This window comes from Lycorma delicatula, chromosome 2 (assembly GCF_047948215.1).
Source record: "Lycorma delicatula isolate Av1 chromosome 2, ASM4794821v1, whole genome shotgun sequence".
Lineage (NCBI taxonomy): Eukaryota > Metazoa > Arthropoda > Insecta > Hemiptera > Fulgoridae > Lycorma > Lycorma delicatula.
Window position 1 is genome coordinate 119,169,212 of NC_134456.1, and position 239,126 is coordinate 119,408,337.

General features: G+C 27.3%; 2 protein-coding genes across 2 annotated transcripts; one reads left to right on the forward strand and one right to left on the reverse strand.

The window, feature by feature from the left end:
• The first annotated feature begins 8,253 nt into the window (after window positions 1–8,253).
• LOC142319938 (uncharacterized) lies at window positions 8,254–8,658 on the forward strand. The gene has a single exon (XM_075357614.1). It carries the CDS (start codon window positions 8,254–8,256, stop codon window positions 8,656–8,658), a length of 405 nt encoding a protein of 134 aa, XP_075213729.1.
• A 52,489-nt stretch (window positions 8,659–61,147) lies between these two features.
• On the reverse strand, window positions 61,148–212,800 carry LOC142320242 (paired box protein Pax-4-like). The gene is made up of 7 exons (XM_075357940.1): window positions 212,675–212,800; window positions 144,348–144,554; window positions 100,730–100,891; window positions 75,224–75,364; window positions 66,745–66,975; window positions 63,290–63,477; window positions 61,148–61,743 (listed from the first exon to the last, which is right to left on the reverse strand). Exons 2-7 carry the CDS (start codon window positions 144,535–144,537, stop codon window positions 61,366–61,368), a joined length of 1,290 nt encoding a protein of 429 aa, XP_075214055.1. The 5' UTR covers window positions 144,538–144,554; window positions 212,675–212,800; the 3' UTR covers window positions 61,148–61,365.
• Between the last annotated feature and the right edge of the window lie 26,326 nt (window positions 212,801–239,126).

Consider the following 239,126-nt stretch of genomic DNA (forward strand, 5'->3'; position numbering starts at 1 on the left):
ATTGTGTAATTGATAAGCATTTTATAAAATTAGAAGGTTATAAAATTAAATATTGTTAAACATAACCATTTTAAAAATGTAAATTGACATTCTTTCATTTAGGTTTTTTAAAGGTTTTCTCAATCTAAAAATATCGTCTTGTTTTAAAAATTAACTATTTCCAATTTCGAGATTTTTTGTAATGTTACAAACTCGTTAAAAAATCTGGGAATAAATTATTCTTCCTAAAATGTAAAATTATATTTTATCTTTAACCTCAATGTTTATTCTAGAGATTACAAAAGTCAAATATTAAACATAACTATTTCAAGAAAAATTTATTTTAGATAAATTTACCAATTAATGTATTGTGTTTATTTATATTAATTTAACAAATTTCTTACAAAAAAAAGCATGAAAACTATTTTTGGAATGTTTTTTTTTTCTTTTAAATTGTTTTAGTATTTAGAAATAAATAAAAAAATCTTTTCCTTAAGATATAATAAATTCTGAAACTATAAATTCTAGAAGATTTTGAGGCAGTTGTATTGCCTGATTTTGGCATAAATCCCTTTTATTCACCAATTCAATGATAACAATCTATAAATACATAATAAAGCCTACTTGATCTTTCAGCGTCCAGTTTTGAGAAATACATAGTGATTGTAACATTAAAATTCTTGAAAATTTCTGGACTAAGATCATTAGATAAAATTTTAAAATCCATTCATTTACATAAAATTTTCATTTGCTAAAGAACCTTTTCTTTACATGGAACTAGCAGTTAATGATGTTAAAGAACAATTTAGATTCGGAGTAACAGTACAAGGTGAAAAGATAAAGATGCTACAATCTGCTGATGATGTAGTAATTCTAGCCGAGAGTAAAAAGGATTTAGAAGAAACAATGAACGGCGTAGATGAAGTCCTACGCAAGAACTATCGTATGAAAATAAACAAGAACAAAACAAAAGTAATGAAATGTAGTAGAAATAATAAAGATGGACCACTGAATGTGAAAATAGGAGGACAAAAGATTATGGAGGTAGAAGAATTTTGTTATTTGGGAAGTAGAATTACTAAAGATGGACGAAGCATGAGCGATATAAAATGCCGAATAGCACAAGCTAAACGAGCCTTCAGTAAGAAATATAATTTGTTTGCATCAAAAATTAATTTAAATGTCAGGAAAAGATTTTTGAAAGTGTATGTTTGGAGTGTCGCTTTATATGGAAGTGAAACTTGGACAATCGGAGTATCTGAGAAGAAATGATTAGAAGCTTTTGAAATTTGATGCTATAGGAGAATGCTAAAAATCAGATGGGTGGATAGAGTGACAAATGAAGAGGTATTGCGGCAAATAGATGAAGAAAGAAGCATTTGGAAAAATATAGTTAAAAGAAGAGACAGACTTATAGGCCACATACTAATGCATCCTGGAATAGTCGCTTTAATATTGGAAGGACAGGTAGAAGGGAAAAATTGTGTAGGCAGGTCACGTTTGGAATATGTAAAACAAATTGTTAGGGATGTAGGATGTAGAGGGTATACTGAAATGAAACGACTAGCACTAGATAGGGAATCTTGGAGAGCTGCATCAAACCAGTCAAATGACTGAAGACAAAAAAAAAGAACCTTTTATCAGATACGTTTAGTAAGTCTCAATATTTCGAGAATAAAACAAGTAGTATCTAAATCTAGAGAATTCACTTACCAAAGGAGACTCGATCACTAATTAATTTATTTGAAATAGAATCTTTTTAGGTAGTAAAAGCTAGTTTTAATACACTAAAAAGTTATAAAATATTAATTTAATGTTCAAGTCTCCTCATTTTAAGCTAGTTTTTTTTTAATTTTCCCGCTAGCACGAGCGTCCATAGAACCATAGTTTTAACTTTAAGAAATAATCTTAAGGTAGTTGAATTATAATGTTATTTTTCTATTTTGAGTTATGGAAACTAGTTTTCCCCTAATTGTAAGTTAATAGCCACATTTAACTTTTCATTTAATATAAAACTGAGCACCAGTATTAGAGTAGCGTGTTTTAATTTTACATTACCCTCTACTTATTCTAGATTTTACTCATTTAAGCTAACCTATCATGGACAGTTAGTACAATATTAGCTCAAAACTAATATTAATATTACATTAAATATATAAATAATTTAAACTATTTGAAAAAAAAAAATTATATATGTTAATGAAGTATATCTAAAATTATACCAATAATTTAGATAATTAATTAATTCAGCCTAGTTTGTCGTTTACCCTCCACCAAAAAAAAAAAATAATATATATATATATATATATATACGTATTTAAGAAGTAGTAATAAAATGTCTTTGATTAATATGCCCTTCTAATGTAATTCCTTCTTCTGAAATCAGAAAAATATAGCAATTTGTTTGGTTCAGACTGTTTAACCACCTTATATAAATGTCAAATGCGATACAATTTTTTTCTAGTTGAAACTTTTAAAAATCAGTAATTTATAATTCAATTTGCATTCATCAGAGTAATTACTAAGGAATAATAACTATTATTTTTAATGTAACATTCTCTGAAAATCTACAACCGATTTGTAATCCCGTTAAAAGAAAGCAATAGAACTGAATCAGACAATTGTACCAAAACGTTTATATTTTAAATGTTATTGTGAAAGGCAGTTACCGTGTTAATTATTAGTAGAAAGCCTATATTCTTTTCTGATTTCTATGACGTGATAATAATATTTAATCGGTTAAAGCCTATGTTTTTTACTCTAGTTAGACCTACATAAACAGTAGAGTGTGCTAATCCGTAAATAATAAATATAAAATCTTTTATACTAAAATAAAATTAGAACTTTTAAATTCAACCAAATAACCAGTTTATAAAAGTGTTATTATGTATGTATATATTTTTTTAAATCATTTTATATTAACAAATTTTTAATCGTAAATTAATTATCTTACCGTTAAAATTCTTTTCCATGATTTAATTATTGTGCAATGTAGAAGAACTTTAATGTCAACTAAAATAATTAGAATAAATTAAAGGATTTCGAAAAAACAATTAAGTAAGGATATAAACTGTTCCGAATTAATACTATATACGAAATGAATTTTGTTTAACAGCAAATGAAAAAGTTGTTCGAATGATAGGTTAAATTAATATTACTACTTTGTAAATTATTTTTCATGTAAATCTATTAAATATTTTTTTCGTTATGTAATTACGTAATTTGTATTATTATTATTTCCTAAAGTATGAAGAGAGTTTGCTTTAAATAAAACAGTAAAATGTATTCTTTGAAAGCATTAAAGAATGAAAAACCGTTTGAGAACCCTATGTTTTCAGTAAGGACAGTAAATAGAGAACTATTAAGTCGACACCTTTTTCTTGAGAAGCCAAGCAGGATAATTGATCTGAGCCGGACTAAATTGGAGATAATGTTTGTGGGATTTATGTTGAGTTTATTTGTTCAAAACATTACGATGTGTTAATTCACTAAACAACTTGATAGACCCGCTGGAATTCAGTCCTCTATGTCGTTTTGAATACACTGTCCTTTTCTGAAAGCTTCTCTCTAATGGGCGTAAAAAAAGTAAATAAAAAAACACTTTTATTAACACACTATACTAGATTAAGGCAAACTGCGAAGTGTGTTCCTTGTTAGCGCGCGTGTTCTATCTTTTAACTTCATTAAAACCTGTTCGATTTACAATAGGTCATAATTCATTCAAAATTGTTAAATTAGAGACTCGAATAAAAAGTAGTTTCAGATAAATATACCGATGCTTATAATTCGATTTTTATTAATGGGTATCATTAAATAATAAATATTCTACTTAAACCAACGTAATAATTTTCATTTTATAATTATTACTATAGCTAAATAAAATCTTTTCAAACCACTTAAATTTAAAATTATAGATGTCAGTTTTTTATACATAAAATTTATGTTATATTTTATCTTTAGAATACTTTTAAAAACTCTTCCGTTTATATTTTTCTAAAAGGATTTTAAATATACCGAAAAGTGCTTTAAAAAATTACTACTTATAGTTTCTGACATTTATATTTATCAAATTCAAGACGCTGTCCTGTATCTATAACCTTGAATGATTGACAATTGCTGTAAGACGGGTGTATCAATATTATACTGGGTTTACTCATTAATCACTTAGCATTCTACATATATCACCTTGAGTAAATTATTCTACTGAGATGAATGTTTTGTGTCGTCTACCTTTAAACTTTGATAAACTAAACTTCCAGTGATATCTAAGTTCTGTGTCACAACAGTTAAAGAATGTAAATAAAAACCAACCTTCAATCTAACAGCATAATACGTGAAATATGTAGTGATACATTTTAAAAAATCATTCTAAACAAATGTTTTATTTAGACCATCAATGAGGAGGATGCCATAAAAATTTCATTCAGATATTAAATGAATAAATAAATAAATATATGAATATTTTATTCACTAATATAATTATACATAATAGAAATCATGACAATAGTAGGTGTGATATTTTTCGAATAACGAAAAATAATTGCACTAATATTTACCTGGAAAAAACAAAACAACAGTAGGAAAATTTGATCGATATAGCATCAAACGATATAAAATTAATAAATAAGAAATAACAGTATTCATACTGTTAAAATAATAATTATATGAAATAACACTGAAGCAGTTAGTTGTGATTAATAGATAAATAAATAAAATTGGTGTAGGGTAAAACAATAATTTTGACGGTGTTAATTGTAAACAAATATTTGAATATATATTTATGTTCATGTTTAACGAGGAATCAGATGATTCAAATTTATATTAGTATTATTTAAAAAATTACTTAAAGAGTAATATTTTTGTAAAAGAAAATCTTTTGGATCATTAGGTTGAGGTATTAAAAACCGCAACGGAAAGGTAAGGAGGGCCATTCAAGTAGGCCGCAATGAAATTTTGCGCAAGATATAAATGTTTGGTTAGATTAATTTTGTTGTTTATAAATATTCTAAATGTCGTTAAATGTGATTCATATTTATTTATTTGTGTCTTAGATTTAATATCCAAAGAATTTCTTTTATCTTGAAAATTCTTTATGACTTTGTAATCTAGTCCCAAGATATAATATTATGTTTTAGCCGGGAGTACATGTAGGCGTAGTAAATATTTAATTATTATTACAAAACAAAGTAGTTTATTAAAATATTTCATTGAAAATTAAACCTAAGAGTTGGAAATGAAATCAATTTATTTTTCCCCATGAAAAAACCCCAATTACTTTACAGTTTAGGCAACAATGATTGTTCTATTATCATTTCTGTAAATACTCATTGCCCGTTGATTAAAAATAGTACATTAATATGAAAATTTTGAGAGTGGAAGAAGTGTTAGGAGAAGACCAATTTGGTTTCAGGAAAATTATAGGGACAAGGGAAGCAATTTTAGGCCTCAGATTAATAGTAGAAGGAAGATTAAAGAAAAACAAACCAACATACTTGGCGTTTATAGACCTAGAAAAGGCTTTCGATAACGTAGACTGGAATAAAATGTTCAGCATTTTTACAAAATTAGGGTTCAAATACAGAGATAGAAGAACAATTGCTAACATGTACAGGAACCAAACAGCAACAGTAATAATTGAATAACATAAGAAAGAAGCCGTAATAAGAAAGGGAGTCCGACAAGGATTTTTCCTATCCCCGTTACTTTTTAATCTTTACATGGAACTAGCAGTTAATGATATTAAAGAACAATTTAGATTCGGAGTAACAGTACAAGGTGAAAAGATAAAGATGCTACGATTTGCTGATGATATAGTAATTCTAGCCGACAGTAAAAAGAATTTAGAAGAAACAATGAATGGCATAGATGAAGTCCTACGCAAGAACTATCGCATGAAAATAAACAAGTACAAAACAAAAGTAATGAAATGTATTAGAAATAACATAGATGGACCAATGAATGTGAAAATAGGAGGAGAAAAGATTATGGAGGTAGAAGAATTTTGTTATTTGGGAAGTAGAATTACTAAAGATGGACGAAGCAGGAGCGATATTAAATGCCGAATAGCACAAGCTAAACGAGCCTTCAGTAAGAAATATAATTTGTTTACATCAAAAATTAATTTAAATGTCAGGAAAAGATTTTTGAAAGTGTATGTTTGGAGTGTCGCTTTATATGGAAGTGAAACTTGGACGATCGGAGTATCTGAGAAGAAAAGATTAGAAGCTTTTGAAATGTGGTGCTATAGGAGAATGTTAAAAATCAGATGGGTGGATAGAGTGACAAATGAAGAGGTATTGCGGCAAATAGATGAAGAAAGAAGCATTTGGAAAAATATAGTTAAAAGAAGAGACAGACTTATAGGCCACATACTAAGGCATCCTGGAATAGTCGCTTTAATATTGGAAGGACAGGTAGAAGGAAAACATTGTGTAGGCAGGCCACGTTTGGAATATGTAAAACAAATTGTTAGGGATGTAGGATGTAGGGGTATACTGAAATGAAACGACTAGCACTAGATAGGGAATCTTGGAGAGCTGCATCAAACCAGTCAAATGACTGAAGACAAAAAAAAAATGAAAATTTCATTACAAAGATTTCAGCTATTCTTATGGTTACGAAACTACTCGCTTAAAGATTTTTTTTTTATTAATACAAATTCTTCTAATGTTAATAAGTTTGTTTTCTGAATGCAAACACTTTTGTAAACACCACAGTCACAATGGAAACACTTTTTAACCGTTATGTGGTAAGAATATTTTTATTCTTAAAATTATTTATTAAGCATTTTTATTTTTTATTTTTGAAGTAGTAATTTTTTTATAAACCTCTTAATATATCATAATATAAACAAGGATCATAATATTTAATAAAGTCTATTTCACTGTGAAACTTACCCTTTTTCTACGTAATTTATGTAGTAATTGCAATTTTAGTCATTTTCTATATAATCGTATTGAAATAATCTCTATCTGAGTGGTCGTCAGAAACTGATTTGGGTAAAAGAAATGACGTCACCGAGTATCATTGTCTCGGTTGGAAATTTATATTCGTTTTAGGTTTAATTTCTGCTATGTGTCTACTAAGTAGGCAGAGTAAAGTTTATAAGATTATAAAACATCTCAATACAGATGTACGTGATTCGGCAGGAATTCACTCTGTTGCAGTTGAGAAATGGTTGGAATATTATCAGCAATACTGGTCAACAGACATAGAAGCATCAAATTGATGAACCGTGAGTGGACATACCTGACATAGACAATATAGACCTTAAGGAATTACAAACGTCTCTTACTTGTAATCATAATAAGAAAGTGCTAGGGACGGACAACTTGAACATGGAATTATTTAAATATGTACAATCGAAATTATTCGTCCGGTAAGGCAAGTTTCTTTGACTTTTGCTGGAAGCAGAGGAGAATACTAGGGGAATGGAGGAACGCATTGGTGGTATCTACTTTTAAAAGACATAATATAGAAGTCTTAGTAATTATACAGGAATAAGTTTGTTAAATTCTGATTATAATTTATTTTCCCGGATTTTGATTAATCTAATTAGACCCACTGTAGAGACTGTGCTGCTGGAAGAATAAACTGGTTTCCGGACGGAACGTTCGTGCACGGATATTATCTTTGTGTTAAAACAAATTATAGAGAAGAGAAGAGAATTTAATTGCAGTACTTATGTAGTGTTTATTGATTATGAAATGGCCTTCGATAGAGTATTGAGAGGTAAATTATAGAATATAATGACGGAAAGAGGAATTCCTTTAAAAATTATTTAGATGTTGAAAACGTTATATTGGGACACAAGAGTAGCGGTTACATTATGAAATGAAAAGGCTGAATAAAGGAACGTGTACATGGGCGTAAGACAAGGATGTGAAATTTCACCTATGTTTTTTGATATTTATTTAGATGACGCCATTAAAGATTGGAAAAATAGGTTAAGAATTTTAAAAATTGACGATGATATTTATCAGAATAAGTTTGTAATGACGCTTTTGCTTGCCGATGATCAAGTTATTATATCCTACAGAGAAGATTATCTACCGCGTTCTTTATTTAAATTGAATAATGTAGTCAAAGAAAATAATTTTATTATCTCGCCGGGTAAAACGGTTTCAATGGCTTTTTCTGGATTAAATCCGCTGCGATATAAATTGGTAATGGAGGATAAAATCATTGAACAAGTGAATGAATTTAAATTTTTGAGTTGCAGTATACCACCTTTTGTGGAACGATGTAAAAAATAAGATGGAAAGGTTTAATAAAATGTGTGGCACTATTAGGAGTACATTACATGGCAGGGTGAGGAGTGATAAAATGATGAAACTTTATAAAAGCATAGCTGTTCCGGTTGGTCTGTATGGTAGTGAAACATGTTTGACATCAAGCCGATTACAGGCTGCTGAAATGCGTTTTCTTAGAGCTATTATAAGAATTACCCGAAAGGATAAAGTACGAAATGACGAAGTGCGACAACAGCTGAATATTTTCAACTTGAACGGCAAGATTATTGAAAATAGAAATAATTGGAAACAACATGTGGATCAAATGGATAATTGTCGTTTTCCTAAGAAGATAATGCAGTACAGACCAGTGGAATACAGGAATATTGGAAAAGATTGGAAGAAAATTTACTTTAAGTTCTCAACAGGTCAAAGGTCTAAGGCTTGAAGTAGATGAAGATGATAACAATAAAAGTATCCAGTATGAGATGTTAAGGCTTAAACAAAAGCATCTCCATAACCTTCATAAATAATATATTGAATTAAACATTTACATTTTAAAAAATAGGAATTTAATTTACTATGATTATTTCACTACTTAAAAGTGTTAATGACTAAATTTAATTGGTAAATTGAGTAAGCTTATGGTAAATATTATGACAAAATAATAGAGCATTCCTTTGTAGATAGAAATAGTTGTAAGTAAAGAAATACTCTATACCATGAAAAAGTCTTAAATATATGAGATACACATTATGAAGTTTAAAATATTCTTATTTATGTGTATCAACATTTAACTTCATGAAGAAATTTGGTCAATAATTATCTATAGAAGAATTAAAGGAATGAAAGATTCTGTACCGAATTCTTTCTGAAATAGTAACTAGTCATGACTGTTGTTCTTTCCGCTGGTTGGTGGATTCGCTTGTTAGATTTAGTGAACATAAAAAATAACAATTCCTGGAGCATATTTTTATTTATATCAGACTTGTAAATTATATATCTAGTAATTTTAAGCGTATGTTGAACTCTATAAATATCTTTGAAATGTTGATCCTTTTTCAAATCTTTAATTTTTAAGATATTACCTGCGGGTGACTATTTTCAGTTAAAAATTTTGGTTCTCAGGAAGAATTACTACCTGTTACAGACAATTGTAGCGTAATCATAGATGAAATTACATAAATTATGTTTCAATTTGATTTTCTTTTTATCAGAGTTTGCCCTCTGTTCTTATATTTAACAGAAACGAATGTTCATTATAATTTCATGTATTCATTTGTAAAAAATTATCTTTTAAAGTATAAAACCAATTGTAAAAAACTCCGAAAATAAAAATAAGTGATAATTTTTCAGTTATTGTTTAAATGTCGATTTTTCTAACTCAGCACTAAATAAAAATAATTACCAACTTTCGACACTAACTTCAAAAATTAAAAATTTACAAAAAAAATTGTGAAAGTAGTTTATTATATTAAAATGTTTGTACGGAGGTTTTATTTATAAAAAATGATAAAAAAATTAATTTTATATTTTATAAAATTAAAAAAAAACAAATTTTATATCTTTTAGTTTCATTTTTGTTTTAAAAATTAATAGGCTAATAAAACCACACTGATAAAAAGCCGATTTACAAGAAACGAAATTGGAAATTTGACAAAAAATAAGAAAAGAAGTGAAGAGAAATGATGTACAGTTTTACTAAGTGTTTTATTTTCTATAAAACAAAAAAATATTTATTACTTTTATTAAAAATGTTCAACTAACTATTTTAAAATTTAGCTAGAAATACTTTTAATTATTATTATATCAGCGCAACTTTTACGTTAGACAGACCAGTACTTTCAAAGATGACAAAATAAATTAAAACTATCTTCAAATTGTTTTTAAATCCAACATAATTTTTTCCCCATTTGAATGGTATGGAAAAACTTGAAAAGGAACTAGTGGAATTTTCTCTACAAAATTACACATCTACAAAATCGTTCGATTGGTAAAAGGTAAGGATTAAATTCACATAAAATAAAACATAGATAGTATTCGAACTGAAATCCTACTCTTTTGTTGAAATTGACAAATACAAAAACTATTTTGATTATACCTAACAAGTTATGAATAAATTTTAATAAAAATAAAATCTTTTTAAAGTTACATAACCAAGAAAGCTCTCCAACAATTACTTATTTTTACTTCTTGCGTAAGAACAAATAACCTTGATTTATTATTCAAAGTGTGGCTCTGTTGTTCACATCACTAATTACACTTTTTCTTATGTGGCATTACATCCTCTCTAATTTAAGCAAACTTTCGAAACGGCATGATATCACAAGTAGGTTCAATTTCATTGCCTAAAATCGGTTTAGTGTTCTTAACATAGAAAACATTGTAAAATCCCAAACAACTAGAAAGATCAATTTTATCCTTCATTAAATATTACATTTTAACTTTTGAAGTCACTTGTAAATTAAAAAACCCTATTGTAATCATTTAATAGTTTGATTTTTGTTCAAATTTTTGCTAAACTCTTCTACAGTACCAAAAAAAACGATTAATAAAAAATATCTATACTTACAAGTCTATTATCGGTTTTCTCATGATTTTTCACATCCAAAAGCTAAGTCACTAATTCGTTAACAGTTTTATTCGTAGCATAAATGATATCATTACTGTGGTGTGTCTTTAATGAATCAAATTAGAGTTTATTAAACTTCCAAAGTTAATCAGAATCATAAAAAAATATAATCTAGACACTGCAGTGAATCAAATATTTAATTAAAATACTAATTTCTTTTGGATCAGTAGCTTAATAATTTCAATTAAATTTAATTAAAAGTCTAATAGCTAATGGTCTAATATCTAAACAATTACCAACAGCTACAAAGTTCATTCTTAAAACGTTTTTATAAAATTAATTTTAAAAAACTATGTTGTTTGAGATTTTATTAAAGACTAATATTTCATAAATATGAATTTATTACATCTAATGGTATCTAATAAAATCTGACATTAATTCAAAGGTATTTTTGTATACGGGTGGTTCAGAAGTGTAGGTCTTTATATGCATAAGTGTTTATTGATGTATTTTATATAATTATGTTAATTTACATTATTATGATCACACATTTTATCAATTATAGAAAATTATACGTATAGTAAATAGAATTATTCGTAAACCAGTTTTATATATACACTCATATCTCAGGAGAGAAGAAGTTAATTTTTTAATTTTCATTTAATAATTATCATGAAATATTTTTAGGTGCGTACGGATATATTAACATGAACATGAATATTTTAATGTTCTACATAATGTTTAGACATCCTGTTCTATATATATATATATCAGTAAAAATGGGTAGGGAACATAAGCACAAAAATTGATAATAAATGGATCAAACGCTAATGATCAAAAATAATGTAGGACAAATACACAAATCAGAATTATAGGTCAAAAGCATAAATTAAACTTTAATTATCCATCACTTTCTCTGAGAGTAATAACGTTTATTATTCAGCATCTGCTGTTAACAGATTGAAGCTGTATTGCTGGTAGTGAGCTTACAATAATCTATTTCTCGATGGGCTTTCTTTCTAATGGGCAAACAATCAATTTAGCTCACTGAGGAAGATGACAAGAAATTATTTCACTTTCTTTGGTAAGTCTGGCATGGGATTCCGGTTATTCTTGAAGATAGATGTGTCCCAAGTGACTGGTATCTCGTATCAAGTTGTATACAACATTTTTACCTTTTTAAAATATATCAATTTATATTAATTATAGCCCATTACGATATGATAATTGTTGTTGATTTGTAATTCTTATATTCACGTCATCTTCGTTACTTTTTAATCTTTACATGGAACTAGCAGTTAATGGTGTTAAAGAACAATTTAGATTCGGAGTAACAGTACAAGGTAAAAAGATAAAGATGCTACGATTTGCTGATGATATAGTAATTCTAGCCGACAGTAAAAAGAATTTAGAAGAAACAATGAATGGCATAGATGAAGTCCTACGCAAGAACTATGGCATGAAAATAAACAAGAACAAAACAAAAGTAATGAAATGTAGTAGAAATAACAAAGATGGACCAATGAATGTGAAAATAGGAGGACAAAAGATTATGGAGGTAGAAGAATTTTGTTATTTGGGAAGTAGAATTACTAAAGATGGACGAAGCAGGAGCGATATAAAATGCCGAATAGCACAAGCTAAACGAGCCTTCAGTAAGAAATATAATTTGTTTACATCAAAAATTAATTTAAATGTCAGGAAAAGATTTTTGAAAGTGTATGTTTGGAGTGTCGCTTTATATGGAAGTGAAACGTTGACGATCGGAGTATCTGAGAAGAAAAGATTAGAAGCTTTTGAAATGTGGTGCTATAGGAGAATGTTAAAAATCAGATGGGTGGATAAAGTGACAAATGAAGAGGTATTGCGGCAAATAGATGGAGAAAGTAGCATTTGGAAAAATATAGTTAAAAGAAGAGACAGACTTATAGGCCACATACTAAGGCATCCTGGAATAGTCGCTTTAATATTGGAAGGACAGGTAGAAGGGAAACATTGTGTAGGCAGGTCACGTTTGGAATATGTAAAACAAATTTTTAGGGATGTAGGATGTAGAGGGAAACTGAAATGAAACGACTAGCACTAGATAGGGGATCTTGGAGAGCTGCATCAAACCAGTCAAATGAATGAACACAAAAAAAAAAATATTCACGGGCAGATTCAATTTCGATTTTTATTGTTGAGTCTTAGACTACAAATTAATTTTGGGTTTTTCCACTTGGCTTAACAAAATTTATTAATTTTTACTATAACTAAAGATGCTAGTTTTTCTAAACTGCTGGTAAATTAGATTAAAATCATTAGGCAACTAATTCTATATTAATATAATTGTGAGACAAGATTATTTTTAATTATAAATGGATTTAATTAATTTATCCGTTCTTAATTCAATCTAATTAATAGTCTACCGAGATAAATTTTAGGAATAAAGGTTGAATTTTTTGGTTGGACAAGGTCAGGCTGAACAGAATAATCTAACCGGTCGCCTATCGAAGAGCAATAAAAGAGGTACATTTCAATCTGTCCCCAGAAAGCGCAGACACCATCATTATGTACTAATGGTTGGACTGTGCTCAGAGCAAGTCTTGCTGTCCCCTCCAAATTCTAAACACGTCCACGGCCGCAGATAACACATTTCCGCATTTAACATCGACTCTGTTCACTGCTGCTTAACAAATGCATGATTCTCTTTCTCACCTTCTTATTATGGTCTTCTCTTTCCTTCTAACATTTTCCAATAAATCTTTTTTCGTTTTTTGTTGTTGTCAATTTTCAATCTTATCGTTTTAACTGTTAAATAAGTGAAAAAATTGTGAAGAAATTAGTAAATATTTCCATACTTGTGTGTATAAAAAGATTTAAACCAGATTTATCAAATAATTAACACTAAAAGTACAAGGGTGTTACACAGAAATTCTCTCATTAATTATAAAAAAGTATTTTATTTAGAATAGCCAACAACTTTTCATCCAATTATTAGAATAATAGTAGTAATACGAACAAAATTAATAGATATCGAAATTTAATTTTTTATGTATATTTTTTCCCCTCTAGATTAAAGACTATTACAATAATTAACACTATTTTTAATTGTTTCATTTTTTTTTACCACTAAATACTTGTTTTATGGTAGTAGCTCTCCCTAATGGTCAATCCGTAGCGTCTTCTTGGAATTAAGAATACTAATTAACAGATTCTGTATAAGAAATATATTGTGACCTGTGTGAGTACATTTTATGTAGATGTCTTTACTACTAGAATATTTCCTCAATTTGGTCATTAAGAGAATTTATAATGAAAAGTAGCAGAGGAATATAGATTAATACTTTGCAATGTTTTATTGCTTCTAACATATTTCATACTATTAAAATGAAAGTACCATTTAAAATCTTTATACGTAGGGAATAGAGTTTAAGTGTGGCTAATTCGATACTGCATGGCTGGGAAATATAGTGGGTTTTCTTTGTTAATTCGTGACGAAAGTAAAATATTTTCTCAAAAAAAAGTCCGGTAGAAATAACTTTCCTCAAGACGGGAAATTTTATTTAATATGTTTAAATTGGACCTCAAGTTTGAAAACATATACTGGCTAATAGAACATAGATCTCGGCTTTCAGTAGAAAATAAATTATCGATTTATAAATCCATTTTGAAGCCTATTTGGACTTACGGGCTTGAATTGTGGAGTACAGCAAGCAACTACAATATTGATATACTTGAATGCTACCAGACTTAAACACTGCGAAAAATGCTAAACATACTGTGGTACATAAGCAATGACTTGACATATAATGATTTTAAATTGCAAAGCGTTAGACAGGAAATCTCTCTGGCCAGCCTACGATATCAAAATCGTTTATATCGGCACCCAAATTATATGGCAGTCAATTTATTGGACAACACAGTCAGTGATTTTTCAAGATTGCTGAGAAACAATATTTTTGGTTTGATTTATCTTTTCCACTAGGTGACTTTATAGTCCGGCCTTGCGATGTGCTCTTTTATTTCATTTTTTTTATATCGTTATTATTATGTCACGAACCATTGGGTGTGTGGCTACTTAATGTTGGTCCAAATAGATTTTATTTCCTTAGTGTTCAATTCTCTTACTGAACAGATTGTAAAGTTGCTATGACGTTACAATAAAAAAAATAAAATCTGTAAATGTTGTGTTCTAATACATTAGGTACTAGATGGAATATATTTGGTTTCCATAATACAAAGAAATTGTGGTTGGCGATGTAAAATTTTAACCCAAATTAGGTTTTACGTTGTAAGCAAAAGTTTTGGACAAATTATTTCGTTCGAGTTAACAAATAGGATTTAAAAATTTACGATAAAATTACGTTTCTGCGAATTTTTTACAAAATTGTGTAAAAATATATATAAATTATCATCATCCATCACGAAATACGACAACAGAACTATTATTCTAAATATCCCTTCCGCGATCCTACTTCTTCCCTTCCGGTTTATAATGTCATTACAGATTAGAAAACGTCAACATTTAATTAAGGTAATTTATTTACCTCTCTCATTAAAGTTAAATCACCTCATTTAAAAGAACCATATTTACTTCTACATAACCTCTTAATCATAGAATAGATCACTCCTCGTATAATTATTTTTTCACCATTCTCAAAAATCTTTCATCAGGAAATTTATTAGGGATTATTTTTGTAAATCTTCAAAACTGTTTTTTCGTTTGTATATGTCAATAAAAAATTTTTCTATAATTGTGTAAGTTGATAATGAGTACTTTATTGTCTTTGCTTTTTAAGAAAAGTGACCGATTCGTTAAATCGGTCACTTTTATACAACAAATAACATCGATTATTAGTGTTTGACTTCTCATTGGTTAGGAAAGGTCTATAATTATGAAATACATGGGGAAAGCAAAAAATAAGTAATTAATTATGAAACGAGTGAATAAAGAAATCATCTGATATTAGATGATTCGCCAGGTAACGATGACATGAACACAGTGCTTTTAATAATTTGAAAATATATTTTTAAAGGATATTAAGAATATATTTATTCATTGTCAGTAGTAGAAGTGAAACATAGAGTTTCTATATGAGTAAGATCCCTTACTCATATAAAGTTGGTATTAAAAGTTCAAAATTGTAGGACGAAAGATATACAAATAACCAATAATTATATATTATTTTCAAAAAAATTACGCTACTTTCATAGATGAGTAATAAAATAACTAAACTACTCTCTATAACGGTAAATTATTTTCTAAATCAATGTATTTCGGTGCGCGTTTTTGACTTTTCGATTAGTTATTGAACTACAGAAGTAATATTATTTGTATCAGTAAATATTAGTAATACATTAAATAAGTATACAAAAAAATTATGAAAATAATGTTGAATAAATCTGTGAATATCGCTCAGAAAATTAGTCTTTAAATCACTACAGAATTTTTTTTTTGTAAATGGAGATAGAAAGAATTAAAAAGTAGAAGTTACGGTAATAATTAACACATAATATATACCGGGAACATTTGCTTGAAATCTCGAATAATATTTTTTTTAAAAACTATTTTTATATAGTTTTGAATTCAATTTATTACATCAATTTTTATGAACATTTCTTAAAAACAAACTCGTAGTCCGTTAAAAGCTGTATATGATTCAAAGAAAAGAAGAGAGAGTATAAGTACTGTAAATAATAATTAGTAATGTCTACTATTTGTCTGACCGTTTTAAAAATCGAAGATTGATAATTAATTAACTGATCAAATCCAATTTCAGAATTTAGATATGCATTTTTTTTAATCAGTTATAATTTAAAATTAATAGTATTTCTGGAGTTTTTAAATGACTGCAAGAAATTATTTTTTAAATAAAAATTGTAGTTTTATACTTTGTTTTAAAATATATATTAATAAAAAACTCTTAAATAATTGTTTAATCTTAATTTATTAAACTACACTTTATATTCAGCTGTTTGAGGCCAAACATCATGGTCATAATACAATCAAATGAATACTATAATTTCGTTGTTTGTTCAAAAAATTACTGTCTTTTTTTTTTTTTTTGACATCTTTCAAGGATTTTTGTATGTAAAGTAATGTCATTTTATTTAACATTATTTAATTTTATCCAGTGATAAAATAAAAATTCTTAAAAGTTTTGAATAATTCTTTCTATATCGAATTCAATATCGGTAATTGGTTTAAATCGTTCTTATAAATTTACGATATACTAATACGAAATCTGGAAAAAAATTTGTAAATTGTATATTTATTATAGAATATTCCTATTTATAATTCGTGCGTGGATTTAGAATTTGCTTTTACATATATCTTACATTATTTAAATTTTTATTAGCTATTTAAGAATTTTTAAATTGTAAATACCTTAAATGGGTAGAACATAAAGGTGTTTTAGATTAACCTCCTTTACTGTAGAATTTATTTTTTACATTTACAAATGCTATTCGGTATACATAAAATCAACATTACGCCCACTTGTGAACTTAAACATAGCCTATCAAATCTTGTAGATATCTTTATTAAAAACCAATAAATTCTTTTTGAATAATGTTATGTATTTTGAGAAGCCATTCATTTCTGATAAATTTTCAGTTCTTTTAAGCAAATATTTATACATTTATAAACATGTATACACTTGCTTAAAAATAATATACAACTTTTTTTGCTCTCTTTCACAAACAAGTCAATTTTTTTTTAACTTGTACACAGTAGAAAATTGATTACCTGTCAATCGTTGTATACAGCAAAACTGAATTGTAATAGTTCAAAACGTTTATGTATAGAGATATATTATGCCTGTGCTAAGTATTTTATGTTTTTGATTGTGCTAAAGCAGTTTATCGAGGCACCATATAATACACGCACAATTTTTATTACGTTTTACAGCAAAATTTAAAATATGTTATAGTTATATATTTAAAGTATACGTTATAGAATATTGATTATAGAACGATTCTCCTTTATCAATTGTTGAATAGTAATAAACTAAGAATCATTGGCCTTATCTAGTTATTCCGTTAAAAAGTAATAGAATTATTCACAGGATAAGAACAATAATTATGAGTACTGAACGTTTGATAACCTCTTCTAAAACATAATATTTTAATTATTGTGTTTACAAATATATTTGTAAAAACAATAATTGCAAAGTAGGATAAGACAAACTAAAGAGTATCCGATAAGCCCCGCCCTATAGGCAAAATGACAGTATTTGTTCCGTGTTCTCCATAGAATTTCAAAAAGGTCTGTAGGCGGAATTTCAGGTTGTTTAACATCCTGCAGCCATAATAATTGCTTATGGTATGGCATTCTTCCTCAATCCTGTTGCGTAGGTTGGTCACATCTCGAATCTTTACACAATACGCCTGTGACTTCAGATATCCCCAGAATGAAAGTCCATTGGATTCAAATCTGGCGACCTTGAAGCCTATTCGACAGGCAACAGACTACCATCCAATGTTCAGGCAAGGATGAAACCTTGCCTGAACAGCACTCGGATAGGGCAATTCCATGCAAGATGAGCTGGGGCTCATCTTGCGTGGAATTTTCAGGACGCTCTTCACTGATATCGAATGAGAGCATCAATAAATCTCTAAGCATTTGCAGGTTCTTTTTGCCTTCCCAAATTTCCTCCAAAAAAGAACGAACCAGTGAAAATATTATTCCAGATGGCCCACACACACACTACACAATTATACCATTAGACCCGTATTGTATGGAGGGATTGTCCCAATAGGTGTTCTCCTGTGAACAGTAGCACAAATATTGTCTTTTGACTTTACCTTTTTACATAATATAGAGGATATGAAATCTACATTCTCCGCATTACAGTCAAAAATTCACCCACACATTTCTTTCTTACGATCAGGATCATCATCCGATAACTGCTACAGGAATTGGAGCTTGAATGAGTGAAATATTTCCTTTTCCTTTCTCAGGATATTGTGGATAGTGGATCGAGGAACGTTAAGTTCCAGGCCGGTTCACCGGATTGACGTGTTTGGATTGCCTTTATTTACTTTGGCAATCACAGCTTGTTACACTGGGTCACCAGTCTGTCACATTCCCGTTCGGGGAAAATCGGTAATATTACCCTCGTTAAGTATAAACTTGTCAAGTAATTTTCCTACGGTGCTGTAGATATAATTTGACCACAAAACTGTACGGCCATAAAACAGGATGATTTCCATCGTTCCTCATGTGGCACCATCATTAAATGTAATCAGACAAAACAAAGCAAAATATTAGAATTTCGCCTCTTTTCTGAGTCCGCCGAGTCTTTCGCTGAGTGAGTCTCTTCTGGCACGCCGTACAATAAAGACCGAAACTCATGATAAAGACGATAAAGATAAATTTAAAAGATCATGTAATTAGTTGTGGCTCACCATTCCATAGAAACTGGTCGCAAAATTATTTTATTTGAAACGATTGTATTAAAAATGTATCTACTATACAAGAACTGGATAGTTGGGAATTTATTTTGTCAGTAGGAAAGCGGAAACTTCATTATTGATTTAGAGGACCAATATCCAAAAAATTGTTTGAATTTTAAATTCGTTAAAACCTTTTTGTGAAGGTTTTCAATCATAAGAACGATCAAATATCATCCCCTTCCTTAAAATTTTATTCTTGGTGTTCTTGGGCAAAGACATTTCTTTGTTTTTTTTTTGTTTTCCGTACGAGAAGGAAAAAGTCTGCCAGTCGCCGCCAGGCCCGCTCTGACGGCAAGTGCGAGGCTCTCACCCTTTAAAAAACTTCTCCTCCTGTCACGCAGGGTACAGACCTAATCCACATGATATGTACACAGTCCCTGCGCAATCACCCAGACGCTCTTGTCACCGAATCAGAATAGCCAGAACGACGTCCCCAAGGGATCATCGGCGAACGTTGACTCCGAGGAGCCTCTGCCACCCACCCCCCTAAGAAAGGGCTGCCCATAGCCGTCTGGCATCGGTCTCTCCGCCTCAGGTCAATTGCAGTCTTCCACTCTTGGTTTAAGGATTACCTTGTCTTTATCTTTCTTAGATAAGTTTTGTATTTCCAACTTATAAAAGAGGCGTGCACTAACTTGCAGCAGATTTTTATAAGTTGCAGTCTGAATTGAGATTAAAATTTTTTTAATTAAATTTATAATTTCTGTAGGAATTACCAAGAATATATATTTTCTTGTTCTTTTTTCTAAATACCTGTCAAAAGTGTTTTTTTAAAGAACTATTTATTTATTCATCAATATAATATATTTTATTACTTCATTGTTTTTAATCTTCATATACCTTTTTTTCCATATGTATAATTTTTCGATAATGACTACTGATGAGGAATTTTTAACAATTGAAATAACCATGTTGGTATATATATATATATAGATATATGTATATATTTTATTCATAGCGTAATCATATTTTGGCATCTTGTTATAGCACAGTTCTTTTTTTCTATTCCTTACACTACAAAAATTCTGAATTTTTATGACAATTCACTTTCTTAAAAATGTTTTTAAATTTTTTTATTTTAAATATCAATAATTATAACTGTTATTGAGCAAAAAAAAAAAAATTAAAAGATAAACATACAGTTTATATACTTGAAATCGATGAAAAAAATGAGTTAAATTTTTTTAGTACGGATACTTGTATGATTTTCTTTCCCTTTCCAAAATAGGTTTCCATTTCTGTAACATAAAAAATATTCCTGTTAAGTTTAATTTAAATCTATCAAGCCAAACAAACGTTATTATTAGATGCATACTTTCACACGAAGAAATGCTATCTGCCAAAATAAGCAGTAATTGTCAAAAATATTTTTTTGATAATTTAGCAAATAAATATAAATATTTGAATCCTGTATTTTTATTATATCTGTTTCCTGTATCAAATGAGGCCGCCTTACTGACAAATTTTTTTTTGACTAGTCAAAATGAAAATAATTAAAAAAGGTATGCGATGATTTAGATCTTATCTGAAACATGGTAACCCTGATTCCCTTATAGCCTCGTTTAACCCCAGAAAATAACACGGTATGTAGAAAGAAAAATTTGTTATTATATCAATTTTAAAAGGATTTATAGACTGCATTATTTTATAAAAATTATTGGAAACGTTATTACAAGTGCTTTAAATCAAACTGTCGATTATTCAAACTTTCAGATAGTTAAAAATCAACAGATTAGCTTATTCCGGAATAGATTGCAAGGATACATTTAGTAAAATTAAATGTAATAAGTGTATATTATTAATTTATCGATAAATATAGTACTTGTTTCTTTCTAGCGTACATAAGTATAGTTACAAACAAAACTTTTGTAGCCCACACCGTTTACAAACATGCATATCCAAGCAAATAACAAATCTCGTAATAGCTTTACAATGATTATTAGCCTATTATTATTGATATTATATGTCTGATAATTTTTAATTACATTATGAATAATTCATGAAGTTTAATCATATAATAATTAATTATTCTCGTCATTCATAGAGATAACATAAGTATTGTATTGACAAGAATGATATTAACAAACACAATAGTAAATTTCATAATTACAACTATTATTATTATTATTATTATAAATGTCATTTTAAATAACACTTTTGATATTGTTTTATAAATGTATGTTGTACCGGTATAAACTAATTAAAATCAAATTTAAAATTTAAAAATAAAATAATAATAATCGACAAAATGATAAATAAGAGAGAAACTTTTGCAAGTACTATCAATTTTCTCTCGGAAAAAAGGAACCCTTAAGATAGGAAAAATTTAGATCTTTATTACAATTTTAACAAGTTCAATTTTTTTAGTTATTTTGTAGTCACCTTAAAATATATTGACCTAAACCAAAATGTTGTTTCATTTTTTCCAGTAATATTTTAACGTGAATATTAAATTTAATCGTTACTCATTACCAGTAGTAACACGTTGATTCTCTTTGCAAAAGGGATTGGGTGCATATTGATCATCATTACTCTCAGAGTAATCAACTCTCACTCCTTCTGGTTGCATCTCGATAGTTTACATAACATCTACAACAAAGTCTAGAAAAGATATCGTTAAGTAGTAAATTATGTACTCTTTTCCGTAGGGGAAAATATTGTCGCGTGTTCGCGGTTCGATGAAGATATTGAGAAACAATCAAACGTAAAGATTTCTTACAAATAAAATTTATTACCCTAAAGACATATAAACAAAATAAATAATAATAATAACTATGATAACACATTTATATAACACACAAAACAGTAAAATAAAAAGGAGAAAACTTGTTTAATGACAGGTAAATTATACAAACCAGAATATAATCCAATTTACTAAAAACGTTAAAATGACCGCTAGAACCTGATATTGTATTAACAATAAAATAATGGTAGAAAAGTCAAAAAGTTAATACAATTCAATTTCTGCAAATATTACTATTTTTGCTTTTCACAATATTACTACTCAGTGCTTTATGAGTGAGTGAATAGAATACAATCACTTTCACTACCTTTTACAAATAACTCACTGAGTAACTTCCTGCATTCATCCACTACCCACGTTGGAATACTCGTGACGAATTTTCACTCGTTGTTACCATACCCTTCCTGATATTGCCATCACTGAAACCATGTCGAACTCGGGCTTGTGAAACTAGTCGGTTATCGCTTGTTATCACGACTTTGCCGAACACGGCCTCTCAAAACTACTGACACCCTAATACTCTCCGCTGGTCCCTGGCAGTATTTATATCCCCTGGCCTGTAGAATCAGTACCCGCTTCATCCCTTTAATTGTTGAAGCGTAATAATTTTAGTCGTCCGCGCCGTTAACGCCGTTTATATAAATGGCGTTAACGGCGCCGTTGTTGTAACCGTTAAGGTTATAGAAACGCGCCGTTTCTATAAATTCTTATTCCGGTCTGGTAATACTTCTTAAGAGCTTTTGGAGGTGCTATTGTTTATATTACAAAGAACAGATTATTAAACGGATCTGGTAGCTTGAGAAATGAATGCCTTTATTTTTCTTTCTGGATTCTTCTTTTCCTTATTATTTTCTCCTTCTTTCTTCTTAATTGGAAGAAATCCGTTTCCTTTTTGTATATAAACGAAATATTTACAGGATTATTTTTCCCATGTTTGTCAGTGTCACTTTAAATTAACTTTTTTTTTCATATTTCCAGTTGTGACTTGTAATATGTAATATTATCTCATTTATAATATACCTAGCTTTTTTAAAAATGTTTTTTTAAGATAAAAAATAAGTTTTTATTTCAAATATATTGTTACCACTATTTTATTTGAATGAATTATAAGGGTTCACTCCGCCCGAAAAGCACATCAGTAATCAGATTTATTCAGCAGCCACTTTACAGAAAATAGAATCTATTTAACTAGATATAAATTATTTATATAATAGTTTTCACTTACCAACAATCTTTAATAGTATTGTTCGAGCGCTTTCGGATTATTAATCCATCCTCAGGAACAATGACGTGAAGGACAACGTTAACTTTATTTTACATTTTGACGATCAATTGTTATACTTATATTTTTATAAAATTAAATGTAGTATAATTAATGATATGTGAAGTAAATAATTATAACGCATAAAACAACATTGTTCCTGAGAATGGATTAATAATCCGAAACCGCTCGAGCATTACTATTATAGATTGTTGGTAAGTGAAAACTATTATATAAATAATTTTTATGTTAATTCCAACGGACCATGTTTAATAAAATTAATTCAATTAGATATCTATACAAAAATTAACATTTCATAAAGAAACTAATTTTTAATTCTTTAAACAACTAAAATTGGAGGGTCCGAATATTTTTTTCATTCTTCCCCTCCATTGTAATATATCATTAGATATTCAGGGTATAAGAAAAAGATAATCATACCAAGGAAAATCTTTCGATAAAAATTTATTTAAAAAATCAGATGGAATAAGAACAGTGAAAAAAGGATTCATTCCCATGTATGTGATCAAGTGAAGTATCAATGTGAATCAAAACTCTTAATGCTCAATCTAATAATTTTTTTCATCACATTTATTATTTTTTACACTGGATTTTATTTTTTTAAATCCCGGATTACGTGTGGTTAGAATATGATTCCAACTGGATTTAGTTGAATAACACTTAGTAACTGCCTCTTCTTATTCACTTATGATTTAAATTTCTTATTTTATTTTATTCATTCAGCGATTTTTACAACCACATATTAAATTCGTAATTTCGTTAATATTTCTATTTTATGCCATATTTTATTGTTTTATTTTTAATAAAGTTAGAAATTCTTACGTAGTATTTATTTTCTATTGTCTTTATTCGTATCATTTTATTCAAAATCAAATTCTCTAAAAGTTTTGTTTAAAACGTTTACGTGTTTATTACCCATATAGCAAAGTTATTTTACGTCAAACATAGAATAGTGTGTCTTTTATCACAGATTTTTCAAAAACTACCAAAAGAAAAAAAAACAATTCTGAAGCCTATTTTTCTCAACCAGAAAGTGCATCCTTTAATTTGAGTTATAGTCTGGCTTAATTTTACCGAAGGCGTAGAAATCAGGTCGAAATCTTTCTCCAGCTGATACTCGCTACTGATGCTTTCTGAACCATGTTTGTATGGACGTTTTTCTTTATTTTCACCAGTAGAATAATATTCAGTAATTATCTCTATCTTGTCTTTTGGTACTTGAATTTTTGTTACTTTTTAATTTTTCTAGTCTTATAATCTTTGCTAAGTTATTCTATCAAATTTAACATTCGTATTTTCTTATAATCATCTTTTCTTAGAAATATCACATTCTAATATTAATTTTATTCCACGTTCTGTCACTCTGTCTTTTTGTACTTCCTTATTTCACGTATTTTGTATCCTCACTTAATATCAATGCATTAAAAACAAATCGGATAAAAATGATTGTCTTTAGTTAAAAATATTTTTACATACTTGTTAGCAAATTTAACTAAGTTTAATTATTTCTATCTACGACAAGTTTTACCTGCGACAAGTGTTTGCCTTCATTCTATTTCAAACCATTTTTTTTTTCATTTTTTATAGTTATTTCCATTTATATTTATTGTTTTACAATAATTACTGATGTATTTTCATCATTTCCATTTTACATTCCTTTCTTACAGTGTTTTTTTTTTTTTTTTTAATATAATATTCGTTATTTCTATATTCAGGAATGAAATGACGTGTGATTTTTTTGTACTGACAGTTTACAAAAATAATATTGGTATGTTATTTTTTAATGTTTTTGTTAATCTAAATTTTTTTTCTTTATAAATTGATGTAAGATAAAGAGTAACAGAACATTGAACTTATAATGGAATTGTAAGTATAAGATAATAAAGAAGAAATATAGCTGTTTGTATGAGAATGTTTGATTTTAACAAAATTTACGTTAACACAAAACAAAATAACACAAACATTAATTGAGCTGCTTAACCATTAAGGCTGCAGTAGTAGCTTTATTATTGTTATTATTATTATTATTATTATTAGTAACGTGCTAAACAACTGAAAAGAAACATAGAATCCATTAGAGGACAACCACTTACACAGGGAGTCGACAAACCGCAAATCACTAACACATATCTTGAAAAAAAAGGAATTAAAGCAACATTTACTTTTTTATCTGTAGTAGCCATTACTATATACATAATGCGTTATCAATTCTGCACGCAACTATAACTGTGTTAGATATTTTAATAAAATACAAACAGAACAAACAAACAATGAAGTAACAGTTTTATACAGGCATGATCATTTAAGTTGTTAACCGGGTCTATTATTTTATATTTATAGTTATAATGATTATTATCAATTTAAATCACACAAATCACAAAGCTACTCAGTTAGTATTCTTTAGCTTTAACTTTGTCAGTATTAACTGCAAAACGAAGCCTCTTGAAAAGCTTTCTAAATAACATACAATTAATTAATTTTCTCATTTAACTCCTCTTGCGCTCGATTTCCAGCACGGTTGTAGCATTGTTTTTATTAAAAACAGGATATTTATCTGTCTAGGATGAAGAGACAAATTAAGCAGTAAAATCATTGTATATTTGACTTTCAGGATATTTGGACTACTTTAACAAAAAGTATATGTATTTATAAATAAATCTCGCAAAGGTCGAACAGTTCTGTGATTGATGTGAATCATCAAAAGGAGAAGAATGTATTGATTCAAAATTACCGTCGCATTAAGTAACAATACAGAAAGGCATACCGAAAAAACGAGTAGAACACATTATTCCGCGACTGGGCTACAATAATATCAGTTTGAGGTGGGTGCCAAACAAACTCACAGAAAAAAAACAAATAATAAAGAAATGAATATTGTGAACAGCTTCTGAAACGTTATCGTGACAAGGAAGACGACTTCCTTTACAATATTGTGACGAGAGACAAATAAACTTGAGTGCGTCATTACAACCCAGAAGGAAAAATAGGAGATCATGAAATATCGGCACCACGGTTAGCCACAATCAAAAAGATTTCAAAACACAACCGTCTAAAAATATTCTCTTAACAGAGATCTGGAATTCCAATTACGTGATAATGACTACGTAGAACCCTGGTATACTGTAAATTCAGTCCAATACATGGTGACTTTTAAACAATTCAGGAGACATGTGTGTCGTGTTTAATAATCCACGGAGTCGATAATTCTGTTAAACAATAATTCCCTACCACACACTTGGCGTGCAACCACCTAGACGCTCTTCTAAAGTTGAAATTTGAACCTCATCCTCACCTTCTATAATCACCAATTCGGTTTCACTTCTTTCCGAAATTAAAGAGGAATATTAAGAGTATTTATTTCACCACGGATTATGAATTGATGGACTAAGTGATGTAGGTCAATGAAAAATTGTCAGCATTCTTCGTTGAAAAAAATGAGAAAACTGGTTCACCATTGGGAAAAATGTATAGCATTAAATGTGACTTTGTGGGAAAAAAAATGTAAGGTTTTGTTGAAAATAAAATTTACTTTTTATCATATTTGTTTCATTTGGCCATCTCTCTTTGCTTGAGAGTTATGTTCCACTGTGCATTATATTTCAGCCACCCCTCGCGTGCGCGCGTGTGCGCACGTGTGTGTGTGTATTTTAATGTCTATATAAATAAAAGTTTATATTAGAAAGTTTCATTAAAAAGTTCATATTTACTCAATACAATGCGCGACATACAAAAAAAGAAACATTTAATTTCATTAATTTAATGGAATTAAAACAAAATATTCTTTCAGTTAAATGTCTCTTACTAATGAAGAATGCCTTCTTCATTCTTGTACAAGAACACAAAATTAAACAATCTGTTTTATAATATTAAAACAAATACAAAACGAAATAAATACAAACTTCGTTTGTATTTAGTAAAAACTTTAACATCTAAATTGCATAAAGAGAGTATTATATTAAAATAGGTGAAATTACTTTTCATTACATAAAACCATAATTAAATTCTCATAAATAGTTTATAGAAATTTTACTTAAATTTTAAAGCCAGTTGAACATTTCAATTGTTAAATAATCATCATCAATGGATAGTAAGGAAATACTATAAAAAAATAATTAACTAAATTATAATAAAAAAATAAACAATAATTACGAAACAATATAAATCCAGTATTTCTAACAATCTTTTAGGAATAAGAATAAAGAATTCATACGATTGTTGTTTTAGGTAATTCAAATCAAAAGCGTGAAAGCAAGTTAAATACATCAAAACTAATGAAACCATAAACTCAAATTGCACAAATTGACCTAATGCAGGCAAATTTTTTACAAAAAAATAAATATTAATAAATGAAATAGAGTAATAATTAAAAAAGTTTTCATATCCGATCTAGTAGATGTAAAATAAAATAATATGTTTATGTTTTTAAGTTTTTTAGAAAGATGATTAAAAAAATTATTTTTTTATAAAATCGCATTTTAATGAAATTATACTAGACACAAATTAATTTAACTTTTATATAGAGCCTATAAGAAATAGAGATTAACCCTCTTTTTTTTACTGTACTTAGACTACAGCTCAAGTGATGAAGTACCTACGAGTAATATTCTTTTGAAAGTTACTTTACCGTCCACACTTCCTAAAATATTTTTAAGATATTCAAAAAAAATTTATTCCCATAGTAATAATAGTAGGTTTAACTTACTGTATACACTTTCTCTTTTAGTTTGGGAAAACAAAGTTAATTGGATTTTTTAGTTTTCAAATTACAAACCTGACTTAATTAACAAAAAATTACTTGCAAAATGCTCATTATCAGAAAAACCTTGTCCAAAAATCGTTCAGTTTGAGCCAGGGCTTGAAAAAAGGAGTAATATGCAATTCTTTTAGAATTTTTATTTGAGGAGTTACAAAGGAGTTTTTCGTGTTTTCATTACCTTTTTTCTGGATGGTCGAGTTTTAACAAAGAAATAAAATTAGATATGACAGCAGAAAGTCAATAAATCAATCAAGAAATAAAATCAGTGAGATCATTCTTGAATTTTTACGCTACAAACCTACCGGTAACGAAATAACGCAGCTACTAACTAAGAAATAATGGAGGAGCAAGGGTTATGACCTTAATAAGGTCATAACCGATCGTGTAATAAGTAGGCATCTATCTACGATTAACTAACTATTGACATTATCTTTATTCTATAGATAATTTCCTTTATAAGTATTATTTTTCAGATTACTTCTTTTGTATAACTTATTCCATCAATTACAGAAAAATTTGATGTAACCTACTGGAATATATATTTTTTTCCTTTTTATAAGCTATTACCATGAATATTTTTTTCTTATTTCTATTTATAATTTTTTATTCAATAAATCAAATTTTATAAAAATTAGCTGAGTAATCTGATCAAATTACATAATAGAATCTTAAATACTACTATTTGTAAAATAAAAAATTTTTTAATTCTATCAACTTACGTTAATTAAATTTCACTATTTAAAAAAAATAATAAGAGACGTTAAAGTTCAAAAACTAACTAAATTCCAATAAATGAATGAAAAAGATCTTTATTATTTGTTAGCATATGTTATAAAAAAAGGAACATTAATGATTTTTAGCAGTGATCAAAGAATGTAATAATAAATTGTTTCGTGAAAAAAGTTCAAAAGATCTAAAAAACACTTTTTTCATTTTTCGTTCAGTAGTAATTTACAACTTTAATGATTCTGTCAAATTATCTAACTAAATCGTAAAAATATTTTTATTTATTTAAATTCTTTTATAATTATTCTATCGTATGAGTGGATGTTTATTAAAGATATTTTCTTTAAATTAGAGGATGAATTAAATTCACTTTTATTTTTAATATTTTTATTATATCCTATCCAAGGATTTTAAAGCTACGAATAACTTATACAACGCAATAATTATTTTATTCTATAATTAAATAAAATAATTAATATCTATTCAATAATGTTAATAAATTTATAACAATAATTAATTTAAAATAAAAATTTATTGAAAAGGAATATAATTTAAAGTAATTAATAAAAAAAAATTAGTTTTGATTTTCTTTTTTAATACTTTTTTTATTATACGGTTATATTATAGTTATATATTTAAGAGATAAGAAACAATAAGATTATATTGAATTAAAATTAAATATGAATGTGAATTAAATGGAGAGAGTACGGGATGGAATCATAGGGTTTAAGGATCCAATGATAAGACACGTGTTAAGATAATTGCTGGCTCCTTGGTCAAAGGAACCGACACCTCCTAATAGTTAATAGCTTTTATATTATTAAATGATTATTCTACCTTCTCAACCGGCGTATCTTCCTTCTTTGACTACCAAGATACCTAACATCCTCTTCAGTTAAGTAACTTCTTCTTTAATATAAATTCATTGAGCGTTTTTAATTTGTATAAAGCCAAATGTTATTCTGTTTTGTTTTTTTTTATTATTATTTCTTCTTTTGCACTAATTTATACTTAATTGTAAGAGCCAAAAATATTATTCATACATTTTAATTATTTGTGCTCGTATGTAAGTGTGTTTTACTTGGGCTGTATTATAAGCAAGCAAACGTGTTTGTATGCTGTGAATCCAATTAGGTTGATACGGGTTTAGGTCACCCATTAGTAACTCATTTCCATCTTTAAAAGACCTTCGATCAGTAAAAAAAAATAAAAACAAAATGATATACAAAGAAATTTATTTATAAATAATGTTCCTACATTATTTATAAATAAATGTCTTACTATCTAACTACTATTGACGACTGCGACTGTTTTATTTGATTCTGTCATATATATATATATCAGCTGATTTTCTAAGTCGATTGTTCTGAGATTTAAGTCCTTGTAAAAGATTTTATATGGATTTGAATGCTAGACTAAAAACGTGAATACCAGTGTTCTTTGTTGGTTAGGTTTCAATTAATCACACATCTCAGGAGTGATCGACCTGAGTCTGTTCCAGACTACATGTTTACCGGTACATTTACACTTACACTGCAGCTGTTAAGCCTGGCATGCCGGTAGTGGTAATTGCATTTGCCTAACCGATACAGAGACCCGAGATGGAATACTGGTTGGAAGAAATATATATAGTTTAAAAATATAAATATGGACCAAAGTTTTATCATCTCAAAACCTGGAAAACACTAAACAGCTTAAGAGAAAAATCTCCGTTAGTAAGTAAACTTATTTTATAAAAATAGTTGTAACCATGAGTTTATTTCCTAAGCAAAAATTATCGGTCAGTGATATAAAAAATAGGTAATGCTGATTATTTACTAATTAAAAGAAATAATTTTTTTTTAACAATAAGAATAAACATTTGAAATTGCAATGCAATATTTAAACCTAATATTCTTTATGGTATGGACATATTTTAGTAGTTTAGAAAAGAAATATTAAAAATACAAAGGTTTCTCAGAAAAAATACATAATAGCATTCTGGTCGTAAAAAAGTTGAAAATACATTTATAGACTGTAGAAGAAGAAAATTAAGATCTCTTGAACATATAATGGGAATGAATAAATGAATCTATATTGAACAAATAAACACTTGATAGAATTTGAAAATACGAAAAACCATCAAGGTTACATCAAAAAGGGAAAACTGAAATGTAAAAATTCTATCTAATTCAGGAAAGTTTCTAAAAGAGATATGATTCTTAAAAGTTCTTGTACAATTTCAACGTACTTGTGGCACGGAAAAGGCCCAGATGTAGAAGATGAATTGAAGAAGGTAAACAGAAGATAAATTTCCAACTGTTTAAATCAGGACTGATGAAGAAATTTAAGAAGAAGAAAAAGAAGACTAAAAAATTATATTTGCGAGAAATTTTAATGTCACAGAAAATATGTTGTAATGAAACCTCCTTAGAAAAAAACCAAAATATAATAAATTTATCTTTAAATATCGAATTATAACTTTTCGCTAAATTTAAAATAAAATTATCAGAATTAACTAACCCTTAATTATACTTTGAATTCAAAAAGTTTAACTTAAAGTATAATTGAAAAACTTTTATATTTAGTACTTGCAGACCCGGCAATGCTTCGCTATTGCTAGATTTGAGTATATATATTACCTGAGTATATATTTGAGTATATTATATTGAGTATAGATTAGACGAACACAATTAAAAGTTTGATAAAACATTAAAAAACTGAAAATTACAGAACTTTACAAAATTTAACCTTTCCCGTTTTTCCTTTTAACTTTTTTCTCTCGCATAAATCGGTCCAGTTTTTTTTTAGTCTCCAGCAGACACACATACAAACATTGTCTTTTATATATATATATATATTTAGAAGAAGAAAGTATGTGTGTATATTTGTTAGTTTGTTTCGTAAATATCTTAAACCCTAGCGCCATCAAGCGGGTCCATTTTTTTGTAGAGTTATTTCTTTTCACGTAACTAATATATATTTTTAATATGAGTCAAATCGGACAATAAATACAATTTTTCGAACTATTTCGACCCCAGCGCCCCCTAGAGGTTCAAACTATTTCAGAAACCTTCCCTGGCATGCGTCCAACCATTCCCCAAAGTTTCATCGCTATCGGATGAACGGTTTAGGAAGGCATAAGAGACATACAGACAGACAAACATTCATTTTTATATTTATAGATTTAATGCATATATTTTAAATAATCTTTTTTAAATTTATTTTAAATTAATTTTTATTTATTTAAAATTTGTATTATTATACAAGAATCATCCAAGTGATAAAAAAAGCCTGTAACAGTAAAAAAAGTAGAGAAATATTCGTTTTTATAAAAATAATAGAAGGAATACAGAGAAAAAAATTACAGGAGACAATTACCAACCGTGATTTAAGATTCTCTGAATTGCGGGAATATTTTTTATTTTTTTTACTGTGTTTTGTATTTAAATAAAAGCGAATGCATATAAGCGATCTAGTTAATTTGCTAATTAGCGTGATCTAAAGCTTTCAAGAATGCGGGAATGTGTATAACTTTTTTTTTACATAACATTTTCATCTAACTTTCTTGAACTCTGGAGTAAACATACTTTCATTATCATAAAAGTTAATTTAAAATCGATATTATTATGTTATAATAAGCCAATATTAAACATTTATATCAAAAAGATGAAAAATATTTTTAAATAATCTATAAACAAACTTACTTTTTGCTTTAAATTCTTTAAAACATTATAACGGGTTTATCAGAAGAAAGTCTCTTGCAAAATACATAAAATATATTTATATACATATAAATATGTACTGGTTTGTAATCTTTTTGGAATCTCAATGGGTATTTCCTTTTTAATGTGAATTTATATGATTATTTACTTAGGTTCGAACAACAAAAATGTAAATGATTGTAAATAAAAATTTGAAACAAATGATATATATCTTTGAAATCGATCCATTTGATGAACATGAAGGCTTGAACACGATAAAGAATAAAAATAAAACATAAATATATATAAATCGAATAAAAAACTTCTCGTTTATTGAGATCTTAAAAATAAAACTAATTTTATATCCAGTAGATAATGTTTCATCAAAACAAACATTAAGAAATGAAATAAATAAAAAAAAACCATAATCTCGATTTATTTAGATGTAAATAATTTTGCGATCAATAAAACACAATTTTTGGTGCAAATTAATTTATACACTTATTCCTCTTGGATTCCTAAAAAAACAGGGCTAACGTCTTCGTATAATTTTTTGTGATGAACTTGTCGAAGTTAAACCAAAACCATATAACTACTTCTAACATTTTTTTTTAGAAATCAGATACTTCAATCGTTGGTAAAGAACGTTCGAGGAGAAAAGCAGACGGATTGACGGATCATGAAACAGATAAATAATCTCTCTAATTTAAGCCAATACTGCTCGTTAGAAGTTGTATCAATGGCCTCCATAGCAGTGTTGTAAAGAAAGTGTTGAAGAAAGCACCTTCTTATAACGAAACATGATTTTATTGGATTGCGAAAATAGAATATTGTATTTAATAATCTAGTGTGTAAACGTCTTTCTCTCTTTGAACTCCAGAGTAGCTGTTCTCATTTTCCTCGAAATAAACGTTAATCAAATGACGGTCAGTAAATATGTTTTTCCAAGCTAAAAAGAGAAAACGTTTAAGATAATTTTTGTCACTTAATCATCAGGAGGATATGAGGTAAAACTTTCTTAAACATTTGTTTTAAAACACACGGTAAATTTCGTAACAAGTTTTTTTTTGATTGCATAATAGTTATATAATATATAAGAAAAGTACATGATAGACGAAATAAATAAAAAAAATGAACTGAAATAAATTTTATATTAAGTACTTTACCTTATATAAATGAAGGTCGGTCTATTGAGGCATCACTTCAGAAGCCTTATTATTTTTTTTTTTAAATCCGTTGTTTTTGTAATACAAAAATTACCTTATACACCTAACATTTTTTTCCGTAGTGACCAGATTGTTGGGGTTGCCGTTTTCTTAAATGGATATCATTTTTGATAGAAGTAGTAAATAACTTAATTTTTTTTTGTTTTGTACTTTTGGGCTTACAGATTTTTTCGACTTCGGCCGTTATTTGTTGTGGAAGATTTTTTATAACATTGTTTTAAATTAATTTTTTTCTGTATATTTTTTATTATTATAACATAAGTTATATTTTTTTATATTCTCCCAGTATGATCAATTCCAATTTTTTTTTTTTTAATGAATATTGAATTTTTTTTACAAGACCAAATAAACTTGTAAGTTTCACTGGAACTGATTTCGTCGGAATGACGCAAAGGAATAGCGGTAGCCTCCCGTGAGAGAGTTTAATAATTCGAGACGTGGCTAAATGAATTGTATTTTAAATTCATTGGCTTCTTGATGCTGTCCCCGAACAACATTCTCTTTTCAGGTTCTGATTAACAACACATCCTTGCCTAGCGATGTATGTATCAAACAGATGCACTCTCTGATTTCAGCGTTATTTTAGTTTCTTTTCTTGGTTAATTTGTATTTCTTATTTTTTGTCTTCCCATTATTTTCTTCCTCTGTCATTTATATATGCTTTTTTCCTTTACCGTTTTTATGTTGGGAAAAATTGATTGATGTCTTTTACGGTATAAAGAACTCCAATTTAAAATGGTGAATGATTAACTTAAAAGTATCTCCTCATCTTATATTGCTTTGTATTTTAATATCAACATTTTATCAATAATCATTCAGATTTTTAAGAAATATACTTCCAATACATTTTTCAAAATTTTATTTAGCCTACAACACACTTAATTTGGCAGGCTATTTACATCATATCCCGATTCAGATAAATAATACGTGAATGAACGACTAATATATTGGGACCCCTTGAGTGTTGAATATTCTTGAATATAAAGGTAATATTTATTTCAATGGTGAAGGTAAGTGATAATTTGATTATGAAAGACAGTATCTACAACTAATTAATAACTGAAACTTTCCCTTCCTTTTTGGTAAGTTTTTATCCATCCTCACATAAGGAAATGAATCAAAATCCTCTCTATAAAAATGACCTAAACCAAATTATATAAACATAACATTACCTAAACATGTGTGTGTGTGTGTGTGTGTGTGTGTGTGTGTGTGTGTGTGTGTTATGTGTATATACATATATATAAGCCAGTCAGGGCTCGCTTCTCTCGCCCTTCCCGTCAAACCAGTAGGCTCTGCCCCCTGTGTTCGTTAAATTCATGTTTGTGAGAATAATAATAACAAATAAAAATTAAAGCTGTTGAATTTTTTTTTAATATCGGTGAAATGCAATTTCTTTAGAGCAACAGTTTGATCAGTACAGAACCCAAAGCCTTTGTTATTTGAAGAACACAAGTTTCAAAATAGTCAGCTTCCATCTTATAGATATAGTTTGATAGCTGGTTACCCGTCCTTTTTTGTTATTATTAAATTATTATTAGTATTTACTGTAAAAATTCTTTTACAATCAAAGAGGTTAATTATTAATAAATCAATATATTTATAATAAAAAAAAAAATTAAAAAAAAAGGAAATGAAGTCGGATTTGAACCGATGTGCCTTTCCCTAGTATGATTCAAATATTTCATTAATTAAAACTTTAGTTGGCTATTACTCTGGAACCAATGAAAATAAATACCAATTATGATATATCGTCGAAAATCTCTCAATGAGGACTTATTACTGCAGTTAAGAAAAAGTCTAAAATCCAAAGTTTTGGATTTTGTACTTTTTTGGACACTTTTGGTACAGTCGATTGCAGTCAAAAGGGGAGGTGTACAACTAGATATTACACAGTCCTAAATCCAAAATTTAAAACATTCTACGGCTAATTAGTTTTAAGTTATGCGAGATACATACGTACGTGCAGATGTCACGCCGAAACTAGTAAAAATGGATTCAGGGTTGGTTGGATATTTCCGTTGAAATCTGAAAACCGAAATTTTTGCGATCACAATATTTCCTTGTACGAAGTAAAGAAAGTATTGTGAAAAACAAGTTGACGTTTTCATTTGTTACCGAAAAATTAAAAAAATTACTGTTACCCCACTTAAATCTTTTAAACTCGGAATTTTCAAAAATCCTTTCTTAGGTGCACTTACTCCGTAAGTAGAACGTGTATACGAATCTTCTGTAGTATCTTCTATAGTTTTGCGGGCGTTGATTATGAGTCAGCCAGGACATCTTGTTTTATAGTTACAGGTATAAAATGTTCTCTCAATTGCTAAGTTTAACGGATATTCAGTATACAAAAACATAAAAAACATACTCAGTAGGATATAAGATAAGATAAGTAGGATAAGTAGGATATGAGATAATATAACTTTATTATTATAATTGATGTTCAGAAAAATAGTTTTGTTGATTCTGAAGGCAACCATAATTCGGTTGCATGTATTATCCTTGAAATACAGTCCCATACATCAAAAAATAATAAGCATCATCATAGATGTCAACTAAAACTTGTGACATCTGAAGTGAGTATGAAACCAAAGATATACCAAAGGCCGCATAACAGCCATTGTAATGTGAAACAATGCGCAACGGAAGAGGTAATCAGTAATACCTGCCAAGTCATGAAAATAGTAATTCCATTATTATGTTATTATTTGCTACTGTTCTTGTTTCTAAAATTTATTTTATAATCTAAGTTTCTTATTTCTATAACAACAACCTTAATCGTTATAAAATAAATGTTTGCGTATCGTTTAATTGCAAACGATTGGTGGTTTATATAAAATTACGAATAATTGCCAATTATTGTAGATATAAACATCAAATAAATAAATAAATAAATATTTTTATTTAAGAGTAACTTCCACATCTACAAAATGTATTCGTGATTAAGTAACTGTTTAGGTAATATTTTAATTAAAATAAACCAAAAAATCTTTTAATCAAACGAAAACCAATTTCGTCTTACCGATTGGTAAGACGAAATGTAAAAGTCTAAATCATTTCATTTATAAAACAATTCACTTTTTATTTACACGAAAATATTCTTCCAAAAGATATCTTTCAAAACTACTGTACAGTTCTTATATCAGTGATAAAGGACAAAACAAAACTAGTTTCGCCACGTACTATAAAAAATCTCATAATCATGCTAAGAAAAACGGATTAAAAACATCTGCATAATCAAAGATGAAAGGAAACCTAGGTTTATACGAATAAATGTCTATCGGTTTTAATTTGAAAGGTAATACTTTTTAATCATAAATGTGGTAATGGATCGTTAATTAGATAACTACGAAATAACAATAGTTATTAAATATTTAAAGTCCAAATTAAAACTAAGCTTAGATTTCAAAATAACTTGTCTTCATCAATTTAACTCTTTAATTACGTAATTAACTATGTACCATATTTAGTTATAAGAGCTATAAATGATAACGAAACCTCTAAACTCAAGTTTTTATATTAACTTCGACGCTACTGGTTGTGTGAGCTGAAAAGTTTGATGCAACGCAATATTAAATTCTAGTTTTAACTATAAACTAGTTTTTTCATAGTTATAAAGGATCTGTTGAGCTTTATTAATCAGTTTTTTCTTAATTGTCTTTTCTGAATTAAGTTATTTCTATAAATTGCAATAAATTTTCAAATAAAAAAATTCATTTAGAATTATGACAACGAATTTTTGCATTTAAGAAATACTGGAAATTAAATAAAATTATATTTTTAACGGATAGTTAATTTACTTTTTGTGATACCGTTGTTCATGTTTAGTTGTAAATATTTCACCTTACAATTTACAACTTCTAAAATGTAGATTTTATCAATTTTTAATTTTTATTTGTTAATATGAATTATATATGTGGCAAAGAGTGTTCCAAAATATTTTTTTATAAAAATAAAATTATTTTAGATTTATAATCTAAGAAGTTAAAGTCAAAATTTTTATTAAGGATGAATAATTCTGATACAGATTTATTACAAAATTTAATTAAGTTTACATACTTTCTTCATTTACACTTTATTTTCATATACTATCAAGTACAATTTTTTTTATTTATTTTTTATTATTTATTTTATTTTTATTTATTTTTATTTTTTTATTTATTTATTTATTTTTATTTTTTTATTTATTTATTTATTTTTATTTTTTTATTTTTTATTAAATACAAACTCGTATTTTTGTAAACGATAAGATGTATTAAATTATCTTAGACCAGGAAATTTCAGCTACTTTATTTTTCGTGATACTTTAATTAGATATATAACAGATCAAGGTATCTTCAACACTTTTCATCAAGTAGTTCTGAACACTTGATTACTATGTAGGTCAAATTATAAACCGATACTAAAAATTTTATTACTTTATATAAAGAGACACAAACCGATTTATTTTTAGAAGTGACATTCCATGAGGGAATAATAGTTAACTTAAAACTTGATTTGCGTGGTAATGTGTAGACTATTTGGGACATATACTCCCATGCCATCATTCAGTTGCTACATAAGTTTTTTTTATATTTCGTCCATTTTTATTCTTATGAAATTTACTCTGTCAATGTTACAATTTTTTATTATGATCGTGTATCATTTTATACTCTCACTCTCTCTCTCTCTCTCTCTCTCTCTCTCTCTCTCTCTCTCTCTCTCTTTAATGGTCATTCATTGAAGATATAATAAGTTAAATGTGATATGTATATATTAATTAAATGTAATTTCAGATTTTAAAATAAATTAAAACATTGTATATAAACAACTTATATTAATTTGTTTGGCCGATATTATTCCGTAGCACCCACACTGTGGTTAAAAACCTAACCTTGGTATTAAACTTTTAATGATCCTGAAAGACTATATAAATACGGAACATATAAAACGGCATACTTGCGTGTAATTCAACTTTGTTTTCTTTTAAATTTCTTAATGTTCTCAATAATTAACGTGCAAATGATACAAAGACAAACAATAAAAAAACTTAAGTGTCTATGACTGTGTCAATAGGCTTGTATTATTAAAGAAAAATTCACTTAATATATCACCAGATATTCTCTTTATTATTCGGTTGTTAGATTATAAATTCTTTTCTTCTGATTAGTTTTTTAAATGATAACTTACAGAAGTGAAACAGTTTTATCGATTTAACAATTATTGCTGTTAATATTATAAAAATTGGTGTATTTCTTAATTCTTAATAGTTAAGAAGCAAACGATTTTCATAAATATGAATTCTGTTGTCACGCAATCCATTTTAGTATCAAATTAATCCTAATAAATTTATATAGAGATTTTTTTACCCACGACGGAATGGAGACGGTATATGCGATTGGGGTAAAAGGTTGTATGTGAGTGTCTGTGTGTGTGTATGTATATATGTCTGTTACCATTTTCCTCAAAAACTACTGGGCCGATTTCGATGCGGTTTTTTGCATTACATAGGTATCACCTCATTGCATTATTTAAGTATCACCTCAGAGCAGGTTCTTTGATTAGTTTTACAGATATAAGCCGCCAGGGGCGCTGTAGAAACCCACCGGATTCGTCTAGTGGTGAACTCGTCATCGCATATCAGCTGATTTCAAAGTCGAGAGTTCTAAGATTCAAATCCTAGTTAAGGCAGTTACTTTTATACGGATTTGAATACTAGGTCATGGATAACGGTGTTCTTTGGTGGTTGGGTTTCAATTAAACACACATCTCTGGAATGGTCGACCTAAGACAGTACAAGACTATACATCATTCATACATATCATCCTCATTCATCCTCTGAAGTAATACCTTACGGGGTTCCGGAGGCTAAACAGAAAAAAAGAAAGAAGGAAGTTGCAGTAAATATTTTTTCTTGACAACAGCTACATGGGTTTTTTAAATTTATAATTTTATCACTAATTTTTGTTAGCAGTAAACTATAATTAATTTTCTTTGCATTAAAGTGCAATTATTATTAATTAATATCCATTAATAAAATCTTATTTTCATAAATAAAATTATTTGAAATTACATTAATTTTAAAAAAAATGTTGGTTTTTTTTTAATTTTGACGTCAATATTTATAATTTAGGATTATATATAAACTAATTACGGAGAAATCCTATTTCATAAATTATACAAATATATATTCTTTTTAACAAAAAATAACTCTATACACAAAGAAACCGAAAAATCCGTATAAAAGTAAAGGCAACTAATTACTTTAATAAGGATTTGAATACTAGATCATGGATACTGGTGTTCTTTGGTGGTTGGGTATCAATTAACCACACGTCTCAGGAGTGGTCGACTTGTGACTGTACATGACTGCACTTCATTTACATTCATACGTATCCTCATTCATCCTCTGAAGTAATATCTTACGGTGGTTCCAGAGATTAAACAGAAAAAGAAAAAAGTCTACATTAAAAATTACTGTGCATATATATCGCAAATCAAATAATAAATATATCTTAAAATAACAAAAATGTGTTTTAATTTTTGATTTTTACAATCTCAGAATTGCAGTTTATAACTTTAATTTATAAGCTAGAATTAGTAGGAAATTTTTATTCCTTTTTTTTTTTTTGACTGTAGAACAAAAATTTACAATCGGTTTCTCCTGACGAAACCGTAAGTAAATAATTAGTTAACTTATTATTTACTTATAATACGAAAATAATAATTTATTTATTATTATTTACTTATTTCCTACGAAATAAAGAAGAATGAATAAAGATATTGTATATTCAAGAGAGAAGGTCGGAGAAGGATGTAGAAGGTCGGAGAATTTTAGAAGATTTTTTTTATCAATCGATTAAAGGACACAAGCCATAAGAATCATTATGAGGATAATACCGTATTATACATGTATAATACGGTATCCTTAGCGCGAGTGGTAGCGCCTCGGCCTTTTATCCGGAAGTCCCGGGTTCGAATCCCGGTCAGGCATGACATTTTCACACACGCTACAAATCTGTCATCTCATCCACTGAAGCAATACCTAACGGTGGATCCGGAGGTTAAAAAAAAAGTATTGTACAACAAAAAAATGACTAGAACAAAAATTATTTTATTCTTATTTTGTTAAAATAAATGGAGAATTATGTTAAAATCTTAGGTTATTTAACAAAAATGAATTAAAATTTTTAAATCGGCTTGTGTATTTAATATTACACATAATTAGTGATTTTAATTACAAAATTTTATTTTGTTCTATACATTACCTCCCTAGTAGGAAGTAGATTCTTATTTCTTTTTTTTTAAACTTCCAGGACTACCGTTATAAATTGCTTCAGAGGATGATGAGATGAATTGACAATTTTATAGCGTGTGAAAACCGGGATTCAAACCCGGAATCTACGAATGAGAGGCCAAGACGCTACAAGTCGCATCACAGAAGCCGGGTATGAATTTATTTAAAATCAATATAATTACTTTAAATCTATGTTTTATATTTTACCAACATTATTTTTTAACATATTTTCTCTACCGTATTAAACTTAATAATAACAGTTTTTCCTTATGCTCACTGTCATATTTTACAGGTGTAGTTTTAAATTTTTTTAACATTTCTGAATTATTACTCGTTAAAAGATTTTATATGTAATATGTAATTTTATTTTGATGAGTGTTTTTTTTTTTTTTGTTGAAATATTCGTTCTAACAAGATAAGCTCAGTTACAATAGTATTATAGTTCATTTTGAACGAATTAATTTAGTAATAATCGTACGTGGGTGGTATAACATCATGCTTAAAAGAATAAGAGGTATGGAGTTGGATTGTAATAAATGTTCGGTCGTGAAGTTGAAAGATTTTTGTGTCGAGGTTAGCTGCCGATCCTGTAGCATTGCTGATGCCTAAGCACGGTGGCAGCCAATTTAAACAGTCATAAATATTATAAGACAGCAGGCATTATTAATATCTGCCGAGAACAAACAGAAACGCATCTCTCCGTCTATTATTCTTAATCCTTAATGGCTCCATTTGAACTGCAACCACTACCTGCATATTAAACACTACCACCTTCGTCGAAATATTGTGAGTCGACTTGTGAACTCGCTACTATCCTTTAGCCTACCATGTAGCATACTACATACTAGTTTCTAGCTTATGGTCTTAGTGTAAAGCTTATTAACAAATTATTATTTTTATATTTTTTTTTTATTTATTTTTTTTTTTAAATCGGTCTCAAAAGGATTGCGACCATAAGTGAAATTGTATGGCTACGGTAACGAGTCAAGAGAAAATTCAAAGATAGTCCACCTCAAATACAATATTAATAATCATCTCTCGCTCATGATACAAACGAAGCAATAACAGAAACAAACATAAAAAATACCTATTAATAAAGTCAGATAAATAATAAAGCCACAAAGCATTAAAGGCATTCAAGTAAAGTCACAGATATTAAAGTCATAAAGACAGATAAAAATAGTGTGGATTTTAAAAGCTTAAATTGTATTTAACATAATAACCACTGTATAATCACGGGTCACCCACTATAATGATCATCCATGCACTCAAATATCAGCGAGGTCTTCTCAATCGTTTTACTTCCTCAGCTTTGCCAAGTAAATTCAACACCAGATGAATCGCATGCTTGACCAACTTTAATATACTCCCTATTGGCTCTCCGTATTGCCTCACGAACACATGGCACCCCATGATATCCGTGCACTCCATCGTTTCATGCAAAGCATAGGACCGCTGATACCGTCCTGAGAACATTGTTTCGAAACCGTTGCATGATTTCAACCTTATTATTGAAGTAGTCCCCATGCTTGTGCACTACATTTCTATACTGTCTTCAGGAAAATCTTATACAGCAAAATTTATTTGTCAACAACAAATGAGACCGTCTACCAAGGAGCCAGTACACTCGTGTAAGTTTAGCCTCTTCTCTCAGTTTCAGTTTTCTCCTCTACTCTCTGACATGATCCTTCCAGATCAATCAAGGATCTATACATAATGCTAGGTATTGTACCGTGTCCGCGTCGGGAAAGACACTATTGTTCACTTGAACTGGAGAACTCATGGTAAATCTCAGGTGACTCGATTTTTTTTTCTTATTTTAACCGTACCTCCAGGAACCGGACCATCAATTAAACATTAAAACGGTTCCGGGAGGTGCCTTTGCCTCTAGTCACCAGATGAGAGAAACGCCATGACCGGCTATGCCGTTCCCGGCCTCCATCATCCAGCAACCGGGACTCGTTCCTTTGTGCTTCGCCTCTAACGGGGACACTCCGAAGAGGCAGCTCCACCTAGACTCAGTCTTTTAGTTCAGGGGCTCGAGAGTCCCCGCACTTCATCACCACCAGTGATTCGATTTGGCAGGATTGACTTTCACCCTCCATCTACGCAGTCATTCGTTGATAGGTTGAATGCAGCTTGCAGTTTGCCCGAAGCAAGATCTGGATCACCATCTACCGCCATTGTTGTGACGTCTGTGAAGGGCGCAACTGTGACACCTTCTGTGCTGGGAAGGTCTGCAGTGTATGTGAAATATACAATCGGACCTATAACAGAACCCTGTGTGACTTTTATTATGTTTTTTTTTTTAACAACCAAATAAATAGACATAATTCAGTATTTAATTTTACGTATTTTCAATTTTACATTTTTTTACTCGTCAACATTCCAATCCATTTTATAAAATCATTATTAACTATTAACAGATTACCACTTAAAATTTCTATCACTTCGTCTTTTTCTTTTACGTTTTTTTTTTAGATTTTCTTTGCATCTGTATTAAATATACTTTTTCTTTTATCTGTTTTTTTTTTAATGCCACGACAAACGGTTGTAGACATTTTGACATTAGGCGTATGCATTCCATACCAGATGCACTAGAAATAGTGAGTGTATATTTCATAACCCGAAAAGATTAATTTTGCAAATAAGTATGTAAACCAATTGAATTGCAAACTCTACAAATGACACATTCATTCAGGAACTGGTTGTAAAGTACACTCAATTACTCGACTAGAAAGCAAATATGACGAGTATCTCTTGTATCTGACGTGCTTTATATACTTTACAGCCGTAACAAAGACCCAGATACACAGTGTAAACTAGAAAATGTATGTCTTTTGTTTTGTAAAGCAATGCGTTTACATTACATCTGTTTAGTAAAAAGATCATCCCTTTAGGGTTTGAGGGTATAGAAAATTTATTCAAAAATATTTTTTAATCGTAAATTTCCTTTATAAATCGTATCTAGTTGTTGCAAAATAATCCTTAGAATAAAATGTGATTTAGATGAATACGTAACGATTAATCTCTTCAAACAACATCTAAATTAATACTTTCTACAAAATTTCGCTTAAAACTGAAATTACGTAGAGATTATAGTAGATTAATAAATCAGCGCCAGGTTATAACAAAAAAATAATTTAATGTGAATTGTAGAAAAGAATGCCACTTGCAATATTTTGTGCGAATACTCCATACAGAATAATTTAGTATTATATATTTTTTATGATAGACCATCCATCCTACTGAATTTAAGCCATTTGAGGTAACATCTGTTAGTAATAGTGCAACTTCGATTTACTAGTAAAATATTCTGATAAATTTGAAAGCAATATTACATATATTAGTAAAATATTCTTCTGTTTTTAGATCCATTTTCTCCATGTTTTTTTTTGGGTCTGTTTACAATTTTTGATTTTGAAATTACTTCGAAGTTTAATTCGTAAACTCCGACACGATCATTTTAACTTAACTGCTGATTCTATCGTAATAATGTCTTTGTAATAAAACAAAAACCGAATTAACTATTAAGATGTATAATTTTTTTAACTTGTTTTTAAGAAAAACAAAATTACATATCTTCTTGAATATTAATAATTTGTTGAAAAAAGCAATCCCCTTTCACTTCAAATTGAAATTATGCACTAATATGGGATATACATTTACTTAAATGGAAATCGCTTAAGTAAAATAGCCACGTTACAACATAAATCTTATATATATATATATATATATATATATATATATATATATATATATATATATACATATATAATGAATGTTTGTTTGTCCCGTATGCGTTCCAATACATCTTATTGCAATGAAACTTTGGCGAGTTGTGCACACGCCCGTGAAGGTTTCTGAATTAATTTGGACCCACTAGGTGGCGCTGAGGTTGAGATGTTTAGAAAAATTGTATTTGTGGACCGATTTGGCTCATATTCAGAATTTATATTAGTTACGTAATGTTATATTAGTTACCGCTAGGTGGCGCCAGTGTCGAGATATTTACAAAACAAACAAAGAAATATACAAAAGAATTTCTTCTTCTATATATATATATATATATATAAAAGGCAATATTCGTATGTGTCCGCTATAGACTAAAAAGCTATTGGACCGATTTACGCGCGGTTAAAAGGGGAAAAGTGGAGAAGGAAATAGAGAAAAGGGAAAAAGAGATAAAGTGAAGGTTAAATTTTGTGAAATTCCGTAATGTTAATTTTTAAATGTTTTATTAAACTTTCAATTGTGTTCAATTAATCTATATATGTATATATAATTAAATCTAGCAATAGCGAAGTATTGCCGGGTCTGCTAGTAATGAATAAAAAAAAATATATCTAAAATGTGAAAAAAATTATCATTTGCAATTTTTTGGCAAGTCCCTATTTAGAACACATTAGTACTCTACATTTACTTTTATGCGCGTTAGCTTACTTATTTACTTTGCATAATTTCAGTTTTCATTGTAGTACATCTAAAATGACTCACGTTTTTCACAAAATCTTTCTAAAAAATTAATAATTTTCTTTAAAAAATAGATTTACGTGTAAGAAGGAAATACACTCTTGACGAAGGACAAACGTTTCTTATTTGATATACAAATATATGTAAATCATATAGTTTTTTATATACATTAAATAAATTTGGTACTGATTCAAAGTTTATTAAAAATACTTTTAAAAAGGTACATACAATTTTATTTGTGAATTTATTTAAAATACAATGCATCTAAATTAATATATCAAGTGAATGAGCCTCGATTAGGTAAATTTTGAGAACCAACGACAGAAGCAAATTTTCACTTAATTCCTCCAACCTGCATAAATAATTTACATTTGATTAAGGACATTATCAATTTTTTTTAAATGTTTGCTAGTTGAGAATGGATATTTTTTCATATGTAGCAAAATAAGTGGTTTGGTAAAGTTAACTTAAACGTATACGTTTACGTATTAATATGACTAATTTTTAAACTTCGAAAACCTCAAAAAAGTAATTTTTCCTGCAAAATGTTTTTCCAAATTAAAATTTTCACAGAAAATTGACAGTCATCATTTTCGAGCAGAATATCACCCAGCTAAACTAGAAAACAAAGTCAATTTGTGTATAGGAAATCAAGTTTTGTATTTCAAACATGGATGAGGAAATTATACGGTTGCAGGGAAAGAGTGGACGAAACATGCACATACGCTCGCCCCTGAGTGTGCGGGTAAGTGTCTTTTTCTGCAGGCAGCAAACGCACACACTTTTTCTGCCAGTCTCATTTCCCTCCCTATTCTATGTACTATCATTACACCCCTCAATCATACTCCAACAGGCAATCAAGGACGAGAAAAATGAACTACTGAGCATCAACTAACAACGCTATGCTAACAATTTTATTTTTTTTAACCTCCGGGACCACCGTTAGGTATTACTTCAGCGGATGAGATGAATAAAATTTATTTTAGCATGTGAAAATGCCATGCCTGCCCGGGATTCAAACCCGGGACCTCCGGATGAAAGGTCGAGGAGCTACCACTCGCGCCACGGAGGCCGGCGCTTTCTAAATTTAAACATATTGTACCTAACTATCGAGTTCAATGTTCATTTTCATGTTGGATTCACCCGAATGGAAAAGTTATCCATTTTATTCACCCAACAGAATCCAATCTAGTTATAGTTCTACAGTGAACTAAATTAAAATATAAAATTGTAATAATAATTAACGATAGTTTCAAAATTAGCGTATATTATACATAATAACTGATTTTTATTTTTTTTCATTTTTTTAACTATTAGGGTAAACAGTTATATCTTATGAAGATTTGATTGTAGAGACACTTACAAATTACATGACTCCAGAGTCATATACTTACGATAACAGTCGTATTATTATGTAAATTTCAATACTATCATGGATTGTTTTTTTTTTTTTTTTTTTTTTTTTTTTTTTTTTTTTTTTTTTTTTTTAATTTCGCCTTATGATTAAAAGTACTCGGATTTGTCCGTATAGCCGACCACCCGATTCACTGATTTGTAAACCGTGGGAGAATATATTAATTTTTTTCTTTTTTGTAATAGATTTAGCTTTATAGAAACGAACAATGGTTGTAGAGAAGCATAATAAATAAAAGGGAAGGCAACATGTAACCGCAATTTATATAGAAAGATATTAAATCAGATTTCTTATAATAATAAAAGAAGAAGAATAAAGTGAATGTTCTTCTTCTTAACTTTGTTAAAAAAAATTAATAGCAGCAAAAAATAATTACAAAATTATGTCTACACTTTTATAAATATTATTTATCCCAGGCCAGGATATTATCGTAGAGTATTTAAATAGACGTTACGTTAGTTTAAATCACACCTTCTCGCTCCATCTATCTGACTTGTCTTGACATGTGAGATTGGTCAACATTTATATATAATATAAGAAACAGAAACGAGTAGCAGCCGTCCTTGTGATTAGAGTATACACGTCGTATAGTATACACCCGAGTACATAAGGTAAGACTAGCAGCCGTTTTACGTAATAAATATTATTAAACATAATTACATGGTTATAAGCCAACTTGCCCTTTGATCAAAACAGTTCCCCTCTCTTCATCGCGGCTCCCTAGTCTCTTTATTTACCCATCCACAACGAACCAACGGTCTAAGAATCAAACTGTCTTTACGACCTTGAATACACATATACACACTTATACTCTTTTCCTAACCCGAGTAAAATTGAATGAAAACAGAGCGAATTAACTTAACAAAATTAACTTATTCGCGTAATACATTTAATATCAGTAAACTTGAATATTATACTGTACCTGAATTCACATACGGTAGTAAGAATATTGTCTCAACTTCTTGCTGAAAAAGGCTTCAATGTAAGTTTGGTAATTTTTCTATTAAGCCCTGTATAAAATCTTGGCTTCATCAAAGGTATATATAATAGCATATTTAGGTTTTTTTTTATAAAACGGTAGTTCTTTCCTTATTCAAAAAAAAACTTTATTTTAATTAATAAGTTCTACTTTGCTAAACTTATATATCTTTTTCATAAAATATATATAAGTTACTACTTATATATATATACTTACTTTTGTTTAAAAATTACTTTACTTTTTGTTTAAAAAGTAATCGTTGCTCGACCAGGATCTTTGTTATGAAAAATGTTAACCAATATTATTAATTCATGTATGTTTAGGTAGAGGAAAGGTTAAACGGTCACCTTTACGTAAGGAAGGTCAACAGATTGAAAAAGTTTAACGTACGAGTTAGATTTTAACGCTATCTCTTCTATAGTTAATCTTTTAGGGCTGTAATTATCAACATATTCTATAATGGAGAACCTAGAATATAACACAACTACACACGCATTCACTTAAACGAACAACAGTTGTAGGTACCGTCGGATTACAAATAATAAATTAGCAAATGATATTCTGATAGTTTCAGGGTTATCATACTATTCTTACTGCATACATTATTATTAATTCTTCTTTATTATTATACAATAACCATTTTTGTTTTAAATAAACCTACAAATAAAATAAATTATTTTGTTTAAAAATATATCGGTTGAAAATTTTACTAGATTTTTCTATATTTCTTAGTAGTTGAAGTTTAGAAATGTGTGTTGTTTCATTATTAAATCTTCATTCAGTATTCAGCGATATAAAAGAAGTTTTAGAAATTCAAAAGAAAGAGAGGCAATTATTTATTTACCTTTAGATTTCTTTGGTATGATTTATTTTTTACAATTTGTGTTCTACATGTTTGTTTACAATAATTATTCGTTTGATTCTGTTTTCTAATTAACGAACCAATTAATGAACCACTTTCTGAATATTCGAGAAATGAGACAAAAATATCAGCAGTATTTTATATTACTAAATTATAATAATGCCAATATATATGAAAATACAAAGTCTAACCTTTAAAAACAATACTTATGATAACAATGTACATGGTTTTCAGTCACTCATACCTGATTTTTAAAAAAGACGAAAGTTATACTTTACTCCAAAATGAAATCTCAAAATACAGAAATTTGTTTCAAATTGTATAAAACATTTAGACTCTGATGTCTAAGGTACTGTCATCTTGTATATATTAAACCGTGAAATGATTACTGTTGTAGTGATCTGTGATTGAATTATAAACTAAATATTATTTTAATATTTATTTATGTATTGTTTTATTCACACAAAATGAAGATAAGGATTTGTCAATTCAGTTTCAATAGTTAAAAAAATATCAGGCCATTAGAAGTCGTTAAAAATCATTGAAAATTTCTATTAACTTAAAACCTTTTATGAATCTGATTTACTATTTGTTTGAAAAAAGCTAGTAAATAATAAAACTGATTTCATTTTTCTTTTGGTTTTTTTTTTTGTAAATAATTAAATGAATTATTAAAAAATTCATGAAAATAAAATAAAAAAATATAATTAAAAGTAGTTACATTATATTTCACTACTCTCAAAAAATAAATATTATTATTGAAGCAGAAGTTAGATTAGCCTAAAACCTATAAAACGGTTGCTTTTGTGCAGGGGAAAAACATTGAAACCCAACTTGGAATACGAAGTTAAGGGGTGACATTCTAATCTGCAACCTCTAAAGTAGGCTACTTGTATTACTGAAAAACCAACAGCAGTGTAGTTTTTGTATACTAGTCTAACAGTGATTACCGTACATATTTCTTGCAAAAACAAACTATCAAAAAATAATCGTTAAAAAGAGCTGATTTAACAATGCTAAATAAAATATTATTACTAATTTTAATAATTCGATTATATGACAAATATTTGTTTCCAGTATCATGTTTTTATCTACATTATTTTGATAAAAAATTGTTATCAATTTTTAACGGTGTCAATAGGTTGGTTTGCAGTTTTTCTCCTTTTTTATAAGTTTATCTCAATACTTGCAAATCCTCTTAAATGATTACTTTCTCATATTCTTTCCTTATAATTTTTACCTTTTCTCTACCCGCTTTATATGAATTATTTAAAGATAAGTAGCTTATTCATCAATCTTTTTCTTTTAAAAATATTATTTTTTTTTAATTTTCCACGAATTCATTTAAAACATTATTTCATACATAAGCGTAGAAATATTTAATATGTTTTTGCAATATATTAGAATAAAATGACGTTATCTTTTCTTGAAATAATTGTTTTTACATACCGTACATTATTTACCATTGTTGCTACACAAATATATATATATTTTATAACTTTTCATCGCTAAAGCTGCACTTCGGGTTATTCACTTGTATATTTACAGAAAAGTAAAAATTAATATAAATAATAGTAGTTCTAAAGATTAGGTACCAAAATTAGTACTAAAGATTTATGGTTATTCACGTAACAGTTGAAAACTGTATAGGCCATATAAGTTTTGTGTAATTGCTCGTAAATATATTTTACCAATAAAACCAGTTTTATATATATATATATATATATATATATATATATATATATGTGTGTATATAAATAAATATATACTTGTCTGTATACATTTACATACTCACACATACATATAAAAACGTATAAACATATAGAATATATAGTTTACTCTGAGTTGGCTCTAAGCTGTTTGGTTATCTAATGACCAGTTTTCTTGTTGAGTGCACTCAAGAGTTATTTATTGTCCATGCCTAATCCGTTTACACCTTTGAGTTGTGACTTCTTTATCAGTCGTCTAACAATCCGTTTGTACAACTATATAAAATTAAATACCCGTTCAGAATTTTACAATATAATTTTCATCTCTTATTGAAATTACTTAAATGTAATTTTTATATAATTAAAATAATTTAGAAAAACTATTTATTAGTAATTATTATTTTTTTAAATAATTAACGATAATAATATAAAATATATGTATATATATATAATAATGTTAACTTATAAAAAGAAGGCAATTTGTTGTTAAAATCATGCGGTAAAGAGAAAGTTATGTTGCATATCAATTAATATAATTATTTTTTTATTATAAATGTCATGTTTCGTGCGTGTTCTTTTAGGCTAAGATATGTAATATGCATATATTTACTGTATTACATGTCGATTTGACATATATAATTATTACAATAACCTTGCCCCTTTTTAATTCTAAAAATATGAATTAAAAATTTATTTTTACGTGATATAGAAATAAAAGAATTTAATATTAAAGTAAAAAAAATTTAGTTAAAATTCATTTAAAGTATATTTCCGGCGATCTCTATGGTTAAATACTTACCTAGTTGATCTAAAATTAAAAATACATTGGTTTGCGAGTATACGAGATTATTTTCTGATTTTCCTTATCTTCATTCTTGTTCGCATTTTTTCTTTTAAATATAATTTTTTTCTTCTTTCTATTATTTTGAAATTGTTTGATAACGAACTCATCTGACCACTAGTTCCAAAAAATTCTTATTCTTAGAATTAAAGCTTATACTTGGTCTCCAACATATGTACATATAAGTTTATATATGTTGTTTTAAGAGTTTACAAGACATAAACAAAATGCGATCTTATAAAAACAAATTATTTGTAACTATTTTTCTTCTAAAAAAGCTGAATCTTATTCGGTTTTCCCCATTTTTGTTTTTTTTATTATAAGTTGATTCCACTTATGTTACTTCATAAGTTCTTTCGTATGTTACTCAACACTGTAATACGATTTTTTTGTGTTTATTAAGAGATTAAAAAAAGATACGGTAACCGCTAAGTTCTATATTAGTAATTACTAAATAATATTTGAGACTTATTAAATAATAATAAATTTAATTATTATAATTTAAATTACAAAGCTGCATTTTATTACAAAGCTGTATTATTGAAATATTAACTACTATAATCGAAATTTGTAGATGATCAGGCAAAAAATGCATGTCTCTTCCAAAAATGGCACGGTCATCCTCATGGTAGCAAAACGTCTACGTCAGTGTTACTAGGGAAAGTGAGAAGTGAAATGATTTTCTGTCGCCTTCATTTTTAACCTGAGTGTACTCATCAGGCCATCTAAATTCGGTTGATATTCAACTTCTTTTTTTGTTCGTATTCAGCAAGGCGATTAAAAAATAGTTACCTCAAAATTAATTTATCAAATAAAAGAAAATTTTCTGAAATATTCGTAAGTCTTGGAAAATGAACTGGAAGTAGCTGTAAATAATGAATATAAAAAAGCAAAAAGATATGAATAATACATAAGTTATTGTCCTTGTCCATGAGTAAAAACAAATAAAAAGAACTGAAATAAAAAAAATCATAAATTAAACATTTAAATCTAATTCCACACAATAAATAGAAACATTTTGTGACATTAGAGTGCATACTGCTGCATATGTTTAATTTCTCATAATTAAAATGAATAACAAACAACGACGAAACACAAGTTCTTTATCACATTAAAATTGATTGAATTCAAATGATCCATTTTAACATATTAGATTTTATTAACATTCACTTACCAATTAAATAATAGATACCACAACATAAATACTGGTTTGCTTTTTGTTAAGTGATTTTTATTATTTAATTTCTAGGAGAAATGTAGTTTGAATTATTATTTGAGAAGTTAAGGAATGATCTCTTTTTCTCTCAGTTTTATAATCTATTAAATTTATCACACTCATTCACTCTTTTTTATGTAAAAAGGCCACTTAGGACCGTGCAAATATCACTTCTTTTCTCTTCTTCCACGCGTATCACATTTTTCGTTTTTGCTCATCTGTTCATTTTTCCTGTTTCTTTTTTTCTGTCACAGAACTTTTATATTGTAAATTATTCTTCGGAGGTTATATCTATCGCAACTGTCCTCTTCTTTCAAGCTTGTGCTTTCGAGGTCCTCTTCCATCTGTTTCAGGTAACTTCATTTGCTTTTCACATTCCACAACTTGTTAGATATTTGTTTATTTAATTTCTTTCTGTCCATCCTGATCATATGCGACAAGAAATTTAACCTTCTTTTCCTTATAACTGGTTCTAAGTTTTCTTGATTTTGATAGATCTCCTTGTTAGATTTCAATCTGTATTTTTCCTTTGTTACCTTTGGATTATGGATTTTCTTTAGTATGTTTCTTTCGATTTTAAGCAAATTTCGACGCTATTTAGGTGTAATGTTTCAGTGCGATATAAGATTAGTGATCATATTGCTGTTATATAATGTCTTAATTTCCGATCTTGAAAGATTCTTCTTGTTGTAGATGCCTTTGATAAGAAATCTAAGCTTCTTCATTTATTTACTATTTTAACAAACTACCTGAGTATTACTTTAAATCAGTTTAATAATTAGCTATTGAGTAGTTCTAAATATTTAACAACAGATTCAAGCTTTTAAATATATGGAAAGGAAGCTAGATAGAAAAAAGAACAATTGTAAAACATAAAACCTCTCAATGGGTCTAAAATCGTTGTTTAAATCATTATTTTAACCCAAATAAATTTGTGTCTTTTGAAAAAAAAACTTATATATCAATAAGTTACGTAATTTTTATGATATAATTAACTCAGGTTCTTAAAAATAGATTGCAGTATTTCAAAAATTTTAATTTAAAAATATGTTTAGTAAAATTCTACTACCTTAAAATACGTATTATCATAAAAATATTTTTTTCCCTATGAGGATCGGTCCGAATTTTAAAACGGAAGTGGAGACAACATTGAATCTGAATTTATAAACTAAACGCAACATATAATAGTTCCAGCAAGCATAATTTTGTTTTCATTGGTTTAGTGTATACATAGTTCTTAAAACGCTAAACAGTTATATTAATGGATAGATAATTCAAACAAAATTTCAGGTTATGAAATGACAGTAGATAATTTATTCCAATTTGTAATCATAACCCAAACGTTCTGATAGAAAATTATTCTGTTTTTAACACTATTAATAATTCAGGGTTACCTTGATAGACAAGTTTTATTTAGTTTCATGTTATACATTTCCTGGTTTTTTCTGTTCGTAAAGTTAGTTAGCCTGATTTTAACTCAGCCTGTTATTAACTTAAATAACAATGTTATTTCGGTTACCTTGATTACTGTATGTTTACATTGTTTCCCCTTTTTACACTGATTTTTATTTCTTTACGTAGTAATTACAACTAACCCAGTCACCAACAATAATTTATGACTAGGAAATATTAACTTATCCAATTTTATAATTATTTTTATGACTTTTGATCGTAACATTTACGCAAAATATTCTTACTCGTATATTCATGAATTTATTTAATCGAAAATTTAACTTTACCTTTGTTTATGTGCGATTATCAAATTATTTTTATAGACCTACGTGGTAAATTAAAGAAACACTTTATTCCAGTAAATTACGCTGGATGTTACCTATATTTTATATAAAATTAACCCATTTCAGATTAACTTAATTAAAGTTGAATTAAATGAATAAATAATTAATTCTTAAAATAAAACTAATTTACAAAGCACTTAAATGGATAAAATTCATAATTATTACTAAATACACTTACCTGTTTAATGAAGGTATCTGAAAAAAAATGATGGAAAGATTGAGATAATTATAATGCATTAAATTCATTAAAAAAATTGTTTCAGTGTTAGATTAGTGTATCTTCTTCGATAATATAAATTAGTGGTTAATTTCTTATGGAAAATTTGGTATTTTTACCGAAAACGTTTAAGAAAAGTTTAAAAAAAGTCGTTTAAATGAATCATTTTGCTTTTATTTATTTTATTGTAGTTACTGCAGACTAATTCATTATAATATAGTTATATTATTATTATAGTTACTGTAATTCATTATAATTGGTCAATAATGAAAGATGAGTTTTATAATGTATGGGAAATGATCAAGCCTGACATGGAAGCGAACCTTCACTGTTCTTTGTTCCTTTATATTTTGCAGTTACATTTTTGTAGGGAAATATTTTCTACATTCGTCTTTTTAATTTGCTTATATTACAAATTCTACTCTAATCTATTCTAATGTTTTTTTCATCTAAACTTTCTTCCTACAAAAAATTAAATAACCCTTCTATTCCTTTATATAATAAATGACAAATTAGTTTAATTTAGTAAGATTTTATCTGTTACATTTTTAGGCCGGTCGATTCTTTTCGTTTTGAAAATCATATATCCATAAAAATTTAATATTGTTTTATGTAAGCCCACATTTAAATTAAATGTAGGGTTATATAAAAAATATTTGGGGTATTCTGTAACTTTCTGATATTTTTATAGTCTATTTTAAAGCCTATAGTCTAAGAATGTTTAAAAAATCTTTCTATATTTCAAACCTAATTCAGTTTCCTTTATTCATGAATAAGTTCTTTTGTTAAGTAAAATTTTTTTAAATTTTTTTATATTCATATATTATTTTTATTTTAAACAACTATTCAAATCAATGACTTCCAGATCGATGATATTATGAAATAATTATAGGGTAAGACTGCAGTTCCACAAGTGGGACCATCACTTTCCCTAGTTGTTGGCTTCGTATAGAAATAAAGGAATGGATAAAGAACAAATAAAAATCTAAAAAAAAAAAACAAATTGGAAATAACATTTATCAAAAAATATGGTAAATTTTGGAAAATAAAATAAAAGTATAAAGAAAATTAAAATAGACCAACATACATAATACATCACTTTTATTAGCTATTTAATGATTTATTTTAAAAATATATTTATATATAAGGAAAAGTAAAAAAAATAATAAAATTCTTAGAGATATTTTGTTTTATTTGTAATATATACAATATTTCGGTGCATAGTAATAAAGACACGCCATAAAATATATAATATTTACAAAGTAATGAACGCTCTCCAATAAAATAAATAACCATTTTATAATCTATATTCAGTATACAATTTACAAGAATAATTACAAATAAAAATTAATTTTACATTGAAATGCTCTTGTCATAAATTATTATAATTTATTTTTGAGACGTATATCCAAAACTTTTCTTCTGCTTTATTATTAGAATAATTTATTTACGTAAAATAAAAAATTAATATACAATATTTGTACTTCTACATCAAACATTTTTATCTTGAAATATGATCTAACAATTATTGAGGATATAATTATATAATATCTATAATATTAAAATATTAATTATATATATACCTACTGGATTATTTTATTTCATATATAATTTTTTTTTTTAATATAGAAATAAAATTATTCTTTTCAAATTCAGAAATTTACATATTTTATTATAAATAAAAAAAGGTGTGTGCGTTTGAATCTAATCATATTTATTGATTTTGTGATAATACCGCCTTAGAACAGGTTGAAGCCCAATTACCATTTAGCAGTTGATCTTTTTTCAATCTTAAGGTCGATTATTAATGGCAAACTTCCTTATTATTAACTGAACCTCAACTACCAAACAACACTGACAGCAATAAGAAGGAAATTAAGTCCCATTTAAAAGTCTACAATTTTAATTTGATTTTGTTCTGATAATCCTTTCAGAATTTATCTAATCGAAGAAAATATAAACCGCTTATTCAACCCATTGGATAATTAAAAAAAAAATACATTTACGTAAATTAATGTATATATTACCCTATGTTTCAATCTTAAAAATAAAACGTAATTACCTTCGCGTATTAAAATATTTTTGGAAGTATAAAATGATTTCAATAGTATAGTAATCATTAATACAAAATGCAGCTTTTATTTGTAATAAACGGATTAATTGGAATGATACTCAGAAAAAATCAAAGTATTAACTACAGCTTTGTTGATTTGGAGTTCATAGGCCAGTACTTCCATTGTTCGTTTAAATCAGTGGGCCACTAGACCAAGATGTACTGTTGATTAGACTAGCAACAGAATTATGATCAGGAGATAGTATAAAAGGGCCTTTAATATTGATATATACAACATGCTACATTTAAATATGAAACTCGATCGCCGGGTCTCGAGATGTTTAACCACCTCATGGAGATATACGAGTATGTGATAATTTTTTGCCCAGTTACCATACATTTCTAATTATATGTTAATTCTTAAATTATTATTTAATAACTGAATGGGAAATATAAACTCAATTCAAAACATTATGTATTTCATAAATATTAATAGATTTTAATGTCCGTAAACTATCATTTAAAAATATAATAAAAATGTTGACAAAATAGTATATATTTTTACAAATACACACACCCTTAAGCACAGATTTTTTTAATAGTTTTTCATCTTGCTTTCTGTTTTAGTAAAAAAGTTCATCTATCTTTAAATATTTAAGTACTGCAATAAAATATTATTAAGTAATTACTGAAACATATTTTTATGTCAGCAGCAGACATTTTTCAATTTTACTTTAAATTGTTTGTAACAACAAAAAATAGAACAGATATTTACTGTAATCTCCAGCATTAGAACAAATAAAAAAACCATATAAAATTTTTAATTTTAATTATTAGGAATAACAAAAATTAATAATTAAATACAATCATAATCAATAAATACGCGTAATGATAGACTTATGAATAATAGGCTAATAATTTAAAAAGTTTTGATGTTTTTTAATTATCACAAGTTTTGTTTAAAAACATTCTACATACCATTATATTATTCAATATTAAATTTTGTTTTTATAAAATTTTAACGTACAGATATATGTTTATCAATAATTTTTTTTCACTTACATTAGTTAGGAAAGAAAAAATAATTTATAAATTTTTTCCTATGTTTAAAAAGAAATAAATTTTCTAGTGCTGTACGTAAAACAAATTAAATAATTTTACTTAGTTAAATATCTTTTATAATTTAAATACATTTGAAATATTTTTAGCTGAGAGCAATGAACATGATTTTAAAGTAAAAATAGGATAATAGTTTTTGATTTTTTCTTGCAGAAAAGTTCTTTAAGAATTTATTATACAACTATTTTTAATATTCTTTTTAGCTTAGATTTCTAAAAAAAAAACGATTATACAAAATAATGAAAAAAATTAGAAATTTATATATTATAAATTAAATAAATAATATTACATTATTTTTATTTCACTATTCATTTGCATACTTATCATTAATTAAAATTACTATACTAAATTTTTTTCATAAATAAATCCTAAAATTCTAACCTTTATTAACAAAGTGTTTTAAATAGATTTTTAAAAATGTTTATTGATTATCACTTAGTTAAAAAAAAAACATGAAGCGGTTTTTACACCTGCCCCTTTAGAAATTATTATCTTGCTTAGAGAAGTAAGGTCAACCCACTTCTATAGTATTTATATTTGTTTTTTCCCTGAACAACTCTATTACTTGTTAAAACTGATTGATACTAATCTAAATTTAAATGACTTGATTTTTACTGCTGAGTTTATTTTATAAACATTCTTTGATTTTTAATCTAGTCCCTTATTTACGTGATTGAAATCTAAATTTTATACCGTAGTCTATTCGTTGAAGTTAAAAATGCTATCTGTTGTTAAGTATTTCATTCATTAAACAGAAAAAAAAAATATATACTCACACCTTTTTTTTATTATACTTTTATCTTTTAACAACTTTAAATAAAAAAAATAGTTTACCTGTAATGATAAATTGATACATATATCATTAAAATTATTATAAAATAAACAATTTACGAAAATATCTTTTTTATTAATATTATTGCAGTAGTACGTAAAAGGTTTATAAATATAAAACAAACTGCGTTTATTTATTTTTCAGAATAAAATGAATAATAAAATAAAATACGCCAATAATCTGTTGTATTCATTATTAAAGTGATTTCATAGTTCAAAGTTCAAATTGATTCTAATTAACTAACGTTAATAAGTCTTAAAGTAACGTAATAACGTTATAAGCCTTAAAGTAATGCCAACTCGTTATGCAAAGATAAATAAAAATTATCTAGTAATAGCACCTGAATAATTAATTACAAACTAGTTTAAGCCAACAATACTCAACCTTTTTTTTTCAATTATATATCCCTTGGCAAAGGAAATTTCTTTAATAAATTTAACTCATCCAGTTAGTTGGATTTTTGTTGTAAAATTAATTATTATTTTTAACTGAAATTAACGGTGTAAGAAAAAAATATGAGAACAAACGATCTATATTCATTATTACATTTAACAATAAAAAAGACATTATTTATTTTGGTGGTAATTATAAAACTCCGATATATTCATCAAATAAATTCACTTTAAAAATAAATAAATACAAATATAAATAAATTAAGAATTAATATAATCCACCTTAGCACGTTCATATGTTCTCTAGATCTTTGGGCTTACTTGGAAGCCATCATCAGGAGTTAAAATTAATGCATTAATTTACCTAAATGAATGCATTATTAAACTTTCATTAAAATGAAAGTTTAAAAAATCATAGCTAAAACTTAGAAACAGTCATGACTGTCCGGTCCTAATAGTATACTAAACTAACTTACTAGTATACTTGTTAAATTCGAGCGGCAATTTAATAAAACGAATGAAACTTTATATATTTTGCATGTACCCCAGGCTGAAAACCATTGGTTTAGACTAAATTCATTACAAATATTTAATTCTTATATTTAATTTTATTTCTGTATAAATTAGCATATTAGTTACATTTTATTTCTCAGTATTATAAATGCTTACTTTACAAAAAAATATAAAAATTACAACATGCAATCGTAAATGGAAAGAACATTCGCTAAATATGGAGGTATTTCGAAGCTTCCTTCATTTTCGGTAATTTTCCTTATATGAAATTATTAATAATAATCTTTTGTGATAACAACGTAGAAAAGCAAGGAAACCTACCATGAGTTCTTGCCTGTGTGTTCAACATCATTTTGATGATACTGATATTTCTCAATATTTCACTGTATAAAGGTAGATTGATATTCCCTGAGCAAATAATTATCTGGATATATGTTGTTGCATAGCAGGTCAGAAATCTTTTTTTACAGACTCTTTAAGAATTTCTGTGTTATTCATTAACTATATCGGAAATACTGAATAAAATTTCAGACTTCTATATAATCTATAACAACTATACATCCATATTCTTTCCGTTTAAAATAAATTAACACACAACTCGGTTTGAATTTAAATTAAAAATTATACGTAACAAATAATATTGTATATTATTCAATGAATTTAATATTCTACAGGTTCAATTGAAATAGATATTTGTGGCGCGAGATATGAGGTATAAATAATTTGTTAATTCAATCTGAGAATTTCCTGATATTCAAATGTTCTACATATTAGTATAAACAACTAAATTTCACAGGTAATAAATTTTGGGTAATCAAAATTACACAAACTTTAATAATTTATTAAATCACTCGTTTGCATCAATTTTGTGTGTAATATTACATACAATTTTTAATTGGATTTTAAAATAACTCCAAAAATAATTTAAGTCTGATTTATATTATTGTTGAATGTTTGTTTTTTATTTCATTAAATATAAAGTATATATATTCGTTTTTTGTATATTTTGGAAGAGTTTAGGCTTATTAAATTAATTTAAATATAAACATTGATATTAATCATACTTATTATCTCTTCCACTATTTAATAAATCTAAATAAATTTACAAAATATGAATTTTTAATTAGATGATTATTTCAAAGAAATTAAATTTTTATTACATATTATACGTACGTAATGACTAATTCGTTCTTTTTAAACAAGTAAACAAAATAAAAATTTTCACATTCAAAAAAATAATAAAATTATAATTGACTTGTTCCTAGTTATATAAAAATTTGTATCATTTTACTAGAAAAATAATTTTTATTAAGTCAGACATTTATAATACTATACAATTTTTTAGTCGTTTATAAGATTATTTCTGTATACTTATAATAATTGCTTACTCAACCAAAATATTTTAACTGAAATTGCTAATTTGTAACAAATTGATTATCTAGATATATGAGTATTGTCACTTACAAACTTAATATTTTTAAATAAATATGATTTTTATAAAAAGAACAATTTTTCCTTAATAATTCTCGTCCGTCATTGAAATATTTTACGAGTTTATTATTTTAGAGATAGTAAATTTTATTTATTTTTTTTTTTATGAGATGTGACCACTGAATCTGGAATAGATTTAAATGTACTCGTATTCTTGAGAAGTAAATTAGACAGCAGTTCATTTTTTTAATGAACAAAATGTTAGTTTATCAATTATGTTTGTATATTTTATCTTTTTTTAATTAAATATTTAATTTAAAAATTTTGACGTGCAATAAACTCCTCTTCAGGGAATTATCTAATTATAAACTAAGAATTACGCGATGGAATATTGCATTTGTCCGGTATTTAAAAAATTATCGTATGATAATTCAGTCTCATTGTTGAAAATAAAATTTGAATGGACTAGTTCATCCAAAACCAGTGGCCATCATATTAAAATAATAAAATAAGCACTTGACACAAAGTTTATGTATATTAAATAATAAATACACAGTATCTTAATTGTTCAATATGCGTTATTTTCGACGAATATCTCGTGTTAGTCACAATCTGTCGGGGTCATATTTGGTTAATTGTAGAGGTTGTTGTGTAAGCGCGAGCGTTGTAGCCGGAGGCCACGAATGTCCAGGATTGGCTTTAAAACAAGAGTTAGAATCTTCGTCTTCTGTCGTCACATTAATTTCTTCCGATGTATCCGATGAGGCGTACGCTGAAGCAGAACGTTCTTCACAACCAGAATTCGCCAGAGATTTAAACGCGCTATGTTCTCCTCCCCATCTCGTTCCTCCTGTTTCCTGATTGGTCAGAACATTGGCCCCTCCACTAGTTCCGCTGGCCCCTCCACCTTGTCCCCGCCTCGATTTTAGAAGATTCATCCGCTGGTGTCGTCTCCATTTGGCCCGTCTGTTAGAAAACCACACCTGACAGGCGTCAAAGACTGTGTCAAAATTTGCTTTTAAAAACAAAAAATAATTGTTTTATTTATTGCGCCTAAAAGACTGGAGTCGATTTATTAAATGTACCGTAAACATGATTCGGTGGTGCCGAAGTAAGAGCAATCTTGCATTACAAAAATACAACTAGCAAGAAATAAGTTTCCTATTCTATTAAAAGTGGTGACTTTAATGCTGTTGAATGAAGTTTTAAAATAATAAAATTTGACAGGTAAATTCATACCGTAGTATTCATGTGAAATTAAATTTGCAAAAAAACTACTCTCATCTAAGGATTCCAAAATAATTCTGTGATTGATAAAATTATAGAAAGTTTATGCAATGAATACCAAAATAAATTTTGATTAATTAGTTTTAATAACAGTCTAGTTATTTCAATATTTCATAGTCTTTTTAAAGAAAATATTCAATATTTAAAAATATTTTAATTGTAATTAGTCACGAATTTTCAAGTAATAGTTATTCAGTTGTTATTTAGAAGAATTAAAATAGAATTTATATTTAAATTAATGAATAACTTATTTACTTATAATGTTTTTAGTAATAAACAAAGTGTAATAAGTAGAAAAATTAAATATTAAAGTTACAACTCTTAGCTGCAACTGGAAAATATACATTTTTCAGTTTATTTTTGAATACGTTTAAACAGTTAAAAACTGTTGGCTTGTCCAAACTTCCAGTTACTTTTTACCTATTACTTTAAGACTCCAGTCTTTATAGTGCAAGATGACCTACTAATACTCAGATTTTCTTTATGAATGTCGTTTAATAATAATTAATACATCTAACGTTTCTGATATTCTTTAATATCTGTTAAAACAGTTGTATTTTAATTGTATCTAAATTTTAATGCATATAATATTGCATATTATAATTGCATGCATATTTTAATATGCATGCAATTTTTTGCATGACATATTTATTGTAATTAGTAACCCTAGTCTCTGAAAGACGTCATTAAGAATTTTTAAAATATATAAAATTTTGACAATCTATTAAAGATTACACTAGTGGCACATTCTGTCTCCTATTTACTAATAGCTTGAAAACAGCTTCAGACACTACAAATAAGTCTAAAGTTTTAAACAATTTGTAGATCTAAATTTCGACAAAATTGTGAAGCTAATTTGCAAAACAAAGAGACTTTAACGCTTGATAATTTGGGTTTGCAAGTTTTTGAGTTCTGCAAAGTTTTAGGAAAGATAAATTTGAAAGGGTTAAGATTATAACATAGATTAATTATAATTGATTCCTACTGGTGAAATCACTGTTAAAAACAGTATGCTATTTTATCATTAAAATGCATGCATTTGAAAATAAACTAATTTTCTGCATTTGTTTTCTTCAAAAGTATTTTTCTAAACAAAATAAATAGTAATCAGTAACTTTTCTTCACATAAGTACTCGTATGTCCTACCTATTTATTAAAAAATAGATTCTAATGTTGTGGCGTGGATACTTTATAAATAATAATTGTTTATAAATATTTAGGAGGATTATATATTAAACTGACCTGTACTCTAGCTTCTGAGAGACTAGTCTTAGCTGCAAGTCTCTCACGAGTAGCAACACAAGGATAATGACTCTTGTCAAACTCCTTTTCTAATTCATCCAGCTGATCTGGACTGAACGTAGTTCTATTTCTTCTAAATTTCGGTGTCTCACCCCCTTCACCACCGCTTTCATCTTCCTTAGAATCATCTAAAAAGAAAAGGAAAAACATATTTAATAAGGATATATATATAAACTAGATTCCCGTCTCGGCTTCGCTCGCGCTATATTGTTACTTGCGTTTCCCATCACGATCAGAAGATGTTTAGTCTACGGGGCTCTGTTCCCTGGACCACCATTATTCATTAAACTCATGCTTGTGAGAATAATAATGATAAAAAAAAATAAAGCCTGTTCAATTTATAAAATTATCAATGTATTCTAATTTCTTCAAAGTAACAGTTTGGATAGAAACATTATGCTTTGATTGGTTTTAGATTTCCCTTAGCGACTTTGCTCCCGAAATACATAATCAGAATTATAAACATAAATTGTCATCACAATGTTACCAAATCTCATAAAGATTGATTCAATAGCGGTAGAATAAAACGGTAAAACGCAATAATCAAATATTAAAATTCAGAAACCCGAAAATGGTTTTTAGATATTTATCCGAAATATATTTCCAATCCCAAATCAAGTTAATATTTCTTTAGTATAGTCGGAAATGGGTAAAATTTGCAACCATTCTTTGAAATCTGTTTACCTTTCTTCACCCCTTTCAAGATCGAATTTAAAAAATCTACAAATTGATTTTTAGATATTTACAAAAGATTAAACACAAACCTAAAATCAAATTGATATCTGCATTTTTTTACCGAGAAATTAAAAACAAAGAAAATTGTAAAATTTAATGTTTCTCATTTCAACCCTTTAAACTCGAGTTAACTTGTGTTAATCACACAAGTTATTCAAAATATAGAAAACTAGTGTTTACCATCGCGGCTTTGCCCGCAATATCAATACGGCCTTATCCTCAATATTTTTTTTTAATAGCAAACATATTTATTTATAAATAAAAATTATTTAGTCAAGAATAGTCTTTTTAGATTTTCGTTAAATCCCCGTTACGGCATTTAATGAAAATGCCCCGTTGAAATATTTTTTTTGTGATACTACATTGAATAAACTGCTACCTGAGTTACTGTAGGGCAAGCGACATAAAATTGTCTATGAGAGAAACTGCCCTCTCTTAGGTCAATGCCTGCCAACTTTTGTCCTTAAGACTTACTAATCGTTACTTTTACCATTCCGACGCGGCTTCTCCAGCGTTATATGATTACTTGCGTTTCCTGTCGCTCTCAGGGAATATTTAGTCGGTCATGACTCGCTACGTTCATCCTTCGCATCTTGCTAGAGGGCTTTGCCCTTTGGTCTTAATGATAAGTAAGAATTAAAGTGTTCAATTTATATTAAATATTTATTTATAATATTATTTATTTATAATATTTAATTATTTATTTAAAATATCAGTGTATTGTAATATCTTCAGAGCAACAGTTAGGTAGTACAGGACCCGAAATTTTGAGTAATCTAAAAAAATATTAGTTATAAAACTGGTTACTCGTACTTCGTACGGGTATTTTTTTCGATTCTTAGCATTACCCGACAAACACCATTAGGAGGTGACCGTACTTCATTTGTATTTTTTTTTTTTTTTTTTTTTTTTATTACTTCTAAAAATATTTTATTTTTTTTAGTCAAGTAACCCGAGGCAGGTGAAGCCAGTCGCGTCACAAATACAGTAACAGTCGCTGCGTTGGTTGAACCGCCGCGCTGTACACTGTCGCATCCCTTAAAAAATCAAAATTCAGAAAACCGAAAATGGCTTTTAGATGTATATCTGAAAATATTGCAAGCCCTAATCTAGCGAATATCTCGTTTAATATAGTCGGAAGTGGGGAAAATTTGCAATCATTATTCAAGTATTTTTACCTTTCTTCATCCATTGCAAGGTCGAATTTCGAAACATGTAGAAAATTATTTTTAAATGTTTACATACAAATTCCATAAATTAAAAATTCAGGTGGTATCATTACCTGTCAATTAAAAAAAATAGCCGGGTTTCAGAAAAAATTCAAAATCCATTTTAACCCTTTAAATTCGGAATTTCGAAACATCTAGAAACTGATTAGATATTCACATGAAAATTACGCTCACCAAAAGTTAATTCGAAATCTTCATTTGCTATCGAAGAATTATAAAAAAAAAAATAGGAAATTTTATTTTTACTCCATTTTAACCCTTTAAACTCGGAATTTAAAAAAGTCCTTTCTTAGTGCACTTACACCGTAAGAAGAATATATAAACAAATTTTCATCGATTTATCTTCAGTAGTTTTTGCTGGGCGTTGATGAATCTGTCCGTCAGAAAGAACAAGTTGCTTTATAGGTGCAGATAAATATGTGAAATCATATAATATACTGTCTTTAAATAAAAATTAAATCCGGTTTACCCAAAACGATTGTAGAGAAAGATAGGAAGATTAAATTAACCGAATTAAGACACTTCTTTAACTACACCATATTTATTTTTAAAGTTGGAAAACACAAAAATAATAAATAGTATTTTTTTTCTTTATTCCTACTCGTCTGTTTTACTCAGTAAAATAGAAGATAAGTAGGTTTGATACTGTAATCAAATTCTCGTAATAAGGGAGAAGCTGTTTGATGTGGGGTACTCATCCGTGGCGAATCTGTTACCTCAACGTCGATGATTGATGATGTCATGATGAAGTTACAAAAGAACAAGACCTATTACGAATAGCAGAAAATTATCCTTTTTTTCTTTTTAAATGAACGAATGAATCGTATAATAACCCGGGTTTCAATGAGATGTGTGATATAACTTTAGTTAACTAGAAACGTAGTAACAGTGCCTATTTCGTAAGTTAACAAGCCACGTAGGTTTGTTACACTCTTGGTTTGTCAAAACAAATTAATGTTTATTTAACACAACACGATGGCAAATGATAGCTTGGAGAAGATCTGATAGAGTTGAAATTAAATAGTTTTGACTAACCTGATTAAATAATTGGCCTACCTTCTTCAAAAAAGCAGGAAGGAGTCGAACCCGGTGTAAAAAACTAATAATTCTTACGCAATAATCACAAACTGGCTTAAATTGTTACATAAATCACGAAATGACTAAAAGTAATTGCATATGTAAATTTTTTTTATGTGACAAAGAAAAGGAAGACATAAATTAAATTTTATTATTAATTGAAAATTTTCTGGTAATTTATCAATATATCCTGACGTACATCTAAAACATACATGAAAAAACCAACACCTGTATTTTGTGGTTAAATAAACCTCTATTACTCCGTGTATATAAATTCAGTTTTATTACCTTCTATTTATTAATTTTGAAAGTAATTAAAAAAGTAACAAATTTAATTAAAAATCACTTACTCACCTATAAGCCGAGGCATAAGATCTCCAGGAGAACGTGGTGCCCGAACCTGTGGGCCGGAGGGATGAGCTTGCAAAGGCCACAAACCAGGTGCTGGCCATGGAAAAGATGCATAAGGATGCAAACCGTAACCAGCGGCTCTAGCAAACTCGGCTGCAGCTCGTTCAGCTGCTCTGTTCCTCAGAATCCTGTTTATACTGCTAACTGATGGCGCTGTACCGTTCGTGCATACACCTAAAAATTAATTTAAAAAAAAAATAAATTAAATAATTTATCATTCGTAAAAATTTTTTATAATTTAAATTTAATTAATGAAATATTATTATTATGAATTAAAAACTTGGCTGAATTGATGGTTTATTCCATAGTATTTATTTCAATTTTCACTGAATTTTTAAATCAGGACCTGAAAATTGAAAAAGAAAGAACGGAAAAGATATGAAGTCAGGTTAAGCGGCAAAAAACGCTGTTTTCATCTATCTGAGGCACGTTTATATTCTCAGAGTTCAGTAGCAATTATAAGGTTAATTTAAATGGAAAACTTTCAAGGTTATATAATAAAACTAAGAACGTGTTTTACATCAGCAGCAATAATATTACCCATACCTTCCGTAATACATTAATTCAGTTTGTGTAACTTGTGTTTTCAGAAGTACTAATATTATACCAATTAATTAACTCACGTGTTTTTCATATTATTACGCAAATAATAATGTATCGGTTATTACAGTACGTTCCCTACCACAGATTTTATCTCCATCCTAGTTGTGATATATATTTGCTGATGAATATTAAGTTCAACATTTCGTTTTATAGCAACGATAATAAAAATCGACGTTATCTTATTTCATTCCCCGATAACTTTCATTAATTTATGTAATTAAGCCAATTTCTTTTTAAAAAAAAAATGTCTACTAAGACGAAAAAAATAATTTTAAAAAAATCTTTTTTTTTATTACTTTTTTAACCTAACTTGACTTTACGGCTATGTCAAAAATATAAAAATATCTGTTTTTAACTGCCTTGGCTATTTTCTAATTTTTTTCTCGTTGTCCTGACCCGATTTGGGAATTTTTTTATTAACTTTTTCGATTTTTAATTATTTTACGTAATTTTGCGTTTGAAACGTAAAAAATGATGGTTGATTCCATGAAAAACTCTGATGTGAACATCACATGACTTCCTTGTACGCCTATTAAATTAAAATACACATTTAAAAAAAATGAAAAGTACATAAAATTTTATTTTATTAATAACTTCTGATATTTTTTCATATTTTTTTATTTATTATTATTTATTGTAAAACTTTTTACAATCAGGGTTTAATAATTATTAATAAATCAATATATATATATATATATATATATATATATATTTAAAAAAATGTTAAAAAAAAGGAGATGAAGTCGAATTCGAACCGATGTGCCTTCCCGTTATAAAATACAAATATTTCTTTAAATAAAATTTTATTTGGCTATAACTCTGGAACCAATGAAAATAAGTACCACTAATGATATATATTGTTGAAAAGCTCCCAATGAGAGCTTATTACTGCAGTTAAGAAATAGTCCAAAATTAATTTTTTTTTTTTAATTTTGGGCTTTTTTGGACACTTTTGGTCCAGCGATTGTAATCAAAAGGGGAGGTGCACAACTAGATGTTACAACAGTCGTAAATCCAAAATTTCAACAACATACAGCTAATCGTTTTCGAGATAGACGAGATACATACACACATATGTACATACAGACGTCACGCTAAAACTAGTCAAAATAAATTCAGGGATGGTCAAAATGGATATTTCTGTTGAAATCTGAAAACCGAAATTTTTCGCGATCTCAATACATCCTTTACTTAGTACAAGGAAATAAAAATTATATTTATAAAATCATATAAAAATATGATTATATATTCTGTACCCATCCGAAATATGTACAATAAAATACGATGTAGTTTTGTAAAACGTGTCATTAACTGAGGGTCTTACAAGCAACAATCCAAAATAACTGTTGCAAACATATGTTATAAGAGAGTTAAAGTACTTTCTCTTCTGCGCCGAAGAAAGGAATCTAGAAATTATTATAAAACATGTTTTTTTTTTAAATACCATTTCGTCTCCTTATTTAAATACCACTTCGACTTTTTAAAATCCTATTTCGTCTAAATATTTATAATAATGCAATAATAATTTTTAATTTCAATGTTTCTATTTATTAGAAACACGAATTGCTGATTTAATTTTAATAGATAATTATTAATTAAAATCGAACTACGTAAAATTTAATCAAAAGTACTTTTTTCCAGTTTTTTATCGGCAAATAAATCAGTGAAGTAACACATACTAACAGAAATGTGATTGCGGTATAAATTGAGATAGTTCTAAATTTTTTTGCCGTTATGATGAAGGCAGTTAATAAGCTTTAAACATATTTACAAAAGTACAACCCAATCTTTATAAATAGAGTTCTCAGCAAAAACTATGCAATAAAAAGCTTACGTAGGCCTATTGAATTATACTCTCAGGTGATAAAAATTGATTTTAATATTTCACAAGTCTTTGCCACTTTCAGAATTATTAATCTGATCAGTTAAGAGATGATTTAATACACTTTTTTATTAATTTCTACTCGGTGTTAATCTTTTCGTCTCTTCTACTTTTTATAGCTTCAATTAGTTCTTATATGAATTTGTGTTTCTTGTTAATGATTACATATGCATTCTTACAATTCACCACGAATTTATTTTTCCTCCTGTTAATCAAAAAAATATGCATTCTTACAATTCACCACGAATTTATTTTTCCTCCTGTTAATCAAAAAACCTCTTTATTTCAAACTTTATCAATCCATAAAAATTTTGACATTTATCTATAACATTTATAATTTAAAAATATCTATATTTATTTATAATATTTCAGCATCTTGTACCACTCTTTTTTCTGGTTTCCTATCATTTCTGGTGTATTGTTGTCATCAGTTTTCATAAAAATTGAAAAAAATTCAAAATTCAGAATCAATGTTATTATGTTTTCATATTTTTATCATCAAGAAATCCCTCCTTTGTTTTGCTAATATATTTTCGAGATCTTCAACCTTTTATTATTCTGCTGCAAAAACAGAAAAATCCTCGATTATTTTCGGTATTACATTTTTGTAACTTCTTATCTATTTTATCGTTATAATTAATTGATATTCTGACACGTTTCATAACCTTTCTTTGTTTTTATTGTCAAACTATATTTCTTTTCTGGATTATTTTTTAAGAGTCCACGAAAATTAGTAATATTTATATTTATTAATTATATGATTAACAGTATTTCCGGTTTAAATCAAAAGCTTGCCCTTATACTTGATAGCATTATTCTTTTTTTTAATCATTATTATTATTAATCTTTTCCTTTCTTCTATTGCTTCTTCTACCTACAAGTTGAAAGGCATCGGGATAGACTACATTCATATCTTATTCCTTTATGTACTGGAGAAAGTTGTGACACTCCTTTTTTAACCCTTTTCTAGATTACTATTCTCACCATATCTACTTGTTGACTTACATTATAAATGAATCGATGTAGATTATATTGAATATACAATTTATATATGGAATAATATTATATATTTAGGAAATGTTTATAAAATAACAAATACATATATTTATAGAACAGCCTGTTCCATAATTTAAATGAGTTATATAACAATAAGTATTTATCATCTGTAATAAAAACCTTGCAATTATTTTCCAGAAAAGTATAAAAGTAGGCTATCAGAATATTTAAAGATGTAATAAATCTTTACACTGTTGTAAGGTACTTCTTATTTCTTGTTAATAAATATTCTTAAAGTGTACTAAATAATTTAAGTAGTAAACTATACAGATACTTTCAGGTCAGCTTATACTGATATTAGCCGTGCGTAACAGAATAATATAAGTCATATATTAATCTGTGTTGATTATAATATAAAAATGTAAATAATAGTCTTAATTTTATTCAGAACATTGTTTATAATAATTATTTAATAAATAAATGCTATATGATTATTTAACAAAACTCAAAAAATAAAAAAAGTTAATAATAAAACTTTATTGTATATAAGAAAATATATTTTATTTTATAATAAAATAGTGTAATTAAAACAGAGTAGTATATTAAATATATTTTAATATATTTCAAAATAGAATATTTATTCAAATGTTGAGGGGTAAGTTTTATTCAAAAAAATCAACATTTAATTAAAAAATTAACTCGTTAACTTTTATCAATTTTTGTAAGTGATTTCATATAGGCTAAGTCTGTACCTCCTATATGTTTGTACGTAACGTAATATATATATGCACTTCTTATAGTCGTATTTTGGTTTGTGATCTATTTTCATATCTTTGTTGTCAATCTGCTTTTAGTCAGAATAAATTATTATCTTTGACGTAAAAATGTTATCAAGATAATAAGCATAAAAATAATTAAAATATTAGACTCACGTTAATTTCTATAAGTATCTAATTTACTAAGAATAATATATTTTTTGTAATATATTTATTACTTTCAGTTCTGTAATGGTGAATTAAACTTTTATTAAGGTTAACTTCAGTTACAGAGGTAGTCAATAGAAATGTCTCTATTCTTTTAAACTAAAGAAAATGATTTGAACAAAAAAATAATAATATCGAGGCTCTCCTGACTATACCACAGCATTCCATTAATATAACAAGTTGTAGGTGTCTAGACTGTACGTACAGGCGGTCAATTGAAGATTCCTTTTGTTCGATTTCAAGTAATCGATTTCATTTGAGCGCGTGACTCTCAAATTTGATACGCTCCCTGTCTGCTAGTTTTTCTCTTATTTTTAGAGGCGAAAAATGCTTTTCCACAAATAACAAAGGCGGTCATAACTCAGATGCATCACCGGAACTGTTGTTCTGTGTTTCCTAAATCTGAAATGTGAGCTGCGACCAGTCAAAGATGACTAAAGAGAAGCTGACCTTCTCATGGTTCTTAGAAATTCGATTCAATAAAAAGCCGATGTGAACAGGTTATTGATATATATATATATATATATATATATATATATATATATATAATATTTGTATTCTACTTAAATTTATATTAATTAATAATATGTTTATTTAAAAAAATAATAATAATTACATTAATAACGCATAATTTTTGTTATGAGCACTAAAAATTCTGAGGTAGCGTATTCAAACTGTTACTTTCTTCTGACTCGGTTATATAATGTATAATTTGTACTTAAAATGTTATTCTACACATTTCTTTCTTCAGTGTAACTCATTATGTAGGTGTGATTCTATTTTATTATTGTTTAGGTCGATAAAGTTTTTGGCTTTAATTTTAGCTAACATATGCCGTTAACATTATTTAAAATAATGTTAATAACAAAATATCTTGTATTTAAGTCGGAATTGCAATTACTATCCAGTTTTTCGGTAATGCATTTTATTATTTTCATCAGTTATTGGTACAAATTGCTAATCTTTACTAATCATTACACTCCTATTTAAATACTTTTACGAAAATTCTTAGATTTGTGGTGTAAAAACTTTTAACAATATAAAATTTTTCATAATTTTAATCACAAAGTAGTTACAATTTGCTTGTCAGTTTACATTTTATGTAATAATTTACATAGTTAGTACATTATTTAAAGATAAATATTTATAAAAACACCATATCTTTTAACGATTTATTCCAACAATCATGATTTTACATTTTACAGTCGTTAAAATCAAACTCGGTCTGTTGGTAGCATCGTTCATATGATCACCTTATAACCAATTGAATCGTCAGTGCAGCTAACAGCATAAAAACTACCAGGATAAAGGAATAAAAACATTACATTACGTTTAAACAACTACGAGAAGAGTTGTGCTGGCTAACTGTTATCTTGTATACCTGTTCGCACTCAAGAGACCATAAGGAGGTGTTAAGTCGCCAGATTTATTGGCTGGTATAGCTATTATCCGCCTAGTTGCAAGAACGAGGAGCCTTCGCAAAAAACAGATAGACCAGAGCTTGAAGTGTTGCTTTTTTCATCGCATTGTCTGGCTTTATAGAGCATAAATCTGCAGGACCTAGGAGTGCCGGTAGCACGAGAAATAAATTACCTCTGACAAGCAGATAAGCTCTGCAGAATCGCCATTCGACGGGAAATTCCTCAACAAAAATACAAACCTGCCGCTTACCCGGGCAATACTTTAATGAAAATTATAACAACACTGGTAATTAGTCAATTTGTCTGTATTTTTTTTTCTGTCTGGATTCACGCTAATGATCAAATTAATCGATGATATTATATGAAAATAAATAACAACGATTTTTAACGTTCATATCTTTTTACTGAGTAAATCGCATTAACAACTTTATTAATGAATTTTTATGTAATTTTATTTTTTATTTATTTTTTTTGTTGTAAACATTAATTTTTATTTATTCAATTTCGGTAGTGAAAAATATAACTTATTTAGTAAAGTTTACAATAACATTACTTTAATCCATGCAGATGATAATCATCTGTACATTATAGTCTTACACTATAATCTATAAAAAATTTTTTAATCTATAAAAAAATTATACTCTTCAGCATTATAAAAAAGTATTAGATATCTTGTAAATTTAAAATCGGTATTCTTAATATGAAATACATTCAAAAATTATGCTGAAATCTTCAACTTTATAGTAATAGTATATATTTTAAAACGTTACAAATAATTGTGTTTAAATCGGTACTAAATATTATGTAATTTTATAACTAAACTGTTAGTAAAATTTTTTTTTTTGAAATGGGCTACTAATCCACTTAAAAAAATTCCTGTTATTCAGTTTTAATTTTTATTAAAATATTTCAAAATTATAAATTATTAACTTTACCGTAGTTTTATTAAATTAATTATTTTATTTTTAAATTAGGAAGTATATTAACTAACTACTACTGAAAAAAAATCTAATTTTTTTTTCAAAAAAACATAATTTCTTTTCTTTTTTTAAAATATACTTTTAAAATATTTATTAAATTCATTTTGTAAAATTTTTGCAATCGATAAGGAATATGAAAAAAATATCTAACGTAAAATCATCAGTTTTAAAACATAAAAAATTTATATTTTTAAAGAGATATGAAACAGTTTAATGTAGCAGATTCTGATATATTTAATTAAAAAAATCAGTGTATGTATATTTTACATAAATAATTATATTTTTTATTACCATAAAACTGTTTTGTTTTTATTTAAACATTTTTGTACGTTTCCCATAAGACAGCGGTATTGTCTCTCTTGCTGATGACACGAAATTAAGCGGATCTGAGTGCATAATGTTTGCCGTGGCTTTCTTCGACTAGTTACCTAAACCCTTATTAAAAAATTCTATTCTATTCACGTTTTCAAATTAACTTGTACAGCTTATCTTTTCTTACATGAGAGCAGCACTCTTGTAGAAAATGTTTTCTGAACAACATAAAACGTTTTTATAAATCTGAGAAATCTTAGATAAAGTTGCCCACATTGTTTTAATAGTTATTTTAAAAGAAACATGTTAACGGATTCATATATTCTTGTTGTATTTAGAATTATACACTTCAACATATTAGTTATAAGTAACCAAAAGGTGTGATTAATATTTGTTGTTTCAAAATCTATTAGCTTAATTAAAATTAGTACCTTTTAATAATTCATTCTTTCTCTTTTCCTACCTGGCTGATGCTAGTACGACCCAATTTAAGTTTCATATCTTATCAAGTTATTAAAATATCGTAAAGTGGAATGGTAACCCTGGAGCCAAATGAGTTAATCAATCTTGTCTGTTAGAATAAAAATTAGAAAAAATAATAAGGGTTAAATCACTTACAAATATGTGTTCCAAATATTATTCGAAATATTATTAAACTTTTATTAAAATAAATTTAATCCGAATTTCGCATTCACTGAATGGTTTTTAATCGATATTTTCAATTTTTTAATAGGAGAATATGCATTTCTTTTCATTTAAAAATGTTATATATATTATTTATTTTTTTTTTTTTTATTATTTTATATAACTTTCATCGAAATTAAATTTCTCTTAGTTGATTCATACGGTAAAATTATAAATTAAATTTACCTAGTTATTTATTTTTTGTATTTTTTCCCTTCGGTTTATAGTAATGCAGCAGTAAGACTATTTTAAAAAATAGGAATATTTTTTGTCATCCAATACCCAAACGAATGCCTTAAAATTGTCAGTTGAACAAAATATTATAGTTTATTTTTTACTTCTACTTTCTATACTTATTTTCCCGTTTGTAAAATTACTTTATAAACACTTTTCTCTATTTAAATACTTACGAATATTTTTTATACTTAGATTTTTATATCTATCTGTGTATTCATATGAGTGTGTTATTGAATGAGAGAGTGTGTTAATTTTCACTACACGAATTTGTATTCGTTAAGTTAAAACCTATTAATTTTTTACTTACTTCTGTTATAATCTTACCTTCAGATATAAGTCTTTCTCGTATCTCCCATGCGAATATCGTTGGATTTTCTCTTTTGTACTGTTCTATTTTAGAGACGACTGCTGGTGTTGCAACTTTTGGTTTGCTACCTCCTATAAGCCCGGGTGGGCGTAAAGTACCTGAAAATAAATTTCAATGATATAAATAAAGCTTATTATTACTTGAGAATACAGTTTAAATTTCAAACATTAAGATAAAAATTATTTTTTAATATTCCGTTTAGACCAACATTCTCCCTAGCGGCCCAGTGCATATTTTCTTGTAAATAGTGACTCATACAAATATCTATGAACAATATTAGGTTAGATATCAGCTTCTTTTCAATAAAATACTTATTACCTTTCTCGTAGAGAGAACTTTTATGAAGGTTCTGTTGTAGTCTTCTGAAAAAAATAATCACGAAAAATTGTCGAATTTTTCAATTTTCTTAGCTATTTCTCCGTGAATAGAATTTGATATAAATTTTTTATTCGTACAGTAGGTTTCATTACCCGGTAATTTCACTTCCTGGTGGTAAAAAAATTTAGATGATCTGGTGATTTTTATAAATACGGTTTAGGTAATTTTGTAAATATATCAATAAATAATAAGTTCAAAACTTTAAATCGATTTATAGGTTTCATAAAAAAAAACATTTTATGAGTAAAACGAATTCTATTAATCTTTTTGTATACGAATCCACACAATTTTCTACAGTTTTACTCCTATTACTGCTATAAATAAAAACAACAAATTAGAACTGGGTGCATCTGAATAATTTAAGTAGGAACTTAAATTAAGGATATTGTGGTTGATAGAATAAAGAACAGGAAGTTATAATATTCTTATGAACTAGACAAGTTTAACAAAATATAATGGACTTTTTTAAGATGGCCGAATGAAATAATTGTACTGAAGAGGACATCCATTTAAATATGGAAGACGCATTAGAAGCCATATTAAAAAAAAAAAAAAAACAATATCAGTAGAAAAATAAAATTGCAGGTAGTTGTGGTTTAACTATTTTTTTATCATAATAACAAAGAAGGAAGGATAGGATTTATTAAATAACTATCTACGTGAAATTGAAAATGTTTCTAAATCCTACTAGCCTATTCGTAAATGATCATATTTGTTTTTTCTTTATTTTTAATTAAATGAACAAAAAAACATAAGTGAAATTTCTGGTATTTACTAAAAAAAAGAAAAAGTTAATTATGTGGAGTAACAATAACATAATTCAAATAAAAGATCATAATAGAAGTAAAGTTTCGTAATTAAAGAACACACTTGCTAATAACTACGTATCTTGTGTGTAAGGCAGATTATAGGAATGATTAAATCACTGAAAACCGATGTTTTTAAACTGTAGGATAATATTCCTATCCCCAGTATGAAAATTGGCCAAAATCTCACAGAAAATTTTCAAACCAGCTGAATTTTCATAAATTTCGCTAAAAAAAAAAAAAGTAACAAGATTTAATAATGAAGAAAGTAATAATTATAAAATTTTATTTCCCATTGGTACTTTTATAACTTAATATAATAACATTAAAAATCTGTTAGATAAAAGTTTGTTTTTTAGTCACATTATAGTATTGACCTAATTTCTTTTATAAGATTCTGAAAAAATACTTTTCCTTAACCCTTGAAACGTTTTTTGGTTTATTAAAAAAAAAAAATCCATTAGAAAAATTTTAAATTAAAACCTCTAATTTTCACTACTGATCACCTTATGATTTAGTAATACAGGAAATAACAGTGACTTTTTTAAAAATTAAATAATTTCACTACATTTGTATAAAATGTTAAATGGTGCTTTAATAACCATAATAATCTACAAATTTAATTAAATAAATTTTGTACCTTTTTTAAGTTTAAATATTTTAATGATTAACAAGAATTTAATGGGATAGGTAGAAATTTTCATTTTAAGATATTTCTTGTTGATACACAGTGCATTTATGATAAACCAAACACAATTTAAAAGAAAAAGATACAATAAAATTGATAATCTTCTCCTCTTTTAAATTCTATTTCTTTTATTTCTTCAAATTTTTAAGATGTTGTTTAGTAGTTACAATTAAATGAAAAAGTACTAATAAAAATCTAAACAAAAAACACAATTTTGTCGCAGTTTTTTGTAAACACACCATCGGAAATCTAGCAAAATTATTTTTTTTCCTTTGTTAATAATATAATGCTTCAACGTGCTTGTGAAATTCAACCAGTTTGGAATTTTGTGAGTTTAAAACCTTTTAGAGCTCTGCTACAAACCTATTCTTATTATTCGTGTTGATAACTTTTATTTGATTAATCCATCTTCAATTGTGGCTGATCGATAATCTTATTATAGTCGAAAATTTGCTGTAATAATAATAAAAATAATAAATAAAGTAAAATATATAATTTGTTAATTTTAACAAATAACAAACCTCAATTAAAGAATGATTCATGTTATGTATTTTATAATTTAAAATTATTTTTGGCTATTACAGTAAAATATTAATAATAAATTATGATTTAATTTTATTATTATTTTTTCTATTCGATATCATCTTTAAATTCTGTTCTTTTAATAATGAAATACGTAAAAAGACACTGCTATCCTGTCCGTTAACGAAAACCCTGGCATAGCCAGGGTTTTCGTTAGTGCACAAATGGCTCTAGATTGTGTGCGCGTGTGGCAGAAAAAGTGGAGAATTAAGGTTAATCAGGGTAAGTCGAGGCACGTCACATTTGCTATGCGGAAAGGTGACTGTCCCGGTGTGTACTTCGATGGTGTTTTGATCCCGCAAACAGAGACTGTGCGGTATCTGGGACTTCACCTGGATCGGCGTTTGACCTGAAAGTGTCACGTGAGGATGAAGAGGAAACGCAAGGTACAGGGAACTTTATTGGCTGCTACGGAGGAACTCAGGCACCGCGTTATCAAACAAAATCTTAATTTACAAAACTATCCTGAGCCTAATCTGGACGTACGGTGTGGAATTGTGGGGAACGGCTAGTAATAGTAATGTGGAAATTATACAACGATTTCAGAACAAAGTAGCGAGGGTAATTGCCGAAGCTCCCTGGTTAACGCGGAATCATGAGAATCATGATTATCTGGAGCTCCCATCGGTTCGTGAGATTCCACAACAGCGCAATATCAAATACGTGCAGAGGCTTGAAAATCATGTAAACCACTTTACAATTAATCTACTCGATAACAGCAGAGACGTCCGACGGTTGAAACGAACACATGTACCCGACTTAGGGTCTGCGTAACAGTTTGGTATCTAACACCGTCAAGTTTAGTGGTGTCGTATCTAATTTCTTGTTACTTCTCTTTCTTTTTTATTTGTTATTAATGTTTATTTTGTGGACTATATGGTGCTAAAATTATTGGTTTGTGATTTATAACTGAGCTTGAAATTTCATATTTGACTTTAAGTTTGCTTGCAACTATTTATTGTCTATTATTTATTTTGGGGGTTCCTTAAGGACCTTCTTATCACGTGCTTTTGTCAGGAAACTTACTTATGGCTCCGCAGGAGAGCAGATTGTAATTATAATTGTTATTGAGAAAAAAAAATTTATATTTCGCTTAAATAAATATAGTGATGGTTGTACAATTTTTTTGCTACTAGAACAAAAAATAGGTAGGTTGAATATTTAATATTTTGATTGAGAATTAATTTATTAGTATCGCTCTTTATGTATAAAGTATCTTTGAGAAATGGTTGCACTCGTTCAAATATTTTGGATGGTGCAGTCGTTCAAGACTTGGCTTGTTCTATAGTTGTCAAAGAGATTCATGACTCCTGGATTTCTGTAATTTTCGAGTTATTATGTGGTGGTTATTATTACCAAGGTGAATTTGTTATTATTCGTAGTATGTTTTATCGGATTTTCTACATTACTTCATTACTGCTGTGACTTGAGATGTACGCCAGGGTTGCAGTAATACGTCGAAACCTAAACGCACTTAAAGGTTGAAATTGTTCTTTACTCATTTGTTAGTCGACTGAATTTTTTTTTTTTGTTTTTAATAAAATAAAAATTGGAAGAATAAATATTAATAGTATATAAGTTATAAAATTTTGCTTCATGGATATTAAATTTACATAGTTATATTTTTACAATTTTTTGCGTAAAATAAGTTGTTTTTAATAAAATAAAATGAAATGAATTATTTTAGAAATTTAATCAGTAGCTCTTCGATACATAACTTGCTAATATTTAATTTACAGAAAATTGTGAATAAATAAGTTAATTGAAAAAAATCTGTCCTCAATTTCGCGACTTAGCAGAAGTAAAATGGCATTACTTATATAAGAGCAGCTACCAATAGGATTTTAACACCCTCTAGAACTTACCCCTTCCACCTACTCCTGTTCATGATTTAATGCAGTCGTCTACCTACTTGTTATGCTAAGTTAGTGAGTGTATTCTTATTATTAAATGCATAGCGTTAATACTATTCAAATATTTTGTCAGCTATGTTGTAACATGATACAGTCAATACTGTAGATAACAATTATCAATATATACATAGATATATATATATATACAAAGTTATCTTTCTTTCTTCGTAGTACTGTATTTGAAATGTTAATTGAAATGAAATAAAAAGTTTACCATATAGTAAAACGTAATTTCTTAAAAATGTTTGTATTCTTACAAAACAAATTCTTTAATACCAAAAGAAATTTATCTAAAATCAGTGTAATATACTGTTAAAGGTTCAAGATTAATTTTTAATCTAAGTTTTCAAATATTTTACTGTTTTTTTAAAAAGAAAACTTAATTTTATGAAATTATGTAAATAAAAATGGCATTGCTTGTATTTTTGTAATACTGTTAATCTTAACTTTAAATATTTAAATAATTTTTAACTGTAAATTAATTCTATGGAATTTTCACTATAAAATTTCAGTAATATTTTTTTTCAAAAAAAAAAATACTTCTGTTAGATTTATATTCTTATCTTTTGCCTGAATCTCATAGTTCCTCTTCTCTCACGATTTCTACGTCAAAGTTCTTATTTTTTATCCTCTCAGTAACGTAAAAAAACTTATGCCAGGAAGAGAAAAACAGGTATGAATATAATAAAAAAAGTACAGTAAAAAAAGCGAGAAATCCGATTTATTTTACAAATAGATACAAGATTCTTAAACACACGTTATATTTATTAATAACTAGTAATTCAGTTAAATTATATTTGACCTACAAAGGTGTGTTTAAGTTTTAAATACCTTAATTTACATGGGATTCATCAGGCCCTGAAAATTATTACTATGTCTTAACAATTAATAACCGATATTTTTCTATTATTTTATTTAACGCAGCATTTTTCCATCCGTAACGCTACGTAGTTTTGTGTGACTCGAAGCACACAATAATTAATATATCCTGAAATAAAGAAGATATATAATTAATTAATTAAAAATTGTCGGTGAGGGTTTCAATTAAAATAATAAAAAATTAGATAGGGGGATCTAGGAATATTAATTACAGTTTTTCCTGTATTATTACGACTTACGTAAAAAAAATATTGTCTTATAATAATAAATTGACAAATGAATGTGGATGAACTTTTGTTTATTTTAAATCTGTTTTTAAAAAGGTTTATACGTTATTTTTAACCGTATTAGCAGAGCTGTAGCCTATTCAAAAATGGAAACAAAAATAATTATTTTAAGATAAAGAAGTTCGTTTAAATAATGGAACAAATTATTAACATAATTTATTTTAATATTGCGATAAACAATTACTACAGACTTCGAAAGTCGGTATTACTTTCGATCGCATGGTGGGAGGGAGAAAAAATGAATTTTCTTTACGTTTTGAGTTATGAAGAGTATGAAAATACCATTCACTTGGGTTTCCAAGTGAATTTTATATTTATATAAATATATAGGCCTATACATAAACTTTTGCGGTTAGAAAATCTCCAAAACTACTGAATCTATTTCAGTCAAATTTAGATAATGGTATAAAAGTGTGTCTGAAGTTGTGCATGTGAAAATTCGATGAAGATTGATTGAGTCGTTCTTGAGATGCTCAATTTAAGTTCGATAACAAACAACATAACCTCTGCAGTGGTGTATTTTCCATAAGCGCTAATGCAATAGTGAGTGAGTTGAAACTAGATACGCGGGTGTTGGATCTACTTGTTAAACGTATTTAGTGCATTGTATTCTGAAAAACAGTACGTTTCTGACTGCGAAATAGTTAAGGCATCGGAAACAAAAATATCGGACTTCTTGCGCAGAACTGCGCAAGATAATTTAAAAAAAATTAAAACCAGTATTTTTTTATATTGTTTCAAAATCTAATGGTATTAGGGTTATTTTAGTTTTTCTAATCTAAAGTAGATTCTGTTTGTTGAATAATCAATAACAGAAATAAATACCTCTGAAAATTAAAATGCATAATACAATAAAATATAATTCATTTAAAAAATATTCTGATGGTTTAAATTAAAACAGTAGAATAATAGGCTTATTTGTTTCAAAATATATTCTCTGATTATTACACAATTGTAATTTTTAACATATATTTTATATGCAAAGTAAAGTATATAACCTGATGTTTATTTGGTTGTAAAAAAATCAAACTATTTGATTTTTTTTACTTTCCCGATGCTTGTAATATAACGCAAACCGAAGTTTTTTCTCTATGTAAAACAATCATCCTATGGTATTTTTTCATTTCTCGAAAAATTCTTTATTTTTCTGTAAGATACTTTTTTTAACTATTTAATAGAATTTTAGGCGTATGTAAGGGTAAGAAAAGTAAGGTAGGAATTCTTATTATAAAATTATAAAAGAAACTAATAACCCTCTAAATGTAGTTCAATACATTTTTTTTACCTGTTTAATGTTTTTACTAAGTGGATTAATACTTTTTTCTAAATGAATCGAAAATCATATCAACCCTTAGAAGTTTAGGATTTAATAAATTCCTATTCCTAGAAATTAGACTTCTAACGCTTACCAAAATAAAAGTTTCTTTTGTTAGATTTTTCATAATGTAAATTATTAGATTAAGAATAGTTTTAAAACTTTATCAAAGAGGTTTAATATTCTTTAAAGTAATATTTTACATAACGTTGTTCAAATATGGATTCAAAGTGTTTTAACTATAAATTTGAAAAACGAATCTTTGAATAGGACCAATTTTCTCATTGCAAATTACCCTATTTTATTATAACGTTAAAAATAACCCTTTATTCTTTTTAATTTGACTACTTTGTTTTACTAACTATTCTGGAAAGTTATCAAGAAGTGTAGATCAAACAAGGATTGCACCGCTACCACCTTATTTATTTTAGCTATTATAGCTGTATGCACTTACTGGAGATGAATGAAATTATATGTCAAAATATGCTATGCCATTTCCGGAGATTAAATCCAAGGTCAATTTAGAATTCTCTCTTTCCAACATTGCTTACCTTTTCATATTAACAATGTTATTTTATCTTGTTAGAAAAGATCTTCTTGTAACATTTCTGCACCTTTCTAAGGCAGAGAAAGTTCTTTGTTAAATCTTTTTTTTAACCTAAAATGTTTTTTTCACCGTGGGTAGAAAAGAAGATTGTATTCCTAGTACGTAGACGGAGAGATTATTATTTACTTAACATTTTAAACCTATAAATATAAAATAAAATATATTGATCGAAAACAGGCTTATACCTTAGGGTATATTATATAATTATTTTATTTAGTCAGCAGGATTTATGGCCAATAGAATGAAAAGAAATACTGTATTTATGAAGTACAGATTAAAATCATTTAAATAACTGAAAATTAGATAAATCAGAAGTAAATTACGGTTTTATTTGACCGAAAAATGAAAAACTAACCGGTTATTATAATTTAATAAATTGCGAATTTTATTTTGAGCTTCATTGCTAAAAATATTTTGACTGTTAGTTTAAGATCAAGAGTTTTCAAAAATTATTACATTTTCATTAGTAAATTTCAATTTTAATTTGTTCGCATTTAAAGGTTTTTTAATTAAAGGTGACCTTCTCTATAATTAATATTCTTCTATCTTTATTCCTAGCCTCCTAAAATGTGAAAAAATTTGTAAAACTTCTAATAATGTATATTACAAGTAAATAGACTTAAATTTACAATTTCTATTAAAACAGTTAACTTAGAAGTCGTGGGTCTTTATATAATGCATACTGTGAAAATTAGGATATTGTAAGGTCATAAATTAAATTTTTCAGTCAAAAGAAATAAATAGAGTCTAAGTTAAAAATATCAATGTTACTTATCTTCTCACAAATAAATAATATGGCGTTTAAAATTATTGCCAATCAACGAGTTGCACATATTTAAGTAACGCTAAAAAAAATTGCTTCGAGTTCATTTAAATCTAATGATTTTTAAATGAATTTGTACCTTCATTTTATTTTTGGTTGTTGGGCTAGGATAACGAACAGTAAGCTAAGGTAATGTATGTAAGGTAATGTATCTAAGGTAATGTATGTAATGTATGTAAGGTAATGTATTAATAGACAGTAATGTCGAGTATACATTAACTGTAATACTGTACTGTTTGTAGACAGTAATGTATTGGGAATGACCAATTGCCAAGCTCTATTGAGATTACAAAGTTATTTTTAACTTCTTTTTTTAGTATAATCTTGGAATAAATTAATAATTAGTGAGATTTATTTGGTTAATCTACCACTCTAATATTTCTTGTTTTTGTTTGATGACAGCTTTATAATACAGCATAATCTTTGTAAAATTAGAAGTCTGCTAATTCTAAACTAAAGAATTTTAATGTAATTTTATAGAAATTATTAAATTCTTTGTAAATAAAGCTTTAATTTCTTTTTTCGTAATTAATCATTTAAAAATAGAAGATAGTAAAAAAAAACTTCAGTTAGATCACAAATACTGTTCCTCTTTTTTTTTTACTGCGTCATATGCGTAGTTTTTCTGGACACTTTGCCTAATAAAACAAATAAGCCGTTTTTTTCGCAGGACTTAGCCGAAGTTTAAAACAAGACAAATTTCTTCGAGAATTTCGTTACAGTCCTACCTTACGTTAATACCTCAAGTGCATGTAAGAAAGACAGTGAGCCAGATAAACTAATAGATCATAGAAACAGACAAGCATACGTCCGTATATTAAGCTTATCGAAATTCATTTGAGGCTACACCAATAGCCTCCCACATTCCCGTCTCTATTGGCTAGTAAAGCTGTATTTCAACTAAATGTGGAAACAGGTTATTTTTTTTGACAATTTAACACGCATATACGTTTTTGGTAATGTAATTTCAATTACACTTATGGCGAATTGTGAAAAACAATAAGATTATGCATTCTAGTTTTCCATATAAAAAAACAAAACAAAAATTGTTTGAAACTCTTTAAATAGCATTATACTACAAATGCTTGTATTAAGAATCTCAAAAAATATTTCTTACAGATTTTTAATTGTTGAAATTTCAAATTGATTACAAATTGTGAAAACAATATTGTTTATAAATCACTATCACTAAAAAATAGAAAAAAAGGCGTTTAGGCGAAATTATCAAAATTATTATTAACTAATAAATCTGAAAATCATGTTTTCAGTAAAAAAGTTAAACATTAATTTAAGAATTAAAATTAAGGATAATTTTAAGAAAAAATTCAACAATTAGTAATTCTTTTAAGAAAATATTAGAAACTTTTCTGAGAATATTTTTCTGAGAAAACTTAGCAAACAAAACACGAATGTCTATTGTTTTGAACCAAAAAAATCTAAATACGTATATGTAGAAATATTTGTTTTAATAAAGTAGTTTGATAGATTAGGCTATCAAACTACTTTATTCAAGAATTTAAATGGCACCTCTTAAATCTGGATTTGTAGATAAATTTTTAAAATTTCAAATTATTGGTAAATTATAAGTTTAGATAGTATTTCGGCATTTATTAATTTTGCTCTTGTAATTACCTCATTCTACAGAAAATCCAGTCATTACAAATCATACGATTTTTATTTTATCTTTTTCATTTGCTAATCTTTTATTTACTGCTTCTATTGTAAAGATAATAGCAATAATATGTGATATCACATATCACATAGATAATATGTTACGTTAGTGTTTTACCCGTAGTATTGTGATATTTGTATATAAACTGCTGTAAACAGAACCTGAATCAAAAATTTATAAAATTTATCTAAGAGTTATGTCTAACGGACACACAGGCCTTTTTTTAAATATAACTAGGATTTTTATTATTATTAAGTAGTATTGACCATTGAAGTATTATCCGATAACCGCTAATAATATTCGTTATCTACCCAAATCGCAGCCAGTTTTTTAGGAGTTAAATTCGGTCATTTTTAGAAATTGGTTTATTATACGCACATTATGCTGTACATATTGATTTTTATTTTACATCCTCATAAATGATTTTCATAGTGCTACTGAGTCTTTCTAGGAATTGTGAAACTGTCAAGTTGAAAAGAAAGCAAAAAATTAGTATTTACTTGTATCAATATAATAATAAAATATAATTTTCCTACGATAAGGTTTTTTTAATCTTTATATCCTTTCTTTTTGAATATCAAAAATTATTTTTAATATTAATCTCATTTCAAATTCAGATTAAATATCTTATGTTTGCTTTTCACCTTGCAGTTTATAATTATTGGTTTATCAGATAGGTTTATTTACTTTTATTTTTGATTTTAGATTTAATTCTATTTGTTTAATATTTTCTATGTCGGATATAATCCAGAAATTAAACAAAATGAAAATAATTTTCAAGCGAACAAAATATTATAAATTGTATGTTATTTTTTATTTATTAACATTTTAATCCAGATTTTTAATTCATTTTAATGAAATACACTTTAATTATTTAAAATACGTACGTATATTATGTGCACATATCAGAATTATATAACACATTGTATCCCTTGTCATTTAATATGGCAAATATTTAAATTTCTTTCACTAAGCAAGATTTATTAAGAATACTATTCATACGTTTGGCGTGCATAATTTTTATATAATGTTATTTATCTTCTTGCATAAATTATTATTGTCGGTTTGTCAGCTGCTTTATCCAAGTTCATTTATTGGCCTTGCAAGACATTATTATACTGATAAAATTAGCATTTAATCGATGCAATATCGATTGCAAAAAGTCGATTGTACGATCCATGTTGAGCAATGCAATGATCGGCCACCCAGGAGCAGGTGGGACCAAGACTGTTTTTTTCAAAACAGAGTCGATATAGTGAAAAAAATAGATTTTTAAACGGTACTTTCCTGGCATTGTATCGGCCTTTTGTAGCAACCACAATGGGTGATTACATGCATATCCCTCTATAGATAATTGTTTGTTTGTACAGGCCCACCTGCCTCCATTATCTAAATATATCCGATATCGAAATATGTTGTAGTTACACTATGAGGTTTGCGTCATTTTTTTTCACACCGTGTGCTTTCTCCTGGGAAACTTCAGCCAATTGATTTCCTTTTGAATTCTTTCCGTAAATTAAAAACAACATCGCATTATAGTTATTGTATTTAGAAGCGTTTAACTAGTATTACTGTAATAATAATATTTCTATTGTTTGTTTATATTAATTCACACGTGTGCTTTAGTAATTGTATAGTAGTATTTATATGTACACGGAATTATAATTTATGATTACATTCTTAATCTTTTTATGATTTCCAAAACTTATTTATAGGTGTTGAAAGTTATGTAATCTGATTACCTCTGTGTTCTTTATTTTCCAGATTATTCCCCATTGTGTGATTGGATGTACGCGAGATTTTTTACAGAAGTTCTTTTATGTATTTGGTGCTTACTCTACCTGTAAGCGCCAAATACACATTTTTTTTATAGTTTTTTTTTTACAGTTAACAATACAATTTTCCGATGTTAAAACAATAAAATTATAACATTATACACTGTATTAATATATGTAAAGATATATGTATTAATATATATGTTCGTTAGCGACATCTCAAAATTAAATCCAGATTGTTCCAAAACATCGCCAAGAACCAAATAGGATCATAAGGTTAGAATTTTATGACATTAATTATATAATCATTAACGAACTTAAAGTCTTCGTCAATAATTGCTCAAGTACTATGTATTAATTACTAATTTACACTTATTTTAGCATTTACAGAATGTTAAAAGTAATTATTTATAGGTAATTAATATATAATGCAGGCTTATCTTTTGTTTATTTGTTTATAAATGTGATATTAGTGCCTGTAGGTAAAGTACTAACGCTAGGTTTTTACAGTTGGCCGATAAGAAATAGAGTCCCCAATCAGTCCATTCGCAACTCAGATACGAGTTATCAAACACCCACTGCCTCTACAGGTTTAGCAATCTTAGTACGTAGGACCTAGTATGGTTGGTCTAACTTTCGCTCACAAAAGCGTTAATGGGAAAAAACTATCCAAAGAAAATGAATGGCGGTGGATGGTGAAAAATTAAAATCTATTCATAAATCTAGGATGGGATAATTTAATACTGCCCCGTTTAGAAATTCTTCAGGAGTAACATTCTTATTTTTATTTATCAAATATGTTATAATTCATTAAATGAGACGGAAAAAGATCAAAAAAAAAGTTTAAGAAAGTTTAAATTTAACTATCGAAAAAATAAGAAATCGCTGGTACATTTCAGTAAAAGTTTTAAATATAAATCAAAGCAACGTTTTGCAGTTTTTAATAATTGTAAAAATTTTAACATTAATAATCATAGATCTTCTGGTTCACATTTTTGTTTTTAGCCTCAGAGGTGCTTAAATGTCGTGAAATCCAAAAAAGAGGGGAAGTAATATTTAGTGTATAGCGATTCTGATATACACTATATATGTTTGTGTGTTTTAGCATCTACTTAGGTCAGTAAATGGGAATTTTGGGACTAAAAGTTTTTCTTAAAAAAAATATATATATATATAAAAATCATCTTTATGATGATTTTTATATATGAGGCAAATATTGATGCAATTGATATGAAATCGCAATCTCAAATGACTGAAAAGATAAAGGATATCAGGGTTTATATAATATCCATCGGGTTGGTCTAGTGGTGAATTCGTCATTGCAAATCAGCTGATTTCGAAGTCGAGAGTTTTAAGGTTCAAATCCTAGTAAAGGCAGTTGCTTTTGTACGGATTTGAATACTAGATCATGGATACCGACGTTCTTTGGTGGTTAGGTTTCAATTAACCACATCGCAAGAATGTTCAACCTGAGACTATACAAGTCTACACTTCATTTAAATTCGTACATATCATCCTTTGAAGTAATATCTTAGAGTGGTCCCTGAGGCTAAACAAAAAAAAAAGAAAAGAAAATTGTTTATATATTAGCCAAAACTGGATTTGAAAGAAAAGTTTACGAATTTTACGAAAAAGATGAAGATTTTCATTTCATGTAAATTTTCAATTCCTCCAAATTTTATGTTTTTCTTTTAAACTTCATACACATTTGCTGAGAAAGTTGAACTATAACTTAAAAAAAAAAAAATTATTAATATTTTTGGGGAAAAAAAATTAATAAACCGCACGTCCTCGTTTGAATAACTTTTAGTTCGTTAATCGTGTTTTATAAAGCATACAAGTTGTACTACAATTTAATAAACAATTAACTGTAATAAAATTCAAACATGTTGCTACTTTTATGTAAAGAGGTATAATTATGTGTCAAATTCTTGCTATCAACATTACTCTAACCTAAAACAGAGTATTTAATTATTACTTAGCCGTACTGGAATTCTATGTTTTTATTTTTTGTTCTGAAAAACTTTTGCATGGATGAACAAATTTCTAGAAATTTATGCACAATTATTTTTAAAAAAACCGTAGAAGAAGATTTATTCCTGTATAAAATTAGTAAAGGATTTCCTATTTACAAGAAAATAGCGGATATTCGTGTTCAAAAATAAAAAGATGGTTCGTGTGTTGGAGATAACTTGTTTGTTTAAAAAATTAATTTCATTAGATATTAACATTTTTCCTGCATTCGTTCAGAATAAAGTATAAGTATTTGCGTCCAGCGTTCATATAGAGCTATAGTTCAGCGAAATCGTCATTTACTACCTGTTAGAATATTTTATATATTTTTTAATCGCTAAACTGTCCAAACCAAAGTTTTATAAATATTTAATTAGTAAAACATCATTGACGTATAATGTAGAGAAATATCTTATTTTTTCAATATGTCTAGATAAAGTAAAATCCTAATTGTTTGGTGACATTTACAATCGATATTTGAATTGTACTTCATTAATGCGTCTATAACCTTGATTTAAATGGTGTTATTTTGATTTAATTGAATTTATTTAAATTATATATGAAATATTAATTTCCACAGTTACTCTTTTTAAGATAATTTATTACATTACGAATAAAAATCTTGACTTAAGAAAAACGTATGAACTTGATGAAAAAAAGTACCGATAAATTTAACCAATTTAGAGATGCTTAAAATTTGTAGTGTTTTTTTTTAGATCATGTTTTCAGGAATAATAGTTATTCTTTAATTGTTCTTTTATTACTGTTCTTTTATTTTGAAATTTTTTTTTGGGAAAACTAATTCCTAAAAATATTTTTTTAAAGAATATGTTCCTACAAGTAAATTATAATGGAGACTTATAATTATAATAATTACATATATATAAAATTTAATTATGTAAGATAATAGGTTTATATATGTTAGTCATAATTATCCTCTTGAAGGTGGCAGAATATCCGAAAGTGCTTGAAGAAATCAAATTGGAATTTAGTAAGCTGTCTTAAAATCATATATAACAGTTATTAAACCAAACGGTGCCATGTTCGAAAAAACAATTTTAGAAAATTATCAACAATGAAAAATAGAAGGTAAATAAGATTGGTAAATAGTTAAATAACTGGAACTTGGTAAATTTACGTCTTAAAATTGGCATAATGTTACTAATAATCTTCAAATATCTCTAAAACTATTTAAATATTTTTTTAAGATCTAAGCTGCTAAAAACATACATTTTTTGTGTTAATAAATGTACTCAGGTAATCATATTTCTGAAATATATATATAAATTTTAAAACTATATTCTACTACATTTATTTACTTAAAAATAGTGTAAAATTGTATAAATGTTATGAAATTAAATATTAAAAGACACTTAAGATTTGAATTTTTTTCAGACTTAATTTATATTATTTTAAAATTGACTAAATACGGCCATCAGTAATATAGTTAAAAGACATATGTTGAGCGGGAATTGAAGTTTTCCTAATAGAAGACCTCGATATTTTTTTTCACTTTTATGTTGCATGATATCACGGCAACATCAGTCAACATAACATAGATAAACCGACAAAAAGAACATGTAAATGACAAGGAGACATCTGTCCATGATACATCATGCGTGACAAAAAAATATTCTAAAATTCCCACATAAAACTGATTGTGAATTGAATGCTTTGTATAATAATTTACCTGTTAGGTTTCATTTCTACTATCCTCTACCAACCCTTGGGCGAAAGCTATTTTTTTAAAGAATATTTTAATGAGTACGAGTGTAGTTTAAAGTAGATAAAAGTAAATCTTTCCTTATGTGAATCATCAAATTTTATTTCATATTATATTTTATTCACAATGCTATGTTATACACACGATTTCATTAAAATAATGGCACTAAACCATTTTACAACGCCAGATTTTTTAGCTGATAAGCCGTAATTATGCATCATTTTTTTTAGAAATTACTATAGTTAGTGCGTTGTAATCTTAATCACAAAAAATGATACTTTCCTGAAAACAGCAGTTCTAGACATTAGGACAAACATTTAAAAACATAGTTGGGAATCACACGATCCTAAAATGGTGATCTAAAAACAAGTTTAGATGCTTAATATAACGAAAGTCAGTTTGTGTGTGTGTTTTAATAAAATAGTTTTAGTATAACTTGACTTGTCTCAATATGAATTCCGTTCGAACTGTATTTATAAAATGTCTATTGAAAGTGTGAAGGTTTTTATTCCGGAACAGTGAAACCTATCTTTTTCGTCAGTTATATTATGAAAATTACCTGTAGATTTTAAATTTGTAATAAATAAATATTTAGTGTTCCACACAACAATAAACATACTCATAACAGAGTTAGCATGTATAAACCTATTTTGAGAAATTACAATTTAAAATGTAATTATATTTTTTAAAACTTATTTGAAAACAGTTTAAAAGTTTAAGTTTAAGAAAAAGGTTTAAATCAAATCTATCCCTCATTTATTGCTTTAACATTCTTTTAGATGGTTACATGTATTAAATATAGTATCTACAAAATAACAAAGTAGTAAAATTTTATCAGAATTATACGAACCGTTTTGATAAATAAATTTTGAAATTGTTAAAATGAAAAATAATATTAAAGAAACAAAACTTTGCTTGAGAAGTCTAATGTCTAATGTAAGAACTTCTGTTATAATTTTTAGTTAAGGGAATTTTTTAAAATTTTTAACTACTGTGGAAAAATTTCTTTCCAAAGATTTAGAAAAACAACTTTTTGTAAATAGACTTTTTCATTATTAATGAACAGCATTATATCTCGCAAAAGTAGTACATTGTTTAAGGTTATTAGTTAATAACACAAAATTCTCTACACAAAAATTCTCCAAATTTTATTTACTTTTTATTATTTGGAACCGTTTCCACAAATATTTTTGTTATACGAAATTGGAATGTTTTTCTCGGGAATTTTTCTACTTATTATTATTAATGAGATTTAAAAGATCTTTTTATCTCTAGTTTTCATTATTTTATATTTACTACATGTCGAAGTTTAATTTAAGATAAAGCATGAGATTAAGGATTTACAGTAAACCGATTTATAGCTTTAATATATAGTGAATCATAATTCTATTACTCTGACGTTTCGTTGACATATATCGTTAAGATACTTATAATGGCTCAACAGCACTGATCATCAACATAATTTTTATTCATTTTATAGCACAATTTTATCGTTTAAACTATAACTACAGGTAAATATTTTGTTTTAAATTTACTATTTGTTTAAAAATAAGATCTTAATTTAGCACAGTTTGTGCGTTAAAATCTGATAAATCTAATGACAAAAATTATTGTAATACTTAAAGCGCAATATTTATATTTAAAAAATATATAAATATTTATAAATAAAATATTATTGAGATATTTTTAGTATGCCTAGTATTATTTTTTTTTTTTATTAAAAACTTTAGTTTCGAAATAAAAATTTAAAAAAAATAAATATTACTCTAAAGCGGCGCAGTTATATAATGTTACGCGGAAATTCAGCCAGTTTCTCAGTTAAATATAAATTTAAATCCGATAAAAATAAATTTCGAAATAATTTTTGTTATTCAGTTGTATCATATTTGTTTCTTATATTTTTTATTCAAGGTGAACCTAATTACAATACCCTCAAAAAAATGCATTGGTATAAATATCAGAATTGATATAAAAAGCAAGGAAACTCATAACTAAATAACAGAAAACAATTTAAATTGTATCAAATGTATTTAGTATCTAATATCTTGAGTTGTATTTGTTTACAATTAATAGAGTTTCGATAGAGACCAAAATTCAAAGATTATAAGATGAGCTGAAAAAAATATATAAACTTGTTAATGACTCTTCCAAGAAAAATTATTTAGTTTATCGGTCATACATTAAAATATTAAGTGTATTATTATTATTATTATTACAAGAAAACTTTTAGGAGTTACAGTTTAATTAACAAATATGGAATGATTAAAGTTAACGAGTGTAATAAATACAAAGAGATTGAAAAAACGTAGAAAAAATGGATAAGAATTGTTCATCAAGACGCTCAAATGGCCGATATCAGAAACAAATTTAAACATTTTGTAAGAAAGAAACACATCAATATTTACATGAAGAAATGGCAAAACTAATTAAACTTCGTGAAATTAAAGCGAAATACGAGGTGAAAGGATCCTGGTAAGTAAAAAAGTACTGTTATTTGATAGTTATGATTAAATAAACACTAACTGAAAAGTAATTATTTCTTCGAGTCGTTCAGTCAATGCCACAATGATAATGGAATTCTAATAGGAGTTTAAAAGTTAAATTAATTAAGCTTTGAATTCACGGAACAAAAACCAATCAAACGTAAATAAATCGTGAGAATATTCGTATATGAATACATATGTGTTTGCATGTATACGGTAAACACAAAGAGAGAAGAAGTAAATAATACTATATACAGGTATGGACAACCGAAGTTTTAAATTTTAATTGTAAATTAAACTATTAAATATTACAAACACGTTTATCATTTAAATATATAGGATTTATCGCTCTAAACAAATATATAACCAGATATTTTTTGATAAAAATGACCCATTAATAAACAATGTAAATTTGACTTCATCATTTTATTTGATTTTCCAATTAGGAGAAAATTATAAATTTTTGTTCACAGTAAGTTTTGAAGAAGCAATATAATTTTTTTTTGTATAATTACGTAGAATAGGTTTGGTTTAATCTTCGCTTATATAATTTTGCAAAGAAATAATAGCCACCTAAATCTGAAAAACGATATTTGATTTGTATGTACGACTTATATTTCAAATAAGAAATCTTAAAATTTAGATTAGCAGTCCAAGGGGGATTTTTTTAATTGCCTAAAATACTAATAAGTAAATAGTAGATAGTTTTATTATTAATAATTCTATTAATTTGTTACTCGCTTATTCACTTAATCAAGTATTAAATCAACCTGCTCGTAAATCATTTTAAAGGATATAGAAATTGCTGTACTGATCCAATCTGAGTTATACCTCAAGCATTTATAAAAAGGAAGACTCATTTGACAAATTTTTCGTGTCTATTTTTTTTGTCAATTGTTAATCTTTCCAATGATAAATATTCAACTTGAACTTTTTTCAATTTTATCTTCATTTACAGCTCTTTGAACTCCTAATAAAGGTTTAATTTATTTGCCAGAAGGAAACATTTTTAATTAATTAATGCTGCTATTCTAAACGGAAAATACAATTTTATTTCTACATAAAAATATTTTTAGACAGGCCTGTTTTTGTTTTTAAAACCTGAAATCAAATTAAAATATTGTTGCGAAAATTCATATACGCTGTAAATAAAGGTTGAATCTGTATAATTTTTTTTTTATAAAAAGGTTGAACAGGTGAATTTTGTTGAAAATTAGCAATTGTTTTTCTTGTATTTTAAAACATAACTGTAATTTGTTTATCTATTTTATTACATTAATAAAGTTTGTATAAGCAAACATTTAATTAAAGATTTACAAAGTTTAATACAAAAAAAAACTATATGTACATAATATATATATATGTGTGTGTGTGTGTGTGTGTGTGCGCGCGTGATAACAAATTTAAATATTTAAAAGGATAATTATTTATAAATAGTTTTATCTTCCTGTATTTAGTCAATTAATTATTTTGAGTTAAAAAGCGAAAAATACATTTCAACGTTTTCTTAATGCAGTATTATATATTCAGTAGCGTGTAAGGTAGATTATTGAATACGTTACACCATAATTTGTCACTAACTTATGCAAAATGTCGATGACTGTAAGATTCAATTGGCTTTAAATTTTATTTATTTATTATATCTGCATAAGGTACAGGTTACGGTAAGAGTATGTCCTTACAATAAGTAAAATAAATGTGTGTATGTGTGTGCTTTCAAGAGAAAATTCATGTATTTAATTATTTTTAGAGTAAAATTTGTCGTTTTTTATTGGTTGAATTATTTTTACGAATTATAAATATGACATCGCCCGATAGCGGTAGTCCCTACTTTATGAATAAGTGACGAGTTGTTGATATAGTGGAGTTAGACAAAGACCTTATAATCCTTCTGTCTCTTTTCATCTCTCCATTTCCCTTCATTCACCATAATATGAACAGTAGACGCCATAGCGCAACTGTACAAGGGTCGCGTGAGGAACAAAAGACCTCCAATAGTAGTTACCCTATGTTTATAAATTGATTAGAACGTTCCTGCCCGAGTCGAGCTTTTCTCGTGGCCATCTTGGAAATTATCCCTTAAATTATTCACGACAAAATTGCCCTTCTCAAAAATGGCCGCCGAGTCACTAATAGTTCGTGTCCTGTCTCTGTCGGGCACGCAACACAACCTGTCAAATTGGGGTGGAAACTACCCTCCTCCGGCTGTTAAATTCTTTTATGTTACGGTTAATAAATCTTAATTTAATCTTACGGTTAATAAAGTATAAGTGTTTATAATTACATTGAAATTCAGTCTCTTCACCACCAGTTCTCTACACCAGTGAGTTCGGTTATTTTATTTTTTCTATAAGTACGAGTATAAGCGCAGATGAAAATAAATATACATACTCTGTTAAAAAGTATAAATTTAATGTAATTTCCAGGTATAAATTTAATGTTACGGAAGTATAATATACCAGTCATAATACTTGAAAAAATTACGCTTTGTACATTTCGTTTCATATGAATTTAATCGTGAACTTAATTCCCTTTTTCAAGAAAAAAAAAGGCCAATAGCTGATTTGTTTGACAAATAAATTTCTGTCTATTACACTCCTTCCCGTATAAGTACGAACACTACCATACGCTGTTTTTTCACAATAGATCGGAAATTATCTTTTGACCTGTATCATGAATCAGTTTCTTTCGTTTTTCTAGTCCAATAAACTGATACACGGTTACGTAAATGAGCAGAAAATGTATAAGTTTCCTTTTTAAAATATTTATATTTTACAAAGCTTTAAATTTTAAATGGTGAATATTTAATATTCAGGATTTATAATAATTATATTATTATTATTAATATTTATTATTTACTTACGTTATTTTTTTTTTTTTTTGTTTAACCTCCGGAATCACCATAAGATATTGCTTCAGAGGATGAGATGAATTATTTGTAGCGTGTGTGAAAATGCCATGCCAGACCGGGGTTTGAACCCGGGACCTCCGGATGAAAGGCCGAGACACTACCACTCGCACCACGGAGGTCTGATATGGTTTTATGTTACATGCCATAAATATAACGGTTTTCGGCAGGAGCCAACAGTTAATCTCAGAATTTAGGTAACCGTTTCCAGGAATAGCGAACTTTAAAAAATGGAATGAAATACCCGTCCTCATGGTCACTGAGTTAAATCTTATTATCGTACCAAGCCCTCTAAAATTCAAGTAAATTCTACTTTGTAAGCATTACCTTTGAATTCCTCATTACCCTGATTTGTATGATAAATATACATTATTACTATCAGAGAAAGCAATTATGATTCGGGCTACTTATACTTTAAAAGGTTTACGTCAGTGACACATTTAATAAAGAATGTGACAAATGGATTGTATGGATTGGACAGAGGATTGTAAGGTCTTTGTCTCGATAAGACGGTAAGTAACAAAACAAGTTATATCTCTTTCTGTCAGAAACCATCTTTTAAATTTTTTTCAGTTTTTTTTACATTACATTTTTTAGTGAAGTAAAGTTGTATAGTGATTGCTGTTTATAAAATAAAATAAGTAGACAGTTACATACATAATTCTATTGTTACTTTACTATAGGAAATATTCATATTTATTTAACTATGATTTTGATTCCTTATTACGTGAATTGCTAAAACAGATAATGTTACAAAGAATTACTACATAACAGCTTAAAATAGTTAAAATTAAATTGAAAATTTTATGGTCTTTTAAGTGTTTGTTAAAACTTGATTTTAAAATGTTAAGTGCTTCTAAACGTAATTAACGAAGAATATTTCTCAAAATTTTACAATAGCCATATTTTTTTTTAATTTTACAATAACCATATAAAGTGGTTAAGAAAATTATAGACATGCTATACTGAAAATGCAATAACGTTTTAATAAAATTATTAATATCGGAAAAAAATTGAAAAAATACGTTAATTTGAATTCTCTATAAATGTATGGTGTAATAAATTTTATAAAGTATTAAATTAAATGTCTGAAAATCATGTAATTTTATTTAATATTTCCTTTTATTTTATAGTAAGCATCACCGTAGTCTTTTTTTAACAGGCTAATCATCTGTAAATAAAGAAACTAAACTAATAGTTAGTTAAAACTGAAATAAAGAAGTCATGAATAAATATAAAACCTTGTAATGCTAAAATGAAGTTATAAACATTTTCTTTGTACTATATACTTTAAATTTATTGAAACATATTATAACTGTTCGGAATGCTTTTTTAGTATAAAGTGGTTTCAGCATCGAGCCGCAGGAATGTTTAACTAGGTAGTGTATTGTGTCTGTAGTAAGAAAGGGTCGGTAGTTTAGAAGAAGAGGGGACTGGGCAGTTAACCAGATAAGTATTATTCAGTGTTGCCAGCCTTAATGATAGTATAAGGTCAATAGGCGAAGTAAGCACTAGTGCTCGGTAAGACGGTAACCTACAATTTTCAACTACAATTACACAATTTTATGACTATGACAGTCCGTCATAAAAACCACTATGCTTCCAGTTTATGAGTGTAGTTATAACGCCCGGTACTGTAGTTATACTATAGCATTGTTCGCAATGATCAACACCGAAAGTAACGCCTCGGGACCATTTAGTGCAGTCGGTTTTCAAGTTGCCAGTTAAGCGAGTATAGGTGAGCTATATATGTAATAATTCTACTTCCATTAATTTACTATATTCGACGACTGCAGTCGTTACGCTACAACAACAACTTTAAAATAATCCTTCTTGGTAAAACCATTAACACTCCCATTTTAAACACCTGGATTTTTTAAAAGGTTATTTTATTTTCAACATATTTTTATTTAAAAAAGTAACAATAATAATATAAATAAATTTATAGATTTTTATCTAAAAAAATTACGTTAAATTATTTATGTTTGTTAAAAATAAAAGATAATAAATAATGCTTGTTAAGCAAGTTAAAAATTATTATTTAAACCTTGAAATTTCTCCAATTTCCGATGTTAAATAAATTAAAATATTGCTATTAGTTTGGTTTTTTCTAACAATTAATTTTGAATTCTGATAAAAATAAACAACAAATTTATTTCATAGATTTTTTCCTTGCCCTTTCACTTAACAACTTATTACTGCATTCTCTTTAATAGACAGATTCAATTTACAGATTTCTTGTAAAATTTAAAGTTCAGTTAATACTTCTTACCTCACACTTCATTAAGAATTACTGAGAGCTTGTCATAGGGACCACTGAGCCTGATAGGTAGATTTCATAAGAAATCTATCTATTGTTACGGGTACCATGATTCGACTTCCGGAAAATTTCGACATTTCTTCGCGTTTCACACCCACCAGACCCCAAAACCACCGTCAGTTTATAAGTTTATATATATATATATTTCACTTTCTTGTTGACACGATAACTACCGTAATTTTCCGCCAATAACTTTCAAATTGGTACATAAATTATAACGACCCAAAATCTCGGTCTAGTTTGTTAATGGGCAAAATCAAACCATGAGGATGGAAATGGGAGGGCTTTTTCGAAAAAAAAAACAAAATATCGCTATAACTTTCCTACTAAGTAAAATATTGAATTCGTTTAAAGTTCCTCCTACTATTCTTTGGATAGCGCCTACAACTTAAAAAAAAGTATTTTTTTAAATATTTCTTTCTCTATTATTTCCCAGACTTTCCTTTTAGGTTATAAATATGATGAACCTGTGGAATTTTTAGTTTTTTTAATTTTTTTGTGGATTAGTATAGATGACTGCCAGTAGATCACTCTCTTTTTTCCTAGTTGATGGGTTTTGGTAATTTATTCCTTAAAATTGGAAAAAAATGTCTAATTTTTTTCTGTTCATTAGCCTATTTCATTGGATCCATGAAGAAAATTTATTAAAGGAATGTATCTCAATCGGGTCAAAATGCTTCCCAAGAATCTGTGGAAAAAACTGCTTTTAATTTTTTCTTCAAAATTAAATTAAAATTCGTTATCACTATCAGTGGTTTAATTTAAAAAGAAATCTTCATATTTTATTTAATAATAAAGCCAGGAGATATATAATAAAATTTATATATTATATTAAACTTTACAAAATATCCATTTCTTGGTTAAAATGAAATTATCTTAGAATTTTTATATTCTTTTATTTAACTTGCTTTAGTTATAATCAAATCTTGCAACTGCTATATCTTTTGATCTATCGTATGAAAATCAATGATATTTGGCACACATATATAACTTCGATGACAATACAATGCTACGGTGTTATAATGTGGATATGACCCACCCCCCACCCGCCCACGGGCTACCCCTACGCTAAATTCATGCATATTGTTAAAATCTTTATTTTTCATCAACTATCGTATGAAAATCATTGAAATTTGATACACGTATGTAACATCGATGCGTAAAAATAAATATTTTTACTTTTTTTTTAGTCTTAATAAACAACAAAGCTTTTATTTAACTCGTTTATAAAAATAAAAATAAAAAATAAACTACATAAATATCTAATAAATAAAAAATAAATAAATGTAAGAATTATTAAAATTAAAAATTAAAAGTAATGAAAATATTTAGTTAAATAAAAGCGTAGCGCAGTTTCTATAACAAACTTTTCGAATAAGTATTTATAGACATTTGCTGTATTTAAAAATATATTTTTTGTTTAATGAGCTTGTTTAGTATATGTATATACTTTATTTATCTGTAATATAATAACTCAAGTTTTAATTCTTTGATGGTTCAAATTTGCTCCGAGATGACCTTTAAGGGTTAATAAGATTAAAAATAAAAATTAAATTTAGAAATCTTGCACAAAGTTATTACATTTTGACGGTAATTTGAAAAATTATTAATTATTATCATTATAATTGTAATCGTAATTATGAATTCATTAAATAAAAAATCATAATTAATTAAAATGAAACTTTTAGCGGAAAGAGTGCGTTCAATTTGACTTAGATTACAAGCAGAATTCGAAAATAAACTTCAACTATGTGAGAACACGTACAAAGAAAGCGAGTGGGTGCACTTTCCCAGATTGTTACTTGTAGCTAGTCAGTCTCAACTGGAGAGGTTTCAGCAGACCTTTCCGCCTCCTCGCGTCGTTATTTAAAATGAAAATGAAGATTAATTGTTATAAAAATAAATGTTGTGTTGTTTTAAATAAATTATAATAACTGCGCCACGCTTTTATTTAACTAAATATTTTCATTACTTTTAATTTTAAAATTTAATAATTATTACATTTATTTATTGGTTATTTATTAGATACTTATATAATTTAATTTTTACTTTTCAATGCATTTTTATATTTGTTAATATATTATATTTTTTTTTGTTAAATTTCCCAATTTGATTTAATTCTTATTTTTTACTTTTTAGAGGGTTTTTCTAATTTGTTAATTTGTTTCCTTTTTTATTAATGTTAATATTAATATTAGTTAAATAAAGGCTTTTTTAAAAAATAATTTTACATATGTAATCAAATATATGTTTTTTATTTTTTTTGTTTTTTGAATTTTTTTTAAACTTACCTAAAAGTTTTGTAACAGCTCCTTGTTGATGTGAAAGAAGATCAAAATGTCTAAATCTTGATAGCTCCAGTAATCTTTGTTGCTGTTGTGTAACTAGTGACGCCAGCGGCTGTTGACTAGCTGCCAGAGCGTACAATTCCCTCAGTGTAGACGGTGTTCTTTCTATAACAAAGAAGAATGAAAGATAATATAATACTGCAAAATATTTTATGTAAACGAAATATTAATTACAAAACATGCAATATAAATGTTATAACTAAATGAGTGATGGCTAAAAAATACAGGTAGATGAAAAACAATGTGAAAAAAATGATTATTTATCTAAAAATCAATTGAACAAGAAAATTAATAAAAAAACTAATAATCGAACAATTTACAAATGAAAAGCAAAAATTCATCTTTATAAACTGATGTTCGCTTAAATCTCTAGAAATATTAGTCTGATTCGAATAATTTATTTACCACTGTATTTTTTGGAACGTTGTTGAAAAGTTTTAGGCGTAAATTTATCTTGATAACGGCATAACTTTGTAAGCTTCTTGAGTTAATCGATAGCGTAAATCGAAAACGATGTGTTTTACAAAATGAAAAATAACGTTTGAAAAAGAATACATATATTAGAAATGACTGAACGGGTTACGTAACGTAAAAGAACAAAATAGAGTTCCCGTAGATGAATTTGAAAAACTTGTCTTAATCAAAGAATAATTTACAGTAGTCTACTAACAATAATTATGATCAAAAAAATGTTAGTTTGTTTATTCCTTAATTGTGAGATTGGAAAGGCAAATAATTTTTAAAATATACGGTGTTAATGAGTGAGGAGAAATAAAATTGATTTTATTCTGCTAACGAACGACCAATTTTAATATTTTATTTGACGACAAACTATGTAGTTTGTCTACAAGTATAACTTGTAGTTATATAATAAAATACATATAGAAAATGCTGTATAAGCTCGAACGTATTTGATTGGGATAAAATGTAAAATCGTGAATTCATAGACACGTATGAATTCATTGGCATATTTCTTAGCATAGATCTTTTTATTTCATTATTAAAAATAAAATATATTATTCAACGTGCGCTGTTTAATAGAAAAGTAAATTGATAGAAAATTATAAGCTATTTTTGTACGTGCAAATAAGCTTTTACTTTAATCTAAATGAATTACTAACTTGTTATCATTTAATAACGTCATACTATATTTTAAATTGGTTGAACAAATAACTACTTGATTCATTTAATTAGTTAAATAATGTTTAATTTCAGATACCTGAATTTTACACGATTAAAAAAACACAGATAATATTCGATCAGTAACACTGCTTGTGATTTAAAGGTAAATTGATATTCACAAATGACGGCCAGCTTACGACCTCAATTTATATAATGCATACCATTATGATCGTAATATTTGCTGCTGTTCAACATAATCTACCTGTATATTATTGCGTACGTGAATAACGGAGCGTCAAGTAAAGCAGCTATGCTGAATACTGAGGCTTCCACTGGTGATGCTGTTGCTACTGCTACATTAGGTTGTCTCCAATTTCCATAATAGGGCACCCCGTCGTGGTGAACAAAACCGTTTTTGTGTCTCGGGGGCCGTGGGACCACCGGAAGAACTGGCAATCAATTACTATCCGGAACAAATATGCTTGCTCCTTAGTCGAACTTGCACAGTGTTACAATACTAATTTAGATGGAACACGTTTTATAATAATCACGGGAAACAGTCTCTGATTCTTTGAATTCATTTTACATTTTACCGTCACTTTTTCAATTATAATTAAAATTTGTAAATCGACTTAACAATTACTACAGTTTCTAGCTAACTGAAATCTTAATTATATATAATTTTTATTATATGTACTTGTATTTAAGGTTATAGGAAGGAAAGTAGGTTTTTTAATATATATTTAGTGCAATTATCAAGCGATATACATGATTTAGAAATGAATTTAACAGACTATTTTAGTGTCGTATTATATGCATGACTTAAACATAAAATGTATGTGTAAACTCACTTCAGGTAAGGTAATAATTTTGTTGTCCTAAAACTAGCGAAAGAAAACATCAGAAGATCTTTAGTTATCTTAAATCAAATACTGAAAAAATAATTCTTTTATTGATAATTTTGTGATAGATTAAATCGCTAAACGTTCAGTAAAATAAAATTTTACATTTAAAATGAGCAAAAATAAGACGGCTCCTTTTAACTGATTGACGAATAGGGGTGTGGTTTGTCAATTAAAAAAAAAGAATAAAGATGTATCATAAAGGAGCTTCGTACAACATCTTTAACAATAAATATAAAATTTATTGGCAATATAGGAACGTAATAAATAAAAAATAAGAAAGTAGTCAAAATAAACTGTTATGTTACACAAAAAAATAATAAATTAATCGACAATTATATGCAATAATTATGTAACACAAAGAACACATTAAAATCTAAGATAAATAACAGAAAATTAAAATTTCTTTTTTTTCTTACTTTTTTTATTAAGTTGGTGAAATGTACTCCAACAAATCAACGAGACGTTCTAAAAAAATAAAATGCAGTAAAAAGTCCAACAAATCAGGGATTAGAATTTCATTTCATCTTCAAATGAATAAATCTTTCTTTACATTTAGCAAATAATTAAATCGAAAATTAAATTATAAATTTAATATAAATTAAGATTTGCAAAATTTAATAATTATTTTTACTCATCGTTTAGATAGCTTAAACACGCAGGTCTACCTGAGATGTCTGAGGTATTGATGGCACTGCTGTGTTCCGCGACAGGATATCGTAGGTAACAAGAAGCCAGACCCCGATCCAGTTATCATCCTCACTTTTATCATCAAATGATACTTCTAAACATAACAATTGTTAATTATATTATACTTATAGTTTTTTTTTTAAATTTAACTTTCTCATATAAGCCAATTTCAAAAACGTTGTAAATAAACAAAGTTAAATAGAGATTTAAAACTTTTAAGTTCGGGTATTAAACTAAACCAGAAAAAGACAGAATATGTAGACTAAAAAGTAGTGAGCCTTTTGCACACGACATAGCATTAGCTTCCCAAATCTCAGGAGTATATGAGTCGCAATGAGTTAGGCCGAACGTCGTGTCCCAGAAGGCAAAGGCCGCCAGGGCCTCTCTAAACCCAGTACTTAACCGTGCCAGCCCCTATCCACAGGCGACTAAATTACTCATAAATCTATACGTCCTACTAATCCTGGAATATGCTTACCCGGCATGTGGAGCTTTGTTGTGCTCCACATTCCATAAAAAAAGCACGTGACCGTCGAAAATGTAGCATTACGTACGATATTCGGAGCCCGTGGTTTGTTAGAAAGGCTACGCTTCACTACGATATGGGATTAAAAACCGTATTGGAGGTGGGTGTGGCGCAGACGCACGGGATGTTCGGGAGAGCGGCTGTGAACGAGCATCGCCATCTCAGAGACATCTGCCACGACGATCCTACGACACAGAGCGTACGAAAAATACCACACGGCGTGTTGGATAAACCACTGTGAAAAGCCGGGAAAAGTGGTCGAGTAATGATAAGCCAGGGCTGGGAGCCCCTATATCGTGTGATCTGTAAAGAGAACCACATGACAAACCTCGTCCCCTAAAAGGGCCGTTTTCATAAACGAATGCATTTTTTATCGTTAAACATCCCCGTCACTCGGCTGTTTTGGGAAGGGCAAAACTCGATCTGATATCCAACATTCGCCCAGACGAGGACCATTTAAAAGTAAGTACAAAAAAATTTGTTTATATATTTTTTTCCAGATACGTTGCGGTGAAAAATCACAATCGGGGCTTCGAGAATTAAAACGCCTTGTAAATTAAAGAGGAACTTCGAATCATGTTTGGGCTTGAAAAGGGCCATCATTAGTAAGTATCGATCCACCATCGCACCATCGCACCATAGCTCTGAAAATGAACACAAATAGTTGATATCAAACTATTACTGGTTTTGTTGCGTTTTATCGGAGCTGCGCGCGAGGATACAAAAATTTGTATCAAAAATTAATTTTTTTTTACGTCCGTCGTTGGAGTCCGACTTTGGGTGGAAGCTAAATCATTCATATGAAAACAATAAAACAACCCAGACCAAACCTTGACCCTGAATAGGGCCACTCTAAGGAAGTATCCTACCATTACATTATTAGGCTACGCACAATTATAGTATATCTTGGCATTGTCATCATATATGTGTTGTATACCACGAATACTACACGTATGAGGTGCCTCCCCACTAGATTAGGGAAATGTTCTTGTTTCCGATTTTGTCTGTTAGAGGTTTAACAGTTGGCGCAGGCAATTGACGCCGGCTGATAGGCCCAGCAGAAAAGCAATATGAAGGGCAGCCAGAATTAAGAAGAATTTGCCTAACTTTTCCTTACCAATTTACAATCCTTTCCTAACTTACAATTTTACTCCAGCCAGAACATGCGGCTCCCTCCGGAGAAGGAAGCGCATCGCTTCTTCCAAAAATTGGGGCCCCGGTAGGCGTATTCCTGTTAGCCTGAAAGGCGCTGGCACCGAAAGGACTTCAACGAACGGACTGAAGGAGAATTGCACCGGGAGTACGAGGTTCATATGCGCCTAGTCGCTCACGATAAGCCCCGTTAAATTCCGTCACATTAGTCTAGTGGATCGGAACGTAAAAACCAAATCCGTTCATAAATAAAACATGAAAATCTATAACCGCCAATAACTAAATAATGACCCGACCTATAAAAAAAAGACATAGCAGCAAGGTACGTTGTCCAGGTTCTGCGATTAGTAGAGAGACAATAATAAACTTCCGCTTCTCTTGCGTTCCATTTCGTTCTGAACGTCATTTGACAGCTGGCAATTGAAGCTAGTAGATGTGCAAAAGTGTTGGAATTCTTGTACTCAGACATAAGGCAGAGATGAATGAACTTTTCTCTAAATTGAGCTATATTTTACACTTTTACTTCCATAAAGGTGCAACTGCTGTGCAGGCCTGTGAATAAATTTTACTGTTTATGAACAAGATACGTTATCAAAAGCAACAGCCAAAAAAATAGTTCAGTGGCTTTCTTTCTGGAAATTTCAATTTCCAAATTGCTAGTCGCAGTGGACAAAAATTGAATGATATTCTGCAAAGATGGAGGAAAACCGGCAGGCAAACAGTAATGACATCGCCAATGAACTAAAAATCCATAACCAAAGAGTGTTAAACAATTTTGAGAAAGATGACTACAAAAAGAAGCTCGCCGTTTGGATGCCACATGATCTGACTCAGAAAAATTTACTTGATCGAACTTCTATCTGCGAATCTCTACTAAAACGTAACTAGATCGAGACATTTCTGAAGCGGTTGATGAAAATTTGGATAACCTACTACAACAATTTGCGAGAAAGATCGTGGTCGAAGCGAGGAGAACCTTCACAGTCTGTTGTAAAGCCCAGAAAGGTTTTGCTGTGCCTTTTTTGGGGATTGGAAGGGAATCCTGCATCACGAGCCGCTGCCACCAGGCAGAATGATAGACCTGTACTGTCGACAATAAGCGCGATTGCACCTAGCAACTCAAAAGAAAAGTTCTGAATTGGTAAAAAAAAAGAGTGTCGTATACCACGCTGACAACGCCAGACCGCATACATCTTTACGTCCCGTCAGAAATTGAGATGGACTTGACTGAGTTGGACTGACCCAACATGACTGGGACCTTTTAATGCATCCGTACCTGGTATCGTCAGACTATCATTTGTTTTGTTCTCTGCAGGGCTCCCTGATTAATGTTAACTTACCTGGAAATTTACAACATTAAAAATTTTGTCTTAATTTATAAATAATATAATCCTAACAAATTAATTTTAATTTATAAATAAAAACATCTAACAAACCTCGAAAAATTACTCAAGACTGAAAGAACCTTACTAAGGAAAAATTCATGGTCTAATGATAATCGAGGAAAGATACAGACTGAAATCTAATAAGAAGATCTATCAAAATCAAGGAATCCTAGAAACAGCGATAAGGAAAAGATGGTTAAATGTTTGGGGAGCATACAATCCGGATAGACATAAACAGATTAAATAAATAAATCTTTGACAAGCTATGATATATAAAAAACAAACAAATTGCCAAAAACAGATAGAAGAAAACATCCAAAGGACAGGCTTAAAAGAATAGGACTATTGGGATATAAATAAATTTCGAAGAATATTTTACAATATAAAATTTCTGTAACAGAAAAAGAACAGGAAAAAATTGATAGATGAGCAAAAACGAAGCTATGTCGAAATAATGAGAAACCATTGAAGAAGAAAAAATTAGCTAGAAAGAAGTGATATTTGTGAGGTCTAAGTTGTCCTTCGCACCCACCGGGTTGGTCTAGTGGTTAACGCGTCTTCCCAAATTAGCTGATTTGGAAGTCGAGAGTTACAGCGTTCAAGTCCTAGTAAAGCCAGTTATTTTTACATGGATTTGAATACTAGATCGTGGATACCGGTGTTCTTTGGTCGTTGGGTTTCAATTAACCACACATCTCAGGAATGGTCGAACTGAGAATGTACAAGACTACACTTCATTTACACTCATACATATGAAGTATTCATTTATACTCATACCATCCTCTGAAGAATTATCTGAACGGTAATTACCGGAGGCTTAACAGGAAAAAATAACAAAAAGTCATATATGAGAAACAAAGAAGACATATAACAAATTAACAAGTTACATATAAAAAACAAAGTGAAAACCACGAAACAAAATAAGTTAGTAAACCTTAAACGATTCATAATTCGTAAATAACGAAGCAAAATAATCCATATCAGTCAACTAAAATAATTCATAAATAGTATCAACAAAAATTTCAGCAAGAAAAGTATGATATTCAACGCACAAAAGCCTTTAGATCCAATATGCACGAGACGACTTCAGTCGTCTCCCCCTTCACTATTAAAAAGGTTAACAGCAGATGGCTTTTGTGGACGTTAAGCTTAAGTAATTTGAACTTAGCCGGTGAATTTCTTCACGAATAGATGGCATCTTTAGGTAATCGTGGATCACTTTGTTCTTCGCAGACCGCCTCCTATATGTTCCTCAGCACTTTGTTCTGGGACCTTTGGATGATGTCGATATTGCTATTGCTTGCCATAACCGAAACTTTATCCCAATACTGTTCGCCAATACTGACTTTAAAATACAACAAAAGTTTGTTATTTAACGACAATTCGGACCTTCTTCCTAGTAACCAGTTCAACCGCTTAAATACCGGAGGATAAACAGGAAAAAGAAAGTTGTCCTTCGCATAAGAAAAAGAAAAAATCTAATCCGATGCAAATCACCTATTAATTCCAATTGTTCTAGAATAAAGACAAAAACAAAGACAAATTAATTAAAGATGAAACGTCAATTATATTTTTAGGATACATGATACCATATTGTTATATATTATTGCGTAAATAAACAATAAAATATTGTATATTTCATTATAATAAAAATAATAGTATGTTATATGTACTGCAATATACTGTAAAGTTTTATTAGGCAGGGGTGTAATATAATGTTTTAGTGTAAGATATATTAAGGTAAAATTGTAATATTTTATAATTATAAAGTTTTAGTAAAATAATGTATAATATTGTAGTACAACATACTTTCGTGTAATTTTATAGTATAATTATATAATAAAATTGTTTTTTTAAGTAATCTTTTAATATTGTAATTGTTGTATTGCATTTAATTTTTTTTTTTTTTAATATGCTGAAGTCAAATCAAAGAAACAGAACGATTCGGATGTATCGATTATATTAAAAAAAATTAGTTAAAAAAAATGTCTCTATTGATCCCGTATTAATACGTTTATTTCTATAATATAGATGAAAGATATTGCAAACGAAAATATTAGACAATTGCATTAATTTAAAAACACTTGATTTGTTTGTAATCTTAAATTTGTACTGGATTATTATAGCGTAATGATATATGCCTGATATATTATATAATCATTTTCACGCACAATTTCTTTAAGATTAATCGGAAAATTTAATACAGAGAAAAATGCATTTCTCTACATTCAAGACAACCTCAGTTGACGCTTTATAAGTTAACAGTTATCGTTTCTCTGCGTCCTTTTTATTATTTTTTTTTTTTTATCAAGGTTTAGTTTCTATTGGGATTCATACAAATAGCTATTATTATAGGGATATCGATATTATTTTTTTCCATATTTTTTATATAGAAAAATTTAGTAAACAATATATATAAAAAAAAGTTAAATTTCGACTTTTTGAAATCGGCGTCAAAGTTTGATGAATAAATTGAATTTGAACATTTTTAATCCTTCTAAACGTTTATTTTATATAATTAGCAGTTGTAGGATACGTAATGAGTATTTCATAATAATATATTACCAGAACTATAATTTATAGTAAAAAATCTACATTACAAGGAAAATTTACCTACATATTTCTGTTGTATATATAGTAACAAATTAATAATTTATTATTTAGCTTTGTAATTATTATATATTTGACACTGAAAGTTCAGAGAACTACAAACTGAATTGAACTGTGTTACTTCTTTTTAGTAGTGTCTTCTTTTCAACCATTAGAGAGATTCAATGAAGTTGACCATTCCTTTCAGTTTTTTTTTTTCAATATTTAAATCTGAAAATAAATTTGATTTTAATATTACAACATTTATAAGAAATCGTCAAAAATTGAAACTATTATATAAGCTGATATAATTGTTGAAGTTATCTTTTAAATAGGTAGTCTAGAGTACGATTCTCGGAAAGGGTTTAGTATTTTTCCACTTATTACTTCATCTAGGTAATTTTTCCTTGAATAATGTAAAAAGTCTTCTTTCTTAATGTTAACTATAAAAAATTAAATATAGGTTATTAAGTTTAATAAATCTATATGAGAAAACTTCATCCAAATAAAAATAATAATTTTAATAATTTAATTTCATTCAGAAAATTTACTTATGCGATTTTTGTTACAAAAACTGATCTATATTCTATTGGTGATATCATTTTAAACTTAGGCAATATTGGTTGTGTGACTGATCAAAAGTAATGATTATAAAGTTGCCTTTTACTTCCATATGCAAACGTACAAACTTAATTAAATTTATTTTTGGCTGTAATTTGTTTTAAGAACATAAATTAGATTAAAATTAACATAATCCGAACGTCATAAAAGTAACCTTTACATAAGTGCTAAATTAACAGAGATAGCAAATATTGAGTGAATAAAATTTATTTTTAAGACATTTAAAAAAAATCTTTTTTAAAAGGAATATGTTATTAAAAAATATAATTTTTTTCAATACGATAAACTTTTCCAAATAAATGTATCATGAGTAGCTCTGCCTATTAATTGATAATTTCATTTTATTAATCTTCATGAAGCACGGTTTACTTTTATGCCGTTGAATATCGATAATATTAAATTTTTTATCTATTGTATGCGTTAGTATTATAAGCGTACAAAGTCATAGGCTATTGTGGCGAAATAGTTTTTGTTGTAGGCCGTACTACTATAAACTTAATTTTTTCTCTGTGTTCAGAAGATTAGATTACAACTGAGTTCAAGGAAAAAACGGTTTCTCTGCAGCCGTAACGAAAGGCTGCTTCGCAAGAGGAGCGTGTTCGCGAGGCTCCACAGCGGGATATACCACAGACACGGTCGAGAGAGCATCCAGAAATGCGGATATGTGGCCTACGGGGCAACCCAATCATCCACAACGCCACATTACTGGGAATTAGTGTAAAATAGCTGAGATTCACAATCGATATGAGTTATTTTCGATTAGTCTCGACACGTCTAGCTCTAATGATGAACCCTTTTGTCGTTGTCCATGTGAAATCTCTGTCGCCATTCGATTTGGTCTTTCTAAAGGGTGGGGGGCAAACTCCAGTATAATCTCTGTAACACATCATAACCTATCTGATCTTTATTAGTCCGGGCTTCTTCTTCCACCGCCACCTGAATATTCCGACTGACAGGCACCGTTCGATAGATAGATCGATAAATCACCGGTATGTGCTATCACTATGGAATTGCCATTCATCGCGACACGGTCTTTCTGACAGATGCTCGATTTCACATCGTTTCATTACCATCGATAATGCAGGTCAAAACCCACTTATAACTGCGCCAGTTACCAACAGCAATAAACTATCTTCTTATTTGGCATAACTAATGTAAATTGGATCTTCGTGAAAAAATACATCATCATTTCTTAAGATTAAGGCAATTTCTTCAATCTCACTCAGCTAATAAAGTACAATAAAATATTTATAGAAATCACTTCTAGGATTTCATATTTTAATATTGGTAATTTTATAGAAAAAAAACCTCTTAATTTTGTTTTTATTTCTACTCTTTCTTGTACATGGTTTTTGCGAAGGATAACTTTTTATTATAAATCTTTTTTTTTTTTCTAAAATCATAACAGTATACAAAACAAGCAACTTGTGGTATATTTATGACACAGATTACAAATAAAACACTTCATCACTTGAAGTAGATACGAGTTGCTTATTGTTTAACATAGTCTGATAAATAATAAGTTATGTTTTTGTTTCTTCATTTGCAGCCATTGCCCACTTTACTAGTCGCGGTATATTTTCCTTAAGTTTTTTAAGTAGTTTCTATCTCAACCAGAAATGATTCTTTTTAATTAAAAATTAAAAGTTGATAAGATTTTAAAAACATATTACAATCCATTAATAACACTGCTCACTTAACTGTAGTTATGGACATCTGTTTGTAAGGTAAAACTGTCAAATCATTTTTTTTTCTAGGAGAATTCAATAGCTCATAGTAACAAGAAATTTTTAAATGTATTTTTATCCACATATTTATTAATTCATCTCTAATGTTATAACAGTAGTTTTTCATCATTATACATTTTTTTGTTACACACAGAATTACTGAAAATCGACTGATAACTAAAAACGTGCTGTCGGAAAAAATTTCAAACTGCAAAAGGATTTTAAGAAAAGATTTTGTATTACAAAGTAGTAGGGTAAATTTTTAGAATGTTTTTGCGCATTTTTCATGGGCTTTAAGTACCAATCAGATTATAATAAAATAAAAAATATAAACAAATTTTCCGTGTTTTTTTTGTCGATAAAAATTCTAATAATAAAAATGAAATTTCATAGAATGACAGAAAAAATATTTTTTATTAAAACAAGACCTTTCTTAATATGTTTATTCTTATTATAAACGGAGTAATTAAACTTCAAACTCATCGAAAAAGATGTAGCAGTACTATTATAAATTGCTTTCAGTTTACTCTTCAAAATGTAAATATCGTTTTGAAAACTTTCATAATAAAGAAGCATCTGTATTTAAGAAATAATCCTTAGTTGTAAAATAGGTAATTATCATGTCTCCATTTGTTTAAATAAAGGAAAGTGAATAAATGATTACAACAGGAAGTAGAATGTCAGTCATCCATACAGAACTAGACTAAGGACGGTGGATATAAAACACTAATTTTTCCAATATATGGTTACTTACAAACCAACACACTCAACAAATAAGCTAGTTCATATGAAAAATTTAGAATAAAATGCAAATCATTTTTTTTTCAAGTCGGACTTTTCATAGTGATGTATTTTTTTTCTTTTTTATAAATGTGGGGATTTTTAACTTTCCAGTATTTTTGTTAAAAGTCCTGTCATTTTAAGTCCTGTTTAAAATTTAAAAGTATTTTCTTAAAAAATATATTTTATGGACTTTAATTTTTTTTAGTATTATTTTTAAGAACGTATCTGAAAGGTTACAGTGAATGAACCCAGTTTTCATATCTAAAAACTTATTTTTTATAAAACAGGCGGGTACCTCCTAAATATTTTAAGTTAAAATATAACTATTATAATTAATACAGCAAGTTTCAGTAAAGTCAGTCCTAATTTCCTGAATAATTCATGGAGAATGCATTAGATGCATGTATATATATATATATATATATTTATACCAAAATCGATATAAATTATTAATTTGCCTCACTTTGGTATGCAGCATTGACATGCAAATATATTATGTGTATGACGTATGAGAATGCTAATATGAATATATTTCATGCACTAAAATGGGATAAGATTTTTTGTTTTATATGAGAAGACTGCCAATGAAATATAAACTAAGAAACTTTAAAATTTGTTCATCGGAATACCGTAATATAAAAAGAAATTATTACAGTAAAATTTCACTGATAACCGATATTCGCTTCATTTCTTGGTATCTTACTGAATTTTTTTAGTTTTTATTGGTACGCAGTTACAAATTTTACCAAAATTTGATAATTACGTTGAATAAACGATTGTAGTCAATCATTACTCAAGATCACAAGATTATCTCAGTTAATCCTCTCTTTTTTTTTAAAAGTTACAAAGATACGAAAATAATTTTTTCCTACAAACTGAAAAATAATACGTTTAATAAATATTTTTCTATTATTTTAGGCTAGAATCGTCCCTTTCTAAAATAGACAGGTTGAAACGAAAAACCTGCCTAAAACAGACAGATTGAAACGTCTCCTTATGCCAGACTTGAAGGGCTACTGAATGGCAGTTTGATAAATGACAAGACTAGTGATATTAACTTGTTTATTTTACTTTACTTAATTCCTGTTTGCTTTATTTCTTTATTTTTATTTTTTTTTTAATATTTGATTTGACTATTTGTTTATTGTTTTTTTTATTTATTAATATTTTGTTTTTACGGACTATGAAGTGTTGGCAGAAATATTTTTTCTAATGAACTTTAAGATTACTGCTTAATGATAACTATTATTATGAATTACTTATTATAGGAGTTTTTCCTTAAGAACCCCTTAAGGAGCCGATTGTAAATATACTGGTTGAAGAATAAAAAAAATTTTAGGCTAGAATGAAATGACTCTTTCTTTGAGTAAGAAATTCATATACAACTCATATCTCTTCAACAGATTCCTTTTAAGTTCAGCTGTTAAAATTCTGTTCATATTTAACAATAATATTCTTAAATTTTTAATGAAATTTAATTCATATTTGACAATTTGTTTAATTAACTCAGGAAATATGATACTCCAGTTTAAATGGCTTGATTCAACTGTGGTCCTTTATTTAAGTAACAGCAGTGTGTGTGTATGTGTGTGTGTGTATATATATATATATATATATATATATATGAGCAGGATATTTGGTAAATATTGGAAGAATTATCTGTTAAACAATATTTTAATTTTTCACGATCTTATACCATACAGGATGTTAGTTAATAACACTAATTTATTAAACATTTGTGATTAACTGTGTGATTTAAACTTATGCATAAAAATAAATAAAATAAAAAAACTTCCTGCATAATTTAAATTAGTTGTTATTTGAAAGGAAGTTTTGAACTAGTTTTGCGTAACTGCGTTAGTCTACAATAATGACTATATAATTTTCTGTTTATATTACCACTTTCTGATTTTTTATTTCCAAAAATTATTAGATGAAACTCACATTGTTGATGAAAGATGAAGTATCATTCCACTAGCAGTGTCAGTATACGTAATAATTGTAACATAATAGTGAGTTGTAGTGTACTGCCTTTTATCCAGAAGGTTCTGGGGCCGGCCTCCGTGGAGCGAGTGGTAGCATCTCATTCTCTGAAGTAGTACCTAACGGTGGTCATGGAGGTTGAAAATAAAAATAAAAAATAAAAAAGAGGTCCTGAGCGAATTCTGATCTTTCTGGAAACTTTTCACACACTGCAAAACTCATCACATCTTTTTCTACAACTTTAATTGGGTTTAAGCCTTTATTTGTAACATTAATAAATTATTTATTTTAAGTAAATAATTTATCTATTTAAAATAAATAATTTATTTTCTCTCAAAAAAATGCTGCAAAGCAGGACAAAATTGCATTAACATTACAATTCTTACATTACATTACAGTTAGATTCTTTAAATATTTTCCTGTGAAATACCCAATTTTTTTATGTAATTTTTGATGAAGAGTAAAAAAAAAAATTTTTTCTGTAAAAATCTTTTAGTGATGAATTTAATTAAAAGGAAAAAGTTAAATTTTTTAAGTTCTTCAGGAGTTTTTCTTGAGTGAAAGACTAAATAGAAAATTTTCCATTATTTAGTTGATTTAATGTTTATTCTTAACCCTATTTTCAAATGAAAGTAAATCAATTTTTTATAATCCTGTTACTATTTTTTTTTTCTTATTAAAGTGTTTTCTTGCTTTATATGGCTTCGTATGCATTAAATAATTCAATAAATACAGTTAATCAATTATAGTTCTGATGATTCTGAAAACAAACACTTTGCGTTTTTCTATTTTTAGAGTAACTTAGTTTAGCTTTTTGTGCTTTTTCAACTATCCTTAATCGTATTAATACCATTCAGTATTCGATTCCAAGACCTTCTGGAAGAAAGGACTGGATGGAAGGTAAGCAAAACTATAACTCGCCATATCCTAAACAGCACTTCATTCTAAAATATATATATTTTTCTAAATACGAATACCTTTTTATAGTATTTAAATAGAAAAAATTAGCAGAATTTTTTATTTTGTCATTGGTAAAAATTCGGAAAACAATTTTAATACGTATTTTATACATTCTGATTTACTAAACTGAATTTAGCAGTCAACTCAGACCACAACTCAATATTATTCTATTAATCTGATTAATATAAATTTTTAAAGACTTTTAATTTGTTTACAAAACCCCTTCAGCTTTTAGTATAAAAAAACACAATTTTAAATTAAAGAGAGAAATATTTGTATAAAACAAAGAAGTGAAAAAAACAACTGACCTAATATTTCGTATTAAACTTTATACCTGAATGATATTAATATTAAAATGTACACTGGAGAAATAATTATAGATTTAATAATGTTATGTTAATAAGTTAAACCGCAATACAATTATTAAATGAGGATAATTAATTATTAAAACCAATTTTAAACTTTGTGTTTTAAAATATATTGCTAATAGCGTCATATTAGGTAAGCATAACCGATTATTTTAATTTACCGTAAATGGTATAAAGAAAAAGGAGCAAAAAAAAATATATTTATAATAAGAATATAGTCAGCCATTTTGTAATGTTACTGCCAAGTTCATCTCGTCGGTTCATGTCACCATGATGGCAAACAGGATTTAGACTGCAACATCCCTTTCTCTCCATTACTTTGCGATTTTGCGCAGGCCATGAATTCTGGGTACATGATGTTACCGAAAGAATATTATGTGGTTCACGAAGACCACCTCAAACTGTACATATTCTATACATCTAAAAAGAAAGCAAATTTAGGAAGTTTTGTTAACAATTTAAGATAGTAAAAAAACATAAATAAATGGCTACAAAAGTATAACATTTAGTATAAAAAAAAAAATAAAATAAATAAACAAAAAAACAGGATTCTTTTTTACTTTTTTTTTTTTTTTTTTTATGAAAGAGCGGTAACAAGTCATTATCCCGATGGAAATTGATAGCGTATGAAAAGATGCCATGCCTGACCGGGATTCGAACAGAATTTTAATATCTTAGGAAATGAAACTTTCCTGAATAAACTATGTTTTAGATTTTCTTATTTTAGGAAAGCATTTATATTAAGACTGTCTTAATTTTAAATGGAGAATGCTAATTTAATGATAAGATTTATGTATTGAATTCAAAAAATATCATTTTCTCAATTCGATAATGGAGGAAGATCACGTGATTAATTTTAAGTATTCATGATTTATTGAAAATAATATTGTAGTAATTTCTGTTATATTTTTCATAACATATTAATTAAATATTAGTTTTTTAATTAATTAATTTTGTAAATTAATTAATTAAAAATAAAATAAATCTGAAATATGAATTTACCCTTATAAAAATATTTTTTGCCTCTCTTAATGTAAATTTATTTTTTATTATATTTAAATTAATATTTATTTATTGATTTTCTTTATAATAGTTTTTTATTTTATTATTATTAAATATATTTATAATAAAACAAGATTTTATAAAATAGAATATTGTAAACAAACGTAAATGACAAACGTAAATTTTACAAACTTAAATGATAAACAGGGATATTTTAAAAAACGATTCCCGAACATTACTACGATTTAGATTTAAAAATTGAATTCGTTACTTCGATGACGTTAGCGAAAATAGACTCACAATTTAAATTTTAGTAAACAAATGCCAAAATGATATTAATTTTTTACTTTATAGAAAATATACATATTGAAATTTGGAATGAAGATATAAAATTAATGAATAAATAAAATTTGAACATTTTAACGGTTTGGAAAAATAATATATTTAATTTAAAATATTCAATACGTATTTAAATATATATTCAAATTGTGATAAGAAGAAAAATATTTTTTCACGTCCATCAGTTACTCTCGCACTCAACAGTTTCAGGGGAAGAATTCCTTACTCCAGCCTTTCGATTTCAGACTGTTTCGCTATCTCTTGGAACTCTAACTGTCTGTTCCGAGGATTCTCGGAAAGGAAATGCACCGCTGCGCCCTTCGCTTAAGATTGAATATTTACTGTCTGGAAGTCGCAAGCGGGATCTACATTGCCGAGCTGCTAGGGAGCAATTTAGCGAGATTGCTAAGAACTACAACGGTTACACACACATCTATTCAGACGGTTCTGGCTCAGCCGACTGGTATAAATGTTCAATAATACTATCAAATAAAGAGATAACATGGGGGTAGACCCCCAAGAGAACACATTTACCCCAAGAGAACACAGTTGGGGTACCACTCTGCCTTGAGAGTTATTGAGACCCGTAGTGATGATAATAACTGACTCTTGGTATGCACTTGTGAGCTTGAATTGTAGACTACCTGAACCCATTATTTAAATTATCTATGACATTCTCTCAAGAGTTAGCAAGAAAGTGATATTCGTATGGGTCCCGGGCCATTGCGGCATTCTCGAGACGAATGAGTTGATGAGGCTCCCAAGAGATAGGTAAAAAAATGGCATTTGATTACAATTAACGTGTGAAAGCACATTCACGAAGGCATTCCTTGTCAAACTACGTTCACAATGGAATAAACTCTGGCTGCTGAGTTCTCCCATGGACTTACATGGCATCCAGGAGAACGTATTTGAGAAACCTTTTAAGATCAAGAATCCTTTTGAGATCAAGTCATCCTAATGCGGCTGAGATTGGGCCATACGATGTAAAATGCTCCGTTAACCACTGACTGTTAGATTGTCCGATGTTCGGGATTATTCGTCGACAGTTAAACTTGGGTTCAGATGTAAAGGGTTTGTTCAACCTCATGAAATAAGACTGTTGCGGTCTCTCTGTATTAGTGAGATGATGAGCTCAATTTAGCGATTTTGCTTGTGTGATTTCTTACGGAGTACTGTGTGCTCGGTAAAAATAGTCTAATGGCTATGTTCCTGTTTTAATATTTGTTATCCAGTGTTTGGTGTTTATTGTCTAATTTTATATGAACACTTATATATTAGTTTAAGTTGTTAATGACTTTTATTTGATGCGAATATAAACAATAAAAAAAAACAAAACAATAATTTAGTTACTTGCCATAGATTGTAATAGCAGCAGAATATTTCATTTTATGTAAACTGCTGAGATGGTAAACCTCTATAATTTTAAATTTAATTTCACTTAGAACGTTCTAATGAAGCAGAAATTTTCGCAAAAAATTTAGAAGTAGAAATTTAAGTATTAAACTTAAAGAAAATACGAACTAGTAAGTGGATAAATAGTTTTATAGACAAATAAATATTCCTGAATTATTACAAAAGTCCATTTATTATTATTTTTATATTTACTTATTTAATTTCTTTTTTATACATTTTAATATTTTTAATATTTCATGTAATTTTTTTATCATTAAGGTTTTATTTAAATCGATACCAAATTTGCTTATAATTATGTCAGTTAAGATTACTGAAATATTCTTCATTGCTGTCATTCATTTGTTTATAAATCTTATTTCTAAGAGAAAAATACTTGTCCGAGTACTGTAGTTAAATACATAATTAAATTAATTTCTTTTGTATTGCAATCATTTTCATTTATTTGTTTAATGTTTTTTTTTTTTTTTCATTAAATTGTATTGTTTGTTTTATAAATGTACATTTTACAAAGGAATTTTTTAGATAAGAAACAAAATTAATTAATCTGATAATTTAAGTAAAAAATTTAATTCTTTACGTTAAAAGTGTCATTTATTTTAACTTTTCTTTTAATATTTTACACACAATTTGATTTTCCTTACTTTTTTAAATCCGCTTTTTCAAGCCTTTTTATTAACCATCCCACTTTACGATTTTTAAATAATTTTCGTAAGTCAAAGTGTATATATAAAATAGTTTGTACCGTTCGTCATAATGTGTTTCATCTATCATCGTATATGAAGTAGTACTTGTGTAATTGAGTATAATCAATTGATTTCTGTTTCAAGAAAATCGGTTCAATCATTCTGGAGTTATAAGGATACAAAGGAAAACACAATTGTACATACCAAACAAATATACCGTCTTTCAAAATATTTACTATAGGAGAAAGAAGGAAAATGTTATTTACCTTTCTTTTCCCATTCTGTGGTTATTTACGTCATGATGCCACAGAGAAGGTATCCTTTTGACATAATGAGATAAAAGTTAAAATAGTTAATTATAATTAATAGAAATAAATAATACTGTTCTAATAACTCCTTTTCTCACCTTTTTAACGGAAACACATTGTATTGTAAATCAGTAACTTAATTATTTAATAACTGAATAACAATTACATTAATAAATTGTTTATTATGTTACACACAATCGTCCTCAATTAAAGAATATCGTTCGTCTAGTATTTTTTGTTTTTTTTTTTCTTAGAAAGGATATGGCTTAGTATTATGTCTTTGTTGCACGGAACAAAGCTCCAGGGGGTGAAACCTTCCACAAATTCAAGTGAGCGGAGACTAGCAACTCGACACACTTAACGCTGAATTTAAGATCCACCCAAAGCAGTCAATGAATAATACCTTTACTCGCTAGTTTAACATTGGCCAAGTGTACTGAGCTGTGCATCTTTGCCTTCTCCCACTTTTTTTTTTACATTTCTCTTCCTCTTTCATTCTTTCTCTGTCTTTCTTTTCCCCCCTCCTACAATTGTGAAATTATGGAAATTATGTTGGTTCAAACACCCGTGACTGCAAGATACATCTAGCCAGCAGTTCACGCACTGTACAACACAAGCAGACAGACACACACGTTGATATCTGTCGTTCATACAAGTCACCGGCACTGGTTACCTGTACCCTTCTCGTATATCCATTTTTTTATCTGTTTCTCAATCATCCAATCTCAACTTTAGCCCGTTCTTACCTTCACAACAATGTATTAGAAATTAGATATTTTTATCTAAATAAATAATCTGTACACAGTGATATTATCAAGTAAGCGCGGATATCAGAACCATATTTTTTACATAACGATACAAGAATAACATTTTTAAAATAAAAAAAAAAATTATTATTTTGGTATCATAACTAATATTTCTGAACTAAAAATTCATAACCTCTCTTTACAGAAAATTCCTCTAAAAATATTTGTGAAAATACAAATAAGATTTAATAAGACTGGTTTTTGAAAATAAAATATTCATCATATAACACTTGGTTATAGCCATAGGCTGCTCTTTCTGTTAAAACTTTACTTATCTTTTAAGATAAAATAGTTATACGCTATCAGTATCACTTAAAATAAAAAAGAAAATGAGTTGGTAAAACTAAAAACAAGATCAGAAATTTTGTAATTCTATGTATTCATGTTTTAATTAAAAACGCTGCGTCATTTAATTTGTGTTATAAAAATTCGATAATTTTTTTTATAATTGTACATCTACTGATCTCTAGATGTGTTAAGTTAAAATATAAAATGGATAACATTTTTTAGTAATAAAATATATAGTAGCGTTTGTTACTTTGTTATTATTGTAACATATAGGAACTCGAATTACAAAATAGTGTTACAGGTTTCAACAAGTGTTGCCCACCAATTGCTGTCCTTTAAGCTTCAAGACTTTTCACTCTGAATCTCAAGACATTTTGAATGGTTTGCCAGCCAACGCCTAGCTGGAACGATTATTTCAAATGTGGCTTTACATTTCTAGAAACTAATTTTTTCTTAAATTGTGCAAATGTGTCTCACTGTTCAAGCACTCTAGGTAATTTAATTTTCGGTGATATTCGTAAAACCGTGTTCATTTTTTCTTTCTATTAGAACTTAATTAGAAATATATTTACGAGCAAATTATTTGTCATTTTACATTGAAAACTGTTACGAAATGTGATCAAAAAATACGGTGAATAATTTTTTATTAAAAAAAGTAATAAGGTTACATAGAATTCGATTTAATCTCCTTCAAAGTACTGTCCTTGGCGTCTTTCGGAAGGGCTTTCAGCTGCTCGGTCGTGGCCCTCTCAATGTCAGCAATGGTGTCAAAACGTTTTCCTTTAAACACAGTTTTAATTTTTGGGAAGAGCCAAAAGTCGCATGGTGCTAAATCCGGTGAGTATGGCGGATGTGGACAGACAGGAACACTTTTTTCGGCCAAAAACTTGCGAATGAGAAGCGAGTTGTGACACGGCGCGTTGTCGTGGTGAAGAAGGAAGCCATTGGTCCATTTTTCTGGTCGCTTTCTTCGTACATCGTTTCGCAAACGTTGCATTACACCCTTATAAAATTCAGAGTTTACAATTGTTCCCCTTGGAACGAACTCTGATCGCACTATGCCCTCACTATCGAAAAAAACAACGAGCATGACCTTGATGTTGGATTTTGACTGACGTGCATTTTTAGGGCGAGGAGATGAACTGGTTTTCCATTGGGAACTCTGCATTTTCGTCTCAGGGTCATAGTCATAGACCCAAATTTCATATCCAGTTACAATTTTGGCCATGAAGTCCGCATGAGAGTCTGCATGAAGACGACCCTTCAACTCCGTGCAAATTGACACACGATTTTCCTTCTGTTCATCACTCAAAAGTCTGGGAACAAATTTTGCACTCAATCGTCTCATTTGCAATTCATTAGTTAAAATGCTTTGGACGGATCCGTACGAGATGTTCCGATAGCTCTCGAGTAGTCATTCGCCTGTTTGAACGAACCATTTTTTCCACTTTTTGCACATTTTCAACTGTTTTTGAGGTTACTGGATGTCCCGCACGCTGCTCGTCTTCAACAGACTCATTTCAGTTTTTAAATTGGTCATACCACTTGTACACAATCTTCAAAGTTTTACCACATTATCGCCGTACACCGATTCTAACATTTCGTGAGCTTCTTTGGCGCTCTTTTTCAACTTAAAACAAAACTTAATGTTAATGTGTTGTTCAAAATCCATGTTGAGCGACAGACACGATAAATACAACCTCACTCTAGCGGCTCTGGCAGCTGACTGGCAAGCTCGAACGTGTTACAACTTGTCCCTGCCTGTCTCAGTTGATCACGGTATTGGACAAATTACAGCATATGGATGTAGCGTCGGCAGTTGCCACTATAAAAATTCATTCACCGTGTTTTTTGATCACACCTCGTATTTTATAAATTTCATTAATCGAAGGCTTAGTATGCTTACGATAAGGTCCATTAACCAGAAAATAAAGTCATTTATGGTCTTTGGTAGCTTACTGTGCTCTTTTATGTTTACTACTATCTGTTTAATTTTAAGAAACTGTTTTAATTTATATTTTTATCAACATTATCGTGTCATGACTTCAATTATCGTCAAAAAGAAAATGTTAAAAATTTGTGTAAAGAAAATAGATCTCATGTGAGCTATAATAAATATTTATTAAGCTTAATTTTAGTTTTTTAGTTGCCTATATGTGAACTAGGATATGTGACAGAGCCCAGGTTAAAAATTCAGTAAAAGATCTACTTACATATTATTCAAATTTATTTCTGCACGTTAACAGAACTGTGTTACTGAGCTGAAACTAACGTTTCCTAAAACGTTTTTAGAAAAAATATGCGCTAGTATATATTTTTCAATCAAGTCGATTAATAAATCCAGAAGTTTTCTTAATAGGATTCCTAAAGGCAGAAAATAACGTTTTGATAAAAAAGATGATTCGCTTATTTCGTTAACTACAAACTGCGCATAACTGTTACCTCTACGTCTTTTTCTGTACAATACAAAGTCTTAATTTTTTTTTTACCAACCTACTCGTATTTGGTTCTGTACAGCTTACGACTAGCATCTCTTAAAAGAATATTTGAATGGCCGGTGAATGTTCATTAAATGAATATTTCAAATAAAATTTTCTAACTAATAATATCTTATTTAGTCATCCACTATCTCTAAACAATAGTTTTTTTTATAATTTTTTTTAAGTTCATAATTTATTATGTATTATCATTTACTCTTGTATTTTTTGTAGCGCGTTTTGTTTTATTTCATAATAAAATATTTTTGGTAGTCAGTGGATATCAATATCTTAATATCATAATAAAATAATATTTTTTGTGCAAAAAAACAAAATAGAAACCCGTATCAATTGGTTTTGTTTGTTTCTCATTGATAACGTTTTCTAATAGTCTGGAATATTTTATTTTGGAGTTGGAAAGGTGCATAACTTTGTCCTTTAAAAAAAATCATTTTCTTTCCTTGGAGGTCGAAGGTGGAATCTCATTGTTATTTAGAGGCTTAGTGCTTCCAAACATCCAAAGATATTTTTATAATTATGAACAAAATTTTGTTTTGAAATATCAGTAATTTATTGCTTAAATTTCGATTTATTTAAGATTCAGTGGAAATTAAGTACAAATTTATATTTTTAATTTTATTGATTGTAAGAAATAGTTTAGATTAAAACGTTACAGAATATCAGTGTTGTAATAACTTATAACTTATAAGATTCTATTAATATTTTCAACCATCAAAGGAACGTGAATATTTATATTTAGAAATATATATATATATATATTAAAGGTTATTGATGTTTTACACTTATTTTACAATTTGTATTCTTTATTAATAAAATGGTTTTTTGAAAAGGATACAGTGCAAAACGTCTCTCTCATTTAGGCAGAAAAATGCATTAAAAATATTAATAAAAGGCAAATAAAAAATGGACTCACCAAATTAAACACAAACCTACAATTTTTTCATATTAAAAAAGGGTTTACCTAAAATATTTTAAAATATTCGTTTAGGAGGTTTTTGGTAATTAATGTAGAGATTTCTGCTAAATTTTTCTTAAAATTCGATTTTAAAAATTTTTGATAGAGTTGTTTTAAATTACCTAGGATTGTTCGACAGTTTTAATTAACGTTGCAAGCTATCGTAAATGTGTTCTTTTTTTAGATCGCATCTGAAACTACTCCGATCCGGTGACAAATTGTCCTCATTAGTCGCCTGTAAAATATATATCGCTATCTATTCGCCCGACTAATTGTTCTTTTAAAATTCATATTCCGCCCTTCTTTCTCATACAAACCTTTCTATTCAATTTGCAACACACTAGGATAGACCATAAATATTCAATCACCTCATTACTACTTTCTGTAGTAATCCGCGCTTCTGTTGTCCTACGGCCAGGCTTGCTTCTATTTTATTCTTATTTTTTACCTTCTAAAAGCCATTGTTTAACTCAAGGCTGTCTTCTGTGCTTACAACACTTAAATAAGTATTTATTCATAGGATCTTTTCAAAGAAATCATTTTTTATGTAAAATGAATTATTATGACAAGTAAACACTTCTTTAATTATTTCTAAATCGTTTAAACAATAAAAATATAACAAAATAAATATGTTTAACGTTGAGCATTTTAAAATTACGTTTATTTTTTCACAGTCATTACATTAATACCTCAATAACTATGAATTATTTTAGTAATTTATCTTTAGGTTTCGTAAAACAGACAAAAAATTGTAATGAGAGTAGAGTATCTGCGCAACGCAATGACATGAGCAAGTATTGATTAAAAGTGTGCAAACACAGAAACCAATACAAAGCAGTGTAGGCCTATAAGTAAAACCAAGTACATTAGTATCAGAAAGGTTTTTTGCAAACTACAATTTCATGTAGGTTTCTCCTGCAACACCTCTCCTGACACTAGAGTAAATTTTACCATAAATATTGGTCTATCGTTTCATTCATCACAATTTCAATTAAATTAATTTTTGACATTTTACATTATTCTAATTAAACATTTACACATTACATTATTGTATTAAACATTTTACATTATTGAAACTACATTGAAAAATATTATTAGTAATTTGTTTCTCGTTTCACTATAAATCGTACAATCCATAATTTATATATAAATGCTATGTAAAAAATAATTAACCCTCTAAAATAACACTGGTACAAATTAATATATAATCAAGTAAAACAAATGTTTCTCATTAGCCTATTTTTTTTTCTTTTTTAATGATAATAATTTTTGTGATATAAATCATTCCTTTCTAACACTTGGAAAAATCAAAAATTATAAAGAATGTACTGAAATTGATAACTAATGATCATTTAATTGTCTATAATATTCTTATCTATATTTGAACTACAAACAGAAAAAACATCTACAAAAATATAAATTATATTTAAACAAATAAAAACACTTTCCGTTATCTCAAATACAATAGAATTGAAAATATTAACATTTTAACGAAGGCGTCTCTTCAAGAACAGCGTAGATTTTTGACACAAATCTTCTTATTATATTAAATTTTTATTTTTCCAAATAAATTATACAAATAATTTAAGTTTGTCCTATATTATTAATTTCAGTTAGGGATTCAAAACATTTAAAATTATTTTTCTTTCCTTTCAATGAAGACGTTAAATTTGTGAATTTTTTTTTTTTTTATTTAGTTTAGTTTACTTTAGTTTTAAATACTAAAAATTAAAGGATTTTTTTTCTGGTATAACCAGAAACAACCTCCTTTGAAATTCTAATCACAATTTTACCACGGCAAAAAAAAAATTCTCATTTTAAATATCGTTTAAAGCTATTTCCTATCTGTGATCTGTAATGAGCTCAAATCTAGTCATATGTAAATTTTTTTAGTAAGTTTCCTTAAATTGTAAAACCAGCTGATGTAAAGCAGTGCAGAAGTGTTTTTGTTCTAGCTCTCGATAAGTTTTGGTTTTTTGTGTCCTTTTGTTTTTGGGTTCTTGTTCATGTTTTATTTTGTGTTCTTTTTCGTTTATTTTTAGTTTATTAAATGTTTCATTTACACTAATTTTATTTATAGTACGGAGTACAATATTTTTTTTTTTCATTTCTATTGAATCTTATTTATTGTTATTAATAGTATTTATTATTTAACAAACATTTATTATTTTGTTATATTCTATTTCATTTCTTTCGTTTCGTTGTTATCGTTAAGTCACTAGCCGCTGGGTTTCTGACTACTTAATGCTAGTTCAAATAGATATTTACTTATTGTTTAATTGTCTTGCTGAACAGATAGTACAGTTACTGTGTCGTTATAATAAAAAAAAATAAATATTTTTGTGCTAGAAACAATCATTTGGGTTTTTATTTTACTTCTTCCTCATTGGATTAATGTATTTGAACGACTGAATAAAATCCCTTAAGTAATATATTAATTCCTAATTATTTTGTAATTATTGACTTCTTAATTGTCACGTTGTCATGTTAGTTCAAATAGATATTATTTACTTATTGTTCAATTACCTTGCTGAACAGATTGTAAAGTTGCTCTGTCGTTATAATAAAAAAAAATTGTAAAAATTGATTTTGGCATGATCAAAGCAAATAATTCATTCTAAAAATTAACATAAAACGATTTGAAAAGATTAAAAAACTTCATTCCTATATATGTAATCGTTTTATATATGGTCCGTCATATCTAAATTGGTGTATTAGCTCCACATTAATTATTTTCTGTGGTTTAAAGGAGCATTCCACAACTCAGTCCATAAATAAAAAAAAAAATAAATAAAAATATAACTGTCAAATAAGTAATTACCGACCGACAAAAAGAATGACACAGCAGCAAGGGACTTTATTCCTGGCTCTGCAAAGAGTCGGGAAAATACGAATATAAATTTTCCACTATCCTTGCGTTCCGTTCCGTTTTCATGTCTTTCTGACTAGCTCGAAACACATTTTATTCCTTATAAGCAATCATTTTAATTTCAGAATATTTGACTTATATTTCATTTAACTCTCAATTATTTTATTATATTAGTTTTAATTTCTATTCATATTAAGGCTTTATTTTTTTTTCTCTACGAAAACTTTCTTTACATGTTTTACTCTTTATAATTTTTCCTTTTTCCAAATTAATGAACTTGAAATCCCAACAGACAATTATGAACTAACAATTTTCATCCATTTGGTACAAAATTCATTACTAACCTCTTCATTTCTACTTTACTTCATCAATTTAACAAACATTAAATCCCTGGTCACAGTTTTTTTTTACCAACTTATACTTTTCTTTTACCCTTTTTTCAATATCCCTCTTTTTCAATTCAAATTAAAACGTTTTCGTTCTTAAGTTTAATAGTCGATTTAATTTTCAAAATTATCCTCTAAAATCATATTTTCTATGCTTATATTATTTTTTTCTCTGGTTAAGTTAGAGTCAGGTTTTGGTAAATTTAATTCATGATGTTTCAACAGGTATGTTTTAAGAAGTCATTCTTCTTTTAATTCTACTCTTAAATCTTCTTTTGTTTACTACATGATTTTTTTTTAACGTAAAATCTTTCCTTGATAAAGATAATCTGATTTGGTATTTCCTTACTTCTGCTTTCCTTTGTATTTTTACTTCTTACACATTGATTTATTTTTATTTAAATATAAGTAAATTTATTTATATATTCTTTAATCTAGCCTTCGTACGATGCAGTTATTGAATTAACTGCAGTATTTTATGGTTATTATTAGGATTAAAAATCTAAGATGTTTTACTGGTTAAAAGATTTGATATATATTAAAATGGCAGAAATATAAAAATTAGCGAATATAATTAGTAGTATAAAAAAATTAATTTCAATAAATAAACCATGACTCAAGTATAATTAAAGCTATTTTATAACTTTTTTTATAGTTTGTCATTTTATATACAATTTATAATTTTTTATATATCTATTTTTTTTTAGCTAGAGAAATTCTTTTAAACGTGCAAACTTACTGTTTCATTTTGATTTTATTATTTTATAGAAAAAACTTTACCATAAAAATATAATATCAAAAAATCAAACATATGACTCTTCCTTTCTATACTTGTGAAAAAATAAATTTTCGCTTTCGCTTTCGCTTTTGAATGAAAAATGAATTTGAATTTTTTTAAAACTAATTAATTGGTGATACCAATCATGTAATAAACAATGATCATTTCTTAAAACGTTTGTTAGTAAGAATTGAAGGTATTTGTAGAGCCTACCTTATAGCTAAGAAACCTTCTAAGAAGTGCGTGAAAAATTGGAATTTTTCTAGTTCAAATAGCTTTTGAATTTATATGGATTCAAACCAGTGAAGTTAGTGACAAATACTGAGCTTCTTGATTAGTTTCAGTCGGATTGTCAGATAGGCGTATAAAAAGTTGAGCCTGATTAGTATAAAACCATTTACTTTTTAATTCACGTTATGTGTACATTTTACAGCTATTTTTAAATGAAATAATTACTGTAGGTTATCAGAATACTGCTCAGTATTATTTCATAAGAGTTACGATATATATATATATATATATATATATATATATATATATATATATATATATATATATATATATATTACTTTCTGTAGTGAAACGCACACTAATTGTTAAGTTTCACTAGGTAGAATTTCACCCAGAAGATTCAGAGTTTGAATCTGCATCAGGCTTGGCATTTTTCATTATTGTAAAATGTATTTTTTACCTTAAACAAAAATAGGAATAAGGCAGAAGTAGTTGGACAAATTCCTGTTGTTACAGGAGAGAGTAAATAAATAATCTCCAATAAGCTAACCCGGGTTTCGTGTAAAATAATCCACTACTTCATTTGTTTGTTCTGCAAACGATAAAATATATATATTTAATAATCTAAACTCTTATGATTATTTTTTATTTTAACTATTCACTTGGAAAGAAGAAAAACTTTATATAATTTACAATTGCATAAAATGTATTAAACAGATCACTTTTTAGCAAAACAAAAAATCACACTTTTGATAAACATATCTGGTCTTAAAATGATATATTTAATTGTGTAGGGTTTTATTTAATACCCATCCAACTAACTAATTTATTGGCTTATTGCGGATGTGAGAATCTATTCAACAATTTCCTGTTTAACGATTTACTACTGTTGGATGTAAAAGATTTGAAAAAAGTGAAAGAAATAAATATTAAGCGAGCGGCATTTTTAGTCCGTTACATAAAATATATAAAAAAATTAGACAGAACTTTTGGGTTTTTAATACAATTTTTCATTAAACTACACAGAGGATAGATCACGTTTCGGTACGATGCCGTCTATATTATGATATTACCTAGGTAAAGACATAAAAAAAACTTTAGATTTAAGTAAGTAAGTTAGGTTTTCATACTATGTCAAGTACATAACTTTCATGCAAATATGAAATAAAATGGAATAAATTACAATTTTAAACAGTTTTTGAAAATAAATTAAGTATATTAGAAACTAGTTTTCAGCATGCTTTACCTCGAACGTATATAATCATTCATTTTTTAACGCATAAAAAAAGTGTGCATGAATCCTAAGAGCGTATAAAGAAATTTACTTTGTATGAGTAAAACAGTGGAATAATTTCTATAAAGATAATTTTTTCATCAAAATGGTAGAACATAATATATGTTTTATTTAAATAATTGGGTCGGGCCTGAAGAATTAAATTAATCTAGTTTAGGGTATCTAGGAATGATATCTTAACGGGTTTTTAATACCTATCTGGTAGGTATGAAACATTTTCAGAATAGGAAAAAAATTAGATGAAAGAGAAAGGCATAAATTTAATTACTGTAAAGTTAAGTCCTTTTTAAAACTTAAATTTCTTAACAGATTTTCTGTTACTCAAAATTAGCATATTTATGGGTTTGAATTAATTTCATAACAATTTATTTATAAATAAGAATTCATTTATATATAAAAATTTATTTAGTAAATTTTTTTATTTATTTTTCGTAGTTCATTTTTTTTGGTATAATAAAGACTGTATTCATAAGTCTAAAGACTCCCCTCACTTTCACTTGATATCCAATTACAACATTTGTTTTATAAAGAGATGTTTACCCACAGTTGGGGTATAGATTATATTAGCAGTCTTTCTGAAATTCTTAAACCTATCGTGCAGTCAAATGTTCTTTTACAAAAATTTTTATTTGTTCTTAAGTTTGCTTCAAAGATGTTTTTAACTTTTTTATTTAAAAAAATTATTAGCTCTAATTTCTGCTTTACCTAACTAAAATTTTAAATGAAGATTGTATTTGAGAGAATCAAAAATAGTATTCATATATAAACAATAATTTTTCTACAGAATCATAAGTTTGGATATCTGTTTAAGTCGCTCCTCATTAGAGTCAATTATTTTAATTTTTTTCTATTGTGTGTTAGTGTAAGTTTACTTTGTTCTTTTAGTTGTGTTAAATATTTGTTTTCCTCAAGTTTGTGTTTTTCTTTATTTACAAGTTTCTTTTATTTTTTCGTTATTTTAAATTATAGTCCTAGGCTACGTTACATAACCTAACGGTCGCGGCGTTGCTATGGACCCGTTCCCAGCTGTTCCGCATAGCAACTACTCTGCGAACGGCAGCTTCGAGGCGGTAAACATCACGCTGGTGAATAGAGAACGTGACCCATTCATTTACTCCAACCGGGATCCACGGAAGTCGTCGTGGAGAAAATTAAGGGATGAGATCGTTGAAAATATGAGTGATTATTCGGGTAATAGCATTGACTCTGATATTACGTACCCGATTCCGGTCCCTCCGGCATGGCAGACGGTGCCGATTTTGCTGGTAGGTGAGTCGATTTCTTGGATTGAAATATCTCTCTCGAATAGATTTGATGGTCTGCCAGTGGAGGAGACTGACGCTGCTGCTCCACAAAAGGAAGAGGTTATGCCGCCTCTGATAGTATTTTATGGTATATCGGGTATCACAAAGGGAAGATTTGTTGGAATCATTGGTGAGCAAAACGGAATACACCGTGAGAATAATAAACAATAAACAACTTCGGCTGCTGTCAAAGGATATTGAGAGCTACAAAAAAAACTTCGTGTTGTTCGCGAAAATAATCTGATGGGGCATACCTTCACGAGAATGATGAGAGAGCGTAAGGTGATGCTCAAGAATCTTCACCGTTTGATTCCAGTTGCAGTTAATCATCAAGAGATTGAGAGTCAGGGGCACAAGGTTTGGAACATCGTAAACGCACGCCACCAAGTAACAAAGGAGCCATTGGCGACTTTTTTCGTAAATCTGGAACCTAAAGATAATAATGAGGTGTTCGGAATAAAGTATACAGAAAACTGTTGCGTTAGATTTGAAACACCAAAGAGAACTCCAGGGTTGGTGCAGTGTATGAGGTGTCAACAGTACGATCACACTAAAAATAATTGCATGACGCCGTATCGCTGAGTGAAGTGTGCAGGAAGACACAGGACCGCCGATTGCCATAAGATAGATAGGAGCTTACCAGCAATTTGTGCTTTATGCCATGAGGATCATCCTGCAAATTATAACGGTTCCAGGGTCTATAAGGAGATCCTTGAAAGGAAAGAGAAGAGGAGGATGAGTTATGCTCCGAAGCACGCAACTGCGAAGTTCGAGGAACTGAGAGGCAAATTATACGAGCTAGGCCATGATTTCCCGACTTTAGGTCAACAGGCCAGCAGTAATGCGGATAATAGTAACTACGACACTAACAATATTTATTGGACTCCGGGTCCTTTGCTGAGGCAATGGCGGGAACCGATAATAAGGCTTCGTTTACACTGGATAGATTTCAGAAGCTAGCAAGTAACGTTGAGTTCTTGGTTCAACAGATTGCGAACCTCCTGGATCTGTTGACGAAGGTGATCTCTAAACTTGATGAGGAATTACCTGAAACTCGCTGTACGGAACGTTAATGATGTAATGAATCGCAGGGAGGAACTGGAGAAGCTGATCTTCTGCGAGCTGGTAGATTTCGTTCTTATTTCGGAAACTCATTTTACTGATAGGAACTATTTGAGAATTAGGGGCTCTTCAGTATACAAAATCAACCACCCTGCTGGAAGAGCACATGGGGGTACTGCGATTGTGGTATGAAATGGCATTCCATACGTTCGAGAGGAAGTTGGTCGTCTGGTTTCAAGGTATGTGTCCAGACTGGATAAGAATAATCACCTCGCTTTGAATTTCCTAGACAAGTGCGTGGACGTTAAGAGATAAAAAAGGCTCCGTATGCTTGATCTTGTTTATAGCCTGTTATGATGATCCGATTTGGTGGCTCGATGCTCACGATTATTGTTTCTTGGCTGTTTCAAAGTTACTGTTTCGTTTACTGTTCTATTTAAAGTTGTTATTTATTTTGTTGTTTTAATGTTAATATTGATTGGACATTCGAATGTACATTCAAAGGCACTATCAAATTTTATATTATTTATGTTAACACTATCGTTTGTTTGTTATGTTTTGCTATTGTTTTTGTATTACTTGAGGATTATCGTTAGGTGGTCCTCTTTCACGTGATAGTCAGACATAGGACTTACTTGCTTATAGCTTCATTGTAGAAGCTGACTGTAAGTAAATAAAGGAATTCAGAAAAAAAAAATATATATATATATATTAACAAGAAGGCGACTATGGAAAAGGTGTTGATTAAAATACATAAGGTTTTGTTCTGAAAAACACACTTCATAAAAAAAATTATGTAATATCAATAAAGCACCTTATTCCACCTGGAATAAAATAAAGAAAAAGTGAAAAATTGAACTGTTTCCCTTTTTCTCTCACGTGGTATTTCCAGCCAAATGACGATCAAGAGAGCCCAAGGTACCGTACCCAGTCAGAGTGTGGGATGCCATCTAGATGTGTACTGGGACAGTCAGTTCGTCTCATCACAAACGAAATATGACTTAATTTTTTCTGATTCACCTTTACTCTCCATTTTTTAACCATAAGCCGATCAAGTTTAATACTGATTGAAGCTTTACCGAACCGATTAGAGTTTCGTCTTCGTTAACAGCCAGGATTGCTATATCATCAGCAAACGAAGCGACGGTGAGATGGTCCGGAGTGAAAATTAAGTACAGTACGGGTCCTAGGACCTTCTGAAACCTCCTGATCTATTGTTAAAGAATCCAGATAACTCATCATTGTATCTGACGTGGTAAAAACGTCCGTTGCGGTAGTACCACAAAACCAGGTAGAAGGGTTAAGGAAGGCTGCATTTTAACTTATGGTGCAGATCAGGCAGAGCAGACCCTTGTCAAAGAGCTGCTGCTGAACATCCAAGAAGGCTGACGAACAGAACCTCTTCTCTTCTAGGCACTTCGTGATGACATTGACAGTCCTATGCGTTTGTTAAATGCAGGATGTGCAAGAATAATATTTAGATTATACATCGTTTCCGGAATAAGTTGGCGAGATCCATTGCAGAGGCACTGTGGTTCACGCGGAACGAGGAAATTCACGACTATCTTGAATTGCCTTACATTCTTGAAGAGGTCAAACAGTTCGGTTCAAAGTATAGACAGCGATTAGATAATCATGTGAACTTTTTACTTATTAATCTCCTAGATAACAGAAAGGATGTCTGGTGACTGAAAGGCCTACATGTGCTGAAGTTTGATGACACTTAAGCTGGTTCAGTATCGCATAAGTGTTGAACATCTTTCTATACATTGATGAGGAGCATAGCATCTTTCCTTTTATCTCCATGAGCTTGTTGTGTTATTGTTTTCTTTTATTGTTTAATGATGTTAAATTTTTTTTCACTAAACCTTTGTGAACTCTTGTACCTATGTGGTCTTATTCAGTGCGAGTATGTTTCTATACATGAACATCATATAAATATGTATATGTACTTCATTATATCTTTTTGTATATCTACGTTTCATTGAGGGTGTTCGTTGGAAACCTCTCAACATGTGCTTTTTGTAATACGATTTATTTTTGGTTCCTTTCTCGGAACCGTTTGTAAATGAACGAATTGTGAGAACAAAACAATATATTTCCGTGGTATAAACGTTTTTCAAAAGTTCCTTCCTTATATGAAATTTATCCTCAGTAAAATATGGAAGTAATTTAATTTCTTACCAATTTTAACAAAATCTTAGTTTGATCGTAAGTACAGTTTTTATTTTGGGATATATTTAAGTCATGCTCTTTACGAAGTGAATGTTTTGCCATTTTGTACATGAAGTTTTTTCCCTTATGGTTCACCACTGTAAGTTTTTCAATATAAATTAAGTTGAAAATCTATAAGCAAAACATTTTTCTTATTGTAAACCAGTACAAAACATTTTTAATAATTTTTTCGACATAGTTAAATGAATTTTTATACCGTAATTTTACGTATTAAAAGTATTTTTGGAATAAAAATAAAAATCGTATTTTTAACGTACTAATTGCATTTTTGCGTTGGAAAAATATTTCGATCATAAAATAATTAATACAGTATTCCCGTTTTCCAGACTCTTAGCTCAGCTCGGCATATTCTCTTTATGTAATTTCTTTCCAATTCTCTCTTCTTATGAAGACGCAGTTATCTTCCTTTTAGTTTTTTTATGAACAGAAGTTTTATTTGAGTTATATTTTTAAATTTAAACACCAAATTTTAAATAAAAATAAAGAAAACATTTAGTAAAAAATAAGAAGTAATATTTTTTCAATTTTTATAATTAAATATTAATTTTTTAAAATCAGCGCCAAATAAATGGGAATATTACTCGTTTTTTTTAAATTATTTAGTGCCAATATTCAAACACCCAAATTAAAGAATTGAAAAAGTTTTATTTTTCAAACTATCTTTAATAGATTTAATTTAGTAAAAAGGTTATTTTAATTTGAACTTTTTATTTATTTTATTTTTTTACTTATATTTTTAACTGTATCATGTTCAGTTAAAAAAGGGAGTAGAGTAACTTCCACGGGAAATATATAATTATAATTTATATGTTTATAAATTATAAATGTATAATATTTTATAACATATCTATAAAATCTATTTATTCAATTCTTTTATTGATCGCTTTGAGGGTTTCCAGGAAAATGAATAAAATGGTTATAATTTTTGTTTTCGCAATAGGTTTTATTTGAAACTTTTATATATGTGATGGGAAAAGTAGTTGACCAAAGTGATTTTTAGATCTTTGTAAAATATTTGTTGGCAGCGAGTAGAATATTACCTGTCTGCATTTCGATTGAATCTTTTTAGTTCAGTTATCACAAAAACCTTGGTCGAGTCAATCATTTTATTCAGGTTAGCTCTTTATTCAAGCTGTATTTTAAAATAAAGTTTTGAAGTAGGCTGTATTCATAGATACTTTTTTAAATTTAAGTAAATTACTATGTGTTTAAAATCTAATAAAATTAAATTGGAAGCTGTTGCCTTGTAATTTCATATCATATAGATCATCACGTTCAGATCACAATAACTCTAACTGCATGTAACCAACTGTTTTCGCTTAATTGAATCTTTTTGTTTTATTTACTTGGTCGAGTTTAGAAAAAAAAACCGTTGTTTATAACAAATTTTTAAAATAGAGAAAATACTACACATTTTTCTAGTTGATAATTACAATGAACAGAATCAAAGCAGTAATCTAAATTTCTAAAATATTTAAAATATAAATATACATATTTAATCGAGGTGATTGGAATAAGTATATCAGAGTGACTGGAATATAATAAGGAATTAGCAGGTAAAATGCTACAATTATTTTAAATATATTAAAAGTTCTGTAAATAGATTGATTATTATTATTGTAAAACCAAAATAAAAGAAACCAAGAGAAAATATTTTTTATTTTAAATAAATAATAAGATTATTTCCTTATTTAACTCGGAATAAATTTTACCTACTTTGATTATGAACAGCTATCAGTTAAATAAATGATTTGTGTGTGTGAGTGTGTTTTTATATTTTCCCCCTAAATATATATGAATAATACCTTTCTAAATCTGTAAACATCTTGCATGATATTTAATTATAGAATAATAGCAAATAAAACTGGTTTAATTTTTTGATATATTTTTTATAAATATTAACTACTAATATCCTGCTTCAAGAAAATTTGAACTTAGCACGAATAAAATTAGCGTTTTATTAATATTAATTATACGTCAACTATTAAATTATCATGTAATAATTTAATCAAGATCAACTAATTTTTTTTTAATTGAATGTTGTAAGATGAATTTAAATGAATGAAGGTAAAAAAATTTAATCCAGCCGATTAAATGTAAATATAAGGTGATACGATTATATATTTATTCTAATCAATTGAGGTAATGTAGTTTTAAAGAGGAAAGAAGGCAAGATGAAATAACAAGGGCATCAAAAGGAAAAAAAAAACAAGCCACGGTATTATAGCCGCGGGTGAATTAACTGACCGTTTGTCGTTGTGCGCGTAGGCAGGTCTCCAATGAACTGTACGTTATAAAAGAAAAGACTAAGAAATGTTTGTAAGATAGTGTGACATGTGAGATGACATGTCTAATGATTCTGAGCGGTTAATAACTCGTTAAGCACAGCTAGATTGATTGACAGTACTGTGTGGCCGGAAATGAGGTTATGATTTTATATTACTACCATGTAAAATAGGGTTTAATTTTTTGTCTCATGTTTTTATTCAGGAATAAGATGAATTGTTTTGTACGCTCTTTTATTTGCTGAGTAATTTAAATTTGAAAATCGGCTACATTTTTGCACAATAAACTAGATTTTAATTTTATTACATTTTTTACCGTTTTTTTTTTTTTTTGTTTTTTTTGTATAATAATCTTGTATGATTTATTAATAAATAACTGAGTAATAACTAAAAAATCTTTTTCATTTAGATTTAATGGTTTTTATTCGGTTTTTTTTTAATAAAGTATTGTGTAACTTAAAATAATACTTGTGTAACTTAAAATAATATTTCGTAAACCGTATTTATTTCTCTTTATTCATAAAGAGATGATTGTCTGTCAAGAATTTCATTTAAAAATCGTACATAGAATTATAATATGCTTAAAAAATACTGATAGCTGTTTGCTTAGCACTACTGTGTATTTGTTTATCTGTGGAAAAAATATAAAACTAACTGAAATTTCTTTGGAAATCAAAGAGATTTTTAACCACAGGTGTTGTTTTATGGAGAAGCCGTTACGAAATTTTTTAAAGCAAGATTTATTTTGTGGATTTATCAGTTCAGTTCATTTTTGTTGGGCCAATATCCTAACCCCGCAGAAAAAGTAATATAAAATGTACATTTAAAAATCAGACTTTTAATGAAAGGTAACTTAGTATAAAAAGCAGTCTCAGACAGAAATTTACAAATAGCTTGTTTCATTAAACAACGGAGAAATTCGAGTAAGTAGAAAATTATATGTAATATGCAGGTAAAATGCCAAAACTCCGCCAAAACCCGGTTCCAAGCCACTGCTGAAAAAAAGAAGAGTAAATGGCTGATTTTGAATTTTAATGGGTGCATTGATGTCTTGTAGGTACGTTCTTTAACAATCATTAAATACTAAGAAATATTCGATTTGAGATTTAATCTAAACATAATCAGTAAATCCTACCCCTGTAGGGGATGGTTGAGGCGAGTTTCCAGCGCCTTAAAACTGGAATTTCTAGGCAGGAAATCCCTGATAGAAAACCCTGGTCCTCCAGGTTGGGGATTTGGAGATGGGATGAACAACCCGACCCTGTAAAAAATGACTGTTACGAAACTAAAAAAAGGAGGTCAAGGCCCTACACAGGTTGTAGCGTCAAGAAGTAATCAGTAAAATGTCATAACTATTTTAAAATTACGTTTGTAGGTTGACTATTAAATAATATTATTATTATTATTTTTGAGTTTTCCGGTATCAACTGCTGAGATCATTAGCCAGATGAAAATTTTTAGCGTATGAAAAAATGCCATGCCTGACCGAGATTCGAACCTGGGATCACCGAATGAAAGGCCGAAGTGCTAGCACTCTGTCATGGAGATTGGCATTATTATTAGTATTAGTGTTTTTGTTGTTAAACTATCTGATTAAAGAATGTAATAATAATAATAATAATAATAGCAATAATAATAAATATATATATATATATATATATATATATATATATATATAAAATAAAATTGCACATTACATTTTGATTATGAACAGCTATCAGTGGGTTAAATAAATTAATTTAGGAATAGAGGGTTAGCGCAACACTTAATATAAACCCTTTCCTTAACCATCATTATGTGAAGCTGATCGTAGATACACATCAACGGAACTGTACCTTCTCGCCATTTTTGTTGCTTTGAACAGAAATTAATGAAATAAATTTAACTTTGTTTCACTTACTTTAATTTATTTTATTATTTATACAACAGCTTATTTCTCCTTAAGCATAATTATAAAAAAAAAAAAAAATATTAGATTAATCAGTTAGTTCAATCAGTTCATCAGATTCATCAGTTAGTTCAATTAGTTCAATCAGATTAGTTTAATCAGTTTAATCAGAGTTAGATTAATCAGCCCTTTATTCGCAAAAAATAAGCATTTTATCGGGTGATTAATTTATATCTTCTACGAAGAGGACAAATAAAATAAACATTTTTCAACATTAAATAATGTTGCAAATCGTTAAAAATGTTTTCAGCTTTATGGTAGATCTCCTTTTGTGGAACGCAGACTAAAAAGAGATGTAAGTTCAATCTTTAGTCATACTAAAAAATTAGTCTGGTATGTGTCACTCACAAGGTGACCTGGTGTGCAGACAGTGAAATTTTATAACTTCAGAATTTGACACGTTGAACAATTTACAGGAAAATCACAAAGCACTGTTATTAAAAGGTTTTTTTGCATGCGCTAACTTTAATTTCATGCAAATTAGCTAAAATTAATGATCGGGTTTTCTTTATTTTTTAACTTCACTAGCATCCAAATTTTTACTATTTCAACGAATTCGGAATATCTAAATGGTAAGAGATCAGAGTAAGTTTGATTTTGGGTTGGCGGTGTACTTATATTTAAGGTGTAGTATTGGATTAATTAACCTCACCCCTCCATACTTTAACTCTCATAAAATAAGGATGATTCAGAAAAATGGAACTAGAATAAACTCAATTTTAAAATGAAATTTAGCCAAACATATAGTATTATCTAGAGAATTTATCTTTTTATCCAAAATATGATCGAAATGTCCGAATTTATAAAAGTTGTGGAAAATATTATTCTGCTTGATTTTAAATACTAGAAAGTAAATATCTTTAATTTGTATCTGATCCAGTTGTCACAAAAAACCACTGTCAAATAATATAACACTGGACCAAGAAAACATTGTTTCGTTTTTATATAGTTGTACAATTTATATCTTTTCATTTTGGTCATAAATGTACTGTAACGATTTTTTTTAATTCCTGAAAAATGTAGTCTATAAAATTAAAATTAAAAAAAGTTTTAAAACCGTTTAATTTTTCTTGTATTATACAGTGATAATTATTTACTGCAGAAACGGCTGTTTAAATAACAGCTGTCGACAGAAAATTGGTCTATGCTTTTTATTACGTTTGTACTTTCCTCCCAATCTGATAAAAGTTATTCCTCTTGAACAATTTATGTTTTAAATTGTTCAAATTATTATTGTATTTTACTTCACAGTTTAAATAAGGAGGAACCGCATCAGTAAAATAAAAAGTAAGAATATTACAAAATAATTTTATATCTTATTAAATCAATAAAAAGGGTTTGAATATCTTTGATTTTATCAAAGAATAACAGCTAGATAACTTTGAATACGTGCACAAAGTAGACTACTAGTATAATAATTTTAATTTGTCCACATTTTATCTTACGGTTGAATCATTTTAATTCGTTTAAAATCTTAAGGATAAATGTAAGAAAAAAAACAATCGTAACATAGAACTGATTATTTAATACAGCAAAGCATAAGAGCGTAAATAAAGAGATATGATTTCTGCTGACAATTTTATAATAAATTTGACACATATACAATTTATTTTAGTTCAAACGAATGATGTTAAGTGCCTCTTTTCCTATATACGCTTGAATAGTTAGTTTATCCTTACAGTAGCAGTGAAATTGTGTACAAAGGTGGTGACCGTGCGGTAGCTAAAAAAAAAACACTCACATACACACACATTAGTCTAGGCCACCACAGTGTTCTATAAGACTACTATAAAACTACCTGTAAGGAACGAAGAAATCACATCTCGATCCCGGAACAAATCGATAGGCCTTCCTAATATGTAGGAATGTAATTAGCAGAGAGCCGATATTTACAGCGCATGGTACATTAGACAAGGAACGCGGGAATTAGAGAAACCAGCAGCAGCAGTTAACCAACCAGCCAGGTAGCACCGCCTTCTGTGACTTCAACATTAAATTTTGTTCATTAATTAATTGCTTTTAGTTGTATTATTAAAATTAGAGGTAATATGATCTGGCGCCTGATGCCATGCGTTTATGTGATTCATTCCGACCTGCCAAGGAGTAGTATGTATTTTAAAATATATATTGAATTACTTGTTCCTTTAATTTTTATTAAAATTAATTAATGTTAAAGGTCAACCGTTTTTTTCTTTACATATTATACACTATATAGAACTGCATCTTTGTCAAAATATTGATACTTTGGTACAGATAATTATTTTTACAAGCAACATAAAATAATTTATGTAGTTAAAATATCTAAAATATACTATTAAATATCATGATCAGTATGATTAAACGAGATATAAATTGCTTTAAAATAAAATTTACTTTCTAATTACAAAGGAATATGATTTCAAAAAATCTTTTCGGAAGTATGGTAGAATTCCTTCATTAGTGGTTAAAAGAGAGGATCGTAATAAATGGCTGATCTTAAAGTACTTAGTAAATACTTTCGTGTTCAGTACGAGACTAAACTAAACAAATAATGTGGATAGTTTAACTATATAATATATTGTATTAATTATATATTCACATCTTAAATATTGAATATATTCATATTCATCATCTAAAATATACAATAACTATTATTCTTCTAAAATTTTCAAGAAGAATTTTTCTCAATTACATTTAAAATTCAAGAAAAATGCAAGAAATAACCGAACATACTCTGATAGATATATCGCAAAATTGTGTTAATTTTAGATATCATAACCAAAAAAGGTTGTAGGCGACCTGGCATGAAATACAAATCGCTCCTTAATTTAGTACAGCCACCCTCAAGATAAAACTCCTCTCGTGCTAGGTTACTAAGGAAAGTAAAGAGTGAAACCACTCTTTGAACCACATTGAACCAAACATAGTCTTCTTCACCGAAATGTCTGGCAGAGTCGTGTAAAATCATTTTTCTTGGTGAAAGCAGCCGTTTTTTGTGTATATCACCACTTTTGTGCAAGTGATTTACATGCATAACAGCCATAACACTAGGAAAGATAAGGTAAAGCAACAAATTAATATAACCCGCTTGTTAGGAAACAATTTATTACATACGTTACCGTGAAAGACCGAAATTAGAGAATATCAGTATTCTCCGGTGAATGTCGACACATACCAAACATGTCTTTTGGTGGAAGATCGAAATATTTGCTTATATTATTATACATTCGGGTCTTCGCCGGTGGTGTATTTCGACAAACACAGATAAGCTCTGGTGGGGGTCGAAACGATAATCATAAATTAAAAATCATTCACCCAATACTAATTTCTAAGGTAACTAGATTACAAGAAACCCTCATAAAAAAGGAAATCTAAATTTTAGCCAAACAACCTAAATTTGATTAAATTTTTTTTTTTATAAATGCGGTGAATTTGATTAATCACCTCCAATATTGGAGAATAACATATATAATTTGTATATTTAACGTTAATTAGACGAGGTTAGCGAGCGAAGCGAGCATAGGTTATGTTTAGCTTAAATTTAGACTTGCTTTTTTTTTAGGAGGGTTAACTTCTCGTAATCTATTTACGATAGAGATAGGTGTCGGATGATTTTCTTTGATTTGTAGTTATCGTTTCGACCGCCTTATCCTTGTTTTTCAACATATACCGGTAAAGGTCCGATTAACACCGACGTATTTGGTATGTGTCGACATTCATCGGAGAATGCCGACATTTGCCAGATATCCGTCTTTCACGGTATCATATACATTACTTCTAAAAGCAGAGCTGTACAAATTTACCTGAAATGATTGTAGTACTTTTGCACTATAATTTCAATGTATTTGGTCTTCCCTAATACATAAGAAAAGTCTGGATCTTCCTCATGGAAGTGGTCTTCCGATATTCTTTCATGAAGATTATATTGTATATATAAGATATACTATATATATATACTACAAAGATATTCAAACCATTTTATTGAGCGATCTCATGTAGATCACTTAAAATACTGAACATAAAATATATGTATGTGTTTTTATTGGATACATACATAACGATATAAACTATGATTTATATTGTTAATTTATGGTTTATATCGTACAGGGTTTATAAATGTTAATTTTAGTCATTTCATAAAAAAACATAACCTTAAAAAACATCTTCTTTGTTTTTTTAAGACAACATATAAACGAACCAATACGATAGAGATTTATTTACTTTTATTTATTTTAATATAGTTTTATCTAGTTTTGGGATCTGGTAAATCGAGATGACTTGTCACTAGGATTCCTTTACAGTAATAAGAAAAATATTTTATTAACAATTCATTACAACCAAAAATAAAAAAGAATTATATAATTATATATACTATTTAACCATATATTATATAACATTCCTAACTATTATAAATAACCATTCCTAAACATTATAAGACGAGTTCCAAAACAACAGCGCCATCTGCAAAATCAGTGACAGGTTATCGAAATTAATTTCTGTAATTATGTTATTTCCATGCATATAAATATCAAAAATATGTAATTTAAATTACCTTCTTTTTAACTCCATTTCTGGGAGTCAACCTTAATCGTTCTCTTTTGGGAGGTGTAGCTATATAATTATATCATACGTATAAATGAACTTACGTCATATTTATAGTTACATTTTTACATATTTTAGTCACTAATATGGTAGAACTGTAACATAAATTATATTATTCTGTTTATGACCCATTTTTGGAATATATATTTTCTAACAAAGTTGAAGTGATACAAATGCGAGCTTATAATGGTTTCCATTGTAAAACAACCCTAATTATTATATTAATTGTGCTGTAGGAAATTAAAAAGGATATTCTTTAATTTTATCGGTAAACATGACGAGATAAAAATATAATAAATTTTAATCTATATCACGTTTTATTAAGCGATTTACTTCATTGATCTGAGAACTTGATGCTTTCATGCCCATAACTTGATGTTTATGGCTTTAGTAACTACAGATTACTTTATTGTTTTTTAACTAGTAATTATTATTACAAAACTTCAAACAGTAGCCTTAATAATTTTAGGTCTTGGTTCCACTTCTCAAAAATACAATAATGTCTGACAGAGAAACTAAATTATTATTCCAAATCCAAATGATACAAAGTATACAATACAGTGGCAGAAAACTTCTGATTTTTTTTTTTTTTGTTAAAACATCTAGCCCATCTGATGGATTTGAAACTGATGCAACTTCGCTTTAAACAATAATATATCAAAATTAATAAAAATTCCTTCTACATATTAACCTTCACATTACTGTGAAAAAGCAATATTTTAACAATTTAATTCACTTTATTTCAATTATACGATCTTTTAAACGTGTAATTATCCCCCCCCCCCCATACCTAAATATATTTATCTTAAATAAAAAATAAATAAATAAGGTGTGCAAAAACTTTAATCGATAATGTGGTTTACCTAGCGGTTATTTGAAATATGAGGTTAGTGAAAACAAAGACGAATTCAAATTTAAAACATTTGCGACGAATTATTTTAAATCCAAGCAGAAAAATAATATTTACTACAAAGATTGTACATAATACCATCTGTGATAATGTTTTACATTCGACTGAATTGTCCTAATAATACTTCATATTTAATTAAATTTCGTTTTACTGAGTTATTTTGAGACTTTTTTCTTCTTCCGTTTCTTTATTTGTTCCTAGTTTTCTGGAGAAATGTAAATGGCTGAGATGTGGGAAGTAGTATACCTCAATAGTTCTCATAAAGCTTTGCAATGACACAACCCAAACACTCCTAGGCAATTTCCTTATTATTCCTGCCTCAATTTTTTTAATAAAAAAAGTTTTTTTTTTAAAACAAGAAAACATTTCCGCCTGAATTTTCAAATGTTATTACAGAAAAACAAGTACAAAATGATATGTTCCCCCAACTTATCAGAGATTTCTTGCTAACATTAAATAAAAATATTTTTCATTCATTCATTCTTTCTTCTTTTAAAAATTTTAATTTTTAAACGTACAATATAAGTGCTATAATAAAATTATAATTGCTATAAGTTTCATTTTTGTAAACTTACCATTTGTTGGAGGCGGCTGTTGGGAACCGGTTGTTCCTGGAGGCGGTAAATCAAGCCTCCAGTTGCTACCACCAACAACAACTGCTGGACTATCCTCAGAATCAGAAGCTGACTTATTTAAATCCTTCACCAAACTGGATACGGAGAAGTCGCTACACTTGCCCGACATTCTCTGTTCGGTCAGCATCATACATACATCATCCACTACTGAAAATGGAAAAATAAAATATATTAAAAGTTTTGTTTTCTGTTTTACGATTAAAATACAATTCCAAATTACAAACATCAGATTTAACGTAACAAAACTTTCAATTTATAATAATAAAATGTTCATTGTTACCAACATAAAGATATAACTTTTCAAAAATATGAGCGCAATATTTATAAATGCTAAGGGAATATTTTTTTAATTAAATTTTTGTAATAGATTTCTATTATAATAATGAAATACATTTCAAAAATTAAAAAACATTCTAAAAGTTTTTAATATTTAAAGTAATATAGACTTTTGAAGTCGGAACTAAACTAAAACCGAATAATTTGTAAGTTAATGATCCTAAAGTTGGCACAAACTTTCGATATTTAATTATAAATCGATATTTAATTAAATAAAAATTTTTTTTACTTTCTTGGGCAATTTTTTAGTGTAATTTTACAATTTTATTTGATTTTTATTAATTTAAAATGTTGTAATTCTGTTTCCATTTAAAATACAAATAAAACCATGAATAAATAATGCCCACGTGAAAAAGTTGTTTACAAAACATCAAAAAGGCAAGAAACATGCGTCTTAAGGAAAAGTGAATACAGAAAATGCATGAGTTAAGACTCTGAATTACAGGAATATGTATAACTATTTTCTTAAGTTATTATATACGTAATTCTTATAAAATATAAAATCGAAAGATTTTTCAAATCGCTTTTGAATTTACTTTTTACATTTGGATAATTTTCAATCAATATTCTTGAAGTATCTTGAAAAAGAATTTATAAGATGTTACCTACAAGAGATTTAACAATCCTGTAAATACTAAGCCAGCCTAAGACAAAGACCAACAATAAATATTTTCAGATTTACTAATTCAATTTCGTATTAAAATTCTTTCACTCAATTAATCTCAAAGAAAATTACTATTTGAAAATCAAAGGAACTTCCTTTGAAATAATAACATAAATCGTTACCGTAATAGGTGGTGAATTTGTTTATGCATTTCTAAATAAAATATAAAAGAAAAAACCGCAGGTGGACAACACATGACTTCCTTGTACGCCAATTAAATACATATACACATCTTTTTCTGCATTTCATTTAAACTTATTTCAGTTGAAAGTGAGATACGATCCTCCAATTCTTCAATAAAGTGGACAGTCACACAATAACATAGTGGTGGACAACACATTGCATCATATTTTTTTGTGGTGTTCTGATCACAATTTTATATTAGTTTATATATTAATTTTGTTTCGCGTCGCGTAAGTAGTAAGTGAGATCGTGTCGGATCCTTTATCATGGACTCATCGGTTCGAATCCGACTTCATATACATACATTTTTTTAAACTTTTTTATTTTATTTAAATGCATTGATTTATTAATAATTATTAACCACTGTAAAAATTTTTGAATTAAAATGAAAAGTTCATAAAATTTTATTTTACTAATAACTTCTGATATTTTTCATTTTATTTTTATTTTTTCAATTGGAGGTTAATAATTATTACAAATCAATATATTTAAATTTTTAAAAAAAGTTAAAATCATATCTATATGAAGTCGGATTCGAACCTATGTGCCTTCCCCTTGTAAGAACCAAAGATTTCATTAATTAAAATTTTATTTATCTGTAACTCTGGAACCAATGAAAATAAGTACCACTTATGATAAAAAGCTCTCAATGAGTTCTTATTACTGCTGTTAAGAAAAAGTAAAAAATTCAAATGTTCTGGATTTTGGGCTTTTTTGGACACTTTTGGTCCGTTCGATTGCGATAAAAAGGGTAGGTGCACAACTAGATGTTACAACAGCCCTAAATCCAAAATTTTAACATCCTACGGCTAATCCTTTTTGAGTTATGCAAGATTCATACGTCACGCTGAAAATCAAGTCAAAATGGATTCAGGTATTCCTTTACTTCGTACAACGAAGTAAAATTTCATAGAATTCGAGCGAGAATCTTCAACTTTTTTCGTTACTTAAGTATAAAAGATGTAATATGTAGCAACAAATAATAAGAATTCTAGTTGAGATAGATTGCTTGATACATGAATAAATGTTTAAAAAATTCAATTAAGTTGTAAAGGTATTCACAAACAAAAAAAGGAAGTATGGTATGTGATTATTCTATATATTTTGTTTACCTCTTTTAGCAGACAAATTGTCGTATTATAATTGAATAATAATATTTTGCTGTTTTACTTAGAGTATTCTTTCTAGTGATTACAAGAATATGTTTAAACGGTAAAAGAAAGAATTAATTTTAAAAAAAATTCTCTCGGCAATTATATTATTGATTTTTTTTTACTAATAAAAACTTGGTGTAATGAAGCAAATTTAAAAAAAAAAATTTGTTACAACTGTATTGCATTAATCTTATATTATCGTATATTAATCCTATATTGCATTCATCAACAGCTTAACTTGTTTTCAGAAATTAGTTGTTTTTATAAAACTTAAAATTTCCGTTTATAATGCTCAGTCGTTCGATGATATTTAAGAAAAAATAAGTAGGCTTACATTGTAACATAAACTTCTTGATTATTATTATTAGTATGATCTCTTGATGGAGTATAATAATGAAACACATAGTATGAAAGAGATTATGCCACACATAAAGAATATTCAACCAATAAGTTTAGTTTGGCTTGTATTTTTTATTATGAATGGTAACTAATATGACCAATAAAAGCTAACCTAACATGAAAACAAGTGGTTTTCTTCAAAATGAACGGGGGTGAGGTGGCGACCGGAACGTTACTAGGCGGGTGTCTTCCCATACGGGATGGGATGAGCCAATATCATACTGAAAACCAGTCAGGGGTATGAACTAAAATATGAGATCTCTAAGGGATCTAGGATTAAATTTCATTGTTGCGAACAACATTTTTTTGGTGGTATGTTATTATTTATTTGCCTCGAATATGAGGCATTTACACGAAATTGGCTCAGTAAATGTAGAACTAGGCACGGGTTTCCTGCTTCCACGAACTCGGTTAGCTAGTGTAGAGGGTAACGATGTAGAACATATAAGATGTCCGGACGAGGCCTATAGCGAAGGCAAAAGCTGTTTCAAACTCACCGATGTAAATGTCTACCGAGGCAATTACATCGGTGGCATTCCAACGAGGCCTGGTTTATAACTATGAGATATAAAAAGTTAGAGGGCGAAAGACGATTCCCGTTAAAGCCTATCAGGGCTAGAAACGGGGGTGTGGTGTGGCGACCGAAAGCGTCAAAAGGTGGGTCCCCTACGGGGTTGGGAAGTGCCAATATCAAGATAATCCCATGCCAAATTTACTAAGGAAAGTTAGGAGTAAAGTTCCTTGTTCCCTTTTTTACTAAATTTAATGTTACTGCATAGCAACATGTCAATCCCATCAGATGAGATAATCCCATAAGCGGCACTTTCATTCTGTTCTTTACAGAAATTTTCTGCGCATTATACAATCTTAATTCTCTTAGAAATAATCTCTGGCTCTATGCTCTTGTACCTTAGGTATTTTAATTTACTTATGTCAAAATCAAAATAAATACTGGGATTGACAGTGTAAGGTAACAAATTAAAATATCCTTTAAGTTGAAATAAAATGCAATATAAAAAATTTAGATTTCACATTTTTATTAAAGAGGAGTTACAGTCGTGTACTAAGCAGGAAGTATAATAAACGTGTCTAATCTTTAAAAAATATCAGTTACTGATTCCTACTGACTTCCAAAAAAATTCATTAACTTTCAATAGCAGTAATATCAGTGACAGATTTCCTAAATAATTATCTATTCTTGAGTCCATAAAGCATAAAGTGATGCTCAATCACTGCAAAGTAAAAGGATTAGGTCCAGGGTTTGAGTCCCGGTCAGGCATGACATTTTGACACGCTACAAAAATTGTCATTCATCTCATCCTCTGAAGTAATACCTAACGGTGGTCTCGGAGGTTAAAAAAAGGATTAAAGGAAGGTTATTTACTGAAAATTTTATTTTATTTTGTAAAAATGTAAGTACATTCTATTTTTATTGAATTATTTTCTTTAAGAATAGAATAGCAGTTTACATAGAAAGTTAGACTGGAAAGATCAGAATCAATATTCTTGGCAAAATTCTTATCTCATAATTTTCCCAGTAACTAACTTGATAATTTTAATGAAATTAATAGGATGATAAATTAAGTTTAAGAGACACATAAGACTGGAATAATTATTTTTTAATTTAATTTCAATCATTAAAAGCCTAATTTATTTATTGAAGGTGTAAAATTTTCATAAATTTAAGATTTCATTTACCTCAATCGAAACTAAATTCAGTAGAAGATAAAAGGAAATATCCAAAAAGAAATAAAGAATACATGAAGGTATGACTAGAAATTCTATTTAGAAGCCTTTCTAAATTATTCTCTAGAAGATTTTACGTGATATCTGGTTTTTTCCCATCTTAACCACGAGTTTGAAGAAGCGCCACATATGGTCACTAAATGATCAGATACGAAATTATAATGCTTCTAAAACAAAATGGGGAAAAACACCCCTAATAAAAAACTTAAATGATAATAAGGCAGGATATTTTGTGATGAGGAAGATGAAATGTGAAGAAAAATAAGTAAAAACTAATAACAAATGAAAGTAAGAAGTATTCCTTTTATCTCCTCTATCCGTTTTCCGCTATATTGGGAGCCGGCAAAATAAATAAAATAAATATTAGACTGGAATTTAGTGAACTAAAAATGAAAATGGCCGGAAGAGATGAAACATTAGGAGAGGCCTTTGCTTCCGCAACGGGACATTAATGGCTAATAATAACAATATTGATGTAATTTACACATCAATTCCAGTCCAGGCTTTTTAAATCAATAAGAGAAAGGTGTTTGCTTTCCTATGAAGTCGGTGATGGAAACATGGTAGTTTTCCTTTAAAGAGGTGAATGGAATAACCGTTACTCATAATATGACACTTCCTTATATCTTTACCAATAACTGTAAGATAAATCGATGGTATTTTCGTCTCAGGTATCACTTTATTTCTACTTATTTATTCTCTGTATGATTATATTTTTCCTTTCAGCGATTAAGTTTTATTATCTGTAATCTATCCTTTTGATTTAATTTTGTTAAATATTTCAGTTCATATATTTTTTTTTTATATTATCTTTAAATCTTTTATGTAATAATGTAACATATACCAATTTTATAAACCTTGTATCTTCATAATTAAATCAATGTCAGCAATGATCATGAATTATTAAGGAAAAACACAGTTAAAATTAAGTATATTAAAAAGTTTACTTACAATATTAAAACTGTATTGCTCCGTATAAATATAATACCCGTGACTTAATTTTTCCAAAAAATAGGGCTTACAGGTAGAACACAAAATAGAGGATAAAACGATATTTTGAAATTGCCATAAGCTTTAAAAAAGCTATTTAAGCTATAATTCTTTTGGAAATATTTTATGTAGGTTAGTAAAAAAATCCGTAGTAATTAGAATTATATAGCCAGTGTTTTATTGATAAGTGTTTTGTCCTAATATTCAATTTTTTTAACCGAATAGTACTTTGGCCTAAGAAAATTATTTATTGTTAAAGTATTATATGTTGTATGATTTGTAATCATGTATGATGTTATTATCATACATGATTACAAATCATTTTAACTAAACCTGTAGGAAAATAATATGAGAGGTAGAACAAAAACATTTAGAAATGCGAGAATGATAAAACGTTTAGTGTTATTTCATAATTTCATTAGTTCATGAATAAAAATAAATTTAATATCATTATGTTATTTGAAATCTTGTAAAAAAAACTTATTTATCTTCAAAAAGTCGGTTTTGAAGATAAATAAGATAATATCAGATCGGTTTTTTATTATAGTCAGACTATAATAAAACCGATCTGATTATATAAATTGTTTGGTAATATACTTTATACATTTTTGATATGGTACAATTAAGGATCATGGAATAACTCTTTTTTTCAGCTTTATGTAGGTTATAGTTTGCCTTAAAAAACCATGCAGCAATTCAGAATAATTAATTTGATGAAAAAAGTATAAAAATTTCAAAACGTTTAACATTTATTAATTTTTTCAAATGTAGGAAAATTTCAGTAAAAAAAATCTGATTGGACACCATATATCTTTCTTAAATGCCTATTAAATTACATGTACACATCTTTTTCTGCACTTGATTTAAACTTATTTCATTTGAATGTGAGATACGATCCTCCAATTCTTTAATAAAGTGGACAGTTACACAATTGCATTGTTACTGTTGTAACAAAATCCAGAATACAAAATTTTGGACTTTCTTAACTGCACTAATAAGCTCTCATTGAGAGCTTTACTTTTCGATATCATAAGTGGTACTAATTTTCATTCGTTCTAGAGTTATAGCCAAATAAAATTTTAATTAATGAAATATTTGGATCTTGCAAGGGTAAAGAACATCGGTTCGAATCAGACTTCATCTCCTTTTTTAATTTTTTTTTTTTTTTTATTTATTTATATTAATTTATTAATAATTATTAACCTCTGATTGTAAAAAAAATTACGATAAATAATAATTCAATAATAAAAAAAAATTAAAAAATATCAAAAGTTATTAATGAAATAAAATTGTATGCGCTTTTCATTTAAAAAAAAATGTGTATATGTAATTTAATAGGCATACAAGGAAATCATGTGTTGTCCACATCAGATTTTTTAAGTTGAAAAACGTGATATTTTTACAATATTACGCACGAGTGTAAAAGTATGTTAAAGTTTATTGTTCTTCAAAAAAGCAAACATAATTATTGATGATTTTACTAATTACCTTAAATATGCCAACTCAACTTATACCAGTTGATAAGTCGAATAATTCTACGAAACCGAACTTAATTTTAGAAAATAAGTTTTATTATATATTTGTTTTTAATTTTTCCGTAGTTTGGTGGTATAATTTAGATATTTTTCTTTTCTGGCATAGACCTCAAGAATTATTATATTATTTAAATAAAGTTAAATATTTTTAGTTTATAGTTTACGGTTTATTGTTAACTACAAATTTATCTTTATGTGTATTTTATTACATTTTCCACTTAATTTAAATTTATTTAAACTCTTTAACAAGCGCAATTTATCGATGATAAGCAAGAGGCTGAAATAAAAACACAACAGTCGTTTAACTGTCTTGAATTAAAAAAAAATATAAAGAAATAAAACCGCTTAATCTAATAAAATCACTGATTTTTTAGGTTCTTGTTCCTTTAAAACTTTTGCTTCAGGTTATTGCTCTAATAAACAAATTTTATAGGCTTAAACCTTTAGTCTAACATATACTGTAGCACTTTATTCTCGTTATTAAATTTTATTATTGTACATAAAACTCTGTGCAGTGTAAGAATTAATTGTCAATAAAATTAAAATTTTCTGTCTATTAGTCTTGGAATTGATTAAAAAGAAAATGGTGCTCAGATAATGTTTTTCTTTAACCTCCTGCCGGTATAAAATTTTGGATAAAAAATATATTTATTTATTTAATAGCGGAAAGTGTCGTAGTAATGATCCGGAAACCGGATAAACCAGTGCACAGACTTCTTTGTACAGACCTATAGGCCTATTCTCTCTAAAACCTTTGAGAGGTTCTATTCTCTATTATCCTTTTTCTCTTATCTTCCTCTCTCACCTTCTTATCAGCTTTCTGACTTATCTTCCTATCTTATCACCTATTCTCTGTAAACCTTTGAGAGGCTCTTTCTTTGAAGCCTGTGACCTATTTTAGAGCCAGAATATGTTACTTCTGATAATCAGTTACGCTTCTGATTTGGTCATTCCACTATTGACTAAATACATAGGATTGATAATGTTGTCAACAGGTGTTTGGAAGAGAAGAAATATTTCTCTACAGCCTTTTTGGATGTAATTGTGGTTGCCTAGTCTACTTTATAAGTTGAAAACTAGCTTGCCTCAAACGTTTTACTAGATCCTGCGTACCTACATGGACGATCAATTTTCCATGTTAAATATAATCAGGAGTTTTCTGAGTTTTTTAACATTCATGGAAACTTCTCTTCACGGCATTGTTTTGTGATCTAATTTACTTATATGTGTGGAACCGATAAACTTGTAGTCAAGAAAAAAAAAGTTAAGTTATGTACCTAATAGAATGTTTCATTTATATTTATATTAATATGTTAACCCAAAATTTAAATCATTTATGTTGTCTAATAGCATTTTTTTAAAACACCTTTCTGAAAATATTAAATCTTTCCCGGCTTAAAAAGGTAAAGATACATTAGGATTAAAATCAACAATTTTTTAATCTCTAAATTGCCAAGAATAAATAAATATTTATCTATAACCTCAGTACGATTAAACGATTCCTTTTAAAATTAATCGTGGTAAATTTAAATTTTAACTTAAAAAAAAATAAAAAAAACTTAAAAAAAAAACAATTAATTTAAAGGAGTAACATTTTGTATGTATTATATAGAAAATTATTTATATATATAAAAAGGAATAACAACACTTTTCAACTCAAAGTGATTAAAACGGGCGAAAACTTAGCGATGATTTTTTGGAAACAGCGGAAAACTTCTATTTATTTTAGATATTTTGTCACTTTATTTGGAGTCAAATTTATGTAAATTGGCATTCCAAAAAAAGAAAAAGAAAAGATTGTTCTGAAAATATATGGAGAATTTTACAGTATTTCAAGCTTTTTAGAATACATTTTAAAGTTACTTGTATAATCTTGATTGTATGCATTTACATCTTTTTTATTTTTATTATTAGATGTATGGTTTTCGAAAAACAGGAAAAATACTAAAATAGTACTTTATCACCCCATTATTAACATTTAAAAAAATATTCAATATTATAAATATTTAAATATTATTGATATAAAAAAAGTAAATAATTTTTTTTTTTTTAATTTTTACTGTACCAGGAATAAGCCATAAATTTTATTTATGCTATTAATCGCTGACTTTCTTTCAAATATTAAAAATTATTATGAACTCACCTTCAAATTATGTGAAAATAATTCTTTACAAGACCTTTATTTCCAATTCTGAAGCTCGTTCTTCAGTGGATTGCGGATAGTATTGTTAAAAACGCACCACTTAAAATGATTAGGAAATGTAATTAGTATATATTCAAACAGTATAATTAATTTATGTTGTATTTACACCGTTAATATGTTATTTTTATCAAATTTAGTGTGTTTAAAAATGTTGCATTCCACAAGTGCGTTGAAATTTGGATACGTAATGCTTATCTGTAAAGTATGAATATAGTGGTTAATATGTTGGTCTGTATGTTCTGTTTCTACCGCAACGTTGATTTTGTTTTTAATGTTTGTATGTGTGTTCTTTTTCTGTTGGATAAATTTATGATCAGAATGTCCAATACACTAATTATGCAACTAATTCAGTTTAATTTGTATAGCTTACGCTTTAGTTGTTTTTCGCTGTTTTTTTGGTAGCTTTATGACTTTATGCATTTCGTTCGTAGATTTTCAAGATATACTAAAAGGAGATAGCAGTGCTAATGGCAACTTAAAAAGGAATTACACAATTACCTCATTGTAGATATTACACGAGAATTATTATTTATTAATTTTACCAATATTTTTTGGAATAGCTATCAATCTTCGTCAAAATCGCTCAATATTTTCATCAAAATACTTTTCGACAAAATTTCTTTTGTAATATTAAATTCTAAAATTGAGTACAGTTTTTAGTTTTTGTTACACACTATAAAATACATGGCTAATAATTTTTTTTTATCGTTGCAGTTACTTCATGTAAAACGACAAAATTATACCATTTTTTGGTAATTAAGAAACTCATAGTTAATTGCAGAGTTAACACAGTTAATTTCTACATGGTTGTTCTCTCTTTCTTCTTTCTTTGAATTGGAAATAAAAATGTTTCCACTTTCACTAATCAAGTTGTCAAGTGAAATGCCTAATTACAGGTAAATAGAGGTATATAATTTTAAGTATTGTCAACAATTATATCTGTTACACTCAGTGTTTGTAGTGGAACGCTGCTGATGCGGTTTTGCACACCAAATTGTAGTCGGTAATACACTTTCTCTTTTTATCATGCATTTTGCTTATTTGTTTAGAATTAGAAAAAATAAAAATTAGACAAAATTTTTAATCTTTCATTTAGTTATGTACATTATTGTATATAAATAAGTTAATTTTTATAAAAAAATTATTTTATATTTGCAATTTTTAAAGTTTTATTTTTATAACAATTCAAAACAACAAAATTAATATTAAATTAAATGTCAGTACGAATATGAAAATGATTTTTTTTTTAATTATAAGAACTGAATAGTAAATAAAAAGTGTTTTGATTATGCAGTAAAAGAATAAAAATAAAATATCTTCAAAAATGTTTCCTCAAAATTTTTTAATAAAAAAAATTAACAAAACTTTTTACATATTTCTCAGTGAAAAAACCGATTAAAGATATTAGCAATTAAAGGGTTGCAATTAAAAAAGATATACTACGCCTACCAATTTATACCTTACATTTCATTTACATTGTACAAAATAGATTTAATTAAAGAAATAGAAAAATTCTAAAATTATTATTTTTTAAATAAATCAACTTTAATAGCTTTAAAGACTCAACTTTAAATAATTTTAATGCCGTCAAAATTATTTGATAACATTATAATAAAATTTTATTAAAATCTTTTCTGCTAAGACACTCCATATTTTTTTCAAATTATATAATTAGTACTTTTAATATTTGCAAAAAAAAAATATGTCAGAATGATAAATCCAATAAAATTCAATTATATATCGCTAACTGTAACGGAATCGAACGCAAGAGTATCGGGGGATATTTTATCCCATTACTCATCGCACAGCCTGGACATCAGGCACTTGCTGCTGGGTCCTATATATTTATCTGTCTGGCGGTTATTTAATTTTTATGTCGATTGTATATTTATTCTTTAGGTTAAGATGGGCAGAGTTTGAGATTGCGTTTCGGTCCCTTGTAGACCGGGCTTTGAAGTATTTTACTTGAGTTATTCCTTGGGAGACTAGCAACATATTTGCGTACTTCTCCCGAAACGATTTCCGTCTACTGAAGGCCTTTCGGTTTAGTAGGAATCTACCTGAAAGGGCTGTAACTTTTAAAGGGTCCAACGCACTCCCTTCGAGGAGGTAGTAGCATGTCGTATCTGTAGGCAGCTGCCTACCTAATAACGTAAAATGAAGGAAGGAATATCGGTCATTTTGACGAAGCGTATGGAATTAAAGCCAAACCAGTTTATTTCCATGAGTAAATATTTGTGAGCTGATACAATGACAAACGAATAAACAAAAAAGTATAAAATTTCCTTAAAATTTCTTTTAGCACTTAAAATCCTGTAAATTATATCCACAGATATCTCAAATCAAATTTTATGTACCCTACATCGAGAATACGTTTTTTTCAAACTTGAAACGAAAGCCATCCAAGTTGAATTATTTCTCAAGCTTCATACAGCAGATTATAATAATTTACAAAATATCAGAAAGTATTTTTGTCAATATTCGCATAACAAAAATTTTAGTTTTGTTTAATCTTTTTTGTAGATATCTTAACAGTAACATGAATTTATGAATTGTAGATGACTTGAGAAAACAATCATTCTGAATATGGTACAGCCATTCTTGAAAATAATAATTATTTCATGCAGAACTCAATTGGAAACTAAGCGAGGAATATAGAGGTTTCCCGAAGTTTTTTTCTTTACTGAGGGGGTTTCTAAAACAAATCCCATTGATTTCGGTTCAATAGACTTGTTTTAAGTTAAGATTTTTCTATTTTACATAGGTTGCTATATTTTGGAAAATGTTCTCTATTGTAGACGTATTCTGAAGGAAAAAATAATCTTTTTTTATGTTTAAAAAAGTAGTTGTTTTATGTTAAAAAATTACATAGTTTTAAGTCTTTAATTGTGATTAAATCTATGATTTTATTAAAGTAAGTAACTTTTTTTAACGGTAATCTGAAAATGGTCTAAATTAAAAAATGATTTCAAGTCAGTTGTTAGTTTATTAATTGTATACAAATTCAATTGAATCTTAATTATATTAGAGCCGGTACTTTTAAACGAAAAAGTGACAGTTAATTTTGAATTTTTTTAATTGCTTTTAATTTCTTTTTTCTTTTCTCTTTTTCCTTTTTCTCCGGATCAAATCTTATAATTAATCTTCTCCCTCTTCCATTACTCAATTGACTTAAAATATTTTGCATTTAGGTTCATTTCCAGTGATAGTATTCATACTATCACTGGATGATGGATGTTTATTGATTTTAATAAACTATAATAGCAAACTTATTATAACAGAAAAATTTTGGAATGAAGTACATGGTGAAAAAAATCTGAAATTCGATGCCATGAAAATCATGTTTGATAAAAATACGATTTATGTTTATACTTCGCTCTAATATAGTCATAAGATATAAAGCACATATTTTTAAAAATTAAAATATATTTAAAATTTATTAAAATGTATAATTATAAATATTTGTTTAAACGCCTTTATTTCAGATGTTAGTATCAAGTATAAACCATTTTTTAAACCATTAAAATAACGTTTTAATGTTTTTGGGGGTAAAAAATAAAAACGTAAGGCAGTCATAGTAAGAAAGGGTTTTAACATTTAAAAAAAAATAGTTAAAGGGGAAAAGGAATATTAAAAGTGGAGATTTCATATTGAAATTTTTGTTTATTTTTTTAAACATTAAGACCATTTGTAACAATGACTGTCCCAGACTTTATTTTTAAACAGGAAAACCATTATTTTTTTTTTACTTTTCTATTTATCTATAATGAGAGTTACTAATGGTATTTTATTTAAAATTCTTTAGATTACGGATTAAAGTTATATTTTATGGCTTTTATAAATTTAAATTAATTTCTTTTTTTAAATAAAAGTTATAGTTTATGATACATGTACTGAAAGATAGCTTATTAAACATACAGCTTATGATAAGTTTTACTGATAATTAAGTATTTTTCATGTACCATAATAAGTAATATAAATACATCATTACATATTACAAGCCCCTATATATATATATATATATCACATATATATATATATATATATATATCACATTCTTTATTGTCATAATCAGGCGGATCATGTACACCGTGTAAAATGATTGCACAAAAGAAAGGTTATTGAAACACTATCACAGCCATTGTAGTTTCTAAGCTTTATTTAGATACAATAATAGTAACGGTTGTGATATCATAACCCCATCTTAAGTACAAGTATGAGATTTAATTTACTGCAGCCTGCATTAATATTTATCTTATACGTTATACATTTAAAGTTACTCAATGAGACATGCGAAAGATATACATCTGCCGGTTTACCGTAGATGAAAAATTAAATTATTCATGCAAGGAGCATAAAAATCCAGTTTTATAATAACCTGTTCAAAGAGTTGTACTGAAATTATTTTGAAAGTCAAATTTCTTCATTCGCCTACGTTTGAAATTCTAAAATTTTATTTCGTTCTAGAATCAATAGTTCATTTTTAGAGATCATAAATAGCTTCACATTTTGTGATACGATTTGTACACAGAATAGTTTATTATAAATTAATAAATATATTGAAAACTACTGTAAACGATTTACCCATTCATATTTTAAATAAATAGAGGTTTAAATTTCATCTTAGCTAGATTAATAATAGATTACTGTATTATAAAATTATATATTAAAATAAGGACGTAAAAGTCGTGAAAACGATAGTCTAAAAATATGCTATACGTAAATTTGACAAAAATTTATCCAATAAATTCAGAATTGAAAGCATAGAAAAAGTAAATGTCTAAGGTGAACGCATATATTAGGCAATTGCCTTGTGTGAAGCGATTTCGATTACCTAAGTGTAATTACCTAAATTTTGTTAGTAAATTTCTTTAAAACTAAACATTAAAATATCCTGCAAAATCAATAGATTAAAAAAAACACATAATTTTTGTTTAATTCTTAATTTAGAAAGAATTAAAATTAATGTTCTAATGTTTTGTAAACATTACTGTCAAATAAAAATTTTAATTAATTTCTTTTAGTGGCATCACTTTTAAAACAATTTTATTAAACTTTAAGCCGATCATTGTTTTTGATTGAATAGTTTATGTTCCTAATTTCGTTGTATCTGTTACTATCGTGTAGGAAGATTTAGTAGCGCGCGCACGCACACGCACACACACATACATTTTTTTACAAAGTTGCTTGAAATGATTATTGATATTAAATCACAGAGAAATCAAGATACAAATTTGTATATTGTGTGGTTATTTAAGTCATCTAATTTAAAAAAATTATTTATTTAAATTATAAAAGTAAATGTTAATTGTTTTAAAGTTTTTACTTTTAAAATTATTTAATAAGCAAAATTCGATATGATTTCTTTAATTAACATTTTTCTTCTTTGAGAGCCAAAAGGTTACATAACTGTTACTATTAACCTGTTGGCTTATAGCCTGTGTTCTACATTTTTTAATAAATTTCTTAAATTAACTTTCTTAGTAAATTAGAAATCAGCGTTATCAAATAAAATTATTCCACCTTTATATGTATAATTATGCATATAATGATATATATACACATACACTCATACCACTTATAGGTGAAAAATATATATATTACGTTATAAATGCATAAAAAATTTTCTTTAAACCTGTGATTCATTATTTAGGTATAGTTAATTTAAAAATTACACTCTGGTAATGACAGATTTTTTATTATATTCCACTTCTTCGTCTCGATTATGATTATGCTATTTTATGTAAACCTGGAAACATTATTTTTTTCCATCTGGTGTTTAAAATTATAATATTTTAATAAATATTGAATTTCGAATAGCATTTACTGGTTGTAGATTTTATATAAAAAATAATTAGTTTTAAGCTAAAATATATAAAGTTAATAGTACTGAAATGATTGGATTACTGTGTTTTATTTTCTTCTGAATTGATTTCTTATTTCTACGTTTCAAAAACGCCCTCATGAACAGATATGTAGTATATATACTACTATCTCATATTCTTATTTCTACGTTTCAAAAACGCCCTCATGAACAGATATGTAGTATATATACTACTATCTCATATACATACTAAAATGTTGTAATATAATATACCATCCGTTTGTCCACTTTTGTTTTTAATTTCTTTAATAATTTTTTTTTTAATTTTTATGCTCTTTACAAATAGGTATATATATTTTAATAATTTTTTTTTTGCTTAAAAAAGAATTGAAGAGTCTTCAGTTTTAACTATTCACCATCATCAATATTTACTTAATTAATTGATAAGAATTTTATTTTTATGGTATTTAATTTTTATATAGGACTAATATATAAATAATATATTGTTAAATAATCTTATCATCACCAGGAACATTATTAATTAAATCTATTTTCATATTAGTCAAATTCACACATCATTCCAAATTTTTTTATGCGTATATATTTATATACGTGCAACATGTGTCCATTTTTAATTCAAATGATGTCAAGTTAAAGGTACCTGGCCATTGTAGCGTGAGCGGTAGCGATTCGGCCTTTCATCCGGAAATCCCGGTTAGGCATGGCATTTACACACGCTACAAAATTGTTATTTCATCTCATCCTCTGAGGCAATACTAACAGTGCTGTCCCAGGGATAAAAAATAAATAAAAATAAAAAAAAAATTAAAGGCACCTGGATCGTTCTTTGTCGTGAAAGGTTCAAATGATGGAGAAGAGAAAACTTAACGTGAAGTTCAAGAAATGTACTAGCTGGGCAAGAGGTCTGAGTTATCTTTGTTAAATAAGTTACTTTTATATTCAGCAATCTTGAAACCATTATGGACATATAGCGTCCAACTATGGAGCACGGCAAGCAAATGAAATGTTGAATCAAACAGCGGTTTTAGAACGAATTAGCGAGGTGTATAGCAAGGCACCGATATTTTCTAAAAGCAGTGAAATCAATGAATATTTGGGTCTACGGTTCGTCAAGAATGCAATACAACGTTTGAGTTTGAAGTATTAACCTCCGCTAAATGAGCTCATACATCTTCTAGACGACAGTGGGGATGTTATAAGACAAGCGGCTATAGTTTCTGGACCTTAGTAACTCATTATCTTCTATAATGTAATTACACTAGCTGAGTGGTGCGCATTAATCAATCCTTCATTCCCTTCCTCTCTATTTCTGTTTTCACTTTCATTTATAATTTTTTCTATTTCGTTTATTTTTTCTTTACTGTTTCATCAATCTGCTATTTTGTGGTTATTGTTATTGTTTTCAACTTACGTTCTACCCTCAGAAGTTCAATATAGTAATAGTATGTAATTGTTGAGAAATTTCAATGGGAAATTACTTTTTTACAAAAAATGTAACCAATTGAAAACAAACAAATTTGAAGCAAGTAAAAAAGTTTTGCCTGATAATGGAAGATCTCTTTGTAAGTATCGATTAAAAATGAAATTAACACTGTTAAGTTAAATTGCTTAAAAACTTTTAACTTATTTAGAAAAATTACCAAATTCTGTGTTTGAACACAATTCATTAAATTTAATTCTTTTTGCTAATTACAAGTAAAATTGCGCTGTTTATTCCAGCTAATACAACAATAATAAGTAAAGAATATTCTTTTAAAAAACATTCTTAATGAGCTATTTGAACAATATTTTAATAGGATAAATATATACTATTAAACATAAAGATATGACTAAAACGTAATTATTATTCAAGACAAATATTTACTCAAGTTTTTGTTGTTCTAATTAAAACTATTTAAATACTGGTTAAAAAAATAATAATAAGACATTGGTAATTAATAATTCCTAATGACAGCTTCCCAACTTAAAAGACAGTGGTATCGTATTGCAGTAATACAGTAAATGTGCGAACATGTAAACATCTGTGAATTCTGTATTAAACAAACACTTTCATTTAAATGTTCGAATTAGATTATGAAATATTGTATCTATCTATACAATCCCACATTATAATAACTAATTGCTGATTATAGGTGAATTATATTAGCATATAGAGTTGTGTACTCAGAGAATTTATCGCAAATATGTGTGCAACATATTTATATTGTATTTACATTTTTTCTTAAGTAAATATAATTTAAATACATTCTGCATATATCATATTAGAATTTATTGAAAACATGAGAAGTACGTAATAAATTAATTGTTTTAAAACAAAATTAAAAACTAAATGTTTTGAAAAATGTAGTAAGCATATAAAACGACTTAAAAATTATTAATATATATATAATAAAAAGTGTTTTATTTATTTATTTTTTTTTTTTATTCCTTTCTTGGAGTTAAACACAAGTAATTAAACTGATGTGTTTCTCTGTAAACCTATTTATTCTAAAGTAAATTCTATTTATTTACAATTTTTACAATTGCTAGTTATATTAATTATAAGCTTACCTGTAAACCAAAGAAACAGCATTCAAAGTTTATTATTCACTATGTTGTTCCCCTGTTTTACAAAGGATTTTTTGTTAGGCTAATTCAATTAGTCATTATCACGCCACATGTTTATTAATTTCTTATTATTTTTATCTCCTGCACCATCAGGGGTCTAACGTACTAACCCACTAAATTTGTGCGGTAACTTCAATGTAGAGGGGTCCAAAAAAAGTATTCACTGTTTGTAATTAAATAATATCTAAACAAAAAGACTTACACTCACTAATCTAATGCGTAGTGTAGTTTAAGGTATTAAATTTGTCGTGGTAGGAGGAGCTGACAATTTATGTCGCTCATGCGCGGTGATTGGTGGTAGAACGAGCCACTCATAGTAGTCAGTGCAGCAGAAGACAGTCAAGCAACAATGGCTGAGGTTCGCTTGCAGGAACATTCACGAAGTATAACGGTCGTGGCAAAGAAAGTTTGGAACACCGCCACCAACACGTCGAACAATTGCCCGCATTTGGGATAAATTCGAAGCCGCCGGAACTGTTAAAGATGTGCATAAAGAAATATCCCACCGACCACGAACAGCTACAAGTTCGGCGTCTAGTGCTGCGGTGTTGTACATTTCACCGCAAAAATTAGTGTACCAGGGAGCCGATGAAAGTGGGGTGAGCCGGTCAAGTGTAAGATGCATTCCGAAGTATTCAAAGTGGAAAGTGTACATTCCAAGACTGCAACACGCGATGAATGAGGACGCTCATTCATCGAATGAAGCGGAACGGATGGAGTACTGTGAATGGTTTCAGCACATGGTTGGCGAGGATGAGGAATTTTCAGGAAATTTTATATGGACTGATGAGGCGCAATTCAAACTTAAAGGTACTGTGAACCGCCACAATTGTCTACTGGGCTCCTGAAAATCCTCACGCTCATATGGATAGGACGGTAAATCTACCGGGGATGCTGTGTGATGTGGTCTGTCAGTGCGTGATTTGAATAGACCCTTCTTCTTTGAGGGTACCGTAATTGGTGAGGCGTATCTTGCTTGATATGCTTCAGACAAGCATTTTTTCTGACATCCAAAACCTATATGATAATGAACCTTTTTACGTGCAACAAGACGGAGCCCCGGCTTACTACCATCGAAATATCTGGTTGTACCTCGATAAAACTCTACCCGGACGGTGGGTGGGTCAAAGAGGTTATGCTGAGTACCCATCTCGGTCTCTTGATTTGACACCTCTGGACTTCTACCACTGGGGGACCGTCAAGAATGACGTGTATCGACAAATACAAGCAAACCTCGACGATATAGTGAAAAAATCATAGTCTTGTGCTGCCATTACGGCAGATATACTAACAGTCGTAGTTCGGTAAAAAAGATGTAAAAAAATTGATAGATGCTGTAAAAAATTGTAATAAACTATATTATCATCGACTAACTTCAAATGGTTGCGGTCAAACATGTTGGAAGGTGGTCACACCCGGTTTTTTTCTATATAAAGGACCTGGAGAAGAAAATTACCTCTGACGAAGTCGCTGCGGCGGTGGTGGCAGGTGCAGGCTGTGCCACCGGAGAGTTACGAGTAACCTCTTCCGGCGTATGGGGACACTCAGAATGTAACCGTGTCGGTTCCTGGGTCAGTGGCTCGCAAGTTGGCTTCAATGAGAAGGATCCGGATTATCTGGGAATTGTCGGGTGATTAAACGAGAAGATGAATTACGGTGCTATAAATGTGATGAGAGTAGCCATATAGCAATAAAGTGGAAGGGTCCGGACCGCATCAAACTGTGCTTTCAATGTCACAAAGAAGACCACAAGCGAGGAGAGTGTTCTCAACGGTACAGAAGCAAGGAAGACGAAGCAGACTTATGGGTCAGGGGTAGTGGTGGCAAAACAGAGGATAAAAATCGTCTTACTGATACGTCTGCTGGACATCAAAGCAACCTGAAGTAGTGCGGTGCTGAGTATCTGTTGAGAGGTAGCCTGTAGATTGACGGCAGATATTATTGTAGTCGACTGAACATGTTGCATTTTCACGTGATAGGTGGAGGAGTCTGAAAGCTCTGTCGATGGCCCGAGGTGTTGTAGGGGGTCAACATCATTGTAATGATGTCCCCTCCAAGAAGGATGGGTCAGAATTTCCGAGGCGGTGACAACCACTTCGCCAGATGGCGAGGGATGGTGATGGACTGCCAGCTTCTGACGGTGGGTGGAGAGGGCTCCTCAGAGTCGTCATCTGTCTATCGCTCCTTGGGGACGTCTTCGCCGCCGTTCTGAGTCGGCGTTGAGTGAGGTTAGGTTTTTGGGGTCCAGGCGGTTGCACGGGAGCTGTGTACACGCCATAGGGATTAGTCCTGGCTCCTGTGCCACAAGGGGGGAAGGTTTTTTAGTGGGTACGAGCTCCGTACAGCCATCAAAGCGGGCCTGGCGGCTGCTGGCTTTTTCCTCTTTCTACGGAAAACAAAAACCCCAAACAAAATTTCTATACTCCGAATCACCTTACAATGAATATGATAATTATTTATGTATAATTACTCAAGTATAAATAATAACTGTTAATTCGCTTTATAATTAAATGTTATTTATAAAGCAGGGTAAATTATTTTCACTGTTAAATTCTGTAAAAGAAATAAAATTAATTAAAAATATCTCAAAAGATAATAAATTCGCTAATTTTTTTCCGATAATCGAAGAAAAGAAACTATTTTCTATTGGAAATTTTTTTAAATCTATTTTTCTATTATACATTACACAGTTTATATAGAATCTACACATTTGTTAAAATTTTTAATTTTTATTTACTCTTAGACAACGATAATTTTTATGAATAAGTTTTTATTTATTCACCCAGTTTTGGAATCAACCCATAGTCAGGTACTTTAATATAAGAATTTCCAAACACATTTACACGCAAACCAATCTTACTAACATTTTTTTTTTTTTTTAATTGTTTTTAACGTAAATTTATTGGCCAAATGCAGCAGTAATAATCTTTTGCAACCTTCTGCCATCTATTCAAATGAGTAACTGAAAATACTTGAAGTAATTAAAACTGATTCTTTTTTATATCCATGCATTCTTTTTCTGTTCATTTTATTAATTATTATTTTTTTAAATTTTTACTTTTTTGTATACGTATATTTTAATTGTCTTTTTCCCGTTAGCCTTTTAATTTTACACTGTCTTTAGAAACTGAGGTTTTTAAACAATGGTAAATTAATTAGCTTATTGAACTGTACTAAGAGAATTTAGTACATTTCTGTCTTTAAATATTCATTTTTATATTATTTACAGCATAAAATATTCTTTTGTTTCACCGACTTACAGTTTAATACATTATGGACAGTATGTTTCATAGCATTCTACTTTGTTTTTGTAGCTCCCTTTCCACATTCATTTATTTTTGGTTTGGTTATTTTATTAATACTACTTTTAGTTGCAACTCTAATGTTTCTTAAATTTTTTTGATGTTAATAAATTTTGTGTAAGGTTTTTCCGATTTATCAGTAAATGTTTAATTATTCCATTTTTTATAATATTTGTGTATTTTTTTACAAGTTACATAAATCGCATTTTCCTTGATAAAGTTTTTTATTTATTTTTATTTTTACAATCGTGGGTTTCGTGCTTTTATACATATTTAAAGGAAAGATGAGATTTATTATAGGTAGAAAAGGTTCTACCTATTTCAAGACTAAAATACTAATTTAAGGTTTGGATTTCAGATCAAATTCAGTTAATCTAAAATCCAGTATAAAACAACCGTTTCTTAAAAAGTACTAAACTTTATTTCAACTTTAATAAAATTAATTTTATAAAACTTCTAAAAATAATATAAAATCAAACTATTTAAAAATCGCCTTTAAATAAGCAGACTGGAATAATACAAACTAAACAAAAAGAAAACATCTAAGATTTCTATGTTTCAGACATGAATCGAGTAGTATATTATCAGCTTCATTAGCATATGCGTAGTTAGGCTTTTTCGGAGCAAATAGGTATCATTAAAATTATAACGGAACATAGAATTGGAGACTAAAATAAGTAGAAGTTTATTTTTATTTATTTGTTTACGTGGTATAGATAAACAAATATATAACAAAAAATTCCACATCATAAGGAATTAATAAACGAAAAGCTCCATTTCATATTAACATATAAATTTGTGTAACTTAATTTTTGTTAACTTACTTTTACTTAATTTCTTCTGATTCACAAAATTATTACAATAAAACGACAAATCAAAATTATTTAATTTTGTCCAAAAAATGTAATTTCGAATATGGATTATTTTTATCTATCCATTTATTTCTATAATCTTGAGGCTGTTTTGTGTTTTAATGTTAAGGATAAACGAAACCACTTTGTTAGGAATTAATTAAAAATTTTCTTGCAAACTATTCAAACTGTGTATCAATCAATACTAGTATATTTTTGGAGTTTTGAAATAAGTAGGTATTGCATAGAGTGCTCACAGCAATATTATGTTTATGTTAAATTAAATAAAAGATTAATCGTTTCATATAAACCGGTGTATGGTTTGGTTATTACTTTAAATTTATTATAAAGATTGTAAAATGAGATGTCTTCGCTTATCTAGTACTATTATATGAGCAGTACGTATTTCTGAACTTTAAATATTTTCTGAATGTGAGGATCCAGAGCTTCTCCTCAAACTAATAACCCTTAAATTAGTAAAGATTGTTCAAAACTGTAGCAGATAATTTTAATAATCTGAATATTATTATCTCAACAAAGCCAATCTATATGATTATTTCACTTTAAATTTGGGTTTACCATGAGCCGAAATATTTAATTTTGTCAAGTCTTTCAATAACAGAACAAGTACTATCAGTAGAGGTGTCTAATAGATATAGATAATATTAAGAACAATTGGGGGTAGAAATATTACTCAGTTTTGTAATAGGGTTTTCTTTATCATATGTGTTTTATTCATATCCTATAATACCTTCCGCTTCCTTTGTTTATATAATTTTTTGTAAAAAAACAATGACAAAATTTCAATATAAATTTCGAGAAAATATTCTTTCTTACACATTAATCTCTTTTTAGGTAGAATTACAATAATAATTTCGGTCACGTTTAATTTCTCATTATTTTAAATAATAAATTGTATAGAAATGACAATAAAAATATTAAATTTATTTTAAATTCCTAACTTTGAATAAAAATAAAATTATTTCGTTTTTCATTTTTAAAAAAAAGAAATATTTCATTTGGAAGAAAAATATTTTTTATTGCAAATTTATTTATATTTATTCTTAAACGATGTTAATATATTAGCCAGTATTTATTTTATTTAAAATAATATGACAATTGATAGATGTTTATTTGAAATATTATCTGATAATTGGATTTATTTAAAATGGAATTGAATAACCTCAATTCTCAACTAAATATATGTTCCGACCACATATTCCTAACAATCTTATAAAAATACCTCAACTAACTATGGAATAGTGATTTGCGAAGATAAAAAGATAATATATATTCATGGTGAATAGCTAGTTATTTTACTTTAAAGTACATAAACACCGTAGTTATATTGCTGGAGGTGGTTTTATAGAATTTCTTTAAAAAAAAAGTTGTCATTTATCAGCATTAGAATTGCTGGTGGTAAATAATATAAAGCTGTCAATTTATTTTAATGAATTTTAGTGAATTAAAAAACACATTTCAACAGATTGTTCAGTTATTCAAAAAATAAAATTACTACTTTAATAAATTTTAGAACTAATGTAGGTGTTTATTACATGAGAAATTGTAAGACTTCTACCGAATATAAACTGATGTTTTTCAATTTCTTTTTTTAATTTATACATACTGATTCCATGAACAAGGGGTTTATCCTTTATAATTAATATAATATATATATATATATATATATATATATATATATGGAAATTTGCAATACTTTTAGTTCTGTTTTTCGTTTAGTTTATTGGCGTATGAAGTCTGTTATAAACAAATCATACTTTATAGGCTAGAAACAACCGGTATAAGAACTTGTATACGAGTTCAAGTCTCGTTATTATTACACCACAGATCAACATCAGCGGAACACCTTCCTTCGAAGTAACTTCTTAACAAGATAGAGAAGAAGTTCATAAATCACATTATTTACACCGACAATAGTCACTGAACCCACCAAAATCAGAGTCTCATTAGTACGTAAGTTGAGTACATCAATCATGACACCTGCAGTGTCTGCCCTTTTCCATTACTCTTCATTGGCTTACTAACGCATCATTCTTAATCAGACCACACTTTTTAAATTTAGGTCCGCGTGTGTGTACACACATGCATAGTATATACAGTACTTTGGTATATTATATGTATATACAAACACGTGCTCGATTACAATCATTCATTTTGATCATTCTAGATTGATTGTATGTACAATATTGCATTATTCAATTCATCATGTTTTATTTTCTAAATGTTTGATAGTAATACAACATTAAAAAAAAACTCTAATTGTAAATCTTTATTTAAATCAATTTCTCTTTAATCATGTATTTTTATATTTAACGTAGCTATTTGCAAATATAATCAATCGTTTTGCAATATATTCATTAGTGTGATGATAAAATGAGGCTAACATTTATAACCAACATTCTTACTGATTATTGTCTATTCATATAGTTACCATTAATTATTTAATTTACCTACGCATTTAACATTCAATTTTATTTTCTTTCATATAAATTATAAAAATTCAATAAATAAAATAATAATTTGCCCTTTCTAAATAAGGTTACTACTTAAAAAAAAAAACAACGCATCATTTTATATTCCTATAAATTTAATCGTTATTAAATTATTTTATATATCATTAATAAATTTATAATGAATTATTTCAGAATAAAATACACAAGATAATTTTCTTTTTAATGAATAAACGAACAAAAAACTAAAATCATACAATATACAGTGAAAAAAAAATTGCTTATCTAATAAATATTTATTTAATACAGAATTATACTATTAAACTAATACGTAATAGAGTTTAATCAGTCTTCAATGAATTTGTTTTTTAATTGTCTTTTATATCTCAAATCCGTAAACGATCTAATTAACAGATATAGTTATTTTGTAGTTGGGAATCCGATCGGTGCCCTTTCTTTAGATAGTCCATCTTATTTAGCGAAAAAAAAAATAAACATTAAAATAAAGTTGTAAAGATCTGTACAAGTTATAATAATGTAATTAGTTGCAATTGATTTTATTCAAAGTAATTTATGCAAAGTTGCAGATAAAGCTCGTACTTTCATCACACAAACAGACAACATGTTTTATATGATTTTATCTATTTATTCTAATTAACTTATGTCAAAATAATTGTAATATCCAATAACCTAGTAATATATAAATTAATGAATTTTCTCAATGCACTTTGCATATATTATATTTTAATCCCGTACTATGCAGTTTGCGTATGTATATTTCTTAACATTATTTAACCCATTGGTATATTTTAATCGCAATTCATTAATGCAATTATATTTAAATTCACTTAATTAGCTTTACTTAATCTTTAAATCCTTATTTAAATTAGCTAATTTTTTTTTTTAGTTCTTATGATACGCATTAATTTAAATATAAATTTTACAAGAATTTTTTTTAAAAATCCATTTCTTAGACAAAAAAGTTACTTAATACTAAATAGTTTTTATAAAATATAAATAATTAATTGGAAATGAAAGTAACAGAAATAAATTATTCCATACATTTACTGTATACTTAAAGAAAACAGTCAAACAATCGAGGTAAATGTTAATCGACCTTCTATTGGTTATAACCCAATGAAAGATTTAAGAAAAAAAATTATTTTATTGAATAGTGAAGATCTACAGCGACATGTATTTAGCCTTATATTATTTTCCCAATACATACCACTTTTACGGCCAATATAATGAAGTTAGAATAACTGTACTAAACGGGAAAGTATGGTGACGTGTTTTTTTCAAATCTTTTCGTTTTACGTTCAATTATTTCATCTACACCAAAAAATTAACATACGTATGTGTGACCCGCAGCTTTTGGCCTTATACCTCAGGAAACCAAACCAATTTTGTTTACTTGCTTTTCTTTAACTCACAATGTTTTTCAGTTTTTTTTTTCATGTTTGTCCTCAAATTTTGAAAGAATTAAGACTTTAACATACTTCTGACATTGCCTATTAATGAAATTTTGCACAGTTACTGAGGTCGGGTGACAATACAATATTCCACCATTACCTTTGAAACATCGGGGATAAATTAAAGGTGGATATGAAGAGTGCGGGTGTAATAATTTAACATACTTCCTGAGAGAGCTATGGCGTAACAGAAGACTGTTGGAGGGAGTACAGCACCGTATGGCTCTTAAGGTGGCGTCGGCATACGCCTCTGTCTCGACTGAGGCGGTGCTGGTGGTGACTGAGATGCCGTCTCTACCGCAGCTGGCGGCGGATCGTGCGCAAATTTATCAGGGTGTGTCTAAGAACAATGCCAACGCAACTGTCTACAGGGATTGGCAAGCCAGGTGGAACTTATCCACGAACGGGAGGTGAACGCATCATTTGATCGCGCACATCAAGCTGTGGGCCGAGAGGAAGTTTGGCGAACTGGGATTCTGGCCGACACAATTCCTGACCGGCCATGGGGTTTTTCGTTCTTACCTGTGTGGACGAAGAAGAGCTGAAGACCCCTTCTGCCTCTACTGTCGGGAGTTAGACACGCCGGAACACGTGATATTACAGGGCCCGCGGTGGGACGAGGAACGTCGCGACTGTACTTCCGTAACTGGGCATCTCGAGATGGGGACCATCGTTGGAACGATGTTACGAAGTTCGGGGGACTTCAACACGTTGAAGTCTCCCGTCACTTCAACAAGTGACGGGGTTTGCGTCGGGGATACTACAACTGAAATATCGAGAAGCGAGGGGGTGAGGGACAGCTCCGTACGGAACTGCCGTTCGCCCGTGCTTGCACGGGTGGACGGTGGTGATGAAGTGCCGGGACTCTCGAGCCCCTGAGCTAAAAGACTGAGTCCCGGCGGGGCCGTCCCTCCCGTGGTGTTCCCGTTAGAGGCGAAGCACAAAGGACCGAGTCTCGGTTGCTAGACAAAAGGCCGGGAACGGCATAGCCGGGCCTGGCGTTTCCCTCGTCTGGCGACTAGAGTCAAAGGCACCTCCCGGAACCGTGTTCATGCTTAATTGGGGGTCTGGTTCCGGGAGGTAGGGGAAAAACATACTACCTCACATTGCCTATTGATGAAATTTTGCACAGTTACAAGGTCGGGTGAAGATACAGTATACCACCAATCCTTTTGCAAGCATCCTTCCGTACGGGGGTAAATTAAGGGTCCGGGTGTAAAAAAAAGTTTAAAATCCAAATTAACCTACTAATTAAACTCATTCAATGTATGATAGTAGATAGTAATTTGATTAAAGTAGGACTAAAAAGTATAAAGCAAGTTTTTAAAAAGTTCTGTACTGTTATTTCAAATTTAGTTGATATATTTCTATGCATGGGACATTGATCAAATTAGATTTTTCAAACTTCGTTAAGTTTATTATATATATATATATATATAATCAAATATAAAAATCAATACTTTTAAAATTGAAATATATGTTGTTTGTTATTTTGCTCTAGATCCCTTCGAGTTAAACTTTTTTCAAAAATGTTTTTAAAGTTTTTACTTCATACATGTGAATAGCGCTATCGAGATACGTATATCTACAACTTTTTTTTAATTTTAGATCTCGTATCTAAAATGCAGAAAAGGTTTTTTGTACATTTTTTTTGCTTATTTTAGATTTTATTGAAGGTTAGATTTAGGGAAAAATTTACTTCAGAAAAATTGTTTAACTTAAGCAGCATATATATATATATATTTAGAAAAATGTTTCTTAAAATTTATTCCTTACCTCTACAAAATATATGTTCAATTTTTGTTTTCTCTCTTTTCATATTTATTATTAATAGCCAGGAAAGTGGTGCAACACTTTTCCAGCTTATATATATATACTAGCAATCTCGTTGCAGCTTTTTTTTTTTTATTTTATGTTTGTAGTCAAGCAAGGCAGAGGCATGTGCAGTCAGTCGCGTCACACATACAATAAGAGTCGCAGTGGCTATGCTTATTAAGCCGCCGCGTTGTACACCGTCGCGCTTCTTAAAAAATCGAAATTCTAAAAAAAAACCAAAATGGGTTTTAGATATTAATCTGAAGAGTTTTTGCAAGACCAAACCTACTGTGTATGTTGTTTACTATATTAGAAAATCGGAAAAATTTGCAATCATTGTTCAAAATTATTTTACCTTTCTTCACCCTTTTCAAGGTCGAATTTCAAAAAACCCTAAAATTGGTTTTTAAATATTCACATGAAGATTTCACACACACCAAAAATCTAGTTGATATCTGCATTTGTTACCGAGAAATTCAAAAATAGTAGATTTCATTGTTACTCCATTTTAACACTTTAAACTCGAAATTTCTAGAAACACTTTCTTAATGGTGCACTTTATCTTGACAATTTTTTTTATCTTCAGTATTTTTTAATCAACTGAGCGTTGATTATGAATCACTCACGACATGTTGTTTTTATACATATATATATATATTCAAAATAGAGTATTTGCTGTTATTATAACTTGAATTACCTTTATGGAGTATAAGTATATTTCATTATATTGCTATTTAAATCTTTTAAAGAACAGACTTGTAAAATACTCATAAAATTTCAAATTAAACAATCATAAATAAATAATTTTTTTAATGTATTTTGTTTAAACGAAGTGCTGCTATTTGTACCATATTGTTAAAGTTGTTATGGACGAATATTTTAATTAATTTTATCATAATTAATTATATCAACATACTATTGCGAAATATAACAGAAGCACGGTGGTTTGCGAAAGACACTGAAATAGACGATTATCTGGGATTGCCAACTGTTCGAGAAGAGATACGGTGATTCGGTATAACATACAAAAACAGACTAAACAGACGTGTGAACTGGCTCGCGGTTAACCTACTGGATAACAGTGAGGACCTAAGGTGCCTAAAGTGAATGCTTATGTTAGTTCTGTAACACAATCTGTAAGTTCTACGAGATTTCAGGTGAATCAGCTACCCCAGGGTAGCTATTCTTTTTTTTTTTTAGTGTTTAGTTTGCTTTTTAACTTCTGAACTTGATCAGTGTTCTTTGGACTCATCTTTGTATGTACTTATTTATGTTTATTATATATTTATGTATACTGTATAAGATATTATTCATATGCATACATATACATTTCTTTGACTTGAATTTCAATGAAAATCCCTCTCTGCATGTCATTTTTTTATTTAAATTTACTTATGTTCGGTAAATTGGAACCGGTTGTAAATTAAACATTGCGATAAAAAAAATTACTGAAGAATTAATAAAAAATCAATTTTTAGTAAGCTATATCGTTTCTTATTTTCATTAAAAAGTATAAAACTCTGTATAATTATTTTTCTAATCATAGTGATATATAAAGTAGCACAATTATCAAGTAGATCTAATCATTTACAATTAGTTCAATTTAGATTATTTTCTATTACACGAACTAAATCAGATTTAATAAATGTAACATCTTAAAAACTTACGTAATGATGTTTTCAATCTCTCTTGCTGCTTCTCTTTCGTTGAATGTTTTAACATTGGCATTAGATAATTTTGCTGGAAATAGTTTGTTTTTTGTTAGGCAGACGTATTATAATGCCATTGAAAAATGTGCTAAGCTTCAATTGTGTGTGTTTATCCAGTATGTCATCATTTTGAGTATTTTGTGCTTCATATATGATAATCTAGAGTATAAGTACTTTTTTGGGTATTAGTAGTGTACCAGTGTTGAGAGAGATTGGTGATTTTCATCACGAAATTCAAAATAATGTATGTACTAAACGAACAAACACAATTCAAACCAAAAATAATTTTCAAAGTCATTCTATTAAAGTGTCTACCAAACTCAAAAACTGCCAGAAATAATATCAGCTGATATCAGGAAGAGAAAATGACTATCAGTCACTGAAAATTCAGTAAAATAAATTGCAAACATTATAGTTATTGTAGATTTGAATCGTTGTTTAAGTTTATAGTTTAAAAAAAAATCATCACCGGCCTTCTTGGACAAAATACGGCAAAAGTTTATTTTTATCAAATATATAATTTTTTATTCTATTTTATTTTTTTGGCAAAACGTAACATAACATTTATGCAGAATTATTAACCATGACTACGTGTGAATAATGCGTAGTTTGTAATTTAAGCGCGGTTTGAAATTTAGTCCAGCAACATGTTAATATAATCAATTAGAAATGTTAATAATTTAATTAATGAAATGAAAATCAATATATGGTATTCTATAAATAGAATTTTCTTAAAATCTACAATGAATAAGAATAATAAGTTAAAAAATTTTAAAAATAATAACAGTCGTTCTACGACAGTTAAAGCATAAACTTAATTTAAAAATATCAAAGCATTAAAGACGTTAGTGCAGGCATTGCTTAAAGTGAAAAGGCATTCTGGATTGCCTTTTGTTCGCTTTCATATTTTTTCCTGCGTTTGTGTGTGTGTGCGCGCGCTAAATGGCCATCTAGGTTTAGATTTTAAATCAATTTTTTTCTAAACGGTTTTTAGAGCGCAATCAAGTTTTCACATTGATTTCAATAACTGTTAAGCATATCTTTTTTTTTAAATTAATTTTATAAATATTAGTAAAATTTAAAAACGAACACCCAGAAAAATGGTTATTTTATAGAGATTAATAAAATAAAAAATGTAAAATTAAATATAATTTTCTGCAAATAATACTAAATAATAAACGAAAATAATAAAATATACAAAAATCATGTATAATTGAGCCACGAAAAATACAAATTAAACATTTTGTAGTAAGTTATTAATAATATTTCTTTAAAAAATGTTCTTTGTTTATCGTTACAAAAATTTACGTTTGTCAGCCCTACGAAATATAAACAAAACGTAACGTACAACAAAAGTAATATGTGTATATAGTCAAAAATTATCAAGGTAAAGGTCCAAAAAAAGAAGAAAAATAATAGAAATTATTCAAGTCCTTTATAATATAATTATCCTATAACGTTAAGCCCTACAATTAAATAATTTAATTATACCGTTAGCTTTTGTACGTCTTATTTCTGTAGCCACTTGCTCACCCGATGATTTTCCAGATTTACAGACTTTTCCATGCCAAAAGGAATTTTCCTCTAATAAATTTAAAAAACAATTATCTCTAAAAATATTTTATTTAGTCCTTGTCCGGCTATTCTGTCCTAAAGGTTTAATAAGAAAATTAAACTTCTACTAAAATTATTTACATGACACTATAACGGAAAGCTGTTGGATATAAAATAATTTGAATTTAACGAAGATTAAGTAAATCAGTCGAAAAGTAGTTGTTTTTTTTTTATCAACTGATTTACTTTTTTAAGAATTATTTATAATACTGTTCCTTCTTTAAAATTCACTCTACTGATTCCAAAGTCTTATTAGAACCTCAACTGAAAAGAATTATTCCTCAAATAGAATAAATTATCCTTGGGCACAGTAAACTAGTTCGAAAGAGTCAAAATGCAATTATTTTTCTAAAAATTTAGAATTTTCCTAAGCACTTGAACTAAAAATTTAATACATCTTTTCCAGATTTACATGTTCTCTTACTTTCATTCTTTAGGTAGCTGGTCATCTACTCAAATGAAATGGGCGTTTTTAATACTTTCATGAAGTTTAGCGATAACACTCTGAAGCCCCTCAGTGACAACGATAAAATTTGTTTTTAGCTAAATAGTTCTTAGAACAAATCCCTGTTGTCTATTTCGGAGAATAAAATAAAATAATTCTTATTTTGCAAATCCTTTAATCTAAATTGTGAATTTATGGTTGTGTGTGGGGTCTGCGTTAATTATTTTTTTCAAAAATTTAGTATTCCATGCACAAGAAATTAACGTGATTTAATTTACAGATTTTTTAATTTTTTTTTAACTTATAAAATCTATAGATTTATCTGTACATTTATTTATTTAAAAGTTAATCTACAGAAAAAAAACTTTTACTTTTTACTAGAGTTACAACCTTCTTATAAATAATTGAGTCGTAAATTATTATAGACGAGTAAAAAGAATAAATCGTAATATAACTAAGAAAAAAGATCCTTAATAGAACGGATTTGAATAGAACGTTTTTCTTTTTCTTTCTAAATTCAATTTAATTGGAAATTAATCGATTTATTAACAAAAAAAAAATCTATGTATTTATTTTAATGAGATACCTTACATAAAAAGTGAATTATATATTTTGTTTTCCCGGTTATAAATCATTTTAGCCCCCTTGAAATAAATTAGTTTAAAGTAATATTTATTATGTTAAACGTGTGTTCAAAATCTATATTGATTTTTTATCATGTAATAAATTATTATAAAAGATTATTATCAGAATGTAATAATGTGATTGATTTTGTAGCTAAGAGTTAAACACGAGTACATCTCATATCATCTTAATTTTATTATCTCTTCCTAATCGGAATGAAATAGTTATAGTATAAAATAAAAATAATAATTATGAAAATTACAGTAATAAACCTATTATATTATCTAGTAGGCCATAATATCTTACGTAAATGAATTGATAACATCAATTTCACAATTTATTCTGTTTTGAATCACTCTTTTAGTTTATTGAACTGCTAATAAACAGATTAATAACTTTTAAATTAATTAAAGAAAGAAATTTTAAAATATTTATACGCATTTTTCTATTATCACTTCGTCTGTAATAAATAATCCTTCCGTGATTAAATGTAGATAGCTTCGATAAATCAAATTCTGGACTTAAAAATTCAGTCATTATTAAAAATATTTAGGCTCATATAATAAGTTTTACAAATGTTTTCGTAATTTAAAGTCTGAGTCCACATGTCACACTGTTGAAACTTTCAGTAAGGATAAAAATCAGAATGCATAAATAAATTATTTTATTTTCATTTTTTAATGTATTTATAAATAAACTTGTATGAACAATAAAATTATGTAAGGTTAAATTAAATATTAGAAAGCTAACATTAACTTCACCCGTAGGAAATTTCTTCTTTTTTATTTCAAAGCCTCTGAGAGAAGTATCTGAAAAGCTAATAACAAAAATGCTTGTGAGTAGTTTAATTCTTAAAATGCTATGATGAAAAACAATATGCTGACCACTTCATAAAATTAGTCTATATGACACCATCTTTGTATCTAAATATTAAGTTACTGTAAACTAAAGTAAGCATTGTGATGTAAAAAATAATATATAAATAATTTTAAAGCTTCCTTTAAAGAATTTGAGAAGTTCTTATTCCTTATTGCACCCTAGAGACAGTGTAAGAATATATTACCTAGTTTATTAAAAGAAAATGGCACATTGCTTTCTCTGTTCCTTTACAGTAGTTATTTTATCCTTTCTTGTGATAATGACTTAAAGTGCCTCAGGTAAAAGAGTAATAGTCCGATTTGCTCTCGTTGAAGAAATTATATTCATTACATAACCGGTCCCTGTAGTAACCATGTAAAACGTCATTTTAGAAATAAATATTCAATACCTTCAGCGAGCTTGGGATTTTCTGGCTTCAATAATTTTTTTTTAATAAAATTGTTATAGTTAACATTATTTTCTACTAAAACTGGATACCTTAATCTACATTTCTAAACAACCAACGATAACATAAGACATTTTTTGTAACTATCCTGGTGCTTGAAAATTCTTTTGTCATCAGTTCATTTAAACACTGCTTGGCAGCTTCATTGAATTTGTTTCTGTCATCAATCGCTTACCACACAATAATTACTCCAATTTTTTGAATGAGGAAAGTCGCTCAGGTCTAAGTGAAAATTATATGGAAATAACTGAAAAGTCCTTTCGAATTTTCTTCACAAACGATGTTTCGGCTAAAGAATGTCTACACGCGTTATTGTAAAACTACATTCTATTTCATACACTCTTTCATTAATTTTATCTAGAGCATATAAAATAACCATTTGCATTTGATTTTGAATATCTAAAATCGTATCACTGCCCGAATTTCACAGTCGATAGCAAAGTTAGATAATTTTAAAATAGTGCAGTTCGCGCATCAATGACTACAGAGGAATTCTAAGAATAGCAAGTTGAAAACAGCAACAACATCAAGAAATCCACCGTCTTTAAATCCTTCAGTTGTGCCAATCTCCGCTAGAGAAATAATTTTCAAAATAGGTCTCGAATAAATTGTGCTTTAAGTATTGCGATTGATGTTTTTGTTTCTATCTTCTGAATTTTTGTAGGCCTCATTCTTGTTGATATAAACTTCGAAAATTTTTACACATCTTTGCAATGAGTGTAATATTTTAAATTGGCCATATACTCGTAACTTTTTTATCATTATGATAACTTAAATCCATATTTTTAGTTAAATTAATTTATAAAGTTTCTAAAACAGTAAAGGCTGGAATCCTAACAAATCAAATTTGCATTTACATTGTTATCTAGACGATACTGAATAAGGATGATTTAACAGATACAGATCAGTTTTTATTAAAAGATGGGTTCGCATAATATGATTATATACTCGTAAATAAGACATTATTTGCGTTGTATTTCAATTTTTTTATAATAATTAATATATTAACGTAAAATTCTGTGTGAAACTCAGAAAAAAGGTTACAGAAACCCATGAATTTTATTAATGGAATCATGTGGTGATAATTATTTAAGCCTTATACGAACTTATGGTGGTTTACATTATTTACAAATGGATATGAATCAACAATCAGGATTAGAGAAGGCCGTAAACATTGACGACTATCATATCCTAAAAGATCAAAGAAGCTATACGCTCATATCGCCGTTTAACTACTCTGTAATTACGGATGAATAAAACATTTTAATTGATTCAGCCTACAATATTCTAACCAAAAAATTGGCGAAGCACAGAATTGGAAAAATTTCGTGCCTTGATTGATGTTTTAAGTCCACTGATGTTACTTTTATCCTCCATTTTGCTATCTACTGGCCTATCAAGTATAACACCGATTGTAGCTTTGTTGCGACTAAGTGTGGGTTCTCGTCAGCGATCAGGATCACTACATCGTCAGCAAACGAACGAGGGTGACATCGACCAGAAATGGAAATTCCGTAGTAAAAATCGTGTACAGGACTGGTCCTAAGACAGAGCCCTGTGGAGCCGCTGATTTGATATCAAATAATCCAGAAGTGCCCATCGAGATAGTTCCGTAAGACTAGATAGAATGGTTGAGGAAGTTAATTACGACGAAAAATATTGAGGTAACAAATTCTTTTATACAATTAATAATTTGAAGCAAAACGTTTTGCTTCAAATTGTAGGTGGGCTTGTAGACAAGCCCACCCGGCTGGTCTAGTGGTTAACTCTAATCACCTGATTTCGAAGTCAAGAGTACAAGGGTTCAAATCCTAGTAAAGGTTTTATATGGATTTAAGATTTTATACGAACTTTTATACGGAATTGAATACTAGATCGTGGATACCGGTGTTCTTTGGTGGTTGGGTTTCAATTAATCACACATCTTAGGAAATGTCGACCTGAAACTGAACTAGACTACACTTCGTTTACATTCATACATATCATTCTCATTCATCCTCTGAAGTAATCCCTTACGGTGGTTCCAGAGGCTAAACAGAAAAAGAAAAAAGAAAGCTCTTCTTAATAATGAAGATTTTTTCATCAAAATGAAGGTATTTTTGATAACGTGCATTTAAATGTTCACTAAGATTTGGATCCTTAGCAATAGACCAAACATTGAAAAGTCAATAAAGAACAACAGTTTCTGGCGTTTTTATTTTTCAATCCATTTATTATAAAAAAATTTTTATCAATATTTTATTATATTTCTAAGATTATTTCGTTTTTTTTTGTATTTTATATCTATGTAAATTAAAAGTTTTCATATAGGAAATTAAAACTTTTGTAGTTTTCGAAGTAATGTTTTTTCCTTAAAAAAAAAAAATAGGATATTTTATTTTATGAGATTTTTTACTTTTAATTTGAACGTTTCTATTCAAAATTATCTTAAAGGAGGTTTTGTTATATAGCTTATTTTATACAGCCCCTAAAAAAATTTTACTTTGAAAGGAGAAACGACCGTTATTACAAAACAGAGTAGAAAAACTGACATAGAAATTCAGAAGATTTCAAAATGCATTAATCACATAATAACACAAATGAAAGTTAAGAGACGATATGTGTTATAAGAGAAATGTTTTTAGAATGATTTCACAAGATTTTGTCTATTCTTCACTACATAAAAGTAAGATTTTCATACGATTTTATTTTCAAACAAGCTTTCTTGGATTAAAAAAGGAACAATAACAATCTATCTCTAAGAAACATAAAACAAAAATAAACCATACTCACTTCTACTTCCATCAAACAACAGAACAGAACTGTTTTCACGTTATTCAAAATTCATGGCTTTGAGAATGAACTTTAAATTGCTTCCGTTGGCGATTTTAATATATTTTTAACAATTTAAAATATTTTTATTGGAGAAATTTCATATATACATGAATAATAATAAATTTATAAATGAACAAATCAAATTTGATAATGATATTTTATTCAAGAAAATTATACAATAATTAATAATTATTAGGTTGGCTAACTGATTCGATTTATACTGCATAACAGTTGTAAACATCTTACAGAGAAGACGTTTTTCTTTTAACGTTGACTTATTTTATGTTTGACAATCAACTCTTATGAACTTAATAATTTTAAATTTTTTTTAATTTTAATTCCCATTTATAAAAATGTATATGCACAACTATAAAATTCATAATTAATCAGTAATCCCTGATGATGGAGGAATTATCCGAAAGCGCTTGGATTGTCAATATTCACAATTGTTGGTAAGTGGATACTCTATTTTTATTTAAATTTTATTAAGAGGAAAAAATTATATGAGTTTTGAAATACATGTTTCTTAATTCGGTTGAGCATCTAATTTTCTATACAATTAAATCCTTATACGTGGTATATTAAATACTTAACGGAAACACACGTTGTGTAAGTATTTTATACTACTTAAATTACAATCGGTATTTATTTCTCACGCTAATTGACTACAACACAATATCATAAGAAAGCGTTTTGCATGTTTGGTTATGTTATACGGAGGGTAAAGGGGAAAATGCTACCGTGAGAAGTTTTAGAGCGATTTAAATTAAATTAACGAATATTGATAAGACATAAATTGAAACGAGGCTGAAGCAATTAAGAGAGAAACGACGGGACGGTCGAATAGAATCGGGTGGAAAGAGCACACTCTTGTTCCTTCTTAATGACTGTTTTTGTATTCTAGTACCAGTTGGCAATTTAACGCGAATTAACATATCCACAAATAAAAATTAGTTCTGATTCGGGCAAATGTTAAGTAGATTCCTTGTATACAGTGTACTAGTTTCAATTCGCTACACAATTTTTACGTATGCACGCGAACATATTAAAATAAATGTGTGTCCATGTGTATGTTTGTGTATTTAACCTGTACGTGCTTGCTCGTACATAAACCAATAAACACGGTTTACTATTTATATAATTTTTATTGCAGTTGGTTGTAATACAAATTCACAAGAAGTAAAAGAAATAGGCTACCAGAAAGCATATAATTTATATAGTATTCCAATACTAAAAACCTCTTTCAAACGGCATATAAAAAGTAAAGATTTAATAGCATTAAAGAAAATATTAAGCGTAGTGAAAAGTATACAAATCGGGTTCCTTAACGGCCAGTTTTTACAACCTTGGACTTCCTCTTCTTTTATTTTTATATACTGATCAATACTTTTTCTAAAAACTAAGAACGGCTGAGTCGAACAATTTTTGAATACAATACACACAATAGGGGAATATTTCATGTCATTAGAAATACTGTAAACTTTTAGAAAAATATTTCTTACAATTCATCAGTATGATTTAATAATAAAGTTAACAAAATCAATTAAGACTTAACGCTCTGAAAAAAAAATTAACGTTATATTTATTACAATAAATAAATAGATATTGAAATTATAACTTAGTCAATGGGAAAGAAGCAAGGCGATTAAAGCGGGTACATAAATCGGGGACCTAGGTACCTAATAGTGATACTCAGGACGAAGCCTCTGTTCATAAGCTGTGCATCATCAAAGTTTATGATCATTTATGTTTCCGATGTTATTTGTTCCTATGTTCCTATGTTACTAATATTCTTTATATGTTGCGATTTTATTAGTAGTACTGGACATTATTATGATTTCTACTTCATTACTGGCTAGAATATATCAATGCTTATGCTACCTTTGATTTACTATTGATGTCCAGGTTATATTTAATTATTTATTTTGTTTATTTAAACCCGATTGAATAGATGCAGTATTATACAGTACGATAATTTAATAAACATGAAAAAAGCTAAACGTATAGATTCAACAGATAATTTCTAATTACACACATCAAGGCTGCTCTCAAAAGTAAATTTGTGAAAACAGAACAAGAGTAATGAAAAACAAACAAAGAATCTTTTCAAAATTATAATTTACATGTAAAACAATATTATATACTTAAATATCAATGAAAGTAGAAATGAAATAATTTATAAGAAACTAAAACATACTATAAATCAAGTACAAACACTGTATAACTTATCATATATAACACATTCCGTACACCACATAATAAATAATAAAATAAAATAACTTTTATAAAAAAAAGAAACACTTTTAAATCTCCGGAACCATCATTAGTTATAGCTTCAGAGGATGATATTAAATGGCAATTTTGTAGCGTGTAAAAATGCCATGTATTTCTGGGATTCGAACCCGAGAACTCGGATGAAAGGCCGAGATGCTACCACTTGCATCACGGAGGCCGGCTCTTAGGAAAAAAAAAACACTTGAATAAAAAACAAAAATACCCAAATTAAATTAATTAATATACACTATTAAAATCATAGTCATCATTTACAGAAAAATCCTTAAAATATTTCTTTAAGGAGTGAATAGAAATATAATCACCCAAATCAATATCGAGCATTAACAATAATCAACCGGATGTATTATGTATAAACCTCTCCTAAAGAGAACTCTATTAGCAAAACGAATACAAGTACTACTCATCAAAGAATGTATAGTAATAGAGGAATGATTATAACAGGAGTTAAATAAATTTTGACTTTTATAAAAAATATACTATTTTTAACATATAGATTTTTAAGATTATCGACTTAAAACAAACAAAGAATAAAGCAAATTACTAGGAAAAATATGTCCGGTTTAACCAGGCAATATTTTACTTAGGTGTTTCAAGTGAATGTATAACTTGATTATTTTCATGAAATTTACTTATGATTTCTAATCTACGAAACCATTCGTAAATATAATTTGAGATACAAAAAGTTGCTTATTTTAATTTTAATGATTCTGAACAGAGATGGGTACGGTTATTCTTTTTTAATATTTGTGTTTTATTATCTAATTACTCTGTTTTATTGCTAAATGTAACATTACGAAAATTCATTTATCTATTTTAATTTTAGATGTAATGTGAAAACTTTAATAAACAGATAATAATTAATTCTCAACAATATCTTTCCTTGATAAATTATTATCAATAATTTTGTATGATTTAATCCTACAAATTATGTAAACTAAATAGAAAAAATAACATTATGAAAAAATCAAAAGATACTTATGATCAAAACTTTTCAAAAAAGTGAAGTGATACTTATGATCAAGATACTTTTAGATCAAAAGTTACTTATGATTTTGAATTAGAATTAATTTTTTTTACAAATATTTTCATATTATTCAGGCGGTGTATTTTTTTTTACAAATTTTTCATTCAGTTTTGAATACACAGAATTCTGCCGTGTATTTTTTAAGTAGATTATAACCGAACACACCGTTTTTAAGTCAGCTGATTTCGAAGTTAAGTTCTGGGGTCCAAATCCTAATAAAGGTTTTATTCGTATAATACTATAATAATATATAATATAATAATACTTATAAATATATAATATAATTTTTATTCGGATTTGAATGCAAGATCGTGGATACCGGTGTTCTTTGGTGGTTGGGATTCAATTAACCACACGTCTCAGGAGCAGTCGACCTGAGTTTGCTCAAGACTACAAATTTACCGGTACAGTTACGTTACACTGATAGATCGCTAATGACTTTAATTGTTGATGTGACAATAAATAAAAATAATTTTAAAAAAAGAAGATATTTATATTTATCCTTTTTTTTAATATATTATAAACATATTTTGTAAAAAATAAAAGAGAATAAATAATAAATAATTGTGAAATATTTTTTTTTATTTTTATTTATTAATATCATTATTATATATTTAAATTGTTTATTTATTAATATTAAGCATAATTTGTTCAATAATGTTTTTCCTGAATAATCTCAAGTGCTGTAGGCTACCTCTTGTCTAATTCATTGCGTAGAGACAAATAACATGTGTAAAACTAGATTATTTATTTTTTTTAATATTTTTAACTTTCAGGATTGAGAAGAAAACATCTTATTATTTCAGAAGACGACTTTTACACTGTCTTAATAGTATTTAAACGAATACTAGTGAAAGGCGGAGTCATCTGATATAGCCTCGTCCAATATGTTGTAGCCTCGCACCTATGCTACCGTTCAGTCAGAAATGATAAATATTACTAATGATAATTATCCGTTAATCAGTTTTGATGTATCTATTTGGCTATATATTTCCCTAATCTGGTCAAAACTCTTTATTTAACCGCATCAAGTATCTTAAATTAATCTTTTTTTTTTTAATTATATCTTTAATTTTCACGAAGTTTTTCATTTCTTTATACATCAGCTACCGCTTTACTGTTAGTATTTTTTTTTAAACTTTTAACTTCAAGAATGAATCATATACATCACAGTATTCCGTATAGAAAAAACATACAACACACAAAATTACAGAAACTAAATATTAAATGGGAAAAAAATTACAATTTAGTAACAGTACGAATGATTAAGAAAGCAGTCGCTAATAATGACTTCACTCTTAGTAAAGTTTAACGTATATTTTATTGTATCACTAAAATAAATGATAATTACACTTGTCACCCAAATAATCATAATAAGTTATACATTTGGTGAATCTATTAATCATCCTAACCTCTATGAGGTTAATTTCGCTAATATATGAGATTTCCAGAAATTATAATTAACCAAAAAATTAATCCGTTCAGTTTTTTCAAAATTAATAAAATATAGATTGGGTACATCTTTCACTAAATCTTAAAAACCGGGGTATAGCCATTAGAGGTTTTTGAATGTGATTTGAATTTAATGCAGAATCAGTTGTTTTTAATATCTTTTTTTTTTATTGTTGCATCAACAATTAAAGTCATTAGCGCTGAAGTGTAACCTGTAAATGTACCAGTAAAAGAGCAGTCTTGAAAATACTCAGGCCGACCATTCCTGAGGCGTGTGATTATTTGAACCCCAACCATCAAAAACATCATATTCAAGACCTAATACCGAAATCCAAATAAAAGCAAGTATTTTTACTGGAATTTGAACCAAAGGATTTAATTTCTTGACTTCTAAATCAGTTAATTTAGGATAAGAATCAATTTATAATTTATTAAGTAGAATTATAAAAATGAATTACATTGCGAAACTTAAAAATAACTTATAATTGCTTAGTTTTACACATTTAAATGTGTAGTTATTATATTAATTTAAATTAATGCACTTTATTAAGCTCAAAAAAAAATTAATTTATTAATTTTCTTTTATTTTTATAAATTATCAATCACCAGATTAGATATTAATATTATTTCTATTTTACCTTGGTTCACATAATTCTTTTTACTTCCTTGTACAAAGTAAATGAAGTATTGTGATCGCAAAAATTCTTGGTTTTCAGATTTCAAGGGAAATATCCATTGTGATCATCCCTGAATCCATTTTAACTAGTTCCGGCAACATTTGTACGTACGCATGTATCTCGCACAACTCAAAAACAATTAGCCGTAGGAAGTTGAAATTTTAGATTTAGGACAGATGTAACATCTAGTTGACACCTTTTTGATTGCAATTGACTGAACCAAAAGTGTCCAAAAACCTCCAAAATCAAAAAAATTCGGATTTTGGATTTTTTCTTAACTGCAATAATAAGCCTTCATTAAAAGCTTTTCAACAATATATCATAAGTGGTACTTATTTTCATTGATTCCAGAGTTATAGCCAAATAAAATTTTAATAGTGAAATATTTGGATCTTAGAAAGGGAAGGTACATCGGTTCAATTCAGACTTCATCTCCTTTTTCTTTTTTTAACTTTTTTTTTAATTTAAATATATTGATTCATTAATAATTATTAACCTCTGTAAAAAAAATTTACGATAAATAATAATTTAATAATAAATAAAAAAATATGAAAAAAAATCAGAAATTATAATGAAATAAAATTTTATGTTCTTTTCATTTTGGAAAAATGTGTAGAGTAATCTAACAGGTGAACAAGAAAGTCATGTGGTGCTCACATCAGATTTTTTAATAAAAATGATCTGAGAAAAATTTGATAACATTTAGTTTTTAATTTGTTCATTTACTGTTAAGTTTTATATTAAGGTTTCAGTTGTGCGTGTGACTAGGATTTTTAAATTGATCTTTTTAAGACGTACGAAATATAATTCTTAATTTCAGTTAAAATTTATATACCTTTGACCAAAAATAGTGAAGCGGGGAAACGGGACCGATGTACGGTATTACTGGAAAACGTATTATTTACTAGAAAATTAAGATATTATTTAAAAGAACTTGTTTAAAATATGTTAAGATATTGAGCTGAGTGGATGGCATGAATTAGAAAATGAAAATATCTAAAAGACCTACTGAATGTCTAAATATTTACATGTTATTCAATTTTAATTTTGTCTATGCTACCAGAGTACACCGAAATGGTTAAGAGGTAATTCTCAGAAACTTATTCACTTATGATTTATTTCTGTTTAAAAAATAAGTTAACTGAAAAATAGTTTAAAATTGTTTAAAATAAATTAACTGAAACAGAATGTACATTTTAATAAATTAATTTAAAGAAATTAGGACAATTTAATTAAAGTTATCAAAATTTAGAATATAGAAGAATTAGGCACCTACCACATAATCTACCTTGTTCAATAATTAATACTCTTTTCGTTACAAAATCTTGACTTGAATGCAGCGATTTACAATAACCATCTTTAGAATTTTTTTTTTAACAGTATTAACAGAAGCTATAATTTATATCTATTTAAAAATCAATTGCTGTCAAAATACGAATAATTGCAGGAAAATTAATTTTTTCTACCTCTTCCTACAATAGTAAATTGGCTAAAATGAAAATTTGCTATCTAAAATGAAATAAATTTTACATATGTTTTTTATTAAAAATAAAAAAACAAATTGCGATAAATTTATTAAAGGGAATAAAATAAATGTGAATAATGTATAGAAAGTGAATAACGTTAATAGAATAATAATAAAACTAATTATTTAAAAATACTGATATGTACACCACATAACTTCCTTGTACGCCTATTAAATTACATAAGTTTTTTTTTAATAAAAAGTACATAAAATTTTATTCCATTAATAACTTCTGATATTTTTTCATTTTTTTTATTGTTACGATTGAATTATTATTTTTTTTTACAATCAGAGGTTAATAAATATGAATAAATAAATATATTTAAATTAAAAAAAGATGAAGTCGGATTTGAACCGACATGCCATCATCCCCTTGTAAGATCAAAATATTTCATTAAATAATCTTTTATCTAGCTATTACTCTGGAACCAATGAAAATAACTACCATTTATGATATATCGCTGAAAATTTCTCAATGTGGGCTTATTACTGCAGATAACAAAAAGTCCAAAATTCAATTTTTTTGGATTTTGGGCTTTTTTGAATACTTTTGGTCCAGTCGATTACATTGAAAATGGAAGGTGCACAAATAGATGTTACAACAGTCCTAAATCCATACTTTCTACATCCTACGGCTAATCGTTTGTGAGTTATGCGAGATACATACGAACGTACAGACGTCACGCCGAAACTAGTTAAAATGGATTCCGGGATGGTTAAAATGGATATTTCTGTTAAAATCTGAAAACCGAAATTTTTCGCAATCAAAGTACTTCCTTTACTTCGTACAAGGAAGTAAAAATTAAATTACTGAATTTTTTATAGATAATGAATTAACTATTTTTTTTTTCTTCTTATTAGCCCATTAATGTTATTAATCTTATAACTGTGAGATACAGTAAATAAGAAACAATTACTGGTTTATAATGAAACTTTCATATTTCACCAAATAATTGCATATTTTATGTGAATAACACCCACGATTTCTATAGATACAATAAGTAAGCGTATTTTGCGCAATAATTTTTTTATTCTTTTATATAATTACCATATGTAGGTGATAAATAAAATTAGAAAATCTAATATAAAATGTAAATGTTTTAGAATGTATTTATTTGATCTATAATTAAATTACCAGCATAAAATTTCTAATAATTAATCGTAAGATGAAATTTTAGATTTTAAAAATATAAAGATTTTAAAGATATAACTTCTCTAAAATCTCAACAGCAAAAATTCCAAACCGGCTAAATGTTTACATGTAGTATAGCGTTACGACTCTTATGTAGATTAATACAAAAAAACGTTTGCGTAGACAGAGGTAGAATAATATTTTAATTTGCGCTATCACACCTAAAATAAGATAAAAATATGAAAAAAATTTGATGTGGATACCATATGACTTCCTTGTACGCCTATTAAATTGCATGTACACATTTTTTTTTAAAAATGAAAAATACATAAAATGTTATTACATTAATAACTTCTGATATTTTTTTCATAATTGTTTTTTATTGTTATTATTGAATTATATTATTTATCGTAAAGTTTTTTTTACAATCATAGGTTAATAATTATTAATAAATCAATATATTTAAATTAAAAAAAAAGAGTTAAAAAGAAAAAGTGAGATGAAGTCTGATTCGAACTGATGTGCCTTCCCCTTGTATGATCCAAATATTTCATTAATTAAAGTTTTATTTGGCTATAACTTTGGAACAAATGAAAATAAGTTCCACTTACGATATATCGTTGATAAGCTCTCAATGAGGGTTTATTACTGCAGTTAACAAAAAGTCCAAAAGCCAAATGTTTTGGATTATGGGCTTTTTTAGACACTTTGGTCCAGTCGATTGCAATCAAAAGGGATGGTGCACAACTAGGTATTACAACAGTCCTAAACCCAAAATTTCAATATCCTACGGCTAATCGTTTCTGAGTTATGCGAGATATCTACGTACCTATAGACGTCACGCCGAAACTAGTCAAAATGTATTCAGGTATGATCAAAATGGATATTTCTGTTTAAATCTGAAAACCGAAATTTTTTGCGATCACAATACATCCTTTACTTCGTACAAGGAAGTAGAAAAATCCATATTTGAACGAAAAAGAATCTACTTCATAAAAATGTAAATTATATCATTCAATAATTTACAAGCTATAAATGGTTTAATAATGGTTAGTATTATAGATTCTAAATTCTGGTGTTCGATTCCTGTGAAAGATTAATTTTTTTATTTACAATTTTCAACTTTACATCCTTGAAATGCATGTGTAATGCATTAAAATAGCATGTAATAAATGCATTCGAGGTATAAAGTAACAAATAATCGAATTTTTACTGTAAACAAAGATGTAAAACGAATCAAAAACTTTGAAGAAATGGCAAAGTGACCAACTTGAGGAAATAGGAGGTACTGAATAACCGATATGGGGTCGAATAAAGTCATTGATTAAATCACTGGAAAACTTGTTTGCATCGGTTAATTTACATACCAAATGTACAAAATGCTATATAAATTCAAAAGCGGGATGAGCTGAGTTAGAGTTTTGTTTTTACCCGTACTTAAAAACTTCATGAGAATAAACATTTAAGTGAATTTAAATTAAAAAAAGTAAATGAATATGTAACAGAAGAAAAATGATAAAAATGTATAATTTAGTTAATAACTGTAAGTTTATAACTTTCTTGATTTTTCATCTTTGTTATGAAACGTTTGCTCTCTACAATAGTCCTTTTTAAATATCATGTGATACTGTTTTAAATGTTAAGTATTGTTTTTTAAATATACACTTTTGTATATTTAAAAAATTCAAGATTCTTACTTAGATCAATGAAAGTGACAAGTAATATTTTAATTATGTACATAATTATATGTTACAAAATGAAGATATCAGTTTTATCAGGGATTTTTGCACTTGAATAAAATTAAAATAAAAGAACTGGAATGAAAATACCCTTACCTGAACAGTACGCTGAAGCTACGTATAGTATAATATTAATGACTATATCACTTCTAAAAAATATTAAAGATATTTTCTTAAAATATATTAATTTAATATTTGGTTCTGCTCAAGCAAACGACAAAACACTTCGAAACGTTTACAGAAGCGCACAAATACTATAATAGGGATAGCGATGTACTGCCCTAACCCATGCATTTGGGGAATAAAGGGAAAGGAAGAAGTTTATAACTACTTGATAAACTGTACAACAAAAATTAGGCAACTATTAATTAAGGTATATGCATAATAATTCATTTCAGTCGCTTCCCTAGCTAATTTACTCAATTTAGTAGGAGCCACCAAGTTAGTTCTAGCTAAACATTATTTATACAAAAGCTCTCCGCCAAGTCAATAATGAGTCATTGTATTCCTACTAACTACTCAGACCTTGTAATAAACTATTGTTCTTGAAAAAAATCGAAAACTTTTGAGATCTTCTAGGAAATTTTTTGCTTAAAAACCTTAGTGCTCAGATACAGTTGAATCAAATTAAATTGAAGTATAAGCACTCCTATTTTGCCTTATATATATTTCTTTGATATAAGCCTAATTGTAAAATAATACCATTTGATTTTGGTGTTTTTTATCGTAAAACTTTTTTCCATTTTAAAATTTTTCTGTGAAACAATAAATTAATTAAATGCGGTAAATGTAGAATTATTATACAGAGTGTTTATAAAATGGCGGGCTGAATATACTTTTTCGAATTCTACTTTAAAACTAAACAAAAAATATCCTTAGAAAAAATGGAAATTTCTCCTTTATTCTCCCCCTGTTCGCTATTTTATTATTCTTATATAAAAATTTGTATCTCAAGTTCGGATAAAGGAATCACATTAATATTTGATAAGCGTCTTGGTAATAAAGTTTTAAAATTTAAAAAAATCAGGTCTTACATACCTTCACAAATTACAAAATGGCGGCCATGTTTATTTTTCAGTCCGTTATATGTCCATAGATATTTTTATCAAAATGTCTATTAATTGCTAAAATATTAAGCCTTTTATTTTTAACAAAATGATATTCTATTTTTTTAAATCGTATGGCAGAAATTTGATATTGTAATTTTCTGTCTGTTTTCATGTTCCACTTATGTTCAATTCGATTAAATATTAATTGTTTATATGTATTATTAATTCTATTACTGTAAATTAGTATCAATTTAATAATACGTTTTTCACAATAATAAACCTAATAATTAAAAAATAAAACAACTACCTGTGATAATCGTACGTTAATTGTTGTACAGCTTTAGATGTACTATCTTTTTTTAAATAAACAGTTTTTATTAAACAATTAAACGTATATAGAATTTTATTTCATTTACAGCTCTGATATTTTTTTTCATGTTTTTTTTAATTATTATTGAATTATTATTTATGGTAATTTTTTTTACAATCAGAGGTTAATAATTATTAATAAATCAATACATTTAAATTTTTAAAAAATGTTAAGAAAAAATGGAGATGAAGTCTGATTCGAACCGATGTGCCTTCCCCTTGTATGATCCAAATATTTCATTAATTAAAGTTTTATTTGCCTATAACTTTGGAACTAATGAAAATAAGTACCACTTACGATATATCGTTGATAAGATCTCAATGAGAGTTTATTACTGCAGTTAAGAAAAAGTCCAAAAGCCAAATTTTTTGGATATGGGCTTTTTTGGACACTTTTGGTCAAGTCGATTGCAATAAAAAGGAGAGGTACACAACCAAATGTTTCAACAGTCTTAAACCCAAAATTTCAACATCATACGGCTGCTAATCACTTTTTAGTTATGAGAAATATATACACGTCACGCCAAAACTAGTGAAAATGGATTCAGGGATGGTCAAAATGGATATTTTTGTTGAAATCTAAAAACCGAAATTTTTTGCTATCACAATACTTCCTTTACTTCGTACAAGGGAGGAAAATGGTAAAATATGACTGAGATGGAAAACATTCAAAATCTATTAACGCTAGATAAAATATAAATATAATAAAAATAATCTATGAAATATTTGTGTATTTAATAAAGGGATTAATATTGATTCTACAAAAATATTTTGCGTATATTTACTTATTTATAGAGGTTGATATTATCATAGATTGGAGGGAGGTAAAACTCGGCTGGTCTTAAAATAATTTTTATCAGTATTAATAAAATGTAAATGTATAGATTTTTCAACTTCTGGACTAAATTCTGTTAAATATATTTCAAGTTCGTAAAGTTTTCATAGCTTTACTGAACTTATCATTATCACCTAAAATTTATCATCTAAATTTCTGTTTAGCTTGCATAACTTTACGGAGCTTAAGCCTGCATAGCAAAGCTTCTACTAAGCTTTTAATCTTTGATTTAAAGTTCCATAAAGCAGTGTAGACAAGGAGTAGGGTGTATAGAAAGCGACAAAACGCAGAAGTATTTTTGACATTGATATTTGAAAAAGAAAATTATACATTAATTCTGAGATAATAATCAAACTGCAAGTAGTCACTAAATACTAAAATTCGTCGTAAGGCACAATTTTACTTCTGCGGAACTTTAGTTTAACCGCAGGAACAACTCATACGATTCCGTCTTACTGTTTGGTTGATTATTTGGTATTGTAATAATATGTAGCAATCAACTGACTTGAAGAAGCCTAACTTCATTAAATTGTATTTGTGAGAATGTAACAATTCTGGTTGGATGAAATTAGATTTTAAATAACCTAGCCTTTACAATCTAAAACGCCGGTGTACTACAACCCGAGTTCTGGGTCTTATTGTTTGTCTTGGTAACTAATAAAGTAATGGTTAATGGATGGAGATCTAAACTGGTAAAAAAGTTGAGTAAAGCAATACCTAATAGTTGCTGGATTCTTTAGTAATTTTGGCATTCAAAAATCTTGATAAAATTACTCTTATCTTATCTCAAAAATACATTGTAATGGATGATTATATTTCTTCAAGGAGAATAATCGAGAATGTAATTAAACATTGAAATATAGAGATTAGAACAATTCAAAAACTTCGTAAAAATTTATACAAAATAATTTTTTTTTAGATTACACTTAAAAATGTCTTCCACCCCAGTATTTATAGAAAATTTACAAAAAAAAAAAAACAGTCGTAGAGCTAATGAAGTTGTAGTACAATTTATTTTTTTTTTTTAATATTTAACAATATTACTGTATAATGAGAATCTAATTATATTATTTTTAAAGATTATAATAAAAAAAAAAATATTTAAAAATAGTAATAAAAACATAAATGACGAAATAAAGAAAATTGAGTGGCTTTTTCAGAAATAATAGCTTATTACAACAAAAACATTTAGTATTGATACATAAAATTCCTTTTTTAATTTTATCTTTTATTAGTAATAATAATAATAATAATATGTATAACTTCGATAGTATTTAGATATCTAAGGTGATAATCTGAAAGTTATATTTTATGTAAATTAATTCTTTATAACATTTAAGTGTATATTAGGTGTAATCAATTGTGAGCGTTAATTCTTTAAATTAATTTATTATAATTATTTTAAAATAGAATTAAAAAACCAAAAAACATTCTGCTTAGCTATGCATGTTTTGTTAGTAATAATGTCAGGTTTTAGAAAGAAAAATACCATTTAAACCGGTTTAAACTCCGATCACATTTTCAATAAATAAATGACATAATTTAAGATTATAAATATGCTATTATAAAATAGGCTTATAAATAAATTGCATTTGTGTGTGTGTTTCAAGTCTTTCTGCTTGTGCGCGCGTGCGTATATATACTTATATGGGATGGGTAATCGGTGGTGCGTTTAATTTAAATGAAGTGTTTCTTCTTGTTTTTAAGCAACCACTTATTTTATTTCATACCATTTCTTTTAATCTGATTGTCTCTTTCATCACTCTTCGGTTCTTAACTCTTATAGCATTTTTTCTTTCGCTTATTAACCCATCACTCGCACTATAATGTTCACCGATAGTTGCTTTAATTACTTTAGTTTTATTATTTTATTTCTAGTTTTTCTTCTTTTTATCTTCACCACAACTCCCCGGCCCCTCCTACTTCTGTTTATCCTTCTTTATTTTCCTTTGCTCCAGAAATACCTCTACTGCTGTATTCATTTCGTAGTCTTTCATTATCAAAATCACTAAACATCTGGAATTGCAACTTTGATGTATTTTAGTGGTTCTTCTTCTATTGCAATTTCTAAAAGATCTGAAAAGCGGTTAATGAAATTTCTGTAACGCAGGAATTGAAACGCTGTATATGGAGTCAATAGAGTCATAAAGACGGATTTTTATTTCTCTTATTTTAATAATTATTCTTAGTTATAAACGCTGCAATAGCGTGAAAAAACAATGAAAATTTATAAATAAATTTATAAATTAGAATTTATTTTTCATAAATTTATAAATTTATGAAAATTTATAAAAAACAATAATTAACAAAATACCATCAATATATAGAAATTATTATCATTATTCTATTCACAAATTACTTTAAACTAACAGCGTCTCTCAAAAGATTTACTTAACTTAAGTAAATACATTCCAAGTTACATTCCTTAAGTTAAGTAATAACATTCCAACGCTCAGAAAGTGGCCTTTTATATCAAACAGTAGTTTTGATAGAAACTATAAATATAGAACTATAAACTATAGAAATAAATAAAGAACTATAAATTGTTTCTGTATTTACTGATTAATATTTTTGAATAAATTTTATGAATACAGATTACATGTAAACTGACTTAAAAATAACAAATAAAATTCTTAGTAAGAATAAAAGGAATGTTTTCATGTTTTTCCAAAGTAAAGTAAAGTAAAAAGTTAAATACATTATTAAAATTAAGAAAAACTTACACAAGATTACGAAAATAGTAAAAATGAGAAAAAAGTAATTTTCTACTTTTTGTTTTAAAGGATAATTTTACCAAATTCAACAACTCTTAATCAAGTAGCGCACGTGTAGATCAATAAAAGGTCTTATAAAGCACGAGTCAGAATTTTTGTGCTACAAACGACAACTTTACAACGACTGCTTTACAAACGACAACATTTAAATTAAGTAGTAAAATTTGTTTTGAAAGTATCCTACCCGGATTTTTAGAAATTCTCGTAAAGAAGTATGAGATAAGCCTTTTAGACATCACTAATATTTACAATTAAAAAATAATTGGTTCCTCTAAGAAATATATTTAGTTCTACAGATTCGAACGTAGTTTAAGAATTGGCAAAAGTCTGCATTTCAAGCAGAGGTTTCTGAGTGAAACTTTCGATTAGATTTTCATTCTGCATTTTTCATTCACTAAAAATTCATCCGTCTTACCAAATTTAAATATAACTGGGCAATGCATAGGATTACTTGATCGAATAAAAAAATAAATACCAAATTTAAAATATGTACATTTAAAAATAGAACTTGAAATTAACTATGGTTTAATTTGAGCGAAGTTTTTTATTTTATCTACATTAGAAAGCTAAACTAAATTAATTTCTTCTTCTAATTTTTCTTAAAACACTTCAGTTGAGTAATATAATGAAATACCGTATATTATTAACATTTAAATGCATTTTAGGTTTACTGATAATAAATTTGTGAATAAATAAAACTATGGAGCTGCTAACGGATGAAAATAACTAAGGATGTAAAATGAATTAACAAAAGAAAAGGCCAACCTGTAAAAAAGCTTTTAATCTCAACTGGCTAGATATTTTTTCGAAGTATTGGACAACATCGAGAAGTGCTCTCCTTTTAAAGTATTCGAGCTCTCAACTCGCTTAATCTTTTCTTAGAGATTTTTAAATAACATTTTTATCGAACAAAGCAAATAGTTAAAATATTTTTTCGTAAAAAATATGTTGGAAAAAAAACAAATCTAAATAGATTTTATCGTTTATTTTTTGTATGAAATCTCACAATTATACAGACAATGTCTTTTTCGTTTATTCCCGATAACCACGAAAATTACTGAAGCGCTCATTAAAGAATTTTAAATATAGGTTTCTTACGACCCTGTAATGTTTAATATAGTGTAAACCTCATCAATCTCGCTAGTACATAAATCATAAATAAAAAATAAATGAATAACCTAAAGCTTCTTTTACTAAATTTAATGTCGCTCTTATTAATAGATATTATCTATTAATATTGTAAGTATTAATGCAAACTCGTATATAAATATCAACTTCTTTGAATAGTTATGTGATTTACTAAATTTAATATCTTTGTATATAAGATAAAATATCAGTCTCTATTATTACCATAATATACCTAAAAACAAATTAATCTCATAGTAAAATTAAAGGAATAACTAACGGACATATTTAACAAACTTTTGATTTTTGAAAGTTCTGAATTCCGATATCAGTATCGACTTCTGCAGAAAGTTATTAAGTGTTTTACTAAATTTAATGTCACCGACTAATTTAGCGATACTCATGAGAACTTATCTATGCAAACAAAGTAGAACTCTGAAGATTTTTATATAATGGACTAAGAAATTCCATCAGAGTAATTCATACATATAAGTGGCATAATTCGACTTTCAGATTGGTATTACTATTTTCACAAGACCTGGATCGGCCAGGTCACATATAGAAATAAGAATGTCTAGAGTTACCATAATTAATGATCGTAGACAACGTGAGTATACGCTATAATATTCTCAAAGACTGGAAGAGCAACGTAAATGCTTGGCTCAAAGTCGAGTCAAGCTTCTCAAAATATGTTACGTCTCAAATCAGTGTTTGATTAGCACTCTGAAATTAACCGTTAAAATTTGAAAAATATTCTTATAGATAACGTGATTAAAATATGTCACCACTCCAATGCCAAAAAATGGAATGTGAAACTCCTGTAATTTGCTGTACCGGGAGCAAAGTAATTTTTGAACAACCTCAATATCCTCCTGATTTTATTAAAAATGTTGTTTTTAGAAACACATCATTTATCTAGACATTTTATTCTATCCGGTAAGTTGTGAATAGCGATAACAGAGAGCAATAGCCAACACATAATTACTAAAAAACTTTTTTAAATCTTTAAAATTCTATACGCATATAGCGAGGGCGAAGCCGTAACAGGCGATACTGTATTACATAAATAATACTTATAGTTCAACAGTAATACAAAATAGTTCCACTGATTTCTTTGAAATGGGATTCGAATGATTGTATACAAATAAATAACAACTTCAAGTAGTGTAAAAATAATGTAGAGTAAATTAATTTGTTTTTAAATATGCTTACAAGACGTAAACATTTGTAATTAAACTGTTAAACTAAGTAATTACTACACAAAAAATAATATCAATTATCCAAGTAAGAGTTCTCTATGTTTTCCGTAACATTCCAAATAGCCGAAGAAATGATAAATTCAAGAAAACATTAACACTATTTAAATTATGCTCAAAAGCTAAATAATAATTTAAAAACAAGAATTTAATAATTATCAACATGAAATTCAAATTACGCTCTAAAGTTGACGCAACATAGTGTTGCCCGGTTGTAGCATATTATCAGTACAATTAAATAATAATGTTAAATTAGAACTAATTAAAATTGTTTAAAAAGATTTTTTCATTAATTTATTGATTTTTAATATTGGGAAAAATTAAAATTAATAGAAATTATTATCAGCACAAAAAACTGCAATTAAATACTTATCTCTTTGTATTTCTTTTGTTTACATATACCGTAGCTTATATGTTTTAATGTAATTTCGTTCACAAATCCTCTGAATTTTCTTTTAAATTTAAAATAGCTTGTTTCTTTTTTATGCATACGTTGGCATTTTATGTTTGAACAACTTAAAACCTTAATAAAAGAATGAATTTTGACAACTAGAATTCCCACCCTAATTTATATTTAAGTCTTCACAATTTCTTCAGCTAAACGTTTTTATTTTAACATATGTCAACTTTTCTGCATTCTCAGCATTCTTAGTGTGACAATTTGGTACTACTCAGTTTATTACTTTGAAGATAAAAAAATAAAGCTAACGTTGTTATCTTTTAAGAAACATTTAACCAATACCATGTTTGTATCATGAGATTTATATTTTATACATTTACTTTAAAAATTATTTTCGCAGATTTTATTTTTTTAATTTTATTAATTCTGTTCAACTTATGCTCATTATAAAAAGAATCATAAATTTAATGCATAAACCTTCTATTATTAATTAAACAAATCGCTCTTAACATTGCTATGCAAGTCGTCAATTTACCTGTTGATTGCACTAATAAAATAATATATTTGAATGATTTTTTTTTGTTTCCTCCAGTAACTACAAAATAGTTCCACTGATTTCTTTGAAATGAGATTCGAATGATTCTATACAAATAAATAACAACTTCAAGTAGTGTAAAAATAATGTAGAGTAAATTAATTTGTTTTCAAACTGAAAAACCAAGAATGTTTATAATTAATTACGTAAGTTATGAAAATTGAAAAGATGATTTCAAAGATGTTGAGTTAATCAAAGAAAAAAATGATTTTAAATCGTATGGCCTACAGTTACATAGAAAGAAAGGTGCTTCTAATTGTTTTCATGTTACTCAATTTATGCTACTTATCGGATATTTCGCAATATTTCACCATGAAGCAATCGAAGTTCAGTTTTCTTTTCCACTTGGAAGTCATTTTACTAACAAAAAAAAAAAATTGTAGTTAAAAGGTTTCTTTCATGGACGTTTCTTTCTTACTTCAATTTCAGGTACCATGATCGTAGACCTATTTCTCATACAATCAATACGTGTCTTGACATGTAAAAAAGACACTAAGTATGTATCTTTTACCTTAGATGTTTTGAGGCAACGAGATATAATCAAATAAAAACCTTTTCTGTAAGAAAACAAATGATTCGTAGACCGTAGAATAATTTAAGCCATATCAATTAACAGGAGACAAAAAGGCTGAAAATACTTTTAATGACAATATATACTGTATTTCCACAACGTTTACGTGAATGATCTGTGCCAATAATTGTATTTTCACTCTGTAAAGTTTAAATCGTACAAGATTTAAAACGTCGTAAAAATAAAAATCATAATCTTTACATGAAAGTATTTTCAACTAAGATTGTAAAGTTTTTGGAACGTGGTTTGATGAAATACATTTTGTGTACTGAATATAACGGTTTAGCAAATAAAGTTTATATAGAATGTAGATTATCGTTTGCTGGAATGGTAGGCCTTTTCTTTTTTTCAAGATTTCTTCAAGAGAAAAGGAACGAAATAGTTATTTAATAGCGTATTTGTTCATAATCAAATTGAACGCTTTCTTCATATAAATCTATTCCAACTATGGGTACACCCAGAAAGTATAAACGTTCTTGCATAACTTTTTTTCTAAAAATATGTAACTTCTAGCATAGATAGTATTCTTTAACTACCAAGATCCTACGATATATCGGTTAATCTCCGATGCTAAATGGGGGTAATCGGTAAAACACATATCTGTAAAATAGGATAATTCCTATTTTGAAAACAAAGAGTTAGATTATTTTTTATTATTTTATAATGAAAGTAAAAGCAAAAGTAAGTGCGCTTGCACGTACCATTCTGTTAGAAGGGTTAATAAAGCCAATCTGTTAAATATAGCAAATCTTTCATCCTGCCTAATTAGTCTTGCCTTTCATTCTCTTCTTTTAAAATATAAGCCCTTATTTGCTATTAGTTTCCCTTAACCTTCAGAGCACTCATGGTACTGATGCCACAGTAATGACTTGTGAAAATGCATTATAGAAAATAAAGTAAAGTCTGTGTATACTCGTAGTAGAAGTTCTCCGGAAAAAAAAAAACAAATAATTTGGGTAAGAAAGATTGAATTAACTGAATAATAAGGATGTTATTAAATGAGTTTATTCTGAAAAATATTTAACATTAATATGATATATTTTTATAAAAAACAAGAACACGGTTGTAATACTTCCCGCAAAATTATTTAAAATATCAACAGTAATATTAAATTTGAAACAATGGAAACAGGAGAATGTTTCTACATTTGAAACATTTTTTTCTTTATAAGAAAATTAATTTTTTTCTGAATACTAAATTAATTTTTGATACTATAAAGCAATCATTATAACTCAGTTATCCAACCAGAAATACTTTACGGATGCGAAACCATATTTTGGACCGTACCAGACAAGGTTTACCGACAAACTGGAAAAGATTGAAAGACAGATTCTACGACGATGCATCGGGAAAAACATTAAAAAAGATGGGTTTTGGAGAATTATTCCAAACGAAGAGATTTACAAAACGATCATCTCGATGACTAATAAATTTAGAAAGAAGAGAATTTCCTTTCTAGGACATATTTTCAGAATGGAAGAGACCAGACTTATCAGACGGATAATCGAACTTTTCTGGAACAAGAAAAGCAGACCGAACTAGTTATACGAAGTACAGAAAGACATGGAGGAATTAGACATAACTCGTGAAAACCTAAAGACGAAAACCGGAAAATATGAGAAATTAAAAAATAAAGAAACAAGATTCCTATCAAAACCCAAGAAAACAATAAGCCGGGTGTATTCTGAACAAGAAAGGGCAAGAAGATCTGAAACCCGTAGAAATTACTGGCAAAAAAGAAAAGCTGAAAAACAACAAATCAGCAAGAAAAGAAAGGACTTGCCAAAAAAATGAACTAAAGTGATCCATTATGGTCTTAAAAGTAAAAAAAAAAGCAATCATTATCATTTTCCCAGTTCATGTTTCCAAATGAATCTATCAATTAGGTTTATTAGGTTTTCTGTTTGAAAATCATTAAAAGGTACATAATCAGAAAAAGATTTTCTGACCAGATGTTTTTTTCTAATTTGAATGCTACTTCTTAAAGTTGAATATAAAGTTTGAATATACTTCTTAAAGTTTCGGCATTTAATTTGGTTACGCTCTGTATAATAATGTATTTTTGGTCCATTAAATAACTCTTCTTTACAAAAAAAAGCCCTTTTAAACGTACAGTTTTATTTTTCAAAAGCGGTTTAAAAACGAGATGATTATTATCGGTTAAAAAGCTCTTCTCCGCAAATTTATGGAATATAAGCATATGGAAGAATATGGCATATATATAAAATGTGGATAATTAAATAAATAGTTATTCATATTAATATTATTATTATTTTTTTTATTTTTGAATTAAGTGAAATAATGATAATAATAAAGTATTTGTAAAACGTCATATAAAAAATATTACCGTAAATTTTTTTTAAACATAAATTAATTTTATAATGGTTAGGTTGAAAAATAAACATTATACATTACATGTATTAATTAATTTTATTATTTTTTTAATGATTATTACTCTGTTTATAATTTTATAAGTTATCTTTATATTATCAGATAAGAATCTGGGATGCAACATAATAATATTGTTTCCATTTGTTAATAACATTCCAGTAAGATAATGCTCGTATAAATAATATTCTCCAACTATTTATTTAACTTATTTTTGTGTTTTCTTACTTTTATAGATTATTAATAAATTTTCTAAAAATTAAATAAATATTACAAATAGGCAAAAAATAACATTAATAAATAAATATTATATTTAATGATTAACGTAAAATAATTATACCGTATATTTAAAAATATTAACTTTCATCCGTTGAAATACCAAGGCATTTAAATATAGTTTTGTTTTTTTTTGAAAAGCTGATAAATAAATATTAAATGAATCTTATAGAAATAATCAATTTTTTAATAGAATTTTTCAGTTTTTTGATTTTTTCACAGTAATACGTTTTCCATAAGTGATTTATTAATAAAATTCATAAAGTTACGATAAAAGGGGGTAGAGTTAATTATTTCAAATCTTACTACGGAAAAACTGCAGAGTATTCAAAGTGGAATAATTGACCATATACATCTCCAAATAAGTATATTAAAGTATAGATATTTATTAACAGAAATATATTAATTTTTTTTTTCTAACATTATTTGATATCTAAATTCTGTTCGTATAATAATAAATAAATTGAGTTAAATAGTTAGTTATAAAGAGACCCATTAGTATTCTTCTCGTGCTTTATATCAATGAATTGATATAATGAATTGACAATTACATTACGAATGTAATTGTTAAAAGAGATATATATATATATGTGTAGTGTTTTAAGGTTATAGAAGTTTATAACTTCTGGGTTATAATGATATTCTAGTTTTCTTTCGTATATGGTTTTGAGGTGTTTAATTTGTTCGTGTATCATTGGATTAATTATATTTTTCTGTATTTGAAGTCGATAAACGAAGAAATTTTTCAATGACTTCCATTTATTTTCATCTAAAATATAGAATTTATCTTCTATATGTCAGAACGATACCTCAGAAGCTAAATCAGTTATGAAATGAGACAAATTGAAAGTAGATTACTTCTTTCTCAACATTTTACTTGAAAATTTAAAAAAGTACAACTTTAAGATAAGTGATGGGAAATTTCCAGTTCTTTAGTCGTCAAAGCTTTTTTTTATTTTATAACAAAAAAACTGCCTTTTCGGATTTTACTTCATGTGCTCTTTACTTCCTTGTACTAAGTGCAAGAAATTATTGTAATCGCAAAAAATATCGGTTTTCAGATTTCAATGGACATATCTATTTTGACCATCCCTGAATCCATAAACAACGTACATACGTACGATTGTATAGACATACGTATGTATTTGTACAGAAAAAAAATTGCATTCTGGACTTTTTCTTAAGTACAGTAATAAGCCCTCATTGAGAGCATTTCATCGATATATCATAGGTGGTACTTATTTTCATTAGTTCCAGAGTTATAGCCAAATAAAATTTTAATTAATAAAATATTTGGCACTTGCAAGGGGAACGCACATCGGTTCAAATCAGACTTCATTCCTTTTTTTTAACTTTTAAAAACTTCCTTTTTTTTAACTTTTTTTAAATATATTGATTTATTAGTAATTATTAACCTCTGATTGTAAAAAATGTTTACAATAAATAATAATTCAATAATAATGATGAAAAATATGAAAAAATCAGGAGTTATTAGTGAAATAAAATTTTATATTCTTTAAAAAATGTGTACATGTAATTTAATAGGCACATAAGGAAGTCATGTAGTGCCCACATTAATTTTTTTATTTAAATCTCGCATAAAATAAGTTGTTTAAAAATGTAACACATTTAATTATTTGCATTTGTTTATTTGAAAATTTATTTCTATTGCTAGTTCCATAAATCCTTCATACCTTTTAATGTTTACTTAGTCTTTACCAAAAATCTGAAATAAAGTGATTTCAATAACTTGATATGTATAGACGTTTTTGATGACCGGCGCAAAAACGAACCCTGTGACAAAAGTTATGAGCTAATTTAACCATGTTACAGTAATTTATTGATTATACTGTACAGAACAGGAAACCCTTTACATCAGGAAGTAAGATACGCACTAAAATAGTTTTATGTTTTTAATGAAATCAGACTAATTTCAATAAATTTGGTGGGAGATTTTATTCGTTTTATTATTTTGAGTTTAGTTTACTAATGGAGTCTTGTCGATTTTCAGTAATCTACCCAAATTTAAATGATCATGTATTTAAGTGAATCCAAAGACAAAAGAATGTTAGTACCGGGAGAATCTAAACCCAGTTAAAATTAAGTAGGCCATATTTAATACCTTTCGAAAAGTAAATTCAGAAGCATAATCAAAAAACTAATCATTGAATATATTTATCGCTTACTAGGTCCACTGGGCCAGAACATAAAATTATGTAGTGATCAGTACTTCTCAACTTGTCTTTGATTCGACTCCCGGCCTACATTTATTTTGATAAATTTATTCCCTCTCTTTTTCTGTTTAGTCTCCGGAACCAGCGTAAGGAACCAGCTTCAGAGGATGAATGAGGATGATAATTAAGGGGAATGAAGTGTTGTACAGTACAGTACCTAAGTCCTGTACAGTTTCAGGTCGACCACTCCTTAGAAGTGTGGTCAATTGAAACCCAACCACCAAAGAACAGCGGAGCTGCCGTTCCCACTGCTTGCACGAGTGGGTGGTAGCGATGAGACACGGGGACTCTCGCACCCCCGAGCGAAAAAGACCGTGTACCGGTGGGGGTGTCCCACTCGGGGTGTCCCCGTTAGAAGCATTGGCATAAAGACCGAGTTCCGGCTTCCGGATTGGGGACCCAGGAACGGCATAGCCGGGCCAGGTGGATCCTACTCTGGGGTTTGAGGCGGGCGCAAAGTGAGATCCGACCGGCGGGCCGAGACGTGAAGGACCATTCGAGTAAAAGACACTCCCCTGGGCTGTGTAATACTTAATTGCAACATACGGCCCAGAGAAGAAGAAAAAAATAAAAATAAAACACCAAAGAACACCGGTATCCCCCATCTATTATTCAAATCCGTATAGAAGTAAGTACCTTTACTAGAATTTGAACATTAGAATTCTCGACTTTGAAATCAGCTGATTTGCAATGACGAGTTAACCACTAGACCAGCCCGGTGGGCTGATAAATTTATTATAAATAAAGAAAAATCATTGTTAAATTGAGAATTATTATTAACTTGAGAAGCCATTTTTCCTTTTTACAAATATTTCAGGAAATAGAAAAAAAACATTTTTTTCCAGGCTTTAATTTTTGAAATTTTAATGTTTTAACGAAATAAATTCTATTTTAAAGTGTAAATTTTAACGTAAATAGAAAATTATGATCTCCAGCGACAACATAAATATTGTTTAAAATAAAATGCGGCTATACAAAGAAAAATGTTAAATTTTCGTTTAAGTTACAAGTTTAGGTTAAGTTGTAAGTTACAATTTACAAAGTTAGGGAAAAAATCTTAATCCTCTTGTAAAAAATAAATAAAAATAGAGTAAATTTCGTTAAGTTGTTTTTATTGATACAGAAATTTATTCACGTACGTAGAAACGACGCTCAGACTCAATTTTTAAACTATGCTTGTTATTTTAAAATTTTATTTACACGATTCATTTACACATTAGAATTAATAATAGATTTTAATAATATTATTTCTTTGAGAAACAATATTACAATTTTCTTTAAATAAAAATTCAGTTATTGTGAAATATTTAAACGTATCATCGGATATATTTTACCAAATTTAATTTATCCCGTTTTTCTTATCTAAGTGTAAAAATCAGATCTACAAGGTAATTATTTTTCTTTAATTCTTGAAGTATAATAAAAAAAAATAATCATATTATGAATGTTAAAAAAAAAAAATGATATATACTTGTGTTTTTAATTTATTTATAATTATTCTTTATAAGTTAACGATCAGTAAGATTAATCTATTAGCCTCTTTTAATAATTGTTAAAATTAAATTGCCTATTATAGATCGTTATTGGGATATTCAGGCTCACATCTATAGTTCTTATTTTATATGGTAGGTAGCAAGGAACTTGGTTTATAAAGAAAAAAAATATATATAATCTATAATTAGTGGAATATGTATGTTTATTAATTTATTTAAACATTTGTTCTTTTTACTTTGTAGCTTAAACAAAAGAAGAAATACACACTTACTGTTAGTTACACAAGTACACGACATATGCGCTAACCCTGCGTCATAAGTTTATGAATATTTTACGTGTAATTAACCGATCTACTCCTTTCGTGTACAAAAAAAAAGAGTGGTGAACTGTTATTTGCAGAAATAATTTATTACTTTACTCGTATTAGAATAACTACCTAAATAAAACAATTGTATAATTATCCAGACTTAATACTATAAAAGTTGTTTAATGTTATTCACAGTTGTCGAACTTTTATTTAAGTTAACAGAAAGCCTAGCCTACTTTTACTTCTAATCCTTTATTTTAATTTTATTATTATTCTTTATAGATTTCAAATTTAATTAGGCAAATAATGAAAATAAGTATCGAATTACTTATTATATAGATAAGTTTCTATTTACAATTTTCTTTTAATTATTTTTAAAATAGTTAAAATTAAAACAATTTGTTAATTTTGCTTTGATGTGCATCCAAAGAGTTTTAGATTTAAATTCATTTAGAAAATTTTACCAAGACTTGATCAGGTTTAGTATTTTCCATCTATAAATTTGTCGCAGCGTATTCCCTTCCAGAAATTACATTGTTAAATAAATAAATATATTTATTAAAAGAACTGCATTTGTTGAATTAGGATTTTAAAGGTTCTCGGGAAGTTATAATGTAAAGTAGAATTTCTAGAGCAGAAGAAACATAAGAAAAAAATTATGGCCTATCTCTAAAAGATTATTAAAAAAACAATGAACAAATGGACATCTTCATAATTATTCATAAAAGTAAAATAAAGTCAAACTAAAATAAAAAAAAATGTGCGAGGAAGTTTTATGGAGAAGTAAAATAGCTTTATAATATTAATAACAATAAGGAAAACGAAATAGAGAGAAAAATGTTTTTCGAATGAAAAAGTTAAAAGCGGGCCAAAAATCGTACATAGTTTCCTTAACATATAATTATTAGCCGTTGTAGTAAAAGAAAAAATGTATAATAATCGGGTAGCAACTGGACCAAGGACTAGAACGTTGAAGAATTTTAATCCATACCTCAGCTATTATCAGTTAAAACGCAATTTTTTATCTTCACTTTCCTATCGCTTAGTAATATTTTATTCTATATAAATTAGATTTATAACTAGATGTTGGATTATATACAGAGATAAAAAGTGATGGATTAATTTACTTTAGAATTAGTAACGAAACAGAAACCATTGTATGAATAGAAATTTTCATTTGCTGTAGCTTAGGAATATCTAATTGTACTTTATAGAAACAAATGAAGAGTAACGCCTTCAAACAATCCTGAGAAAATAAAAATAATGATTTAAGTTTTTGAATAATACTTTTAAAAAATAATAAGTTGAAGAAATCGTAATACTATTCGGAAATGGTAGAAAGATTTACTACTAAATTGGGTTTTATTTAATTAAATCTTTTTATTATTACAAGGCGCTCCATCGTGTAAACACTAAAAGTCAGCCTTCATTTACAATTATGTGAGGGATGTCGTCCGTAATTGAATTTTACATTATTTTAATGTTAAATGTGGGGAATCTGTTACTAGCAAACATGCTTCTAAATTTCAGTATTCTGTTATATTCTGTGAAATTGTGTTTGCAATTAATGTATAACTTTTAAAAAAAGGAATAACCTATCAAAGATATTACATTGTTTGTCTGTATTTCTGATCTGTTATTAATTCTTGAGCTGGAAATCTACTGAGTTAAAATAATTATTTATAAAAAGAGATATTCATTGTTTTAAACAAAAAAACGATGTCAATCAGGACTTACGTTCAAAATTATAATTTTTAAATTGATCATTTAAAAATAAAAAAAAAAATAAGGAAAATAAGGAAAAATAAAATTTAACTCTTCGCTGATCACGAACCAAAAAACTAAGATTACTCGTTTATATGATTGGGCATAATTTACTAAAGCAATTAAATTTTATAATTGTCTATTAATTACCAACTTAAACCAGCTTCCTTAGAGTTTAGAAAGCATTACAAATATGTTTTTTTGTCACGTGATGACACTAAATGGAAACCCGTAGATGAATGATCCCCTCTTTAGAAACATTGATGTGATAATAGCGATAACTGTTTCGTCCAAAAATAAATCGATTTTTGAAAGTTCTGGCCTCTTTTTTTATTTTTTCTAAATTTTGTTACGCCAAAAAGTAGGCTTTATACTTGTGAACGTCTCACCTAAAAGCTATAGGCTACCTAACCGTACATGTATGTAGAAATTTTGTAAACGAAATAAAAAATGGTTTTTAAAATTGTTTTAAAAGACTCCGATGTCTTGTTTTAGACATAATTCGACTGGAATAAAGTTGGTAGTTCTGAAATTTAATTCTGAAAATTAAAACAAGTTGGTATTCTTTTCATGTTTTTTTAAAATAACATAGTTAGCACACCCTGTCTTACCAAATTTATTTCACGTCTCCGATTAACTTAAATCAAGACTGAAGTCAAAAGGCTCAAGGCCAATGAACTTTCAACAATATGATTAATCGGTACTGTAATATTTAAATATTATTTCGATTTCAAGGTTCTATGACAATAAGTACTAATAAAGTTTGCCTTGATTATAAAGTGCACCTTAGTTTTTTAAAAGCAAAACGCGTAAAAATAATGCACCTGAAATTTGGAGTGATACCATATTATAATATCAATTTCAAGACAATTAGATAAAATTTATTTATAAGCTCTTATTTATTCATTTTCTATATGATTAGGATAAATGTTATAAAAAATATAAATAATAATTCTAAATCATGAAAATTGACAAATATTGAAAGAGAAAATTACTAATTCTAAAAATAATATTATGTTGATTTTTTTTTTAATATTTTGTAATTATTATTAAAATATCTTATGATTTATTTAAATAACTAGTAATTAATTATTTCAGAAAAATCTTCTTTTTTTTAATTATTATCTATTTAATTTTATATATTTAGTTTGTAAGTTTATTAAAAATAATTTCGCTATTAATAGAAACAAACAGCAGTAATACACAGTAATCTTAATTAGGTACTAACTATTCACCAGTTATTAACTTTTTTTTTACGCAATTGAGTATACCCATTTTCAATTACTTTGTACCTTATTCTCAATAGGATATTAAACCTTTTAATAATATTATTAAAATTATTACTCAGAATTTTAAACTGAATAGAATTTTTTATAAAAATAACTGATATTATTTTAAATAAAATGCTTTTTTTAAATAATAAATGCTTATTTCCAATATATAATAAATGCATGCATTGTCCATTATTTACTTGTATGATGATACTCTGAACGTTTTATACAATTAAACTTTTACACGAAATGTTTTCGTAAAAAAAAAATACAACCTAAAAAAAATTATAAAGTTATTTCAAAGGGTAAGAATATAAGTGCATTCACGCAGAAAACCTAGTCTACAGGTATTTTTGATATAAAAATAACCTTTGTTTTGTTATTCAAAAGGGGTAACCTAATCTTACAAAAATGAAAACATATGCCACAACAGATATTACTCGTAATGTATAAAATAAAATTATAATTTTATTCCATGCAGCCTACACGCTATCTGCTAATCTATCAATAAACGTAATAATAAAAATTATTATTATCATTGTAAACATTTTTCCAATAAAATTTACGTTTTATAATTTTTGGATGCAAGAATAGAATAGTTGGCTATACGGTCCGTCATCTGTTTACAAGCGATTTGCTGTTGCGATGTCTGCTACTATCATTAAAAAATTAGCTTTTTATAACGTTAGCTTTTTGGTGATATTACATCTTAATGACTCCATGATTAGAACCTACCGCTTGTTAAATCTGGATACGATTTCATCTGTCTGCCGGTAAAGTTAAAAAATTGACTTTATCTCATTTCGGTTAGATTACGTGTTTTTAATAAATTATAATTATTCTCAATAAGTACATCAATAGACTGTTGCGGTATCTGAGTGATACTAGAATTAAGAACTTAATTTAGGGTTTTTCTTACGCGGGATCCCTTATGGTGGAATACTGCGTGCGCAGTGAAAATAGTCTAGCGGTGATGTTCCGATTTTTTTACCCGTTTGTTATTTATGTTCAAGTTTATTATCCAATGTTTACTGTTTAATTGTTTACGATCACTTAGTTTTATTTAAGTCGCTTATGACTTTTATCGTTGATGTGACTATAAACAAACGACGAAATTTAAAGCAAAATAAAAACTTCTTTTTTTTTCTCAAATTTGTAAAGCATTTTTTTATTTACTTATTTTTTTTATATTTATAGTAAGAGTTGAAATAAAACTTTACAAATAAGTCAGTGATTATTCTGGAATAATTAAAGTACTACTCAAAGCTAAAAACATAAAAAGTAATTACATGCTAAAATTAATTATCTTTGTATTCCAATTATGAAAATTTATTAATATTTTTACACTAACATTCGGAATTTGAAGATATAACATTTTTCTCGGGACAGTCCCTCACTAGAGGATTGTTTACCGACAATATCATTCGTTCTCAAAAATAACGATGTAAAATTAAATTATTTTATGTAATTGATTGTTTAATATTATAGTAATAAAAAATAATAATTCATTCTAAAATTGAATAATTAAAAAAATTGTAACTAATAAAAAAATTTGTTTCGTTGTTCGTGTTTTTGCCAGTGAAATATTTCTCATTCCTAACACTCTTAAATAAAGACTAAATGTATCCAAATGTAACGTGCAATACAAACATATAATAAAACTTAATTTATTGTTAAACTATAAATTATAAATATTATTAATAAAAACCGCACATAAAAAGAAAGTCAGTGCATAGATTATAATAGAAATTAGCAGTCAAAGAATGCTTCATTATTTATAGTAGTTTACACGTGACAATCAAAACAACAATCCTCCGTATATTAAAGAGAAATTAATTTAATTTTATTAGGCGTACATCTCTTAAAACCTATCTAATTTACAAACTGGATAATCTTTACTCGTAGTAACTGAAGTCTCATATATTTTCTTTAAACTTTAAATCTTGTTATAGAGGTGCATAAAGTAATTAATTATGAGATTTAAATGAATGGTTAATACGTTCAATTATTTAACATTCTTTTCTTTATTGTGTTAATGATATAGTCATAATAATCAGCCTTTAAATCCTAAACAAATCCTATTTGAAAATCATCAAATTATTTGCTTTTACAACTTATATCTATGTGTATTTTAATGATATATCAAAAGTATATTTTTATTCGTAATATTTTTTTCATTCCTGATATATTATATATTTATTGTATTATTTAAAAAGGATATTGTTTTATTCGGAGTAAATATTATCAGAGTGTAAATTAGTGTGTAACATTTTTATTTTTATAATAGTAAAATTAAAATTATAAAATCATCTTTCCACTGACAGTAGGCCTACCTTATCATAAATATGAAATAATCCTAAAAAAAATATAGCAAATATGGAATTAAAAAAAAAATAGCAATAACTAACGATGCAAAAGTAACATATTTCAATTTTATATAAGAAGAGTTATATTAGAAATACAGTAACTTCACAAATATATACATTTTGGTTATTTATATACTTCAATAGCTTTTCTTTGAACATCTTAAAAATATTTATATTAATTTTTCTCATAACATTATTAAAATTCTTTAAATGTAAATATTTTTTTCCGATACATAACAACAAAATTTAAAAGCAGACTACAAATTAATTATAACTATTTCTAAATATTATTTTCATAGTTTTCTACACTAAAACTAAATATTAAGGTAAAATAATAAGGTTAAAAATTAAAAATCGTTTGTCAACATAGTAAGATTTAAAAATAAACAATTACCATCGGAACAATATAGTTAACCTATTAAGTATATAGTGCGCTTAGCGAACAGCATTTTATCTGAAATAGTATGAAATAAACAATTATTCGGATTTATATACACAAAAAATAAATCTAGATGAAATGCGCATGCTATAACTAATAATATAGGTTATGTGAGACTTCGTTAAAAACAAAAAAAAAATATATATACGAAAGATTTTGCGGTAAATAACCTATGAACTTATTTATTTAAATGTCATAATGAAAGAAGAAGGCGTTTATAAAACCCTATAACTTACTTATACAGTAGATGACAGTCAAAAAATAAAGAATACTCGAGGATTTATAACAAATTACATATATTAAGTTTAGATTATAAAGAGGTACTTACAACAACTTTTATTAACACCCTTTTATTGTTTTAAATTATTTATTCGTTTATAAATCTCTTTAAATGATGATTGACCTACGATTATAAATAAATATTATCAATCAAAATACGATTGATGTTTACCGAATGATTTTTATGTTTGCGATTATTTCTGATAATTCATAGATTAACAGAATTACAACCTATTTAATTTTTAAAAAATCAGTTAAATATCTATGATAAGTTAATATAGGCTTTTGTATGTCAAAAGTTCTCTTCTAATTATCGTAGAACAATAATCACGCTCTTTTCTATATGTCTTTAAAACAAAAAAGGGATTTGTTGATAAATTTAATACATCGCTTATTGTACCTTATGTTTTTTATGGCTTAGAAAAAAAAGTTCCTTTCTAACCCCCGATTACGGTTCCAGCAAGGAAGTTATTGATCTAATGATTATGCAATAAAATTAATTAATATGAACTGTTGCACTGTACTTACCAGGAATCTTTGACAGTTTTATAACGCGAGCTGTATCGGTTGACGCGACACTGGTACAATGCGATATTCAAAAATTCTCTAAAAACCGATTATTCCCCCTCCACTAAAAAAAAAATAAGGGTACAGAAGCGACCGGCAGTCAAGCCCAGTGAGGACCACACGGCGGAATGGTCACTCGGTTTGAGCTTCCAGTGAATGCTTGCTGTAACCCGATGAGAGGAGAAGGCGAGGTAGGCTTCCTCTTCCACTTTCCCACTTCTTTACCGATTTAACCCCACCACAATAATACCTCCCTCACCCTCTCTATTATGTGTTGTGAGGCCGTCCCCCCTTGCCCTCCCATTAGAAATTCATACTCGGCTTATACGCCTTCATACATGCGGTAAACTTAAACCGCTAATTTTGAAAACAAGCACGACTATTACTGTTTAATAAATAATTTAACTCTTTTCTTTAACGTTCGCTTGCGTAAAGGTCCACTTTTTTAATCCGACCATTAAATTCTTCTTTTTTCACGTGAATTTTTTATTCTCGCATGTTCTGACTGAATTTTAAACTTAAATAGTACGTTTTTAATAAAATTGACTGTTTCAAGGTAAAATATTTATTAAACAAATTATATTTTAGTAAACTATATTATTAAATCGATAATATAAATAATAATAATATAGAAATTCATACAATTGCTATCAAAATTTAAAAAAATAAATAACACGATGAAACAAGTTGGCCTCTGAACACTTAGGCCTAATAATATTTTGTTATGTATTAAAAATTCAGATTTTAATGAAACAGGTATCGTTAATGAAACGAGTCACCTCAAACATCCAAGTGATTTAAATCAACAAAATTTTAAAATTAAAATTTAAACAAATTAAAAATTTTTTTAATTTAAATCAACAATGATTTTAAAAAACAAAATGGCCGAAAAACCAAAAATGTTTAACTTAGGAAATAAAGTACTAAACAAAAGCGTGAGAGACGGATTTAAAATATTATACTGATAGTTTTATGTCGGTATTAGATTTTAAAATATAATAACTTTTAAATATGTACATTATTAGAAGCAATCATAAAAATATCAACATAAATAATGAATTAATATACTATACATTAAAATACCTCCTAATAAATCAATTTGTACGAAAATTAGTATTAAACAGTTTTGAACTTTCATTTAAAAAAATATTCAAATAAAATATTACTCCTTCAAACTAGCAGTTTAAAAAATATATTCTAATAAACGTTTTTTTTTTTTTTTTTTTTAATCAAAAAGTTATTCTTCATAGTTATTTCCAGGCAAGAGAACCCCTGTTTAAGAATTTATAATTTATTTATTTCGTTTGTTTTCTTTCGAGATAAAAATAATTTATTCAATTCTTTTATTAGAATGTGTTTACATAATTTAAAAATTAAATTAAAATTTTAAAAAGCAATAATGCTTATTACTAATAAACTCCTTCAAACTATCAAAAATATTTTTTTTATAATTCCTAAAACGACCTATGAATTTATGCGACTCGATCTGTATTTTTTCTACAAAAAGTTATAAGTATTTTTTTAAAAATTATATCATTAATAAAAATTACCTTTAAAATAGTACACACAACATTAAAGATTATTAGAATTTTTCTTTAAATTTTGATTTTTAGAAGTCGGCTTAAAAACTACTACAATTTAATTTAGCGTCAATTTCAAAAAATTAAAATTTAAAGAAAATTTTCCTGTTTTTAACTTTTGTTTAAGTTATTTTTTTTTCTTCTCATTTTACATAACACAGTTTTATGTGTTTGTTCGTTAGTTTAATTTTTATTTAAAATTCGAATAAAACTAAAAACCCGTGGCCTGTTAAGAAAAATAACTACTGGAAAGAAACATAGAAGGCAAGAAACGTTGATCTTCATAAAAGTAAGATAAAGAATGCAGGGAAACGATGTTAAGTGACTGATAACGAGAAGTAAAAAAAGACTATCTGAAATATAATATATATTCTAAAATATATATTATGTAATATTATAATGTCGTTAAATAATAATATTATAATAAATATATAATATATTTCGGTAATATATAGTCTATAATGTTTACCGATTTTTCAAAGAAAAGTACGTATTATTTTCGTTCGCATGGTGGAAGTGGGGTTGAAAATTATTTTTCTTTGTGTTTTGAGGTATTAGAGTACGAATATAAAATTTGCTTAAATTGGAGTCTCCTTATATATATAGGCCTATATATGAAATATTGTGACTCGAAAATCGCCAAAATTACTAGATTAGTTTCATTGAAATTTCAATATATTGTAACAATGTATCTGAAGTTGTGCATGTAAAAATTTAATGAAAATTGATTCAATCGTTCTTGAGTGCTCAACTTAAAGTCGAAAAAATTTGAATGGGGTAAACAAAATAAAATAACGAAAAGTCGGTCATCTTACGCAGATTAGCGCAATAGTTTTCTTCTTACAATAAACTTGAGTTGTCCGGTGAAAATATTTTTAATACTAGAATCATATCAAGTATTACCAGAGTGATTTGTTGGTATTATCGCGTTATAAATCTAATACTAAGTTGTAATGACAAAAAAAAAATTAAATCATTAATGAAGCGATGTTATAAAAAATTATTTTTTAAAATCATAGAAAATTAGTCCATTTGGAAAATATTTAAATGTTCATTTTTAAAATCATAAATGAAACATAATAAAACAAATACTTACAAATTAATAACTGAGAATCTTCCACATTTACTGTTGTCAGTTAAAAATCACTTATGCAGTGATAATCAGGTTCGGTGTTGGATTTACTGTTTTTTTACATCCCATTCGTTTAAGTAAAATTTAGTAATTTTGATTAGTTTTTTTTGCAAAACCTTTTATTTAATACTGATTTTTTTATTTATTCTGTACGAGCAAACCCGGCAATGCTTCGCAATTGCAAGATTTGAGTATATATATATATATATAGATTAAATGAACACAATTGATAACTTCTCTCTTTTTCCCCTTTTCATTTCCCCATTTTCTTTTTTCCCGTTTTTATTTTACCATATTCCCTTTTTCCCTATTGCCTTTTTCTTCTCCTATTCTCTTTCCTTTTCCATTTTCTCTTCTTACTTCCCCTTTCTTTTTTCTCTTTCCCCTTTCCATTTCCTTTTCCCATTTTTCCTTTTTCCCGTTTTCACTTTTTTCTTTTTCCATTCTCCACTTCTTCTCTTCTTACCTTCTTCCGTTTACCTTTTTCGATTTTTCCCTTTTTCCGATTTTTCCCTTTTCCCCGTGCGTAAATCGGTCCAGTAGTTTTTTTAGTTTATAGCGGTCATACATATCGGAAACATTGAAATTAAATCGTAAAATATTTAGAATAGCATGTGCTATTCTAATTTTGTTGGCGCTAAAAAAAAAAACGTGTTTTTACCTGTCACAGGTGTGACATCGTAGGTATATAAATTGTAGGTATATAAAAACACGCGCGTATTCCAATGCAACGTTGTGTCAAAATTTCAAATTAATCGGTGAAGAACTTTCGGAGATTTAAGATTTTGAACAAACGAACATTTACATTTTTATTTATATAGATTCTAAAATAATTTTTATTTAATTTATTCCAACTATGTATATTATTTTAATTAGGTATTTTAAACACATAAATCATAAGAGCAATAACAATTTCAACCTTTTTAGTTACAAGATGGTTAAATTTCTATTGTTATACATGGGATTTCGCAGAAAGAAATGTAACACAAAATATTGGTATGTCTTAGGAAAAGTGTTAAAGAAAAAATCTTTCATAATCGGTTCCTTACTTCCTGAACTAGTTGCGTTCCTATAGTTAATCGGAGACATTATACATTGTTACAAAAACACGTAACGTTTAAGCCTACGTGTGTAAATATTTAAAACGTAATTTATGTTTTATTTTAAAATAATTCTGAATGATAATTTATGTAATTTTTCTTTTTCATAGAACCGATGACTGTAAAAATGACAATGAACAATTACATTCAACTATAGTCATTTGTTTAAAGAAACGTTGTTGTTATGTATAATTGTTTTAGTATTATTTGAAATACTAGGAATTTATTCAAAGCAAATTAATATTTTCTTTCAATTTATCTGTTTTACAGGTTACCTTAGATAGAAAAATTAAATATCACATTGTGTAATCGGTGTTTTTCAAAACTGGTAAAACGATTTAGACAGTTTTGCATCCGCGTAGTACTTCGGACTAGCTAGCACGATACCCTTTATTATAACACAATATCATGGAATTAATTATTTATCCTATGAAACTCCCCCCAAAGTTATTTAATTTCGTTGAACTACGGTAATGTTAATTACATTTAAGTTAGCAACGACCGTTAAAATTTATTCTTCATTTACATAATTTTAAATCAAGACGTTTCCAGTATTATGAAAACATTAGATTGTAAGGAGAAACAGTTTAAGATCTTTCTGAAATGCACTGTAAGAATAAAGCTCAGTTTCCAATTCGTAGTGAATATTTTTAACCGACTGAAAAAGGTAGTTTCTCAATCCAATCCGTATATCTTTTTTTTGTGTAAGTTCAAATTTTAATTTTCCGCAAGCAGACAGATTTCAATTTTAATAATTTTTATTTTTAAGTCCAAGTTCCTTTGACAGTCCCGTTGTTTTTTTTAAAAATAATTAAAGTGTTAATGAAAAACTGAATTATCTTCAGTACAATTTAAAAATATTTTTTACCGTCTTGTAGTATAAAATCGTTATAAGATAATTCTTTGTAGCCTAATCATTCTGATATTCAAATTATTTATATTATAACGCGAAACTTCAAGAGAATTGGTTTAAAAACTTATAAAAAAGTAATAGACTACAATATTACTGCATTCCAGATAGTCTTAAGGCAGAATTTTTATCAGTTATTTATATGGAATTCTCGTTTATTGCTTATATTATTTTTATCAAGATAAAGATTTTTTGACATTCACTTTGGTTTTGAACGGTATTTTTTTATTTTAATGGGCAGTTTTGGTTTTTTTAGGCTTGTTTAAATTTTATATAAAATAAAACTAGCCGATGTAAAGTAAAATAAAATTTATAAAAATACAAAAAGAAGTTTTAAAAAAATATTCTGTACATTATTTCTTAAAATATTGGCTTTTTGAAGTTGACATCAAATTAAACTCCTAAAAACTGCTTGTTATTAATCTGCCTCCAAGTTTTCAAAGTAAAGGATTAGAGAATAATTAAAAATTATAATTTTTAGCGCGATTTCTTAATTCTGTGTTTTTTAAGGTTAATCTATTATTGGAATAATTTAAAAATAAAATACTAGTAACTTTTATAAACAAAAAAACAAATCAAATAACAGCTGTAAAAATATCACGAATTGTTAAGAGTTATAAAAAGGATTAATAAACGGAGTTTTAATAATAAATAATTTTTTTTGTATAATTAATCAATTCACTGAATTTATTATCCTGCTTCTTAGACATTTTTTTTATTTATCTTCTAAAAGTACGAAAAAAATTTTTAATTAACATTTCGATACTAAATTTTGAATAAATATTAATTCACGCCTAACTTGAACAAAGCATCTAGTAACATAATAAAGAATTTTTTTTTTCTTTTGAAAATAAAAGATTTTAACTAGATTTTCAATTAATTTATCTAACAGCTTTTCCAGCTAAAGGATAAAAAAGAAGAAGTATTTTTATTTATTCATTTTGTTTTATATATATGTAATAAAATTGATTTTATTAGCTAAAAAATTAACAGCATTCTTAAATTTTTTAATTAGTATTTTTTACAAAATTTTTTATTAACCTCCGAGACCATCGCTAGGTATTGCTTCAGAGGATGAGATGAATGACAATTGTCGTGTGAAAATACCATACCTGACCGGGATTCGAAACCGGGACATCCGGATGAAAGGCCGTGGCGCTACCACCCGCGCCACGGAGGCCGGCTTTTTTACAGAATTTGGAAAATAATCGTACACCTGCAATGGAATTTTTTTTTGTTTTCGTTCTTTACATGAAATAAGAAGTTAAAATATACCGATATACAAAATTTAAAACATGTAGAATACAAATATACTCATTTTCATTTGGAAAATGCTGCTGATGTCAGGAATGTAATAGATAAATTTAACAAATCAATGTTCGTGTCTTTTAAAACGAAGTGACAGCTGTCGAGCGTAACCATTAAATGCCGCATAACATTATATTAAGCGGGATCCAGTTACACCAAAAAACAAAATAAATTGTTTAAAAAGAACTGGTATTTTGCACGTATAAACTCGTAAATGATTTTATTATTTCAAGAATAATCAAGATTAATCAGAATATAAGGATTAAACAACTTTAAAAACAATTAAGTTTTTTTCTCGACTATACTATTTTACAATATTTAATTTCATTTATAATTTGAAAGTTTATCTTTATAATGTCAGAATGAATATTTCAGAAATTGTGCCGTTATTTGAACACAACAAATTAAATTTTATTGTAACCGTGAGTATTGAAATTCATTTAAAAAAGTTTCCCTCTTCTTATAGGATTTAGAAATAGTCCTGTATCAACATAAAATATTTGTATTAAACCGAAATGCTACCCACCGGTTCTAATAATTATTTCTAAACATATTTGATAGATTACTTATGAATTAGAAATAAAAAATATTTATTAGAAGTATAATTTTGTATTAGTAATTATTAATTAGGCATATTTACAATTAAGTTTTTTTCTCGACTATACTATTTTACAATATTTAATTTCATTTATAATTTGAAAGTTTATCTTTATAATGTCAGAATGAATATTTCAGAAATTGTGCCGTTATTTGAACACAACAAATTAAATTTTATTGTAACCGTGAGTATTGAAATTCATTTAAAAAAGTTTCCCTCTTCTTATAGGATTTAGAAATAGTCCTGTATCAACATAAAATATTTGTATTAAACCGAAATGCTACCCACCGGTTCTAATAATTATTTCTAAACATATTTGATAGATTACTTATGAATTAGAAATAAAAAATATTTATTAGAAGTATAATTTTGTATTAGTAATTATTAATTAGGCATATTTACAATTAAGTTTTTTTCTCGACTATACTATTTTACAATATTTAATTTCATTTATAATTTGAAAGTTTATCTTTATAATGTCAGAATGAATATTTCAGAAATTGTGCCGTTATTTGAACACAACAAATTAAATTTTATTGTAACCGTGAGTATTGAAATTCATTTAAAAAAGTTTCCCTCTTCTTATAGGATTTAGAAATAGTCCTGTATCAACATAAAATATTTGTATTAAACCGAAATGCTACCCACCGGTTCTAATAATTATTTCTAAACATATTTGATAGATTACTTATGAATTAGAAATAAAAAATATTTATTAGAAGTATAATTTTGTATTAGTAATTATTAATTAGGCATATTTACAATTAAGTTTTTTTCTCGACTATACTATTTTACAATATTTAATTTCATTTATAATTTGAAAGTTTATCTTTATAATGTCAGAATGAATATTTCAGAAATTGTGCCGTTATTTGAACACAACAAATTAAATTTTATTGTAACCGTGAGTATTGAAATTCATTTAAAAAAGTTTCCCTCTTCTTATAGGATTTAGAAATAGTCCTGTATCAACATAAAATATTTGTATTAAACCGAAATGCTACCCACCGGTTCTAATAATTATTTCTAAACATATTTGATAGATTACTTATGAATTAGAAATAAAAAATATTTATTAGAAGTATAATTTTGTATTAGTAATTATTAATTAGGCATATTTACAATTAAGTTTTTTTCTCGACTATACTATTTTACAATATTTAATTTCATTTATAATTTGAAAGTTTATCTTTATAATGTCAGAATGAATATTTCAGAAATTGTGCCGTTATTTGAACACAACAAATTAAATTTTATTGTAACCGTGAGTATTGAAATTCATTTAAAAAAGTTTCCCTCTTCTTATAGGATTTAGAAATAGTCCTGTATCAACATAAAATATTTGTATTAAACCGAAATGCTACCCACCGGTTCTAATAATTATTTCTAAACATATTTGATAGATTACTTATGAATTAGAAATAAAAAATATTTATTAGAAGTATAATTTTGTATTAGTAATTATTAATTAGGCATATTTACAATTAAGTTTTTTTCTCGACTATACTATTTTACAATATTTAATTTCATTTATAATTTGAAAGTTTATCTTTATAATGTCAGAATGAATATTTCAGAAATTGTGCCGTTATTTGAACACAACAAATTAAATTTTATTGTAACCGTGAGTATTGAAATTCATTTAAAAAAGTTTCCCTCTTCTTATAGGATTTAGAAATAGTCCTGTATCAACATAAAATATTTGTATTAAACCGAAATGCTACCCACCGGTTCTAATAATTATTTCTAAACATATTTGATAGATTACTTATGAATTAGAAATAAAAAATATTTATTAGAAGTATAATTTTGTATTAGTAATTATTAATTAGGCATATTTACAATTAAGTTTTTTTCTCGACTATACTATTTTACAATATTTAATTTCATTTATAATTTGAAAGTTTATCTTTATAATGTCAGAATGAATATTTCAGAAATTGTGCCGTTATTTGAACACAACAAATTAAATTTTATTGTAACCGTGAGTATTGAAATTCATTTAAAAAAGTTTCCCTCTTCTTATAGGATTTAGAAATAGTCCTGTATCAACATAAAATATTTGTATTAAACCGAAATGCTACCCACCGGTTCTAATAATTATTTCTAAACATATTTGATAGATTACTTATGAATTAGAAATAAAAAATATTTATTAGAAGTATAATTTTGTATTAGTAATTATTAATTAGGCATATTTACAATTAAGTTTTTTTCTCGACTATACTATTTTACAATATTTAATTTCATTTATAATTTGAAAGTTTATCTTTATAATGTCAGAATGAATATTTCAGAAATTGTGCCGTTATTTGAACACAACAAATTAAATTTTATTGTAACCGTGAGTATTGAAATTCATTTAAAAAAGTTTCCCTCTTCTTATAGGATTTAGAAATAGTCCTGTATCAACATAAAATATTTGTATTAAACCGAAATGCTACCCACCGGTTCTAATAATTATTTCTAAACATATTTGATAGATTACTTATGAATTAGAAATAAAAAATATTTATTAGAAGTATAATTTTGTATTAGTAATTATTAATTAGGCATATTTACAATTAAGTTTTTTTCTCGACTATACTATTTTACAATATTTAATTTCATTTATAATTTGAAAGTTTATCTTTATAATGTCAGAATGAATATTTCAGAAATTGTGCCGTTATTTGAACACAACAAATTAAATTTTATTGTAACCGTGAGTATTGAAATTCATTTAAAAAAGTTTCCCTCTTCTTATAGGATTTAGAAATAGTCCTGTATCAACATAAAATATTTGTATTAAACCGAAATGCTACCCACCGGTTCTAATAATTATTTCTAAACATATTTGATAGATTACTTATGAATTAGAAATAAAAAATATTTATTAGAAGTATAATTTTGTATTAGTAATTATTAATTAGGCATATTTACAATTAAGTTTTTTTCTCGACTATACTATTTTACAATATTTAATTTCATTTATAATTTGAAAGTTTATCTTTATAATGTCAGAATGAATATTTCAGAAATTGTGCCGTTATTTGAACACAACAAATTAAATTTTATTGTAACCGTGAGTATTGAAATTCATTTAAAAAAGTTTCCCTCTTCTTATAGGATTTAGAAATAGTCCTGTATCAACATAAAATATTTGTATTAAACCGAAATGCTACCCACCGGTTCTAATAATTATTTCTAAACATATTTGATAGATTACTTATGAATTAGAAATAAAAAATATTTATTAGAAGTATAATTTTGTATTAGTAATTATTAATTAGGCATATTTACAATTAAGTTTTTTTCTCGACTATACTATTTTACAATATTTAATTTCATTTATAATTTGAAAGTTTATCTTTATAATGTCAGAATGAATATTTCAGAAATTGTGCCGTTATTTGAACACAACAAATTAAATTTTATTGTAACCGTGAGTATTGAAATTCATTTAAAAAAGTTTCCCTCTTCTTATAGGATTTAGAAATAGTCCTGTATCAACATAAAATATTTGTATTAAACCGAAATGCTACCCACCGGTTCTAATAATTATTTCTAAACATATTTGATAGATTACTTATGAATTAGAAATAAAAAATATTTATTAGAAGTATAATTTTGTATTAGTAATTATTAATTAGGCATATTTACAATTAAGTTTTTTTCTCGACTATACTATTTTACAATATTTAATTTCATTTATAATTTGAAAGTTTATCTTTATAATGTCAGAATGAATATTTCAGAAATTGTGCCGTTATTTGAACACAACAAATTAAATTTTATTGTAACCGTGAGTATTGAAATTCATTTAAAAAAGTTTCCCTCTTCTTATAGGATTTAGAAATAGTCCTGTATCAACATAAAATATTTGTATTAAACCGAAATGCTACCCACCGGTTCTAATAATTATTTCTAAACATATTTGATAGATTACTTATGAATTAGAAATAAAAAATATTTATTAGAAGTATAATTTTGTATTAGTAATTATTAATTAGGCATATTTACAATTAAGTTTTTTTCTCGACTATACTATTTTACAATATTTAATTTCATTTATAATTTGAAAGTTTATCTTTATAATGTCAGAATGAATATTTCAGAAATTGTGCCGTTATTTGAACACAACAAATTAAATTTTATTGTAACCGTGAGTATTGAAATTCATTTAAAAAAGTTTCCCTCTTCTTATAGGATTTAGAAATAGTCCTGTATCAACATAAAATATTTGTATTAAACCGAAATGCTACCCACCGGTTCTAATAATTATTTCTAAACATATTTGATAGATTACTTATGAATTAGAAATAAAAAATATTTATTAGAAGTATAATTTTGTATTAGTAATTATTAATTAGGCATATTTACAATTAAGTTTTTTTCTCGACTATACTATTTTACAATATTTAATTTCATTTATAATTTGAAAGTTTATCTTTATAATGTCAGAATGAATATTTCAGAAATTGTGCCGTTATTTGAACACAACAAATTAAATTTTATTGTAACCGTGAGTATTGAAATTCATTTAAAAAAGTTTCCCTCTTCTTATAGGATTTAGAAATAGTCCTGTATCAACATAAAATATTTGTATTAAACCGAAATGCTACCCACCGGTTCTAATAATTATTTCTAAACATATTTGATAGATTACTTATGAATTAGAAATAAAAAATATTTATTAGAAGTATAATTTTGTATTAGTAATTATTAATTAGGCATATTTACAATTAAGTTTTTTTCTCGACTATACTATTTTACAATATTTAATTTCATTTATAATTTGAAAGTTTATCTTTATAATGTCAGAATGAATATTTCAGAAATTGTGCCGTTATTTGAACACAACAAATTAAATTTTATTGTAACCGTGAGTATTGAAATTCATTTAAAAAAGTTTCCCTCTTCTTATAGGATTTAGAAATAGTCCTGTATCAACATAAAATATTTGTATTAAACCGAAATGCTACCCACCGGTTCTAATAATTATTTCTAAACATATTTGATAGATTACTTATGAATTAGAAATAAAAAATATTTATTAGAAGTATAATTTTGTATTAGTAATTATTAATTAGGCATATTTACAATTAAGTTTTTTTCTCGACTATACTATTTTACAATATTTAATTTCATTTATAATTTGAAAGTTTATCTTTATAATGTCAGAATGAATATTTCAGAAATTGTGCCGTTATTTGAACACAACAAATTAAATTTTATTGTAACCGTGAGTATTGAAATTCATTTAAAAAAGTTTCCCTCTTCTTATAGGATTTAGAAATAGTCCTGTATCAACATAAAATATTTGTATTAAACCGAAATGCTACCCACCGGTTCTAATAATTATTTCTAAACATATTTGATAGATTACTTATGAATTAGAAATAAAAAATATTTATTAGAAGTATAATTTTGTATTAGTAATTATTAATTAGGCATATTTACAATTAAGTTTTTTTCTCGACTATACTATTTTACAATATTTAATTTCATTTATAATTTGAAAGTTTATCTTTATAATGTCAGAATGAATATTTCAGAAATTGTGCCGTTATTTGAACACAACAAATTAAATTTTATTGTAACCGTGAGTATTGAAATTCATTTAAAAAAGTTTCCCTCTTCTTATAGGATTTAGAAATAGTCCTGTATCAACATAAAATATTTGTATTAAACCGAAATGCTACCCACCGGTTCTAATAATTATTTCTAAACATATTTGATAGATTACTTATGAATTAGAAATAAAAAATATTTATTAGAAGTATAATTTTGTATTAGTAATTATTAATTAGGCATATTTACAATTAAGTTTTTTTCTCGACTATACTATTTTACAATATTTAATTTCATTTATAATTTGAAAGTTTATCTTTATAATGTCAGAATGAATATTTCAGAAATTGTGCCGTTATTTGAACACAACAAATTAAATTTTATTGTAACCGTGAGTATTGAAATTCATTTAAAAAAGTTTCCCTCTTCTTATAGGATTTAGAAATAGTCCTGTATCAACATAAAATATTTGTATTAAACCGAAATGCTACCCACCGGTTCTAATAATTATTTCTAAACATATTTGATAGATTACTTATGAATTAGAAATAAAAAATATTTATTAGAAGTATAATTTTGTATTAGTAATTATTAATTAGGCATATTTACAATTAAGTTTTTTTCTCGACTATACTATTTTACAATATTTAATTTCATTTATAATTTGAAAGTTTATCTTTATAATGTCAGAATGAATATTTCAGAAATTGTGCCGTTATTTGAACACAACAAATTAAATTTTATTGTAACCGTGAGTATTGAAATTCATTTAAAAAAGTTTCCCTCTTCTTATAGGATTTAGAAATAGTCCTGTATCAACATAAAATATTTGTATTAAACCGAAATGCTACCCACCGGTTCTAATAATTATTTCTAAACATATTTGATAGATTACTTATGAATTAGAAATAAAAAATATTTATTAGAAGTATAATTTTGTATTAGTAATTATTAATTAGGCATATTTACAATTAAGTTTTTTTCTCGACTATACTATTTTACAATATTTAATTTCATTTATAATTTGAAAGTTTATCTTTATAATGTCAGAATGAATATTTCAGAAATTGTGCCGTTATTTGAACACAACAAATTAAATTTTATTGTAACCGTGAGTATTGAAATTCATTTAAAAAAGTTTCCCTCTTCTTATAGGATTTAGAAATAGTCCTGTATCAACATAAAATATTTGTATTAAACCGAAATGCTACCCACCGGTTCTAATAATTATTTCTAAACATATTTGATAGATTACTTATGAATTAGAAATAAAAAATATTTATTAGAAGTATAATTTTGTATTAGTAATTATTAATTAGGCATATTTACAATTAAGTTTTTTTCTCGACTATACTATTTTACAATATTTAATTTCATTTATAATTTGAAAGTTTATCTTTATAATGTCAGAATGAATATTTCAGAAATTGTGCCGTTATTTGAACACAACAAATTAAATTTTATTGTAACCGTGAGTATTGAAATTCATTTAAAAAAGTTTCCCTCTTCTTATAGGATTTAGAAATAGTCCTGTATCAACATAAAATATTTGTATTAAACCGAAATGCTACCCACCGGTTCTAATAATTATTTCTAAACATATTTGATAGATTACTTATGAATTAGAAATAAAAAATATTTATTAGAAGTATAATTTTGTATTAGTAATTATTAATTAGGCATATTTACAATTAAGTTTTTTTCTCGACTATACTATTTTACAATATTTAATTTCATTTATAATTTGAAAGTTTATCTTTATAATGTCAGAATGAATATTTCAGAAATTGTGCCGTTATTTGAACACAACAAATTAAATTTTATTGTAACCGTGAGTATTGAAATTCATTTAAAAAAGTTTCCCTCTTCTTATAGGATTTAGAAATAGTCCTGTATCAACATAAAATATTTGTATTAAACCGAAATGCTACCCACCGGTTCTAATAATTATTTCTAAACATATTTGATAGATTACTTATGAATTAGAAATAAAAAATATTTATTAGAAGTATAATTTTGTATTAGTAATTATTAATTAGGCATATTTACAATTAAGTTTTTTTCTCGACTATACTATTTTACAATATTTAATTTCATTTATAATTTGAAAGTTTATCTTTATAATGTCAGAATGAATATTTCAGAAATTGTGCCGTTATTTGAACACAACAAATTAAATTTTATTGTAACCGTGAGTATTGAAATTCATTTAAAAAAGTTTCCCTCTTCTTATAGGATTTAGAAATAGTCCTGTATCAACATAAAATATTTGTATTAAACCGAAATGCTACCCACCGGTTCTAATAATTATTTCTAAACATATTTGATAGATTACTTATGAATTAGAAATAAAAAATATTTATTAGAAGTATAATTTTGTATTAGTAATTATTAATTAGGCATATTTACAATTAAGTTTTTTTCTCGACTATACTATTTTACAATATTTAATTTCATTTATAATTTGAAAGTTTATCTTTATAATGTCAGAATGAATATTTCAGAAATTGTGCCGTTATTTGAACACAACAAATTAAATTTTATTGTAACCGTGAGTATTGAAATTCATTTAAAAAAGTTTCCCTCTTCTTATAGGATTTAGAAATAGTCCTGTATCAACATAAAATATTTGTATTAAACCGAAATGCTACCCACCGGTTCTAATAATTATTTCTAAACATATTTGATAGATTACTTATGAATTAGAAATAAAAAATATTTATTAGAAGTATAATTTTGTATTAGTAATTATTAATTAGGCATATTTACAATTAAGTTTTTTTCTCGACTATACTATTTTACAATATTTAATTTCATTTATAATTTGAAAGTTTATCTTTATAATGTCAGAATGAATATTTCAGAAATTGTGCCGTTATTTGAACACAACAAATTAAATTTTATTGTAACCGTGAGTATTGAAATTCATTTAAAAAAGTTTCCCTCTTCTTATAGGATTTAGAAATAGTCCTGTATCAACATAAAATATTTGTATTAAACCGAAATGCTACCCACCGGTTCTAATAATTATTTCTAAACATATTTGATAGATTACTTATGAATTAGAAATAAAAAATATTTATTAGAAGTATAATTTTGTATTAGTAATTATTAATTAGGCATATTTACAATTAAGTTTTTTTCTCGACTATACTATTTTACAATATTTAATTTCATTTATAATTTGAAAGTTTATCTTTATAATGTCAGAATGAATATTTCAGAAATTGTGCCGTTATTTGAACACAACAAATTAAATTTTATTGTAACCGTGAGTATTGAAATTCATTTAAAAAAGTTTCCCTCTTCTTATAGGATTTAGAAATAGTCCTGTATCAACATAAAATATTTGTATTAAACCGAAATGCTACCCACCGGTTCTAATAATTATTTCTAAACATATTTGATAGATTACTTATGAATTAGAAATAAAAAATATTTATTAGAAGTATAATTTTGTATTAGTAATTATTAATTAGGCATATTTACAATTAAGTTTTTTTCTCGACTATACTATTTTACAATATTTAATTTCATTTATAATTTGAAAGTTTATCTTTATAATGTCAGAATGAATATTTCAGAAATTGTGCCGTTATTTGAACACAACAAATTAAATTTTATTGTAACCGTGAGTATTGAAATTCATTTAAAAAAGTTTCCCTCTTCTTATAGGATTTAGAAATAGTCCTGTATCAACATAAAATATTTGTATTAAACCGAAATGCTACCCACCGGTTCTAATAATTATTTCTAAACATATTTGATAGATTACTTATGAATTAGAAATAAAAAATATTTATTAGAAGTATAATTTTGTATTAGTAATTATTAATTAGGCATATTTACAATTAAGTTTTTTTCTCGACTATACTATTTTACAATATTTAATTTCATTTATAATTTGAAAGTTTATCTTTATAATGTCAGAATGAATATTTCAGAAATTGTGCCGTTATTTGAACACAACAAATTAAATTTTATTGTAACCGTGAGTATTGAAATTCATTTAAAAAAGTTTCCCTCTTCTTATAGGATTTAGAAATAGTCCTGTATCAACATAAAATATTTGTATTAAACCGAAATGCTACCCACCGGTTCTAATAATTATTTCTAAACATATTTGATAGATTACTTATGAATTAGAAATAAAAAATATTTATTAGAAGTATAATTTTGTATTAGTAATTATTAATTAGGCATATTTACAATTAAGTTTTTTTCTCGACTATACTATTTTACAATATTTAATTTCATTTATAATTTGAAAGTTTATCTTTATAATGTCAGAATGAATATTTCAGAAATTGTGCCGTTATTTGAACACAACAAATTAAATTTTATTGTAACCGTGAGTATTGAAATTCATTTAAAAAAGTTTCCCTCTTCTTATAGGATTTAGAAATAGTCCTGTATCAACATAAAATATTTGTATTAAACCGAAATGCTACCCACCGGTTCTAATAATTATTTCTAAACATATTTGATAGATTACTTATGAATTAGAAATAAAAAATATTTATTAGAAGTATAATTTTGTATTAGTAATTATTAATTAGGCATATTTACAATTAAGTTTTTTTCTCGACTATACTATTTTACAATATTTAATTTCATTTATAATTTGAAAGTTTATCTTTATAATGTCAGAATGAATATTTCAGAAATTGTGCCGTTATTTGAACACAACAAATTAAATTTTATTGTAACCGTGAGTATTGAAATTCATTTAAAAAAGTTTCCCTCTTCTTATAGGATTTAGAAATAGTCCTGTATCAACATAAAATATTTGTATTAAACCGAAATGCTACCCACCGGTTCTAATAATTATTTCTAAACATATTTGATAGATTACTTATGAATTAGAAATAAAAAATATTTATTAGAAGTATAATTTTGTATTAGTAATTATTAATTAGGCATATTTACAATTAAGTTTTTTTCTCGACTATACTATTTTACAATATTTAATTTCATTTATAATTTGAAAGTTTATCTTTATAATGTCAGAATGAATATTTCAGAAATTGTGCCGTTATTTGAACACAACAAATTAAATTTTATTGTAACCGTGAGTATTGAAATTCATTTAAAAAAGTTTCCCTCTTCTTATAGGATTTAGAAATAGTCCTGTATCAACATAAAATATTTGTATTAAACCGAAATGCTACCCACCGGTTCTAATAATTATTTCTAAACATATTTGATAGATTACTTATGAATTAGAAATAAAAAATATTTATTAGAAGTATAATTTTGTATTAGTAATTATTAATTAGGCATATTTACAATTAAGTTTTTTTCTCGACTATACTATTTTACAATATTTAATTTCATTTATAATTTGAAAGTTTATCTTTATAATGTCAGAATGAATATTTCAGAAATTGTGCCGTTATTTGAACACAACAAATTAAATTTTATTGTAACCGTGAGTATTGAAATTCATTTAAAAAAGTTTCCCTCTTCTTATAGGATTTAGAAATAGTCCTGTATCAACATAAAATATTTGTATTAAACCGAAATGCTACCCACCGGTTCTAATAATTATTTCTAAACATATTTGATAGATTACTTATGAATTAGAAATAAAAAATATTTATTAGAAGTATAATTTTGTATTAGTAATTATTAATTAGGCATATTTACAATTAAGTTTTTTTCTCGACTATACTATTTTACAATATTTAATTTCATTTATAATTTGAAAGTTTATCTTTATAATGTCAGAATGAATATTTCAGAAATTGTGCCGTTATTTGAACACAACAAATTAAATTTTATTGTAACCGTGAGTATTGAAATTCATTTAAAAAAGTTTCCCTCTTCTTATAGGATTTAGAAATAGTCCTGTATCAACATAAAATATTTGTATTAAACCGAAATGCTACCCACCGGTTCTAATAATTATTTCTAAACATATTTGATAGATTACTTATGAATTAGAAATAAAAAATATTTATTAGAAGTATAATTTTGTATTAGTAATTATTAATTAGGCATATTTACAATTAAGTTTTTTTCTCGACTATACTATTTTACAATATTTAATTTCATTTATAATTTGAAAGTTTATCTTTATAATGTCAGAATGAATATTTCAGAAATTGTGCCGTTATTTGAACACAACAAATTAAATTTTATTGTAACCGTGAGTATTGAAATTCATTTAAAAAAGTTTCCCTCTTCTTATAGGATTTAGAAATAGTCCTGTATCAACATAAAATATTTGTATTAAACCGAAATGCTACCCACCGGTTCTAATAATTATTTCTAAACATATTTGATAGATTACTTATGAATTAGAAATAAAAAATATTTATTAGAAGTATAATTTTGTATTAGTAATTATTAATTAGGCATATTTACAATTAAGTTTTTTTCTCGACTATACTATTTTACAATATTTAATTTCATTTATAATTTGAAAGTTTATCTTTATAATGTCAGAATGAATATTTCAGAAATTGTGCCGTTATTTGAACACAACAAATTAAATTTTATTGTAACCGTGAGTATTGAAATTCATTTAAAAAAGTTTCCCTCTTCTTATAGGATTTAGAAATAGTCCTGTATCAACATAAAATATTTGTATTAAACCGAAATGCTACCCACCGGTTCTAATAATTATTTCTAAACATATTTGATAGATTACTTATGAATTAGAAATAAAAAATATTTATTAGAAGTATAATTTTGTATTAGTAATTATTAATTAGGCATATTTACAATTAAGTTTTTTTCTCGACTATACTATTTTACAATATTTAATTTCATTTATAATTTGAAAGTTTATCTTTATAATGTCAGAATGAATATTTCAGAAATTGTGCCGTTATTTGAACACAACAAATTAAATTTTATTGTAACCGTGAGTATTGAAATTCATTTAAAAAAGTTTCCCTCTTCTTATAGGATTTAGAAATAGTCCTGTATCAACATAAAATATTTGTATTAAACCGAAATGCTACCCACCGGTTCTAATAATTATTTCTAAACATATTTGATAGATTACTTATGAATTAGAAATAAAAAATATTTATTAGAAGTATAATTTTGTATTAGTAATTATTAATTAGGCATATTTACAATTAAGTTTTTTTCTCGACTATACTATTTTACAATATTTAATTTCATTTATAATTTGAAAGTTTATCTTTATAATGTCAGAATGAATATTTCAGAAATTGTGCCGTTATTTGAACACAACAAATTAAATTTTATTGTAACCGTGAGTATTGAAATTCATTTAAAAAAGTTTCCCTCTTCTTATAGGATTTAGAAATAGTCCTGTATCAACATAAAATATTTGTATTAAACCGAAATGCTACCCACCGGTTCTAATAATTATTTCTAAACATATTTGATAGATTACTTATGAATTAGAAATAAAAAATATTTATTAGAAGTATAATTTTGTATTAGTAATTATTAATTAGGCATATTTACAATTAAGTTTTTTTCTCGACTATACTATTTTACAATATTTAATTTCATTTATAATTTGAAAGTTTATCTTTATAATGTCAGAATGAATATTTCAGAAATTGTGCCGTTATTTGAACACAACAAATTAAATTTTATTGTAACCGTGAGTATTGAAATTCATTTAAAAAAGTTTCCCTCTTCTTATAGGATTTAGAAATAGTCCTGTATCAACATAAAATATTTGTATTAAACCGAAATGCTACCCACCGGTTCTAATAATTATTTCTAAACATATTTGATAGATTACTTATGAATTAGAAATAAAAAATATTTATTAGAAGTATAATTTTGTATTAGTAATTATTAATTAGGCATATTTACAATTAAGTTTTTTTCTCGACTATACTATTTTACAATATTTAATTTCATTTATAATTTGAAAGTTTATCTTTATAATGTCAGAATGAATATTTCAGAAATTGTGCCGTTATTTGAACACAACAAATTAAATTTTATTGTAACCGTGAGTATTGAAATTCATTTAAAAAAGTTTCCCTCTTCTTATAGGATTTAGAAATAGTCCTGTATCAACATAAAATATTTGTATTAAACCGAAATGCTACCCACCGGTTCTAATAATTATTTCTAAACATATTTGATAGATTACTTATGAATTAGAAATAAAAAATATTTATTAGAAGTATAATTTTGTATTAGTAATTATTAATTAGGCATATTTACAATTAAGTTTTTTTCTCGACTATACTATTTTACAATATTTAATTTCATTTATAATTTGAAAGTTTATCTTTATAATGTCAGAATGAATATTTCAGAAATTGTGCCGTTATTTGAACACAACAAATTAAATTTTATTGTAACCGTGAGTATTGAAATTCATTTAAAAAAGTTTCCCTCTTCTTATAGGATTTAGAAATAGTCCTGTATCAACATAAAATATTTGTATTAAACCGAAATGCTACCCACCGGTTCTAATAATTATTTCTAAACATATTTGATAGATTACTTATGAATTAGAAATAAAAAATATTTATTAGAAGTATAATTTTGTATTAGTAATTATTAATTAGGCATATTTACAATTAAGTTTTTTTCTCGACTATACTATTTTACAATATTTAATTTCATTTATAATTTGAAAGTTTATCTTTATAATGTCAGAATGAATATTTCAGAAATTGTGCCGTTATTTGAACACAACAAATTAAATTTTATTGTAACCGTGAGTATTGAAATTCATTTAAAAAAGTTTCCCTCTTCTTATAGGATTTAGAAATAGTCCTGTATCAACATAAAATATTTGTATTAAACCGAAATGCTACCCACCGGTTCTAATAATTATTTCTAAACATATTTGATAGATTACTTATGAATTAGAAATAAAAAATATTTATTAGAAGTATAATTTTGTATTAGTAATTATTAATTAGGCATATTTACAATTAAGTTTTTTTCTCGACTATACTATTTTACAATATTTAATTTCATTTATAATTTGAAAGTTTATCTTTATAATGTCAGAATGAATATTTCAGAAATTGTGCCGTTATTTGAACACAACAAATTAAATTTTATTGTAACCGTGAGTATTGAAATTCATTTAAAAAAGTTTCCCTCTTCTTATAGGATTTAGAAATAGTCCTGTATCAACATAAAATATTTGTATTAAACCGAAATGCTACCCACCGGTTCTAATAATTATTTCTAAACATATTTGATAGATTACTTATGAATTAGAAATAAAAAATATTTATTAGAAGTATAATTTTGTATTAGTAATTATTAATTAGGCATATTTACAATTAAGTTTTTTTCTCGACTATACTATTTTACAATATTTAATTTCATTTATAATTTGAAAGTTTATCTTTATAATGTCAGAATGAATATTTCAGAAATTGTGCCGTTATTTGAACACAACAAATTAAATTTTATTGTAACCGTGAGTATTGAAATTCATTTAAAAAAGTTTCCCTCTTCTTATAGGATTTAGAAATAGTCCTGTATCAACATAAAATATTTGTATTAAACCGAAATGCTACCCACCGGTTCTAATAATTATTTCTAAACATATTTGATAGATTACTTATGAATTAGAAATAAAAAATATTTATTAGAAGTATAATTTTGTATTAGTAATTATTAATTAGGCATATTTACAATTAAGTTTTTTTCTCGACTATACTATTTTACAATATTTAATTTCATTTATAATTTGAAAGTTTATCTTTATAATGTCAGAATGAATATTTCAGAAATTGTGCCGTTATTTGAACACAACAAATTAAATTTTATTGTAACCGTGAGTATTGAAATTCATTTAAAAAAGTTTCCCTCTTCTTATAGGATTTAGAAATAGTCCTGTATCAACATAAAATATTTGTATTAAACCGAAATGCTACCCACCGGTTCTAATAATTATTTCTAAACATATTTGATAGATTACTTATGAATTAGAAATAAAAAATATTTATTAGAAGTATAATTTTGTATTAGTAATTATTAATTAGGCATATTTACAATTAAGTTTTTTTCTCGACTATACTATTTTACAATATTTAATTTCATTTATAATTTGAAAGTTTATCTTTATAATGTCAGAATGAATATTTCAGAAATTGTGCCGTTATTTGAACACAACAAATTAAATTTTATTGTAACCGTGAGTATTGAAATTCATTTAAAAAAGTTTCCCTCTTCTTATAGGATTTAGAAATAGTCCTGTATCAACATAAAATATTTGTATTAAACCGAAATGCTACCCACCGGTTCTAATAATTATTTCTAAACATATTTGATAGATTACTTATGAATTAGAAATAAAAAATATTTATTAGAAGTATAATTTTGTATTAGTAATTATTAATTAGGCATATTTACAATTAAGTTTTTTTCTCGACTATACTATTTTACAATATTTAATTTCATTTATAATTTGAAAGTTTATCTTTATAATGTCAGAATGAATATTTCAGAAATTGTGCCGTTATTTGAACACAACAAATTAAATTTTATTGTAACCGTGAGTATTGAAATTCATTTAAAAAAGTTTCCCTCTTCTTATAGGATTTAGAAATAGTCCTGTATCAACATAAAATATTTGTATTAAACCGAAATGCTACCCACCGGTTCTAATAATTATTTCTAAACATATTTGATAGATTACTTATGAATTAGAAATAAAAAATATTTATTAGAAGTATAATTTTGTATTAGTAATTATTAATTAGGCATATTTACAATTAAGTTTTTTTCTCGACTATACTATTTTACAATATTTAATTTCATTTATAATTTGAAAGTTTATCTTTATAATGTCAGAATGAATATTTCAGAAATTGTGCCGTTATTTGAACACAACAAATTAAATTTTATTGTAACCGTGAGTATTGAAATTCATTTAAAAAAGTTTCCCTCTTCTTATAGGATTTAGAAATAGTCCTGTATCAACATAAAATATTTGTATTAAACCGAAATGCTACCCACCGGTTCTAATAATTATTTCTAAACATATTTGATAGATTACTTATGAATTAGAAATAAAAAATATTTATTAGAAGTATAATTTTGTATTAGTAATTATTAATTAGGCATATTTACAATTAAGTTTTTTTCTCGACTATACTATTTTACAATATTTAATTTCATTTATAATTTGAAAGTTTATCTTTATAATGTCAGAATGAATATTTCAGAAATTGTGCCGTTATTTGAACACAACAAATTAAATTTTATTGTAACCGTGAGTATTGAAATTCATTTAAAAAAGTTTCCCTCTTCTTATAGGATTTAGAAATAGTCCTGTATCAACATAAAATATTTGTATTAAACCGAAATGCTACCCACCGGTTCTAATAATTATTTCTAAACATATTTGATAGATTACTTATGAATTAGAAATAAAAAATATTTATTAGAAGTATAATTTTGTATTAGTAATTATTAATTAGGCATATTTACAATTAAGTTTTTTTCTCGACTATACTATTTTACAATATTTAATTTCATTTATAATTTGAAAGTTTATCTTTATAATGTCAGAATGAATATTTCAGAAATTGTGCCGTTATTTGAACACAACAAATTAAATTTTATTGTAACCGTGAGTATTGAAATTCATTTAAAAAAGTTTCCCTCTTCTTATAGGATTTAGAAATAGTCCTGTATCAACATAAAATATTTGTATTAAACCGAAATGCTACCCACCGGTTCTAATAATTATTTCTAAACATATTTGATAGATTACTTATGAATTAGAAATAAAAAATATTTATTAGAAGTATAATTTTGTATTAGTAATTATTAATTAGGCATATTTACAATTAAGTTTTTTTCTCGACTATACTATTTTACAATATTTAATTTCATTTATAATTTGAAAGTTTATCTTTATAATGTCAGAATGAATATTTCAGAAATTGTGCCGTTATTTGAACACAACAAATTAAATTTTATTGTAACCGTGAGTATTGAAATTCATTTAAAAAGTTTCCTCTTCTTATAGGATTTAGAAATAGTCCTGTATCAACATAAAATATTTGTATTAAACCGAAATGCTACCCACCGGTTCTAATAATTTATTTCTAAACATATTTGATAGATTACTTATGAATTAGAAATAAAAAATATTTATTAGAAGTATAATTTTGTATTAGTAATTATTAATTAGGCATATTTACAATTAAGTTTTTTTCTCGACTATACTATTTTACAATATTTAATTTCATTTATAATTTGAAAGTTTATCTTTATAATGTCAGAATGAATATTTCAGAAATTGTGCCGTTATTTGAACACAACAAATTAAATTTTATTGTAACCGTGAGTATTGAAATTCATTTAAAAAAGTTTCCCTCTTCTTATAGGATTTAGAAATAGTCCTGTATCAACATAAAATATTTGTATTAAACCGAAATGCTACCCACCGGTTCTAATAATTATTTCTAAACATATTTGATAGATTACTTATGAATTAGAAATAAAAAATATTTATTAGAAGTATAATTTTGTATTAGTAATTATTAATTAGGCATATTTACAATTAAGTTTTTTTCTCGACTATACTATTTTACAATATTTAATTTCATTTATAATTTGAAAGTTTATCTTTATAATGTCAGAATGAATATTTCAGAAATTGTGCCGTTATTTGAACACAACAAATTAAATTTTATTGTAACCGTGAGTATTGAAATTCATTTAAAAAAGTTTCCCTCTTCTTATAGGATTTAGAAATAGTCCTGTATCAACATAAAATATTTGTATTAAACCGAAATGCTACCCACCGGTTCTAATAATTATTTCTAAACATATTTGATAGATTACTTATGAATTAGAAATAAAAAATATTTATTAGAAGTATAATTTTGTATTAGTAATTATTAATTAGGCATATTTACAATTAAGTTTTTTCTCGACTATACTATTTTACAATATTTAATTTCATTTATAATTTGAAAGTTTATCTTTATAATGTCAGAATGAATATTTCAGAAATTGTGCCGTTATTTGAACACAACAAATTAAATTTTATTGTAACCGTGAGTATTGAAATTCATTTAAAAAAGTTTCCCTCTTCTTATAGGATTTAGAAATAGTCCTGTATCAACATAAAATATTTGTATTAAACCGAAATGCTACCCACCGGTTCTAATAATTATTTCTAAACATATTTGATAGATTACTTATGAATTAGAAATAAAAAATATTTATTAGAAGTATAATTTTGTATTAGTAATTATTAATTAGGCATATTTACAATTAAGTTTTTTTCTCGACTATACTATTTTACAATATTTAATTTCATTTATAATTTGAAAGTTTATCTTTATAATGTCAGAATGAATATTTCAGAAATTGTGCCGTTATTTGAACACAACAAATTAAATTTTATTGTAACCGTGAGTATTGAAATTCATTTAAAAAAGTTTCCCTCTTCTTATAGGATTTAGAAATAGTCCTGTATCAACATAAAATATTTGTATTAAACCGAAATGCTACCCACCGGTTCTAATAATTATTTCTAAACATATTTGATAGATTACTTATGAATTAGAAATAAAAAATATTTATTAGAAGTATAATTTTGTATTAGTAATTATTAATTAGGCATATTTACAATTAAGTTTTTTTCTCGACTATACTATTTTACAATATTTAATTTCATTTATAATTTGAAAGTTTATCTTTATAATGTCAGAATGAATATTTCAGAAATTGTGCCGTTATTTGAACACAACAAATTAAATTTTATTGTAACCGTGAGTATTGAAATTCATTTAAAAAAGTTTCCCTCTTCTTATAGGATTTAGAAATAGTCCTGTATCAACATAAAATATTTGTATTAAACCGAAATGCTACCCACCGGTTCTAATAATTATTTCTAAACATATTTGATAGATTACTTATGAATTAGAAATAAAAAATATTTATTAGAAGTATAATTTTGTATTAGTAATTATTAATTAGGCATATTTACAATTAAGTTTTTTTCTCGACTATACTATTTTACAATATTTAATTTCATTTATAATTTGAAAAGTTTATCTTTATAATGTCAGAATGAATATTTCAGAAATTGTGCCGTTATTTGAACACAACAAATTAAATTTTATTGTAACCGTGAGTATTGAAATTCATTTAAAAAAGTTTCCCTCTTCTTATAGGATTTAGAAATAGTCCTGTATCAACATAAAATATTTGTATTAAACCGAAATGCTACCCACCGGTTCTAATAATTATTTCTAAACATATTTGATAGATTACTTATGAATTAGAAATAAT

Bases quoted from the DNA above. Each gene is read 5' to 3' on its own strand.
- LOC142319938 (XM_075357614.1), top strand. From the start codon at position 8,254: ATGTGTGGCACTATTAGGAGTACATTACATGGCAGGGTGAGGAGTGAT.
- LOC142320242 (XM_075357940.1), bottom strand. From the start codon at position 144,537: ATGATGCTGACCGAACAGAGAATGTCGGGCAAGTGTAGCGACTTCTCC. The intron at 66,976-75,223 runs GTAAGATTATAA...ATTAATTTTTAG, and splicing joins AGAAAGACTTATATCTGAAG to GTGTATGCACGAACGGTACA. The intron at 63,478-66,744 runs GTGAGTAAGTGA...TTTTCTTTTTAG, and splicing joins TCTTATGCCTCGGCTTATAG to ATGATTCTAAGGAAGATGAA.